Source organism: Pempheris klunzingeri, chromosome 7 (assembly GCF_042242105.1).
Source record: "Pempheris klunzingeri isolate RE-2024b chromosome 7, fPemKlu1.hap1, whole genome shotgun sequence".
Classification (NCBI taxonomy): Eukaryota; Metazoa; Chordata; class Actinopteri; order Acropomatiformes; family Pempheridae; genus Pempheris; species Pempheris klunzingeri.
Window position 1 is genome coordinate 5,139,982 of NC_092018.1, and position 211,734 is coordinate 5,351,715.

General features: G+C 42.3%; 17 protein-coding genes across 21 annotated transcripts; 7 read left to right on the forward strand and 10 right to left on the reverse strand.

Moving 5' to 3' along the window:
* Positions 1 to 453: 453 nt before the first annotated feature.
* LOC139204250 (prosaposin-like) lies at positions 454 to 3,555 on the forward strand. Its single transcript, XM_070834234.1, has 9 exons — positions 454 to 509; positions 885 to 1,007; positions 1,099 to 1,230; positions 1,331 to 1,411; positions 1,497 to 1,680; positions 1,781 to 1,923; positions 2,197 to 2,277; positions 2,600 to 2,710; positions 3,206 to 3,555. The coding sequence occupies exons 1-9, from the start codon at positions 486 to 488 to the stop codon at positions 3,242 to 3,244; spliced, it is 918 nt and encodes a 305-aa protein (XP_070690335.1). The 5' UTR covers positions 454 to 485; the 3' UTR covers positions 3,245 to 3,555.
* A 178-nt stretch (positions 3,556 to 3,733) lies between these two features.
* LOC139204249 (ubiquitin carboxyl-terminal hydrolase 39-like) lies at positions 3,734 to 8,812 on the reverse strand. Of its 2 annotated transcripts, XM_070834231.1 has the most exons (14): positions 8,760 to 8,812; positions 8,343 to 8,415; positions 7,934 to 8,012; positions 7,725 to 7,823; positions 7,510 to 7,642; positions 6,953 to 7,105; positions 6,638 to 6,863; positions 6,432 to 6,506; positions 6,056 to 6,123; positions 5,411 to 5,599; positions 5,001 to 5,143; positions 4,666 to 4,801; positions 4,436 to 4,522; positions 3,734 to 3,947 (listed from the first exon to the last, which is right to left on the reverse strand). In XM_070834231.1, exons 1-14 carry the CDS (start codon positions 8,760 to 8,762, stop codon positions 3,894 to 3,896), a joined length of 1,518 nt encoding a protein of 505 aa, XP_070690332.1. In that variant the 5' UTR covers positions 8,763 to 8,812; the 3' UTR covers positions 3,734 to 3,893. The 2 variants fall into 2 exon arrangements, with proteins under 2 accessions (XP_070690332.1, XP_070690333.1); XM_070834232.1 differs by lacking the exon at positions 8,760 to 8,812 and having other exon boundaries at positions 8,343 to 8,495.
* LOC139204252 (UPF0561 protein C2orf68 homolog) lies at positions 8,785 to 11,017 on the forward strand. Its single transcript, XM_070834235.1, has 4 exons — positions 8,785 to 8,983; positions 9,802 to 9,917; positions 10,004 to 10,149; positions 10,245 to 11,017. The coding sequence occupies exons 1-4, from the start codon at positions 8,874 to 8,876 to the stop codon at positions 10,365 to 10,367; spliced, it is 495 nt and encodes a 164-aa protein (XP_070690336.1). The 5' UTR covers positions 8,785 to 8,873; the 3' UTR covers positions 10,368 to 11,017.
* Positions 11,018 to 19,181: 8,164 nt separating this feature from the next.
* On the reverse strand, positions 19,182 to 24,104 carry LOC139203790 (S-adenosylmethionine synthase). The gene is made up of 9 exons (XM_070833671.1): positions 23,964 to 24,104; positions 23,148 to 23,225; positions 22,941 to 23,063; positions 22,723 to 22,835; positions 22,442 to 22,585; positions 22,136 to 22,354; positions 21,871 to 22,053; positions 21,614 to 21,747; positions 19,182 to 21,002 (listed from the first exon to the last, which is right to left on the reverse strand). Exons 1-9 carry the CDS (start codon positions 24,052 to 24,054, stop codon positions 20,900 to 20,902), a joined length of 1,188 nt encoding a protein of 395 aa, XP_070689772.1. The 5' UTR covers positions 24,055 to 24,104; the 3' UTR covers positions 19,182 to 20,899.
* A 5,070-nt stretch (positions 24,105 to 29,174) lies between these two features.
* LOC139203829 (inositol polyphosphate 5-phosphatase K-like) lies at positions 29,175 to 38,071 on the reverse strand. The gene is made up of 12 exons (XM_070833720.1): positions 37,569 to 38,071; positions 36,329 to 36,436; positions 35,959 to 36,067; positions 33,064 to 33,180; positions 31,957 to 32,132; positions 31,668 to 31,779; positions 31,138 to 31,247; positions 30,725 to 30,932; positions 30,452 to 30,589; positions 30,231 to 30,314; positions 30,046 to 30,150; positions 29,175 to 29,846 (listed from the first exon to the last, which is right to left on the reverse strand). Exons 1-12 carry the CDS (start codon positions 38,069 to 38,071, stop codon positions 29,490 to 29,492), a joined length of 2,127 nt encoding a protein of 708 aa, XP_070689821.1. The 3' UTR covers positions 29,175 to 29,489.
* Positions 38,072 to 46,349: 8,278 nt separating this feature from the next.
* Positions 46,350 to 50,080, forward strand: LOC139204207 (selenoprotein M-like). The gene is made up of 5 exons (XM_070834188.1): positions 46,350 to 46,447; positions 47,175 to 47,210; positions 47,417 to 47,451; positions 47,574 to 47,652; positions 49,312 to 50,080. The coding sequence occupies exons 1-5, from the start codon at positions 46,352 to 46,354 to the stop codon at positions 49,540 to 49,542; spliced, it is 477 nt and encodes a 158-aa protein (XP_070690289.1). The 5' UTR covers positions 46,350 to 46,351; the 3' UTR covers positions 49,543 to 50,080.
* Positions 50,081 to 50,274: 194 nt separating this feature from the next.
* LOC139203824 (smoothelin-like) lies at positions 50,275 to 95,879 on the reverse strand. The gene is given in 22 exon segments (XM_070833715.1): positions 50,275 to 52,008; positions 53,160 to 53,203; positions 53,205 to 53,337; positions 54,930 to 55,081; positions 55,244 to 55,370; positions 55,463 to 55,639; positions 55,731 to 55,812; positions 55,911 to 55,973; positions 56,233 to 56,412; positions 57,339 to 57,371; positions 57,570 to 57,645; positions 57,922 to 58,107; positions 65,761 to 65,834; positions 68,077 to 68,682; positions 69,721 to 69,772; positions 70,823 to 71,529; positions 74,871 to 74,973; positions 80,781 to 80,860; positions 81,323 to 81,401; positions 81,491 to 81,569; positions 82,886 to 83,043; positions 95,795 to 95,879. Coding segments are annotated over 22 exon segments (3,408 nt in total). The 5' UTR covers positions 95,846 to 95,879; the 3' UTR covers positions 50,275 to 51,842.
* A 2,147-nt stretch (positions 95,880 to 98,026) lies between these two features.
* LOC139204498 (TRAF-type zinc finger domain-containing protein 1-like) lies at positions 98,027 to 106,129 on the reverse strand. Of its 2 annotated transcripts, none has more exons than XM_070834533.1 (12): positions 105,718 to 106,129; positions 105,379 to 105,427; positions 105,156 to 105,291; positions 104,614 to 104,667; positions 104,123 to 104,510; positions 103,321 to 103,602; positions 103,176 to 103,240; positions 101,677 to 101,937; positions 100,504 to 100,642; positions 100,006 to 100,210; positions 99,822 to 99,879; positions 98,027 to 99,159 (listed from the first exon to the last, which is right to left on the reverse strand). In XM_070834533.1, exons 2-12 carry the CDS (start codon positions 105,411 to 105,413, stop codon positions 99,121 to 99,123), a joined length of 1,662 nt encoding a protein of 553 aa, XP_070690634.1. In that variant the 5' UTR covers positions 105,414 to 105,427; positions 105,718 to 106,129; the 3' UTR covers positions 98,027 to 99,120. The 2 variants fall into 2 exon arrangements, with proteins under 2 accessions (XP_070690634.1, XP_070690633.1); XM_070834532.1 differs by having other exon boundaries at positions 104,072 to 104,510.
* Positions 106,130 to 107,039: 910 nt separating this feature from the next.
* On the reverse strand, positions 107,040 to 114,237 carry LOC139203973 (MOB kinase activator 1A). Its single transcript, XM_070833898.1, has 6 exons — positions 114,096 to 114,237; positions 113,139 to 113,305; positions 112,576 to 112,669; positions 111,103 to 111,236; positions 109,735 to 109,898; positions 107,040 to 109,118 (listed from the first exon to the last, which is right to left on the reverse strand). The coding sequence occupies exons 1-6, from the start codon at positions 114,107 to 114,109 to the stop codon at positions 109,041 to 109,043; spliced, it is 651 nt and encodes a 216-aa protein (XP_070689999.1). The 5' UTR covers positions 114,110 to 114,237; the 3' UTR covers positions 107,040 to 109,040.
* A 909-nt stretch (positions 114,238 to 115,146) lies between these two features.
* Positions 115,147 to 119,326, forward strand: LOC139203811 (bifunctional methylenetetrahydrofolate dehydrogenase/cyclohydrolase, mitochondrial-like). The gene is made up of 8 exons (XM_070833699.1): positions 115,147 to 115,316; positions 117,200 to 117,384; positions 117,499 to 117,621; positions 117,781 to 117,933; positions 118,017 to 118,124; positions 118,214 to 118,306; positions 118,418 to 118,543; positions 118,638 to 119,326. Exons 1-8 carry the CDS (start codon positions 115,237 to 115,239, stop codon positions 118,784 to 118,786), a joined length of 1,017 nt encoding a protein of 338 aa, XP_070689800.1. The 5' UTR covers positions 115,147 to 115,236; the 3' UTR covers positions 118,787 to 119,326.
* A 1,365-nt stretch (positions 119,327 to 120,691) lies between these two features.
* Positions 120,692 to 123,087, forward strand: LOC139203332 (ADP-ribosylation factor-like protein 6-interacting protein 4). Its single transcript, XM_070833013.1, has 5 exons — positions 120,692 to 120,931; positions 121,036 to 121,371; positions 121,744 to 121,861; positions 122,209 to 122,278; positions 122,366 to 123,087. The coding sequence occupies exons 1-5, from the start codon at positions 120,766 to 120,768 to the stop codon at positions 122,420 to 122,422; spliced, it is 747 nt and encodes a 248-aa protein (XP_070689114.1). The 5' UTR covers positions 120,692 to 120,765; the 3' UTR covers positions 122,423 to 123,087.
* Positions 123,088 to 123,165: 78 nt separating this feature from the next.
* Positions 123,166 to 147,932, reverse strand: LOC139203328 (membrane-associated phosphatidylinositol transfer protein 2-like). 3 transcript variants are annotated; one of them, XM_070833006.1, is made up of 24 exons: positions 147,833 to 147,932; positions 143,320 to 143,534; positions 142,443 to 142,564; positions 141,568 to 141,801; positions 140,992 to 141,327; positions 139,285 to 139,380; positions 136,799 to 136,903; positions 136,639 to 136,703; positions 135,439 to 135,683; positions 135,011 to 135,200; positions 134,475 to 134,594; positions 133,940 to 134,154; positions 133,662 to 133,837; positions 133,113 to 133,283; positions 130,655 to 130,816; positions 129,452 to 129,742; positions 128,764 to 128,912; positions 128,534 to 128,650; positions 128,238 to 128,354; positions 127,997 to 128,145; positions 127,332 to 127,481; positions 127,042 to 127,222; positions 126,784 to 126,912; positions 123,166 to 126,602 (listed from the first exon to the last, which is right to left on the reverse strand). In XM_070833006.1, the coding sequence occupies exons 1-24, from the start codon at positions 147,908 to 147,910 to the stop codon at positions 126,234 to 126,236; spliced, it is 4,182 nt and encodes a 1,393-aa protein (XP_070689107.1). In that variant the 5' UTR covers positions 147,911 to 147,932; the 3' UTR covers positions 123,166 to 126,233. The 3 variants fall into 3 exon arrangements, with proteins under 3 accessions (XP_070689107.1, XP_070689106.1, XP_070689109.1); XM_070833005.1 differs by having other exon boundaries at positions 130,655 to 130,819; XM_070833008.1 differs by lacking the exon at positions 129,452 to 129,742 and having other exon boundaries at positions 130,655 to 130,819.
* A 19,433-nt stretch (positions 147,933 to 167,365) lies between these two features.
* Positions 167,366 to 168,634, forward strand: LOC139204341 (mitochondrial translation release factor in rescue-like). The gene is made up of 2 exons (XM_070834351.1): positions 167,366 to 167,808; positions 168,300 to 168,634. Exons 1-2 carry the CDS (start codon positions 167,530 to 167,532, stop codon positions 168,528 to 168,530), a joined length of 510 nt encoding a protein of 169 aa, XP_070690452.1. The 5' UTR covers positions 167,366 to 167,529; the 3' UTR covers positions 168,531 to 168,634.
* A 7,101-nt stretch (positions 168,635 to 175,735) lies between these two features.
* On the forward strand, positions 175,736 to 180,149 carry LOC139204143 (N-lysine methyltransferase KMT5A-like). Its single transcript, XM_070834112.1, has 8 exons — positions 175,736 to 175,830; positions 176,041 to 176,144; positions 177,264 to 177,405; positions 177,705 to 177,873; positions 177,963 to 178,050; positions 178,221 to 178,280; positions 179,078 to 179,268; positions 179,630 to 180,149. Exons 1-8 carry the CDS (start codon positions 175,821 to 175,823, stop codon positions 179,838 to 179,840), a joined length of 975 nt encoding a protein of 324 aa, XP_070690213.1. The 5' UTR covers positions 175,736 to 175,820; the 3' UTR covers positions 179,841 to 180,149.
* A 358-nt stretch (positions 180,150 to 180,507) lies between these two features.
* On the reverse strand, positions 180,508 to 182,872 carry LOC139204335 (RILP-like protein 2). Its single transcript, XM_070834346.1, has 4 exons — positions 182,569 to 182,872; positions 182,341 to 182,492; positions 181,338 to 181,460; positions 180,508 to 180,900 (listed from the first exon to the last, which is right to left on the reverse strand). The coding sequence occupies exons 1-4, from the start codon at positions 182,860 to 182,862 to the stop codon at positions 180,879 to 180,881; spliced, it is 591 nt and encodes a 196-aa protein (XP_070690447.1). The 5' UTR covers positions 182,863 to 182,872; the 3' UTR covers positions 180,508 to 180,878.
* Positions 182,873 to 183,392: 520 nt separating this feature from the next.
* LOC139203762 (RILP-like protein 1) lies at positions 183,393 to 188,632 on the reverse strand. The gene is made up of 8 exons (XM_070833637.1): positions 188,246 to 188,632; positions 187,449 to 187,599; positions 186,024 to 186,142; positions 185,637 to 185,912; positions 185,327 to 185,518; positions 184,641 to 184,804; positions 184,449 to 184,547; positions 183,393 to 184,186 (listed from the first exon to the last, which is right to left on the reverse strand). The coding sequence occupies exons 1-8, from the start codon at positions 188,567 to 188,569 to the stop codon at positions 184,093 to 184,095; spliced, it is 1,419 nt and encodes a 472-aa protein (XP_070689738.1). The 5' UTR covers positions 188,570 to 188,632; the 3' UTR covers positions 183,393 to 184,092.
* An 810-nt stretch (positions 188,633 to 189,442) lies between these two features.
* Positions 189,443 to 209,885, reverse strand: LOC139203470 (huntingtin-interacting protein 1-related protein-like). The gene is made up of 32 exons (XM_070833226.1): positions 209,776 to 209,885; positions 202,038 to 202,101; positions 201,380 to 201,522; positions 201,061 to 201,117; positions 200,774 to 200,854; positions 200,567 to 200,643; positions 200,272 to 200,333; positions 199,440 to 199,580; positions 199,213 to 199,270; positions 198,841 to 198,916; positions 198,433 to 198,600; positions 198,245 to 198,300; positions 198,064 to 198,136; positions 197,417 to 197,600; positions 197,232 to 197,320; positions 197,015 to 197,131; positions 196,817 to 196,918; positions 196,422 to 196,616; positions 195,383 to 195,530; positions 195,108 to 195,194; positions 194,881 to 194,988; positions 194,552 to 194,688; positions 193,591 to 193,701; positions 193,413 to 193,471; positions 193,113 to 193,143; positions 192,885 to 192,947; positions 192,627 to 192,727; positions 191,945 to 192,050; positions 191,530 to 191,653; positions 191,381 to 191,442; positions 190,713 to 190,943; positions 189,443 to 190,617 (listed from the first exon to the last, which is right to left on the reverse strand). The coding sequence occupies exons 1-32, from the start codon at positions 209,866 to 209,868 to the stop codon at positions 190,609 to 190,611; spliced, it is 3,213 nt and encodes a 1,070-aa protein (XP_070689327.1). The 5' UTR covers positions 209,869 to 209,885; the 3' UTR covers positions 189,443 to 190,608.
* Positions 209,886 to 211,734: the final 1,849 nt, after the last annotated feature.

Genomic DNA, 211,734 nt, shown 5'->3' on the forward strand with positions numbered 1-211,734 from the left:
CCATCACTGTCTGCGTCCTCTCTCCTCCTCTCTGGGGATTTAAAGGGGACACCAGGTTCATCATAGAGCCCATGTCATCCACCGAGCAGAAAGCTCTGGTAAGCCTGACTTTTATTTCCTAATGTTATCACTGTTTGTCAAATGTTTCAGCGCACTAATATGTGAACTACAGTCATTTCAAAATAATGCATTCACATAAATCCACACACTGAACCTTATTTTAATAAAAATGGCAAAGTCACTTTTTCTTTTTGCAGGTGTTGAAAACAGCACAAGTCATTTCATGTGTTTATTAAAGATGTTTTTGCCACCGTGGTCGATCCACATTTCATTACATCAGTTTATAAAAAGTGCACGAAAACAGACAACTCATTGTGTTGGCATGGACGTCTCGAGGCCTAAATGATCTTCTCACTGTGTCTTCTCCTTGTCAGACACTGGATTTCTGTTCAGAATGCAACCAGATCGTCCAGCTGTCTGAAAACATGATTTCCAGCAGAGATTCAAAGGTGACTCCTCGCTCACTGCAGTTTCGCTTTCATTTCCCTTAACTGACCACTGTGTGCATGGGCCAGGGTTTTGTGGCATTGGTTGAAAGTGAAACTGCCTACCACAGCTGTGATTCCTGCAATGTTTTGTTAAGTTAAACTTAAAAATGGATGTTTATAATGAGATGGAAGGAGAAGAGGAGAGAGAAATTTCAATATTGAAATGTCAGGGTGTAAAAATATGACTTTCATCTCATACGTTTAAGATTGTCAAGCTGTTTTGCTTAGTACTTTGCAGATAAATAGTTAAATTGGTGTCCATTTGTGTAGAAAAACAGTTAACAGTCAAGTATCTTTGCCACACCAGACAATACACTAACTACTGTGCTCCTACAGGAGATTGTATATGAAACCTTGCATGCTCTGTGCCAACGCCTCCCAGGAGAGCAGGCATCAGAGTGTGATTCACAGGTTAAGACTTATTTGCCAAAAGTCCTGCAGCAAGCGCCTGGTCAGCTGGTGAGTTTAGCCTCTATTCAGGCTGTGGAAACAGAATAAATACTTTAACTTTCTATGTTGACCTTTAATGCAAAGTAACATGTTTATGTAGAAACCGGGGGAGACCTGTAAGGTTTTTGGACTTTGTGCTGCTCACATGGAGGAGGAACTGCTGAAACTACCCCACCACGCCACTGATAAAGACACATCCAGCTCTGCACTCAGCACAGCCACCGGCACCAGAGTGAGCAAGAGACAGCAGAAGTGAATGTTAAAACGGATGTTGAAATTCAGCTTTTTATGCTTCTTGCTATAAACAGTCCTCAATCTGCTCTTCTCCCTAGGAGCAGTTCGGCCCAGTTTGCAGCCTGTGTTTGTTAGTTATCAGGAAACTGGAGACCCTGCTGCCCAAAAATATGACTGAGGTGACTCTTATTCACATCAGCAGCTTATCGCTTAGCGTACATCATATCGCACATAAGCCACCAAGTTCTCTCTCTTGCCCTGCAGGGTGCTTTAATGAAGCTCATGGACGAGGTCTGCGATCTCATACCGCACAGTTATATGGATGAATGCAATGACTTCGTCGACAAATACGGCACACAGATAGTCGAATTCCTCTTATCGTCTGCCGCTCCTCACACAATATGCTCTCTCTTGCACCTCTGTTGGTTCGAGGAGCAGCATGTTCCAGGTCAGTCACATGTTTGTATTGAATACATTTGGCTGTTGTTTATTGGTTTGACCCGAACCTCACACTTGCACCAACACTTTTAACACTGCTGATTACCCAGACGTGCTCCTCCCCTCGGACTGCGAGTCGTGCCGCACGCTGGCCGTGCTGAGCAGACTTCACCTGGGTCCCAACTCCACTGAACCTCAGACTTCCTCTTTCCTCCAGTCTGTGTGTGTCCATCACCCCAATGCCATCCCCAAGGTCTGACCCTCAGCTTCTATTAACACTGCAGTACTGCAGAACTCCTGACTGACAAAATCCTTCACACATCACTATAACGGCTTGAACCGACCAACATCTTAATGTAGTTATGCCTCTCCTTGCATACCCTTTCTTTATATGCCTCTATACATTTGAATGTATTGACTCTCCTTGTTTATTGCTTAAAGTTTACAGTGATAAAGTGATTTAAGCAATTAAAAAAAAGTCACACTAAGAAAAGATGCATGATAAAAACTGTCACGCTCTTTTCAGTGTGAGGCCTTCACCAACATCTATGGCTTCCGACTGCAGAAGGTTTTGGGAAACCAGATGGACGCTCCACATGCTTGCGAAGTAAGAATGAACACATGCACACGTACAATGGCCCGTCTCACAAAGAGGAATTTATATCCAGTCTTCACACAGTATTACAGATCCACACAAGGATTTGTGTGCAGTAAATGGTATTTATCTACACAGGGGTTTACGTTAGCACACTGACTGACATGAAGTTTACCATCACTTGCAGAAAACCAAAAAATGTAGAAACATTAGTTGATTTTCTAATAATATTCAACAGGGCGTCTCTGGGCCATGCAGCACCAATTGTGAACACAGTGTAGCCACTCATGAACACGTCTCACACTGGGGACCTTTTGTCTCATCTGTCTTGCAGAGAGCGGATCTGTGCGGTGCCTCGAGGAAGGTGGAGCCGCTGGGAAAGAATCGTTGTTCTTGGGGACCAAGCTACTGGTGCAAAGACATTCAAACTGCTCAGAAGTGTGGTGTAAGTTGATGTCAGTATAATTGCTCATGTAGCTGGTAAAAGTGATATAAAGGTCACTTTTCACAGCCATCAGAGAGAGTTTGATAAACTCTCACCTTCCTTAACAGCTGTTCTTCCTCTTACATTGTGTCCAGCTTCTCTTTTGTAGAATTTTAAGCTGTTGATTCAAGGTTGTTCTCAATGTTTAGTTCCATGATAATTGAGTATATATTTATAGTAATCAAGCAAGACAACTGTCAGGGTCTGCATGGAGAGTCAATATGGTCTCTCTGCAGAGAACTTGGCGGGCATGAGGGTTTAATGATTTTGCCAGTCAGAACTGATATTAGACGTCACAATTTTGTCTTTGAAAATGTTTAGAATTTAAGTAATTGGCTGAAGACGCACTGAAAACCTATTTCTCCCTTAAAAGGACTACACACCATTTAAGCACATAAGTATCTCCCCTATAATTTAGATTTGTTTCAAAACCCATTTCTCTGTTTTTGTCTGCAGAACCAGGCCTACTGTGAGAAATACATGTGGAAGGAGTAAACCAAGCTGCCTGCAGCTCAGAGAACATCTGCAAGAAGAGCTCTCTTTTTACAAATGTATAATTCCACTGATCAACTCGTAAAGTTTTCTAAATTAGTGCACTGATCACTGGCTTTTTTTTATTATTATTTCAAATTCTATTGCAGTCAATCTGCAATAAATATTCATCATGAAATATTCCAGATTCAGTATGAGACATCAGTCTCTGCAGGAGTTAACAGGTTTGTGAACAGTTATCCAGTGTGTTGCTGTATGTATATGGAAATGTAAAAATATTGTCCATTATTACTTGGGATGACCGCTCAGTATACATTAAAGACTGATTGGACAACTGACTTCCCAACAAAGCTGCATCTTTTGTATCGTTATTGCTGTTTTATGACCCCTGGAGCAAACCACATACTCACAACAAACTCCTAAAACTACATTGAAATTTAACATACAGACAGAAATAAGTCATAATAACCACATAATAAAAAGATAAAAAAGTGAAAAAGACATTTACATTTATTTCCTTTTTTGTGGCTATGAACAAAAAGTCTGGACACTTTCCTGTCACTCTCATTCAACATTTTGTTCATTTCAATCACGTAAATACCCAGTTCATCTCCAAAATGGTGGCAGCACTTTGAGGGAAATACTGTCTCACTTACACCCCTGTGTGGTTGTTTGTGTCATCGTCACTCTCTTGTCTCTTCCAGATCTAGTAGAGCAATGAAAAAAAAGATATGTTACAAAAATGAGCACTTTGCAAATCTACGTCTCCTTTTTAGGTTTAAAGACCGTTTTACTTTACAATGATTTAAAGGTCCTATATGGTAGAACAGAGAGAATTAATTAAATTCCCTTTAGCAGCTCTTCAAAAGGCATTTTACACTAAGGGAAATGTGTTTATATCACTGTTCAAAATCCCGATAAATTTAATTTTTTACATGTTTTATTTATCTATGATAGGAAAGGAACTTGTATGTTGTAAACAGTTACACTGGCCTATCATCTATGAATGTAAAATCACTACAATTGCTCCCTAGTATTACAAGTTAATTAGTTATGCCATAATCAAAGGCTGCAGCTTTCAGTGGTATTGTAGACTTGTCTTTTAAAATCTGAAACATGTATGAGTTTGGTGTGAATCCCATCAGACAACATGTTCATTTTTTCAGCATTCACAGCATGTGTGGGAGAACTTGCCTGGATGTAGGCCTCTGACAGTGTGATCATCTGAGGGAGAATGTCAGTCACCTGCAGGTCCTGCATCTCATACCACTTCCCAGTTCCCTGATTAAACACATAACATCATTTAAACCCATAGTAACATAACATTGGCTTTGTCAAATGTTACTTAATGCGTTTGTTAGGTTGTTTGTAGTAATGCCACCACAAAATCAAGAAACGTTCAGAAATATCTGACTGCAACCTACATGATGAAGAACGTGTATTCTGTACGCTCCCTCAGTGGGTTTCCCATCATGCACTACGTTGGCGACAAGGTTATACGTTGTGTTCTTCTCTGTAACTTGAGCTTCTTCTGTCAGGTACTCACGAAGGTCTACATTCCTGTTGAAGTGACAACATGAACATGTGAATATTTACACTGAGGACAAAATAAACACGTGCGTGTCATCACTTCCGACAAGACTTATAATAATAGTAACAATAATTATTACCATTCATTACTGTGATGAACATGCACTTCATGGTTCTGTCAGGGACTTTGATCAAGGCTACGTAATTGCAGAGTGTGAACAGCACTTACGTGATCGGGAAGTTGACAATTGTGGGGTTCTTTTCCACAAAGAAGTTGTTCTTGGTGAATCTTTTGATGCAAAAGATGAGGTATGGAGGCAGTTTGGTCAGCTGGAACCTTTTGAGAAAATTCTCTTTGTAGGTTTTGTATTCCTGAATGACAATGAGACAGGAAAGTGTGCATAAATATTTTTAGTGCTCAATTGAAATGTGTAAAACATCTATAAAACACTGTTGCAATAATTACACATTTTGTTTTAGATGTGACTATGTCAGAATGAATTCACCCAGTTCCTGGGCCAAAAATACTCATCACCACCAAGGCTTCTCTGTAAAGATTACTGTGTTGAAATGTTCCTTTAAGTCATTTTTTTTTTAACATGTTTTATTTAAGACAAGACGATGCGAATGAGTCTGTACCTTCTCTGTGCTGCCATTGAACTTCCCCAGGATGTTGAACAGAGGGACTTGTGGGATAATGAGCTGCTCCTTCTCATCCTTGTACAACGGAGCTGTTGGGAGGTCAAGGGTCAGGAACAAGAAGGTGGACTCAGACATCTGCTCCTGGTACTCCTCTGTCACAAGCAATGCCTCTTTCTCCTCTGGCAGCTGCAGAAAGACATGAACTGGCTGTCAGCAAAGTTTGATTTGACAGCATGTAGACTCTTTTGCTCTTTGCCTTTTCATCTGGACAACATAAAGTCCTCAGTCACTTTAGACTATTTCTATTCCTCCTGACTTTGCTTTTCATTTGGGAGGCTTCAAAGCATAGTTCCAAGTATTTAAGATTGTCTCAGAGAAACTAAATGGTAGACACCTCAAAATCAAGCTTAATCAGAGAGAGCCTTTTATAAAATTAAGTGCCAAAAATCAGCTTTGATTTAACCTTCATTTTGACCCAAAATAAGCAAAAAGGAAAAGCTTTTAAGCATATCACTATCTACAATACCCTTTGATCACATCATTTATAAATAATTCATGAATAAATATGAGCTATTCTATCATTAACAATGAATAATATTCCAGGTGTTAATTAATCATCTAACAACATTACAGGAAACTTACTAAATCTGGGTGTGGAAGCTTCTTGGAGAAGATCCTCATGGAGCCTTGAAATGCTTTTGTAATGATTGCTATGAGGACAGACAGAGGAATGAGGAGAGAGTTTATTTCACATTTTTCTAATAATTAATATATTTCTTTATTTCACGTGTTCAAAATGTTAACTGTAAATTAAATTCAACCAAAGTTAAATAAACAAAATGCAAGTATAATTTACATTCGCTCAAAAGCTGTATTCAAGGGAACTCTTCAGCATAACACATTTACTATTAATGTGGCAAAAAACAATCTAAAATTTAGATTAAAAACTTAAAAATTCACTATATCACGACCTAACAATTAGGAATCCAACCCCTTTGATGATTCTCCCTGTACTCACATGTTTTTTTCTTTGTGCCTCCTAGAGCACCATGCAGCGCATTCAAGAACCACGTCATGAAGTCCACAGCATCTCCTGCAGAACAGTAAACAGTCGATCAGCACCACAACCTGGTTTCCATAAGGCAGCGTGTCTTAAAATCCTACTTGGGATCTGCAGAACTTAATATAGTACAGTACTAAAAATTCTGGCTACTAAAGCATTACCTTGCTTGGTAATTTGGAAGTTCTTCTTGCTGCACAGCACCACTGCCTGCAGCATCTCATGGGGAGACACGTGGGCCTTGAAGTTTCTTGGATTCCAAAGTTTGCGCATCAGCTCACCAAACCTCTGCACCAAGAGGAACATGATGTCCCCCGGTGGCCTGCGGATTCCCCTGTAGTTTTCCTCCTCCAGGAAGTAATTTCGCAAAGGTGGAACATTGGAAAAAGCCTAGGAGCAAGACACAAATATCAAATTGTTGAGATTATTCAAAAGCTGTATCAAGTCCAGATGAGGCCCACTTTGGTAGTCATTCATACCTGTAACACCACATTGGCATAGTCATTGGCTTTGATGTTGTTGAGCCCTACAATGCCTGGCAGGTAGGTCGTACCATCGTAAGCTCTGTACAGCTTTCCCTGCTTGTCCAACCCTGCAATGTGCTGCTTGGTGAAAGTCGGCCTCAGCACATACTGTAGAGAAAGTGTTGACACATTACTAACACACAATTACAGTTTCTGCAGTGCAGTATTTTTCACTCAGTACCTTACTATTGATAATGAGATACTTCAAGTGTCCAAAAAATAACAACTTGTGCATTACGCAGTCTCAGAATCTGAATATTGTATGGCTTTACTGTGACGCATCGTTTAAGACCACGGTCAGATGCCATTTCATTTATATCCTGATTTAACAGACTCTAAAATGTATCAATTTATAGCACAATACCGACACTACATTTATTAGTTACCTCTCAGCACTAAGCATAACAACACTGTGGGATGTTGGTTTGGATAGCACTGAACATGAAAGCTACTTCGACATTTAAGTGATATAAGAACATGCAATCAGCCTGAAACACCACAACTTTACTTACCGTGATGTCTTCTAGTGAAGAGTCTATGATCTCATAGTTGTCTGGCAGACAGTAAAACTTGAGAGTGTGCAAATTCAGGAACACGTGATGGGTAAACTGCACACTGTGAGTGTAAGCGTGGGACTTCAGACCTCTACCTGCAAGGAAAGAAGTTAAATGTGTAAATCAGTCCGAGCACAACAAATTGTCCAAAGGTAAAATGTCAGATAATTCACCTACCTTGAAAGTATTTCCCACATATAAGGCAGGCATAGACGTTGATGTGGGAGAGAGAGATGGAGCAGAGTTTCTCAAAATCAAAGTCCAGCACACTCCTGATGGATATAAACACAGAACTGAGGATCAGTTGCGGATCTCCAGAAGAGGACAGGGCTAACTAGCACTTAGCACAAACATTAGCCATCCACACTCAACGTTATCTTGCCTGTTTATGGTGTCAAGGTAAGGACAGTGACGGCTTCTCCGGTCCTCTGTTACTTTCCCTCGCGTTATTTTGGCTGCCACTGCGACATGAAGCGAAGAAAATAAACAGTCAAACCAGAACGCGTTGTATCAGTTGAATATAAGCTAGCTAGTCATGCTAGTGGACCTAGCATTTAGGTTGTTGCTGGGAGATGTTACATTTAATACACAGAGTGAATTAGAGGTTTGGTACATTTGTTTAAACGAGATAAAACTACAGCATAGCGATTCTCGTTGACCCACCAGTGTGTGAATGAATGAGACTCGACCTCCGAACAAAACTGAATCCACTTTTATCTGGCATCTAAGTTAGCAGCATTAGCTACCGGCTAACCAAAGGTAGCACAGCCGCTAGAAGTAAATAAACTTACCACCGTCTTCGTTGTCGTCGTCGTCGTCCACCTCAACCTCCCTTTCTCGCTTCAGAGACACCATTGCAGCGAGCTTAATGTTTAAACAACAGAGACGGTATAACTTTACTTAAGATAGATGAATGGGTCGAGCACCGCGCGTTAAAACTCGCGGTGGTTGTGCGTCGCAACTGCCAAATAGCAGACTAAAAACTAACCCGGAGTTTGAGGCTAGCTGCTTCGATTCTGATCCGGTCAGTGCCAAAACGATGTGATAACTAGCTGACCTTATAATGACATAATATGACTTCTTTCTTGTTAGTTTTGTAATTTATGGTAACTTTATATTTTGGGTGGTTAAACATTGAAAACCATGTGTATTTTTAGCTGTTGTTAATTTTTGAACTCCGGGAGTGTTACTTTTGGACAACAACTTACCATTAGCTAGCATGTAGCTTTTTGTCAGTGTCTCTGGATCTGACTGAGACTTGTTGCAACCATTAGCGTTATTAGCTCACAAGTACTGTTATCGTGTTGGACCTGTTTGTTGAAATGGATATTTTAAGAGACGATGAAGCGCATGACCTTAAATACAAACCTGGGGGCCGTTTGGATATGAGCCACGGCTTCCTGCACCATATCCGGAGGAACCAGATTGCTAGGTGATTTCCTAAACCACCGTTAGCCAGTGTTAGCCAGCAGTAGCAACACCTAGCCACAATATCTAGAGCTGCTACCACAACATTGTTAGTAGAAGTTTAACTGGTGGTGAGTGAAGGTTGATTGGTAGTGCAGGTAATGACAACTACATCTACCTTTACGCTCAAAGTGAACATAAGAAGGAAAACTCGCACAGGCCCACTGGCCAAACTTATCCTTCATTCTTGATTTTAGGTCACTGGAGCCAAACAGCATTTAACTGCATAGTCGGATGGAGAGTTGGCCTCCAGTTAATAGTCGAAATGATTCGGCTGGACATGAGACATACTTGATGGAGGGATAAGAAGTAGCTACAACACATTTTACCTCACACTTGACACGATATTTCTTCCATGTTTTGTTTTTGGTTGGTACTTTGGATTGGATTTTTAAGAGACTACAAATAAAACGTGCCTTTCTTGCTAGTCACTGACACATCATAGCTGAATGAAGACAACTATGCATTTGATAATGTTAAACATTGATTTGTCCTTGACGGTGCATTTCACTAAAGCAAGTATATGGAAAATAGATAATTATTATTGACTTACTACTCTTATGTTGAATGGTAGAGAAAGAACGGGGTTGCAATGAAGAAGCTTACACTCATCCTTACACTTGTTTTGTATAACAGTGTTTGCAATTTATTAAACTTATGCAGCAACTGCAGTTGAACAGGAACAAGATTAACTTATTGCTGCACTGCGTCTGTTTTTAAACACATATGGTACATTGTACACTGCCAGGCAATAATAAATGTTATTTTCTTGTCATTTTGAAGAGATGACTATGATAAAGAGGTGAAGCAAGCCAAAGAGCTCCAGCGGCGGAGGCACACCACAACCCCGAGACGACCCCGGAGACCCGATATCCAAGTGTACCATCCTCGACGCAGACGTAAGTTTGATGCAATTTGTTGTCACGTTTGTGCTAAATCCACAAGGTCCAGTGAAGAGAATATGCATATGGTGCTCATTTTCCAGATGGGTCAGAGCCAGGAGTCGGCGCTGAGGCTGAAGAGTGGAACGAGAGTGGGTCAAGCACAGAGACGGAGACCCATGGAACCGAACTCTTCTGGCTCGACTATCAGGCGGACTCTGGTACCATTACCTCCTTCCTTGTGCACAAGGTTAATACAAATCCCCTTGGCTGACGTTTTTGTCTCATTGGCCCATTTTACTGTGCTTTGGTCTTAATTCCTGCGTGTTCTCTCTGTTTCTAAAGGAGGATAAGCCTGAGAAGGTGGTGGAACGTGTTGCAGAGAAGAACATCCTGGATTCAGCCATGAGGGCAGCTCTAGAGGCTCGAATTCGAAAGGAAATGGACAAAAGACGAGACAAGCGCTGAGTTATATTCTAAAACAGTGGATTATAAAGACAGAGGGGCTACACGCGCAGAGAAGCAATACTTCATTTGCAGTTTGCTGCTCCTTCAAAGCATCAATGCTGTTGGGGGTATAATGAGGATCCTGGGACCATGTACAATGACTGTCAGCAGAGATCCAATATGATGACCCACAGTCGAGCCGTCTCCTGCTTTGTAAAGGAGAAGAAACAGCACTTATCGTAGACTGTATGGTTGGGAGTTAACTGTCAGGTTCATGTTTACCACATTTACTCACCTTGGACTGTTACCTCATACCCTTATTCATAATTTTAGGGATAATTTGTACACCTTCAAGTTTATTGGACCTATAAAATGATGTTGTTGCTCTCTAACGGTTAATATCAGAAAGGAGAATGTACTCTGTGACAGAGAACTCTGTTAACCTTGCTCCTCCATTGAACATGTCCTGTGTTTGTTGTGTTTACAAAGATCTAGTTTTTATAAACAAGATTTATACTTTTTTGGTAAAATGCTGTGAACAGAACATCAGTCCATCAGCGATCTTGTGTTTAGATATGTGAGAGTGTAGTTTTGTTTGAGTTTAGTGAATGTAGCCATGATAACGTGTCAGTGTGGCAACTGTTTTTTGTTCTTTTCAGTATTCTAATTTATTTTGGGATGTTGAAATATTTTTATTTTTGATACTGTAATATTTTTCGAGGATACAACTCTTTACATATAAATGACATATAAATAAAAGCCATTTATTATTGTCCGAGTGTGTCTGGGTGTGCACTTTAGACATGAACAGCCATAAAATGTGCAAATTTTTTCTTGTTGTAAAAGCATGGATTAATACTTTTTTACAGGATTTGATCACTTCCATCCTGAAACATGTATTGGTGGGAATACATTTAATATTGGGACAAAGTACAGCATCAATTTCAGTGGACTGATAGAAGTGCTTCACATTCTGTGCTCAGCAGGTGGCAGCATGAATCAGCGTTTGAGCTCTTTTGTGTCAAATGAGACTTTTGTCCATAACAGCGTGTTGCCAATTACTCTAAAGTGTCTCATAGTCCTGTGGGTGAGGACAGTTTAGGCAGTATTTGTTGAACTTGCACCACTTTTTACTCAACGGGCAGAGACTGGAGAACTAAATCTTGCATTTGCAGGATCACTGGCTTATAACATTGGGTGCTGCTTGTCTATCAATGAGCACCTCTTGGACTCTATACAGGAGATGAGAAGTTAGTCAGGCACAGTTTTTTGTGTCTGTGCACTCTCGACTAAACCGAGAGACATGCTGCTAAGCACATAACTACAATCACAAATGAGGTTTCAAACTTGATTAAAACTTGTTTGCAGTGCCACATACTGATTATGAACTTCATTTTTATATGACATTGCAAAATTTCATGTTAGGACTTTAAAAATGTGCAAAGAGCAGCCTCTCAGTACCACAAGAGGTTTTCTGTTGATCATGGCCTGTTGTGGTATCACCATTGTTTAGTTTCTTTTCCCATCCTCCAACCTGGAGGACTAGTTTGTGATAAGCGTGTGTGACTCAATTTTGTCTAACCTGTTTTTCAATTTAGGACAACTCAGCAATCAGCCAGGGGTGTTATTTAACCCTCCTCTTTCTAAAGTCTCTAAAGACACAAGACTGACACCTAATTCAAGATCAATGTGAGGTTCAGTGAGTCAGGCTCTGGAGCACAAGCATTAACAGAATAGCCCCAGGACACAGGAGTAACACAAATGTGTTGTTACAAAGTGAAACTTAGATAACAGCAGTGGTGCACAGGTTAATTGTGTCGGCACACCATCAAACGGATAAACAGACAAATCTTTCTGAACTGTGAAAGGTGAAAACAGAAAGTTCCGCCATCGTCTCCTGGCTGTGGAGGAAAACAGAGCGGACCTGACATTTGCACAGACAAGCAGTTGATCCACGCCATAGTAGGAGATTAATTCATTGTTTTCATTTATGCATGAAAATATGCAAACTTCATCCTCTGACCACATGACGGGCCAAGTGTTATGCAGAGCCATGTCAAGGAGGAGCGATCTCTGCTATGCTATTGGTGGAACAGAGGCACTCCCCTTCTGCTCGTTTCTCATTCCTCTGTTGGCATGTGAGTGTAGTTCTAAGGAGGGGGCACATTCCCACGTTTTATACTCTGCTGCCCATCAGATTACCTCCAGGTTCACCGTTGCTCAATTGGCTCTAAGTGATCCAATCACAGCTCACATCTTCACACCTTACCCCCTCAGTGTAGCTTCATATTAACAGTATTATTTATTGCACAATCTGCTGTTTTATAATCTAGCCCCAGGAAGTACCTGTTCTGGCACGCAAGGTGCATGTGAATATTGCCTAATATGTTAGTTGTTATATATCTCCATCTCTATTCAATTATAAATAATTGTAATAATTGTGCGTGATATTAGCTAGAAGAAGGCAGAGATATCTTTGTAGCCACCTTGAACCATCTGTTCTTTCTTACGAACAATTTGTACGTTTGAATTAAAATTGTTGTCTCACTGACAGTAGATGCTCAAATACACACAGCGACCCAATGTCCTCGCCAAGCCCTTCAATTTACATCTCTCCTTCAACAGTGGATACTCATCATCTTATCATGGCCTACCTCACGTTGTTCATTTTGATTTCTTTATTGAGATATTAAACTTTTCAACAGTTTACACATGTAAATATTGTAAACAAAGTTCCACTGTTTAAGTACGCAATATCTGCTGGCCATTTCTCTGTTTGCCCCTCTTGGTTTACCGAGTTATGTGTACTTTGTAGACCAAAAGTATATATATACAGTATATATTTACATCCTCTAATATATTTACATCCTCTAATTTGTTTGCTCTCTTGTAATAGCCCCGGGATACGGTCAAGTCTTCCTGCACATCATCTTGCACTGTCTCTCGACTTCTCTCATGTCTTTTACTCGCTTGTATTTTTTTAAGCAACTAAACTGAAATATTCTTCTTTGATATGCTCACAATAATCTAATGTCACAAAACACACTCTGGAGTATGTATGGATCAACATGTCTACCTCACATTCTCATTTTGGACTGTTTTTGTATGTGGCTCTTTAAATTTTCTCAGCCGAATGATGTAATGCAGTTGATGCAAGCTACACACCATTTGAAAGAATTTAGGCAGGGTTGGGTTTGAATCACAAGTTGAGTCAAACTCCACTTTAATAACAGTTAAGATACAATTTTAGATCATCACCAGATCTACTAAAAACACAGCTGCGCAACAGTGGAGTTGGTAATGATGCAGGCTGATTCCAAGCTGCCTTTGTAATCCAATGTACCAATGTAACCTTCTTTAATGATTAGTACAGGAGATGTGTGTCATGTGTCATGTATTCAACACACCTAAATCATAAGAAGCTCCAAACAAAGAACAACTGGTTGAATATACTCAACATATAGATGGCTCATTATGTTTTATTGCATCGCGTAATACATATTTAAAACATGTAGTGCAACATTTGGTACTGTACAACAGTAAAGCCACATGAAGTTGGAAGGTTGAATTTTGTTTTAAAGCAGGACTAAACAAATTTGTATTCCACATTGAGAGGTTCACTATAAGAAATAGTCAAATGCAGCAAAAGCAAATGTAAATTCCCCTCATACCCAATGCAAAAAGCATAATAAATCACTAGTCAAGCTGAGTGTTTCCTTCTTTTTGGTGGTGAATCAGGAAAAAGAGCACACAAAAATCTGCTGCTTTAAGAAAACCCTCTGAACTAACATCGCTTTAAAGTGCACCGATGTTAACAACATGGAGAACAACTTTTAAAAAAGAGCAATGTGAGGCTTTAATTTCACTTTTTTGCTAAAGTACAGTAGAGCAACAGCAAGCCTCTCCTGATATTGCATCAGCTGACACCCAATCCTAACAAGAAATCCCACTGACCTCAACCAGCCAGCTGACCTGCCTCTGTCCTTCTCACTGTGACAGCCCTCCACACTGCTCTGCTCATTAGTGTGCCCTGACTGTGAGAAAATCAAAGCCACCCAAAGACATTATCCCTCAGTCCATAACGGCGTTTGGTATCAACATGGTGCTCTGTTTCGGTGTCCATGGTGCTTTGTTTGGTCTCCTGTGCGAACAGAGCACAGGTGGTGCCCTCTGAGCTACTTGCTGTGGGAAGAATTCTTCATGTTATGGGGAAACTAAGACATAATACTGTAATCCTTATCAAGCCTGTATGTGCCACACAATGGTACCTTTATAACACAGATCCAAAAGACTGATGCTGGTGGTCATCACCAATAAAAGCTTCTTTGGCACGTTGTTGCCTCGCAAACTGAGTCTGTGTGTGTGTGGTGTGATTCTCCTAGGGAACAAGTTCCCAGACTTTTATTATTTCAGCCCGGTGCATTTCAGCTGAAACAACCTCCGCCTGTGCCGGTTGCCCATTCAAGGCTGTAGAAGTGTAACCCCAGCATAACCCCCTACCATTCAAAGTTAAATATAGATGTTTGACTGAGCCAGTGTGCTCGTGGAAATGCACAGCTGCTGTTGTTAATCTGCAGACGAGACTCGAGGTCTGAATTTGATGATGTTACTTGAGCGTGAATACTACTCACAGCTTGATATACTGTAACTGCAGTAATGTACTTTGTAAACTGAGCTGGGTCGGCTGTCAGAGGCAGGGAGCACTTCCAGACATTATTTGAGGTCATAAAATTGCATTCAGTGCAGGCAAGGTTTAGAAAAGTAGATTCTTGTGTTTTTTCTACCTGTGATATAATAATTCAGGAGATTTGTAAAATGTGATAGTTGGACATGTATGTTAAATGAACTCTGACAGGGAACATGGAGGTGGGAAGGTTTTTCATGGATGAAGACCCACCTCTATACATTAAATAACACACGCTACAAAAACTAATGGTGTGAATCAATGCAAAATTCCAGTGCACTTAGGTAAGACAAATGGATTCTGCCTCTCACCGACTTTCCCTCAGTATGTTTCCTCTTATCTTAGTCTGTGTTGTTGCCATGGGAGGCAAAAGTACCTGAAACACAAGTCCGCATGTTTCCATAACAATAAAACACCACAACCCACATGTGCAGACTACAAAATCCTCTCATTAATTTAGAAAGCTGGCAGGATTTGTGTGGCACAGTAACAAAGCTAATTATAATGAAAAAGCTCATCGGATTACCAGTTCTAGCCTGAAAAGGCTCCAGAGATCCTGTGCTCGAACAGGATTTGATGCTACAATCTCTCTGATTGAATGAGTTTCAGTCAGGATGTGAAATAAACATACGGTAGCGTCACAGGAAGAACAGAAAAGTTAGTTTGTACAAGATTCATTTGTTAACACCAAGAAGAAAACAGATCACTGATATTACAGTTTAACATTTCCTTTGATTGTATTTTCCTTTGGTCTTATGTGCAGGTAGGTGCTTTACCCTTGCAGGTAGGTTGCTACACCCTTAAGGCGTTGCTCAAACTTGCCTTGCACTGAGAAGAACTTACATTCTTGTGTGCATTTCATTTAATCTTTATTTGTCTTTCTTACGCAATCCACACACATTCCAGATTCAATTTTTGAAACTTTTACTCACCAACAGACAGTTAGTTGTTTGGCATCATAACATGTAAGAAAGTATTTAGAACCAATGCAGCATTGTGAGTCAGAAAAACACATACGACAGACCACCATCGGCCCAAATATCTGTAAACTGCGGATAATCATGTGTTAAGTTGTGTTAATTTTGCATTGTATTATTTGTACATGTGGTATTTGTTTTGCACAAACCTTCAGTAAACCTGGGGTGTGTTTGTGTTGCCTGGGAGGCCTTGTGTGGAGAAAAGACTGCATATATTTTAAGCATGCTTTCATTACTGCTGAGGGAAACTGAATTTTACTACTATGTATTACTATTGGCTAATATTTTCCTAAATGCTATCAGTCATCATCCTAAAGTGAACACACTGTTGATTCAAATCCTGATGAAAACAGCAACAACAACAAGCTGACCCGTGATTAGTAATTAGTACGATTTAATGCCGTCAGAAATGTACGTTGTGGTTAAGAAGAGGTGTAACACATTTTTCTTTCAATCAGCAGCATGTTGAATTAGCTGGATTTGAAGGTTTTATTTATGTGGACCAGAACACCATGCAGGATTACCTTCTGTTTACTTCATCTGTGAATTCTGTTTTTTAGTGTCTCTACACCCACTGTGCCACCTTCTCCTAAATATTTCTAAACTCTGTTTCATTACTGCTATACATTACTGTACATTTATAATATATTTCCATTGTTTGTTCAGGAATACATTCATTGTATCGTGATGCTGCACAAAACCTTAAAATGTTTCTGTAACAGTTAAACTAAGAGCATTGTGTTGCAGCACCAGAGGTGAGACCGAAGGCTGCAGCAGATCACTGGATGTCTGCATGTTCCCAATTCCTTTGCTGCTCGGTTTAGTGTCTAACTTGAAAAAATGCCGTATCACATGTTTCCCCTTTGCTCTATTTCCTTCATCCACATCTACAATTGTTTTGCTACACCATGACCAAGGCCTCCAGCATCTCTTTGTGCCAAATACGCTTGTTGGAGTACCGTGCAAATGGCCCCAGAATCACACAGTGTGCACTTCTGTCCTGTTATGTCTAACTTCTGTTATCAATTCAAGGTCCACTTGTGACTCCTCTGTTAATCTAGCCAAAGTTTACTAAAGACTTTTTTCTACAAATGTCATCACAGCCTTTGGTTATTGATCACGAAAGTCAACCATTATCTGCTTGCATGTTAAGATTTGGTATGTAACCTCAAAACCTACAGATATTTTGGATTGACAATAAATCATTCTGTGAAGGCCGTATCTTTGGAAGAAGCAATCAGTGAAAGCTCCTTTTTGAAATCCTTTTAAAAATATGGCCAGAGAAAACATTTTTTTTTAAATAAACGTTCTGGTTCAACTAAAGAATCTAAATAAATACTGTAAATCAATGCTCCAACCATCTGCTGACCCTGTAATCTACAGCTGTCATTTGAACCACATGATTTTAGGCAATAGTCCCATCTCTTAGGGAGTTGGGGGAAACAAATAACACACGCTCAGAGGTCTTGTGTTATTAGAACAAAATGACAATACAATACAATAAACTAGTTTATGCCTTACCCACCTAATTTGGACCTTTAGCCCCAAACACTTGAACTGTATAAAGGACAAAACCTTGAGACTCTAAGGTGTCCTTTTATATTGTACCTAGCAAAGTGAACATACAGTGTACATGTACAGGGATACTTTGAGGTGAATGTGTGTAACCTGTCTCATGTCTTTGTATTGGTTTTTAAAACCAATATTATTTGTGTATGTTAAGATGTGTGAGAATCAAGGAACCTGTTTTAATCCATGCTCAAAAACACCAACAGAGCAGAGGAGTTCTGTGCATGTTGCCTTTTGTGTTGGTGTATCACTAATATTATACAACAGAAGACAGGGAGGATAAAAAATATGCTTAGTCATCTTGTCAACCTGTGTTCTGAAAGTTAGTTGCTTTGCAGCAGAAGTGAGTTTTTCCCTTTATGCAGTGTAGTTTGCATAAGGTTGACTCATTTACTGGAAGCAGTCTGGAAATCGGATTAAAAGGGGCTTTTGGTAGTTGGGGCAATGATGGATTACTTTCAAGACACCATTAACTTTGCTTGGTGTCAGAGAAGGATGAAGCTCTTCAGGGGAGACTGGGTATCAATATGTTAAAACAACTGGGGGGCGTACTTGAAGCAGCCTCCACCTCGACAATAGAAATACCACTTTACTGCTTTTAACAGGAAAAGTTAATAGATTTACCTTCTCAAAAGCAGATGGCCGTGTCGTTAATCTCCAGAAGTTATTCTAGCTGTCACACTAAAAGTATACTAACCTTTTCTTTTTTAGGTAAAGGCAGCTGTCAGACACCAATAAGAGGTTTGGTTTGGGGTCAATCTCTGCTGTGAGCACTACCCCCAGGCGCAGGGAACATACCTCACCCACAGCCCTGAAACCTGACTAGCTCCTTCCCTCTGAAGACACCCATCTTGAGAAATTCCAGTTAATCTATCACAGACTTGAGTGTAGTGCATGTTGGCTGTCAACACAAAACACCTTTGGAAACAGGTCTCAGTTGTCTGGTTTAACATTGTTCAGTAATTTAAGATCTGCAGAAAATCAACTTTGCCAAACTGTCATTGTGGATTTTAGCCAAACCGTGTAATGGTGGCCATCTTGGAGACATGGTGACTTGTGAATGGAGACTTTCCATCGTTTCATCTTATATGTGACGGTATTATCCTGGGGGCTAATTACTGTATGGGGCCCCATTTACTCTTCAAAGTTCAATGAAAGCCACTCTACATTTCAGAGTGCAATGGAAGAATGGAAATAAATGTTTTATTAGCCTTTTAAATGACTGCCATTAAAAAGATGATCAGATATTTATAGATTTAAATATATTGTAATGTTGTTAGGCAATATGTGCCCAGTTCTTCACGAAGCAATTTAATTTACACTATATGAAGTAGATTAGGGAGGTGTTCGTTGTACCCTCCAATAGCTGGTATTGGACACTATTAGCTCATTGGCCGTGTTGTGCTTTGACCACAGGGAAAAGAGAATAGGCTCTTTCACAGCATATTCGGATTTGACTCATTTTCTAAATACCAAGGAAAAGAGATTTGTTTGTTGACAGATGTCAGAGTGAATAGCTGTGGTTTGTATTAGAGCCCACATCAGGCACTTTTATCATATTCCCACATGTGAAATATCAATGAACATACAAGAACATTAACGGCACAGATTTGCAAGGAGTAGTTTATTACAGAGCATAAGGAAACTATCCAGTCTAGACATGAAGCATTACAGTATGAGCTACTTGTTCCTCTGGAAGTTGAACGCATGTTGGAAGGGGGAGGGGCGGGCGGGGGGGGGTGGGAAAGCATATAGGGAGTAGAGGAAATAGAAAAGGCACTCTTACACTTACTGTAGCCAACGGGATGACTTCCGAGTAGTCAAAAGGGAACAAACCTTTACACTCTATCCCTCACGTTATGGCCATGTAAACAAGGCTGGTTTCTCTGTACTACACCAACCAAATGTTGCCATTTCATCAGTGAGGATAGGTGAGAGCCAAAGAACTGCTCCAAACATTTTAAATGGGATTTCAAACTGACCCACCTAAAAATAACATCTACAGTCCACAAATAAAAAACGGTTGTAAAATAGTCATTGACAGTAGCCAGCTGAGGCAGACCAAAGCTTTTCTGTACAACACTCTGGAGCCTCAAGCGGCACACTGAAAAATGATCAAGTCAAAAAGGAATTCAAGATTCAATAACCGAGTGTCTAAAGCTGCCTTCTGAAACCTTGGCTTCTCTGTATCCACGCCATGTTTCAGAGAACAAATAAATAGTGTTGAGGTTTGAGTCCTAGCCAATAAGACTCTGTGGCAAAGAATGCACTCCTGTAAGGACAAAGATGGGTACCAGGTTTCTCTGTAGCTACACCTGCCATCAATATACTTGAGGAGTAAAGGGCCTTTAGTCATCAAACCATAAAAAAGCGAGTGAAACTACATTTAAAAAAATGACTAATTTAAAATTGAATTTCAATGCATAAACAATCCAATGTATCCATTGCCATCAAGTATACCCAATACCTCTGCAGACCAGAGCAGTGACATAGCAGCTTCTGACTTTTCTGTATTACGTCAGAAAACAGCAAAGGTCTGAAGGGGCATCTGCGGCTTTATGCTCATTTAAGAGCTTGAATTAGGATTTGGGTCACCCCTTAGCCTGCAATGCATAGCATTTTGTGAAAATAGCAATAATCCTTGAATTCTAATTTGTGCCATTCTAGCATCCTCCACAAAGAGAATAAAGCTAACAAAAAGGATAAAGAACACCGGGTCAGGGAAGAATTGTACCAGATTGACAAAAGGAGGAATGTTACAAAGAAGCTAAACTAGTCTGGGAAGATACGAGATCGGACTGCTCTCCATCTATCAAATTAAAACTTCTAAAATGGACATGGAAAAAAAAAAAAATATATCAGATGTCGCACAGACTCCTTACGTCAGTAGCACCAGTAAATTAAGAGGGGTATTGCATATAGCCTAATATGCTACCGCCAAGACACTGAATACAAGACTGACGATATCGACGAGTGTGGAATGCCAAAGGAGAACTGATTGTAGCTATTCAGGCTCTATCACAACGAGAAGCAAGGGAACCTCAAGACCTGGGAGGACATCAAGTACTATGGTGCATGAGTTCATGGAACCTGCCCAATTCTTTTAACATCAAGTTTCTGAGGCATGCTTCCTATGACCCAGTATGGTGCTGCAACCAGCAGAGAACAGTAACAAGACAAAAGGGAGGGAGGTGGAGTGAGAAAGGGAGTCATGTGTTAAATGATAATCATTATGAGAGAGAAAAGGGCATTTCACCCCCCGGAATCTTGGAGGCTTCTCTGTAGTATACACCAACAAGCCTGGGGGGAAAAGCTTAACAGGTTTAGTATTTGAGTTTTTTGGGCACCTCCCATGGGAAGGAGTCTCGGCCAAAGTGGCCATAGGCTGCGGTCCTCTGATACAAGGGCTTCTTCAGATCCAGCTCCCTAGAATACATAATCAACATATTTAACAGCAGTCACATCCAGCCATCTCAAAACGCACACATGCGTACTCACACAGGCATAGTGCTCACATTTGCCAGTGGGGAGTGTAGAGAGCCACCAAAAATAATAAATAAATCAAACATCAGACCAGCTCGGTTAAGAGGGAAACACATGAAGCTTCGACACTTACCCTGCCAACCACACATCCCTGAGCAGTGTGTTGACTGTAGCTTGCAGATGGAAATCACTTTGCAAAAAAAGGATGCTTATCTAACTGATCAACAAGGCTTCATTATGCCAGCATCATAGATGTTTAGCCCAATAAATTAGACTTTTGCCCTCACCAATGCCCACGTGTAATATCCTTTGACAATATGCCATGTAATTAAGTAGAAAGATATAGCAAACACAGAAGCCAAACAAATGCCAGCTTAAGCAAATGGAAATTCTTAATGGCCCTGTAAAGTTTAACAATACATTAATGATTAAATTTACTGGGTGGGGCAACATAAAAAATTAAATTAATAAAAAAAAAAAAACACAAGGCACAGGAAGGAGCTGGAAGCTGCTATTTCACTGAGTAGCATGTGGCTTCAGAGGCTATACATTACCTGACAATCACTCCAGGACGGAGATCAAAGTTCCTTTTCACAATATCAAGCAGCTCTCTCTCACTCTTATGGGAAGTCCCATAGTGGAAGATAGAAATGGAGAGGGGATGGGCAACTCCAATAGCATAGGACACCTAATGCAACACACACACACAATTACATTGTCATGGACAAAAAGACAAAAAACTTCAGGTAGGGACCTTGTGCAGGCCTGTTCTCTAGAATGACAACAGCTGGGTTGTGAAACTGCCACTCACCTGGACCAACACTCTCCTGCAGAGCTCAGCCTTCACCAAAGACTTAGCCACCCAGCGTGCAGCGTAGGCAGCAGAGCGGTCCACCTTCGTGTAATCCTTCCCAGAGAAGGCACCACCGCCATGGGCTCCCCAGCCCCCATAAGTGTCAACAATGATTTTTCGTCCCGTCAGGCCAGCATCACCCTGTGATGGAAGACCAGAGGTTACACCGGTAGGTAACTCACAGGTTTAATAGCTTCTGAAAGCAAGACCCGCTGACATTTACCTGTGGGCCTCCGATAACAAATCGCCCACTTGGCTGCAGGTGGTAAATGGTGTCATCATCCAAATAGATGCAGGGAACCACAGCCTTGATGACCTTCTCCTTGAGGGCATCTCTCATCTCCTCCAGGCAAATATCCTCATCATGCTGAACAGAGATGACAATTGTGTGCACACGCACTGGAAGCATGGCACCACGGTCCTGGCGGTACTGCACAGTAACCTGCGAAGAAGGTGAAAATATAAATGTCTACATCCCACGAACAAAATAAGAATTTAAAGTAATTACAGAAAGTGTGCCAGCTCTTACCTGTGTCTTTGAGTCTGGTCGGAGCCATGGAAGGGTGCCATTGCGACGCAACTCAGCCATCTTAGCATTTAGCTTGTGGGCAAGGACAATTGTGAGAGGCATACACTCCTCCGTCTCATCAGTGGCATATCCAAACATCAAGCCCTGCAGAGCAAAAGCAAAATTACTCGCGTGTTTAAAGATCACATTCCATTTAATAAAAAAAGGAGAATAAAAAGGACCAATAGTCAATAATTTCAGAACACACGTGGCCGACCAAAGCGTCGATTGCCGCTACTGACCTGGTCCCCTGCTCCAATGTCCTCCTCATTGCGATCAATATGAACTCCCTGAGCAATGTCAGGAGACTGCTGCTCCAAGGCCACAAGAACATTGCAGGTCTTATAGTCAAAGCCTGTGCAGGAAACAGACAATAGCAGGTCAAGACACAGTTCTTAAAATTAATACCACGGACAGCTCAATGAAAGGATCAAACTAGAAATACAACAACATGCCACACCTTTGCAGGAATCATCATATCCAATTTGGCGGATGGTGTCTCGAACAACTTTCTGGTAGTCCACGGTGGCATGTGATGTCACTTCACCGGCCAACAGGATCATCCCGGTCTTGGCAACTGTCTCTGTAGAAGGCAAGAAAGATGGTCAATATAAAAACATCTGAGTAGAGCAAATATAAACTTGGAGACAAGAAAAGGAGGCCTTACCACATGCGACTTTGGCATCAGGATCCTGTTTGAGATGGGCATCTAGAACTGCATCACTGATCTGATCACAGATTTTGTCTGGAAAAAAAACGAAAAACCACTGAACACCTGCAGTACTACCAGATGTCTGGAGTGAACACATCCACTGACACAGTTTACCACGGTAAGACGAGCATCGTGCTCTCAGTGGGAGTGGCTCAGAGCCTCTTAACAGTCGCCATTTCGGCATGTGCACATGTGGTGATTAAAGGAGCGCGCGCAACCAACCAGGGAACGCAGGCAGGCGTTATAAACTGATAAACATTAGGCTAATTACACCTTCATAGACTATATAAACATAAACTATAAGCCACTGTAGCTAAGACGGGCAGATAGCATTACTGATCACTGCGCCCCGCGTTCCCACAGATTAGCCGTTCAGCACGTTAAAGACAACGTCAACCAATTGAAAAAAAAAACGAACAACATTATATAAAGAAGAGCATTAAAATAACGTTTGCAGTGATCAGTGAACAGTTATAGGTTTGCTGTCGGTGCGTCAGACCCGCGACAGCATCATTTATTCAGCCAAGGTTAGCTAGCTAACACTAGCTAGCAGCGCGTGCTCTTGTGAAACCGGCCCAGCTGCACTCAAGAAGCGGAAAAGGCCGAAATGTTCATTTTTATCGAGTCTATCACTAATTAAAACACGACACGTGAAAGTGTGATGTTTTAAGGAGGCAAACAAAATGATAAAAGCAGTTACAAATGTCGCTACTTTCGTCAGACAAACTGATAAAAAAAAAAAAAAAAGGGGGCCGGTGTGTCGGGTCTTACCGGGGTGTCCTTCTCCGACAGACTCCGAGGTGAACAAGAAGCAGTCCTCGTCAATGAGGGAGTTATGAAAACCATTCATCTGCCCGTTCATCGTGGCTAACGGTGGCTGCTGCTCGTGCGAAATGTTAGGCGTTAATAAGGATCTTTTTCTTCTCACTGGCAGCGCCTCGAAGGTGGCTTTATTTATCTTTAGCTCTGTGCTCCGCTGGTGCAGCCCGCTCTCTCCCGGAGTGTTGATGGTTCAGCCTGAGCCTCATGTCGCAGAGCTCCGTATTTATCCCGTCAAGTCAGACGCTCTTACGTCACCGGGAGCTGGACCGTACCATTGGGCTTGTGGAGGGGTTAAAGAGGGGTGGGGGGAGAAAAGAGCCTGCGGAGGGGTTGGAGCACACTGTAAGCAAACATGTGCTGTCAATATGTTACCGTGACACAAGAGCTGTGCTCAATCAGCAGCTTTTACATTAGTAGCTACCTGATCACGCTTAAAGTGTGTGTGTCTCACACAAGACCTGTGTCTCACACAAGACCTGCAAGGCAACCTTGCAGATTCATGCGACTTTAAAACAGCTGAGTTTGAGGAAGAACCCTACTCCACCTCTCACACACATTCACATTCCTCTTACATTTCCTCATCGTCCAGCCTTGAAACCATCAGTGCTAAACTATCTAACTAATCTAACAGGACCTGACCTAACCCCACCTTACCAAACTACGCCTAAAGTTGGTTCTTCAAGGAGCTCCGGTGACCTTACTTTGCAAAAAAAAAACAAAGCCAGAACATAAAGTATAGGATTGTGATTGATCCCTGTGTAGAGGGTGGTGCCACATGTTTTATTTTGAGTATGGGAGCATTCACTTGTTCTACACTGGTGAGTTTTTGTGACAGTGACAGTTATGTTTTTATGATATTATCAATTTAAAAACTTTTATCAACAAGTAAATAGACTCGCAACCCCCTATAAAAGTTCAGTGTGTTCAGTGTGTGGTGTCTTTAATGAAAGGCCCAAGTGTACCAGACAGCGAATGTTCCGAAGGAACTATTGTTAAGAGTCTGCTGGTCTAATTCATCTGATAAGGTGCATTAATTTCAGCTATCACACACATGCTTCCCCGGTGCAACAACCAGATTAACTTGCAAATACATTTGCAACCAAGTGGAAATTGGACAGTGAAAAGAAGAGCAGAGGCTGGAGATGTTGTATCTCAACATAACTTGATTATATTTTACTCAAAAAGCTCCCATCTCCCTCTTACCCTTCAGGCCCTGTCGTGTAACACAATCAAAAGCTCTGATTATGAACGTGTTCTACCTGGGTAGCCAACAGATGGATTTAACTGATTTAATTGTCTCTACATGGATGGGTTTGTGGTGTGGGCTCCCAAGCAGGTTCATTTTATTCATTTGAAAAGGCCACAGGTCTGATACTAAGAGAAGTATCTCTAGGTTCAGTTGGGGAACATTGTATTCACTCAGAGCATGTCATTTTAAACTACAACATTTAGGTCCCCGTGTTTGAGCCAAATCAAATACTTTCATCCAGAATCCAATGCACAAGTTGAAAGTGGGACATTGTGGTTTTATGGTTTGTTACCCAGACTGGTCCGCTAAGGCAGAGCATGTATGAACGCATAACCTCTACATCCTATATCGTTGTCATTTTGAAAATGTGGCATCCTCCACCCAGTTAATTATCACATTTCACGACATCTGTACATGTGAATGCATGGATTGTCACAGTGACAAAGTGTTTATGAGGGTGTAGAGGACAAAAAACCCTGTGGTGTTACAATCAAAGCCCAGTGTTACATAACAAGGCAGAGAGACCTGATGATTGATGTGATCTACAGTGAGGAGATATAACATGTTCACCTTGCTCTACCCTGTGAAGATTAGACGATGCCAGCAGTGGCTGTTGGGTAATCTTTATTACAATGCGAGTTAGAGAATAAAGGGAGCATTGATATCCTCCAGTGTGATGAGGGCTATGCTACACACACAGTGGTCATACTACCAGAAAAGGTCAAAATTATTTGTCTCCTGGTGGTGCAATCCTAAGAGAAGCTTAACTTAAACATTTCAATTTTGCAATTTTGATGGAAAATTCAGCAAAATAAACAAACAAAACTAGACTGGCCACATTTATGGCATTATAAGTTGATCAATAATGTCAGTCTGCACCCTTGTAGTCAGTTTTATTCAGTGGTCTTAATCGGGCTCATAGTGTTTAGAGTCACAAAACCAAGCAACTCAATCCCTGACCAGTGTTGCATCAGAACAGTACACTCATTTGTCACCATGAATTTGCAGGGTGGACGCTTTCTTTTCAGAGGGCAAGAGCATGATGCAAGATGCACCTGCTGTTGCCTTCTGCAGGATGTGATGTTTTGTTTGTCACCCGCATTTATTTGGAAATCCAAAAATAGCATCAACTTCTACTGTAACCTGTAATAAATTGCCAAGAGCCGATTTCTTGGCCAAAGCTGAATAACAATAGACTGAAGGTCTACTCTAAAACTGTCAATCAGTGAATCAAGTTCAAATGCATAACTAACTTAAGAACATAAGAGTTTCTGTTTCAGAGTTCCTGTTGCTTTCTGTATTGACACCCCCCCCCAACTGGTATATCGTGTTTTTACCATGCTTTAGCCTATTCTGACATATGAAACTATCTCAATAGACTGTACTGCAATAACCCATTTTCAAGCAATGTAAATAAATATGTATTGTTAATAAATAAATATGAAGAGACTCAGAAATCAGACAGACAGCACCGCTTGATGGGGAGTATATTATTTCTTTGGACAGTGTTGCACTAGTTTTTGGGTTGGAGAACAAAGCAAGCAACCCCTAAACTCAACCCCTTGTCTCGCTGATCAGATGATTTCACAGAGATAAACCATTTTCTCATATGCCAATAAATCAATATCACACAGGCTTGCTAAATTTTTTTTTGTCAATTTCATTCACAATTGTACAAAGACCTGTAGACAAAACAATCTACGCTTCAGACAACAAAAGCAACATTTGACCTAAATTTACAAAAATGGAAACCAATCAGACTCTCTCTTCATAGTTCCGAATAGAAAAAGAAAATAACTATCAATATTCTGTTATATTATTTTGACATTTCCATTGAAATAATGCTCCCTCACTGGCCAGCAGAATTCAGGCTCATTTAATAATTAAATAAGAAAATAAATACATAATTTAATTAAAATAATCTTTGTGGCATAGATTGTCTCCTATTTTCTGTTTTCTATCATACTTAATATTTCTTCTTTACATAGATATTTCTTCTATTTAAGCCACATACTTACAAAACAATAACATTCTGTAGACAGAGCATTTTCATTAACATTTCACAATAGATAGTCACTGGTCATGACTGCAGAACTGATCACCTAAATTACCTAAAGTTGGACAAAGTCATACAATCTTTAACATTTTAAACATATTACTCTACACAAAGGTCCATTAGATTTTTCATTTCAAAATCAATAAAATACATGAATGCACTATGAAACGATTCAAACAATTTCAGATTTCTGCAGGCATTACTGTCCTGCATTTTCTTCACCTAACATTTACACTGAAGTTAAATCTTTATACTGTCCTTACCATGTTTTTCTAACAATTTTCACAGCCACGATTTTAACAAAGAGGAGTCAAAAACAGCACTTTACGGCACAAAAATCACAGTACCGGAATGTACAGTATGTCCAGCGGCAAACCATGCAAACACAGTCGCACCCCGTTCACTGCCACAGCTACCTATACATACACTCACACACTCGCACAACACACTCCACCATCCAAAACACACACACGTCCATAAAAACACATACACACAAAAAATGATTACAGACATACACACTGAAGTTACAGCTACAACAGTATACACTGTCCTACTCTAACAGCCCAAAAGTACAAAGTGTCTAAGATGGTGCATCAGAGGTCACATGGTAACAATGCAACACAACTATAGCGACTATTGTCACTGTCAGCTAATCACCAGGATCAGTGAGGGAGGATCTGAGTGAGAGAAAACACAAAAACAAATGTAGGAACGGTGAACTGTAAAAAGAAAAATCATCAAAATCATAGGAAAAACAAAGCATTAGATAGGACTATTTCATTTCTTTGAAATATCACACTAGCTTTGTGATATTTCACATGGTGGAACATGTCAGCTTTGTATTATACCTACAATATAATGCAAAGCCCTGTAGTAGCTCTACATGGTAGAGTTCCTGCTCACATTTGTCAGAGAAATCCAGATTAATTATCAGTCAGAGCTTCACTTGCCTCCATGTTGGAAACATCATCATCATCTTAAAACAAAAAGTCAAAATCTTAGTATTTGGAACAAAAACAAATCTAATGTGATGTTTGTTTACTTAGATTATTATTATTACTTGTAGATTATTTCAAAAAGTCACTTTGCTGCTGGGAAAAGTTAGATAAGGCTCATTCATTCACATGAAGTCATGTGAAGCAAAGCTGCACGTCTCCTGGGTCGGATATTGCTGTAGTTGTTACCACTGCAGTTGGCCAAGCAGAGGCCAACAATTACCAAACTAGCTCTGGCAAGACAGCTATGCAGTGTCAGCTGACAGCTAGCCTCCCACACCCATCACATCCCACTGCACTGATTTGGCGGTCTATTTAAAGGCCTTTGTGCTCACATTCACTCTGTGCGCTGACATGTGCAGTGCTGCTGCCATGGCTAACGGCAGAGTTCCCGAACCCCAGCCCCTGCCGGCTTTGGTTTTATGCACCATGGGGGATTTAATTCCCATTGGCGGATCATTTGAAATGCTACCTGTATGTTATGTATCATGTTACTGTGTAACGCATGACGAATTTCCAAAGCAGGAAATATCTGCAAGGGTAGAATCACATCACCAAGTAAAATTGAGTGGCTATGCCCTTATGCAGATTTTCACTATGTCTCTAGGGTCCTCTTGGTCTGAGAGGATTTGTTTCATAATAGATACATGTTCCACAACTAAAGCAAACTGAGTGACATGTGAGCAATGTCTGTGTCAAGTATGTCATACTCCTTGTCTCAAAAAAACATTTTCTGTTGTTTGTATGCAGTTTGCTGACATGACTGCTAGGTGGGTCAGTGCAGAGATTCAAACCGCTGTCCTGGTATAGCGAAGATGGTGTCTAAAAATCAGGAAGTAACCACTCTTACTCTACATGACCGTAAATCCTTGAGTATTTCCTAATGCAAGGTGTCAGCTCCCTGTACTGTCCACACCTGAGAACGGACACAGATAGTAGAAACACAGGACAGAGTGAATGGTTTAAAAACAAAAAATATACAATGTGCACAGCTTAATCAAACAACTCAAGGCAAAGTAAGCCGTCTGGGCAAACCAGATGGCTGTTCCTGAAAAGGATGGCATCAGAAACTGTATATTTTCATTACAGAAAGCATACAGCGTAGTGGATGTATTTAATAAAAGACACAACAGTTGGCTATGTGATCTGTGACAACAGCAGGACTTGGTTGAACATCACACTCCTGAATCCCCTGTGTCTTCCTTTTTCTCTCCAGGAGCAGACACGTGGCTGCTGCTGCCCTCTGCTGGACCTCCTGTGGACTCACTCTCAGTTGTCGTCTTGGTGCTCGATGAAGAACCATCAGGGACTGCTTTCATTTCAGCCTCTGCAGGGCTGCTGGAGTGGCTGTGGCTGTGGCTGTGGCTGTGGCTGTGGCTGGGGCTGCCAGTGCGATGGCTGCGGTGCTTGCTCTTGCGTGGACTGGGGCTGCGGGACGTCGTCTTCATGAGGACAACAGTGCTGTCATCTTCTGAACTGAAGTCAGAGCTGTCTGAAGAACTGTTGTCAGGACCCACAGTGGGAAGCTGGATCTGAAGATAGATAAAGAGGAGGATATGAGTGGGATGGAGGAGGTAGAATAGAGAGAAAGAGCAGCAGTGGAGGTAATGCAAATAGTGTTAAAGTGCAGATGGCAAGCCAGCAGTAATAGCATACAACACACGTAAAGTCCAAGAAATAATGCATTTGATTGTTTTAACCTCAAGAGAGCTGTGTCAGAGTTATGATTACCTGAAATGGCTCTGTTACACCCACAATGGTGCTCATGTTGTTGCTATAGTAACCCAAGATAAAGTCCCCTGAGCCTTTGGGCAATTCCTCCTCAGTAAAGGTTACCTGGAAAACATTTACTCAGACATCTATTAAATGCGAAAGAAAATGATGTCTGAAGAGAGTTCAGCACGCATCCAGACTACCTGATGTTCTTGTCGATGAAAATCAGTTTCCTCTTGTTTGGCCCACACATACCCCACATAGTCCTTATGGTGTTTGAACCCCACCTGGAGGGGTGGGGGGCAGCACAATGAAATAATAACTACTTGCTTGAAATTGATCATGAACAAAAACACTGACATGAAGTCTTTAAACGTTACATGTCATTTCCCCCTAGGACCTGTGGTAGTAAGACTATATTTACCTTGTACAGTCCGATCCAGTCCCAAGAGCTGCGAGCAAAGTTGGGCACCAATTTGAATTTCGCTATGGCATCAGCGATACTATTCCACTCATCCTCCACCATGAGAGTGACCAGGGGAATATCCACCTTGTACGGGAACTACAGCGAACACTTACCATAAACATTTATGCAGTGCAAAAATACTACAAAGTATTGTATCATCGTATTAGCGCTAGTATTGAAAAGAGATGCAAACACTAAGTCATCTTTACAAAGTACCCTGATGTGTCTCACCTGCAGGGTGAAGATGGAGGAGACTGGTTTGTGGTCACTGACAGTGTATTCCATGTGGCTTCGGTAGTAGTGCTGAGTCACTTTGGTTCCACTGGTCAAGCCTGAAATGGAGCCACGCTTCCCTGCACTGAGGCCAGCGCCGGCAGGTGCCGTGGCTCTCAGGCGCCACAGGATCCGGTCGGTCCAAGCTGGTTTACGCTTCTTCCCACTGGGTGGGACACAGACAGGGAGAAATGGAGCAAGAGAAAATAATACAAGCTTATATAAAATCAGTACATGGAGAAAAAAAAAAAAGGCCTTTTCATGCTCCTCTGGGCTAGTGAGGACTTTTCACAGAGACCATTACCGAGGCAGGCACAGTGATATCTGGGCAGTGGCCTAGAATTCATAACAGCACCCCCGGCATTACGAACCTCGTGTCGTATGTATCTGTTCCAACGTCAAACTTGTAGGTTGGGGGGAATTTCAGCGGCCCCTCTTGGAAACCCTCCAACACGGTCTCACTGTCTTTTGCCATATTGAGCTGTAATAATGAGAATTAGTAGACCTCACTCACTGAGGATTACTGTTTGTACACACTGACAGAGCTTTTAAGATGGTAGTATTTCTCTACTGCCCTCTAGTGGAATTACCTACAGACTGCATAATGAAAAAGGACACGTTCTATCATGTACGTATGTGCATTCTTATCTAATGTTAAGATTTTAGAGAGAACAGATTTTTGAACAACAATTGTGGATAGGATTTCAATGCATAGACTACTTTTGCTTCTTACCAAATTAAAAACTTAATCAAAAGTTAACCTTCAGCTGCTGTGAAAGAGACGAACAAAGGGGCAAGTTTATTTCATTGCTTTTAAGGAGAACCACATGCAGAGGAGTTAAATCTATTTTTACAGTCATTTCTATCTTTACACAGCATATTAGACAGTCTTTCTTTTTACCTGATCTTTTTCCCACAACAGTGAAAACTTGTTGTTATCGATGGTTGATTTTACCACTTGCATATCAAGGTCATCAATGCGGAAATTGAGATCCCCAAACCAGAACACCACACTGTGAGAAAAAAAAACACACCATGACACCATTTCCCTCATAAAATATGAATATGGAGAAAACAAGTCATGGATTGTTTGTTACAGATATATCAGACTGGTTTTACTGTTATAAGACAGATACATCGAACAGTGTCTGTATTTTTGGGTGTGTGCTTGTGTTGGTGTGCTAACTTACTCATGGTCAAGAACCCCAGTGGCAGACTGGCCCTCAAACTGCTGCTGCTGCAGGATGCTCTCGAAGTCCTCCATGCGCTGATCTGAGTTTTCCATGTGTGCCGGCAGGTGGCAGTTAAGGAAGCAGATGGTGTGGCCGAACACCGACATGCGGGCGCTCACACCACCTTTGTTCCCCTGTAACACCGACCAGCAGAGGGGAAGTTAAGGGAGAAAGAGTGGTGCGTACTGTAAGAAGAGGGGGACAGCTTTTGTATTAATTTACCGTGGAAGCAAAATTAAATATGAACAAATGAATGAATGATTGAATGAATTAAATGACCATGATGGGTATGTTTGTGTTTTATGGTGTCAGCATGCCCGTCACTCTTGAGTGATGTCTGCCACAGAGAAACAGGAAGTTTACTCATTAAGCACCAGTGAAGACCATCATCAATACTTAATGCTGACAATAAAGTGTACAGTGGGGGAACAGGATGAGTCTGCGGATTGCTTCCTGCTGTTCTCCCAACTGCTCTGACCCACTAAAACACAAAAGATGTTTCAATTTAACCTGCAGAATGTGCTGATGCTTGTCTGAGTTCATCCATGGAAGATTTCACTTAAAACTGAGTACTACATAACCTTTATGAAATCTATGAGAGCCTTCAGCTTTCAGGACAACACAGACTTGCTTGTTCTCCATCTGAATTTTCTTAATAATATAATTAAGCCAGCATCTATCTCTTTATTCTAATAAGACAGGATGGAACAACATTTGACTAACAAATAACAAGACTTTATAACACAGTTAGTGTGCAGTTGCTTCAGCTTTTCATATCTATGTCATTTGCACCGGATTATCAGCATGTGCTGAGCAGATCTAACACTCACTACATCCTCACCACTTCTGGGTAAACCTGCACTATTGGCTTATTGAGCAGCAGGGGTGTGCAGAAACTAGTGGAAAATTAGTGTCTCTATAATTTCCATCAGTGTGTCAGTTACAGAGATGCAAGCTTAAACCTGGTCACTCCAACTGAGATGTCATCCTACGTACAGCTAAGCTTTCATAAGTGAAGCTGCCATAACAGTGCTTATCACAGAATGGTGTCAGTAGACGTCTCACCCAGTAACCCCCCAGGCCAGTGCGGGTGGTCTCAGTCTGGACTCCGCGGAGGAAGGGCAGATGGTAGTACTTAGCAAAGACCAGCAGCAGCAACCCCTGCATCCGCTGGGAGGTAACCTGAGGGACAGACAGGTGCAGGGAAACAGACAGGCCAGACCATCAAAAGAGGATAACATGAATAGGTACACAGTGGGAGTTATGAGGAGCCACTTTGCATAATTCTGAAAACAGAGCAGCTCTAAAGTTCACAGTAACTGTATAAACATCTTTTTGACTTGCACAAAAATTTGAATAAACTAATTCTCTGAGCTGAGTCTAGCTTCACAGTGCGTCCATTTCTGCTGCTCTGCTTCACTTTCTCAACCCCTCCTCTTTCTACCCCCTTGCATTTCCATTTCACCCTGCAGGAGCCTGTGGCCCAGCTCTCCCACTGCTTTACACAAAGCACTGCACATTAAGGAGGCCATAGCTTGTGGTCTAACGCCCTTATGGCCTAACGCCCTTATGGCAACAACCCCTTTGTAGAGGAGAAGTGATGTACACACTGCATTCACGTGACAGTCAGACCTTTCCTTTCTCCAGCTCTCCTCATCTCAAGCACTTGCTTCTTGTTATTCATAATCATATGCAGATTTCGACATTTGTGCACCACTATTAATAAAAAAAAAAAGGTCACATATTTTTGTACAAGAGAAGGGCGGGAATAAGACACATGCATTTGTTAAGTGGAACAAGAAGAGGTATGTGTATGCTATGCCGAGCCCCTCACCAGATATTTATGTTCATCCCTCCCTCTGACTTTCTCCAGTTGTTCACACATCCCAACCCCCAACTGTAGGCAGTAGAGGAATGATCACACTCTGCCTGAAATGCCCCATGGGTAGTAATGGAGGCATACATCTCCACGTGACATAAGACCCTCCTGCTTATATACTAACTGGCTATTTGAACAACTTTGTTGCGTAATGGATTCTACTGAACCGTAAAGTGGACCGACTTTATTTGTGGTATGTGTGCGGACACAGAGGATGAGTGTGTGTATAGTCTGAGAGAATCTACCTTTGCCTGCATGTACTGTGGATGAAAAGCATCTCTTATCAACATCAGGCACCACTGGAAGAGCTCCTGAAGGCTGCCATGCTACATTTGGGCTTAGAAAAGAAAGGACATTTAAGCCCAAAGACAAGTGTAGAGAGTGCATGGAGAGAGGGAGTGCGCGTGTGCAGCCGTGTGTGTTTGACCTTGTTCAGCACACACATGACTGAAGAAATGAGCTGTGAGTAACAAGTGTGATGTTAGCAGAGCAGCCTGTGAATTTGGAAGAAGCTCAATGCAAAATAATGGCTTACTCACTCCAGTCTGTAATACTGACGACCACAGAAACAGCATCCTCCTCCTCTGTTCATTACACAGTATGTACGTTGGACATCATTTGCTGCTATGAAGCAACTTAAAGTTACATTGATTTACTGACATACGTGCAAACTGTGATTTTGGTAATTCCTTAAAGTGCATTCATCTAAATGGCAGGCCCCTGTTATTCTGATGCCAAAGGATCTGTAAAATATGATCTAACCTAATCATTAATCATACATGTTATAAAACATACATTTTACAGCCTCACAGTATTTAAAACACATGTTTAGCAGCTTCATAGTGTAATGAATCAAATGCTCAGTCAATACATTTTGAGAAAAAGGCAATATAATAAATCACACTGCATGCAGAGTGTATTATGTTGAAATTACAGATTAGGGCCAGAAAAAAAAATGTCGCCGTTAATTTGTGTATCTAAATTTGCAGCTTAATTAAACAGAAACTGTGGTGACAATCGGCAACTGCGCCGTGAATAGCCATAAAAAATGTCTTGTTGGCTTTCTGCAGTGATGGGCTGATTTGAGTAAGCTTTCTTTGTGCCCACAGCAGTTACAGTTTGAACCTGACAATGAGTCTTGGTGTGCACGGAGCAGAAAGGACCGATGAGGTGTCTTGTTACTTTGTGTCTGCCCACCATGTTAGTACGAGACAGATTCCTACTGACACCACCGTGTATCTCCCTCTACTCAAGACAAACTCCAGCTAACCCATCCCCTTAACCTGCTCACAGCATTAATATCCACATGAAGTACACATAAAGGTCACATCGAGATGATTTTAACAAGGTTTAAACTAGCGTAGCAGACCATGAGATAGCTGGAGGACAGCATCAGTCTCACTGTCAGAGGCCCATCAACGCTGACAACAACGTGATCCAAAAATAAAACAGCGTCCTGGGAGACATTTGTCTAGCTCTTTCAGCTCAACAGCTGATTCACGGTCTCTGGCTCACCATGCCAACAGAGTAGGCAAGTATCATTTCAGACAAACACCAACCACAGCTATGGTACATGCCCATAAAAACATAAAACAGGAAAATACCAACACAAAAACATTTTTGATGAATGTTTTTAGAGAGATATGGCCATGCTTTTAATGTCTTATTTGATATACCATATGGAACATATATCAGGAAGTCTTTGCTAGTCTTTGAATTGCATAAAATCTATTGCATTTCTTTGTACCTTCCAGTACTGGGTATGTGTAGGCATTATGAAATAGACAGAGAAAAAGGGGGAAGGCGTGCAGGCATAAAGGCACACAGGAGGAGTCCAACAGACACTGAGAGCTTTGCATCATGAGCTGGATAGACAGTGGAAGACAGCAGATATGCTGACATTACACGGCTGTTATAAATTATCATCCCATCCGTTGCTCAGGGAACAAAATGAGCCGAAACAGCAGCAGGAAGCAGAGATCTCATCAGCGATGACGTACTGCGTACAGTATGAATCTAAGCTGTTTAGCATTTTACTATGATAGTGTTAATATGTGTTGATAATAAAAGCCATTACTGACCAGCACATAACCAAAGGGGCTGAGTCTCTCCATGCAGACCTCGCTCCACTGGTCTGTGAAGAGGACATCTTTCAGCCTTTTGTTAATCATAGAGTTCACTTCCTGCAGCCTTGAAGAAAAATGACACGAAACAACACACAAGGGTCAACAGCAGACAGAGATGTAATAGGAGCTGCTGAGCGGGAGCTCTGATAATTTAACGGTGGATTAATAAATGAAAGAAAATTGTGGCCATAAGGGAAAAGAAGTCAGCCTAACCGCTCATTAGTGGCATTGTCTGCAGTGGTGATGTGGGAAAGGCAAACATAAATGGACACTTGAGCTTTTACAGGGAAGAAACTGGATGACTACTGCACCACAAAACACTCACCCGATAATGTACATGTCTGTGTTTCCATCTCCCACGTTCAGTCCCAGCAAGGAAGTGATGTCGTCGGGTGGTGTGGCCGAACCCACATTCCAAGTGATGATGTGCACCCTGTTGGAAAAGGCCGTTACGTAATATCTCTTACAAACACTCATCTCCCACAAACCACAGTGTCAAAACCTACAGACTCTGAGTGAGACAGAAGAACCCTCGTAATGTGTCAGTGTATTGAAATGTGTCATATATGTCCTGATAACACGGACATAGTCCCTTATCTCAATTTTCTACCACAGCATGTGAGGTACTGGCTGTAGGCCTGATTGGTACAAACAACAGATATTACAAAACTGAGAGCAAACTAAGTGATCGGTTTCCAACGGCTACTGTCTCCATTAGGTTAATTAACTCCATGAATTACCAGTCAGGTCAAAAACAAAGGAATTCTATGTTGTTAATTATGTGATCATTCATGCAATGTGATTTTATATAATGGGCAGATTGGATGCTCAGTAGTCATTAATGTCACGTAAAAACAAGAACTCCCACGTTCAAATCTACTGAATATCTGAAAATCTAAATGACCCATACAAGGATGATGGAGGATGGATTTGTCTGTTTGAATACAGTTTGTTAGCTCTCTGATAAACTGGTGACCTGACTGGTGCCTCTCACCAGCAATGGAATCCAATTCTGTACATCCCAAACTTCATATTGTTACATATGCTCAAAGACATTTAATGTAGTATTTGCAATGTCATGGGAACTATTGATTAATTTCTCAAATGACACGTGTGAATGAATACAGTTTTTCTCTGCAGCATCGGTTGCAGCTGTGTTTTCTTCGCTTCAGTAAAAAAAGCTCCAATGATGCACTATCTACTGAACTAGGGAGTGGTTAGAGATACACCCATAGAAAAGAAGGCACATCCTGTGGTGGAGAAAGACAAACCTTACACATGCCATTCAAGTGAAAATATCACCCACCATTTTAGAGTCCCCTAAATGGATCATATTATGTAATTTAGAAATGCCTCAAATGTGCCACATGTATCCTGACAAACCTTAGGAAATATCCTTTTAGTAGGAGAAGTGATTTGTTTTAATCTTGATCACGTGCAGTCTTGCAATGTTAACTGTCAGTGTACATGAATAATGCTTCATGTGGCAGGCTTGTCTTTCTCAGTAAAAGGCAGTGAGGAAACAAGTTGAGACATGAATGCTGGGACACAATCAGGGAACTTACCTGAAGTCTTCCACAGTCTGGGCCTGAGTGTCAGCTGTACCTGCTACAGAGAGGGCTCTCTGTGCGTGAGGGTTCAGGTGAGGAGGCACAGGCCTGTTAGCAGGTGGGTGGGGGACTGAGGCCGCCCTAACCGGGTGGTGGCCTGGACCTTTGGGTCCAACCTTTACACTGGGCCCAGTGCGCTCTCCTACGGGTTTGACTGCTGCAGGGCGAGAAGGTTTGGGATGACTTGGCACAGAGCCATCAGGAGTGCACTCCTCCTGGTTAGCCTGTGGAGTGGATTCAGCTTTGGGCGCAGCTTTGAGTTCGGAGATGTCTACGGAGCCCTCTACTCTGGCGCTTCTCTGGGGCCGTCGTGGCCTGGAAGGAGCTGCTGGCTGGCCGGCAGGGGAATCAGTGGTTGGAGCTTCGGTTTCTGATGCTAAAGCTGGAGCTGTTGTTGAATCTGCTCCATTTGGATTCTTTTCCTGTGTCTGGCTTTGGCTTGGATTATCTTGGTCCATTTCTTAAACTTTCTGTAACAAAGAAAACAACAGAAATGTTTCCACTTGCAAGATGCACATTATGTTTGCATTTTAGGAATTTAACTCCTAATCCAGACTATCTCACGTAATTAACCTTTAAAATAACAGGGAAGGATTCATGTAAGCATCAGGACCAAAGCGCATTTCTACCACTGAAACAATGGGCAGCTCAACATGCAGCCTCTTTCACAAGTCAATTCAGCTGATGAGTCAGCCCTATTGACCCAGCAGAGCAACTGAGTGAGTCATTCAGGCTCCCATGACTGTTCAATTACCTGCCTTCTTATGGACTTGAAAACAGATGAGAACATCTGCACGCATTGACGAGAGAATACATTTGAGAGAACACAATAAATAAAAAAAACAACAGCTAGAAAGCAGGAAGAGACAAGAAGAGAGTTATCCCCCTATTGTCCTCACCTGCCAGCGCATTTGAATGGGAGACATGGAGGGGGAAAAAAAAGCCTGGACACAGTTTATCATCCTTTCTACTTGTGCCTAAGCCGCCTGCCAGTCCTCCAGTAACCACGGAGATGCTCAGTCAGTTCATATCAGCTCAGAGCACCTGCCACACACTAACATGAGGAAAGGCTGCACGGTCCAGAACAGCAAAAGTCAACAGCATGGAATAAACAACAACACAGAGAGAGGGAGCAGCAGAGAGATCGGACAGACACAGAAAGCAGAGGAGGACACAGAAAAAAAAAGATGAATTTATGCCCATTCATTCAACAGTTCAACAATCCATTCAATTATTGTATGAATAAACGACTGCTTTGCTTTTCTCTGTTGCTGATTGACCACACTATCAATTTTAAGCTGTTGTGTGCCCAGTTTATAAAAGATTTGACAATTTTCTGGTTTGAATGCAAAATGTGTGAAGCATTTTACATAAAAGGCAAGTGCTTCAATGAACTGATGAAAAATTAGGAAATAACAGAGGGACACTTATAGAAATTCAATTCCGTAGAAAAATAGGGCCATAAAATGAACTGAAAATCAAAGGAAAATTGAGAATAGGGAACACTGTAATCCGTCAATTGTTCATCATCAAAGGCAACACCCCTAAAATACCTAAAACAAAACGTTAGCCACATAGCTGGGGACGTGGAATTGTGCTTGTAGGCACGCCTGAGCCTTAAAAAGGGCTGATTTGGGTACAACACTGTGGCAGCCCGACCCAGATCCATCAACCAGTGGTGGTAAAAGTGAAACACGTGAGAAAGGACAAAAGCATGTCAGCGTCATATCTTTTAGGAGGCTGAGAGGACACTTGTCAGGTGCACAGCGAAACAATCATCAATTAACCCCCACATGGCTGAAATGATGTTCCGTACATTACGGACATATTCTTGATCGGTAGGGGAAGAGAGGTTATCTGCTTGGGGACGGAGAAACAACAGAGCTCTCTCATGATTATTCACATGACCTTGAGGAGACGGAGGCCATGACTTCTATGCAGAGTGGAGGGCTGCCTTTGTACTCAACATGTGCCCAGAAACATGCTGGTCTTTCAGTCCACCAATAACCTGGTGCCTGACTGGCCACAATGCATTCCAGTGGTCCATGTATGGCATTTACTGGGGGGAGTGTGGAGGAGGGTAGAAGGGTGATTGGGCACACATGGGAGTGGGTGGGTGCAAAACGAGCCGAAGGAAGCGAGAGGGGGAGCCAAGCAAGACAGCCCATTTAGTGACAACACTGTGTCTCTTTGCAGAATGTCTCTAAACTGATCCTCTCACACTTCCCTCTGGCACCGTCTATTTTCTCCAGCTTTAATCCCCCCCCCTCTCTTATCGTCCCATTCCTCTAATCCTTTCTCTCTCCCCATCTTATTCCAGACTCTGTTGTTCCATCTTACCCACCTTCGCTCAACCCACCAATTCAGTTTTTCCTATCCTTATTTTTCCTTTCACATCAAGCTGAGTGCATACACTATTCCTGATCTCAAATCTTTTCCCTCCTTTCCTCTCTTATTCCCCCCTGCACTCTGAGGTGACACTTCTGCTCCTCCAGCGACGTGCTCTGTATTGTTTCCTTCAGCCAACCACCTCACAGTCACTATCAATGACGTCAATGTGTCACGGTCCCAACAACTGGACATAGATCATAATCAGCAGTAATGTGCATCAGTGTGCGCAGGAGCATGGGAAAAAACTGGAGAATGGGAGGGTGCTCATGGGAAATAGAAAACACTCAAACCATGTACGAGAAATTGCACAAAAATAGCTGGGAATTAAAGAAGGAAATACTAAAACAGTAGATTTTTCTTTAAACAATGATTAAGGTGGAAGCAGCACTTAACTATGCTTTTCTGCATCCCAAATGCTCATTTTCTTTATATATGACCGAGCAAGAGCCAAATATCTGCCTTTCCGGGAACAGTCATGTCAGACTACCACTTCTTATTCCACTCACGTTCACAGAGGAGAGAGTGGAATGATTTGATAATAACAAATGTGTCATGGTGTTTACATGCACCCTCCTGAGGGCGTGAGAGCTGTGAGAGAGAGGAAGGATGTAGTGAAACCCAAACAGCAGGCTCTAGCCAGCCTCCTTGGCTCCTGTGAGGGGATTGTTTGACAACATGGATAGTTTTGGGTGACAGAGTCAGTCGAATGGTCAGGAGCGATATTTCACATCTGTCTTCTTTTGGAGTTAAGATAATAGAATAATAACACAATAATAATCTATACTCTCACATTGAAATAACGTTAATCTTAGAATCTCGGCCCTGCCTCACGTCGACACAGTGACTCCAGCTGTAATGTTGATCACATTTTGCCCTTCTCTTCAGTGTTTAATGTTAAAATTACAGCCAGGCAGGCTGTTGGTGTCCAGGCCTCCAGGGCCATATGCCCCTGTGACAGGGATACTAATGATGACCCGGACAGAAATGACACCGGCAGCAGCTGCTGCCACAGCTGTAAATGGCTCCTCCAGGTCCTAGTGCCACTAAGTATCACTCCCCTGTATCCAGGGGCCTCATCTTTCTGATCAGGTCAGAGCCAAGGCTGTAGGATGTCAAAATGATTTTACTAACAGCCTAACACTGAAGACATGTGCTGACAACCTACAGTATAATGTTTGCACTGCTAAATTGTATTGTAAGTTACAATTTCAGATTCTGTCAATTAACAATTATAGAAATCAGCCAAATGGAAACATTTACGGAGGATTCATTCTGCTTAAAAGGCTCTCCGCAGAGGAGTATGGTCACTGGCATCTGGTCACCAGATAATAATTGACAAGCATACATTGCAAGTAATTGAGATAAACATTTTCATTCAGGCCAAAATAATCTGTTCGTGAAGAAACCTCAATATAGAATCCAACTCATTGGGCACAATAACAATTGGACTGCGAAACAGCCCCAATGCATGTGCACTAATGTCTGCATGTAGCTGATCCTAAAAAACCACATGTTCCTTCCTGCACAGCTTCAGGTTTTTTCATAAGAATGAAGAAATACTTGCAGAGTGCAGACGTTACTGCTCCTGTAACTAGTGAGGTTATCTGAGCAAGAATCAGTGCTTTTGGGCTCAAACTAAATGCATCATTTTGGAATTAGATGTAGCTACAGATTATTGTGTTTGCAACTTAATCCTCCTTCAGTGCACCTGTCACATTATATTATATTGTTGCATGAGAAAGCAGAAGTTGTCTCAACCCAACATGTACTTGAATGTATGAAACTGTAATGGTGAATCACACGTGGTTTATGTGACTCTATGTCAGAAGAGCAAAATGGCACATTTATAATACAAGTTGTTTACTGAAACTATACATCTGACAACCAACAGAAGGCTTTTTGACCGTGTGCCTGATATACGCTGTTATATAAAGACTAGAACTCAGCTTCTACATTGCACACTCCCAGGGAAGAGGACACGAGTATCTGGCCCATGGTAGATGTACATATTTTTATAGGCTACTGAGACAGAAATGACTGATGTCTCAGCTAAAAGAGGACAGTACCAGATACGGTATCTGGCCTAATTACACTTGTGCTTCAAGGACAATTTTTCAGGCTGAAAAAGAGAATGAAGGTCATTTTTATTTAGTGTTTTGCCATCAGATATGATCTCAGACACATGGGTGCCCGAGTGTGCATGCATTTGTGTGTGTATATGTGTCAGAGATGAGGGAGAAAAATATGAGAGCCAGAGTGTGTGAGTGCACGGTCCTGGTTATGATCTTCAGCACTGAAAACAGTGAGAGAAGTGTGGTCCACTATATCAACACCTCTTCTCATGTCCACACTTCCAGAGCACGAAGATCAGCTTTCAGGTGATGAAACAAACATAAACAACAATATTTCCTGTCATGGTGACTGCTGTCACTACCACAGGTGATTCATAGAAGCGGGTCATGTTACATTATAAATGCCCCTGATGGCCTTTGAGCCTAAAAACAACGCATGCGTGCAGCTGATTAATCACCTTTACCTGTTTTGGTTCTTCTGTGCTGAGGGTTTAACAGCTGACGGGTGTGCAGGTGCACAGCTCTGTCTGTCCCGAGCCTCGGTGGTGGAAGCTGTGAATTAACAAGATCTCCCCCTCTGTGAAGCGTCAACCACAAGCACCCTGAACTTTCCTTTCCAGTCGCCTGCCAGCTGAAACCATCGGCATCCCAGCGCCTCCCGTCCCTCCTTCCTTCCTTCCTTCCTCGGCGGGGTGATGACAGTGAGGGGGAGCAGGTGGGTGAGGAGAGATGCTCGCTTGCTTGCCAGGCAGGCTACATCTCAGAAACACTAATGTCTCCTCCTGCGTTTAAAGACACAGGCTCCAGCAGCAGCACGCGCACGCCTGTCTCCTATGTATGGCTTCCTCGTGCCCTTCAGAGTAAAGAAGACGTCCGGGACATTGCACGAGAGAGAGAGAGAGAGAGAGAGAGAGAGAGAGAGAGAGAGAGAGAGAGAGCTGCTTCCGTAAACGAGCTGCCTGCAGACGGTGTTTGGCTGATGATTGCACTACAGTCTTGCTCGGAAGCTCACAGAGCCACAGCAGGTAGAAACGAAATGTCGGGGCAATAACGCCTACAAACATGGCGTCTGTTTGGAGCTGAACGGACACTCCCCTCTCTGTCACACGCTCGTGCACAGACTCGACTCTGGTTTCCCAGACAACATTATCAGACGCCTAAAACAGAGCCGCATTAATATTCAACAGTAGATGTATTTAAAGGGAATGGCCGATCTATGTAGTGGAAGTCTATGATGAAGCTCTACTGCCGCGCAGTGGTTGGTATGGCGAAGTGCAGCGGAGCAGCAAAGAGGGCTGTGTGGCTGTAATTTCCAATTAAATAGAAGAACCTGCACCTTTTAAAAGGTCCTCTGTAGTAACACTTATTCTGATTGCTGTGCTCCTGTTGGAGGATATCAGATTTGGTGCAGCCTGCTTTAGATTATATGAGTTTGAAAATGGAAGAACAAGAGCGACATGTTGGGTCAAGGGTCAAGGTTATATCAGCTCAGGCAGATTTAACCTTGACCCTCACCTAACTTGTAAGACGGCCATCACGTCCCCACTGAGCCTTGTCTTCGTCAAATGAAGGCATGCTTTATGCCAAAGCTTCATTAAAACCACCATTTTTCCTGTACTTTACTATAACTGTGCTCCAGATGTCATCTTTTTACATCCATGTGGGCTGATGCACAGATTCCTTCATCCTCTTCACACTGTATTAGCTATAATTATGCAAAATGTTATTTTTTTCCCCTTTTTTACTTCATATGATGTATTTCTGTGCTTGTAATTTGAGGCATTTGTAACATAGATGCAGAGCATATTAACAGGTTTACCTCCTCTTCGAATTACAAGGGGTTATAGGAGAATAAATGCACCTCTTTGTAAAGTTGATTCATTGCTTGTAACTTGGAGCAGTGTAACTGGTACACTTTGTTCCAAAGGGTTCCTCCCGAAGGGCTGAGGTTATACCCAGAACATTTTTGAAGAAAGGTCCTTCCCAGATTAGATATATTGCATTAGGAATGTAGGCTGTGGAGAGAGTTGAGGGACATTTGTCTTTCTAATACATAATGTCCAATAATTAACTGGTGTTTTAGTGGCAAAGAACACGGTGCATATATGTGTAACGTACAATACCAGTCAAAAGTCAAACGTTTTTCTTTAGTTTTATCATTTTCTACATTGTGGACTCATATTGCAGACATCGAGACATATGAAATTATGTAGTTAACAAAAAAGTGTTAAACAAAGCAGAATATGTTTTAGATTTTAGATTCCAGAACCAGTAATTCACACCACTAGTTGAAGCCACCTTTTGCTTTGATGACAGCTTTGCACACTCTTGTCATTCTCTCAGTCAGTTTCATGGTAGGTCGTCATCTGGAATGGTTTTCAATTAACAAATGTGCCTTGTCAAGAGTTGATTTGTGGAATTTCTTGCTTTCTTAATGTGTTTGAGACCATCAGATGTGTTGTGCAGAGGTCGGGTTAGTATACAGTTCTATACAGTGAATGAAAAAATGTAACCGGTACACCTATTGCCATATAACCATTAGAGTGTTTGTATTTTGACACCAGTTTGCCTCTGAGTAGCTAAAATGCCTGCACACTGAGCCAAAACATGGGAAAAGATATTGCCGTGGCAACACCTCAGGGTACCTCATCAGTCTCAATGACCTCTTAAATGACTGTGGTCTTTATAAAATGAATGAGTCAGAAACTGTGCCCCTGTGTGTGAGTGTGTGTGTATGTGTGTGTGCGTGTTGGGAAAGCTGTGCAGAACATGGTGAAGATGGTCGCCTGCAGCAACTGACAGTAGGCAGAGGTAACTTAACACCTGCAGGATGTGTTACTTCACAAACAGCCATATACTGTAACCGTGACATGTAGTTTAGTTCCAATTTTCCAATTTCCAGTTTAATAATGGAGTAGAAGGTGATACAGTGAACAAAAAAGGTGACTCTTTTTTCTGTGTGCAGGGTTTTGGAAGTTCATGGAAAGTATGGAGTATAATGTGCATAACTGCATTAGTACAACATCAAAAACTGCTATAGTATTTGAGCTCAATTACTTTTACAGAGGTAAATTGAGCATTATTGGGTGCATTACTAAAAAGATAACTTCTTTCATCCTTTCAATGGGCCTATTCCAGTGTGACCCCGCAGTGCTGTTTGTCTTTCCCTTCTGCTTCTGACAACACTGGTTTTTGTGCAGTATATGTAGGTCAGTGTGTGTGTGTCTCATAACCTGTGGTCGTGGTAACGTATTCTTTGCTGCTGTCCTCATTATTTCCCTTCACTGTTCCTCTATACAATGTTCCTTTGCAACTCATCAAATCAAACGTCTCCTGAACTTTGAAGATGGCACAAATTCTGTCTCATGGAGCAACATCTAGAAAATTTGAAAGATACTCCCTAAACACACAGTCTGGTGAAGAGAATTACAGAAAGATGATATATCATATACAATATATTATCATCCAGAAGCCCTGTAATAAACATTGCTCTGTAAAGCTTATTATTCTGTTTATGTTGAGTCTGAGTCTGTATGAGTTCAATTCTGTGGTAATTTATGAGGCTTGTGTTGTTGCCTTACACTTCACCATGTATGTGTTATGATCAGAATATAAATAAACAATATAAATATGACAAACATCATCAGCATTTTGAGAAATGGACATCAATTTATATCAGGTTGTCATGCTTTGAGCCATACACAAACATGTAAGAAATTCACATAACATGGCAAAGGCACACACATTTGTTTTTACAGGATTTTACCACAGATAACTCCTACTTAATCTAAGATCACACGATTCATTATGTGCAGAGTGTCTAATTACCCCCAAGATCAATTTACCACATTCACCCTACAGATATAGATGTAATTCTAATCATGCAGCAATGTTTGTATAATAGCTTCATTATACTAGCTATCATCATTGCAGTCCAGTGAATGGATAGAATATGTGGGGGGTATTTCAGCTTGTTTATGGCTCTATAAAGTGATTTCTTTCCCAGAAACATCAGCGAGGATTAATCATAGCTCGCACCTCAAATCTATGGGATTAACCGGATCTTGATGGGGATCTCGCTGACAACCAATGGGCGCCCTCTCCACGCCTCCCCGGCTCCTCAGAGAGACACACTTGACGTGGCAAGAGGTCCGGACGTGACATCCTCTCCCCTCCTCTTTTCAGCCGAGTTTCCTCACTCACCTACAGACGTGTGCAGGTACCGGACCCGGAGCAGAGCTGAGTCCTGGTCTGTGATCTGAGCCCGGAGACATAATGTGGCTGATCGTGTTGGCCAGTTTGCTTCACTGCGCATCGGCCTATGATGTGGACCTGAAGAAGCTGGACGGGCTGGCTAAAGCGAGGGTGGAGGTACAGTAGCGCCATATCCTTCATGATGGTACGCTTCGTGGGTGGAAACAGGCTGAATTACGTTGACAGTGACCGTGGGCCGAGGCTATGAGCACATTTCTGGGTCTGATTTTGGTAAAAGGTGTGAATGGATGCGCTTCATTCCTTAGATTTCTAAGGCGCATGCGTGATCTTTTCATCCATGGGACATGTGGATGGATGTACATCCGTTTACAATATATAATATCCAATTAAGAACAGAGGCTGTGTAAACAATATATGCATTTTACTACCTGTAATAACCATAACTAAATTGTCATTTTTAGCTGTAAAGGCACAGAGGGTGTGTAACAGGAGGTCAGATTCCTGCACAAAAGTTTCTGTAACTGTACCCTTCTCTTTGTTAGAAACCATGCACTTTCCCCCAGGGCGTCACCAAGACACCACCCTCCCAGCATCACCCATGAAAAGCTTGTTATCTGTTGCTATTGTTGTTAGTCACACCTGCTACTCAATACCCGAGGCTCAAATTTCTGCAAAAAGAGGTTAAAATCTGTGCAATGTACAAAGGATTCAACGTTGCAGTGACATTAGAGATCTAACGCAGTAACTGCAGCAAGAAACATAAAAAATGATATGTATGAAGACACATTGCACTAGTGGGAATATGTAAGTTATCTTATTTTTACATTTACAAAGTATGGGAGCTGCTTGTAACCATTTCCCGTATCTTCTGTTCTGTTTCCAGACATGTGGCGGGTGACAGCTGAACAGGCTCAGAGAGGTAAGGCACCCTTGGTTATGTAACAGGAACAAAAACCGACAACACACTGAGAGCCAGTGTCAGAGACAGACTGAAGCCTAATCCCTGCCTGAAAGTGTTTGCTCACTGACAAACATTTCACTTCTAGGGTTTCACATAATCCCCCACAGATCTGTCACTGAAACCAGCTGTGAGTGAAAAACATTAATCTCCACCTCTCTCTGCAGGTCAAAGCCTTTGTGATCCAGGACATTCCTCTTTAGTATCCTTTGACTCAGGTACCATGCTGCCACTTGTTCGTAAATATGCCTGTTTATGAGTTTCAAGTTGCAAATATTCCAGCATTTTCCCCTCAGTGCCAATCCTTGACCATCACTACCTCAGCCATAACCTGGTGATGAAGCACATTCCTGGGGCAGACCCTGAGCTTGTCCTCCTGAACCACTATTATGAAGAGCTGGATGTAAGTCTTTGCTTTGCTGTTCATTTCTATTTGCATTGTGCATTTTTTACAATGGGCAGCACGGTGGTGCTGTGGTTACCTCACAGCAAGCAGGTTCCAGGTTCGAATCCAGGCTGGAACCGGGGTTTACATGCTCTCCCCGTGCTTGCGTGGGTTTTCTGCCGGTTCTCCGGCTTCCTTCCACATTCCAAAGACATGCAGGTTAATAGGTGACTCTAAATTGCCCGTAGGTGTGAGTGTGAGTGTTAGTGATTGTCTGTCTCTGTGTGTTGGCCCTGTGGTTGGCTGGCGACCAGTCCAGGGTGTTCCCCGTCTCTCACCCAAAGTCAGCTGGGATTGGCTCCAGCTCCCCCGCCACCCTGACGGATAAGCGGTATAGATAATGGATGGATGGATGTTTTACAATATAGTAAAGCCCCCACATGTAGAATTTGGTCTTACTAAACCAGTTAAATTCTACACACAGGGGCTTTAAGCGTAATTTCTTTTTGGATATATTTTGTTTTAGCATAAATAGCAAAAACATAAATATATTCCAAAAGTGAAATAAATGCATAATGGTGCAATTTTAAGTTGAATTAATTGTTTTTTGGGCCATTTGGGCGCAGAATTCTACACCAAGATGAAAACCTATATAACTGTCCCTTTAAGAAGATGCTTCAAAATATTACGCTATCTTTGTCTGCAGAATGGTGCTGGACAGGTAGCACACAGGAAGCCTGCTGCTGCAGCCAGACTAGAGGTTGATAAGAGCGGTGAGAGTGAACCAAAACAGTAAATTTGTAGGCCGGTGACTCTTTTCACATTTCACAGTTACTTGACCCATTGATAATATAAAAATATTGACAGTTACATGCTGCTGCAGTCACAATCTGTCACCGTGAACAAAAAATATATTGCAATTCTTCATGCAACATTAGAAGCACAAAAGTACATTTACCCTGAAATTATCATTAGCAGCCATGACAGTGTGTGGCTGGTAGTGTTTTCACCTTGCGAGTCTGTATGAGTGTGTGTGTGTGTGTGTGTGTGTGTGTATATATCTTCATGGCAAAATGTGGTCCTGGACAGACAAGTGGGAACTACTACAGAAGCCGTTTTGAGTAGTTTACAGGTGTTTGTATGTCTGTCTGTCAGTTTGTGGACGGAGTTTGTCAATGCAATAGCGTCACGACCATGCAAGATGCAGCTGCCAAACTTTATAGATGGACAGATACAGAAGGCCGAGTTCAGAGAAGTGAGAAGTGGCTGTTCACACGTCACACACCTGGTCCACATTCATATGAAGTCACAGATCACTGTATTCCAGTTTCAATCAATTGGTGCTAAAGTAATAAAAAGCATCAAAATACAGCTTTATTAAAAAAAAGATTCCCCCTACAGAGGTCAAGGCTAAGCCCATAAATGTCCCTGACACAGACACACAGAGTGAGCGGGGGAGGGAGAGGAACAAGGAAATATCACATATATATATGTCAATACTAACATAGGTTAAAAGTTGAGCATTATTGAATAAATCTGCAATAGTTCACCTGTTTCGCCAAACTCACCTCTCTCATGTTATGCGTTACATTGCACCATGCACAATGATTTGGAGTCAAGGTTGGTGTGATCCCATTAACAGGATGGTTCTAGTTTACATGTGTGCGTCCTCCACAGCGGATCGCTCTGTCTGACATGACTCGCTCTGAGATCAACGAGCTGCTGGAGAAGCTGGGCTTCTACAAGAAGGCTCAACCTGAGGACGAGGTGCCAGAGGAGTTCCGCTTCTCTCCTGCCAAAGACAGCCCGTTTAAAGACGAGACGCCATACAAACCCTCCACTTCTTCTCTTGCCACAGAGAACGCCTCGTCTGAGCCCAATGCAGAAGTCAAGCACACTGACCTATAACCCGCCAGAGTGGAGAAAGGTAGAAGTCTCACAGTACCACTCTGCCCCATAGCTGCTCCATGTCCAGCTGGTTATTACAGTTGATGACAAAAATGCTTGTAATTTCCCAGTAAAGTCAGCAGATCATGGATCAGCCCTTGGGCAAGGACAAAATCTCAGCATCAGCAAAAGGCCTTTAAAAGGTCCACAGTCTGAATTTGCACATATTGTTCTTGCAGTTTGTTCTTTATTTTTGCAACGATAACTCAACAGGCCACTTTGTGAGTGCATTTCTACTCCCCACACAAAGACAGGAAGTGTCCGTGTGTTTTTTTTGTGTGTTTTGGTCCATCATGTGTCAGCTGTCGACAGGATCTTCGCCTCACTTGAGTTTTCGTGTGTGTCTGATTGCTTCCTGCCTGCTGTGAAACTGAATGAAGCCTCAGGGTGAAAATCGCCTGACCGGCCTGAGGTTGATGCTACATGTTCTGGTTGGTTGGACTGAGACACACAAGAGGATTCAAGTGGAAGGGTTGTAAAAGAAGAAAACAATAAAATATGAAGAAAAAAAAACAAATCTCATCTCTGGACCAATTTGTGTTGAACGCTTGTGTTCGCATGTCTGTTGTGTTTCACTCTCCAAAGCGAAGATTTGGCAGATTGTAGACAGAGTATGAGTGTAAGCATGTTCTATTGGAATAATCTGGTGTGGAAAATGTTAAGTGGTGCAATAATCTCCCACAAACACATTCATTTCTCAAATTGGTTTAATTTTAATTCACATTTAACTGTGGTGCACAGAAACATGAAATCATAATGTGTTTAAGCTCTTATGTACAGCACTCAAAGTGTTCGTTTCTCAGCTGGCAGCAGTGGAATTATTCTCAAATAATTTCTCTAAATCTACTAAAACAGCTTTAAGAAGTAAGTTTCATCAAAATCAGCTCTGATCAGATTTTAGACATCTGCTCAAATGAAACTTAATCGGAATAAAAATCTTACTTTCAAAATTTTCCTTAGCTTATGTTGTCAAATATACAATTGGCAGTTACGTTCAGTCGTGATGACTCATGTTTCGACAGAAAGCCGGCTTTCATCAGGCCCGTTAACTAACCAAAATGTGACCCCCAATTGATTCACAAAACATTGTGGTAGCTTGAGCTTGCTGACTCACTTTAAACAACTAAGCATAATGTACACACTAACAAAAATCCAAATAATATATTTCAAAAGAAACCTATCATAAACCAATCATAAATAAGAAGCCCTCTAAAAGAGCTGTGTGTGAGTGTGCTTGGCAGGGAAAGGCAGTGATGCCGGGGGATGATGACTGTGAGTGCTTTTTGTACATATGCTGTCAGTGAAGCGGTAAAAAAAAACCCAAAAAACATCAAGTAATGATACAATTCAGTTGTATGACATCAGACTGCAACCTACTCCTCTTTTTCTTTCAAACTGAATAAAAAAACGTGTTTTGCTGTTGCCATTACGACGACTGATATACAGTAATGCAGGAAGGACAAAATGTTCCAAAGATATGAATCATGTTCTCAGTAGCACTGCTGAGTTCAGAAAGGTGAGACTACTCAGCGCTGGACTGCAACAATAAAACATGTTGCATCCATTTGAACAATGAAGAGAGAACATCCCTGTGCTCACGTATCAAATAGTGATATGCTAATTGATTGCGTCACCATGAGAGTAATAACTTAATTAAAAGACTTCAAGCAACTCAAGTTTGGGAAAAAAAATGAAAAGTACCGAAATAAAAGTCAAATAATGCAACATATGGTTGGTTTTTCTTTTGCGGTGAAATTACCAACAGCATTGCCAGCAAATTACAATAATTACAAAAGTGTAGCAGAGAAAACTGTAGGTATAAATAACTTAAAAGGGGAAATACTATAAAATATTTCTGCTTTCTCTCTCGGTGTGTCTTTCAGTACACTTGCATAGCGACACAACCACTGCATGTTAAATATTACCTGGTACAAAGAGCTTGTGTTCAAAAACACAGATGTAAAATTTTAAAGCTTAAAAAGGTAGTCTTGTAAAAACTTTGGCGCTCTGTTGCTGGAGAAAGGTGGATTTGTGTTAACAAAGCGTGTTCAGAGGAGAACTGAGATAATTAATGCACATCACCACTGCCAACAATGACAAAAAGCAAACTGGCTCACAAACACACACACAAAATCCCATCCATCAGAGATGTGCAACTCTGTGACCGAGCCCGTCGGTGTGGAGGCGGTCAGTAGGTGAAGATGGAGCTGGGAAGAAGAATGGAGGGGGGAGGGCCATGATGCCACATCGAGGCTGAACGCTCACTGAACACACATCAGGTCACAGGGCCGACCCATGGACATCTCGTATCTGCGCAGGTGGTTGACCAGAGACTGTACATAGGTGAAGACACATTTGGAGTCGGGTTTATTACCCATGATCATCATGTCCTCCACTTCCAGCAATGGCATGCAGTTTGCGTAGGCCCTGAGAAACAAGCATACAAGACAGTGTGTATGAGGAAGAGCAGGGTGGACAGACCGGATGGGAGAGGACCAGAGACAGAGTATGGAGGAGAAGGAGGAGGATATTCTCTGCAGGTTTTGTATTCAATCATCCATCAGGTACTAACTCATGATCATTAACGAAAGTGGTGGAACAGCAGCAGTTAAAAAAGCTAGTGTTAAATACACACACCTCTGCACTAATGGGCTCAAGCCTCTCCTGGTTGATAAGATCAGATGTTGCTTTATTAGTCTCAACAGGGAAATTTGGTTATGCTGAACTTTTTTTATTTGTATTTTTCTTTGCCTTTTTTGTGCCTGTTTTATCTAAACCACTCGGTGGGAAAACCCTTCAAAGGCTCTCTATAAATATATTTCAGTAATCCAGTACGTTTCAATAAACTGCTTCGGGAGGGAAGACCTCACGTGTGAGCTGTGCATAGAGTGACCACAGGGTGGCATTACCTCCACATACTGTAAAGCCTCTGAGACACCCCACTCAAACAAAGAGTTGAGTAACAGGGACAGCACAAAGCTAAATGCAGGCATGTGAAAATGAATGTCAACAAAATAAAGTCTGTTTTGTTATTTAAGGAACTGCAGACATGGATCATTCTGCACTTTACTACATTACAGCATCTTTAAAAGGCTTTACAAGCCAAGTGCATAAACACCTGTAAACTCACACGTGATAAAAAGTCAGTGGACAACAGCCTTTCCATTCTCTGCTTTGTTTCTTAACTCTTCAGTTTGAAACATTGTGATACAGCAGTTCCTTTTAAAGTGTTGAGCTGCAGATGGTCCTGGCTCTCTGCCTGGGCCATAGTCTGGCTATGCAGAAATGCACACATGGAAACACACACACATACGTGCGCGCACACACACACACACCCCTACCATGTTTGGTACTTTGTATCTCAGTAGCTTCAGATTAACATGAAGGATCAAATATCTAAAAGAAGCCAATAAAGGAGTTTTCTGAACCAACGCGTTTGTTATAAATCTGCACATTTGCTATAAATAAATCAGCTGTTCAAAACATGTAGTTACACACACTCATACACACTCCATTCATCCCATTACGTCCGTCAGGACCAAAGTGAGGTTCCTTCGTAGGCTCACCCCCTCTCTCACCATGGGTTCAGTTTTAGGTGTGGCGCGACTTTAGGAGGAGTTTTTGGTTTTAACCAGGCCCTTCGTCACCAGACCTCTGTAGAACTCCTGCAGGTACGTATACACACACTTCCAATCTGGCTCGCGCATCTTCACCATGTCGTCCACATCCAACAGCTGGGGGCAGTCCACTAGTTTCCTGTGCCCGCACCCGGCAGGGGGGGAGAGAGATGTGGGGAGGATGAGGAGAGGAAGAAAAGGCAGGTCCAAACAGAGAGAAACAAAGTAAAGGACGAGGAGAATCAGGGTGAAGTACAGATAAGAGAAGAGGGACAGGACAGAGATAGTGGGAAAAGTGCAGGAAAGAGAGGAAGGAGGAGTGGAAAAAAAAATAAAGCAGTGAGCAGCCAAATGAAAAAAATTCAGGGTGAAAAGACAGGGAGAGAGAAAGGACACAAACAGAAACAATAACATTACATTCTCTGTGTTCACATATATCCATGAGTTGACATGCTTCATGAACATCATGATACATACAGTATGTGGCAAACAAACACACATACATACATAAGACAAAACAAAATGTCAAATGAGCGTCAAGTGATGCTCATTTAGCCTTTTTGTTTGTTGTTGTTTTTTTCTGTGCACTAAGACAAGAGACTTTTGACTATTTCAATACTACTATTCAATCAGAAATACAAGACACGATGAAAAAAACAACAAGGATTCTGCAAAAAAAAAAAAACACACACACAAAGATACAACCATATGGTGACTCTAAAAACACAGTGGTGCACAGGATGATGTGTGTGTGTGAGTGCGTGTGTTGGGACTGCAGATAGCAGCAAAGTTCTGGGAGGGTCTGAAGTGCCTGGGGAAGTGAGTGATAGTGCAACACAAAGGGTGGAAAGACAGGGACGGGAAAGACTTGGTGGCAGTCCAGTGTTGAGAGTATAAATAATCATCAACATCGGCATGGACATTATCCTACAGGGAGCATGTGGACACACATACACACAGGTGGACGGGCGGCATCACAGGTGGGAATGGTGTGATGCAAGAGGGATGAGAAAGAGAGGAAGAAGAGAGGAGAGAGAGAGAGAGAGGAGGAAGGAGCTCCTCTGTTTTTTTTTTTTAACCTGGTGGGTGTCTGGGGAGGGTTTGCTCATGGGTCTCTGGTTTAGAGCAGATGGAGGGTGTCACAGCAGTTACTCATAGTAGAGGACAGATGGAGAGTGGAGGTTTAGAGGTGGAGTAATTAGAGTAGTAGTAGTAGTAGCAGTGGTAATGGGGGATCGCTGAGCCTTGAGGTGGTTCGATACACCTGGGAGAGACAGGGACAGTTAACACCGGGACATCAGTCGAGGAGTTTCCACATGTTTTGGTCCATCTCTGTACTTGAGGCTCACGTTGATGTTGGCAAAGAGCAACATTGTATAAAAGCTAAAAGTGGATTTTACAGAGGAATGAGAGACGGGTGTGAATAATCTGTTTAATGTAAAGAAAGGGAAACGTGTCGGTTTGGGCAGGGAGCACGCACGTTTGATTTCATTCTGTATTCACGGGTGGAAGTAACGTCTACATCTCTGAGCTCAAGAGGAAAGTTTAGCCTGCAGTAGCTTCTTCTGCTGGTTTCTCCTCACATTCTCCACCTTTCCTCGGACGAAGGATCACTGCAGTTGATGTGGTTTCTCCAACCAGGTCGGCCTATGCTCTCACTTGCAGTCAAACAGGACTGATGTGGTTAGTGGACATGTTACTGGGACCAACGTGTTTTCTGTGTGTACTCACTCTGCATTGCTGAAGGCCACCTCAAAGTTTTGCCTGCGGTTGCTGGGGCTCAGGGAGCTGTAGTCAAAGGCATCAGGGAAAAAGTTGTGCACCAGGGCACAAAATGCCATGCCATTACTCCAGCTGGATGAAAAATTCTGAATATCCACATGCTGAGGGAGAAAACAAACAGAAGAGATATGGATACAGTGACAGATCAGTGGTGGGAACATTCCTAAAGTAGGAAAATCAGTAATCTTCAGTTACAGCTTCACTGGCTGATATTAAAGGTGAGCACTAAGCACACAGTGGGCTGCTGTGGCTGGTTGGCTCACCTCATATGAGCGGGTCTTGGCACGGCACCAGTCGAGTAGCATCTGCTTGATGGAGTTTGCATTGGGTACACCAAAGCTGGTGGAACGCTGAACCTTGTTTACCTTGGCAACCGCCTGGTTTCCAGGGCTAAAAGAAAAGTCAAGTTTGTGTTAATATTTACATGCTTCAACATGATCCTTTTCTTTCTTTGGTAGTAGTACCTCTCTGTTTATCCTTACCCGCCTCCCTCCTTCTCCAGCTTCTCTATCATGGCTTTGCGGGCCTGCATGGCAGACGTCTTCGGCAGAGTCTGAGCCCTCGTCAGCTCCTTGCGTCTCTCCGCCTGCCTTCGTTCCACAGCGGCCAGCCCGCTGCTGCCACTGCGAGATGATGTGTCATCCTCGCGATCAAACACACTGACGGAGGGACATGTGCAGGAAGTTCATTTGTCAAAGTGCAGGGATTTTAGACTTTGTTTCATTACTGTGCTGATGTTTCATAACCTACCTGCCCACTTTCTTGCTTGTGTTAGAGGAGGAGGAGGATGTAGAAGAGGTGTAGCTGTATGATTTTGACTGGACTGTTCCTCCTGAAATAATAAGCAAACACACAGACGCACACAGTCAGACTGTAATGATTATACACTATTATAAAAGAGCAAGACAGCGACATAATGTAATGACTCACTGTCTGTTTTCTGCACATAACTGGCCTCGACAACAGTGCTGCGAGTTGATCTGCTGCCATCATCTAAACACATAAATACACACAATTATTTATACATTGGACAGGATTGGCTTCATGACTGTCAGTATTGCCATCTGCATGTAATCTTCATTGTGTTTTGCTATCCTGTTTTCCTTTTTTCCCTCCCAAGATACCTTTAGTGTCTTGCAATTGTAAATGAGGAGTCACTGTAAGTCAGAATTGATTCACTATTGACTTGAGTGATTAATACAGATACAGGTTTACTAAAGGTTCAGAACTGCACAGGAAAAGAAAAACCTACCAGACTGGGTGAAGCGGTTTGTCTTGGTGACTTGGCTGAGGCTGGAGCCATCCGCTGACTTCTCCACCTTCCTCATCACCACCTCTCCTGTTCCGACCCCAGTGCGACCTTTCTGTGCTCGCTCGTCTCTCTGCTGCCGGAGCTCCTGCAGACGAGTCTCGCGCTCCTTTTCTCTCTGGTCTGGGGTGGAGGATAGGAGAGGAGAGGAGAAGAGAGGAGAGGAGAGGATGAGGAGATTATGTCAGTGGAAAAAGAGGTGGAGGACAAGAGGTCCTAAACAAACTGCCAGCACCTCATCTGACTGCCACAAAGATGGATTAAAAGAGGGCTTCCAAATTTGATGCGATACATTTCAGCATTCTTTCCACAGTACCGTAAAATTCCTCTGAACACACAAACACCCACAGGTGGGAGGCTCACAGCCAAGCCAAGGCTGCCAAATAATATGTACTGCACAAACATCACAGATCAAAGAGAGCAAACACACTCAGATCATCCCCTGTGGAAGCCAGTGCCAAGTTCAGCAATGTCTAGCATATGGATTATTTAACACCTGCACCGCTACCTCCAGCTTTTATTTGTTTATTTAAACATACTGAGTAGTGCTAATCTTAGACATTTATTCTTAAACTCTCCATGTAGTTCCGTCTGATATGTTTTGACTGTATCTGAAGAGGTTAGGGCACCGAGGGCGGCTTTGGACCCTTTGCATAATGGATGTCACAGAGTGCACTGAACTTCTTCAGACTTTTCTAGCATAGACTCAGATCTGGGAATCCAATTAAGTGCCTCTGTCAGCTCAATGCAACCTGGTGAAACCATATGGTGAGTGCTCACTGCAAAACAAAGACTACACTAAATATGGTAGACACTTCAGTAACAATGTTGCAGCACAATGAGGTGAGTATAAAACACTCCACATAAAAATCAAGGATTCATGCACACGAACAAACTTCAAAACATATCCTTCATCATCCACCATAAAGATCTGAGAGACAAAGGTTTGAGATCTTTTGTGGTCTGACAAAGACAGGATGGTGCACACAAAAAGACAAATGCAGGCAAGCATCAGTTGTTAATGCACACTGCACACCAACCTGCCCTACCTATTTCCTCTTGGGTACATCCCAGCTTGGCTTCTGAGGGCAGAATGGATAATGGAAATTGCAAGTTTGTTTGAAAATTGTAAGGAAAAGAGAGGGGGAAAGACACTCACAATCATCGTTACAATGAGGGGAGTGCCTTTGATGGCTCGAAAGAAAGCAGTTGTCATGAATGAATGGAGGAAAAACATTCATGTGGTTGGAGTTGCTGATTGGTTTTCTTCATGTAGTTACCTCTCTTTCTCTTGCGAAGGTCTCTCATGGCTGCACGGATCATCTTCCTCTCCTCAAAGTCTTTTGACTCATCGAGCTGTGGAAGAAAAAAAAAAACACAGAGCACGTGACGGAAAATATGAGAGGCCATTCCTCATAAAAAAACCAAAGTGGCATGACTCTATTTATGCATGCAGTTCTAACATAGCATTATGCATACACACAACACTGGGCTGTAATATATACCTTCACATCGCTGGCGGGATTTGGTGTTAATACACAATTGTTCTGCATGACTGAAGCCACTGTGTTTGTTACATAGTGATGCTTTTAAATCTAAATCATCCAGAATTAGAACTTGGGTGTGACGTACCATTTTGTCAAGGAGTTCTTCATCCTCGATAGCAGCCAGCTGTTCAGCAGTCAGTTTTCCAGAGCGCACGTCTGGTTTGGCCTGAGTGCTGGAGCCGTTGGGGATGGCTGGGACATGACACGCCACCTGGGCAGACGGTCCAGCTGAAAACATGGGCTCAGAGGCCACAATGGGCTCTGTCTCCATCTGTACAAGACACATGACACAAACACACACAGCATGAGCAACACGCAGACAAGCAAAAGGACGGTTACATTAATCTGTCTCAGATTGCAGAGCTTGGAAGTGTTGCCTACATTCAAGGAAGTTGTGACCTTACCGTCTGAGAGCTCCTGCAAACAGAATCCCCAAACCTGAAGCTCAGGCTAGGCGTTGTACATTTATAACACCAGGATGAGGGTTTTAAAAAAACACTACTGAAGCTTCCTGACATTTAGGGCTTAAAATGCACAAGACGATTTTGGTTCAGCAGCCATAATAGGCCCGAATGTGAGACATAGGCTCCCCCTAATAATCTCTTTTTGCACCAAGACTGCCCTCTCACCATATCTCATCATTTCTTCCATCCCCTCTGACTTCCAGCGATGCCAGAAAGGGTGACAGTAAACACATGAGAGCAAGAGCAACTCTGCCAAGTTACTGTTAACATAGCTCATGAAGTGTGACTGACACGCTCAGTGTCTAAATGATACTGAGCTGCTGTGAACCAAGAATTTATGTGACAGGTAGGGTACAACACTACAGCTGGAGGATGGGAACAATGCATAAGCAGATATAAACTCTGAGGAAAAGAAAAACATCCAAACTCATCCACTCTGGCAGTGAGCATAGGAGCAAAAGTAAAGAGTGAATGTGCATGCTAAAGAAAAAGCGCAGCACGAGAACAAACACATCATAGGTTGTTAAGCTACAGCTGTCTATCTGCCAGCATATCTGAGTGACCATAAATCCAACAGAAAACACCTCTTTTCATACGGCACTGAATGCCTGTGGCAGACTATAGGCCCTAACTGTGGCTTCAATGCTTTTGTTGTAACTGAGTCCTGGTCCAGATATAGCTCGGGCAGCTGGCACTGTCCCTATCCACAGCCGCCTGGTCCTCCTCCCAGCAGGCCCCAGCTGGCCTAGGTCTCACCAGGGAGGGACAATGCCCAGAGCAGCCGCAGTACTCTGTGATCACGGGTGGCCACCGGGTTTAAAACTTTTCTGGACACGGGACAGACTGGACTGAGAAGCACTTGACCGACAAGGAATGTTTTGGGACACAAGACAGCCAAACAAGGGCCCCGAGTCAGGCAATGAGGGGATGTGTGTGGGGTGAGAAAATCCTAGATAACCTTTGTGCTCGAGTCATGTTTATTTCAGCTTCAGTGTAATCTTCAGCATCTGAGTCACTGTGGCACAAAATGCTCTTTTTGTTTAGTTTTTCTCTAATGGGAGAAGGGAGAACAATTATATCTTTTGAAAAAATATATTCAATCACCATTTAGCCCTGCAATACCATCTCAACCAGCAGAATGATGAACAGCTGACATGTTGCACAGAAGCGTAGGGGAAAAATGGTCACATAAGGTCACCGTTATTATCACCATCATCTGTCTGCTGAGGGGAGTAACATTTAAGAGAAGTCCATCACCTTTCCTGGAGCAGTTGATTGGCAGACCCAGCTGTCTTTGCAGGATTAGACAGGAATATGAACTCCAGGACGTTGAATAACAGAAGATAATGCGGCAAATACTCAATATCCCTCAAAATGTCACCAGTGCACACAAACACACAGGGACCTACACACACGCACACGGTTTGTTATGAGATTTCAAGAACACATACAGAAGAGCAAACGAGGCTAAGGATGCAGGCCAAGCGCTTATCCTGACAAGCATGAAACTCTGCATCGATCTCTATATGGGAACGTAAGACCTTAAATCCAGTTCTTGTCCTAAAGCCAGACAATTAAAACCTTTTAATTTATGGCTCCTTTCTGAAAAATGTCTCATGCTAAAAGTACATGTTCTCGCCAAAGTGAACATGATGGATGATCTGATGATGGTAAACTATAGGCCAGGGCCATACTACTGTTTAAACGTGGTCTTATTTTCCTCCACCAGGAAGTGTATCTACTCAGAAGAACATTTGCATTGACACACACACACACACACACACACACACAAGCCAGGACGCTATCAGAAACACATGGTGTTGGAGGATTGGAATACCTCCGTGACAGACTGAAATCCTCCACATAAACACAATCTGCCAAAACCAACTGACAGCTGTGATGGTCAAGCTTTCTCAAAAGGAAGTGAGGACATAATGTAAGATTGAAACCAATGCGAAGCTTAGAGAGGTGGAACAGGAGGTCAGCAAGTACGTGAGTGGAACACCAGCATCACTGGCACAGCTCATAAAACTCATGGCCAGCTGGTCCGCAGGTATTGTCAACACCGGAACAAAAGACATTCCCATTCTTCAAGCAGCTTATCTGAATTAAAAGGGGTCATGATCAGAACCATTAACAGAGAACAGTACCTTGCTGTTGTTGCTAGAAATGTTTGCCATCAAAGAGGGAGCAGAGAGGGAACGGCGGGTTGCAAAGGTGGCCGGGTGAGGGACAGGTGAAGGCTCCACATTCTTAGATGCGCTTGTCCTGGTAGATACAGAGTCCAAGTCCTGGGGGCATGATATCGGCTCGCTTGATGCACTAACAAGAAGAGTGCTACCTGAAGAAGACTCTCCATCCAGTGCACATTCTTGGGGAGTGCAAGATGAAGTATCATGTGGAGATTCCAGTGCAGTGTCCTGTGGTGTGCAGGCTGGAGGATCACTGGATGATGTTGGAAAATCATGAGATATAGTTGCGGAATCACTGGAGAAGGTTTTGGTTTCACATGGAACTGAAGGTGAGCTTTCCTTGCTGGACAGTACATGCAGTAAAGGATCAGGTAGCCCCATTACTTGGCACATGGCCTCCACTTGCCTCATTAGCTTTTCTTGCTGAGTCCTTAGCCTCAGGTTCTCCTCCTGGAGCCTGGCAAGGGCCTCAGCCAGAGGAACCACCTGAGCTCCTGCCTCCTCCAGACGGGCATCCACATGCTTTCCAAAGACCTTCAGGTCACTATGGATCTCCTCCACTACCCTCCGTAATGTTAGCTCAAATTTCCTCTTGCAAAATTGTTCCTCTTCATCCTCTACCTCCTCCTGAGCAAGCAGGTCACCAATCACCTCCTCCAGGCCAGACTCGGCACAAGCACTATCTGGACTGCCCAAACCTTCTGGAGTTTGTGAGGCTGGGAGGAAGTCCAGGTTCACTCCAGGCATGGTCAGACCAGCTGCACTCAGTGTTAGACTGGTCAAAATCCTTTAACTTTAAATCCACTTAGATGCCCCAAAAACTTAAGTTAGTGTGTAAGATCAGAGAAATCCTAAGCTTGTGGCCTCAGATGTGAGGGTACAGGGTGTCCTCTCCGTCAGTCTGTCTACAGAGACCTTCAAAAACAATGCACGTTCTTTATACCCCCAGCAAATCTCCCCTCTTTGCCGGCCAACACCCTGACAGCCAATGAGCATGCAAGGAATTCTGTTTCCCAGGCAGCTGTAGCCCCACCTCCTTATTTTCAGGTGCCGTGGACATGTCTATTTATCTCCTGCCCCGCGATTATTCCACTGAGCCCGTCAGTCCTGGGGCACTAGTAGAGGCCAGAGGGGGAATGTTAGTGGCAACAATTTAGAAAACTGACTCCTCCCTCTTTCAACTTTCCTTTTATTTAGAGCCCTTGTCCTTCACACCTCGACTGGCAGGCAATGAGGGTTTAGACGTGGCATTAGGCTTGGGCTGAATAAAGTTATACATTAGTGTTTCACTCCTCTTCAAATTGCTTTCCAGCTAAACGAAACTGAGTCATGACTAATCAGGTCAGTTGTCTTGCATGACTGTGATTCTGTGGAAGATCAGTTCATGAAGGACAAAATGTTCTGGGCCATGACAGAGCAGACTGGGTGACCAGTTAGGTGAGCTCGGGCATAGTTCTCTACAGCCACGGGCAAGGATGTTAGGAAGGACATCGTAGCTCTTCCAAGATTTTGTTTTAGGTTTACTGACAAAGCAGCAGGATCATGTGGATGCTTCAAGTGCTTTGTGTTAAATTAAGAGCACTCCAAGAGTGCTGAAAGAAGTCTGTGTGTGTACATGACTCAAAGTGTGAGATGCTCAAGTACATCTTTTACATGCCTTCTGAAGATTTATTGGCATATTGCAGCCCATGCAGAGAAATCAAACCATACTGTACATACTGTATCTCTGAATGGAGCCTGATTAGAAGTACAATGCTGCGCACAACAAAATGGAATAAATCTGTAATTCTCGATAACATGCCAAGTTATCACAAGCGTTTAACTGATTTTAAAAAGTGCAAGCACATCAGAAGGTTTCACTGTGAATATCTAAAACTGAATTCAGTGACTGTATGACTGTATGTTAAAACATAAACGCAGCACATATGTCATCTAAGATCAAAACAATCAAAACTGGCATTGAGTGGAAAACAATGTGGCAAAGGGCAACAGTGGTCTTTTCTGGGATTTACAGGTAAGGAGGAAGAATCTGGCCTTGAGGCAGAGTGGAGAGTAATGTGACTGGCAGCAGGGAAAGTGGGTCAAAACCCAAGAAGGACATGGCTGTAGTCTTACCATGCATCAGAGCACTAATGCACTTTACCATCAGTAAAGCAAAGTGATGCACAAGGACAAGAAGCACAATAAATAACACGACTAGAGAGGAGAGAATTTTCTGCATGTATATGGGTCTGCATTTCTTATCATCATTGCAGAAACTGATGTAGTTTGAATGAAATGGATTAAATTTGCGTGATGTGAAACAGTGTCTGCAGCTATTGGTGAACCCTCCGCTGCTATTTACAATAGTTTCCAAAAATAATGTACTGTATCTTCCAACAGAGCTCAGAAATAAAGAAATGCTGAGATTTCATTTTAAAGAAGAACCACCATAAGGTGGAAAAAAAGTCGCAAAAGGAAATCTAAATGTAAACCGGGAATAAAACATCAGGACTAAAAAACAGAGGTTTTGAAAGTTAATTCAGAACATTAGACTCTCTCACAGCGTTTCTCCCCAGCTTGCAACCAGTTTGGCAGACCAGGCTTACAAACTGTGACACATGTGAACTGGTTGAGTAACCAGCATGTGTCATAGGTCAGCAGTATGTTAACAATGGGGTCCTTATACCTCTGTGGGACATTGAGACAATCTGTCACCGAGTGTGGACCTGTGGGTCCATGTTCACACAGCAGCACGATCCCAGTGTGGCCCAGAGCGCGGCAGTCATCTCTGTGGCTACAGGCAAGAGCGTGATCACCCTGGTTACAATGCTAAGGCATTATTTATATTTGTGTTGACGGCTGAGCACAGTGGTCGGCATGGACGGGCAGCTGAGATGAGCAGGAGCAGCTGTGATCACTTGGACCGGGAGGCATCAATAATCAGCCGCCAGTCTCACCTGTCTCAATGAACTCTCATCATTACACTGAAATACTACCAGCATCTTGACCTTGCCATTAACTTAATCTTAGCTGTGCTTTTATAATAATAAATAACAAGGATCTGCTCTATCTCTTTTGCTCACATTTGTCTGTTATTGTTTAGGAGTCTTTCCATTGTTTATTTCATTTAAAAAGGAGTCTCCTTTGACTCTCAAATAGATTGTAAGTTATGGGCAATCCAGTGCAAGAGCTGATGCTATCAGTATCAACATGCTGATAGCATCAGCTCTTGCTGCTCTTGTTTTATTGGAATTAAAAAAAATACCACTAAGGAAATAGTTGTGAGGTAAGGTTGTGAGTGTTTAAGCTAGACCACCGAGGAGAAGCCCAGACCACCCAAACAGATCAGAGTCCCAGACGGGAACAACAATCTGCAACGCTAAACAGGAAAAGCTTATAAAAACTCATGTTACGCACTTCATATTGGCTTAATATCCGCACACTCTTCTTGCTATGAACATATACACTAATGTAAAAAGCGTACTTAAATAAGTTATGCTAATATAAATGCACCCCATGACATGTCACCTCCTCTCACACAACCTTGAACTTGGATTAAACCAGGGAAAGTCAGAGAACAGGTGGTCTCTGGATCAGTCTGAAGCTGCCTCCCCCTTGTTGATTCTAACCAAAAGTGTTTTTTCCAATCTCATTAGCTGCGTCACTCAGGCTCAGCGTTTGTATGGTAAAACTTGAGCAAACCCCACAGAAGCAGGTGAGATATTTGGCTTTGGAGTGATGAAAAGAGAGATGAACATAATTATTGTCACAGCCTTGTAGTTTATCAATGAATGCATGCATGGATAACTACAACCTAGTGGTGTAACCATGCATTCATGCCTGGTGTGTGTCATTTGCAGCCAGTGTTAAGACCTGTGGCTTAACCCTCATCCCAAACAGTTATGAATAACAGAGTTAGCAGGATTGTACCAATTTAAGGCTAAACTAATGATCGGTGAGGGACACTTGAAGCTGGACATGATCCACACTGTGCTGATGAGTTGTTATTGGAAACAGTGAGATGGAGGTAAATAAAAATACTTTCAGTGACAAAAATCTGATTTTGTGATGCGTATTCTTCAATTGCATATATATTTACAATACTTTAAAATACATAATGTTTGGCAGTAGCACACACCGAAGCACTCACACATAGACGTTACCTGCATGCCGTTGATAAAGACACTGATGTAACAACACTCAGCTCAGACAAGTGTAAATCTCCTACAGAGTCTTTGTCTTCTTCTTGCAATCTGTTTCTACAGGAAAGATTCTGCTGTTGAATCTGCTGTTGCTTGTGTGTCTCAACACGGGCCTAACTGAGGGAGACAGTCTCATTCAAACACCTTAAATCCACCCTGCAGCCTTGCGAAGCCTCCTCCCAGCCCTAATTAACCAACTCCCTGATCTCATCACCAGATTACTGCTGCGCCGGACACATGGGGTGGGATACACAGCCATTAAAGAGGTAAGCAGGCCACAACCTTTTCTCTCCTCACTCTCTCTATCCCCCACGTCCCAATCATGAGGATACTTCCTTTCATGGAGGAGCAAGGAGGGAAAGGAATGAGACAAATGGGAGTTGAGCTGTTCTTCCTAACCACTGAGGTCACTGTGATACAGGAGGGGATTGGTTTGTACCTCCTGCTCTTTCTGTCACTTTTCGCCATCAGCAAGACTCTGACCACTTTCAGCCAATTAGAGTGAGCAAATTAAGACGCAAGAGTTGCATCTTTGGGCTCAAGTGCTCAAAGAAAAGACACAATGAAGAACGTGTGTCAACATGTGTTTCAGTGCAGCTGGACAGTAATGGTGAACATGAAGACAGACAGGTGTGATTTAGGAAACATTTCCCAGATAAATCTCAGTGGGCATGGCCTGCCGAGAGAAAACAAGGATTGCCCAGAGCACCTCCCTCTCCCTCTCTCTCCTTCACATACCCTACAAGGACAGATGTGACTGGCTACCCACTCCGTGTTTCATAAACACTGGTTCCTCCCTCCTCTCCCTCCTTTTCTCACACTCTGTCTGTCTTTCACCGTCCCGACTCACTTGCTTTTCAGGCCTTTATAGGCGGTTGCTGTGACAAGGACACAGCAAAAGCACAGTGGAATTCAACTGAGCGAGATGGGAATGAAATAGGAGATGCAAATGAAATGTTCATCTTTAATTGGAAGGAATGGGAATGCCTTTTTAATTCGATGTTTGACAGGTCTGGTCAAGATTCTGTGGTGCCTCAATGTTGTGATAATTTCCTAAAAAAGTATTTGCAAAAGCACACTGTACCTTGATGGAGGATCCGGAGGAGAGGCTGGAGGAGGATATCTTAAATGGAGTTGCTCTGAGGCCAAGCGTCAACTCTGAAACAAATGGTAAAGACAAAATTACGTGGATTTCCAGTATAAAATTATTAAGCAGAATGACCACCATTCTACCCACACAGATCTTTACTAAGGTGTTGGAAGCATCAAAAAGTGCAAACTGATAAAGCAGATCTGGAGTCATTGATCTAAGTTTGTGGAAACCTCCTGTATCAGAGTAAAATGATTACATTCAGGTAGATCTCAACACCTCTGAAGAACAAACTCCAGAAGGTGAACAAACTCCTGGCGTCCATATGCACGTGTCCAGTTGAGATGTGTGCATGGTGTCGCACTGTGTTGGTGGTAGCCATTAGTCAGTTACATAAGCTGCCATAATGTCGTTAACAACACGAACTCATGACTAATAAGAGACAAGCGAGGAAATGCAGATGACGCCACCTTTAACATAAACAGCCCTCTTCATTCGCCTGCAAGAGTAAGCACATGCATTTCCTTTTGACCCGCCACTCCAACCCCTTCACTTCACACAAACATTAACATACACACAAAAGCTATATTGTAAATTACAGGATTGATGCACACCAGCACAGCACAGTGTCCATTTAAGAGTCTTGGTAGGTGCTTTTGAGGACACAGGAGACACAATCCCTGGCTGCCTTTTGTCAGTGGGAGACAGGCAGGTTCCCAAAAAAGGAGCCCAAAACCTTTAAAGCAAATTGAGCTGAAGAGAAACCGTGTGACCGCGTGGAGGAGCCCAGTGGGGCTGCCAGAACGTGTCCTTGGGGTGGGGGAGTACCGGGAGGCAGACTGTAATTGCACAGGTCAAGCTTGACTCTTAAATAAACTGTTTGGGTTGTAGGTCCCGGTGCTGGGAAGAGCTGAAATTTAAGACGTGTTGTTTGGACAGATCGTAACAGCAGCTGTAGCAGCTTTGCTTCTGAAACAGCTTTTCATGTTTTAGTTTTACGCAGTTATTGAATCCCTGCTGAGTATGTATTGTGCTGAATATGTAACATTACATTACAGGATTTTGTTTTTAGGAGACCAGCCCACTGCTAAATGTGCCTATTAATGATTGACAATACAGAAACTTGCACCATCAAACTATGTCTTCCACAAAATAGTATATATTTCAGTAGCTAAAAGTTAAAAGTAGATTTTTTTTGTTGTGACATGAAAATTTACTAATTTAAGAAAAATCATATACTGTCATATGATTATAGATTTTCCTCTTCCATCAGACACTACGGTTATATAGTTATATTCACAGCGCGACTGTTAATGGGAGCTGTTGTATTATGAGCTACAGTGTCTGCACTGTTGCATTCTACCGATGAAAACAGCATTTAATCCAAAAGCGTTAGCGTGGAGCATCAGGGCAAGTCTTCAGACAGGTAAACATAGACACCTTTTAATGATAGCTGACGGTATAGAGAGAGAGAAACAGGAAACATGAAGGCAAAAGAAGGGGATAACACTGGACAAAGATCTCTAGCCACATTCAAACTGAGGATGTCACCGTGTCTGAAACTGCTGGGCCACCTCGTGACTTTGGTTTTGTTTGTGTTCTCATCTCTTGTCGTCGTAGATAGGGGGAGGACAGACAATATCTACAGCATGTAACAAACAAAACACTATACTGTGTTGGCGAGCAGGCTCACTCAACTGTACTGTAACAGTATTATTATTCAGTCTGGCCTGAGACAGCCAGTTGTTGTTTCATTTGTCCCAATATACTCTCTGCTACTACTGACCTCACTCCCTCCACACTGCAGCCACATGCCCACTCTACAACAATTACCCTTCAGTACAACCATGCTGTTTCATATGCAGCCCTTGCATCTATCCCCACTCATACTTGGGCTTTGCTTGTTCATCCTCACAAAAACCCTTGTTATCATCCCACTTGTGACCGATTCCTTGGTGCCGGTCACCTCCCACAATGACTGGGATTCCATTGTGATCCACGAGTTGATATTAGCAAGGAAAGACATACAGTCGCTAGATTAATAACACAGTGGGCTGCAACTTTGCATACTGTAACTACTGCATATAGAGCTTTATGGAGGTAAATATAATCAAGATTCCCCTAAAAAGCACTAGGTGGTTAAACAAACAAAAGAAATCAATTCTATCTGGTCATTCAAGTCCTGAATTAATACTTTGGAATAAACTGCATTATGTAAAGACTCAGTCAGACATCTGACTGCGCTCTAGTTCAGTCTGTTCAGATAACTCACTAAGTCATAAGTCAGTGCTGTAAAGTTGACGCTCCTACCTCCTCTCTGCCCCAGAGCATTAGCAGTGACGCGTGGGGTCATGTTGGTGATGGGTACGATGTTGCCCCCAGAGGAGGACGTAGAGGAGGTGGTGGTGCGTCCATCCTTGATCTCGATGGTGAGGAAAGTCTTCATGTCCGGGTCTGCCTCTCCCTGGGTGACCTGCTGTCCAGCTGCTCTCCCTGGGGTCCTGTCTTCCTTTGAGTTACTGGAGGCGTGCACATCTTTTTCAGCTGGATGCCTCGTCCCACCCATGGATTTCTGCCATTGGCTAGCTGAAGACAGAGGTTTGTTAGCCACACCTCTTAGCTGAGGTGTGGCCTGATTCTGGGATGCAGCAGAGGTGTGAGATGTGGAGTCCACATGTGGCCTTGCTGGCCTGTCTCCAGATGTGTTGAGGGATGCTGCTGTGTGTGTAAACAGCTCAGTAGCTCTGGAGAGATTTGTTTGGCCGCTGCTGCTGGGGGTGGACCCATTCCTCAGAGGAGCCTTCTTCAGAGCTGGGACAGTTGGGCTCTGGCTGGGCTCTGTGAACTTGCGCATTCGATCACGTACAGAATTAGTGCGGTTGAAATGCTCCAATGTAACATCCTTCTTCTCAGATGCTGTAAAGACATAGTGCAGGAGGGAGGGTTGAAATCAAATTAAAAAACTCAAACTGAACACAGCAGAGACACAGCCTAGATCGCCCTCCACTACTCAGGCTGAATTAAGCACATTTCATTAAAATCCCTCTACAAATCCCATTCCTCTTTTCCTCCTCTCTCTACGTTTTGTTCCAGCCCCTTTATTTTGCTTGACTTAACCTCCCCCCTTTTGTCCGTCTTTCAGTTCCTATTTCTTGGACTTTTCAGGACATGTTTCTTCCACTCATGGATGTTTTCCTCACTCTCTGATCCTTAATACTGTCAGATAATGTGTATAAAGCTCATTATTTGGCACAGACCCTCCAATGGAAAAACACTAGTGATTAGAGGAGAAGATATTCACTGAGGTCATCCTAAGACAGAAAAAAAAGATTTGCTGTCTGGGAGTTTATAGCACAGCGGACAATGAAGAGCAAAGTGCACTGTCTAGAAGAAAGAGAGAGAATGGTGTACAATATAACAAGCCCTATTCCCAGCCCACTCTCCTGTGATTGACCCTATACGGTCACACTAATGGCCACGACTCTCTCCATATGCTGTCCTACAGAATATTAACCATCTGGTATGATATTATCACACACTTCAGTATCTCTGAGGAAGACAACAAATGCAATGAGCGATGCATAAAATAAACCAAATAAATCTGTGGATACAGAGTTTAGAGCTGCAGCAGATTATCATTTTCATTCTCAATAAATTTGTTAATCATTTGTTACACTTAATCAATTAGGTTTTTTGTCAATAAAACGTCCAAAAATAGGAGAAAATTCCCAGAGCCCAGAATATTAAAATGTTCTCGTTGCATCCATCAACAGTTCTTAACTCAAAAATATTCAGTTAACAATGATTTAAAGATGAAATGCAGCACATTTGAAAAGATTTGAGAAGGTGGACAAGATTAATTATTTCTTGATAAATGTCTTAAAATATTTTCTATGCTGGTTTTTTTTCTATTAATTAAGGAGTTCGGGACAGAGAGTTGGACTAGCTTCTTACCAGAATCCTTTGCTTTGCCATGAGTGAGGAGCAGATCGCTGTTAATTGATATCTAAAAAGGGAGAAAACAAAGAAACATGACAATCAGTAGAGGAGGTAGACGAGATTAAGGGCTAAATATACACTGAGCCTGGAATGACAACCACAGAGCTGAAATACTGAACGACTCCATATTTAACAGGGCAGCAATGCACATTCATGAGGGGCTGGAGTCTGCACAGATGGTTGTGGTGACAACTACACACACATACAATCCTAAATACATGATTGACCAGTGATGCTTTCATTATGTAACATTTGTGTTTGGAGTAAAGCAGTGGGCCTCTGTTCTTATTTTGGCAGCGGGGCCATGATGGGCCCCAGAGTGTTTACATTACTCTCAGGAGACTGAGCATCCGCGTACATTGCGGGGAACAATAAAAGAAGTCCAGGGCCAGCCTTGAGTAAACACATTTAGAGGAGAGACACGATGGCGTCATGGTGATCTGAGCCCCTCGAGATGGGAAATGGTGCTCAGTTAATCGCCAGTGTAGAAATGGCAGCTCTGGGTATTTGTGTGTTCTTTGTACTATGGGATGAAGAGAGACAGAACCTCTGGCCCGAAGCGCTGTCTATACCCCATTTGACAGCAGGTGAGCCTGACACGCTGCTGAGGTGAAGCAGACACACTCAGGTGCACGGTTTGTTTGTGTAGCCAAGTAACAAAAGTTAAACAGCACGTAACAGAGGCTCAGCGTGGTATGTTTATGGTTGCTGATGTGACCTGCGTGTCACTGAGGAATGCAGTGTCGGGGATTCTTGTAAGGGATAATGAAATGCATAGAAAGACAGGGAGAGCTGGGGTGTTAGTGCACGTAACTGTGGCTATGTAGCTCAACACCCCACTCTAGTGGTGCAGTTCTGATAAACTGTAGACTTTACAAGCCTCTGTAATTCTACGGAAGGCATGAAAACCATTCAGTGAGGCCTCATAACCCGTAAGCTGCATTTATTCTGTTTCTGCACTCTTTTTTCAGATCTTGTCACATAGTTTCATCGTGTCTTTACATTCCAGACTCAAAGACAAGAGGCATTCATCTGATGCAAGGACTGGATACTCTACCTTTTGTTTCTGGAGGTCAATTTGTCCCCTGGCGCTGCCGTTGAGCAGGCCATTAGCAGGATCCCTCCGAGAAAAAACAGCGCCATCGGGCTGCTCCTGGTCACTGACATGGTCCTCGTTGGACTGAGCCTGGACGCTGGCTGGATCTTGGCTTCTGGTCTCGGTTTCTGAATCTGTGCTGTAAGTCGAACCACTTGTGGCTACCTCCACCTCCTCCACTGGACCTCTCTCTTCAGAGGACATACTCACACTCTGGTCAGATGTCCCCGAGTCAGTCCGTTTCCTTGACGAGAGACCACTGTTGTCTGAAGCTCCGGAGCCCAAACGGGGTCTGACGCCAGAGTCAGAGACATCTGAGCCCAGTCTCTGTCTGATGTAGGACTGGGAGCTGACGCTTCGCTCTGATGCCCCAGAGTCGAGCCGACCACGCTGGGAGGAACTTTGACTCCTGTCTGAGGCTCCAGAGTCCAGTCGGGCTCTGTAGGCTGAGCCCAGACTCTTCTCTGAGGCCACAGAATCCAGATTGGATTTGGAAAGCACAGCGGTCACACTGCGGTCTGAAGCTGACGAGTCAGACCTCTGACGATGCGACAGGACCAGGTCAGGCTCTGTGGTCACAGCTTCTCTCTGAGGCTGGATCATTAGAGGTCCAGAGCCATCATCCTTTACCAGGTGATCGAGAACCAACACCATGCCTGAGTTGATGCCTGGAATGAAAGAAGATGAGATGGCTGATGTCATGAGATGGCAAATGCATTTCATAACCCTGTGGCTTATGATTTTGTAACTTCTATTCTTCCTCTCACATCAGAAGTAAAGTGGACAGGCTGTTACTGTATGTGAGTGAAGGAAGCAGCAGGTGGTGAAGTTTTGAGGTCAAAATTATGGAAATGAAATACTTCTGCGGCACCAGGGCCCCGTGAAATGCCGGGCTAGAAAATATCGCTTGGGATCACAGAGGAGGCACGTGGAGACATGAGAGGATGTCGGCATTTCCTCCAGACTGGCCTTAGTTCCTGAGCAAGATCTGTGAGATTGTGCTGGTGGATGTGCGTAAAAGCCAAGGAGTGGTCACAACTAAAGAGAGGGAGCATGTGGCACCACCATAGGAGGTAAGCAAGCACAAAAAGTCAAGGAGGAAGTGGGGGTGAAATAGAGACTGGGATAAGTATTTCCCCTCCCCTCCATCCAAGCTCCTTCACTGCTCCTTCTCTCCTCAGGAAACCACACTGCAAACAACACAGCGGTGCCCACATCCTCCCCCTGTGAAAGTCTCTACTGATGGAGTATCTGAGGTTGTGTACGTACCGCAGATAAGAAAAACAGAGAAAACCAAAAGTGTATCAGATTCCCACATTTCATGTACACACCAAGGTATGAAAACACTTCTGTATGACCTGTGTTTGCACCAACTCTGCAACCAAATGGGGTTCACCAAGTATGCATGTCTGTCATTTACAAACCAAATCAAAGAGGGACTCCAGTCTGACCGGCAGCCGCAGCAATCTCTTTCAACTTTTGACCCGACAGGATCAAAGTAAACATTAACAGCTTCAGCTGATCACTAATTTTTTTTCACCCAACATTGCATAAGACCCACAAAAAATAGGATGCGTGCTAAATTGTACACAATCCATTTATAAATAGCACTAAGTTGTTTATTAAACTGACCAGATCATTACGTAATACGGTCTGAAAAGAAAATGTGATTATGATACACAATTAGGACTATAAATGTCTGCCATTCTCATATGTGGCACTATGAATGGTTCACTACACAGCACTGTCCCCATCTAATGATGCTCACAACGCAAACTCAATTACTGGTCAAACTGAAGTTGAGAGCCAAAACATACTGCTTCTTCTACAAACTCTCACGTTATTGTTCACATCTTTGCTTTTGGGAAGCTGTCATGTCCATTGTGTAGCGATTTCTGGGAAAATCCCCACTGCCGCTGGGTAATGAGAGGCTTGCTTTTTTCTAAAATAGCTACAAAAGCAGCCTGCACTTGTGTACGCTTGCTGCCAGTCAATATATATAGAGGACAAACAAAGGCCAATGAAGGCTTTTCTTTCCTCTGTCAAACTGAAGCAGTGACCCGAGGAAAGCTCATTACTTGTCGATGCTATGAATGGGTCAACACAGGCTTTCCGACTCTGGTTTAACACGAGTTCATCACACCTCTGCTTTGGCCTGACAGATGTAAGACCAAAGAGGTTTCTAAAGTAAATCTACTGTTGCGATAAAATGATCACAGTATTAGGTGTGACCAGGACGTTTCATTCAAAGTTGTTGCATTATCTTTTCATAATATTACCACATAACGAAAAGAAATATACACTAAGATGTATAATTAAATCTGCTAATTATTTTTAGAATTGCCACAGGGTCAAACCTTTTTAGTTTGTTACCTGTTGTTACAGATTGCTGCTGATGAGATTCCTTCATTTTATTCAAGTTTCTCCAGATTTTTAGACAAAGATTTGATAAATGTATTTTTTATTGACAGACTTTTTAGTTGTGTCTTCTTTTTTTCTATCTTGTAATCCTCTCACAACCCTTCAGATTTATCTCTTGATCCCTTTGTGGGTTGGGAACCACTATATACGCCTCTATGGTTTAGCAATGATTTGCATAAGGCTACAGTTGTCAACTAACGTGACTAAATAACAATGACCTGATATGCATGGCCACTGGCCTGGCATTAATTGTGCTAAACAAGATGTTCCTGTCTTCACGTCTCCATGACCTGTGTGAAACTGGCATTAGTGTCACAACACATTCCTCTGAGAGTCTCAGTAAACATTTCATTTTCTAAATAACAGCCTTACCAGTTACAGTTTGCACTGAAATGTAGTTTGACTGGACACACGGTCATTGAGGTAAAACTTGTAAATATACGTTTTTTGTCTGAGAAGTAGAGGTATGTGTTTGTGCTATGTTCAAAGAACCAAAAAGACACCGCCACTGATCGCCCAAGTCAATCTCTTATTTTCTGCTACTTTCACTCTGCTGAAAAGAACCAGCAGCCCAATCTGGCAACACTGTCCTTTCCCAACCACAAACATCTGTGTCTTTGTTGATGGATGTCCACTTTAAAAGGCACCTTCCTTCTTTGCTTTTCCGTGGTGGTCTTTTTTTTGTTCACCCTAGCTTCACCCTTGTTTAAATTGTAAGGCAGGGATAAAATTAGGAACAGCGGAGAGTTTCTCCACCAAGTCCACTAGGCCTTAGTTCTGTTCTGGTATAAGCTTTATTTAGCAGAGGTGTGGCTGTTGGGTTTCCCTCTGTTGCCTCCCATAACCCCACCACCAACACCAGCCCCATGAGAGGGACACTGGGAGTCATGACCAGGGCTGACCAGGCCACACAGAATGGCATTATTATGGCCACAGCCTCAGGGCAAGTTCAGGTCAGCCAGGCTCAGGCTTAAATAATTTTATGTTCAGCCAAGGGTGATTAAAGCTCAATTTAATAAACAATATGAAGGAGATTATCCAGTATTTAGCTTGTCCTGAGGTGTTTAAATTGGACAAGCTATAGGTTGGTTTGTAACATTGTTAACTTGTCAACAAAGGACTTTTGACATTTTACAAGCTATTCACTGTCAGCCTGCTAAGTTTCAAGGATTCAAAGAACAGAGCACATTCATTCCCTCCTGAAGGCTTCATTCATACTACTTTATTAATGGTTGGGCCAGCAGAGTGGTTAATGACATTACTTCACACTTAAGAAGCCAAAGTCATTAAGCCTATGGCTGTGAGTGACTCCCAACAGTTAATAAAGTTAGATGAAGGAGCTTAAGGTGCCTGAACCAATATGACCTCCTGACCGCCACCTCAGGAGAATGGCTCCTTGAGCTGACTACTTTAAGAGGCAGTGAAGCGGAAATTGCATCAAGGTGGATGTATACAGTCACATGCAGAGGCAACAGAGGGAGTCAGTGTTGGCTTCGAGTCTATACTCAACAGTACATAAATGATTCAAAGTGTGGCATGGCTTAAAATGATGCAAGTATGTACAGCATGCACTACAGGAGTTTCTCACCTTGTCTCGGCAGGTCTCTGCTTTGTTGTGTCTGCTGGCTGCGTATCTCCCTGATCTGAGATCTGATGTGCTCTCGCTCACTGTGACTCTCCCGCTCTGTCTCCTATGAGAAAAAAGAAAGAAAGAAAAAAAAGGTCACTTTGTCTTCAGGTTATTGTTAAGGACCAACTGCCAACCCGTTCCTCTGATCAAACCCACAGTGAAAACATGGGTCCTCTGAACATCATGTTTGAGGTCACAACGGACTTTTGTTGGAGGTTAAGGTCAAAGGCTCCAGCTATGATGAGCAACATGCCAGACCAGCTGGAAAAGTAAAGATCTGTTTTATTTTCCATTGTATATGCCTGAGAGAGAGTGAGAGACAGACAGAAAGAGAGACACCCCTGGGTGCCAAAAGGGCCGACATACTCAGTCAACTATTGTCTATATCCGCTTTGTAGCCCAACTTGACTTGGGTAGCTCCCATTGCTTCAATATTACCTGCAGTCTGATGGCTCTTTCTGCGGCAGTCTGACCCAAACCTTCACTCACAGAGCAAAGTCAAAGCAGGAGGGAGATCTCAGAGGAGCGGCACCAGTATTTTGGCATATGGAGAGGAAACGGGAGAGGTGTGGAGGGGGAGGACGGAGGGGGAAAGATGAAAATGGAGGCACTACTGTTGGGCCCCTGGTGCCTGACCATGAGTTACTCCACAGGAGAATCAGCTGCACAAATAAGACTCCTCCTCTGTGCACCCTCGCTCTTTAAATCACTCCTACACCTATTCATAATCCACAACACTCCAAGGAGTTGCAAACTTTTCTATTAAAGGGTAAAAAGCTCTAGTGTGTGGAGCTTCAGGTGGTATCTATCATTCTATAGCTCATGTGAAATGATGAATGATATCACAGCACATCATCTCCTTAAAGGTGTATTACAAGAGGCATCTGGGTTGAGACAAGTCCAACAGAAGTTTGGGTGGATCCTGAAAAAATATACAGGACATGACCTTAGATACTGAAAATAACACTTCGACCAGATTTACAGCCTATTATTACTTCAACACATTCACAAGCTGTCAAGCAAGCAAAGAAAGCACACACACCCAACCACACAATCACACGCCACAATCAGTATTCCATGTGTCAACAATGGTATCCGGCCCAAGAGACAGTTGTCAGCAACAGTGTGAAAAACTTATAAATCATACCTTTGCGTTTTGAAAGGCTTTAAATCAAAGCAGTGCGTGATCAGAAACCAAACACAAAGCCTCCTCGGACTGAAACACAAGTGACAGGCAGAGGTGAGAAAGAACTAAAGACTTTCTGCTCCGTTGACTGTGACCTTCCCCACCTCGAGCAGATTACAGGGCAGAGTGGCTTAATCACGGAAGAGAAAACGTAATCAGACACTGTTATAGGGGACGGCACAAGCAGGAAAGGTGAATCTGGAACTGCACTGCTGGGTTTATAAACAAAGACACCACATTATTGAATTCCTCACATAATGTCGCTAGATAGGATTAAATGATAAAAATAGGTTTTAAAAAAAAATGCAAAAATCATCCAGGAGAGATGTGAAGCTGAACTGAACTGGTCTGAACTGAAATACTGCATGTGACATGATAGCAATGTAAATCTATATAGACTGTCACTCTTTCCATGCTCTCCACTTTCCTCCATTGGGGACAAAAAAAAAATTAAGAAATAGGTGGCAGCACAAATTCTGGGGCATAAAATAGTCAGTACATGTTGCTCGTGCAGACTAGGGCGCCACAGTGGGGAGCAGAAATTTAGTGCACCTCTAATTTAATGAGTCATTACAGTGTCTGATGAGTTTGAAGGGCTTCTGTGACGACAAAAAAATGCAGGGGGTCACACACAAAGGGCACTCTCCTTCTGAGTGGAGTCACTCAATCAAAGAGTCACAGGGGGAGATAATTGTGTTTGAGTCATAAACACAATTAGAGAGGACAAGTCTCGCCTCACCCGCCCCTCCTCTCCCTCTCCTGCTTCCACCAGGAGTCAGACAGACAGCCATCATTTCACAGCTCCCACTAAACCACAGGGAACATATTTCTCACAGACAGTGAAGCAGAAGGGGGGAAAAAAAGGGAAGATAAAGTGGAACTGGAGACGCAGACCAGAGCTCAGGACCTGCTGCCAGCCTCCGTGCTGTCATTAGCGGCTTCCTTCTGGCCCCACAGTCAAGATCTGACAGAGTGGAACCAACACTGACACCGTCCCACTCATCCCATCTGGCCTCAGGAGCCTGTTTGTGTTGGACCATAATTGCAGAAGCTCAAACCGGTAAACACAAAAACAACTGTCCTCTCTTGTGACCACAGTAAGGCGTGGGCCATCTGGATTCCTCTGTACCCTCAACTCCACAAAAAATAACAACAATGAGGCTGAGACAGCGCTGAGGCTCACACCTCCTTCACCAGCCAGTTCAGACAGCGGAGATCAACTACAGATTAACACACTGGCTTTCAGTGCTCCAGTTTTCCATGAAAGTTAAATCCATCAGTACACTGGTAAGGTCAGACCATCTGAGGGTCTTCCATCCCTCCACGTGGAAGAAACCTGGCGGCTCATTTTCCATTACTGCAGCCTGAGGAACCACACACTCGGCTCACCTCCAATGACTGAAATACAGTAGCTGGAATGAAGTAGCAATCATCTTAGTATCACACACACACTCTGGAGTGAGGGAACCCACAAAGTACTCAGCCTTGAGCTTCATTCCCATTTTTACTTACTGCACATCATCACATGCCAATCTAAGCTTACTTTCTGGTCTTATTTCAAAATGAATCCACTGTATTTTTTCCCCCTCCAGCACGATTGCTCAACTCATCTCTAAAATCCGTTAAACCCCTTCTATTGCAAACGCTAGGCCCGGTTTTAGACAGTTAAGTTCCTCAGGTGTCTTCTTGCAACATGTTTATGATGAGATCAGAGAGCAAACAAAACACTGTCCTGAGCTGCTACTGCTCTACCTGAGCGCTCCTCAGTGCATGCAGGTCTGTAGCCTCAAAGAGAGAACTCACATGGATATATCACTAAATATGTTTTAAGTTCAAGTAATAAATATCCAAGATTTGTCATTTTGCTGCATTAATTTCACAACTTTGCATTTGTCAGTGACCCAGGTTCATCTCATGCATCACTAAAGTGTCCTCTACATCCTCAGAGGTAAACTGTCAACACAAATGACCCAACTCAGCAATACACCATTATGTACACAAACCTGAAAGGTAAACAGAGAGGCAGGTAAATCCCATTCTTCAATCAGACTGAAGCATGTCCAATGTTTAAATGGTCTTTCAGTACAAAAAAGATTTTAAAAAAGTCAAAGAGAAGCGTTTGGTCTGTGACACACGACAGCAGAAAAACTAGAATGACATTTACCTTCTCTTCACTGAGCCGACTGCCCCCCTCTCTCTCTCTCTCTCTCTCTCTCAGCAGTTACCCTCTTAGAGTCAGGACGTCCACGACTCTGCCGCTCTACTCCCTCAGCCACATCACACACACACACACACACACACACACACACAAACATGCACACCACTACCACAAACACCACACATGCACACAGAACACCAACAAGCCACTCCCTTGACTTCCCCTCCCTCCCACTCTGTCTCCACAGGGATCTTACCCCCCCCCCACACACACACACACGCACAGACACACACACACACACACTTTTTACCACAGGTTAAAGGGTTGCCTGGTTGACACATTAACTTCTGCCACACTCTGTCTTTGTTTTGACCTTTTTCCTCATTTCTCTCACTGCCGTATTACGTGAGACAAGTGGTGACATTTTAGTTTTTTTTCTACATACATATAATTAAAGTTTTTTATAAGCTGTTACAATAAAAATGTCTCCCAAATGAGCAAAAGGAAACTTTTATTGTACGTCAGCTACCCTGAATGTTAACCATGCCAATTAAAACACCCATTAACTTCTAATGGGTGCTGGATTCTGGTAAAATTACAAATGAGAAGCTAAATTAATCCACTAATTAAAAACACATATACTCCATACATTTTAAGTTTTTGTTGCATCAATTCTTGAGGTGGTGTTTGTTCCAAGCTGCTGGCAGTGTACACATATTGTGTGTGTGTGGCTGCTGTGGAGGCCTATCTAAGACCTCCATCTGCCACGGGACAATTGCATGCAGCTCAAAGAGATCCGCCGCTGTGATGTGAGTGGAAGGAGCCCTGCTGCTGCTGGCTGATGTTGTTTTTGGCCACGTCCCCATTCCAGCACAGACTAGACCGCTGAGGCACAGCTGTTAGGATGTCTGTCTGTCTGTTTGAACACCCCCCCCCCCCCCCCCTCACTGTCCAGACCTCTGAGCCCCCTCATCCATTCATCCATCACACTACCTGTATCGCACAACCCTGCCACATTACTGCTCAGCTGTCTGACAGGAAGTGAGGTAAAAAGGCTTGAATGTTGGAGCATCCTGTGACGCACACAAGCTATCATAGCTTCCTATCAGAGGACAATACACACTCCGTCACACACACACTCACAAGGAATGGATGTGAGGAAAGCAGCTTTTCATTTCTCCCCCTTAATATCACTGTGGACGGGAACATTGATGCTTTCACATGGGCCACCAGAACTCTGACAGTGTGACTGATTGTATTTTTCTTTAAAGCGTAGACACAATACTATAGGTGTTCCTTTACCTCCATCACTCAAAAGGCTTGTGTTACAACAGCAATGAACGCATACAGTAAGAATCAACTTTGTTTTCTTCCACAGACGCAGCCACTGGAAACAAGAGCACTGATCAAAAAAAAAAAACGCAGCAGATAAGATAACATCTGGCTACTGGCAGGCTCTCTCAAACAGTTAAGCCTCTAGTCTTCACATCAGGTTCCTGCAACAACCATATAATTCAATCTGTTATGCTGGAAGAGATAAAAGTTTGGTTCAACCCTGAAAACACAGTCTGTTATCATCCACTAGAGGGCAAGTCAGCTGAAAGAGCCCTCTGAGAGGAGAGTGAAGTCTGGAGTTTTAGAGAGTCTGAAGAGGGATTCAGAAACATGCAATGTAGTCAAAGGCCATTGAAATGTAATGAGCCCGATCAAATCAGATAAAATCAAAGTTGAACCTCTTGTCTCTCACAGATCCTCACTCTAAACTTATCAGCTCAGTGTGCAACTGTCCCAGAGTGAGAACGTCACAGAAAGATGTGTGCAAAATGACTGTAATTACATTTTTTCTGTAATTACATTTTTTTGTGTACATAGGTTTTTACCACTGTATATATTATATTATATTCTGCTATTTAATTTTTCTAATTCTATTATATTCTGCTATTTAATTTTTCTAATTCTTAACTGTGTGCTTTTACTCTTTTTGTCTGTCCCTTTGAGCTGCTGTAACAGCAAAGTTTCCCCACTGAGGGATCAATAAACAAATATCTATATCTATCTATCTATGACAGTGGCTGGTTCCTGTCAAAAGCAATTTACTGCCTCCACTAAACACCAGGCTCAAAGCAAATTTCATCTTTCTCCATGTACTTGGCAAAACCTGAATTAGGATGTAAAAAAACCAAACACATTTCTTGCCCCGTGGCAGCCAAACCATGTGTTTTGAGGGTGCGCGTGTGCTGTAGCCACATTCATGACAGTGTGTGACTCAAGTCACAAAGCCTGTTGTTGTTTGCTGCATTCTTCATTGTGGCTGCAGTGAATCTATAGTGGTGACTGTTGCGATGCAAACAAACTCCCGCAAATTGGACTGTGCTCTGTTCATTTTTGCAAATGGAAACTGACATGACACTTGAGATGGTTTACTCATCGGTTGTAAAGTGACATTCAGAATGCATCAGGATAAGGCTGTGAACTTCTCCTCCCATTAATGACATCGATTTATCTTAGTTTTTACTCTACTCACCCCTGTCCCCAAGCTGCTCTGGGGCTCCACACTCTCAGGCTCCAGGCAGCGACCAGAAGCTTTGCCCCGCTCCACAGTCCCTAAAAAACACACACACACACACAAAAGTAGTACTTAGGCAATAATTAGAAAGAAGTCAAACTTCTGGTCATTTGGAGAATAGGAAACACAGAAGGGTTACAAGTGGTCAAGCTGACAAGATTTTCTGAGGTGTCCTGACAGAAGCATGCAGTCCAATGCATCACCCTGCCTATGCACCATAGCTTTTTAGAGTGACAGGAGCCTAACACACTCCAGACAACACCGAGGAATGACAGGAATCCACTATCTGATCCAGCATCAGAGGTAGATCTGCCACATAACTGTGGTGACCACAGACAGCCTGCTGCCACATAACTTCTGCATACATCATTAACAACATGTATTTACTCCCCAGGTTTCTTACAAAAATCCTCATCAGGCCTGCAGTTTCTCCATCAGTGAAAAGAAGCATCTCTCATCAGTATCATATCAAACAGACACACAGACACAGCTGGACTCACCTTGCTGCTGTTCATCTCGGACTTGTCGGATGGCTGCTCTGATCATCTTCCTCTCCTCATACTCACTGGCAGCACGGAGCTTCGCACAAACACACAAATCTCAATGTTCAGGGAACGAGCATGTGGTGTGTCACCGTATTTCATGATTTTTTGTGAGTTAATACTCACCATTTTCGTGAGCTCATCGATGTCCTGGATTGACTGCAGTTTTCGTGACAAGACGTCTAAGTTGTCACTGGATTCTGACCTGAGTGAGAGAGACAGTGACGTGGTGATAATGTCGGCCATTATGACAGATCATCAAGTTGTGCTCATACAGCAAGTCTTTCACTTTGTGGCAAAGTGGAAATTATGGTATCTTAGAATATCATAATGGAAAGCATGGGCTTCACTGTCTCTCTGCCTCTCTGTGCATGTGACAGGCAGCAGAAGACAATCCCAAGATAACACACGGTTTCCTTGGCCAGAAGAAAACCCATCAGAGGAAACACTTCCAAACCGACTGTGGAAAAAGTGATAATTCTGACAGCAATTACACAGAGTGCCTGAAAAAGGCTGCTCTCCTCCCTCTTTTTAGCCTCACATTTCTCCATTTCGCTGCTCACTTTTATGTTGGTTCCTATTACTCATGCGCTCATTATCTTCGCTTTCCTCCAGTCGCTGGAATTAAAGGATGTGTGGCACGTTGGAGTGGAATATTTCACATTCCACCACTGAGAGGCACGGGATAATGCAACTTTCTGGCGGGTTTTATTAGTGTGTGTGTCTCAACTTGTGCACACGTGCGTGCATTTTCTACAGCAGGTATGCCTCCTCCAGCAAATTCAGTGAGGCACCGTCTCTGTTATTGTAACCCAAGTCTTCTGAGAGCAGCAGTGAATGGAAATGATTAGGCCACTGGTCTTCATAGTGACAGAGAAAGAGAACAACAGCAGAGGGTTGAGGGTTGAGTATCCTCCTCACATACAACAGTGGGAAATCTTTGCTGTGCTCCAGTCCAGTAATTAATTAACACCTGGAATAAGACACAGTACATTCTGCTCTGCCAAGTTCAGCATTTCATCCACACAGAGAAAAAACATCAGACCATCAAAAGCAAAGACAAGCAGTCTGCACTGATCTCTCAGATACTCTTATTGTTTCACTTTGTGTGTTATTTTATATTTATTTTTATCTATTATTGTTATTATATAACAAAATGGCATTTTATGGCAATATTACTGGACTGGAAACACATTGAGTAAGATCTGAATAGGCCGAATAAACGAATAAACGCTAAGCAAGACAAACACATGATCTAAGAAAGGCTACTTCAGTGTGACTCTATGTGACTATCGTGAAATGTGCAAAATGGAAAATTAATGTGGTTACAGTTTTCTGTCCCCAATGATTTCCTCATTTGCTTTTTCCAGACTTTTCTCTCTTCCCATAAGAGTTGAGGAATGCTGCGTCTGGGTTTCTGAGTGTTTTCTCAGCATTTCCACTTAACCTGGACCGGTGCAGTTTGTCATTAGGACAGGTCTCAGAGTGTGTGTGTGTGTGTGTGTGTGTGTGTGGTCTTACCGGTGCTGGTTCTCCTTGTCCTCCTGCTGTTTCAGGCGTGTGGGTCGAAATCTCTTGCTGGCCAGGGCGGCCTCCATGTCCTCGATCTCCCTCCTCCTCAACTCCCGGATGGCTGAACGGATGAGGCGCCTCTCGTCCAGGTCTACGGTTCCATCCAGCTGCCCATACAACATAAAATGACAAACATGAAGACAAACGCAAGAGTTAAAAGCGCACTAACACAGCAGGTCATCAAACATTTGGCTTGCAAAAATTAGCCTCTTGTCACCCTTATATTTGCATCTGTGCACGTGGTGAGGAGATGGCCACAGTTATATAACAATCCTCTGCTACACTAAAGGGCCACAGACTTGTTCTCAGTGTAAGTACAGGGTGGCGAATAAGCAGAACTGTAGGGCTCATATCATACAGTCGTAACTTCTTTCAGTTGCCGTCTCTTGCTCTCTGTAATTAACCCTGTCAAACAAGAACAATAACGCACTCTTTCGTAAGAAGAGGCGGACGCTGAGCCCCAACACACAGCTGTCCAGCCACAGAGACAGAGGACCCTAAAACGTTTTTAGTTTATCTTCAAGGAAATTTGTGATTTTAGCCATGCTTTGGTGATCCTCTGACTTTTACTTTAGCGCCACCAGCAAATTGTCATTTCTTGTTTGTGAGAAAGTTAGCATTGTCATTGTGCAAAGCTTATCATGCAAGCCTGAACACTTAGCTCCAAGTAATACTGAGCTCTGCCTCATAGAACCACTACCATGACTGAATTCTTGGTCTGAATCAATCAATCAGATAATGAAGAGTGTGAAATCCAGACAGTATGAGACCAAACCACCCTGGCTTAGTTTTCAACGTGCAGAAGGGACTTACAGGTCAGCAGGGCCGATGAACGGCTTTATAGATTGGTGATGACAAGTGATCTGACTTCACTAATGTGAAAAGACAAGACCACCTGAGCAAGGACCAGCGGATGAGAAACGAGCACGGCAACAGCTGGTGCTCGGCTTTAAGAAAGAAGTGTGTTCAGCTCCCCCGGTTGACCTGCATCACTCAGGTATCTTCTTCTTCTCTGGCTGTAATTCATCATGGTTGGACAGCAGCCAGGCTTCAGGAGGCCCCAGGGACTCACATGTTGGAGTGGCTCACTTAAAACACTCACTGAGCCATTTCATCACACCGAGTGTCTATTAGTTAAGGGGTTTATTTTTTCAAGCAGTAATTAAGGTGTGCGCGTGTGTCAGCAAGCTGGATGCTTTTTAATGCTGTCAACAGCTGTGAGCATGGGAGGGAAGAGGGAGCCCTCATATGAGAGACAGATCTCTCTTTTGGTTGAACCTGTCAACACATGCAGAGATGAGCTGCTCCTGCTCCTCTGGCAGGCTTTTCTGAAACACTTCACGCACAAACACACACTTTAAGGTTTCCTGCTGCACCAGTTAAAACCTGCAGAGTTGAGGCACAAACCTTTGCATGCTGACTGCTATCTACCAGAGGGAGCTGGATGTGGTTGTTAAGCTAAGCCTTACACCCTGGTGGGTTGAAAAGGGGTTAATGTGCTCCCCCTGCTGGGACCGGAGGACGATGGAGGGCGGGGGAGGGGGGGTCTCATAAGACATGAAGAGGGCCAGTGGTTTTGAGGTCTCTCTGTGGTTTGACAAAATATGTAGCCTGAGCTGCACTAGCTCAAAAGGGGCTCTCCTATATACTGTAATTTGTGGAAATTCAAAGTGCTGAGCTGACTGAAAATAATGGGTAAGAGGAGAAAGAACTCAGGAAAGAAGAAAGGATATGAGAAAAGAGGAGAAGGACAAGAGGGGAAAAGAAAGCAGCTAACAGGGAGAAAGGATGACAAAGTGAAAAAGAGAAAAAATAAAGAGAGGCTGGACTTGGATATGCCTAAAAATGGGCAGATGAGAGCTGGGTGGGAAAGGGCCAGGCCTCACACAGGTCATTCCTCACATTCCTGCTGACTCACAAGAAAAGAGATGGTAGTGAAATCTGTAGATCAGGAACTGGGTTCAGGTCCAACACAGCAGCGCGACGATATGACGACCAGGAGGAAATCATGGCAGAAAAGAGGAAATGAGAACACCCTTGCTCATTTCTATCATTGTGCCTGGATAAGCACACACACACACACACACACACAAGCCAAGGAAGCTGCCTGTTACCACACTATCAAGCTTGCGGCTGAATGAATGTCATGATGTGATTATACAGCCAGTATGCTGCCAAGTTTCAGGACTGATCGATTGATTTATTTATTCAATACTGAGATAGAACAGCCTCAAGCCTGCACCTCTACTTAAACAGTAACGTCTGCTTGGCATTTCAAAACAGACCTATGCAATGTGCATATCAGTTCAAACTTGAAGCAAAAATCTCTTAAGAAAACGTTGCACAGACAAAAAGGGAGGACAACCCAAACTCAGAGCATGTGATAGACTGCAGACCTGTCCAAATCAGTTACACTAATCTTTCTAAATACAAGCACAGAGAGCAGAATCAAAGTCATGATGTGATGATAAGAGATGACAAACAATCCCCACATGTGCACGTCAGCACTTTGACTTTTACCTGTTCTAGCATGACACATTTTAAATGGACCAATCAGTGCACAGCTGGCTGTATGTCGACTCAGTTTGGACTTGGATTTTTTTACAACATTCATACTCTAAATTCAACAGGCCAACCCAGCTGGCACAAAGCCAGCAGCTGTAACTGACTTTTCCTTCACTCATTTGAAAAGAAGAACATAAAAAAAATAAGCCAATAACTTCCGTGCGCAGGAAGGTAATGAGTGGGCGTAACCCAAGCCAAAAAAAACACACCTTAAACTTGGGTGCCTACCAAAGAAAAGAGAACAGATGCTAAAGTACCAGAGACGGAAACACATGCTCGTGTGGAGACAGAGTCTATTTGACAAAACCCCAGTTACACAGTGACAGCAGCTCACACTATTGACCATCCCTAAAGGCATTTTTCAAACCAAGCCACAGACCTCTGGGTAACCAACCGTCTCTGTGGCTCACAACAACACCAGCACTGTGACCCAGACAGAAAGCTTTTCACGCAGTATTGCTCCTACTGGTAACAGACGTATGAGTCAGAAATAACACATAACAAACAGGTCGCACACGCAAATACGTCTGACTGAGAATGATGCGGTCATCGAGACGTCACTGAGCTGTCAGCACCTTTAATGACGGTACAGTCTGGTCTGCTGTTATAATTGAAGACTCATCACAGGCTCGGAGGAAGCTGCTGTCAAACTTCAGCAGAGTCACCTGACTCAGCCAGGAAGATGTAATGCTAGGAAACGGATGGAAGAGGTGATTCTGACTAGCGGGGTGAGGACAGAAAACATAATCCTCTAGGAACTGGGACAAATGATTCAAGACAATGCTCACAGATGGATGTTCTCTACTCTTTTTATTCAAATGAACATGAACATGATTAACCTATTCGGCAGGAATGATATCATCTGTGGTGAGGAGCATGATAGAAACAAAAGTATTAATGTTTCACAAGCAGGCCTGCTAAGGCTTGCACTGTACTGCTGGTCTCTTTGAGTCACTTCCTGCCGAGCAGGAGCTTTCTATGGAGTCAAAACCTCAAACCTATCCCAAGATATCTGAGTGAAGGAGCTCAATCAATCATTGCCAATTAGAAAGCGTTCATGGTTTAGCAGTAATCCCGACCAGCTGGTGACACACTCCTGAGGACAGAAACACCCTCTGAACTCAGCTGCTACGCATGAGAGAAGCAGACTTAAATATGATATTTAAGTTTGTGAGGTTGGCTTCATTTATTGCAGCACATATGGAATCAGCCTCAGAAGTGGTCAAACATGGCATGAACTCAAGGTTCTTCAGGTAGTTGAAATATACTGAGCTACTATTTAGAGGGTCTGCCGCTGAGCTTAGTGCACACGCCGAAACAACTACCTGTGGGTGCAGCACTGAAACAGGATTAACTTAAACCTGTGGAAGTGAAGGGTCAGACCACTCGGCTAAATCACTGTGCAAATAGAAAGCAACTACTGCACAAGTTCAGATTTGTTTGTTCTTCCTCCTTCATTAAAACATTTATTCATAACAAGTGAAACAGGGATTCATGTTAAAGAGTTACACTGGGCTGAATACTATTTACATGCGGGTCTCTCCAGTTGTCCTGTAGTTTACAAAGGTCAGGTCAAACATCACAGGCCGGTGTGTGTGGACAACATCTACCTTCACCCCCCCACACACACGCCCACCCAGCCCTGTCTGGGTGAACGACCCCTCAGGCCGAGACCTGACCTTTTCGCTCACATTGGGTGAGCGTGCGCTCGGCTGTTTTTGTACTTAACACTTTCTACTTTGTGAACTATGACGTGTGAAGCAAAGTCCCTGACACAAAGGAGTATGTATACTCTCTGTAAGAAATGTGTGTATGCACGCGTTTGAGTGCATATGCATGGGTATGAGTGAGATCTAGAGGGTACTGTGTGTTTGTGCATGAAATGAGGGCTACAGTAATAATTTCCAGAGCAGGCTGAGGTTAGAGTGCAACCAGGCAGCAGATTGGATCAGTGCTTTAAACTCACTTGTCAAGCCCACAAGTGAGTTTGCCCTTATAAGGACACACAGGACACTCCTGGTAACGGAGCTGAAGTGGATTACCAGCTGCCACGGACGGACATTGAGACAGACACAAATAAACAACTGAAAAAGACAGAGAGGGTGAGAAAGTTCAAAACTATATTTTTCAACCTTCAATCTCCTTATTGGCTCGCTTTGGGGAAAAACTCCAATCTGAAGCAGGTGAAAGCCTATAAATCATTTCTCAGCGCCTCAGGAAAACAATGCAAACATACAGCAGGCTGACACACACGCCACACCCTCTGAGAAATGGGAATATAATCAGGACACATGAGAGCATGAGACTACTGGTTTCTCAGGAGAGAGAGTTTCAGTCACCTTTCGGCTGAAAAATCAACAAAGAACCGAAGCAGATTCAAGGTTAAAAGTGTGCGATAGTGAGACACTGAGCCTTCATTGCCTAGGTCAAAAAAGAAGGAGGTCTGTGAAATATACAAGCCAGGGCGACAGAAAGATTACAGCACATGTGGCAGCGTGTGCTTTGTGAGTGCGTCTACACGTGTGGGAAGGCTTAACCTTTATTAATAACTGGATGGAAGGACAGAGGCCCAGAGCAGACCTGGGAAAACAGTGTCCCCTTTACACTTGAGGTAGCAGGCATAAAGAACGAATGCATGGAGGAATGCATGTGGGTCAGAGGGGGGTATGGGCACGAACAGTGTTCTATAGGACTGTAATGATGCACTGAAGACAGATCTGAACTCACAAGTGTTGCTACCGAGTCATGCTCACAGTACAGACTCTTACATTAGTGCAGTGGACTCCACATGCTAATGGATTAATCAGTGCACACTTGATTGTGCACACGTGGTCAGCGCTCTGATCTAAAGGGCAAAACATCGACCTTTCAGCTACATGCAGGACCTCAAAGCAATCGCTAATCTTGCAGCATTGCTCCATAACTACTCTGACTTCTATTTATCCACAGTAGGAACAGATTTCTCTTGGTCAACTGCCTCCGTCGGACGTTTCGACCCTTTTCGGCTCTCTGGCTACGTACACTTCATTCACTCTGCATGCATGCGTCTCTCTTCAGAGCTGCAGGTCAGGTCAAAGAAAGGGATCCAGGTCCGTTACAGTGTAGTCGGGACAATTGTGCTACACATTTTGGAGTTGGCCTCATAGAATGCTTACATATCAGCAACATAGACAAAAAGGCATCTCATTGTTCTGCTTTAAACTGCAAGAGCTGAACAATGTATTATTAAAGCGTGCACAGAACATGCAGAGCAACTGTCAACACTACTTGAGTTTCACACCAAAATGTAGTAAGGGAGTTGTTTATTAAAACAGTATGCTTCCTCAGTGGCCATAAGCAGAGGATCTGACACAGAGGATATGAGGCAGTGTGGCAGATTCCAACATGAAAAGGAGTCTTCATAAACAAAGAGATAAGAAAAACTGCAATGGATCCTCCACTTCAGCCGGCTTTGTCCTGTGAGCAGACCCATGTCACGGCAAGAGCTAGAGCATGATGAATCTTCTCCAAATATGGGACATCACTGGTCAGAAGCCCTGCGTGACTGTCTCCGATGGTTTAATGAGGGAAGTGGCGGGAGGTGAGAGGGATGTGTCCCACAGGAGGAAACAGAGAGGGGAGTTAAAACGCTGTGGGAGGCTGCAGAGCACAAACAGTTTGTTCTAATAGATCCAAGAGAGCCAGCCATGCTGACTCTGAAAATCCACAGTGCTGGTGAGAGTCGCACAAAGCCAAACAAAATGTAAGAGATCAGCGGTTATATCTTAAGAATGGCACAACATTAACAACAGTGGGCTGGAAAGCAAAGCATCAACATCCGCTGAACAATTTCTAGTGGATCTCAGGAAATGGCCTTCCTAGGGGAGTCAATCAAAAGGCCCAAACCACAATCTTTCTACATTTCTCTCCGCTCTGATTACATCTGTTTCTTTCTCTCTCTCTCTCTCTCTCTCTCTCTCTCTCTCTCTCTCTCGTTTTATTTCCCATTTAAAAAGTGCCATCTTTTCCCAAGCTGGTGAATTGTGAAATATGTAGCTTTTTTCCTGCTGGTTTAATTCAGTATGCCACTTGGCAGAAAACCCAAAACATTTCTGGTCCTGCAGAGTGCCGCATGTTGTTTCCTGTGTGCTATTTTTCTCTATAAACAGAGCCACGCCTTGCTATTCCAATGTAAAGCCAAAAGACTGCTGAAACTGCACCAAAGACCTGCTATGGCACCTTACGACTGTGTTTGGATAAAGCAAACGGGTGCCGAACATCAAAGGTGTCTTAATAGCATCTCTGCAATGGCGAGAGTCTCTTCACTTGAGAGAAACAACTCAGTCATTTCTTGTGAACATTAACCAAGTTTCAGGTTAAGGTGTCAATATTTTTGCACAATTTCAACACAGAATCTTCACTTTGATCTTAAAATCCTCCTCAATTTTATGAAAAAAGTCTGCTCACATTGGGACATAAGGCATGCAGACCACTATATCAGAAGCCACAAACCAGATTGTACACATCTGGTAAACGTTTCCTCTGATTGCAAAACACCTGGAAAACCAAACAGAACTTCTAAACAGAAGCTTGCAGTGTTCGTTAGAAAAAAAAAACAACCTCCAAGCGCCTAAAGCATAAAACGCAAACTGAGACTTTGCTAGCCGGAGACGCCTGGTCGTAGCGAAGGAGATGGAGAATAAAAGGCACACCTTCAATTCCTTTTCCAGACCTTTTCCATTTGGCAGAGTGATGATCCAGACAGACGAAGATCAGTCACAGAAACCCTCTCTGCTGGATCACTTACCAAAGCAGCTCTGACAGCAGAGTCTCTCATATCTGACGCTTACAAAAATTGGTTCACCCCTCAGTTGACACTCCCATCTATCAAGGCAGAATAAACTGTATTAATCTACTGAGTCTATACTTGACAGATCATATGGTTGAGGCCAGTTTTCTATAGCAGTAGCAGCTGGTGTCGCCTCTGTTTGTTAAACTGTAACTCTTTGGCCTCCTCTGGTCAGTCCTGTTGTTTATTCTCTCCATCACGCTCAGTATGCCAGGATGGTGCCGTAGCAGCTCGGCTTGCCAGGACCTCAGCGCTTATATAGTGTACATTTCTATTGACTATATAATGACCTTTTATCATTCTCATTCTGTTCTATGTCTGACGTTATCTTTTTCTTAATAAACATCTTTGTTAAACGGAGCTCCCAGCAAAAGATTTCCACACGAGTGCATCGGTACAACCAGAGATAAACATCTTGAATCTTGAAAGTATCTCACTACGGACTGTACTTTGACTAAACTCAAATGAAAAATTGAGGGAAGGATACGTTCCCTCACTACAGAGTTGCATATTTCAAAGACAAGGAGTAAAATAATAAATAGATTTATATTCAATAATTGTCTAACAAGTAAAACATGCTGTTCACAACCTGAAACACGAACTCCTGCAGTCCCACATTGTTCATTCACCCGCCGTAAGAATGTAATCACATTACCCCAATGATACAAGCTCTATCAACCTCTCTGACGTTTGTTTGTTATACTAAGACTTAAACTGCCACATATATTCCTTATGACATTTTAAAATGACAAAACAGCCCCCAGTGTGTTGTTTATTAATGAAATACTGCTCCTCTTATTCAAATGCCAGTTTATGTTTCTAAAGGATGTGATTTTTCTAAATGACAAAACAATACCAGGTATCCTCTTTAATAAGGAAATACGACACGCTGAACTCAACTTCAACTTTAACCGTCGAGTAAATGTTTGCTGGACTCCATTCACTATGAGTTATTGTTCCAGAGCAACAAACTACTTAAAGGCTACAGACCAAAAATAGACTTTGGTGGAGTCTATATGCTCATCATCTCAAAGTTCACTGCTTTTCTTTTCTCATCCTTTCAGAGCCAAACATGGCAGGTTATTTATAGCACTATCCAGTAACAAAAGTTTCCTGTTGTATTAAACAAACAACTGACTTCTTATCTCTCTGCTCCCGGGCCGCTTATTTGGATATTCACTGTCAGAGGCCTGAGGTCAGCAGGCTTTAGCTCAACTGTTTCTATCTCAGTTTCTGAAGCTTCAGTTTAGAGGGAAACACCTTTCTGAATGATGAACTATTCACAACCCATTTTTTTCCTTTATCTCCCGACCCGACACCTTTGAAACTTAATCATACAGGAAATGCTTTGTGGAAATGTGAAGGGGGTAAATACCTGTGAGAATGATGACAGGGTCAGCAGAAAAAAATCAGGTGTGCACTGTGAACGCTGTGCTTGTAGTTTAGGGCCTGAGTGACTTTTTTCCCCCTTTTTCTCACTCCAGGAGAGAGAAACACTTACAAAAAACACCCTGTAAACATGTAGTGAGGTCAAAGGGAGTTATGTTCGCCAAGTACCAGCATAAAAACAGAGGCAGCAGGTGTTATCAGTGGTCTGGAGCATAAAACACTTAGGACTCTTTTTTTTTGGGTTTGTCAGTGTTTGCGTGTTTGAATTTGAAGACTTTCTCTGGAAATTGCAGTTTAGGCCTGCAACTAATGACAATTTAAATTGTATAGTGATTATTTCCTCAAGTAATTAAAGTTTTGTTGAAGTGATCAAAATAAAGAAAGAACACGTTTAAAAAAAAGCGGCGCCAATAACATCAACAAGTGTTGGACATTAAAAAAACAGAACAACAATTTTTAAAAAAACACTGCTAATATTATCTAAAAACGTCCCAGACAAATGTTACATAACGTGGCATCATTTTTCCCATTTATTCGTTCCTGATGATGAGGCTGACATTTTGGAATATGTCTCCAGGGGTGAAGAGAACCAGGGACTGAACTGGGACCCCTCAAAACAAACCCATTCTTCCTCTCAGACTGTAACCGTTGAGCCCTTGTCAACGCACAAAGGGTCCAGGGAGCCATAAAATGAAATCCCATGGGTCCCATATATCACAGAGGCTGGACCACAGAGTGAAATTGCCCTATTTTAAACATGTGCAAATGCTTTTTGCTCACCAGGGAGAAAGGATAGTCACAGAGCTGGCAAGACTAGTTACAAATCATTATGTGAGGCATCCAGCATGTGAAATCAGCCCAGCAGGCGCCACAAGTGGAAAAGTCTCCAAGCGGTAAAGTCAATTCAGAAATTAAAAGCCTTGTAGATTAGCAGACCACAAACTGGAAAAGACAGTAAGACAATAAGATGTCCATATATTGGCATCGTACTCATACCGGCTTGTAAGATGTCTCATTTTGACTTCTCCTGCAGCAGGGAGAGGTTTCAGAGATAATTAGAAGGGAGGTCATGGTGTGGCTGACAGACGCTTAAGTCAAACCTTATTCTTAGCTAAGTAGGCAGGTGCACAAGTGCCAGAACAACAGACACCTGCAGACCAGGCTCGTCCTGCAGGTTCGACACACAGGAAACTTCTGCCACACAGCAAATTCAGAGGTAGAACAAGTGATAATCATCAGCCTCCGGGCCGGCAATCAGCTGATAAAATCTATTTTAACTTAGTGCTTGGAGTGGTTTGGTTGGACCTATTCCCCAACTGCCCTCAGCAGCTTTTGTGTTTGCGTGTCCACAGATCTTAAGCACCATTCAGACAGACGACCCACAACATACATGCACTCGCAAAGAAACTGGGACACCGACTGATTATTTTTGTGGACATTTAAATAATTGCAGTGGCTGAGAGAAAAGGAAAACGCTTCTCCTGGTTGCCATGGAGGGGATTAAATGAGCAATATAAAAGGCAGCCTGGGCTTTGAATAGAAGTGTAGAGATGGGATTAGTGGCGTTAGAGAGGCCACCATATGACCTTCTGACTGTTTAGTTCATTAAGAAGAGCACAGGCCTGGAGTTCGTGTTCGTTATCCAACTGTTGTTTAATAGGAGCTCCTCCACCCGGATTTACTACCAGTTTAATTAAGCCTGGGCATCGCTGGACGTCCATCATGTTGTACTGGCGTCCTGAAAAACAATTCTTAAATCACAAACTCTGAATATATACACCACAGAGCGGGGTGTTAGATTTCCTAAAAACTAAACACAAAAGGCTCCATTCATGTCTCTGTGGAGCAGAATTTAAATTCCATCACAACCCCATATGAAGTTTAATCAGAGTTTGTTTCCTTTGAAACCAAGTTCACTGTGGAAAACCCTGACACTCGAGTCACCACAAACACCATCAGTGAAAATGTGGGATCTTGGTGACCTTATGGCCGGTGGTCACATCTGAGAGAGGGAAGCTGTGGGGAAGACGCCGCGCTACAAGAAGAGGAGGCACGTCAAATCCACTGCCTCAGTAACGGGCTGAGCGTCGGTGTCGCGTGGTGATAAACCTCATGAATTCCAATGTCTGCATGATACGCGTTTTACTCTGCCGCAGCAGCTCTCTGGACAATGCCAGCGTTTTTTTTTTTAAAAGCGAGCTCTCACAGGCAGCACAGGAAGGTTCAGACAAAGCTGGGTTTCTCTAACAGCAATCAGATGACGTCTAATGTGATGTGCTCTTAAATTGAATATTATTGAGATGAAAAATCTCACATACGCCTGAAAACAAACACAGGATTTGAAAACTAAAGGAGAAAAGCTTGAGATGTCTTCATTCTGTCCACTGTCAAAATTCATAGTGACCATTCTGAGTACTTTCTTCATATTCATTTTAACTCCCTCCCTCCTGCTTTGTTCCTCTATGAATAAACTCATAAAATCTCTGATCAAAGCGACCAACACTCAAGTTAGAAGTTAATCATTATGCAGAAGGAAAAACATTATTCCCTCCAAAGCCTCCTGTTCTCGAACTTTGATAAAAATTTGGCCTGTAAGTGATTTATGAGAAGAAAACTCATAGCCAGACGACACCAGACTTTGGGGAAATAATGGACTGGCTGCCTTTCTACAGTTTAAATAGTCTCAGGCGGGTCAACAAAACATCACATTTATACCCTGTGTTGCTCCAAAGTAAACAAGCCTTTTCTTGTCAGATTAGCTGATCTTTTTTTTTCTTAAAGAGCAAAGTCTTGGGAAAGCACGTGATAATCAAGATAAGATCAGATACTGTGCTCACACATCTGTATTCCCCCCTACAACTGTTCTAAACCTCCCCTAATGTTTGATGACACAAACCTCTTGTTCAGTATTCAGCCCAGTCACAAACCCAGAGTCCAACTATTGCATCTGTCTGTGTGGCTGTGATTCAGACAAACCCAGTGCAGCTCCGTCTAAACAACAAGCTCAGGCTGACTCACACATCCTCGTAAACGTGTCTGTGTTACAGGTATTACGATACATGTCAGACAGACTAATGTGTCGCATTCCTCTGCCTAAGGAAATAATTCTGACATGACGAATGTGAACCAGGAAGTTAACCTTTTTCCGCATGTCCCCTTTATCAGGACAGATTTATAGGTTTGTTCAGACTTGTGACGTGATGTCTTCTTCAGTAAAGGCCAAGACATCATATTTTAATGTGAATCACTGACAAGCGAATGTAACGTTATTTTTCTCCACTGTTTCGTACTGATTAGAGACGTGTCTGCTTTATGTCATCATGGATTAAGACTGGACTACAACTACTATCTACTTCACATATTGATCTGTCAGTTATTTGATTAATCGTTCAATCATATAGTGTAGAAAGTGCCTGAAATGGTAAAAGGAGGGATTTTGAACATATATTGATATAAAACAGATACTACAAACAACAAATCCTCACATTTGGGCGAGTGTGTGCATTCATGCTTGATAAAAGCCTTAAACCGTTGATCAGTTATCTAAATTGTTGGCAATTTGACTAATCTATTGATCATCTTATGGTTTTAAAAGTAGTTTGCACTCGCAAAAACACCAAACACGTCTCTGTTGCAATGATAACACACTTAAGATTCACTACCCACCAGACACACCTAATCATCACGTCAAATCTGCAACAATTATTTTCATTCTCCTTGAATCTGCCAGTTATTTTCTCAATCAATCGATTGTTTATTCTAACGCCACAGACCCAAGGTGACCTGCTTTGTCCATCAACAGTCTTAAACCCAGATATATCAAACAATAATATAAAGATAGCTGCTGACTGTGTGTGAACTGAGGCAGTCCTGTGTTCTCTGAAGACACTCAGAGCAGCAAGGAGTCAAGTATGAATTCTGAAGAGAGAGAGAAGCTTCATGCATGATGATCAGGTGCAATATTAACATAGTGAACATGAACATGAATGTAAAGCCAGGCAGGCAGCAGTGACACCACACTGGTCCACCTTCATCAGCAGCATGAAGCTTCAGCTCATCTCCAGTCATCCACTCACCAGGGCGCGGAGAGAAGACTCATCCAGCGCCGAGTAGCTCTCCACAGACATCCCGCTCCTTGTTGTCAGGCTCAGGTGAGACGAGAAGAGCAGGACGGTGTGTGATCTGCTTCCCCGGCCAACGTGTAGTCTTCCACCTGCACGGACTTGTAGCTGTTTTCTGTGTCTTTTTTCTCTTCTTTTCTTTCTGTCAGTCAGTCCTCAATCTTCAGCGCAGTTCAAAGTCACAAACTTGTGAGTCACAGGAAATGAGCCGGTGTCCCGCTCCCAGAGAGCACGTCTCGGTCCTCTTTTGTCGCCTCCTGAGTGGCAGTGGAAGCAGGAACAGGCCCACGCTCTCTTTCAAGGGGACGTTGGCAGCTTTTTGAACAGAGGATTCCCACTGAAAGGTGTAGGCCCGCCCCCCTCTCCGTCCCCGGACTCTCCCGGCGCTCATTCAAAGCGCGCCTCTCTGCGGGGACCCGCAAACCAGCCTCCGGGTATGGAGGGTGATCAGTGCCAGAGTGTGTGTGTGTGTGTGTGTGTGTGTGTGTGTGTGTGTGTGTGTGTGTGTGTGTGTGTGTGTTATCCTCGCATTTTCATTAACATAATTGTTTTTAACCCCTTACTGCCTGAATTTATTTACAATTATATAAAAAAATTAATTATTTGTGTTTTTGCATTCAAGCAGATGCTAAATTAAGTGGAGATTGTTAATTTGAATATAGCATAGCATAGAATAGTACAATATAATAATAGTATAATACAATATATATGTTTTGTGCATAGAATATATATATATTTATGTATGTGTGTATGCATCTATGTATATATAATGTCTACATAGAAGATGCATCAACTAGCATTAGTGGGATACAGAGGCCACCTCAGCTGCATCAAGACCGGAAGAGGTTTGAGGCGAATTCGCGACAACAGGCAACAAGGGGTTAATATAATTGTCGACATTCAATGTCTTTACATGTCAGTGTCTTTATATTCTATTTATTTAAGTACAAATTTGAGGCTTTCATTTTTTTTTTTATGCTATTTTCTGTCAGTGATCCACTAAATTTTAGAGGGAGATGTTATACTTTTTACTTCATTACAAGTTATTTCACTGTTTTGAGCACAGAACATATGGAGAGCTTCTAAAATATGAAAATATGCTTTGTTATTAAGTCAAACTACAGAGCTGAAACAATTAGGTCGTTAATCACTTCTGTCAACTGGCAACTATTTTGATAATTGTTAATAATTTTTCATGGCAATACATGTTGGAGCTCCAACTTCACAAATGTGAGAATTTGCTGCTCTGCCTTTTAATTGTTTTATACATTTTAATTTATTCTTAATCATTTTTGAAGTTTGTACTATTTGTTGAACAAAAAAATGCATTGTGAAGGTGTGACATTGAACTCTGGGTAATTGTGAGCATTTCTCACTGTTTTCTGAATGTTTACCAACCAACAATTAATCAAATTAAGAAAATAATGTGTGTCAAAACATTGTCTGTAGTTTTCCTCAGTAAAAACATTCTTTCCAGGAGACGTCTTTGTAAAGTATATGGAAATTACAAACCTGGAAATCTAAACGGTAGGATTTTATCCCCTTATATGAAGATGTAGGCGTTGTTTCAAATCCATGAGGCCAGGAATAAATACAGGAACCGGCCAAAAAATACCCAACACGTGCACTCATGTAAGTGCAGAAAGTAAAAGAACACAGACACGACCTCAGTGCAGTGAAAGGTGGCTGCTGCACCGTCTCCACTTGGTGGACTACTTTTTATCCTCCATCTCCTTTTATCTCATTTGTAGGCAAAACGTCCCTCATTTAAAATAACCATGTCAGGTATCTGTCATAGACTACTAGGTACTAAACAGTTCAAAATATCAAACCTGAGTTGTTTTGTGTATTTACTGAAACATTTTCATTACAATTACAATAAGTACAGTTTTCTCCAGCAGTCCTCTTCAGCCTTAGGCTGTGATATATTTTGTGTGAGGCTCATATTCACTCATTATAATATAATGGCCATGTGGTAAATGATCTAAGGAGAACTGCTGTGGTTCTTCCCAAACCGTTCCTGTGGTTTTACATCCGGGCGGATCACTCCGTGTAGACTCTTTACTTTGGAGGTAAACCCAAAACAATAGATGCTCTAGCTTTACTCCTAAGCAGGGTTTTGGTACCATGACTGGCAAACTGAGGCGTAAAAACACAGAGAATACAAACTGGAGCCATGAAACCGTGAACGTCGTCATTAAACATTTAATAGCCACACAAGACAAAGAGCATCAAGACAGTTGTTCTTAAAAAGGAAGTCAGCCACGTGCCATGAGCGCCTCAAGTCCAACTACACACAACACCAGGTGATTTCACTGATTTGATCCTCACTGGATGAGCTTTGTCGAGGTTGTTCTTAATAAAGAAAAACGCTCTGGTGTTGTCTTTAGTTAAAAGGGAAATTTGCAGACTCTCAACCAGCACAAGGTTTTATATGCATGTCTAAACTGGACCCTATGTTACACACAAAATACATCTTACCAATCTTAAATTCTATTCAGAGGAGCAGCACACAACATTTTTCACACTACTCAGGAGAAGATTGGACAGGACACACTGCTTCAAAAGCCATCTGATCATGACACCACATATATAGTTCTATAGTTATGATTAGAAAAAACAAAATATTACTGAAGAGTATTAAAGACAAATGTTCAACAGTACAAAAAGACAAATGCTCCATAATACAGTTTTTTTTTTCTAGGTCAAAGATGCATAAAGTTATCAAATCTGTTCCTCAAGCCCTTTTTAACAAAATAATCTATCAAAGTGCTTTAGGTTACATGAAGATGCAGAAACCGAGGAACACTGAACACTGAAAAAACTGCCAAACGGGAGAAAACAAAATGTCCTTGGCTGAAGTAACAAGGTAAAGATTAAGTTGGACAAATGCACACTGACCAAGTCACGTGTCTGAGTGTGATGCTCACAACGATCTCAACGAACCAAGACACGACTTGTAAAGTAAGAAAACTTCAAATCAGATGCAGCGTAAATGAAATCAGCTTTATAATTTATCTGTTAAGGCTAGATGTTAGACATACAGACATTTGAAACAAGTCTTCAAATAAAGCAGAATATGCATGAATGAACCAAAGTTCTTGCTTTGACTTTACTAGTAAAACTCATCAAAATATAAACTGCAAGGTACTAATACTCACACAGGCACTTATCAGATAGGTATATGTTTGATTCTCAAAAGTGTGCAAAAAGATAAATGAAAAGCAGAGTAGGAGATTTGGTTGTTTTTTTTTTTTTTATTTCTCCAGATGTTCCTGCTCTCACTCTTCCTGCTGTTCTTCATTCTGCTTCTTGGGCAACTGCAAATGGAAAAAATACAATTGAAAATCCTTTATAGACCCAAAACTATGGTGAGTGGCCTTAAAGGGAAAATCCAACCATAAGCAGAATTTCCACTTTAATTTTTTTTCTACTTTAATCATTCTGTGAAGCAAATATCTACAGCTTTAGGTTTACTCCAGGGTTCCTGCCTCTTATCCTGATAACCAGTGTTTAGTGGTTACCTGGTTAGTACTAGTCAAGGTGCTGCCCTCATTATGCAAAATCGTGCTACATTTTTGTTTTTGCTTTAAAACTGAGTAGAATCAGATGCATCTAGCTTTTGTTTGTGTTGGTCTGATCTCTATAAACAGATTCTGCATATGAATGCTGACTCTGCAGACCCGGGACAAGATGTCATTCAGATATCTGAAGTGTTCTGGTCCCTGTTTGTAGTCCAAATGATCACAGTCCAGTCGATCACAGTCCATGCGGAGAGCAAATGAGGTGGAACGCGTTGGCCAAAATGCAAACTCAGAACTCATTGGCTATTGATTGACAATAATTTAGCTTTTTATTAACTTTTTTCTAATTTATCTGCATTCATATGCATACATCTGTTTATAAAGATTAGAAATGTCTGGTGCACGGCCTAGATGTTCGCTGGCTACACCGGAAACACCAAAACATTGATAAAATGTACCTTCATCATTGGATTCCTTAAGTTCCCCTTCCCGTCTTTTTTTTCTGGTAGACGCAGTCTGGTGGACAAACACGTTAAACCAGAAAATGAATAATTAAAATTTTTATTTACAAGAAAGAACAAATTATTATTTAATGAAGAGATTCTCGATCCATCGAGTAGAGCTAAAGATCAGTGCTTTTACCCCTTTACAGATGCAGATCCAGACTTCTCGTTGTCACACAGAGATGAATGAGCACCCTCTGCTTCCCTGCCATGCTGAGTGCTGTCTCTTGCAGAAAAATCACAGTTGGATGTCTTCCTTTGGTCTGGTAGTCCAATGTAGCCTCTCTGCCAGTGTCCTGGTGGCACGTCTCTTTCAAACCCAAAGTCCTGCTCCAAGAAGTCACCTATATGTGTACATAAACACACAATACGCATAGTTACCAGACAAAAAACACTCTGTGCACATAACCAAACCTTTTTATGTAATGCAATCAATAATAGTAGATGCACAACCTCAGAAAGACCAAAGTCTGTGGTAGTAGTGAAATAAATACTCATAGTACTAATAGTATTTTGTCCATCACCATAAATCTATAATTTTGTGTTGCTGTATGATCTGATTTTCTGTAGAATTTCTGCATTATTTAATCAAATTTTATCTGCTCTTTCAATATTTCAAATAAACTTTATACATTACCTTGGTGTTTTATTCTCCTTTGAAAATCTGGAGACATCCGACCAAAGGAATCTTTAGCAGGGCTCAGTGGTTTTTTGACAGATGATTTTGTTAGATTGTTCAGTGGATGTGCAGTCTGAGGGCGCATATCACATTTGTCCTAGATATCACAAAAATAAAACAACACAAAACATCAGATCAAATGTTTCCATTTTATGTATTTTTACAGGGGACAGTACACATCAGAGGTGTTAATGTTCGGTTAGGTATGCAACTTTCCTTTGGTATGCTACCTGGCGCAAACAATTACTGTCAAAATATTCATGATGTAATTACTTTGCAAGTGGAACAATAATTTTGGAACACGAGTTCACCTGGAACATTTTGGCAGCGCACCACCCAGCTGTAGCATGGTGAGAGATATAGTAGCAGTCAGCTTAGCCTGGTTAAACCTTAGTATCACTGCCGTCTGAATCACATTCGAGAAACATGTAGCACTGGTTGCAATGCTATGATTAAAATATGCGGTGAAACTATATCCCCCTCTCCCTCTCTGTGACAGTCGGCTTTTCCTTTGCCTTTGAGTGAAGCCGTCTGGAATAACTATAAACACATTTGATTTCTGCCATGGTCAGACAGCAAGTCGTCAGTTAGACAGTAAAAGTAGAGCTTTGATCCCAGTAATTGTTACATATGACATCAATAGATTATTAACACTGAAGTATCAGTGTGTAAGCTGCAGCTTAGTGCTGCTGGAGGTGGAGCTAATTTCAACTACTGCATATACAACTTTACATACAATACAATATATCAAGTTTATATACAAAAACTAAACAGTTTTAGCACCACTTATGACGAATATGAGTTTTGTGTGATGTTCCTTCCCTTTTACCTGGTTGATCTACATCACTTAAAATGTGTAACCTCCAGCTAAGAAGCAGATTTTTAAACAGTCTATTTCTTTTTCATTTGATATTCATGAACAGATATTCATGAATGATATGTACACAGGTCATAATGTAGAAATCTCTATAGAAGACATATTTGAATTCTGTTGAATACAGCTACAAATTTAATACTAAAACGGGTCAAAATAATTTTCCTTTCCTCACAGGCAATGCAATAGTAGAAGTAGTTAACATTGCTATCTGTCAATAACTGTAGACTGGCTATCTAACGTGATAAGTGATGTACCTGATGGTGAAAGACGACGGCTTCTTCTAGAGCAACGCCGCAGAATTCACATGGAATGACCACATCGCCCTCTAGTGGACTGGCTGGAGGACTGTAGGAGGCCGGGGAGACTGAGCGAGGGAAAGTGGGGATGTTTGAAGCGAGTGTGTCAGGGAGGCTGTGCATCATCCCTGAGGCATTCCTGCTCATCCTGTCCTCCTTAGGTGGAGACGCGGGCTGCTTGCTGAAGGACGCAAAGGCCGAGGCAGGACTGCACCCAGTCTGAAACAAAGAAAATTAGGTAGGTAATTGTAAAATCTATGACATATCTTAAATTAGGTCATCATGTCCCTAGTAGATGGAGATGAGGGCCACATGTTCAAACAGGCAATGGCTGTAACTGGACTGTGAACCATCTGAAACAAAAATAAAGACGAGTAAACAAATGTTGGAATGCCATGCAAGATATTTTACACTGATTAGATTTGTGCGTACAAAGATCTGTTTCATAACTAGAGAGCAGCCTGTGGACAGGTTCCAGAGAAAAACCATAATGCACCATGAGGAAATAAGCAGGTCACAGCAATTGTTTTTCCAAGAGAACAGTACCTTAACCCTTTATTGGGCAAAGGACCATATTTGGTAACTTAAGTGGGAGTTCAAAATGCCCGCCCCTTGCCTCACCATGAGGCAGTAGAACTATGAGATTTCTCCAAGCCAATCAGCGACAATCAGGCTACAAGACAGACCAGCAAGAAACCATATATGGTAACTCCATTGACCTTGATTTTCACCATAAAATTTAAATTTTTTTTGAAAAACTCACAAAAGTGAAAAAAACACCAGTTATGGTCTAGGGTTGAAATTTTGAATTTCTAAGTATTTCAATGAGTGCCCTATGAAGGGTTAAACTGAACGTGGGGCTGAAATCAGATAAAAATATCTCAAAATACCTTAAAGTCCTGAGTCCAGTTGACAGAACAGGTTCTTTAGGATGATTACATCCGTCAGTCAGATTGTGGTTGTATTCTTTGCTCTGATGTTGTCATGCATGCCCCTTAGATGCACTGACCTGAAATTACAAACTGTCTGCCCTGCTTTTCTCCTGTGATTACCTGTTGAGTGAGTCTGCTGAACGCTTTTTCCTCCAACATTATATGTATATTTTACTTGAATATGACCATGACCATAACTAGCATTACAGCATGATGTTCGTGTGTCTCTGGTCACAGGCTCTTTAGTCCAGAAAACAAAAAGGTGTCTTCTCCTGGTTAAAAATATTTAGTAGACAATGAACAGAAAATTCACCATAAATGACAAAGAAAAGCTAATGAATCCACAACTGTAAGATGTACACTATCTCTTTACATACAAGCTGTCGGTTATTGGTCTTCTTCAGACATACACTGAAGAAAGAGAAGGAGTGAGTACTTCACTGTGTATGTAGACAATCAAATTACTTAAATTACTCTTATTATGAGTAAACATCCTTTGCAGCTGTGTAAAATCCCATCTCTAACCTGGTGCAAAATTAGGTCCTCTTCAGGAAACAGCTCTTCGCAAAACTCACAAGGCAGCATGATATCTATAAATAAAAGACAGAATAATAATGTAAAAGCAGTCACAAACTGACAACAGAATAACTTAAACTCAGCACTAATGTACCTGTTTGATCGTGGTCCTGGACTGCACTTGTGCTTGTAGTGAAGTTTGGGTGGTTGTTGTTGGGCGGAGACAGTGGGGAGCTTGTGTTAGATGTCTTCCCAATCTTGTGGTCCCAGATACCACTCCACAGGTTACCCTCACCTCCAGCCACTGATTCTCCATCACTCTGCAGGCTGAGGGCCAACATGTAGTCCAGGCCTGATGAATCCTCATCCAGTGTGAGCTCACTGTGTGGCCACGCACTACTGCTGCTACTAGTCAGAAAGTCACTCTGCCCCAGCACTACAAGAAAGAAATAATTATACAGTTATTACAGAAAACAACTACAGCTGCATGAAGCCACACATTAAGTGTGTAGACTGGACCAAAGTTACTGACACTGGCGATGCATTTTCACACATTTTTGCTACTGGGTTCATGCTTAAGAAGCATCAACTCAAAAGCAGTGAAGTAGACAAGAGCTAGCAGCAAAAGATCCATAAGAAATGCATGCTTTAAAATACTCATTACAATCAGATTAACAAATACTTTGTGGGAGGGGAAAAGTACTCAGCATTTCTGTTACACCTCAAGGATACACACAGTGAGTGTTGGTAAGAAACACTGGATGTAAACGAGAAAACTCCACAGGGCACCTTTAAATTGCTTTTACAGTTCTTTAAAGATACATTGGTAGATTTTCACCAATATATAATTTAGTCTGGAGAGTACGCCCCCTCCCCCATAATCAATAGGTCAGTGACACACTCACAGTGGCTAAATGTATTTCTTGGGGCAGTATTCTTCCAGTCCCCTCCTGTACCTTCAGGTCCCCTTGAAGTGTTATAAACTCTGGGATCAAATGGCCGCGGAAAGGTCTGTTGTTCTGCTGCACTGATATTATTATTCTTTGGGCCTCTTTCTTGGGTTCTCAGGAGGTTTCTGATGGAGTGGGCTTCGAACCATGCTCCTGGAGACTGTGGATCTACTGGACTGCGATTTGTCCGGCTGTTGTTCCTCTCTTGGGGTGGTGTAAGGCTACCACATAAGACGGGATGCACCGCTTGTTCCCTCAACATTACATTGCACTTGCAGTGTATGCAGGGCTCAGTGCGTGTGCCGCAATAATCCTCATGTTCTTTGGACTGACTGACAACAATCTCTAGGTCACAGTATTGGCACGGGACGAGCCGCTGAGAACATTCAGAGTTCTGAAAGAGACAACGATCGTGAATGAATCACTCTCACAATTTAAGGATTTCATCAACATTATAATTAAACTTATACAGAGGGAAGGAAAAGGAAAAGACATACCTGATGAACATCAATATGATTCTTCTCAATCTTCAAACCACACTTGCATGTAATCTGAAATGAAAGTGAAAATGCATTTAAAATTGTTTCAGTTTCAGTTTCAGTCTGATGTTATTTTCTTGTTAGTGGTTACCTTTAAGGTGAGGATTTAAGGTCCCTGGTAATTGCAATATGTGGTTCCTCTGACATAAATTTCCATCAATACTGAGTCCCAAGTTTATAGTTAGCATAAGTTACAAACCTCATCAGTAATTGAGACAGAGTCCAGTGTTTTTTGTGCTGTTTCATAGTCACTGATACAACACAGACACTTGCTCAAGACAAATAACTAAGGCCAACAAAAATTGTATTTGCATTTATTTTCTCCTGAGAAATAAAATCTCTCAAGTCACAGTTTACTAGTTTCTAGGTTTGGGACAGATTAATTAATTCAATAATCAGGCTATGCTGATAACACACACTGTTCCACTTTTCTGGTATTGGGCTTGCCCTTAAAAGCAGGAATTATGTTAAAGTCTCCAGTACTGCTGTTCAGACTGTACCTGTGTATGCTCCTGCTCTTTGTGCTCCTGCAGATCTGACCGTGGCACTGGCTCCTGGCAAACATCACACAGGGCGATGTTTCTTCGGCAGTGGATCTCATGGGTGGTAAAATTAGCCTCTGGAATGTCATGTTTGCTAAGAAGATACAGACAATTAAGAAAAAACTGTTTCCACCACCCTTTCAAATTGACAGATCACTTAATGAACCTTACTCACACTTACCAATTGCCACAGAACTGTGTGTTTTCATCTGCCATGGCTTTACCTGTGCCTGTGGACAAAGTGAGGAGGGAGTGACACGTAACTCTGTCGTGGTGATATTTCACTAATGTTTATGAAAGGTAAAGTGGTGGATGAGGAGGTGTAGCCATAGAAATTAATTTGTTAGCAGTTAGTTAAAAAATGTATTTGACTTTCGTTAATTGAAGTGGCACTAACATCTATTGACTGAGGTCATTTAAAAACAGCCCCATCAATAACCAGGTCTAATGTAAACAGCACAAGCAGTCACGACTGTCGTTAGCACATGAAACTGGTTGACAGCTATGTCCGTTTGCTCACCCAGTGTTTCCAGCTAACGTTAGCTGACAACGACGGCCTCGACTAACAAGGAGGGTTTCCTGTAAACCTCAACCAACAAGCATCTCGAACCACCTCGAAAAAGTCGGACAATGTTAGCCGTGTTGCTTTTAGCTACCTCCGTAGCTTGGCATTGAATACACTGTTAACTAGCAACAACCACGTAGCGATAATTTTAGCTAGCAGACTAACTTTAGGTGCTATTTACGGAGAGGACAGGCAGCTAACGTAGCGCCGCGTTTTGGGCTCCTGACAACACGACGACGACTTCTGCTGTGGGGTTACTGTTATCTGCGATTAACTCACTGTTAGAGAATATTTAACCAGAAATAACCCCGTAGATAACTGCTAACTACTTGGTGATAGCCCGTAAAAAAACAGTTCGCTATTTCCTCTTTGCTTTATTCATACGCTCTCTGGTTTTACCCCCGAGTGAGGTCTCTCAGGCTGGATACGTACGCATCCTTATAGCTTCCTTTAAAATTGGAATAACCGAACCAAATGCAGCTGTAATAATTCATAAAATTACATATAGTCTAAAAGACCTAAATAAAACGGTGATGTGTATTTGTATATTTCATTGAGGTTAAGGGTTAAGGTGCACTGCAAGACTAAACTCAGGGGGAAATGTCCACGGAGACCCACCAGGCTCAAATTTGATTGGTTGAGTCAACATTGTGCGCTTGTAAAAACGTTCCGGGTGATAACATTGCTTTTAATTTCGATCCGATATTTGGTATTAACAACAAAACTGGTAATATTTAACACATATATTGTGGTGAATGTGCCAAAATATATTCATTATCGACCGTATGTGTTTCAACAAGCAAGCAGTGGTCTCCGTAACTTTGTCCTTTAACTTCCTGTCTACACCGGAAGCGTGTGCAATTTTGCAAATGTACCTAAACATCGTGAACTGGAAGAAAACAAGAGACTATATTTTAAAGTAAATCAGCTGGTCAGTTCACCTTTATCATGTATTAAGTTTTGATATGGTATTTATATTTTAATATGTTTATAACAAGATGATATAACAGAGTGGCCACCGATCAAAACCAGCTGAAGCAATATTTCATCATTACAAACAGACGAGCAGACATTATCTATAAACTATATGTGACATAGCTGGGTGAGGAGTTTCATTCTAATTCATATATATAAACCAGCTTGAAACCAAAAATGCAAATATCATTTACTTTACTTATTTTTGTGGCGATAACTGGAGTTATTTATGGTACCCTGCATCATCTGAGATGGGTTAAGCATCAGTGCTCTTGCAGTTTTTCCACATATCAAGCTACACATAATGAAAATCGACACAACATTGTCCTTTCAGAGTTTATTGAGTTTTTGATCTAACCAATACTGTCATATCAGACATTTTCATTTTTTGTAAGGCACAGTTTTGTTCAGATAAAACACTGATCTTATTTACAGCAAATGTTCAGACCTCCCAGTCAAAATGACCCCCCAATGATTGGACCATTATTGTAAATGTATAAAACTTAATTAATTCCAAAGCCCTTGATCCTCATTTGTAAAGGTAAAATCAAAAATGTATTTTACATTGTAATATGAAATGTAACTCTATGCCAAACTTTTAAAACAAAATAGTGAGAAAAAGCAACACATTTCCCATAAAATGTCACTGGATTGATAGAAAGGACGTTTTATAAATTCAAATAAAATGTTTAAAATGACTCAGTCTTGCAAAATATTGATATGCCAATAGATGATTTTTTTTTCCCCCAAGCAACTTTAGGGCCTAAGTGGATAAATCGCAGTTAAAGTGAATTAAACATGAACACTCTACTGCACCCAGCCACACTGCTTAGTTCCTGGTGATGCATTAATGTATCAACAGCTCTTAATCGATTACATGATTGTCTGATATGAATTTAGGTCCAACAGGAAGGTGGTTATGGACCAGTTCCCTTACTCAAAGTTGGCCAAGTAAAACATTCATGAAGAATATTAGCTGCATTAGTTTGTAGAAGGATGGCAGTACAAACAGCCCTGCTGTTGTAGCCAGAGTCAAGCACTGGAAAATACCATGGTCTATGCACCAAACACTAATAAAGACATCTGTGGAAAAACTACATACATCACAGGTCACAGGTCATCCTTATGCACATGTGCCATAGTTATTACTCCATTTTCAAATTGAGGGGGGAGGGATATTTAGTAAGAAAAGAAAGTACCAGCTTTGAAAGATCAAATATGCAGGGCTCCACAATTTATCTGCACCACAGAAATGAACTAAAATGACAGTAGAACTAAAAATTCACATTAGACTAATTTTGCTGCTAGCATGATTTCTACAGTACATCACCTCTATGGGGTCATGATTATAAAAGCTTTGTGGCTAAGTGGCCCTTAATAATAACTATCGAGCAGGTTAAAGGTATAACTGTAAGCACCTCGTCTCACATTTTACTATTTTGATTATGAAAACAGCATAAAAATGTGCAAAACACAATAATGCAAGACCAAATTGAAATAGCTACAATGCAGTCGATGGTGGTGTTTTTTGTGGGGTAAGAACAAAGACATCATCTATCAACGCCTGGCTTCACGTGTAGTTGTGCCAAAGAGCAATTGGAAGCATTTTCGCATACGTGAGATATCAGATACACAATTGGTCTGTGGCAGAAAGCTACTGTCTATACTATTTACTGGAACATTTTTGTTCCTGCCTTCATGTGGGACTGAAAATACTGTCCACAGGTGCCAAGTCTACCCAAGGCCTTTTTCATGTCACTAGTTTTCTTGCCATCTTTCCTGTTACTCTCCACTATGCACTAATGACAGACAATTAAAATGGGCTAAGAATGTGATATTTGGTCAGTCACTGTAATTAAAATGACTAAAAGTTAACAAAAAGCTAATTTCCTATCAAGAACTAAAAAGGTGTTCAGACAATCAACTTTATCAAAAACACTATACGCCCACTTCTGAAGAAAAGAAAGCTGGTTTTCACTTTAACTTCCAAATGTCCTTGGTCCGATATAAAATTCAGTAGGTTGCTCTTACAGAGTCTTTAACCACAGTCCAGTGAAAAAATATTTTTACTAGACTACACTATCTTATATGATCTAGAGTGGCAAAATGGAGGGAAAAAAAGGCTCAAAGACAGCATAAAACAGAAGGGAAAAACAGAAAATTACAGTACAAACATTCATGAAATGGAAAGGCACAGATTTTTAAGAGTTGAGACTAGAAGTCGTAGAGGTAGCAGAGGTCACAGAGAGGGACAAAGGGAAGAGAAAGAAACTGTTAAAAAAGCGATATGTCTGATGAAATGTCTATCTGTCCTTGGATCCAAGCTTCTCGATCAAGTCTTGCAAGGGAGCGAGCTCTCGCCTGTCGATAAGGTTGAACTCCTACAAGAAAAAACATTTCATGTCAGAGAGGCTAAAATAGGACAGAAGCTGCAGTAGCTAACACTCAATGTATTAACTGACAGTATATTAGTGTAACTAGGCACTTTGGATGAAATCCTTTATCACAGTCTGAAATCTGAAAAAACTCTGGGTTCATCTTGAGCAATTCTTGCATAATCATTGGCATCTGGCATAGACGAGACTAGGCATCGCAGGGCACTGTGTGCAATTTATGAAACAAGAGATTATTTACTGGCACATCCCGTTAAAATGTCTTGTTATCTTGTTCTTAGCACAGACGGAGCAGATCTTTCAGTTTTGGAGCAACATTGAGTCAATGTAACTAAAGTAGTGTAGCTTGCAAAGGGTTTCTGTCTGCTGCTTCAAAGTTAATTAAGGTGTGGCGTTTACAGCTTCGTCCCTCGTCCTAGTTTGACTGGTTTGTAAATCATACACACATCATACATAAAGTTGCTAATAACTTTTATGGAAAAATGACTCGGGAGCCTTTTTCAAACCTGACAACAACATGCAAAACTGGCAGAGCAGAATATTAGTGTAGATCTTTAGATCCACAGCTGTGAATAAACCTCACATTGTAGCAGGATAATCTCACCTGAACAAAGAAAATGAAGTGCTTGAAGGAGGTGTTGAGGTGGGCCTCCTCCTGCAGCTGCATCACAGAGTCAAAATGTTGGTGGTAGATGTGAGCATAAACCCTGAACAGACGCTTCAGGATGGTTTTTGCCACAGACATGAAGTTCTTCGGAAAGGGAACTCCTGTGGGACAGAAGTTGGTGGAAAATGTTGACGTTAAAGGAGAAACATGTGTGAGTGTGTTTCAGCCTACGTCAGAGTTTATGAGCATGTTGTACTTTTAGTTTGTCTAATAAAAGTTACACACACAAAGTTACAAATCAAAATTTACACGGCTTACAGAGTAGCGGTACAGTGCAGTCAGACATCAGGACAGTGACACAATGTGGTTGGGTTTGAAAGGAAACAAAGAGATATGAAAGTGTAACATTCACATAAAATGGTAAGTGTAGGAATGTAATCTTTTTATGCACTGCCCACTAATTTTAGGGGACCAAGTAAATTTTGACGAGTTAAAAAAGAGTGAAAAAAGTTGCATTTTGCTGAATATATTTTGGAGTCAATCTCTCTCTGAAGTCTTATGACCCATTGACTGCAGTCATTTTCAAATCTAGTTTGTTTTTTGGCTTTCAGCTTCAGTCTGCTCCTCAGCATGTGAGACACATTAACAGTAGGACTGAGGTCAGGTGACGGACTCAGACAGCCAGCACTATCACAATGCTTGGGATCACTGTCCTCCTGCATTGTTCTAAATATAGAAGGGCTATGTGACCTTCAAACAGCCGTGATCAGCTCATTAATCACATAATCATTGTTTCATTTCAAATCGAATTTGCCTGAGAAAAGACAAAGCAATGAAAAACATATCACTGTCCTACCACCCCTGCTACTACCTGCTCTGAGTGCAGCCCAAGAACCTGTGGCAATATCTTTGCTGTCAGGTCTTTTTTCTCGATGAGCCGAATGCGGATTTTACACAAAGTCTCCCCATTTGTATGTTTTCTAAAGAAGAACACATTTACATCAAATGACAAACCTAAGAGAGTCTACACTGTTATGGGGGGTACGTTACGGGGTATGAAAGAAGCAAAGAAAGCTAACAATGTTAATTCTTAAGAGAACTGACGACTTTGCCTGCAGAAAGACAATGGCAAAATTAAATAAACAGGATGTATGCAGTTGCTGTGTCTGGTGGACGACAATGTGACTACGGCCTGTTTGGTGTTGGTTTCTCTCTCCCTGGCCAGCATGTTATAGCATGTTAGTATTCAAGATGATACACTTCTACAAAAGGGTGAAACGGCAACTTAAGTCATCACGAAAGCCTTTAACTGAAAGTTGGTTTGTAAAACTGCTGAAAAAGAAAATTCTTTATTTATCAACTCACCAATCTTGGACGGAAAAAGTGTCTCATCATCCAGCTGATCCTGCACCCAGGTCATCAAGTAGTCAATGTACTTGGGCGCGGAGCATTTGATAGGCTTCTTAATGTTGGTGCCGTCAGCCCAGTGGTACTCATATCTACAGAGAAAACAAAACACATTGGCACCTCTCGTATTATGGACTTTCATTAGTTACAGCAGACCTACGTGTGAGACATGAACATGAAAGCACTGCATCTAACGTGCACTTTTTCTGCCTTCCTGTCAAGACATGAAAGCATCATTTGGTAGTTGATAAGCAAAAAAAAAAAGGAGCAGGAGGGGGAAATGCAAAAGTATCTACTGTTATATTCTTGATGTCAACAGGAAGTGCACTGCAGTCTCTTCCTCCTGATTACAGACTGAACACAGACAGTCTTGGCAGGAGAGAGGATAGAGGAAGTGCCAAATCTAGATTTTAACTAAACAGTTTCTAAAGGACCCACATGCAAAGTTTAATTCCTGTTTTCCTCATGTGACATATTTCAATTTAATTGACTTAAATGGTCTCAACCATTCTCAACCATTATGGCAAAAAAAAACCTGTTGAGTCAATTACATTCACAAGGCTGACGTATTTTATGTATTTATCTACTAGAAGTTATTTTTCTATCTTTCACCACTTGGTAGCATATTACATGTGGGAGCATAATTACCTCCATTCCTTCATAATTAAAAATTGATGCAGTGTGAAATATTCACCATGGCTAGAACACTGAAAGGAGTGTCTCTCATAGCCAATCATTGTTAAATCCAGAGTCTCCCCTTTTGTAAAGTAAGGCTGAACTGCCTCTAGCAGAGAGGGAAGGTGTCTTTCATGACAAACATTTTATAAAATCATATAACTGTGGGTGTGTTATGAAGCCCTGTATCACTGTGCTGTACAGCCCCAAATCTTGTTTTTCATGTTGTGTAATTTTCTTCATAGCTTTGTGTGACACATCTTGTGTCTGAGAGAACTCGTGAAGTTCCTTGCTTCCTAAAATTACGTAAACGAATACATCACCCGAAATGTTTCCCTAAATGTTTGCCAAATGACAGGAAATAACCCTAACCCTACATCACAGGGTCGCTGTCTTTCTAGATACATTTTAAAGTAGTCGTCTCCCTCCCAACTATCTTCTAACTTCACAAGACTTAAGTAAACCCTTTGACTGAAAAATCAAAGGTAAGATAAAGTCCATACTACAATTATCTCATGTCTTACATTTACATTTGGCTTAGATATATATATTTTTTTTTTCCTTTATTTAATAGCTCCAATATTTGTAAATGTTCAGCAATACTGAAACCAGCAAAATGTAATTTACCCACTGTTCATTTTAATATTTACACCTTTGCTCTTCCTAATGGGACATGGCATGGTGTTTTATGAAAAAGGCCAATTAGAAGTCACGTATTAAAAAAGAAGCTGCATGTATAAAACGGTAGTCAGGTACCTTGGTCCAGCAGACATCACAGAGCAGCTGGTCTCAGTGCAGAACTCTGTGATGGTGCCATACAGCATGTTGATCTGGTTGAAGAAATCCACCGCTGAAAGAAAGGGTGAATTACTTTCTGTGGTGAAGTAATGTTCATGCTCGTAACAATAATAAACTAGATAGTGTCACTTTTCCCATTCCTGCAGTGGTTTTATCTGCTCTTTTGTCTGGTACACAACCTAGACAGTGTGTGACCTACTTTTTTAGTAATCATCATCTACAGTCATGAATGAGTATGCTCGGTAGGGTGTCGAGTTGTTTTTCTCTCAGTGTCTGTACATCTCTATGGCCCCTTGTAGAATTATATACATTGAATACATTCATATATGATCACAGTTTTGTACTTGTCCTTTAGTTTTTGTTTCAAATAACCCTGCATGTTACTGTCACCAATAACATACTAGTTTGGCCGTGTGTGTTACTCACTTATATGGAGCCTCAGAACAAGGATCATTTATATTCAGTAATCTAAAGTGGTCGTTTGTGCTCTCTAAACAGGCCGACTGTGTCCATCCACTCACTGTTGACAGCAATCCACTCATTGAGATCCTCTCCTTCAGGCAGCATGACCGCCTGTCTCAAGTTCCCGCTGCCCAGCGTTGCCTCGGCGTGTTTCAGCAGCTCATACTGGTGGGAGCCCTCTGGGATGTTCTTCTTGGGCTTGAAGGTCTTGGATGAGCGACTGCCACTGCAAACACACAAACATGGAGATAAGCAACCGCCTGTGCACAAGCAGAACAGATCTGTGTGGGAGTAGATGCTCCTCTTCGGCCTTCACACATGAGGATCCTTCCTCATTATAAAGTTCCCCGTCGTGTAGGTCTAATAAGGGAATATCTTATGTTATCTTCCTGTCTGCTGAGTGTGATCAGCACCTGCATGAAGGCTTTAAGGTGCCACATTTGTCATGGCTGGTTAACAGCGTGGCAGAGGCATGGCTGTCATGTAAATAAGGTTATGGTGCTGACCCACTCGGAGCCTCAGACAGGAAGTGTGACAGTGTCGGTGTCACTTAAACACCGGAGCAGCTAATTAACCACAGTGCTCGACGTTAAGAGACCTCCCAACGAGGCTGAGACGGCAAAGATGTGGACGCAGACTAACATTAACGTGTCCAGTCTTGTCTGAATTAGTGAATAAGTGATGCTAGTTGGCACCAGACAAGCCAAGTAGGAATGTAAATAGTTAAAAAAAAGTTATAGCTGGCGAGTGCTGTGAAGCTAAAAATAAACACAGGTCACAGATAATGTGTCGACGAGGAAGGCTGACGTTCAGTTACATAAGAAAGGCAGTTTAAGTTTAATCTGAACGTATTAGGACTACACAGCGGGTAAAGTGGCTTGTTTTCTGTAACTGTGTCGTGTTTTAAACGCTGTTGCTTCCCTTTGGTGATCTTCGTAAAAGTGTCCCGTTAACTAGCTAACGTTAACCACAAGCTGCGACTGTAACTTTAACGAGCGAGCGACAACTTTACTCACAACAGGAAGCTCATCTTGGCGCAGCAGTCGTCGGAGAGCCTCGATTACAACTCCTAACTCCGGGTTAGTACACAGAAATTAGCTTTAAAAGAAGGCACTAGGAGCCACTTGTGCGCGGTGGCCGCTAACAGCAGCGTTTAGGCTAACATGAACTGCACCCACAGTGGCTCTTCCTCTATCGGGTCTCTGTGGCCGCCCGGCGGGCAGACTGTCGCCCCCTGCCGGCGGCACGGAGGAACTACCGCTCTGCGCTCAGGTTTAACGCCACAGTCTCTCTTCATCAAGTTAAAAATCATTTTAGTTAAAAGGTAAATTTGCTACAAAAGTGTTTTTCATGTAAGTGCATTGAAGGCAAAACGCAGGGGCCATGCATAGACTCCAAAGATGGATAGTTTGGGTGGATTTCCAGATCTCCAGAGAGTGCGCTAGTGCCAGTGTAGCACATGTTCCTAAGTAAAGTTGTTTTTAATTAAATTACCAGAAACCTGAGAGTGTGTATACTCTGGTGTGTGTGCATGGTTGTAATTCGGTGGCAGTAGGGTGTATTCACAGTGAAGGCTGGGTGCCCTAAAGCAGGTTTTTGCCCTGGGACACCTCACAAGCTCATGCATCCATGATGGAAAGTATCTAAGCTCACTGACTCTGTTTACCTATAGCTTTACTTCAGTATTTCATTGATACCAATATTTGTGCACTTTTTACTCCACTTTTATTCATTTGAGCTACTTTGTAAATAGGTTAAAACACATAAAATCCCATGCATTGTTATAAAGTACACTAAACTACATTCAACTCCACCTCGACCAGCTGAATGCTGCTTGTTAATGTATCATTAGTAATAATAACAATACAATCATTAACCTTAATAACATAACTGAGAGATTCTGCCTGCACAATAAGTTTACTGTGGCACTAGATAGATGAGCAGTGTTACTATCTGTGCAGCAGCGCAGTGGCAGGCAGCAGATAGCAGTGACGCAGGCCCGTGCGTGCAGAGGGAGGTCTTTAAAGCCTCGGTGCGCCTCTCCCTCCTCCACAGACATCACTCTGTCAGCCCAGCTGCTGCTGGTGTGTGTGTGTGTGTGTGTGTGTGTGTTTCGTAATCTGCCGTGGTGTCTCTTCTCCTCTCAGCCGGATCAGCATGGCAGCGATCAGGACTCTCAGGAAACTGTGCCAACACTCCCAGCATCAAGTCTGTAAACTACACACGTCCGCCCCGAGGTGAGTGCGACCATCGGCTGTGAGAGCTGGTGTCTTTTTGGGTACATTTGGCTGCCACTTTTACGACATGTGTGTTCTTTCCAAAACAAGCTCACACCTCACCTAACGCCACAGGCTGTTTCTTTAAGCGTCCTGTGTAGTGTGGTGTGTGCATGGGTGAGGTCGTGTGTTTCGTTGTGGGGGTTTGTTTGATTGTGTTGAACTAAATGTCCGCAGTTGGTCACATTTCGGTGCGCCCCCAGCGGTACGCCGGTAACATTGCACCGGCAGGCTGGCTGATGAAATCGGTGTGAATGCTTGCACCCTGTGGCTTGAGGAGCCAGGTCTCAGCTGGAGACCGAGGTGCTGGTCTGCACCTCATACAGCCTGTGGTCTGCACACAGGGAACACTTGTGCATATGCATGAAGTCCAGGATGCAGGGTGAGAAATCACACTTTTAAAATGTGAACCACCAGCAGCCACTGATGGATAAATGTTCACATTCAGCAGCCACTTAATGGTAAATAATGATTCAGTCACTTTCTTATTTTAGCAGCATTTGGCTGGTAGTTGGTGCTCATTTCCCACCCTGCCTGGATGACTTGTGATCTTTCAACATATCACAAAATAATGGATGGTAAAGTCTCTGCGAGGACATGCCAGCACAAAGCACCCGTGCAGGTACTTATTGGAAACGTGCTGAGTGCAGCATGACAGAGATGTGTGTAATAAACTAATTTTGCACACACGCCTTAAAAACCCAAACCTCGTGCGGCCCCTGCACATGATCTGCAGCAGAGGCACAAGATGGATGATTAAAAACCTGTCATCTAATGTTAGGCATGAGTTATTACCATATGCCACAGCATAAATACAAAGTTTAAGCATTATATTTAATTTCTTTACACATAAACTCAGTGACTCATGTTAAAAGCAAGTAACATGTACAGAAGAATAAAATAGATAGAACACAACAAGAGCAAAAGAAGAAAGGAGACATTTGAAAAGAGACTTTCTCCTCACTCCTTTTATATTTAAACACGTATGAGGTTAGAGAGCTGTTTGCTGCCCTGCAATCTCGACCCATTTTCTCTGGGACCTGGTACACTGGCCCCATGTTCTCACCCCATTTTACCTAAAGATCTGACACTTTTCTGCGAGGTTTAATTAGTTTCGGTGAAATAAAAGGGTGGTTACATCACTGGTGATGGCTCATTACTCTGCGGTTATTAGTTACAGCTCTGTGTTTGCTGTTACATAATGGATAACCGTCTTGGCTCTTTTGAAACTTCTGAACAAAGGGGCAAGACAGGTCAGCCCAGTTTGTATAGTTATTCAGTCAGTCAGTCTAAGCTATCAGGTACCTCTGATCGTGATTAGATGCTGGTAAAAACCTGCTCTTCTACCAATTTTTCCAGCACTACATATGGTGCAAGTGCTTATAAATCATGTGGCTCAGTCAGGTGAGGACGTGTTGTGTCTAATTTTAGAATTGGTGCTTGTCCAGATAGATGGTTGAGATTGATTACAGGTTTCTGGTGTCACAAGACCTGCTCAGTGGTAATCAGAGGGAGAGTAGATGAGTGGCTTTTGATTAGTACTGTAAAGATGATTAAAAAAGTCAAGTTGAACGAATCAGAGACGATTAGCTTAGTTTTCTTAGTTTGTTTTGTGTACTTGCTTTTCCGTGACTAGTGATCATACCAAATAAGACCTTTTCAACCAAACCTGAGCTCTGAACATAAGTAATTAATTAAAAAAAATAATTAATAGTGATTGAAAGAATGAGCATAACAAATGCACCCCTCAATTCTGTATCAGTATCAGCAGAATCACAGCTTCTTAAAGTTTAAGGTATCGTCTGTCCTCTTGACTCCAGTGTTTTTTGCATGCCAACTCTCAGACAGGAGGCGGTGGTCATCTCAGGAAGGAAACTAGCACGGCAGATTCGGGAGGAGGCCCGGGCCGATGTGGAGAAATGGCTTTTGGCCGGTCACAGGAGGCCTCATCTGAGCGTGGTTCTGGTAGGAGACAACCCGGCCAGTCACTCCTACGTCCTGAATAAGACACGAGCTGCAGCTGATGTCGGTAAGATAAAACTCCTACTGTCCTCATACGTACGTTTAAATGCAATTATAAAAAAAACAACAACAATTGCTTGCCTGTGTTTTTTAGTTGTTTTGTTTCTTCAACCTCCTACAGGAATCTCTAGTGAGACCATTCTCAAGCATTCAGACATCAGTGAAGAGGAGTTATTGGACCTGATCTACAAACTCAACACAGACCATCGTGTGGACGGCCTGCTGGTCCAGCTGCCTTTGCCAGGTACAGAGAAACCAGAGCAGTGGAGCAGAAAGACTGGCTAGGAGTATAGAAAATCCTGCACCTGTTGAGTAACAACATGGTGTCATGTCATGTCAGACATCATATAGGCTTAAATGAGCAGCATTTGTGAACTTCTACTTGTCATGTTGTTTCTGACAGACCACATTGATGAGCGCGCAATCTGTAACGCGGTTTCCCCCGCCAAGGACGTGGACGGCTTCCACGTGGTTAATGTGGGTCGCATGTGCCTGGATCAGTCCAGCATGCTTCCCGCCACTCCCTGGGGAGTCTGGGAAATAATTAAACGCACAGGTAACAGGAGTGACCACTTACTTCCTGTCAGGGTTGATACGCTGCTGAACAAACTATCTAAACTTGGGTATCTCGTCCTCCAGGTATTCCTACTATTGGGAAGAATGTGGTGGTTGCAGGACGCTCTAAGAATGTGGGCATGCCCGTCGCCATGTTACTGCATACAGACGGCCGTCACGAGAGGCCCGGAGGTTGGTTATCATGCATGTGGGTTAATCTGTGTGTTTTTAAAGAGCGCTTAAATGTGTGCCATCATAACTTAATGGTGTTTGTGCTGCAGGTGATGCCACGGTCACCATTTCTCACCGTTACACTCCAAAGGAGCAACTACGTCAACACACTCAAATTGCTGATATCATTGTGGCTGCTGCAGGTTTGTGTCGCTCTTTGTTTGCCCGCATTTGACAATGACAATGTTTTAAATCTTTTTTTCTCTCGTCTTATAATCATCTGTTTGTGTGTTTTTTGTTTACTGAACGATCAGGGATTCCAAACCTCATTACTGCCGACATGATTAAGGAGGGAGCGGCTGTGATTGACGTTGGAATAAACAGAGTGCAGGACCCAGTGACTGGAAAGAGCAGACTGGTTGGAGATGTGGATTTTGAAGGTAGAGCTGGACTGTGATTATGATCGTATTTCTGCGTAGACGTCCGCGGTGTCTGTAACGTCACACCTTTTCTGTCTTTTCCGTCTTGATTCAGGTGTGAGACAGAAGGCGGGCTTCATCACCCCTGTGCCTGGAGGTGTGGGACCCATGACTGTGGCGATGCTTATGAAGAACACTATCAAAGCAGCCAAGAACATTCTGCTGTATCCCCAAGAGAGGGTCCGCATGGCGGCTGCGTCCTAATGGCGCAGAGAGAATCCCAGCAACAGCGACACATTCCAGTCCCTCCAACCCACAACCCCCCCGATTTTTGACTTGGAGCAACCTGAGGAGCTCCCCCTTGCACACAGATTGGAAAGATGATCGCTTTACAGCTTTCTTCCTGCTGACATCTTTCACCTCTGCTAACTTCCAGCCATGTTTAGACTGTTACATTCACACAGGCATCGGCGTATTTTAAGTAACAGGGTTTTCAGTATTTATCATTTGCAATGTATTTCTATGGTTTTCATTGGGAGTTTTAAGGAATCTTGAAAGATTTTAATTTATTGCTACAGTGAGATGATATTTAAACATGAACCGAGGCAGGTCACAGTATTTAACTCAATGCAGGTAAGCAATTGAGGCCTGTCTGTGTTTCTTTCAGTTAGTTTAACCTTATGTACCAAGAGTGATAAGGGCTAACATCATCAGGAACAAGTAATGTTTATCAATATACAAGCTTTAAAGATTCACAATTGCCTTTGTAAAAACTTTGAAATAAATATTACAAATGTCTTCTCACATTGTTGTTTTCTTGCACACTTCCTTTACATGGTAGAACAGTGATCATTATTTTTTACTAAGGTCTCACTTCTCTCACCCCCTGCTTTCCTTCATATCAATTGGTTTATTCTACATCAATAATCCTCTCTTTATACCCATATCAGAAACAGATTCCCCGCAGTTCATATCACTTCATTCCTTTAACTCACTGACCCACTTTTAACTGACACTGAGGCAACATAGTGGTCCAACATTACTGAATGAATGGATTACTGAATGTTTTGGTGGGCAGGCATTGACCCTTCACTCACAAACGTGCAGATTCTCCCTCAGAGAGAATCTGGGCCGGTACAGAAACATTGCTGGTGTGGAATAAGTATTTCTAATGGGCTTGGAGGGCTGTATCCAATATTTCTCAAGAAAAAACTCACAAAAAATATACAGAAAAAATGACGTACATATATTTCTATTTTCTATTCTTTTAATCATCTTATGACCACTCAGCACAAAGTATTTACAATTAGCTCTAGCATTAAAATGTTGCCTGCATGTTATTGCATAATAATCCAATGATATAACACTCTAAAAGAGGCCATCCTGCACTGTATCTTTCCTTTTCATAGTTAAAGTACACTTTTCTGATAATATTTCTGTACTTTTATCTTTACATTTACACAGCTATTACCCATAACAGAGTACATTTAAGACTGCTGTATTTAATTTTTTATTAAGTCTCGGCTCTGAGTACTTGTTTCTCCTCTTTAAAAAAAGTAGTTAACATTGGTGGAAGAAGCATTTAGATCTTTTTCTTGAATAAAAATAACAATACTACAGTCTAGAAATACTAACTACTAAAGTCCTGAATCCAAAAGCACCAAAATAATACACTTAAGTGCAAAAGGTAGAATATTCATCATGCAGAATGACATATTTCAGAATAATGTATTTTATATATCACGTTATTAAAAATAGGAACTGAATTCTAATTGATGCATTAATATGTATATCCCTTGAATGTTGAAGCTGGTAAAGGTGTAGTTTATGCTGCCAGGTAGCCTGTGAATTTCTTTTTGAACTTTTTATTTCTTCAGTTTTAACAGAACATTCCCCGACATGTTACCTCATACATTAAATAAATAATATGGATAAATAGCTTATGAATTTCACCATAAAGCTATAATTATACATCATGACTAATTTGACTCCGCAAAGTAACCAGTTAAAGGCTTAAAATGAATGCAGTGGAGTAAAAAATACAATATTTGGCATTGAAACGTGGTGGAAGTACAAAGTCGCTCCTCAAAACATAAGTAGGAACTAGGAACCATAGTAATGTGTTCGCCCGATGCCGACGGAAGCAGATTTTAGACGGACGCCCTTCTGCCAGCTCCTGGCACAGATATTTACAGTGGGTTTTGTTTACATGAGCTTGAACCAGGTAGGTTTAGTTGACTCTGATGGATCGCAGCAGATCACCTGACCGAGCAGGCAGAGAGAAAAAACATGAGAAGAGGAAGAAACGGAGAAGATCCTCTTCTTCTTCTTCTTCTTCATCGTCGTCGTCCTCATCCAGCAGCAGGAATCGCAGCAGATCGGCAAAGAAAGGATCACACAAGAGTCAAGGTTTGGACTATGAGTATAATAAAAAAAAAAAACAGACTGATCCAAGCTTTGACAACAACAAATGTCTTATTATTAAAACAAACAAACAACTTCTTCTCCCCCAGATGTGAAGACACAAAGAAAGAAGCGAAGAAGAAGCTCCTCTTCTTCGTCTTCCTCCTCGTCCAGCTCTTCCTCTTCCTCGTCGTCTTCGTCCTCGAGCGATGAAAAGAAAAAGAGGAGGAAAAGCAAAGCCAAGAAAAAGAAGGCAAAGAAGAAGGACGTGAAGCTGAAGAAACAGAAGAAGAAGGAGAGGAAGAAGAACAAGAAAGAGAAGCTGAAGAAAAAGAAAGAGAAGAAGAAGAAAGCGGAGGTGGTGTTGCCCGGACCTCCAGCAGAGAAACCTCCATCTTACCTGGAGGTGTGGCAGAGTGATGAAGGGGCCGTGGAGCTCGGTCCTGGTGGGACATGACATTAATTTAACTTTAATAATAGATGAGTAGGTCTGGCCAGTGGACCCTTATTATCACTTATTTCATTATCACCATCTGGTTGTTAACATTATGGAGGAGGATCAGAATCTCTCATGAGGCAAAAACACCAAACTTTTTACAGCTTCGTTGGGCAATACTGATGAAATCCTCTGTTTTATTACATGGAATTAACACGATATCAACATTCAGACTTTTATTATCATTTAGTCATTTTTCTGGAAAGTTGATTGAGCAACTATTTGTTTTAAGTGAAATGACCAGACAGTCGTGTCTGTTTTCACCCACTCCTGAGTTCTTTACAAGTCGTATTTATTGCTCGTGCCCTGTTTTCCTCTGCAGTGATGACAGACGAGCAGAAGGCCCGGCTCTCCACTAAGAGGCCCCTCACCAAAGAGGAGTACGAGGCCAGACAGAGTGTGATACGCAGGGTGGTCGACCCAGAAACAGGACGCACCAGGTAAACCAGAGCTACCAAGCACGTTCTACTGGTTTACGGCCCACAACAGGAACAGTTTACCTGTTCAGGTTCACAGGGTGATCAAACACAAGAGCGAATACACCATAATTCAGATATGTTATAATGTAGCCTATACATTGCATGTTAGGTCCATGAGTTGAGCATTTACTTCTTCATCTCCTGTGTTTTGTGCACTGACAGTGTTTTTTTTGTTGCACAGGGATTTGATACTAAACTCTACTGTAGGAAATGTATTGATGATGTGTTCCTGTAATAATTTCTGCAGCTCAGGTTTTTATGCCTTTTTAAAAAAAAAAAAAAATGTCTGTGTCTGTGTTTTCTTCCAGATTGGTGAGAGGAGAAGGTGAGATCATAGAGGAGATAGTCAGCCGGGAAAAACACAAAGAAACCAACAAGGTACGAGAGAACGTTTAAGTTTTAACTTTGTGAAATCAACAGGAGAGTTCCCTTATATCTAACAGTGAACTTCCATCCATCCCACAGCAGGCCACCAAGGGAGACGGGGCGGCCTTCCAGAAGAAACTGGGATTCAACAGGTAGAGGGGGCCTTGATCTGCCCCTGGTTCTGAAGAGTGCAGCATCGATAAGCTGGGTTTTATATCATCATCATCGTCGTCGTCGTCATCATAATTTCAAACAGTCAACTGTGTAGGAGTGAAGGGTCAGAATTATTGGGACATGTACGACGCTAACGAGTTAAATCCAGGTGAAAGCCAGAATGTTTTTGATTTGTTTTATTAATTCTGTGCTGAGATATAAAGAGAAGCAGATGAGTTAGTGACGACTTCGGTGTTTCGAGTCAACTGCGATCTGCAAAAAGAACTTGCGAATAGATTGGACATTCGATGGATATTTTCACAGATTAGTGCTAATTTATTTTGTCCATGTTTTAAGGCATTTCAGTGAGTGAATTTAAGGATCAATCATGAATGGACTGCAATTAAGGTCGTCAGTTTTCTGTTAGACATCTTAGAGTTGTGACTGTCAGCAGCCAAACCATTCAAATGTTTTCATTTAAAATCAACAGATTCATATTTTACTTGAAATCAAGGACATTAAGAAGCTGATTTCTGAAGTACTCGGCATCCTGTGCAACTTTGCAAACATTCTCTCTGTTTTGGCTACAAACTCTACACCCACTCATAGATGTCTTCTCACCTTTAAATATCACACGCTGTTTCTCCAGAATAAATGTGCATTTGTGTGAGCTGCAGTGAATTTTATATTTGTCATCAACATGGACCATGTTAATCTGAATGTGAAAAAAGGCCAAAATTACTTAATTGTTCTTTATATGTTCTTTATACACTGTACATAAAAACACAAGGGAATGGATAAAATGAAGTTATCCAAAACCTACAAGATACACACCCTGTACAATGAAAATATTTACCAAGGTATTCTGTGTGTATATACAGCCTGTGAATGCGAACTGTTGATGTAACAGTTATGGCATTGCATTAATCTGGGGAGAAGAGCGTGAAACAGTGATGGGTTGCCTAATTTTGGTTAAAGATGCCAAATAATATATCCTTTGTACATTTCAAGTCAAAACAAGCCAAACCCTTTTTAAGAAAATATGGCCTTTTCCTATTTCCACAAAGTTTACATGAACAGTCCACACTGTTCTTTGAAGTCAATTCGGGAGTGAGCAGCGTTCATTCTAGGCCTTTCGACACAATGGTCAATGTAAGGCAGAAAAGGGAAATGTAAGGCCTCTGGTAATGTGTGCGTCAGTAGCAGAGTCGAACACGATTGTCTGCCCAGAGGTATCCAAACTTCACAGATTTGACCACACCACTTACATTCTCTGGATTTTAATATCCAGACAATTCAGAATCTCTGAGGAAGGGAGTTAGTTGCCAACTTTAGATGAGTGCATGTTTCCAGCATTGCCTGTTGTTTTTTTCTAATTACTATCAATGTACAAACAGCCATTCTTTAATCAGCAGCTTTCAAAATATATATGGCTCCAAGCCGAATCTCTGAAATGGTCAAAATGCAGAGGGACAATAGTACAGTATGTAAGTTCACCTTTCTTTCAGGTACTGGTAGACAGCTATTAGAAACACTTCTCAGTATTACACCACTAACACAGCCTCCAAAATAACAGTTAAATTAAAACTGAACCTGAAAACTGACCTTCATAATGATGATGGTGACTTACTGTGGTTTTTGGGTCACTTTTAAATGCAAGGGATTCAATCTAAACCTCCATGTGCTGGAATGAAAACACAAGTCAAGACCGAGCCTGTCTGCCCTCATGTCTGTGATATCCATTCAGTCATCAGGGTCAGTAGCACCTTCTTGTGGGAAATCTATTCTTCTTTTCAAAGGACTCTCCAAATGTGTACCTGTGCGGTTGTTGGCTGCTAAGATGTGCTCAGATTCCCTCTGCAATTTGACGTCTGTAGAAGATGTGCCTGTTGAACTGATTGTCACTGCACTGTGACATTCACTCAGCACAGTCTGTCTGATCATGTGGTGTGGTTGAGTAATATTGCACGTTTCCCCTTACATCTGAGCCCATGTTGGTCCAGTGCCATCAGCTCTGTACATGCCAATTAGAGGGACAAATGAACATCATTTAAATGAATAAATCACACATTTTTACCCAAGTAATTGGCGAACAGCATAGAGAAAGTCTTAGCTCTGTGTTCCTACTTTTGACAGCATTATTGTACAGAATTTACAATTTGCAGATTTTTCTTCCTCTAAACTGCAGCAGCACAGAGAAAGGAGAACTTAACCTAGGATTATCCATGAGCACATTCAACGCCTCATTTACAGCTTAGGGATAACCAGAGAGAAGCCATACCCCAAATTTCCAAAATAGATAGTAACAAACATACAATATATGACACAATATAGCAGTTCTATTGATACAATTCTGGTGATCTGCAAGATAAAATAATAAAAATACAATACTGTGCCAGGCAAAGACCTCTTTGAGTTTTGGCTGTTTCAACTGAAGTCTGAAGGGAAAATAAAACACAATATAGCTTAAGTAATCTTAAAACACATTTTGTTCACAAAATCAGTACATTTTAAAATATCTATAATCTTAAATAACAATTATCATCATCATCAATCAATAAAGTGTATCCTGAATGAGGTGGTGTTTACCCCCGGAGTAAAGAAGACACTTGAAACTGGTCTTCAGTGGACCAGATACCAGATCTGCACTGTAATATAACAAATATGTACAAGCCTTGTTGAGGCATTCAACTACATACTTACACAATCTAGTTCGTTTTTACACAAGAGACCCAAATCATTTCCTCTCTGCTCATGTACAACATCTCATTCTGTCCTCTTCACTTTGGCACATTAACCGTAGAGTAGTGGGAGGTTTCCCTATAGCTGAGTCGTACATTACTGATTCAGGAAGGTACAGCAGCGCGCCATAGTGAGATGTGGTGAAGTGCCATCAAAACCCAGGAACAGTTTCAGCTGCAGCCATTGTTAAAGGGTAATTTCGCAGTTTGCTTCATAAGATATTTGGATGGTTCTTTGGTCTGAGGGATGACTAGAAAACAAGCAAAACTGGACTGTATGGGTTACTGTTTAGTACTTTGCTGTTTGTAAATGCTAAAACAATCTTCAACAAGTAGTATCCATTGATCCAATCATTTCGTGTTGGCTACAGAAATTACAGAACACCAAAACATTTTTTTTTAATGATGATTCCTTATAAAAAAAAATATACAAAAAAATAAATGTTGGCTAAATTATTGTTTTTGTTTGGTTGCACTGGTAAAACAAATGCATTTAATCTAGTTTTACTTGATTCTCAGCTCTGTTCCCAGATGTGAATATAACTTTTATGCACAAAGTTGCAGTAATTGTTGTGCTTGCAGTGGCCACAGTCGTCAGTTACAGCGCAGTATCAGCACTTTGACCTGATGCAGGCTGGCTGTAACCACTTTGTATTGTTTCGGGGAGGGCGGCTTGTATGAGTAGCAATCTCCAATCTAAAAGTCTGTTACAGGAGGAAAACTAACCTTGTATTCAAGACTGAGAAATATTTACTAAACAGTAGAAACAATCTGGATTTCTATATAAGCTATTTGTGTGCATGTTCCTGCTTCAGGAAGATGCTTCTTGAAATGCCTGTTGAGTTTTGTTTGTGTTTTATAATAAATATAGCCAGAGCTTCTGTCCATAAATATTTGTGTCGAGTGTGACTGGCATTAGTTTTATTAAGAGTGGTTTGTAGCACCTATTGTTTTTATTGTGGTTTTTACCCATCTGGTGCAAGTCAAATGTTTTTCACTCTTTGTATTTATATTTGTACGAGTCTCTTCCTCAGCACTGTTTTTCAAGTCACTCTCACGTTGTCTCCTTAATCTCATTTGGGGCTGAGAACGCCTGGTTCCAGCTTGGTGCTGCTGCTGCGGCCCCAGCAGCCGGCGGTGATGCTCATGCTGCGCTGTGTTGCTCCCTGGCTGTGGCTGTAAGCGCCATCTAGCCGCTCACCGTCTGATTGGCTCTGTGTGCGCTCTGGTCTGTTGTGGATGCTGCCTGTTGGGGAACTGGGAGCTGGCTGGGAGGAGATGGTGCGCAGCAGGTGGTTCCTCTTTCTCAGGAAGTCGCTGTTTGCACCCAGGCCAAAGCTGCCTTTACGTAGCACCATGCGTGCACTGCTGGACTTAGCTGGCCGAGAACGGTGGTTGTACTCCAGCTGGGACAAATGAGCTGCATATCCCTCTGTGATGAACTGTTGAGAGGAGCAGAGACCTACTGTTAACTATAAAGACTCAGAGAAATCTTACATTCCGGTTTAATTAATTTCTATCTTTTTATTCAGTTCATTGGTTGAGAGAGTGGCAGTATTTGACCCGACTAGTGTTAAATAATTTTAAGCATGAGTTGGGTATTCCTCAAATAAATGAAAATACCTGGCACTGATGCTGCATCTTTTTGGATGGTCTACCAACAATGTATATTTGGGAGGGAGGGAGGCCAATGGACGTGTAGACTGAGATGTCTTTTGTTGATCCATAGCCAGCAAATATCTTCAAGTGAGCCTGAAATCAGTCAAATAAACAAGAGCAATGTTTGGCATTAAAACAGAGATAATATTTCTCTAATAAAAGTATTATATCAGCATTGTTGTGATGCAGCCCCCCCAATCCCCCACTTCCTCCCTGTCTGACCTCTGTCAGGGACTTGAGGAAGTTGGCCTTGTGTCTGAGTGGGTCGTGGACCAGGCCATCACAGAAGGAGACAATGCCATGAGGGAAGTTGTGCTGAGACAACCAAGCCACAACCCGCTGCTTCTGCATGTCTGGTCGTCCTGTCACATAGATGATCAAATAGCCTAAATCCTGCCAGTGTCTGCAATGAGGAGGGACAGAATAAAGACAATGCTACATGCTGCCGTGTCTTCAGTCTGAAAGAAAATCTTGTTTGAAACTCAAGAAAAAGCTGAAGAGCAGCTAAGTACCTGACAACATCCACGGCTCCTGCACGCACTTTGGGATCACTGCCCATGATTGACACGCTGGCAGCAAATGACCCATCGATACTGAATACCACAAACTCTGTGCCACGTGGAATAACTGTCAAGTAGCTGTCTGCAAATGTGTGGTCACCCCTAGGGAATAAAAACAACAACAAGAAAATGGAGAAAGACAATTTCTTGACATTAACCTTTAGGACACTGAAACCCAATAACAAAATAAGCTAAAACCAAATATAAAAAAGGCTTCCTGTTAAAATGCAGAAAAGCATAAGTAAACTAAGTTGTGCCATCAGGGTTTGGCTAAAGTCCTTTTTCAAACAATAAAATTAAAGATGTCTGAAACTTTTTTTTATTTTTTATTAACAGTTCAACATAAATACACGTCAAGAACATATTGAGCAAATGGCCATAGCCTTACTAATGTTATTTTGTTCCTATTTGTTTTACATTATTAAAATTAATAATAAACAAGCAATCAAATCTGAATCTATTTTGTAATAAATGAAGATCTGGCTAATCTCTCTTTTAGCTTTGGTTTAAGGGTGTAGTATTGTGGATGCTGGCTCACTGTCACGGTTTACTGGGACACTTGATTAGAACAGAGCCAGTCAAAATGTCTGCTGGTGAAAAGGTCGAACTAATCTCACCTGACAACCATTTTGACTGGGTAGACTCCGATGCCCAGACGTTTGTCCTCTGGGATGGGAAAAGACACACGGCCGCTACTGTTGGTCACTTCCGTGTTGAAGTACACCCATTCTCCTGATGGAGGCTGAGTCATGATGTGGAGGTCAACCTGCACACGATCACAGAACCATGAGCACAAATTACACAGACGTTACCACCATCAGTTCATGCCTGCTGTTGTGATGAGAGAGGAGAGATCACCTTCTCCCCGGCCAAAGTGACCATGTCCAGAGGGCCGTACATGAAGCGGCCTGTCACAACCTGCTGGGAGTCCTCTGTGAACACTGCGTCATTTACACGGTGGTTGGCCGTCACGTTCTGTCAAAGGAGTGGAAGAACGATACATGCTGAACAGTTACTGTCTAAACTGTTGTTTTATTTTTTTCCTTTATTTGATGAGATTTGATGAATGAGACAAAGGTCAAAGGATTTTGTGAGACACTAAACTCCCCTGACACTGGTTTCTTTTTTTTAGCTTTTGTGGATCTGATTCCTACCCTGATCTTCACGTGTGTCCTCTTGCGGAGCCACTTCTCTCGAGGTTTGGAGGGAGTGAATTCAGACACCTCTTTCCCATCAAGCTCCAGGATGCTAGAGTTTTCATGCCTCATGACCTACAAGAGACATTTCAGTGATCCATCCTCAGTATCTCTGACGTAGGCACGCAGATTGCTGATCATATATTAACAAGCCATAAACAATGGCAGGCATTCAAATGTTGACTCACCTGTCTAAGAAGGAAAGACACAACATCAGTGGACTCCCAGTATGATGCGTGGAAGAGGTGCGGCAAAGCCACTGTGGGGAAAGCGGTCAGAGCATCGGGGCAGTACAGGGCAAAGTCCAGCCGCTTTGTGCCCCACCAACGTGCTGCAACTGCGATGGGAATGGGGTGAATAGGGTGCAGATATGTCAACTGAAACTGAAAGTGTAAGTGCGACATATGTGATGCCGCACATAGGCGCAACATCCCAGAAGCTAAAGCAAGAAGACGATTTCAGTCTTAAACCACAACCATCACAGATCCCAGCAGTTCTTCAGCTAAATGGAGAGAATCAGGATTTTATAATTGTTATTACAAGGAAAATCAAGTGCTGAAATTCAGATGCAGGAAGAAGAAGATAGTTAGAACTGATGCATGATTACGTGAGCAATTGAAGATGGTTATTCATGTCTGTATGGGCATTAAAAAAAGATTATGGATTTTGGAAAAAATGGGCAAGGTCTGGATTCGTACATTATTTCTCTTCAATGGAGGTGATAGCCTTGGATACTTGAAAGAATATAAGTGAAGTGAAGGAAAAAGAGGCTGTCTGGAAGAGCAGCATTTGAATTTCGACATAGTATAGAACAGCGCGCAGAAAAGAGCTGCAGCCTCAGGTGGATTTCAGAAGTCCCCTCCCGTAGAAAAATACCTTGCTCCACTTCAGCCTGGGAGTCCAGCGAGACCAGATCAGATATAGCACAGTCCAGCCCGGCTGACAGGCAGTTCTCGTACTGGCCAGTGGGACTTAGACCTTCACTAGTCTCTGCCTCACCGTCCAGCTGTGGCGCTAGATCTGCATCAGGAGATCTTGCAGCCTGGCCAGCCTCTGCATTCTTACGGGACTTAGGAGGACTTTTCAGGAAGAATTTGTTTTGTGATGATAGGGCGAGTTGGGACAAAAGGCTGAGCTTTTTGGATTGGTTAATTAGGCATGATTTGGCTAAAGGGAGAAAACAGACAAATACATCACATGAAAAATGGATTCATGTCGGTATGTGACAGTTTACGACAGTTTAAACATTTTGAAGTGTGATGCTGGGATGCATCCGGTATCAGTGAGTTGCCTTAAAGAGAACTGTGAACGTCAAAGCTGAAGAGTAATTGTTAGTGCAGTAATAGTTAAGGCAGTAGGGCAGGGAGACGCTGTGGTACGTCTCCTGGTGCTCTTGTGTCAGAATTTACTTAAGTGCATCTCCTTGTACTGTAGGTGCTAAAACAGCAGGGTGCAGAACAGTAATGTGAGGTACAAATAAATGCTCTGGTAACAAGAGTGAAATAGAGAGGCAGAGAGGGACTCTGGAGGACAGTCTCACATAGAACACAACAGAATACTGGTCATCTCAGCAAACATTGCACTAGGGAGTGGACAATGCAGGAATGGCTGAGGGAGGCAGGTGTCTACATGCATTGCAACATTAGATAAATGCAGCACTCGTTCATTGCATTTACATTTAGACAGTGGATAAGAGTAAGACAGACAGTGGAAAGTGGCACTAAACTTGCTCTTCTTTAGGACTCTGCTTGCTCATATTGGGACTAGGAGAAAACACTCTGCATGACAGTCTGGTTACAATGCAGGTGTTAAAAGTCTGGCTAAGCAGAAGTAGAAAAAGGAGCGTGGTATTCATGAATATCTGGCTGACTAGACTGCTCCAGCTGGAGTGCAGGGTGTGTGTAAAGTCAGAGTAACGGGGTCGAGAGAGAGAAGATGAGGAGGGAGAGTCAGAAAAAGAAACAAGACGGAAATATAGAGAAAGTTAGACTGAGAGAAAGAGAAAGAGGGAGAATAACTGGATCAGTGTTTGTGTGAGTGGAAGGAAGAGAGAGGCTAGGTGGTATTGAGAGCACTTACTGTTGGCTATGTTGGTGGCAGTGTAACTGTCTGCCATTCCTGAGACCTGGCTGGCAATGCTGACCTCACTGGCCCTCCGCTGGCCCCGGGAGAGGGGGCCCGTTACGGGGGATGAGGGGTACGAACTGTCCATGAAGACACCACCATGAGACTGAACAACATCTGCTATTGAGCCGAAACAAGGAGATCCCATTAGACAGAGACACGGGTACGGGGGTAACTCACAGTGATGGGGGGGTGGGAGATGCGGGTTAGGGTGGCAGGAGAGAAATGTGACAGCAGGCCTCATGGTTACAGAGGACATGTGAAACCAAAAGGGGGCCACATGGCGGCCAAGGTCAGATTTCTGTAACCAACCGAGTGCTAACATGGGCGAATGAGTACATAAAACATAAAATCACAAATGTCCACATCTGTAACAGTCACACCCATGACTTAGCATCTCTTATGATGGCAATTTGTATCTAGTAGTAAAGTAATATCAGTTTAACCTCCTTTGCCTTTGTCGACATAATAAAATAGTGCTGGAGATTTTATAAAATCAGATGACCTCTGACCATATCACAAGGAGAAACACAGGGAACAGTATATTCGGCATGTAAAGATAGATAGAGCTCCACGTACAGTACAATAAGCAACACAACATCACAAGCAGCACAATCGTCACATCAAAACTTCTCTGAAATTCAGACAACAGCATAAATATCCTCTGTCAACATCAATAATGTGATATTATGGAAATGATGCAGACACACTAAAACCCTGCTTAAAAACCACAGCACAAACACAATTGCTTGCATCCTCCAAACATGAAAATGCGATGGCAACAACACAATGTCACACCACATGAGATGCTTATCAGAGTTTCCAAAGTATTTCCATGGCAAGCTGTAACAATTTTTTTTCTTTTTTTAACTGGAAATTATTACATGGCCAAGAATTGAACCAGGAAATTAAACTGCTTTTTACAAAGTAATTTATATAAGACTGGATGCTACAAGGAAATGTATATAAGCAGCATAGACAGTATACTGGTCTGCCAGCGTAACATCACTGCAGCTCTTCGCTCTTGAAACAACAGCGATGGGAATACTCAGAAAGCACACACGGTAGGTACAAATCTGACCATCTGGGACATGACAGCAAGACAAGATGGACCAAAGAGACAAAAGAAACACGGTGAATAGAGGTAAGGACAGATGCAGGTGAATGGGAGAGGCTACACACACTCCATAGTGGTGGGTGTGGCTTTGAGGAAGCCCTCCTGCCAGTTTAGCACAGGCACAGGGATGCAGGTCTCACTGATGGTCTCCTGACAGCGAAAGGACAGGGGAGGCCCGCTGTCAAGTAGCAGCTGAGCGTTGCTCTGGACTGTCTCCACTACAGAGGGAGGTGGAGGGACAGAGGGGGCAGAGGTCAGGGGGGAGAGTTTGGAGGTAGAGAGCCACATACGCAGATATGGAGACAGGAGGCCAAGAGAGGAAGGAAGAAAGAAGACAAGGAAGACACAAAAACATATGAAGCAAGAACAACTGAGTATGAAACAAGAAAGCAGAGTCAAGCCCTTAGTCAAGCCCACTTCTTTTGAATCTCAACTGCCTGTCCGTTATATACAGTCACATAACACTAATCAAGAATTATCTTGAATTTGTCTTAAAAACTTCAACTGTACTGAAAAACAAGTTAAGTAGATACTGAAGACTGAGGATATTCATTAACAGTTCATTTGATGAAAGCTATCACTCTCACACAACAAAACCCTGGCCTGAAGTCCTTCAGAAATATCCTTATGTTGTACAGTGGATTACCCCTCATGTGGCTCTTTAATAAGCCCTGGTTCCTGGGTCAGTGGTGGGAGGTGTGGAATAAGGAATGTATATTAACCAAAAAAAAAATCCTCTGTTCATAAGTTACCTTAGTAGTTTCTGTCTCCTTATTCTTGGAAAATCATAGACAGATGTTTGTGTAGAAAAGGTAGGTTGAGGCTCAAAGGGTTACTCCACTATAAATGACCATTCCAAACAGAAACCACCAGCAGGACTATGAACACATTTAGATGAATAAACTGCTTCACAGAGGACATTGTAGACAAAGTAGACAGCAGACAGTAGAACATTTTTTCATTTTCCTTTGAGGCAATGTTTACTATGTGACTATGTGTGCAAAGGAGCTCATACTGTGCAACTAGCATGTCGTGAAGGTACGTGTTGTGTATAGCATGCATCCATGGGAAACAGGGCAGGGGGGTTCAATCAGTGTTTGAAGTGTCAGCTGATAATTCAAAAGGAGAAATGTGACAGCTATATTACTACAGGGAATTTTACATTTGTGTCTGTGCATGTGAATCCAAGTCAGAGCTACATAAACTGCTCTAAACTGTTCATGATTGGATATTTACAGATTTTTTTAAACTAAAATATTATTTGGCTTTAATACATATTTGGTGCAGAGTGCTCACCCAGTAGGGCAGAGTTTCCATCTCCCAGGGGAAAGCGTTGATAACGGGGCACGTTGAAGGGTGGCAGGAGGTGAAATTTCCTCTCCAGTAGAGGCTCCAGGCGGGAGGCTGAGGGATCGGCTGGGTGGAACAGGTTATAGACCTGCTGACAGGCAGGCCGCAGCTGGGCCACTAGGGGGAGAAGTCGAACCAAACACATGACAGACTGGAAGGAAAGAACCTATGGATCCCTGTCCTTGTATGGAAGAGTTGTGAAACAATAACTTTCTTTAGATATCTTTACTTAAAAACACAAGTTTTACTAGATGTAAGCTTTAACTCTTAATAACAGCCAGGCCAACGATTAACATTTTTATGATGTTAAAAAAACTGTGTGGGTATACCCTCTACAAGTCAATTTGCTGACGAGTTCATCTCTACCTGAGGTTAATCTTTTGCAGACAGAAAAGTTTTTTTTTTTTTTACTCTTGCATAATGCATTATATGCGACATAAACATCATAGATTACAATATAACAAGCACTGCATTACTCATTCCAGATTATCTTACCATCCAGCATAGGAATGACAGTCTTTCTCAAAGCGAGCACTAAGCCCAGTGGAGAGCCAAACAGGAAAAAGTCGGACACCTCAAAGTCAAACTTCCCCAGGGAGCCTCCATCCAGCATAGTGCTGCTGCTCGACCTGCGTGAGACTGCGTCATTCCGCAAGACACTGGAGTGCAAGCTGGAAGGACAGCACAAAGTCATTTTTGTCGTGTAGAACTAAAAATAAATCACCCTGACAGTACATAAAACAAGGACTTTTGTCATCTCACACTCAACACACCTGGACAGGAAGGCTTGGTGTTGCTTTATTGTGTCCACTTCGTAGGTGGAAGAGTCACTTCTCTTGCGTGGAAATTGTCTCTTGGTGTCGTCTCCTGTTCCGGTACGTGGGATGTCGATGTTACTGCGACTAAGGTGGCGGCTGGCCTCCAGGGTCGGAGAGGCTGATCCGTGCCCACTGTTGACAATGATGCCAGGAGAGAGCAGGTCCTGGTCCTGCAGGGTGATTCAGGGACATTTGTTATGAAAACTTACAGGACTTTAAATGAGTCCATACAGCTTAATAGGATGAAAAAAGGTTTACACTGCACACACTGTACTTGTGTAAACACACTTCTTCTAAAGGAACTTGGAAGCCTATTGAATTTCAGACAATTAATAAGAGATAATGGAGTAACTAAATGAATGCTTGATGCAGGTATTAAAACGATGGCAGTGTCAGGGGTAAAAGAAGTAGTAAACTGTTTGTAGGTTCTTTTATGACAAGTTAAAACATAATTGTGACTTCAATATTCACTACTGGGAATGTCTCTTACCTGTACACTGACGACACTGCCCCTGCGACTGCTGTTCTGGCTTTCGTTGACTGTCTGATTGCTACTGCACAGTGCATCAAATCCCAAGATTCCTCCCACACAGTCCCCAATGAGGCATACCTAGAAAGGTCAATTGTCATAAAGTTAACAAAACACTATGTCTGACATGCATCCTTTGGGTTCAGCTTTACCTAAAATGTCTATACAACCACTCCAACACTGTTCAATAACATTAAAAAGTCAATATGTTGATAAAACAGCTGTTTTCCAGGAATAATTATTATTATTAATTTAATTATGTTGGCATTTGTTATTATATGGGTGTATATTGTGATGTGGAAAACCCACTAACAAGGAGTTAATAATCCATAGAAAATTAGAGACCAGGCTCAGCTGTGATTCTGTGAGTATGTACATACAGTATCTTTGAGAACCAGAACAAAAACCCAGCACTGATTGTAAAATGGTATATTACAAGAGGAATACGCTGATGGTATCTGTGACCGATGCACTAAATTCACAGGACAGTGACTGACCTGGCCGGAGAAGGCTGCCCCATCCAGAGACTTTATGAAGTCTGCATGCACCTGATTGGCTCTGACGATGACGGTCGCAATGGCCTCCTGGTACTGTGGAGCAGAGGTGGCCAGGAGGGGGAGAGCTGCCAGGGGGATGTGGTCCTGGCTGCTGGACAGACAACCCTCGTCGTAGCTGTATGGGCTCAGGCTGCCATGGAAGATGCAAATGAACAAAATTAAAAATTTGAGCAGATCTTAAAGATCAAAGCAGTCCACAGAGGGGTTTGAAGAAATAAACACGGGAAGAGGTGGAGACGGTCATGAGCTGCACCTGGATCTTTTCCACCAAAAGCAAACAGCAATCGAGGTCAATAAACAGAAACATTCAGTTGCTTCCCACAATGCTTGCAGCAGGCAGAAAAATGTGTGCAAGTGTGTCCTCTTACTTGGACACCAGGGAGAAGGCCTCGGCACAGATGGCAGGGCAGGGTACCAAGCGGATAGCGATGCGTCCCAGCGCAGCGGGGTAGTGAACACGCATGACTGTGTCAAAAGCTGTACTAATTGTGTTGACGTCAGCCTGCTTGCTGTTCTGGTCCCCTCCTCCTGTATCCAGGATGTTCCCTCCATGCAGGACCAGGATCAGCACATGGATCTTGGAAGGCTGCAGACACTGCTGTGACGGGCTCTCCTGAGAACAGGACATTATAAAAAAAAGGGATGATGAATGGGAACGATGAAGAACAGCTCTTGAAGAATGTTCAATAAATTCCGCATTTACTCACGAGCACATCCATTGTATCAGTATAACAAAAGACAACATACCTACTGAACTGGGATATTCACATAAACAATATGGCTTAGCTATTGTGCATAAATAATGTTTTGTCAGGTTTGTGAGTCATATTTGTGTTCATTCTTTCAAACATAGGCACACAACAAAATGTTTGGGGGGGTGGCTTGATGGGAAACAGAACAGAGCCAACCTACACTCCACCTGGACAACTGTGCAACTAACAGCAAACAATGACAATGCTTTCCAAGGACAAGTCACATTTAGCAGAACAACATCATTTGCAGTCTTTTAATTATGGAACAAAGCATCACATTTTCAAAGAAGCACTATATGTACGCTCAACACCACAGCTGCAAGTACACAGGAGTTGAACAGAGGGTGGTGAGGTTGAGGAGTACACATGGATTTGGGTTTGGGCAACTTGAGGAAAAAAGGGCAGGGGCAAAAAATACTGGGTTTGTCGAGGGGCACTGGGGGTCTCTGTGGAGCTACTGTAGCCCACAGTGCACTAGGGCCGAAACGTTTACTTACTGACTGGTGCCTTGTTACCGTGATGGTGGGAATGGGAGAGCTATCGGCTTGGCCGCTAACAGAGCCACGCATCTGAACACAAGAGGACAGAGAGGCTCAGGGACAAACAGCCCTTCTCTTATCTTACAAACTGTAAAACCTGACGCAAAAGTCTGCATTCATCAAAACAAACTCAGGTTTAACAGAAGCTTGTGGGTGCTGATGGGCATTTTCTGTAGATTGTTCTTCAGGAATGTTTATTTCAGACATGATTCTGCATCAGAGAACACTGGTCAGGGATGAGTTTTATAGCTGCACACTCACTGTCAGACTCACATACCTCATCTAGTCTTTCCTCGCTGGTTGCTCTTTCATAATCCACTGTCATTTCCTTGAACAGCTCACCTGCAAACACACACACACACGCACACTCATTCTTAACATCAAGTACTGAGGCAGTGTGACTGTCCTTGATGAAGGGCTCATGGTCTTCGTCATACCAGGAGTTTCCTCTGCTTCTGCAGCTTCAATCTTGTCCATGAGGTCGTTGGAGTTCCACTTGGCAATTTCCTTTGGGAGGACCTCCTCTCCATCGGAGAGATCCTCTGCAAGGCAGACACAGAATAAATCATGATTCACTACAGTGCATGTGTCATTCAGTGGTTACCAATTTGTCATTACACGAACAGTATAAGCAATTCAATAGTGCTAAATATGATGATTAATAAGGTCGTATCACATACATTTGCTTGCTTAGTTTTATATCTATATTGCCAAGCTTTCCCACAAGATGTCAAAAAGAACAATCACTATATTATCTATAACAAGTCAATGTATTTGCATTGCTCACTGTGGTGGACCCTGTGCTGGGTATTTTTGTGTTTTAATCTTTGGGTTCATCTATGGCTGATAAGCAAATTTTATTTTGCAATCTCAAATGGCAGGCACATGTGTGCCGGAGGACAGTGGACATGAAGTGGTGTGGATATAACCATAATGTTTGGGGTTTTTTAAAAAAGAAAAACACATTTATAAACTAAACCATTAAGTTTATTTATCTTCTGAATTTATATGAATGTATTGTTGGGCTTTGCCATCCATCCACTGACTAATCTGTGATTTAAAAAGGAAGGTTCAGAATCTGGGTGAGAATATCCCTTTTTATCCCTTAATTTCTCTCCTGGGACATTTTTTGTTATACTGCCAGTATCTTCATTTCTAAGAAATAAGGCAACCACCTCCTGTTCACTTTAGTTAGTGGTAGCGAAATTGAAAACTCACACTGGGAAAATTTGAAGTAACAAATGTCTGTTATGAATATGAGTTATGTTACTTCCACACTAGTTACAGTTATTATACTGCAAATAAATGTGACAATCATTGTGCAGAAATTGTCATCATTTTATTTCATTTGCTTTGAAGGCAAATACTAAAATAAGGTTGCAACCAGTTCCACTGTTTTTAACTTCTAAATAAAAAGCCTTCTGTCTGATTCTAAGAGATTCTGTGTCCTGCACATAACAACAACATCAAGTGATCTTAATGGCTTTTTAAGGTATTTTATCAGTTTATTTTAATTCTTTCAGTTATAAACCTGGTCCTAAACTGGGTACAAATATGGTGTGAAGGTAAAGAGGTTTATTTTTCACCAATAGGCTTTACCTAATTCAAGTCAACAAATAACATTTTATTTCAACTGCAAGTAGCAGTAGATTATAGAAATGTTATATTATAGAAATGTGTAATTGTACCAGTTCCTTTTTTTTCTTCTTTTACTTATTTTTTTAAGTTTTAGTATTATCGGTTTTGAAGAATAAGTACTGCAGTGCTTACCATCATGCAAACCTAATAAATTAGCCACCATAAACCAGACACACTGAATGTGGTTTCTACGATGAATGAAGCTTTCTTTTATTCATTTTCACTAAAAAAGAAAAAAAAATCTCTGCCACACAGAAACGGCTACAAACTAAATAAATTTGGACATGCATCTCAAGTGTTTGTAAGAGATGATTACTGCAAGAGGACCATGACCACAAACAACTTTAAAGATAGAAACCTAATATCAAAGGCATCTGAGCCAAGTCAGTCTGTTTCCAAATATAATTTGTGTGCCACCATCATGTGATTCCAAAACACGTACGTTCATTTTAACTGTAACTCAAGTTCATTTTGATACATCAACCTATCAACGTATATTTATCATAACTAAATAACTGCTTATTTCATGTGGTTGTCCCTGCAGTGTAAGAACATCTGTAATTCATAAATATAGTGAGATGAGCACTGGAGCAGCACAACTATCATTTCTGTATTAACTGTCACTGAGACAGAAGGTTATGTGCACTAATCTATGACAGTACAGTCATAAGTTTAGTCAGTTGGCTTTCACTTCATGCAGCCAACACGTGATAATTCTTCCATACAAACATGAACACTGTAACACACAATTTATTGAATGTCTTCTTAATTCAGTCTGATGATTACAGATCTATTAAACCTAAAACAGGAAGAAACCATGAGTGCAGCAAAATCAGTATCGATATAATAAATGATGGAACGATTTTATTCTTGTTTCATCATGGGCAAGGGGAGAGAGTAATTTATTCTTTGGACATATTATGAATTGTAAAACATGTATGTGTGTGTCTGTAAACATTGCGGCTGGAGTGTGATGCTGAGAAGGGGGACTGATGGGCAAAGATGATTGTGATTTCTGAACTGGATGTCAGGATGAGACACCTTGCTGTGTCCTCGGTCAAACTCATCCTGCTGAGAGCATGGGTGTCGCACCACACCCACTTATTTCAACTGCAGCCCCAAAGCATGCTGGGTATCTGGGAAGCTTAAGAACTGATCTGTGGTTAAAGAGATGCATGCAGAGTCAGGGGAGAAGGGAGCAAGCATGATATTGGAAAACTGAATGCAATAAACACATCTGTTGATCTAACTATCGACTCCAGTTTAAAACCAAATCTGTGATTACCATGAGCGTCGAAAAACTCCTCATCCGAGCTGTCGTCCGAGTCTCGCGCTATGCTCTGCATCCTCCACTCTGAGATGCTGTGGCGTGATGGGCTCACTGAAAGAGCGCACATGAACAAGAAAACAAGAGATTCACTGTTATTTTGGGACATGTGTTTCAGTCTCTCTCTCTCTCTCTCTAACACACACACACACACACACACACACACACTCTATAACAAAGAAATATTGCGCAATCTTCCCCCGGCCCACACACACATACACAGTGTTATATAAACATGCAACAGTCGCTGTGGTGCATTACTTCATCACAGATGGACTGCTTGGTGGTCAGGGGGGTGTGTGAAAAAAGGGGCCCAATCTAACATAGACAAGCTACAAGACCACCAAATGCCAACAGAGGAAAATGGCAATACTAAAAGCAGGCCTTGTCTATCACGTGTCTTCAGTCTATGCCGCACATATAATTAGTGCGGAGGAAGAGAGGGGGGCGTCGCTGTAAGCGGCAGGCTCATGAGAGGGGGTACAGCTGTAGCTGTCAGCACACAGAAGGAAACAGCAGTGGTGGAGGGGAGGGTCGCTGAGAAAACGTCAGCCTCCTCTGGTCTGTGATGTCAGCACTGCTGCTAAAAATAGCCCAGCAGAGAACCACAGGGGGGAGTTACAGGGGTGAAACGAGGCACGCTGGATGAGAGTCAGGGTCCAGGTGGCAGCTACAGTGAGCACTGCCTTGAGGTAGGGGTGACACTGGAGATGGGTGTGCTCGAACATGTGGTTTGTGATGTCAACGCTGCTGCTAAAAATAACCCAGGTGGGATCCACAGAGTTGTAGGGGTAAGATGAGGTAAGCTGGATAATACAGTTAATGTGGAGGTGTGATAAGAAATTAACATCAGGCACTGGACAGAAAAGCAAAGTGTGGTACAAAAGCCTGAATACGAGAAAGCTGCTCTCTAAGTATTTTTTTATTTCATATTTTTATATTAACAACAGTTTGACAAATTTGAGCTCAGGGCTCCTCAGTAGACTGATTTATTCATCTTGGGAACAACTTTGAGTGAAGAATTTGGGGAAAAAAAACATGAACTTCTAAGGTTTGGGTGGGAATTTTTTAGCATTTGTATTTTTCAACAATATCTGCTGGTGGTTAACTTGAATTTTGTGGGTTAATGCTGTGTTTACTGTAGTCATTACAGTATTATCTGTGAAGCTACCGAGTTTTGAGGACGTGACATGGGAGCTACAGCTACAGCTCGTAACACAAAAGCAGACCGATTACTTTTAACAGCCTTAAGCATTTTAAGCTTACGGAAAGGGGGGGGTAACTGTTTAAACATTGAGATTAATTTAGGAAGGATTATCACTTTACATTACATATAAATGACACAAACAAACCTACAAACAAGAAAAACTGATGTGCTGCTTGGCTTTGCACCAACCTTACTAAATTCTTCACATACTAGCTTCCAGGTAGGACACTTTGTTGTTAGTATGCTTCAGCCTTTAAGGTGGAAAGGAGTCGGATGTGAGGCTGAACAAATAAGGCGTGATGAGGTATAGATGTGATAATGTGTGAGGGAAGGAGTATGGCTCAGGAGAGGAGAGCCATGTAAATACATAATGAATATGGGTTCCTGTGATGCCTTTGACACCAGTGTCATGCACAGAGGTGGCAGAGATTAACAGGTGAAGATGGCGAGCTCCTCACCTCCTCTCTTAGATGAGCGGGAGGATCTGGATGAAGTGGACCACTGCTTGGTGAGTACGCCTCGTGGCTGAAGAGTCTCTCCTCCTGAGCTGACCACCACCTCCTCAGCTTCAATGCAGCTGATCGCCTCTTTAACCTCCTGGTCTTTGTCTGGGGACTGAGCACCTCCGTTGGCCTCTGTGGCCTCCTCTGCCTGACTGAACTGGGCCATCTTCGTCGCCAGGGCTAGCTGAGTTTCCAGTTCCAGCTGCCGGATGTCCTCCATGGTCAGACCATACCATTCATCCTGCCAGCACCAGGCCTGCCGGTGGGCACGCACCATCACCTTTCTCAGTCCTAGGGAGAAACAATGGAAAACATTACATACCTTACTCTAAAAATATTTAGCTTTCTAATTTAGATGAGAATTAAATAACATCCCTGTTAATATATGAATAGAATAGAAAGCCTTTATTGTCATTGTACTGGGTACAATGAGATTAAAAATGCTGAAATTAAATATGCTGCTAGAGACAAACGACTACATTACGTGAAAGACACGTAATGTGAAAATAACATCTGCGACCGCTTACTCACCAACATCATGGATGAAGCGTTCAATCTTAGACTGCATGCCCCAATAGCGAAACTCCACCTTGCAGAGTTTGTAGGCACACATTATGGGGGTCTTCCCTGGGTTATTGTTGTATTCTTCTATCCAGTCGTCCCGCAGAGGACCCCTCTGGGTCTTGACTGACTTGTAGAGCCGTGTGTCCTCCTCGGCTTTGTACTCGTGAGGGGGAATGGGATCTGTCACTATGTCAATGGGGTCTGCCAAAAAGTACAAATCCAGGAAGCAATGACTAATAGAGCCATGTGTTTTGTTTTGTATTGCATGAATGATGTTACACACCTTTACTACTTTCATTCTGTATTATAAATCACGTCATGATGTGTACATATGTGGGTGTGGCAGCAGAACTTGTATGGACTTGCGTTCAAAGTTTTGATTCAGACTGGCAGCCTGGATTCAGACTGACAAGTCATTGATCAAAATCATAGTTGTAATTGGGTCACTGCATGACCTAAAAAATTTCTGAGCAGTAGGAATGCTACCAAACAACTTGAAAAAACATGCAGTGCCGCTAAACTGCCACAAGTGGGCTTCACCTACTCCTTATGTTTGAGACACAAGAAAACAGATATCGAGACACCATAACACTACACCAATAATGCTAACTTGTCATCTTAAATACTTATTAAAAGAAAAGGAAATCACTTGCTATATTGTTTCTAATATAATATAAAATGACAGTAGCGACACTGCATATAATTATCTGCATTCTCAAAATAAGAGCATGTATTTCGAGCTTTCTTTGTGCTTGACTTGACACTGATACACATCATTTAATTTCTTAAGATCTGAGCTTATGTTGTCATAATGTTTCCTGATTAATACCGAATTGTCTCACCAATAGTCCTCTGTCTCTTCTCTGGTGCAGACATGTTGAAGACATCTGCTTGGTTGCCTGTGTCAGGTTTGTAGTAAGTCTCAATGTCAATGGAGAACTTCTCAACAAAGGGACAGGTGTATCTGAAGGAGAGGAGACAACTAAATGAAGCAAAACAGAATAGAACTGTCCCAACAAAGCAAGAGTGCATGATGGGTTGACATATGGTTTCATTACGAGATTTACTGTTCAAGTGAATGGCTCAAGATCAGAACTATTTTATTACGAGTGACAACACCCTCTCACTGCTAGGGATAGGAAACGTGTGAGCCATGCCCATCTGTTGCATCTGAGGCGTCTGCAGCAAAGCTGTCACTGGTTGAATAGATGTGTCAACAGGCACTTGCAGTCTATCAATATCCTGACAGTATAGTCAAGGGCACATCTCTTTTCAGTACCTTCACGTCTCTGTGTTTGTCAGGCACCACACAGACAAACACACTGACATCCTGAGAATGAGGGGCCATCAACATCTAACAGCTTGGGAGTGCTGCTGGCCTCACGCCGATCTGACGGTCTGCCCGGTAATATTCTGACAATTTGCTCTGAGGTCTTTTTCTTTACTGAGGTACAGCAGCTAGAGCCTGACACACTCACCGCTCATGGTATGTCATGCATCTTACATGGAATATAAGCAGGGCTTGAATTATTATCCAACAGGAGGGGGTTACATTTTTGTAAACGCACCAGCTGCCGCAGTAAGACACCCTTGCACGCAGCATTTTTTCTGTTATCAAAATGACACATTTATAGTTTTGAACAGCATTGGCAGAGTTTCATGCACTCTCACTCCTGCTCTGAAGAGGTGTGGAGGTGGCCTTCCTGCAGGAGGCCTCACCTGGTGCGGGTGTAAGGGTAGGCGTTCCAGGACTCCTCCTCAACCCTCAGTGCTGCTTTGGGCAATATAGAGCGGAACCAGCTGGGAATGTGCATGCCAATGTGGTAGACCTTGTGGGTGTACTGGCCCGTCCCACCCGGTCCATCTGTGTAGGGCTTATTTTCTAAAATCTCCACCCCACTTCCTTCACCGCAGCTCTCTTCTCTGCTCTTTTTCTGTGAGAAGAAGAATAAAAATGAAGTTAAAATGAGTTGGCAAGCAGTTCATGCTTTCATATATGTATGGTAGTGTAAAGGGAGTGTTACATTTAAAAAGATGAATGCAAATTTACCCTCAGTCTTAAACAGATGTTTAAGAGGAAGTGACACAAATGAATAAATGAACTGACATGGTGCCTTTTGCAGCCAAGAATTGCAGCCACAGTTGTCACAGTCAGAGGACTGAAACACAACACATGCACCAAAATGAGGAGTTTCCCGAAAGCTCTGTCAGCTCTGAATTGCAAATCAGGAAGCCCAACACCAGCCTATGGAGCCACACCTTTCTAATATTTACATTCCAGGTGCACGGAGGAATAGAGGTCGGGTGGAGCCTGCACATGCAGTTGAATACGTTTCCAACTAGGTGACTAGCTAAAAAGATAGGAATGTATGGCACAGCAAGAGGAACACTTGTGATTGTTGTGAAATCAATAAAACAGGAAACCTAGACAGTAGAGCAGAGTCCAAGTGCTGATGATATTAAAAACACGGAGCAAAGAGCAAGGACCATAAATGTCAGAGCTCACTGATGTATCATCTTTTCCATTTCTCTTATCAGCCTCTGTCCAGTCTTTCCACATACAGTTCAAAGTACGTTTAATGCAGTATTTAGTGCAGCGCTGGGATAATGGAGAGACAGATTTGTCCAATAAGTCCAGTGGGGAGAGGCGATGCAGGCAGACTGAATCAGTAGAGCAGGGAGGAGGAAGCCATGAGGCGTCCAGCACTCCGGACCTCATTACCTCTGACAGGTCATTCATTAGCCACCCGCTCTGCTCTCAACAGCCGAGTTGTAGCTCCAAAGACACAGCGCAGACGCCACAGCACCGTCAGACTAGCTGTACACGCAGCCAGTACACAAGACGGGAACCCAATGTTGCAACACAGTTGATGTACATATCAAGTTTACAGTGTGCTGTACACATATAAACACTATAAAATGTATGCAGCTGCAAGGACACACACATGTAAACAATATATGTACAATAAAACATATTTTTCCACTTCCACAGCACACTATCAGTTGGCTTTCCAATTAGACTAATTACAATAAAGTCAATGCATTACTGCGAGTACCATTATTCATTATATTTGGAAATGTCAATTGCTGTTGACTGTCCCTTTAATTAGGTTGCTGACAGGTGACTGCAGCCTGCCAAACGCAGTGTCACTTCTCCTCCCCCCTGGAGCGACGGATGATTCTTTCCAGTTCTCCAGGAGGAAGATTACAAAACACTGTCCAGGGTTCAGTGGTTCCCTTATGGGAAAGAGCAGAAGTGAGGGAGTAGGTAATATGCTGAAAGTTGAATGAACACTGAATATAATGCTAGATTGTTAATGAAAATGTGCTTTGTTCATTTGTGTGCAGATGTAAACTATACCTGTGGGGGAACAGATATGAATAAACACTCAAAAAGCTCTGGAAATGTGTTGACTGTCTTTACAGGGGAAGGAGGGGCTCTCATCTGCACTGTTTTACTGTAAAATCTTTTTTGGCTCAGTATACAAAGTGAGGCTGTGTTTGGACTTTAAGTCCTTCCCTAAAACCTTTGCCACACAACCTCCCCCCCCCCCCCCCCCCCCCCCCCCCCCCCATTTTTCTTTAAACAGACATCAAACCCCTAGAAAATAAAAGCTAGCACCAACAAAGCCTGCTGTATTTGTTCAGATCTGACTGCTCTGACAGGATGGGAGTCATATCCTGGTTTGGTTCCTCTTGCCATCAAGTTAGTGAGGCTTGTTTCCCGTTTCAGATGCTGCTTTTCACTTCACTCCACAGATACAGTTGCTTAGTCAGAACATGATGGATGTGTGTGAATGAATGAGGCACAGTGAGATCCTCTGATATTTAATTTCTCACACATTCCACATTTGCTTCGTACATTACTGCAAATCCCAATGCAGTGATAATGAATTTACAATTAGCTATTAAATAAGAAGGCGGCGTTGCAAGGGAAAGGAAGTGAGAGGAGAGACGGGGTGGGGCATTGCCTGCTGAGATGCAGATATGGCCAGGCTGTCCTAAGGGCCTGACTTCATCCATGAGGCTTACACAAGCAATGGATCGCAGGCAGGCAGGCAGGCCTACATGTTGCTGTTGCCCTGGTAACATACAGCAATGAAGCAAGAGTATCCACAGACACCAGCAAAATCCTCTCTGCACAGAATACAGCTCTGTCTCTCTCTCCCTTTTCCTTCCACCCCCTCTCTCATTTCTTCCCCTCCCTCCTTCGAAGCCTCGCTTTTTATCCTCCATTTCCTCTTTTCATTCACTCCCTCTCTCGAACATAACCTGACCACCGGCACGCTGCTGATGTCATGGTTACCATAGTGACAGAGGCCTCACAGCAACAATGCTGTGCAAAGAGGGTGAGATCAGGGGAAAAGGTAACCATGGGTCACTAATGTAAGAACTCATCTTCCTTTGACTTGGTTGCATGCTTGAGAATGCACATGATGCTGTTTTTTCCCCACACACCAAGACAATGGCCTGTCTGAGGTTCTGAGAGCAAAGCAGGTCAAAACAAATACTGTAGTTATGCGTTTCCCATAATTAATAACTATCTGCAATACACTGTTCAAAAGAACGAAGATGCCAAAGAAATTAGCAAGTGTGCAGAAGTGTGACGCAGTGACTAGTTTGTGCTGTCTTGAAACGTCTGCTTGCTCTGAGGCATGTCTGCTGAGTCATGTTCCCAACCATCTACAGTTCAACTGGATTACCTGCCTGTGTGGTACACCAGGGGAGGGGCATGACGAAAAACAGAACAGCTGACAAGGTCGTCAACTGAAAAGTCTGACACCCCTCTAGAGAGCTTTATAGTCTTTATGGACTTGTGTTGTAATCATCTAATATTATTTCCATTTGTGTGGATAGGACAAACAACTGCAAGACACCGTCAGAGACAAACTCTTTTCATTATGTTGACGGAAAAGGAGAGGCAACACAGGTGAACTAAGTTGTTGCTTATGTCGTAGAATTGTTATACCAGTGGGTGGATAATAAAACTTTGTCAACATAAACACTGATTGATTTTGGTGTAAAATTCACAGTTGTAGGACAGGCCTATCAATGGGAAGGATAACAGCTAGAAGGCACACTGGGGCTTCTTTATGCAAGGCCTAAATGTTTAACTTTTCCAACAGAGCTGCTCCCTGTTCCCTGGGGGCTGGAGTAAAACAGCTCCCATGTATGATCACCTGAAGGTAAACTTTCTTCGGTAAATATACTTTAGGCTCCATATTTTGTTTTGTGTTGGCTGTAAAGGGAAGTTAGGCCACCATTAATTTACTGATTTAGCTGCTAATTTCACTTGACACTGCACTATAAATATTTCACACACACAATTCTTATTTCATGATCAAGGCACTCCTTCATTGACTCTACAGAACATACGATCACTGAAGAAGCAAGAAACAAACTGAACTCAGCAAAAAGCCTCAATCTAATAAAGCAGGTTTGCAACTTCAACCTGCTCCTAAGCAAACGTACAACCACTTGTGACACGCATTACGTAACCATACAGCTCAAATCCCAACGCAGTTGCTGAATGTTAAGTGCAAAGATCAGCATGTGCCTCAAATGATGAAAAACAGAATCTAAATACCTATATGTGCACAACATGTCTAACAGTGGTCACATAGAATTTCTACCACAGTAGGAGTCATTGTGATTGCTCTGCATGCCTCCTCTCTGTACTGCTGCTCACAGTGCACCTGGCAGTACCACAGGATTATATAAATCCTCCCACATGTACACATGTCATATGAAGAGAAAATATGTTGTCACACGCTTTCCTGCTTGGAGCTGTAAACCCTAAAGCTCTGACACAGACCCCCAGTCTCCAGCTAAGGGCCTGGTTAGACAAATTAAACTGTCTTGACACAGACAAAGCAGTATGTCCATCTCCGTTGCAGCAGTATGTGTGTGCACCAAGTTTGCAGTGACAGCAGGGTGCCCCCTCCCTCCTCCTGAGTAAAATCATGCAGCCTATGACGGGTGGAAACAGCCAGCTTCAGAGACTTTAAATTGGATAATCTATCAGTACAGAAGCTCTCTTTGTTCCGTTACTCCACCGGTGTCAGACACCATGTGACCAATTATTTCATAATTGGGCACACTGCGATCGCACTCTTCTCATGGTTATCCTGTGTTAATGTATCTCTCTGACCGCTCGTTCTTTGCATCACTTTGCCGTTTGCAATCGTGTGTGGTCAACAATTTGATGAGCAGTATGGCGTTATGACCTCACCTGGATCATATAGAGCTGGGCGATGCGGTACTCCTCCACACTCATGGGCATGGGGATGCGGTACTCCTTGATAAGCATGGTGAATCTTGGAGTAGGGGGAGACAGGGATTGGGGAGAAGATTGACAAGGGAAAGGGGTAGGGAGGGACAGGGGGAAGGGAGGGGGAGAGGGGACTGGAGAGACTCGGGGGGCTCCTATATGTGACTTGTCAAATCACCAGCTGAAGTCCACATTGATGGTTCCTGTGGGGGAAGAAGAAAATAAAAGTATGAGGTATGTAAGCTGGGAATATATTTGAAAATAAATACCTACAAGCAGTAGTGTTTGTAATAGTCACAACATGCTGTTAACCCAACAACCATCATTTTAAAGTAGAAACCAGCTTCAAGCAGCAACAAAAAAAACATTCATTACAAGCAAAGGATGACAGCACACAGTCTAATTTCAGAAGCTGCAAGATTTCTCTATCATCCATACATAACCGAGGACAAAGATTCATTCTCGTGGCTCACGCGCAGATGAAGAGGAGAGCCGAGGCAGAGTGTCATTCAGGACATATGCTCAGTGTAGTTACTCCATGTTTGGTCCAAGTCTTTGCACTATAGACAGGCATCAGCGATGTGTTTCCTTGCAGCGTCTCAGATCCAAGTAAGGCACTTTCAACGATAAACTTCTCTTCTTATACACAGGCCACAGCTCAGTTTGTGTGTGTGTGTGTGTGTGTGTGGGGGGGAGTTTACAGGGAGCACCCGTGCCTTGCCGACAGTCCCAACAGCCACCCTGTCTCTCCAAACCCTTCAGCACCGTCACATGGGGGGGCTCACTCAGCATAAGAGGGATTACAGTTGAGTGGGGAACATTACATAACATTGAAAGAACCCCCTGTGCATGATCAAGGTTTCACAAATAGCAGCCTTCACAAAGCATTGTTTTCAAACCACTGTGCAGATAGGGGTAGGTGTGGGCTATACATAACCAATGTGTGGGTGGCGTGAGTTGCAGAAGTCTGCTTTTGACCGCAAAGGGAGGGCAGTTGTCCAAAGCCAAGCAAGTACAAAACAAGATCATGACTATACAGACTGTCAGCTAAGGTGATACATTAACTAAAGAGGAGTCAATAAGGAAAGGGAGATATCCACTAGTTGAAAGAACTCTGTCCAAATGAAGTGAATTACTGAATATTTGTAAAAAATAAACTGGTAACTTCGGTAATTGGAAGCAGAAAATAATCATTACCATGACAGAATCCTAAGTAATATTTTCATAGTGTACTCTCAAAGTTCAAAAACACACACGTTACTAAATATTTGATTGAAAGATTTGAAGGTCTAGTTGATGAAAGGATAGTTCAGTCTGTAGCCAGATATGTCTGGGGAAAGCACAGTGGACAGGATCTTACTCACCATGTTAATGAGACTGCACTGTACTGTATGTGTGACGAAAGAAAACAACACCGTCCTGGCACTGATAGCATTTGGCTGTTTAAATGTGACTACAAAGCATTGTATAACTCTAATATTCACTCTTTTCTGACCTATAGCAGCGACTGGACCTCGCTTTGGCACCCAGCCATTCTGTGTAATCACACTAATATTCCCACTGCGTCACTTATCCTGTGAACAAAGGCCAGCTTTGGAGGGGCTCCTGATGTCGCAAAGGGCTCAGGTGCCCCACCTTTTGAGGGCTCGCCCCCACTACACCCCAACTGAGGACATAATCACTGAATATGCTCGCTGACACACTGCCAGGACAGAGATGCAGTCTAACTTCTCAACCTGGAGCAGGTGCTTATTAACAGACTGGGAGGTGCTCTGGTTAGAGAAGAGTAACATTGTCTTCTATACATTTTTCATATCTTTGCTCTACACAGAAGAACAACGCATTAACAAAATCAGAGCAGAACGCCATTGCTGAAAATAACTGCACTCTTGGGAAAGGCAGGGATAAATCTAGGCTAGCCTGCGGAAGCCCAGAGAAAAGCCTGCGGCTCAGGAGCCCGAGAGGCCTCTAGATGATGGTGCCAGGCTTTAGAAGGGAAGGTCACAGTGCTCATCTTTGTTGTCAGTGTTGATGACAAACAGCTTCACAATCTACTTGAAGCATTGTTCAACAATGTGGCAACAGTTTGAATGCGGGTTGCAACTGATGCTGCAACAAACTTCTGAGTGTTTCTGAGAATTTCTTCTTGGCCAGCGATTCTGAATGTGACGGCTGTACCGATTTGGAAGCCATTCAGTGTGACATGGTATGACACATTCATTTACTGTCTGATTATCTGCCGGGGAATGGCCACTGTGATAGTCAAAGTCCAGCCAGCTGCCTCCAACTGGCAACCCACATATTGTACAAGGAAGTGACATCAGGTATGTAAAGAAAGGGAGGACAAGACAAACAGAGATGAAAACCAACAGGCAGCACAACAAAGAAATGCTATACAGTCATAGCCTGGGGTGAAATGACACTGATGCATGTGAATTATGGGCCCTATTGCCAAGTAGGATTATGAGTTTTACTATTTGATAGAGCTGCAACTGACTATTATCTTTACTATGAATTAATCTCTTGATTATGTATGCATGCATGTGCGCACACACATACAAATAAACATCAGTACATTCTTTTCTGCCTCATGAGAGTAATAACCGAAGGCGGACACACCCAAACTGCCTCCCACAGTCATGTATTTGCTACATAATTTGTCTACGTTTATTAGTAGTGTCTGTTTGGCAGGTGGATACTTAATCTTAAAAAAAATCATAGCACACACACATATTTATGCTTTGTGGCTGTGGCTTAGATTTAGTATGCAATACCCTCTTCTTCAATGATTCACTACACATTAATGAGGCCTTCTGAATTAGCGTGACTGACTGCTCCTCAAATATAATCAATACAGCCATATTGCAGGCAAATGTCAGTCCCCGATGGTTGAAGCCTCTGTCTCTCTCTTCGGTGACTGATGCAGACGTTGTTCACAGCATAGGACCTGTAATGCATGATCCACCAGCAGCCTCGAGAGCGTACAGGCACCACGCTTGACCCAGAAAAAAGCACTCACACACATAGCTTAAAAATAGCATGGTCACAATAATCCCAGCATACGCAAGCAGAGTGCTTGACGTTGTTTGTTCAGAGAATATGCTCATTCCCTTCTAAAAATACATTCTCTGCCCCCCTCTAGGCGGTGACGCAATAGCAGCACACGCCACTGCACAGCGCTCATCACAAAGCATCCTCCAATGTTCCTGCTGCTGTATCGACAAAACGGAAGCCAGCGATAGTTACGAGATACTTTGTGTAAGACTGTTTTCTACCTCTGCCCACCATGGCTTTCTTAGCCTGTTAAATGTGTGGCCAGCTGTGGCAAGTCCATGCAGCCAGAGGTATATCTGCTGCAGCTGCCTCATCTGTGAGTCTCTCAGAAGGCGGCATGAACTATCAGTGGTACCAATTAAATCTCCCAGGCAAGAGTGTGATTGTTTAAAACCACTTTTCAATCTTTCAAACCTGAATTGAACAAGAACACTAAACAGCGGCTAAAAGCATCTGACAACCTATCACCAGAGTCTAGTGGAACTTTCCAGGTAACATGATGCTTAATACTGCAGAAGACATCAGGACGGTAAACACAGCTACATCTGTGCGACTCCTCGAGCCGACATAAACAAACAAGCGCTCAAAGATGTGCACATCTGCTCACCTCTAAACAGGGATAAGTGCCTGACCTTAACAGATGAAACCTGCTTACTCTACAAAGCAAAGACTGGATTATCCGTAACAGACCAGAGGCTCTCACTTCCACCCAAATATTAAATCTACCTGTCACCCTGAGATCCATTTGGCTTGCTCCCCCAGGCTGTCCTGTACCACAATAATTGTAAGTGGCGTTACTAACAGTGTCTGAAGGTGCAACATACATCTTAGAGGCTGGAAAACTGTAAGTGCAGCAGAATGGTTGACACAGGACAAAGAGCAACAGCTAGGCCTTGCTGTTGACACAACGAATACTGGGAGGGGGGTGTTGACTCACAGGAGGCTTTTTCCCCAAAGGCCACAACGGTGGTGCTCATTTGAATTTTGCCCTATTTTAGAGAGCACCACTTTGAGGAGGAGCAACAGAGGAGGTGGTGAATCCCAGAGTAGCTGGAGGAGGGGTAGCAGGGGTTCCCTCATGACTGACCAGAGGCAAGACCCCTTTAAAACACAAATGGAAAATGTTAGCCCCTCGACTGCCTAAAATACCATAGATCAGTTTCACACAGCATTGCCTTGACATTGCAGAGACAACTTCAGCTATGGCAACCCCTGCAAACACAGCCTCGGCCTGTGACAAGAACCTTTGATTGAGTTGATGGGCTTATCCGACAATCCAGTTAAAATGTCAAAAGGCTTAAGACAATGCCATTTGTGCCGGGCTGGGTGCGCAATGTGGGCAGAGCAAGGGAGTTTACCAAACACCTGCAATGACCAAAGAGGCCATGAGGCATATTTCAAAAAAGCATACTGTACAAAGATTAGACCTCTCTGTCCCATGCAGTATCTATTAAGGGCAAAAGATGAAGCATCATTAATCAGGGGTATAACTGAGATAAATATAAACTATGCGGCACAGATTACTGACAACTAAATTTATTTACACCCTACAAAACCTGCTCCCCTTAGGACTTAATGACAAATAGGATATGTATTCTTCCCTTCAGACGGACTACTTTTATATTCATCAATAAATCTATCTGTATTAAGGTGTTGCATAGAAACTAGGTTGAGCGTCAACTTTTATCTATACTACATTTGTGAATGAGCAGTGTATTTATCAAACATTTTACCCATAATACTAAGATATTTTTATCCCTAACCCTTTTAAACACTTGATGTGACAGCGACTGCAATATTTCTATATGGCATGCAGGTGTAGTTTGGGTGGAGGCAATCTGACAAAAGACCTTTTTTGGCTTTGTTTGGCTTCAATAAAGCAGGGAGGGGGTGAGCAAACATTTATCTTTTCTTCATATTTAAAAAGTGGTCAGGATGGTTTGTATGCTATACCACACAATGCACAACTCATAGAATGGAAGAGCAAAAGCGGGGAAAACGTTTTGCGTTATCCATTCAATCTGAATTGAGGTAACAAAACAGACTAATGTAGATGTAACATGGTAGAGATGATCGGGATTTCCTCAGATCAAATCAGCGATGAGGGCACCACAAAAAAACGCTGCTACAACGTGAGTAAGTTATGTCACTAGCTGTGCCATTAGCCAGAAGAGCGTTATGATCAATGCAGGAGATAACTATGAACATCACAATAAATAGTGCTGCGTCATCTTGTGCCACATGCTGTAAATACAGTAAGCTCCCATCATGTGCCTTAAAACAAGGCCATCACGCGTCCTATCCCTCAGGCCCGTGCTCCTCCACAGGCTAAGGAGGTGGGATGCACAACTTGCCCTTGAACTTTACTCATCATCGCAGTACAAGAGGAAAGCTAAAAATACTCAACACCCTATGAGCATCTCCTCCATTGTGTTCGTCCTCCTTCTCCTCGTCCTCTTCCTCCTACAGTAGCCCTGCAAGTAAGAACTGCTTCTAAAAATCCTCCTCCTTTACACAGGGAGAGAGGGGTTAACCACCAAGCACACACACAGCAGAGATGGTGGTGTCATGAGGAAAGCAGAACTTAGCAAAGAAGACCATTGTCGAGCAAGAGATTAAAAAAAACACAAGTCACAACTGCTCATTTACAGCTTGAACATATCTCATAGAGCAAAAGAAAGCAACAACTGAAATATAGCTGTTGCAGTGATCAGCTATTTTTGTTCTTGAATATTAAGTTTCAGGAAAACAGCTGCTCAAAATTGCATGGCAAACATGAACTCACTCCAAGGCAGATTAGTGAACCTCACACAATCTGAAGCTTCGAACCAGTGGTAAATAAGTGAAGTTTAGATTAGATACCCCCACAGCATGTAATTAAAATTCTACATAAATAAATCTGGTGCCCAGTGACTGCTGAGAACTTGAAGCTGCTTTAATAAGTGGAGCCATTGTTTTCTTATGCCTCAGTGATGCTCATCAGCTCACCGTTTTCCAAAATGGGCCTGTTACATACCAACTCTATCTCTAATCAACGCCACGCTTCACTCTGAAATCCAAAATTAGATGACCTTATATGCAAATTACACTTGGATTAATCAGTTACGTGCCAAGGTTAAATGAGGATCTCCCCTTGCTGTCATTCTCTGCGAGCACTCAGAAAGCATGAATAAACTGCGCAGAGAGCAGTCTTATGTAACTCACAGACAGATACAGAAGAGGAAAGCATCCCTACCGTAACATTATGTCCATCCCATTAGCTTATTTATGTGGCCTACAGACCCCAGGACAAGAAATACTTTTCTAGAGTTAACAATCTCTCTCAAAACATCTCCATCAGCCCGTCTGAGTTTTGATAGCAACAAGATGTTGATTCTATTCAAGGCCTTCCTGCTAATGTGGAACTTATTGCTGAGTACTTGTTCACCACTGACAGCACAAAGGCTTAGAGGAAAAACAACTAATGGATTTCCAGCATCATTGCCACTCGCAATCTCTCACAATAGTGCAAAGTGGCTTTGACCACATGAAATACTACAGTGATGAGGCTGGGACTTGTCACTGCAGTAATGTGACACCTACATTTTCGGTCTATGGGAGAATGCATGCAGATATTCAGACTACAAGACAGACAATTAATCAGACAGAACTAAATCAAAAGGAGGTTTAGAGCAGGCATTTGAGATGAAAAGAAAAAAAATATTGTAAAATGAATAATAATAATAAGTCTAACTTGTGAGCATGATGTTATTGAAACATCTGGAAACGGAAGGTTCCTAAATAAAAGTTAGAAGAAGCTCTGATAGCACAAACATTACACAAAGAGAAACAAGGCAGACTTCTGAAGTGTAAAATGTGTGCAGTTTAAAGCATGTGTTATTTTAGCTTTTAGAAAAGAGCGGCAGTTTTGTGGCTCTTTGGAAAATGATTTGAAGCATATAAAATCAAAAGGTAAATGTAAACAAAAAAACAGTTTGCCCTGTCTATTAAGTCTATTTTGAGTTTTTCCACATTTAAAAAATGTCATTAGCACTCTGATAACTGGCAGTGCAACTTTTTTGAATAACTATGCTGAAGAAGACAAATGAAATGGGTTATACGTTACAAAACTTGTGAAGAAAAATGTTTCGCCTAAGGCAAAAATGTATTCCCTTTCCTTCCCCTTTATCCTCTCCATCATTGCTTGAACAGGAGGTTACCATGGAGACAGAGGGCCCTTTCCTTATTGGCTGCCAAGATGAAGTCAGAGTGACGAGGAAAGTAGAGACCAGATGCTGCCGGGGCTGATACTTCTTTCTCCTGTTTCTTCTGTCTCCACTTTCACTTTTGTCTTCTTCCCCACCGCAGCTCATTTCCACTGCACTGTCTGCTGGCTACAGCTACGACCTGCAACTCTCACCGATTCTAATATATCATCAACCTAAATATATGTCTCTGTGGTATACTGGATGTAGGTGTCACAGACCTAACAAGCTGGCTTAAAAGTGCTCTGTGCTTACTTCTAATACTGTTCTTTGGTTAGACACAGCATTACTCGGAGGGTTAAAAATATCGTGTGCAAATACGATGCAAGTTCTCTTCATACAGTTTCAAATTAATCTAGTAAACGACAAATAGCTTCCTTTTCAACAATCTAGCAGCTAGTGAGAAGAATTTGCAGGAACACAGGAGAATACCAATATTCAATTTATTGAATTCTTGGGAATAAATGGGTCTTTGTGCCCCAATTTCTCATGCTCTAGTAGCCGAGAGGAAAATGGATCTGAAAACGTTGGTGTAAATTTGGCGATAGAGGAACAGGAAAATGTGCGTACATCAGACTAAAAGTATATCAGAGGAAGAGTGAGAAACTCGGGGAGAAAGGGACGTTGAAATGTTTTTTTGTTTTTTTTTTTTACATGTTTTTGCAAATCAGCTTTCATCCAGAGGAACTTCAGTTCAGGACAGAACAGGCCCTTTATAGATACAGTTATATATAAAACTTATCTCATATTTAACTGACTGCTAAAGCCTCACAACAATAAATTCATTAAAAGGACGGATGAAACACAACTCTGATCTTAACACAACAATATCCAGGTATTGTTTTTATACTGTTCTCTTCTATTAGTCTTAAACTTCTGTTTTAAGGATATTTGAATCACTGAATCATCAGTTCAGTGTGTTTGTTTAGAGGACACAATGCATCAAGGTAAATCAATTGTCACTGATTAAAAAAAAAAGCTGAAAAATTAAGCAGTCTGCTGCCCTGGTGAAATACCTCAGATCCTCTTTTGCAGCACGAATAATGCAGGCTTCCCAAAAGTGTTCTACCCAGTGACCAAAGACAGAAGCCGTCTCTTCTACTGACCATAAAAGGCCATTTTCAAAGATGCGCATGGTCCTATGACTTTGGCTAACATTTCAATGGGCTCTGAGGTCAGGTTTATAGCTCTGTGGAAAACCAGGCATTATCATCTTGGGATTTTAGCAGAGTCAGAGCCTATAAAAAAAACCAAAAAAAACCCCAGAAACTCTATCTTATAGTCTAATAACATAAAGGACTCTGACGTCTCACAGACACAGAGACACACCACTCTGAATGGAGATGTGGGGCTTTGTCTGGCACATGGAAGTGAAGAATGGGCATAACGCAGAGAGACTTCTCAATAAAAGCCTGAACCACGGGAGGAAAAAAGGGAAAGTGGTGAGGGGGCAGAGAGGAGGGGTAGTTGGGGTCTGAAGGAATCTATTTTTAGCCTCAGAGAAATCAGGTGTCTGCGGCCAATGGAAAAGAAAGGGGAGCGTGGGTAAAGTGACATGTAGCAGCGCTGTCGCTTTCATTTTACATGATCCATATGAGTCAGAGAGCGCTGCAAGGGTTGGGGGTGGGGGTAAAACAAAGCACAAATAAATATGAAATAGCATATATAGTCCATACATGAGACACACGACATGAAGTCTGTTGGAATGAATGGAAGAAACACTATAGGGACACATAGCAAAATAGCTCAAACAAAAATGTGATTTATAGATTTTGATGGTCAGCAACAGCCTCACAATTATTGTGGACACACAGAAGAATCAGGCAAGAAGAAGTCCATCAACCAGCATTTCAATGACTTGGTGGTGGTGCAAGGCAACTCTTCTGATCTGTTCCTTGCAGATTAGATTAGCTAATAAATCATCTACAAGACTTTGCCTCACAGAAGCAGATATTGTTGTATCTTTATGCTGAAAAGCCAAGAAGTTTCCAGATAAAGAGGGTGTGTGTCAGAGTTCCTCGATTTCACCTCTTGCTCAAGGCTGATGAACAACACCACGATACAACACCTCTCTTCCCTGACAGTATGCACACAACAGACTTCATCTCTCTTCTGTAAAATTACACTCAAGTACACAGGAACACAGGAAGGTTGTCGTCTGCTATAAAAGGACCTCGGCTCTTTTTTGGAGTCCACCCATATTGCCAGAAAAACTGGTGTCCAAAGGGATGAGGACATGGCGCCGCCCGCACAAAGCATTCGTCTTTGTCTCATTTTCCAAACAACACAACTGTGGGAGCATTAGCAGTGATGTGCCACTCATCAGCTGGCTCATCAGGGATAGGTGGGGACAGGTTGTTACCCTGCTGTCCCTGTCAACAGCTTAACACCAAGATTAGCATCGTTTACTTTGTTCAAGGGAGCTGAGGTAGTAGGGTGTGTTGGGGAGGAAGGAGTCTGTGGAGCTCAAGGTGCAGAGAAAACACTGTGTTCCATTCGGTGCTTGGCTGACACCCAGGAGCATGATGGACGCTCATCTGAAACACTGTCATGATGCCTGATTGTCTGCTCAAGATGAGTTAAAAGAAAAAGCAGACCTTCAGATATCCTCCTTAGACGACATCATGAATTGTATATTCAAACCCCTGTGGATACCCAACCAGTTGAAAAGGCACCTATACTAATCTTTGAGTTCCACAAATATGTTACTGAGTAGTGAGTTTGTTTAAACCTCCTATGGGAGCTCTGCAAAATCTTTTGCATTACTTTCAATAGGGATGCACAAACCTGGCCACCATCAAAGTTGGTCATTATTCTAATTTTTAAAGATTTCTAAAGGTTGGTGAGGAAATATGATTTTTCAAAGCGAGGGGGGGGGGGGTCGCTTGCTTTTCATTCAGTCTCACGTCGGTTATATTTCTATAGCACAAAATCACACATTATACATTTCAAAGGGCTTTATACAGCATACAACACCTTCTATTCTCAAACCCAGGCTACATGATCAGCACATGCTTCTGTGTTGGATGAACCAGTAGATCAATATGCTTTTCTCAAAATGCGTTCTGGAGATGCAAAAAAAAAAAAGTATTTTGAAAGAAATGGTTAACAGAATAATGTGTCAACCCCAAAAATCCAGAGTACATGCCTAACTGTGAAGATGCCACATAAAATTTGTAGGTAAAAAACAAAGAACTAACTATTATGAACTAATACCCAACTAAGTTGAACTAATAATAACTAATATAATTTAATATAATAAAATACTTAATTATATTTAACTGTTTCCCAAAAGACTCCTAACGCCTAGTGTTGTGTCCAGTAAAAGCCCTTGTGTGTGCAGTGCGGTGAATAAAAAACCTGAAAGCACTGTTCCTCATCCATCCATCAACATTATCCAATTCCAATGCAGACAGTGTTTCAGCGGAGTACTTGGGAACCCACACAGTTCATTTGAATGGAAAATTCCAGTCACATAGGAAAATATTATCATCCTTCCTGATTGTTCAAATCATATTTGTATTTCAGGACAAAACATGTATGTGTATCCTTAAAACCGTTCTGTCGTGTTATGTTAACAGATGAGAGGATTCGACATGTCTGACAGATCAAACTTGAACGACCATTAGGACGGTTACCTTGTGCTACTTCCTGCTCTAGCACTGCTAAGCAAACAACTGATAATGACATGACAGTAAATAAAGACCAAAGGATATTTTATACGGTGGGTTTGTTGATGATTAAACACTTAATGTCAATTTGGTGTTAAAAGTTCTTAACAGAAAAAATACTTATAACTTGTTAAAATCCCCTCCAGTGTTGTCAGTACCCATAAAAATCAGACTCTGTTCACTGTCAAAGAGATGACGCTAACATGACACGAGTCTTTGTACCTGGGAGTAATCAGCTGTGGGAAAAATAACTTAAGACTATACAGTCCAAGATAACATGAAGGGCTTGATGTGGGTCGAGTTTAATACTTTCAGTATCTTTCTGGAGGCTCAAAATGTATTCTCACATTATATGCCAAGCTGCAGAATAAATAGACTTTTCTATGTTTCTATGTTTTAGGAAATCACAGGGAACTGGTTATTAACATATGAACAATTCATAAACTGTGATCAATGAGCCCTAGAATGATTTGTGGGGACGAGCTTCTGTATTTTATAGATAGAGTAAAACAAATAAGGAAATCAGGAATCCATTATTAAAAAAAGGAAGCTTGTTCTTCACTGTTTAACAGCTGTACAGCTGATCCATCTCAGTCACCCACTGCATCTTATCAGCTTGCCTTTGAGATTATACTGCCACCTTGTCCTGGGTGGCAGTGACAGTGATGTGTGTGTATGGTGGGTGGGATACAAGACATGGGGGATCAGCATGGCAAAGACCACCAAAACCATCAGCTCTACGTTAAGAACCGAGACTATACTACTGCTCTGTTTAGATAACCAAAGTGTACTACATTTTATGGAGAAATTGCACATAGCACACACATATATTACACAACAGAATTTTACCAAATCAGTGAAGATGGAGCAAGATGAAAATGTCAAATTTCCACACAGTTTACTTAGTACCTCTGCAACGTGTACAGTATGTTACAACAGTCAAAGCCACCCCATGAATCTTCAACCTTATTTACAACCTAGTTAACTCTCCTCAAAAAGCCTAATGTGGCTCATTTTACCGTGTTTGTACCTAATGTTACTCTGCTTTTCCTGTGTCGACAATCACATCTGACAATCACCACAAACTGTACAGATACTGAACCAAAAGATGTGGTGAGCAGCTGCGTACTTCACTCAAACTTTAACTGACAGGAAGTGCATCTTGTCTTGTTTCCTCAACTAAAATGTTACAACTCAATGGCTGCATACTTGTTTGCCATTTGTATTTCTTACAAGAACAGGATTATTGACTTATCCTGCAAGACAATTCTACGCAGACCTGGGGTTGTAGTGAGAAGAAAGAAGACCTGTCACATGTTAGACTGAAAAAAAAAAAAACACACTCCCTCACAAAGATTCCACGCAGTGCTATGAATACTCAAACGAGGCTGCGACACGCGGTCACAAGCTACAGGCTCCTCCGTCAGGAATTTTCCACTCCACTGTCACTCAGACATCAACCATAAATTTACATATTCACACAGCATTTTCCTCCCGATCACCAGGAGGTTGCCAGGCACTACTGTAACTGTAAAACATTAATGGACTCCTGTGTGACACAAAAGAGCAAACATTAGAAAAGTATCTGAATTCAGTTAGAAATTATCATCCTCCTTTATCAAGAGGGTCACTGCAGTGTCTCCATGTTTGTGTTGGCTTTAAAGCAGCATCAGAACTGCTTTAATTTAACAAACACACCTCACGTCACATTGAAAAATCACAACTAACAATGGATTCATTAATAATCGCCGCTCTTTCTTCCAATGTGATACTGTGTTCGTCTGGTGTGTTAGATTCAGGAGACACCTGAGAGTGTAAGAGCTATCTGGTTTCAGTCTCTCCGCTACTGTCGTCCTGTAAGATTCCTTGGTTTACTACCATACATAAAAACGTGTCACTGTGTCGTGGCTCCTCGGTTGAGAAACGCTCTGCCACAGAACAATAAACCTACTGAATAAAACCAGACAAACATGTAAAAGTCCATGTACGGTTCAGATCTTGACTGTGTCAAACTTCAATACGAACATAGCTGTGGATACATTTGCAATCCCGAAGCTACAGTTTTAATTTTCCAGGAATTAACTCATACAATATTCATTCTGAATGAATATTTGAAGTCTTGGTGGATTTAGATTCTAGTGAGTAATTTTCTGAGGGAGGGATATTGGTATTCTCACTATATTCAACATCAACCAGTTCAACTTAAATAACATTAATATAAGCACCATATTGCTATAGATGCACTTACTTGAAAAAAACAACCACAAAATCACATTAAAAGGAAGCGTCTTCACCTAAAACACTATAAACGCCTAATGTACGAAAAAAGTGTTACATCTTTAAGAAGAGTTGAAAATTAGAGTGATAGTGCTGCCAACAAGATGAGTCATTATGCAAAACTTACATATATATTCACCTATGAGGGTTAAGACGAAGGTGACATTTTTTAATGTCCCATATACACGTTCTGCACGTCTGCAAAGATCTCTCAAGCAGATCTTTCTTGAGGGCATTACCCACAATTCATAGTGTTCTCCTAGTAAGAACGACAATAAAAAAGGAAATCATTTTTAAATAACATGGAACGTATAGATTGCAGCAAGACGCCTGTGTAGCACTTTGCCCTGTGAATTCATACTGATTTTACAGTACCAAGTAACATAGTAGTAATATAAAAGCCATTATAATCAAAAGGTCAGCAATGAACCAAATTTTATTGAATTACCTACAAAATATAAGGCTTAAATTTCACTGGCCATAGGTGATTTGACAAACACACTGCCCCCTTCCTCACTTCACACTGAGTCCTTGTACCCTTTTGTACGTTTTCACTGAGCACACAGGTGACGTCAGTTACATTCAAATTAGGTCCAATGGGGCTGGACATTGACTCTCAGCCAAACCAGACCTATTTACCCAAATTGCAATAATAAATACTGCTGACTTTTATTTGGTTACAATTCTTTCTGGTTATTCCTAATCTTCAATGACAAAAAGATGGACCAAAAAGAGACATGGGCTTCTTTAAAGCTTGAAAGTCACAATAGAGATTTTCAATTTTGCGTTGTGAACACAGCCCTGCTCGTGCACCATACAGTAGGTCTACCTTAGGTAAGCCTGTCTGTTAGAGGGAGGGAAGAAAGTCCTCCAACAGAAAACCGGTTATGCAAACATCTTGACGTGCTTACACCAGAGCAACCTCCAGTATCTTATAGGTCCTAACAGGTATGACTGGTGGTGCACAGTCACGTGAGGAAGATTTGAATTCTGGGTCGTTTAGTGATGCAGATGCTGTAAACGACGGCAGTCTGGCCTTAATCATCAGAACAGCACTTCAGCACCGTCAGTGATGTGTGTTTATGTTGTGGTCCCTCGTGACACAAATGAGGAAAAGATCCTGTTAGTCACCAACAGCTTTTGTGTGGTAATTGTTACAATCAGCAACAAAATCGAAGCTATGCATGTTTCAGAACAAAAATTAGGAACATAAGTGATGAGTCTGTCTAAAAGTAAACACCAAAAGTGACTCAAAAGAGTGCACAAATCCCTTTTTTTGCAAAAAAACACTCACAGTGAACTTCACCACTCCAATTTCTGTTTTCAAGTGACTTGAAAAATGACAAAGACAATGAAATCTTCAAGTGCACAGAGCAGCTGATGCCGAGCTTGTTACGCAACTGTCACAACCTTTAAGGCCTCCAGGAAGGCAGGACACATGTTTCAACACGTCCAATACTCTTCGGGCAGCACAATAAGCATGGCTCTCGTGCATCTCTCTCAATGTACTCCATGTGCAGACTAGATCTTGTTGCTGTAAGGCTGAGGCTCTGAGCGGTGGCACTGCTCAAAACTAGAAATCCTAATTCAGACATACTGCGATGTCAGAAACAAAGCTGGGGGTTCACAGTGGGGTGGCCGTGCTGCAGCTCCTGCCCTCATAGCAGAGCCATCATCTGGACAACAGACGCCACGGCCTGCGAGTCAGCACTGCCTCCATGACTCACCCAGGCCCTGCTGAGTCAAGTGGAGTCACTCTTGATGCTGAAACTCATAAAGTCATATTGAAACGGAAAAAGGGCTCGAAGGATGCAAAAAAACAAGCTTGTGGCATGCAGGTTTTTGGGTTTAACAAGAAAACAACCCGGCTGCAACCATAGTAAAATGTGGTGTGCGAGATGAAAACCATGCTTAGTCAAACATGCTGTTATCTTCTGCACATTCTCACACCTGGGTATCACAGTGAAGTCAGAGACCACAGAGACAACGAGCCTCATGAGGAGTCACTCCACTTCATCTCTACTCTGTGTGTTATTATTTGCAGCTGGTAATGACACCAGAGCAGCTTCCACTGAGGGCAGAGAGAGGAACATTTAAACAAGCACGCCTGTGTGACAGGGCCATGGCAGCAAGAGCAAAGAAACAGGCAGCACTTCTTCAGGTCGAAAGGAGGAGGACAAAGTTAGTCTAAACAAATGTAATGGCGCCGGAGTTGGACTAAACCTTGTAAGATGAGATTTACTGCAGGAGAAGTGGCATCTCAGTGAGGTTTGGTGATCATATGTGAACTGGAATAAACCCACCGTCAGTTAGTTACCTAGCAACATGGCAGCACGGTATTGACAAATTGATGGCTTGCAATGTTCATCACATACCTGGACCTGCTGCACCTCTGGCCTCAGCACACGGCGGCACTCAGCAAAATCAAAGTTCACCGGCCTTTTCTCCGCGTTTTTTCGGGGTCACCACTTTCACCAGTGGCGCGGGTTTCTCTCAGCACCGAGCGGCGGGGTCCGGAGACGGTGTCATAATAACGATGATCGCATCGAAAGTCAGCAACTGATTTCCTTCACGCCGCCGTTTGTTTGGCCCTTCAGCACAAGGAAGGGGCGCGACATGCAAAGACGACTCGCAGAGACACATCATCAGCTCAGGGAGGGTGCTACATGGCATCAACCACCATTTCTGCCCGTGTTTACAAAACCTGCACGCATCATTGCTCCGGAAAACCACGCGCTGGATTTCCTTCAGTCGACAGGAGGTGGGGGGGAAGGCCAAAGTAGCTATGGTAACGTTAAAATGTCCTTGAATATCCAGGCTACCCTTTGCAGGAGCTGGCGGTCGGGCTCGTCCGGGTGAGGGACGTGAAACGGCCGTGAGCTCAGACCAGCAGCCGCCGTCTCCGTCCAGAGGAGCGGGGAGAGCGAGGAGCGGACACACGGGGAGCACCAGCCATCGTAAGTTGTCCTCAAGTCTGAACCGCTGCAAGACTTCACAGCCCTTTCAGGCACGACACAAAACACTGTCAAGTTCAGCCGGGTGCGAGAGCGTTTCCGGTCGTATTTTCAGAATAAAGGTCCGATTCCCCTGCACGTCTGGGGTGTTGAAAGTCGCAAATGTCGCCACGTGCAACCAGTCAAACATGTGTATTCCACATTGTACACGGATTAGCTGTTTGTTTCCATTTCACATAGTATATTCTAATTTATGTCACATATTGCATCCATCACAGATCGCATATTGTGCACTTGCTGTCATGCAGGACGTCAGTCCAATAAAACAAATGAGTGTTGTGTAAACATACTGCATAGCAGCAGGATAAACACCAATTAGTATCTAATTCTGCAGGATTGGCATCTTAACGTCGGCTGTTTGTTTTTCCTTTCGCCAGCTTGACGAAGCTCAGACTCGTTCAGTTATTCAGCTGAGAGGTTTGGATGGTGAGGCGCCCCCTGCTGGTACCACAGTATATGGTACCGGTCTAAACCATCGTCTTTAACTATTATTATTATTATAGGATAAAACATCACAAAGGTTAATTTATAGCAGTCAGTGCGTGTCGTGTTACACCCATCCAAACTGATGTGTTACAGTCCATCATCTAGTGTTAAACAAACCTGCTTTTACTCAGTTTATTCCACAGACTGTGCACGTTTTATTTATATTAATATGTCTATGCATGTATCTGGTTTGATGCTATGCTTTTATTGTCATCACCTAGCTTAATTGGTAACATAAAACATGTACATTTATGTTCATAGTGTTTCATAATATTTATTTATTATCATCACAATATATAATTATCTACCATTGCTTATTTTCTACTGTTGCTTATTTTATTTCTTTTTCTTTCTATTATTGCTTATCTTGCCCTGCCTCTGTTGCTGCTGTGATGCTGCTGTAACATGTGAATTTCCACCTATGGGGGATCAATAAAGTCTAATCTAATAAAAGAATATGTATATGTATATTTTGGTATTGATGCATGATGGGGACCTCAAGAAGGCCACTGATTGGATTTCAACCACTGCATCAGCTGCTACTGTAAACTGTGCATATGCATACAATATGAAAGTACTTTTTGTTGCATTTTCATTACCAATTCTGAAGCACTGCAAGGAAACATATCCTTCAAAAATTCTTGTGTATGTTGAACACAGCACCTTACAGTCTTTATGTGTCATATTATTACATTGATTATACTGTTCATCTTTTATCTTGCAGAGAAATTGTTAACCCAAACAGCTTTTTTTTAATCCAAAAAAGGCAAAAACTAGGCCGCCCGCTGCACGTCAGATGAGACATAGTGTGGCTGCTGACTAGTTTCACTTCCTCCGAAATGCAAGGAAATTATTTTCACTGGCTGCCTTGATAACTTGACAACTTAAAGTTTCGTACAAGAGTGGACATAAAGTCCCACCTCACAGCAGCAGATCCAATCTTTAACAAACTGCAAAGCTTTGAATTCTTAATCACTCAACAAAAATCAGCACACACATTTCCTCTTTGACTTCTATCAAAATGTGATCACTTGTCCAAATGACCAGTTTCAGATTGCAGGTTGCACCTCACTGGAAAGGTGGATCTTTTGCAAGATCCACATATAAATGAGATAGTCAGGGATTATGTAGCGCCAAAATGGGGGTTAGTTTTGATGTGAGCACCGAAGATAAAGTTCAGTTAATTAGAGATTTACCTCCTCCATCCACAAAATCAGAGAGATGTCATCACAGGTCATCAGAGAGATTGTCTTTTCCCTGTGACCTACATAGTTTCCTGATTTACTAATTATAGTCACTGTCAAGGGACAGGGCAGGAAGCACGTTACATCACAGTCCATTTGTCTCTCCATTTGAAAAATTGTTTGACACTATTTTGCAATAAATGTATTTATAGCAGTGAGCGGCCATTATTGCTTCATTAATTGGACCTTTTTAGGAATCTTTCAGAAACTACAACAGACGGTTCTCTTTCCTCATGTGTTCGGCACTTCTTGATGGATGCCTGCAAATGACAGCAATATTAAAGCTAGAATTTAGGCTATAATGTGTAATGTAAAAATAGTGTTTTGTGCATTGTGCAGGGTGAATGACAAATTACAAATAAACCGGCTAATTCACTGCACTGTGAGCTGAAGAAGTGATTATTATTCTATCATTTAAGTCCATCGTGCTCTTGCTGATACTCTTGTTAGTGAGCAAAGTAGGGTTCATATTATTATTCCATCCAAAATGTCAAATACAGTTAAGCTATCAACTGTAACAATTGCAAACCCAGACTGACTACGATTCAAATCGTGACCAGTTTGCAAGGAAGAAAAGGGTATAAAAACATCTCAAGAAACTTTGCAAACCAGTAGATAAACTGGTCCAGAATAGTGAAAAGTGGCTTGTGTAGCTCTTTCTTTTGGGTTGAGACCATATCACTTGAACCCATGAGTGTCTTGAAGTGAAAAATTGATCTGTGTTTTCCATGATCATTTCCATTAAGAATGCAATAACAACAAGGATCAATTTATTTCATTTATCTTATTTTATTTCTACAAAAAATATCCTCTTGGCCAGGTACACACTATTATTCAACAGGGCACGTGGATGGAGGTTGTTTTACTTTACCAACTTCCAACACCACATCAGTACTCATAGAGTAATATAGAGAGCACTGAAAGAATAGAATTTACTCCCAAATCGTAATAAACAAAAAAACAATATATATGGGTTTAGCAAACTACAAAAAAACCCTCCTAAAGAGCATTACTTAGGAGGAAACTTCACTAGTTTGTAAGTAATTCTTGTTATAAGCTTTTTATTCAGTTAAATGATATTTATCTGTTAAATTATGATGGATTAAATGGGAGACTTTTTGTGTGTGTGCGTTTGTGTTATTAGTTTTTGTTTTATTTAAACATGGTCCATTTTTATGGTCTTACTCACAGAAGAAGTGCATTACGATGCGTTATGTTATGTGTTATGTGTGATGAGTAGTGTCTTTAGTAGTGTATTTTTCTGTTGTCACCATGTAAACTGTGGGGACCCCGGAAACTAAAGCTAAATGTTTAGTCTATTTTCTAATGTTAACTACATAAGTCATGTTCGCAGTTTCCTACCGGCGGGGGTTCCGGTCGACACACGATGGCGGCAGAGGGTCGACGCAGACCTGTTATTGTGGCCACGAAGAAGAAAAAAAACCTGCCGAGGCGACGGAAGCGTAGAAGAAGACAGAGACGATGATAAACATGAGCGTGCTAATGTGAAACAGACAGACAGACAGACACTACTGGAGGTCTAATACTTGCATGGATAGAGGCTTTTAGTTAAATAACTTATACAACGTGCTGTAATGCCGTCTGTATCTTTGTGTGTCTACTTACCGCCCCACCAAACTCCACTTTGTATTTCGCCCATTTAAAGAGATGTCACGTCTTCTCCAGTTCCTCGGCGGTATGTGCAGCGTCTCCAGCCGGGTCATATGGAGAGGCTCTCCGGGCTTCTCCTCACTGCTGAGGCCGCTCCCGCCCGGACTGACGTGTGTTTTGGTAGCTGGTAAAAAGGACCTGGTCGACCTTTCCGTCCTGAATGAGGACGAGCTTGAAGAGCAGTTTGTGAGAGGATCTGGACCCGGAGGACAGGCCACCAACAAGACAAACAACTGTGTGGTGCTCAAGCACATCCCCAGTGGGATTGTTGTGAAGGTTAGTCAATAGGTTTTTTTAGTTAATTAATTACCCAAATCAGAGTTACTGTGATTATTCTGGACTATAAGACCATTTAGTCTCACCTCAAGGTCCATGCAGTGGCTGTTCTGACACTTTGATCACTACCTGCAAAACTTACAACATTTTGTACATTTTTATTTTGCTTATTTATTTATTTGTTTGTATTCATGGTTGTGGTCACTTTAACTTTCTATGCTATTGTAACACCAGAATCAATAAAGTATTTCTATCTATCTACATGATCTTTAGGTCATATATATATCAGTACTTCTTGTCCGTGTTGGCTTGAAAGTTGAATTTCATGCTTCACTGAAGTCCTTTTGATGCCCAGAAAGAAATGTTACTGATGATGATGAGAGCAGCCACTAAATGGATCAATGGACCTTGAGGTGGGATTTTTTTTGTCACTAAAGTAATGCGACTTACACACCACGAGACATTAATTTTTTGTACTGTTTTTACTGCAGTGCCATCAAACCAGATCTGTGGATATAAATCGAAAGCGCGCTCGGGAAATTATGAGAGAGAAACTGGATGTTGAAAATAAAGGAGAACTCAGTGAAGTTCTTGTAAAGAAGAAAGAGTCCGAGGTGAGGAAACAGGAGAAGAGGAGAAAGGCAAATGAGCATCTTGAGAGAAAAAGACTATTTAAAGAAGCGTTGGCTGCAGACTCCAGATCTGGAAATGACACTGTTTAAAATGTTTGTGTGAAATACAGAGTGAATTAAAGCTGCAAGCAGCGTTTGAGGGCCCTTGCACCTCGTGACGTGCGGCGGCTCCGTCCTGTTGCTGGACTCAATCAGTGAGTTTGTTTATGTCATTGTGTTACTTCGATGCTTTTAATGGTTAGTTTGGATCCAAAGAAATATTTATGTAGCACACAACAACACAAACATACTAATGAGGCAGCAGCTTCCTGTGTTCTGTGTGGTAAAATCCCTGTTTTAGTGAATGTAGTCTGGTGTGTGTGCAGAGAGCGATATAACGGCTGTTTGTGGTTAAACCAAAAGGATCTTCCAGGTCTCTCTCTGTAGGGATCCTTTCCATAATGCTGTCACACACTTAGAATAACACTCTGAGCAGTCAGTGGATCAAACAAGCACTTTTAGTGGACCTACTGTGATCAGGTGCAGTTGGCAGTCGACTGAGGCAAACTGGACCAATTTTTTTTTAAAGTTCCACTTTAATGTCTGACTGAGCTGCAGTGAAACGAGGAAAGCTTCAGTGTGACTGCAGGATTAGTTGGTTCTGTCATGAGGAAACCAGCTGGAGGTTCCTGCAGGGAGACTCTGACCCATGTGACGACGTGACACCTCATCGCTTCACACCGTCGCATACTAAGAGCAGAAGATGGGCCGCATCACATGACACATGCGTACATCCTGATCACACACCTGAACACAACACAAGCTGATTTGTAACGCTGCAGTAGGAAATATTACATTATAATTCTGGTTGAAATAACCCATTTTGTCACTACAATATTTATTTGAAGGTTTCCTTTAAAAACAAATGTGTCTGAGTGCTGTTCCCTTTGTGTTTAGATTTTTTTTTGCCTGTAAATGCACCAGTGATAATATCTAATTATATGAAAACACACTTTGTCCGTGACTCCTCAATTTAAAAGAAGAGCTGGAGCTGGAGGCAGGACGTGGTTAGCCTAGCTTAGCATAAAGAGTGGAAGCAGGGGGAAACAGCCAGCCTGGATCTGTCCAGAGTTCAAAAACACACCTGTGAACACCTCTAAAACTCATAGACGAAAACACGTTGTGTCTGGGTTGAGTGTGAACACAAACAGAAATGTAAAATTAACAGTGGTTTCAGGGTGAGTTACGTGCTGGAGTGACCTCATCTCACTCTTGGAGAGAAGGCTAAATAGCACATTTCTGAAAATGTTGAACTGTTTCTTCATGCTACAATTAGACAATTGAATTAAAATGACATGTCATTTTATTGTATGATACATATTATAATATTATAATATTATTTTTATGTGCAAAATTAAATCAAATCAGATCAGCTGATACTCAGTAAACAGTCCTTGATTGTATCCCAGTATGATATGAACAGTAAGACACCAGTCTGAAGAGTTCTGAACGATGCTCTACAGAGGAACAACTACACAGGAAATCAATATTTAATTTCTAATTTAAGTTTTTATTTCAAATTATTTCAGATTTTTTGTTTGTTTGTTTTTTGTATGTTGGATAAACCGGAGCACCCGGAGAAAACCAGTTTAAACACATAGGAACAGATCAGATCAGACATGAAACTGAACCTCCGTGTCTTGTTTCACGCCTCCTTATTTTTCTGTTTCTTGTTCTTGTACTGGCGGCGGTGTTTCGGTGTTAGAGCTTTCTTGAAGCGCCTCCACAAAGATGGCTGGCCGGTGACTTGGGCCTCCTCCAGTGGGGCGACCTCTTCGGTGACTTGGGCCTCCTCCAGTGGAGCGACCTCTTCGGTGACTTGGGCCTCCTCCAGTGGGGCGACCTCCTTGGTGACTTGGGCCTCCTCCTTTGGGGTGACCTCTTCGGTGACTTGGGCCTCCTCCTTTGGGGCGACCTCTTCGGTGACTTGGGCCTCCTCCAGTGGGACGACCTCTTCGGTGACTTGGGGCGACCTCCTCTGTGACTTGGACCTCCTCAAGTGGAGCGACCTCTTTGGTGACTTGGGCCTCCTCCAGTGGGGCGACCTCCTTGGTAACTTGGGCCTCCTCCTGTGGGGCGACCTCTTCGGTGACTTGGGCCTCCTCCAGTGGAGCGACCTGGGACTCCTCCGGAAGGGCAACCTCCTCTGCGACAGAAGTGTTCTGTGGTGCATGGAGGTCAGTTGTGATCAAGTTGTTTACCTTTGAAATGGGGGTTTTTCCAATCTGCTCACACACCTGGAGCATCATTGGGTTTTTGTAGGTATCAACTTGTTTCTGCAGTTCATGCGTCTTTAGTTTGAAGACCAACAGAGAGTCTCTTTCGCCTTTCAGCCTTTCTTCCAGGCTCAGGACTTTGGTGACTCTCTCATTAAACTCAAGCCTGAGTTCCTCCAGTTCTTTTTTCAGGAGGTCAGCTCTCTGCCTTTCAGCTTGGACTTGATCTGTGAGATCTTTGATCAGGTCGTCTTTGTTGTTGTTCGACCCGCCCAGGGGCTCGGCTGCGAGGGCTGTGGAGGAGAGACTCTTGATTTCCTGTTTGAGCCTCACCACCTCCTTGTCTAGATCGAACCTCAAGCTCTGCTGCTGCTTCAGTTTCCACTCTGCTTCTTCACGCATGTACTTCTCATTGTAAGAAGTTTGCTGCTCCCTACGTCTCAAACCTCTTTCATAGTGAAGGTCGGTTAGGGCTTTCTGCAGACGCTGGTGCAGAGGTGGATTCCTCCCCCAGTAGTATGGAGATGACTGGCCACCCTGGTGGTTCTGAGATGACTGGCCACCCTGGTGGTTCTGAGGTTGCTGGCCACCCTTGTGGCTTTGAGGTGGCTGGCCACCCTGGTGGCTTTGAGGTGGCTGGCCACCCTGGTGGTTTTGAGGTGGCTGGCCACCCCGGTGGTTTTGAGGTGGCTGGCCACCCCGGTGGTTTTGAGATGACCGGGAATCCCAGTAGTATTGAGATGACTGGCCACCCCGGTGGTTTCGAGATGACTGGGAATCCCAGTAGTACTGAGATGACTGGCCACCCCGGTGGTTTTGAGGTCGGCCGCCACCCTGGTGGTTTTGAGGTGGCTGGCCATCCCTGTTGATTTGAGGTTGCTGGCCATTGTCAGCGTGTTCGTTTTTTCGATGAAGGACAGGCAACTTCTCTCATTTGAGGTGTTTTATTTTCTGTGTGAATAAGTATTGATCTTGGCCAAGGACTCAGTCTGAGCTCTGAAAACCACAGTCAGCAAGCTGTTAGTCTGTAGCCAAGAGGTCCCAGAGTGAGCCCTGAGCACATATGCAGTAACAGTATATACATTCCACCAAGAATACAATTATTTTGATTGGTTGACTAGGTGGGGAGTAGCCGTGGATTTATGCTTGGCCCTCCCTTCGTTGGTGCACAGGCTGGTCCCAGCCTCTTGGCATCACGACCTTCATCCAGCAGCCGTACCTGTAACAAAGTATCCTCCCTAGTGACCTTTCCCTATCGTGTGTGTGCATCTTACAATGGAGTCTTTCTGAGAACATCCCTCCCCTGTAGTTATCTCATCCTGCTGTTCCAGTAACGGCCTCCCACCAGCCTCGTCCCTGGAGCTCCCAGTACTGGGTGTGAAGTAGTTTATGAGATGTGTAGTAGTGCATGTAAGCGTGTACTTTCTTGCCATATACATCCCACTTAATCATCATGTGTCTGACCCTTCAGAACCTGGGGCCAGTGCTTGTTCCCCTCTTTAGCAATTGTGGGGTATGGCTCTTCCCTGTGGCGGTGTATTGCATTAATAAGTCTCTCCCTGCTGATTGACACAGTACATACATTGTCAGTAAGAACTGAGCTTCCAATGTTAGCATTACAAATGGTTCTAATGGTTGGTTATATAGTGTTATTAGTTCACTCACAGGTCATGTAGTTAGTTCAAATAAAGGTTATACAGTTTGTGGCAACGTTAATCAATACATTAATAGTGTTAATTCAAATCCAGTGTTCTGTAATTGGTTATATATGATGTTGTTAGTACTCTGTTACATATATATTTAGCACAGTTAGTACAAATTTGAGGCTCAGTTTTGTATAATTGGCCTTTTAAAAGTAGTGATCAAAAGTAATAATAAAATTCCCCACACCATCCCCGTTGTTTTGAGGTGGCTGCTCCCTCTGGGTGTTTTCATGAGGCTCTCTTGCATCCATCGGAGCAGGAGAGACCTCATTGGACTCCCAATCCATATTTTCGACAGCGCTGCTGCCATCAACAGGTAGTGTAGCTAGTAACTCCTGTTTTTCGTCCTCCAACTCCATGATCTCTCCCCAGGTGAGACCCGCAGGCAGCATTGCCTCGACTGGACTGCTGTTGGCTTTCATTGATCTTCTTAATGGAACCGATCGCAGTTGTAACGGGTTTTCAATGGTTGTTGAAGTGTTCTTCGAACGGTGGTGTGTCTCGGATGTGTGGTGTACGTGTATCTCTCTCTGTCTATCTCCCTCGGCTCAGTTTGGGTTTCGTCTCTGGAAGCCTCTGAGGTCATCAGTGACACCCTCAGCCAACATTCTGGTTACTTACAAACTTGTTTTTGTTTGAAAAATAGTTTTTCCAGTATTGTTCATCACATAGAAATATCTCAAGACAAGATATCTCAAGATATCTCGTGTATATGTCAATGGTTGCAGGAGTCCTTTAGGAGTTTCTGAGAGCTCTGGAAGTGGCTCTGCTATGACTTTTCATATCCGAAACTTTAAAAATGTCCGATTTATTTATTTCCTCATAGAAATGAATGTGAAAAATTTTCAACATTCCCATTTCTTCATCCGACTTCGAGCCCTCACAGCTCCTTCATGCTTTTAGCTAGAAACTCCATTGAAGCTTTAAAATGTTCATCATCTCTCCCTCTTTCAGCACATACCTCTACCTCCTTTGTGCCATTCACCACTTCATCACAGTCGTCTTTTAAACTAAATCTTAAATTAAATTTTTTAACTTTTTCTCATTTTACATGAGTGTGTATGTGGCGGCGCTAGAGTGGGTGACGTCATCGCTAGAGTGTGGAGGAGCGGAAAAATCACATTAAACTTTTGTCTTTAACTCGCTGGTTTGGCCGAACCGTTTCACCCACAGTCACAGTTTATCAGTCACACGTCACTTCCTGTTCCCATGTGGCGCCAGAGAACAGCCACTAATCACGTCCTATATTCCAGTATATGAAGTGTTGACTACACTGTGAAAATGTTGTGCAAATCAAATGATCATTGCCATAGATGTGTTACTTCCTGTTGCCACCAGGTGGCGCAATGACTGTGGTCACTAATTGGCATCTAGATGTCTTCAGGCCGGGACTGTTATTAAGCGTGACAAGTTTGAAAGAGATTGGATAATGTACGCTGAAGTTATAGCAGAGCCGGACAGTCATCAAACGGTATAAATTTAGTGAAGATAGGACCTTGTACAGTGGAGTTACAGCACTTTAAATGCTCATGGCGAAGGAAAATGTATTATCGAAATCGCCTGGTCGTCACGGCAACAGCTTTTGACGGAGACTCACGGTGTTCGCTCCAGACCAACATCAACATCTTGAGGCTTCCCTGACTAAATTTGAAGTGGATCTGGCTGGTCTTGAGCCATCATAATGTAAAACATAGCATTTCCTGTCACCACCAGGTGGCGCTGTGACTGTGAATGAATATTGACATGTAGACGTCTTCAGGGCGGGACTCTCATCAGACATGTCAAGTCTGGTGCTGATTGGATCATGTACAGTCAAGTTACTAACAACTTCCTGTTTCATGGCGAGTCATGGTGAGAACTTTGACAGCTCGCCACGCCCAAACCGTTAAGATTCTGTAGAGACCTTTAATAACTTTTCATTGTTGATGCCTTCTCTACCAGCTAAGTTTGAAGTCGATCGCTGGAACCCCCTCGGACTAGTTCGTTCATTTACGTCCCCTGTAAATCACCAAAAATGCGTGAAAAATCCAATATGGCCGACTTCCTGTTGGGTTTAGGTCATCACTCCAAGAGACTTTTTGTGTTCGTCTTGAAGAGATACATGAACCCACCGAATTTCGTACATGTATACAAAACGCAGTTCCGGGGCTGAGTTTAGGTGGCGCTACAGAGCCATTTTGTCACACCCATTTGCGAAACCTATGAAACACGTAATTTTTCACCACAACTGAATTTTCTGCAAACTTTCATGACTTTTCGTGCATGTTTAGGCCCCCAAAAATGCAATTCATTTGCATAAAAAAGAAGAAGAAGAATTCCTTGCATTTCAACTATGTTTTTGGCCCCCTGGTCTCCTGGTTTTTTTCATTTCACGTATTTTTTCGAGGCCTACCTGCTCGAGGCCTATGAGGTCCGTACACCTCTTGGTTCTTGGGTCCTGGCCCGTTTCCTCCCTTGCACATTTTTCCCCCACGCAGTTTCAATAGGGTCCTCGCACCGCTTGGTGCTCGGGCCCTAGTGATCCTGTGTTTTAAGACTGAACGACAAAACTTGGAAAGGTACTGTCAATGGGTTTCAATAAAATTTTCCTTTTGTTTGTACAGCATCTTTCATGCAAAGTTGCAATACATAGTACATCACATAATAAGACAGTTAATAAGACAGAGAAAAAGATATAAATAAAGACATACAATATAGTCAAAAATGATGTGAAGTATATCTTTCAATACTTGAAGGGGTGTTCCCCTAAAAAAATAAAATAGGTATGCAACCTATTACTGAAAGCTGACGCACTGAATTACATACTGAAAACATGGATCGAACAAGTCAACTTATTACAACTGCAGCACTGAATAAATTCAAAGCATAACGTTTACATCAGTTTGTCAGTAGATGTAAGCTAAAGCATCCAAGTAAAAGTATCAATTACTTGCATGGGACCTTGTTTGCTCAGGGGTAGACACAGGTTACACCCTGCTTCCTTTGGCCTTGGTTTTCAAGTATCATTTTTAGATATTTTAAAGTATTTTACATTTATATTTATTTCACTTGAATCATCTGTGCTTGGTTAACGTCACAGGGCATTTTTAAGTCTTGAATCCTGCTTGTAAACATTATTTTTGCTCAGTATTTCTGAGATGAAGCTATCCTATGAAAGATAGATATGAATGCAGCTTTATTCCTGCCGGACGTGTGACAGCCAGAGCTGCAGCCAATGAGAGAACTGCTTTCACGCTCGTGCCCCTCCCACGTGAGTGAAACAGCCAATGGGAGGCGCAGCACGGTTTTTAAATCCACCACGCTCCCACGGCTGCAGGTTGCGGTGTGCTGGTGTGTTGTTTACCGGAGCAGAAGCTGTGAACTAAGCTCGAAGGGCAATATTTAATAGACTCCTGGTCCTTTTTTTCCCTGTGGGAACTGAGATGGCAAAAGGTAAAGCTGCTCTTGTGTTTCAGTAAAACGTCGAACACGCTCCAGTAGTTAATGAGTAGCTAACAGATAGCTAGCGCTAGCGTAAACAGATTTAAATAAACATGACTGATGTTTACCAATAAAACTCGCCAGTGACGGTCGACTTTTTGTGCAGAGTTTGGGTGAATTTGACAGCAGTGTTTATATTTATCTATTCCCATGTTTACAAAGGGAAGAAAAATGTTCTGAGAGCCGACAAAAAGCCCGAGGACACCGCAGAACACCAAGTTACTTCACGGAGGGAGACAAAGGAAAACAAACCGGCTACAAATAAAGTAAGTTTTGTTGTTTGCTTCTGCAGCTCGTGTGTTTAAAGTAGACAAGCAGCTGTTATCTGTTAACACGCCTTCAGAAAGGTTATGTTCCTCTCACAGGAGGTCCAGCCTAAACTTCCTCCAGTGAAATAAACAGTCTTGTAGGAAGCTCCTAATTATTTGTCTCCTCCACACACTGTGAGGGCTGGATGTCTGCAGTCTAGTGCAAAGGGGCTCTGATGTGGATACCATGATGATCACCTGAATCCAATAACTTCATAAATGACTTGAAGACACAATGTCATAACCGAGATTAGTCTTTAGCTAAACTTTGCGCTCAGTGCTGTGATCCTGAAATATATAATTGACTATTGTGCTTGGCAGTACATCTTTATCTGGCACTAGAGAAAGAAGCACTCTGAAGTGAAGGAACTTTCTGATTGACTATTTTAGCTACTTCTTGAAGTTATTTTTTTAGTTTAGGTAATTCTTAGGTTGTTCTTTTAAAGTTACTCATCCAAAAAGTAAACATGTTTCACTGTGACTGGAGGAATTGCTTAATGAGCTGCACATAACCGACACTGTATAAGTGTGACTTGCAGTGGGCTGTAAGCTTTAAAATTATGATCTGTCCAAAGAAATCACACTGAACACGACTGTACACCTGGTGCTAGTTTGGGTACCTGGACACCCTGTTTTACCAATACTATCCAGCATTTCTAATATGTACTCTACCAATTGCAGAGGCTATAGTTACCATGGAGATGCTTGCCACGCCTGGTTTTCGGCGGCAGACAGAGCGGTGAAGTCCTCATCAGCTGGCTATCAGTTTACTTTGATCTCTCTTGGATCAGACTATTTTTTGTTAACAAAAAGTGACACAAAAAGCATCCCTGGATTGAATTCACATGTATGTTGTCAGAAGGTGTGAGCAGGAATTAATACATTAAACACATTCTGCACCAGCTACATGGCTCTAAACAGCCTTATAACGTGACATCTCATTTATTGCATCTCATCAGATTTGCATGCTGACTCAACCCTAGTGAGCTGAATATGTATGTAACTCCTCAGTGTTATCGCTGTGAACGGTACAGTGTTTTTTATTTCTTCACCACAGTAATATAATTCTCTTTGCAGCATTGCATAGGTAAAGCGCAGTCATTTTTCCAGAGTTTTCGGAGTCCAAGCAAACCTAGATCCCCTCTGAGTGACAGCTCAAGCATGCTGATCCAGGAAGGAAATGAGTTGGATGCAACTAATCTTGACGTGTCAAAAAAAGGTAATGATCTAATTGCTAATTTTAAAAGGTTTGACACAACTAATCTGAGATGTAGTTATTTGGTCATTTTTACTACATGTGATCTCCCAACTGTTCTGCTGTTCACACTTGTGTTACTGTATGTTCAGCAGATTCACGTGTACTACAGGAACATTTCCTGTGCATGTGAATGGTTTCACTGGCCCACTATCTTAGGACGCAGTGTTTTTTTTCCTCTTAAAAGTGACCTCACTTTCTTGGTTGAGGCCAAATGTTTAGGGCAGCTGCCAATTTCATTTTTTGTTTCTTCTTCATTTTAGATATGCCTAATGAAATAAAACCTGAGAGTTGTGAGCCCAACGAAAGGATGCCTGAGATGACTGAGCAAAAAGAGTCCACCACACAAACAAGTGTCAGGTCTGCAGCAGACGGCAAAGTTCCAGCATCCAAAACTCTGAGTAAAACAGGTCGTAAACTCGGAGGAAAAAAGTGAGTGCTGAGTGCAGAGAGGCAACATGTCAGACAGACACTTTCACAGAAAATTATTTCTCATTGCTTTGATAATGTCTCTCTTTCAGGACGGAGAATAAAGCTCCCCAAAACAGAAAGGTTACAGACTATTTTCCCATCAGGCGGAGTAATAGAAAAACTAAGGCAGAGCTAAAGGTGGGTAGGAAAAATGCTTCCTGTGGATTGTATTATACTTTCATAGGAGAAATGATTTTGCACCTGCAGTTAAGATTTTTTTGCTGATTATTTGTTTTGTGTGAAAGGATGATGCAACTCTATCTCAACAGAAAGTTTGACTTTGACCTAATTACTCAAACTGTCAACAGAATGAAGAACACAGACACATTGATGACCTGATAAAGAACGACATTGAAGAGGGAATGCAGGTAACATTTAATGGATTGAATGTGCAGTGCCACTTTGTGTTCACTATGTATTTTGATGACTGTCTGCAACACAAAGTGCTCCCATTTGTTCACATTAGCATTAGAATTTGCTAGTTTTCGCAAATAATTTATTACAGTGCTTTTCAACTGGCTTTATATTATTACAATGTGGGTAATATACAGTACTGTGCAAAAGTTGATATTGATGGGATTTAGATTTTTCTTCTGTTCCCTTTGCAATTTGTAAATTGATAAAAAATAAATTGTCACATGAGCCTCTTTCCCCCGTGAGTTCCCCAGCACTAACGACGCCGACAGTTAAATCCAAAATGCTCTTTTATTTTAATTATAACAAAAGGTGTCCGTTGCAGTGAGGTCCGGTCACTCAGCTCCTCTCCCTACTACGCTACTGCGTAAATAGGGAGAGAGGCAATTTACTGCAGGTGTTCTCAAGTGCTAATTACCTCTCTCCCGCACCGTCTCCGGGGCCAGCCCTGCACCTCTCTCCGTTGCAGCTGAGCTCGAAACCAGCCACCCCTCCACATAAATATTAAAATGTTTATATTTTTGGATCCAGTAAATGTCAACAAGCTGGATGACTAGTGAGCTTTCAGTGTATGCAACATGGAGGAAAGTTGAGCGTTTTTCATTTGCATATACTACCCACATTTTACTGATACGAAGCTAGTTGAAAATCGGCAAAGTATCCCTTTAAATATTTTTGAAAGGTAAAGCAAACCCTGCACCATTGCTAGTACAGTTAAACTTCCCGCTTTTGTTTTTTTGAACGTTGGCAGATCAAACACATGGACGGAAAAGGAAGAGGGGTGTTTGCTGCCAAGATCTTCAAAAAGGGAGAGTTTGTTGTGGAGTACCATGGAGATCTACTGGAACTGGCTGAGGCTAAAATAAGAGAGGCCGAATACGCTCAGGATCCCCAAACAGGCTGTTACATGTATTACTTCCAGTATCAGTCTAAAACGTACTGGTAAGTCCAAATGTCACCACTTTAAAATGGGACTAGCATGTGGTTTGCCACTTATGCCATGCTATTTATTTTCTGTTTTAATTTGATCAACTTTCTGTGGGTAATTAACTTTAACTGTACAGGGATTTTCTGAGAGTGACTGCAAACTCTGTGGCCCTAACATGGCTGGGTGATTACTGCAATTGCTAAAAAATCTTAAAAGAAGATAATTACTTCAGGGATAAAATTGCTCTTGCTGGTAAATTAATTTTCCCCATTGTTTGGACCATTACCATCTTATTTTGCATTACATTGACTGACTTGGGGCACTCAAGAAGAAAAGTCTTGGACTGTATTTAACCTTTTTATTTATGTTTTACAGTGTGGACGCTACCAGGGAAACGAGTCGACTTGGAAGATTGATCAACCACAGTAAAAGTGGTAATTGCCAGACTCGGCTTCACCCCATCGATGGAACCCCTCATCTGATCTTGGTGGCCTCCAGAGATATCAAAGTAGAGGAAGAGCTGCTGTATGACTACGGTGACCGGAGCAAAGCCTCAGTCTTGGCGCACCCTTGGCTCAAATACTGAATTTGCTGTATGTCAAATGAACTGGTACTCTCTGCTGTCCTGTTCATCTTCATGTGTAACATGCTATAGATGATCAGTCCTGAACATGCTTTTATTGAGTATTAAAACATTTTTGTTTTAAATGGAGGCTAAAGCTTCAACACATGAACAGAGTATTTTTGCTACAGTTTTTATCATGCTTTTATGTTTTGTTTTTTTTAAATGGTAGCAGATTGATGCAAGCTTGAAGAGGATAAGTAGTGTTTCATATTGTCATGGGGATTTCCTTTTTGTTACGAAGATTTGACAATTCAAATTCACTATTGTAAATTATTACCTGTTTTGTAAATTGAGGAATAAAACACTGTTTTCATTCCAGCTGTAGCATGTTTAATGGTGCACTAAGACCTTTTTATGTTTGTGTGAGCTTTGAAGCGCATTAAGACCAAACTGAATCAAATTAAACACAAGGCATTGAACAACAGTGATCACACCTGACAATTAAATCCTACATCGTCATTACCCCCACACTAATATTTGTGAAGTGAAGTGATGCTGTAGCTTTTGGCCACAAATGATGTGGAATAAAACAGAAACTTTTTAAATATTTGACTCCAGAAAAAACACATTATTCCAAATGTAATAACATTTTATTATCAAATTTTGGCAGATGGGATCGTTTTTCCTTTATTTTGATAGCTGATAGTTAAAATAATTGGACCAATATGAAGACCCCAGAAGACAAGAAAATTATGTTTTCAAGCCAATAAATAACTCCATTTTGAGCAAATAATCAACATAATCTCTAACAGTAGTTAGATAATACTTTCCAGTTTGAATATCTTCACCAAACTTTCCACGTCATATATTTCTACTACATCAACTCTGTAGAACTATAAACCATCTTAGGTTAAAAATGTCAGTACAAAACGTCGTGCTTGTTAGGCTGACAAATACACAGTAAAAAACAGTCATTATAAAAGTGGTTAACTGAGGAATAAGTTGTGCCGACAAATCCTTTTTGTCCTCAACACGGTCCGTTCTTCTGAGCTGTTTTTCTTACTTTCGCCTGAATGAAAACCTACAAACAGAAAAGGTCCAGAGTTAGTTTAAGGAGGTTAATCCTGAGTGTGGTGGGGCGAACATGGAATATACAAGCAACTGCCCAGTGCGAGGAAGCAACATTTCGTCATGGCAGACTAATGAATGACCTCAGCATTAGTTTGGTAGACTAGCTGCCAATTTCCAACCCCCCCGCTCTCTCTCTCTCTCTCTCACAAACATCCTCAGCATCAGCATGAATTCATTTGGTCACAAGTATATCATTAGGAGACAGGAGACGGGCTGTGAGAACAATCTCCCTGCTAGCTTACGTCAACATCATGTGGTTGCTGCTGAAAGTTTTCTTGAAACCTTGCCATCGGAGGTGTACAGCCAAAAATAAATATTTAAATTAATTTGTGCTCCTTTCAGACTACTGCTTTGTTGTCTGCACAAGTAATCCAGCCTGTTACTCACAGTTTGCCTATGGTTGTCTTCTCCTCTTTTGCATCATTTACTGTGGCTGCGCTGTGCTCTGTGGCTGCTGGTGTCTCCAGATCCACCTCTACCATGGCTGGTTCAGCCTGTGGCAAAATGCCGCTGCAGAAGAAGGTAGAGCTTTTTGTGGTCACTGACAGTTTTCTACACTGAGGTGTTGTGCATGAAAAACAGCTGCGAAACAAAATGCACATTATCAAGTTGAAGCTATTTGTGAGTTTGAATGAATCTCCCCCTGCCCTTTAAAACTAGAATTAGTGTTGTTGTCAGAGGCTAATTTCAGCTTTATCGACATTGTAACATCAGTGCAGGTCAGTTCTACTGCTGATATCTGCAATAACTGCTCGACTGCACTGAGATATTGTTGCGGTTTATTTCGGATGTCACATTGGTTAATTTATTGGCATCATAGTTGTAAGATCAGTCGTGTCTGTATTTATATAAAGACTGTTTGATTCTGTATGAGTCTGTATGAGATATGGGTAGGATAATACTGGATATATGAGTGTTGGACGTGTACTACTATTAATTTAAATATTTTCAGCGTGTCTAACAGTAGACCTACAGATCAGCTCAGACAGGTCTCAGCAGTACAGCCACTCTCATTCTTGTAGAATCTAGTTATCAGCTTAAAACAATGGACAATTCACACTGGAGTAACACATTCATTAGCTACACCTGAATAATGCAATGTGGTACTCGACAACAGCCCTACAGTAAATCCTGCTTTAGCAAACACCAAATGGTCGGTTTAGTAGACCTTGTGTGAGAGAGGTGCTGATTGCACTTTGTGGCCAGTGTTGAGGTGGTGATGTTCTGGATTATACTTCTGTGAGACACTTCCTGTCTGATGCCCTGTCCTCCTCGGGTATGTAAAAGGAGGGAGACACCATAGATGTCAATGTAATGCACTTTCAGTAATGGGGGTTGAAGCTCTGTTTAAATCCTGTCTCAGAGTGGACTGTAGACTGTAGTTGCTCACCTCTTGTACAGCTGAAGCTCCTCCTGAGCCACCATGAGCTGAGCCTTCAGCTGGTTCCTCTCCTGCAGCACCTCCTTCAGCTCCTGCATGGTGAAGCGCGGTCTGTTGGGGTCTGTCAGGTCCACCACCAGCTGGTTTGGTCCCGCTGTTTGCTTTAATGTGGCAGACAGAAGATCTTTAAACTAATGTCTGAGAAGAACTTGAGGACCGACAGGCAGTAACACTCACCGTGCCCGGCCCGGAGGAGCTCTCCTGGATGATCCTGTCCAACTCACTCCTCAAGTTGTCCCGCTCCATTTTCAGCTCCTCCAGAGACAAGTTGTACTTATTGACTAAAGTCTCAAACATCTCTAAAACACGGACTATTCTGAACTGCAAATCCGACACTTCTTCGCCCGCGCTGCTTATTTTCAACAAATCTCGTCCGATTACATAGGAAATGTCATAGACATCCTCCACCGTCAGCTCAAACGCGTCCTTTTCGAAAGCCAGAGCGGGCGACGGCTCTTCGCCAAACTCCATCGCGGAACAATACGACTCCAAAAAGCGCCGCAATTAAGTAAACTTTAAGGTGAAGGCTCCGAAACGGCCCTTTGTCTCGGTTTAAACACTTTTACGAGCATTAGATGACAAACTTCCAGAGCGGCGGCACTTCCCCCATCACTCATCCACCAATGACGTGACCGTCCGGGCGGCAGAGGAGGGCAGAGTATCCTAGCGACAGGTGAGTACAAAGATCATGTACGAGTCAAGATAGCTCGCTCCACACTGTCTGTCGGTCCGTCTGTGGACCCGGCTCCTCGTTTTTCACTATTGGAAGCAGGTAACTCTCACTGTTTAACGTCTCTCAGTCAGAAGGCTTGTCAGGATCAGGTGAGAAAACACGTGATTTGGTGTGTTTTCTGCGCTGTTACTCTCCGTTCTTACACAAAATAATGTCTAGATTATACTATATACTCAGAAGTGGGACACAAACACCATCTCTACCACATCTGGCACATTTGGCTTTGCCACATTTGCATTTGGCAGCAATACAATAACAACATTCAAAAGATATTTAAAAAAAACAACTTTATTACTTTATTCGAACAAGCATTATTTTACACATGTGGTACATGTTTTTACAGCACCCATTCTTGGTGGACTAAGCTCTGGTCTATCTGATTGTAGCAGTGTAAACCACAGCATGTGGTGCCAGACTGTAGTGCTTCAAAAGTACACAGCAACATGTTCTTTTCATCAGGAGGGTTGACTTAATGCTGGCATGTTGCAAATGATATCAAAAGGTCTCTTAGCAGAAAACACAGGTTCATTCGCTCCACCTTGAAACCAGCCACAAACACCTCAGCAATAATTTACCTTCAGATTCATCTTAACTTTACAGACATATAAATGACACAAGATGTCACATATATGAGTCTTATGTCATCCGGGCCACATGATATTATTCAGGGACTGCTTAGGAACTTCAAAGTGCTTGAGACTTGATATATACTCTGGGCTATAGTCTATATTACAGACACTTACAGCTTCACTACAACTAAGGAAGCACAGCTTTTTCTTTGCTATATATAAAGTGACATTATTCATGGAGCCACAAAACTCTGGGAGGTCATAAATACAACACGCAGTTGTCTCACATTTGAACTACTAAGATTAATTCAAAGCTCTTACCAAGTTAGCTAAAATGTACTGTAAAAGTGACACCAGCAATGACAACAATGGTTAATTCATCACAGTTTAAACTGAAGGTCATACAAAGGAAACAAGTCTTCTGATTGGCAACAACGAGGGGTCGTCCGCAATCAAACCTGCTGCCACCATTGGCATTATGGCAGTGAAGATCCTGTACAGAGATGAAAATGGAAATGGAGACAGGAGGGAAATTTAGAGTTGGAGATATTGACCTCTCCCAAGAGCATTTTTTAATGGTCGTATGAGTATCTGATGATGTTTGTAAGACACATCATGATGATATATTACACCAATGGAGCGTCACGGGACACAATAAACAGGAGAGTGAGGAGCTGGTCCTTTTGACTAGTGCAAAGGTAAACCTTGGTGTATGAAGACAAGTGAGCGAGGGTCACGTCAATCTCATTACTCACAAGCGTCTAATTCCTGATTCGGCCTGATCAGTGGAACTGTAGCATGGCGGAGGTGATGGAGCACAAACAAAGGAGCTCACGTCTTCCTCAAAGTCCTCACTGAAGGATATGAAAGAGGAAACTATTAACGTTTGCATCTGTGTTCTGTGCATTTCAGATTATTCAAATCTTCATTTTAGGGAGAAAACGTACCTTTTGTAGTACGCCAGCTCTTCCTGTAGCACAAATACTTGGGCCTTGAGTTCATTCCTCTCCTGCAGGACGTCCCGCAGCTCCTGCAGGGTGAAGCGAGGTTTGTCTGACTCTTCCTCCAGGCTGTCTGTCTCCTCTTCTGCCTCTTCATCAGTTGACACCTTCTGCAGTCAAAACACACATTCGGCATTTCTCCCTGCACAGCATGGACCCACACTGAGAGTGATTGCTTCAGTATTTCTGCATTAGGCACCCAACCAATTAGAGGCACAGTCACTTCGTTTCTGTTGGTGAAGGTACATTGATTTGTTTCGTCTACCTGAAATAGTAAAGCTACCCTGTGGATTTATGCCCACTAGTGATGTTGCAGAGCAACGCTTTGATAAACAGGCCGCTCTACTTTTTGTTTCTTCTTCTAGTAATTCATATTAACACACCATAAAATATAGCCATGCAACAATAAAAGAGGAGAGGAAGAAAACTGTAAGCTGATGTAATTAAAGCAGATTTAAGAACATGTAACGTTTTTTGGGGTAAGAAATGTTTTCAACATGTTTGTTAGGCCTTAAGGACACACCAGCATGACATAGTGACAATGCTTTGTGTTGAATGTAAATAGTTTTACAGTGGGTCTCGGCTATAACCCCAGTAAGACTGTGTACAGGGCAGAGTTAAGTAGGTGTTACCAGTAACAATGCTGGCTTGTCCTTATCTTCGTCACCCTCTTCCTCACTTTTTTCTGTGTTTGATGACCTTGGGAGAATGGAAGGACTCTTGTCACACTCAAAGCAGTTCGCCACAAAGTCAGGGTCTCCTCCACACTCCACCCACACCGAATTTGGTTTGATGGTGGAGTCAGATGGTGCTGCTGCTGAGGACTGGATTGGTAACACAAAACAAACCATCCACTTATATCTACGGCCAAAAGTAGTTTCAGCCTAATTATATTCATGGTTTACAGCCTGCTGAAGATAAGTCACTTTTTCTTTTTCTTACTGCCATCTGTGGAGATGTAGGTGATGACCCCCCAGATCTGATAAAAGAGTTTTCTTCTATATCAGTGACCTCTCTCTCCAGTTCCCATCCCTGGAGCTCCTTTCTCAGCCTTGTGACCTCCTGCTGCAGAGCCCCCAGCTCTTGCTGCCGTGCCTGGGCTGCAGCCTCCAGCTCAGCCCTCTGCTGGATCACTGTCTTGCCCTGAACCTCCATCACTCCGATCCTGTGACGAAGGTCCTGGTTGATTCGTATCAGGCGATGCTGCTGCATCTGGAGCTGTAGTTGAGGAAATATAGTTTCTGACTTTAAAAAAACCAAAAGGTAGTAAAATGTAAACCAATGTAAATAATTTGTAAGGTGCCAGTATGTGGTGTATATGGTCATCACCGCCTCAACATCCTCATTTTTTAGAGTCAGCTCATGGTCTTTGGCCCGGATTTCATCCCTCTGCTTATCCACCAGGTCTCTCAGCTTCTTCATCAGCTGCCTCTCCTTCTCTGACATCCCTGTGGGTATCATACTAAATCTCAGAAAAATGTTCACATATGCAACACCAATCTAACAGAAGAAATACCAAGAACATACCAGTTAATTTAATTTCTTAATCTTAGCCATCAGTTCCAATTGTGTCAAACAGCAACCATTTTAATACATAAAATGACCAAATTCAGCAACATCTATCTAATGAGAAGGCTTCAAAGTGCACAGCTATTGGCAGGCGACTCTAAAATCTACATATAAGCAAAATATCAAAAGGAGTTTTCAAAACAGACCATTTGGTGATTGCATTACCACATTACAATGGAAATGTAACTTTAAAGGTTATGATATAGTTTAGAAATGACCATCAATAATGTTAAGTACACACAATTTGCAGTTAACCACAAAACCACTAGAATAGACCTTCAAAACTTGGTCTCTTTAAGATGAATGTTTTTTTCTTCACAGACAATATGTCAGTGAACAGAGGACTCATTTCATGTAGCACCCATTCATTTTGACGTGTGCACACTGTGGCCTTGACAGTAAGTATAGCTGCAGCCACCATGAAAGTCTCACACCGGAGCTATATTTCTGTCTGCTTCAAAAATAGTCTCCTTTACAAGCTCCTGGCCGCCTCTTCTCACAGCCTTCTTTTTCATGTCAGCCTGCAGGCACGCACCATGTAACGCTCAGTCCCATGTGACTAGATGGGATAAATATGTGTAACATACAGCAGATGGTTAATCGGTGCATCACAAATCTGTAGTGAACATGCATATGGGAGAGATAATAAGATTTGTACTGGAACTCTCTGCTGAGACCAAAAGTATTTAGTATCCACAGTCATCACACTGTGCAACATAACATGCATGGCAAGACTTCACACAGCAACAGATAACTGACCATGCTACTTTGTGATTATAGTCGGTATACCACATACTATGTACTTAATATGCGTACACATTCTGAATATGTGTATATTTTTAAAATGTATATTACCTTCATATTTTTTATAATACCTTGTCGTTCATTGACATTGCTGCATTCCTGTAACAATCCGATATGAGTGCTCTGGTTTTCCTACATTTAAAATCTGGGGAACTCACACCTTGGCACTTATTGGGGTCAATTTTGTGTGAGGTAGCATGAAGCCAGGGAGAGCGTGGCACTAAAAACTGATTTGGTAACCTGCTTTTACTGAAAGAATGTAGCTGATAGTTGTATCAAATTGACATAATAATAAATGTGTTTTTGTACCATGAATCGTCTTAAAACCTCTCTAAACTCGTGTCGAACTGTGGTCAGAGATCATTGCTGGAGAAAACCCACCCTCCTGTTTCTGCAGGTCATCCTCTGTGACGGGGGACTCTCTGAGAGAGAGGCTCACCAACAGCCTCTTGTTCTCTGCCTGAAGCTGAGTGATTTGAGCGACCAGGTCCTGAACTTCTCCTCTCCACACATCCTCCACCAGCTCCAACTCCTAAACATAGGAAACACAGAAGTAGTAAGAAACACAGCACAGTCAGGTGTCTGTGCAGGCTCCTCTGTATGGCTGTTATAGCTGCATGAACGTGAGGAAGCCACCGTATATCTGTATAATGTCATTATCATGTGTCTTTGCTGTTATCGTGTTATCTTGAAGTTGTAGGTGTTCAGTTAATTGAAGGTATGCTGTAAGTGAAAAATGTTGGAATATTAAGTGTACCACAAATCAATGAACTGTTCCCAAATCATTATGATAGCTAGTAATGTGTAAAATAATATAGTGTAGGAGAGTTTACTCCACTTCACCACATTTGTTTAATGCAATTTAGTGTAATATATTAGTGTAATACATACAGTATATAGTGCTACCATACATCATACCACAAATAGAACTAAACTGATTAATTGATTATTCATTCATCACTGACAGATAATTGATTGTTAAGCAATTTGAAAGTTGAAAACAATCAAACTAGGCAAGCATACAGGTACACAGACAGACAGACAGACAACAGGTAGGCTAACAGACAGATAAGTACAGAGACAGACAGACAGACAGACAGGTACGCTAACAGACAGATAAGTACACAGACAGACAGACAGACAGGTACGCTAACAGACAGACAGACAGACAGACAGACCTCCTGGTGCTTCCTCTCCTGGTTGTATCTGTCGCTCCGCTCCTGCCGTAACCTGTCCAGCTCCCTCCGCAGCTCCTCGGCCTCCTGTCCGGGGGCTCCGCGGCTCACCAGGGCCTCCAGCAGCTCCAGGATCCGCACCACTTTGGGCACCACCCCGACCAGAGACTCGCACCCAAACCTGTCGATGATCCGCTCAAACTCCCGTCCGAGCACCGCCGCTATGTCGTACACATCCATAACCGTCAGCTCCGCCGCGGGTCTGTCCAGCGCTGACATAACGCGGGTTTCCATGTCTGTCTTCTGCTTTATTGACTCCTCCGACATTCAACATATCTCTCCTTCCTCTGACACTCTGAGTAAACTCGCGGTTGTTGCAGAAAAACTGGTTTCCACACGCCAGCCGGGCCTGTGTGTACACGGAGACCACTTACTTCAGTTTGTTGACAATTTAAACTTTGCCAACGTCCCGAGCAGACACTTTACATGCTGCGTTCATCATCCCAACAAAAACTCGGACATGTCAACTCCGGCCTTTATAAATACGACCCTAACGTCTTTTCAAGCCACTGTATGAGCAGTAAAGATTCATCTGGTTTGGCTGTGGCGTACTGTTTGATTCAGACATGCTAAACCGCAAAGTGCCACTAAATGGTTTCCGCAAAGTGCCACTAAATGGTTTCCGCAAAGTGCCACTAAATGGTTTGAGGAGACTCTCATATTTACAATCGCTCCTGAAGGCATCAGACATCCGTCCACGTTGAGTCAAAGTCCTACTGCGCATGTCATGATATTATAAGGTTATTACCTTCTATGCCCATCAGGAAGCTTCTAAAATATCCCAGCACCGCTTGACACAGGAGCTACAAGCAGCCTATAATAAGCAATCCATATATCAGATTCAATTTGCTAAAGTGTTATTCAGTTATTTCCAATATATTAAGTGGATTTCTCTGTGGGAATATGAAGACATGTATAGAATATTCAATTAACTAATTAACAATACAGCCTGAGATGACAGTAGGCTGTATAGCTTGACCAAGATTGTTGGGGGGGAAAAAATAGATGGAAAAAAACCCCAGAAAATTAACGTAGTTTCTTCTTGGATGTGCTTTGTATGTGGTTTGCATGATAATACGTTGTAATCTATAGAAACTTTTAACAAACATATCTGAAAAAGCTTGAAGCGAGACGAAACAATACAATGGGACATTGAATCAAACATTTATTGTTCATTTGTTTGACATTTACACTTCTTACAAGGAGAAACCGCCATTATCTTTACTAAAATATATTAATAGATCTGAGTGTATAAAGACATTTCGTACAGAGGAAAGACAGAACATAAAAAGATGCATTTTAAGACCCTGTAAGAAAAGCTCCCAGAGGCAAAGAGGACATGAACACCTTCAAATTGAACATTAGCTAACCCTAAATCTTCATATTCTGCCTAAAAGAAGCTTTTGATAATTAAGGGCTACATCTGATATTTGTGTGCAAGCATCCGTCTATGTGCTTTACCATAATATGTAGGTTCTCTAGTAAAGGGACATTCAAGAGATGTGTTTAGATATAAATTATACTTGATGCGAGTTGCACACTCCTATACAGACTGTATGTCTTTACAGATATTTAATGCATTAGTACAGTACATTTCAAGGCCTCTGAGACAATCCTGTACTGTTGAGAAAGAAAGCTATTTTGCACATTTAAGGAACACTGTCCATCATGAAGGCAAGGCCAGAGGTATGTAAAACATTTGCAGCAACATGGACACGCATGATGTGATTCCCCAGTTTCCTAGACGACCCACACAAACATAAATAGCATATAGTGTGCAAGGAGAAAAATGTGGTGTGCTCTGTGGTGAACGTCCAAAACAGTGTGAAAAAAAGGTTGTCCAAAGCGTGATCAAAACTAACAATTCACATACAAGATATGCTGTCGATTTGTGGTTATTATCGAGGCTTGTATTCTAAAAGCAGCATCTATACCTAATCATCTAAAATTTGTGTTACAGGAAAACAATACTTTCACACAGCCTAAAACTATAATATTAACCTCTTTTGGTCTTGATGCCAAATACTAAAATGAAAAAGGTTCTGCCTGAATGGCATGCATATGTATCTTTTTAAAAAGGGGTAAAGACAGCATATTCCTTACAGGCATCAAGGGTCAAACATCAGGCTTCTGGTCCATTTTTGGCAAAAAAAAAAAAAAGGAGGAGAGGAAAAAATTGAGATACAGGATGAGGCAGAGGATTGTCAGCATGCAACTTAAAGGAACCATATGTTCACAGAAAGGCGATCGTTCTTGTCCAATCCAACCCTCTATAAGTGGAGCCTTTTTCCTCTTCTGCTCAGGCATTACTTAAACTGTAACATACAGAGGAAATAAGACAAAGATTTACCAACAAGTCCAATCTTATTTTCCCATATAGAGCACTTGGCCTTTTCTTCACAGGCCTTACCGTGGTTTTGGGTGGTATGTTGGGTTTCTGGGCCAACGTAGGTTTCTTCATGAGAGCAGGCTTGCTGGGTTTTGGTGACATGGTGGCTGGATGGACCAGTGAGGAGGTTTCGCCGTTCCCCTCGGGAACCTGATCTAGAGGAACTCCAGCCACCTCGTAGTGCTTCTTCCTCAGCTCCCCCAAACGCAGACGCTCATTCTCCAAGTGACTTTCTAATTCCAGCACTTTCACCTGTGGGCCAGGAAATAAACATGCATGGTCGAAACCGTTCCTGCTATATTTAACTTCATTTAATGACTTCTACCACCAAGCTTAATAATAATCATCAGAGAGGTATTGCAGACTGTGCTAAGCTGTGTTTTCATTCAATTTATTTGTGGCTGGACACATAAATTATAATTGGTGGCCTCCAGTTTTAGACAGGAATGCAGAGCTTTGTAGTCACAACTGATGATGAAACACATCCTTGCAGCACATACTGCAAAGATACATGTCATGACCTGTCACTTCATTATGTACACCCATTCAATCGCTCTTTATTTAATTCAATTTAATTATTAAAAATATGAGAAGTGAATGTTTTTAGTGTCTAACATATAAAAATATAAAATAGCACATACACACTCATGACTTTTTAAACCCCCCACAGTACCATGAACATGACTTACCTGTGACTCCATTTCTTCTTTTTTCAACTTGATGAGGGACATCCCAGAGAAGTCCATTGTATCTGCACAGGAAAAGTGTTATTTGACTTATTAGACAGATGCTCATCAGTGTCTACAGTGTTGTGGTGTACAGATCAAACTGTACTCACCTTTTTCCTCCAGGTGCTCCTGTCCAGTCCTTGTCGAGGCCACCACATTAGCTGCCATTTCATTCACATTGCGAGAAGCCTGCTGGAGAACTGTCAGCTTCTTACTGTTGCGGTCTGCCTTTACCTGAGTACACAGGAGAGCGCTTAAGTGAGACCAGATGACGCAGTTTAGACACTAAACCAACAAACTCATTCACAGAAACCAACAACCAGTGAGCTACTGTGTGTTGTAAGAGGTAAAACAGGAAAAAGTTACATTAGCAAAACAAATTGCTTGATAATTTAATGTAATAAGATTAATTTGCATATGATAAAAAATATTTGTATGTGTGTTATTCACACTTTGGTAATTAGCATACGACATTGCAGTGTCAATTAAGTTTTTTGTATTTTAATTGTATTTTTCTACACCTACCTTTGAGGCAGCGACCAGCTGTGCTGTGCTGGCCGCAATCTCGTGGGAGCAAACAATCAACTCTTCATATTTGCCCGTGTGCAGCACCACCTTGTCGGCAGAGTCCCTGTGAGGAAGCAGGTAAAGACATAATTCAATCCATCTAACTGGAAAGAGTACAGTTCTGCATACTGGCTAATGGCTGCGTCATCTCTGGTATTACACATAACACTTATCATCAAGAATCGTCTCTAGGTCTGTTGGGTCACATAATTAGAGTAAACCATTAAGGCCATCAACAAGAACAATCGCATCCTCTTCTTGCCCATACAGATTGTGCAAGGGTCAGTTTCTGGGTCCCATAAATTATTTCCCCAAAACATTTAGGAGTTTCAGAAACAAGCTGTCTGAGCCGTGAAGCTGTTGTTAGGAAAACCCAGAATTTCCCTGGAAAACCAGTCTGGCAACTGGAGTAATGTTTTGTCGTGATGGCACATGTACTTTGCAATGACAAAAAGTAAAACTGATCTTTCCTTATAATCTCACAGGTAAGGTCACTCGCTTTTTGACATTAATCAAGGGGTCATATCCTGAAGAGGCCATTTGTTTACAGTAAGAATGCCATTTAATTTAATTTGATAGCAGTTACATTTGCATAACACATAACATAAGAACATAAGCTGTAGGCTCCTGTATAACTTACACCATCTCTGTGGCTCCCCATCCCACAGCCTTGGCAGCAGAGATGAGGCCCTCAGTCCAGCGCGAGTTTCTGGCGTAGAACTCCTTCATGGTGGCTGCGCCCTTAACGAGCAAAACATTAATACCGTTAGTCCTGTTTGTTGGTTTTTTTTGAATGGAGCAGAACAGCTCCCGGTTTGATCTCAGACACAAAAGCTGTTGGACTCAAACAAAACCAAGCTGCCAGTTTTGAATTTAAAATTAGAACAGTGTGACTCACCCTCCCACCCTCGACAATCTCCTTCTGCAAGTCTGTCGATGCTATGATCAACATGCGGATGGCCTGAGGAAGAGTGGATGACAACAAGGGAGAAAAACCAAGAAATGAAAAACAAAAACACCAGATCATTTGGACGATGATTAAAAATAGGATATATGTAGGTTAGACTGCTGTGAAACAGTAAATCAGCTAAAGCACATTAGAGTACAGTACTAAACACTACAGTACCTTCATCAGGTCTGTGCAGCTGTTAAGGATTCTGTAAAGAGAGAAGAGAGTGAAATAGAAGACAGTCAAAACAAAATATACTCAGTGACTTATAGGTCGTTGCCTTTTTGCTCAGTGAGCAGATGATGCATTTTGGTATTGTGCTCTGCATTTCAGGATTTACAATTATTGGTCTGAAAGACTATGACTTTTACAAGCACGGTGCAATTCTAACTAAACATTAACGGATCGAGCATCTTGTTATAAGTTGGTGTTAAATTGCATTTAGATTTCAAAAGAAAGTCCCAAAAATGGACAAACCTTTCATTGACCTCCAGTTTCACTCCTGATGTGTCCTTTCGTGCCTGGTCCATCATTTCCTAAAAACATGCACCACACATGACATTTATCAGTTACAATAGAAATATTCTACAATACTTCAGGTAAATTCGTTATATATAATATCAGTAAATCTTATAGTAAGACTTATACTACATACATCAATCCTGCGGACTGCCTCCTCAATAGCTGCTGATGTTGCAGCCATTTCCTTATCAACCAGATCTCCCAGCTCATCCTGACGAACGTCCATGCCTTTAGGCCGCAGCTCCTGGATGTAGCATGAGGAAAAATGATGAGTAAAGAGAAAGAAAAACACAACTGAATATTGGAAAGGATTTAAACAAGTCTTGATGAAGTAATATTTGATATCGAATATTATTCAGCATGATTCATACTGCCGGTAGCACACAGATCCATTTACGCTTCAAAATCCAGCAGATGGTTAGTTGTGCTTCCTATGGATTTCTTATTTTTGTAGGGGGAAGCTGAAATAGTTCATATATCAGTAATCCAACACCCACTGATATGGAGTCAAAGCCAGAGGCAAACTCTTAATTTATTTTTGGCCTCAATTGAAGCAAAAAATAAAAGTGGTCAAATTGAGAGTTCATCTTTGCTTTAAATAATTGTAAGTATCACCCGTGGGCGTTGGATAGCTGGAGGGTGTTTACCTCACTGTCCCAGAAACAAGTAGGAATGTTTAAAAAATGCTAAATACACAGTATGCTGCAGCATGTGTATCTTTGTTTGCAGCAAACCTACATTAGGTTGCTGCATGCTGTGCAGACACTGCAGTTATACACAGCTTTTCCTCTTTAATTAAATGTATCTGGTAGAGATGTTCACCATAGCTTTATCTGCAGAGCAGGTGACTGATGTGACCCATGATGAAGTCAAGGGATTTGGTGTTTGGTCTTTTATTTGTAATCATATTTTATCATTCCTTCATTTGTATTATTAATGTAGTACCAGTGCCTACAAGCGGCAAACTGTGTCAGAATTACATAGTTCTGTACAGAAATGTATTATTTAGATCAGAAGTAAGTAAAGGCCCTGGCAAGTGTCTGTGTACTTTGAATACAACATGAATACAGATATCCTGTGTTAGCGTCTCTCACCTGGCCCAAGTGCAGGATCTTTTGAACGACTATGCGAATGGAGGCTGGGTCTGCCCTCTGGAGAGAGGTCTTGGACTTCAGGTCCTTTAAGTACTGCAGACTCTCAGTGGCACAGCTTCTGCAGTTCTCCGTCAGTCCTGTCAGGGTGTCAAAGACCAGTTATCAGCTGCCAGCTTGCTGCTGGAAGCATTTGAAGTTGAAGAAAATATCAATGTATATAAGGAAGATGCGACTTTGCATGTGGGTGTATGGCCTGAGGTTAGTAATACTAAAATAACACAAAGTACAGATGGTGTAATGCCAACGAAGTCATCTCAGATATTCCTTACGGTCTGCATGGTCAGTGGGCGCCATGTGGGCAGTGGCACTGCCGTTGATGATTGTATCCGCAGTCAAGTGGGAGAACTGGGTCAGAGCCCTCAGCAGCCCTCCAGCATCTGGTTACAAGAGCAAACAGTAAGGCAGCAGTATGCCACATTAACAAACATAACAAATCAGCCACGAACTGTCATGAAGTCAGCAGGATCATGTTCAATCAGACGCAGTGCAAGCTTACCCCCCATGTTACTCAGATAATCTGCATGACCCTTTTTCACTTTGTTGATGGAGCCCAGTGTGGCCTCGGCCCGACTTACGAGGTAATCTGTTTGAAAAACAAACAGAAGAAGAAAAAAAACCATAAGCTTTGTTAAAGTCAGAACAGACAATACACTGTATGTGGTCAACCAGCTAGAGGTCATGGCCTTTGTAGTTTTAACTTTTCTCACACTGCTTCTGTTGTTAATCTGTTCAGTTCATGTCTGTTGTGAAATAATAGAGTAGGGGCCTGACCTGGAGAGCTGGTGCAGCGTATATGGAGGGGATCATCCAGCTTAGCAACAGCATCTTGGATGATGTTCTCAGCCTCTGCGACGGTACCCTGAAGCAGAGAAAACTGCTCCTCCAGGAGCTTCTGTCTCAGCTGCTCCCCCTGACTTGCCTACATGCACACACACACACACACACACACACACACATAGAAATACACATTCAAAATAACATGTATAAATGTATGGTTTCAAAATTGTTGATGACAAGAGAATTACAGTAAACTAGGCACTGAATGATGACTGAAATATTTGCACATTTGTCCTTGTAAATGCATCTGTCCATGTACATCAAGAATATTCTGCTTTATATTCTTTAAAAATGGACATACTCCAGGATAGACTCCAGGCTGAGCTGTTTTCATTGAGCCTATAACGCTGTGCTATCATTTTTTGTGTTTATGTGCTACACAGTGCATGATGACGCTTGATGAATCAGTGAAAACACTCATTGCACTACAGTACACTTCTCCTGCAGTATTAAGCATTGTTGCCACGGTCTAGCCATCTATGCTCAAAATAAGAAAAAACGGTGCGACAAGCTGTTTCCTTTTCACTCATTCATAGTAGAATCAGATGGTAGAGCAATGTGTCAACCAGCTTGGATGTAATTTATCACAGCATGTTTTCTAAAATGCCTTAAAAAGTGAGAGTCATAGTTTGATTAGATCTACACTGTAGAGTACAAGTCTAAACAGCACATCAATAATTTTAATAAAATGGACACAAATCTACATCCTAATTTTATCCAAGTGTTATCTTTATGCAATTCATGAAAACATAGCCATTGTAAAAAATGCACAGCCACCCTTGGGATACGCCAAAAAAAGTATTTTGCAGATTTGTGCATGATCATAATGTGACACCAGGGATTAAAAAACAACTTAAATCATGAACCTGCATGGTTTTCCTTAAGGAGACAGACCTGCTGAGATACTGCTGAATACAGCTAAACGTATCAAGAGGTTCGCACTGCTGAGCTCGGCTCAACTGTCCTGACTGACCTTCTCCTGCAGTTTGCCCTGCAGCTCTCCCAGCTCCCTGCTGTTCCTCTCTCGCTCCTGCTGAAGTGACGACTGCTGCACCTGCGCAGTTTGCCGTAGAGACGACAGCTCCGCCTCCTTTTCACTGACAGATCGCATCAGACGCTCCTTCTCTGCCTGCAGAGCTGTCATTGAGCTGTTCAACTGCTCCGACGTCTGGCAAAGAGAGAGCAAGATGAGGGAAGCCAGAAAAGGCAGATGGCTGTGAGTATCGGATGGAAAATCCATCCCGAAATGTGTGACATGCCTCAAGTCTCCAAACACAGAGCTGAAGACAACCGTGAATACTAAATGACGGTGAATAAGCTTAACGTCATCAAGGTCGCTGCTGCATTAAAACATACAGGCGCACTCACTTTCTCGCTGCTCTGCATAGTCGCCTTGATGCGCATCACTTCTGCCATCTTCTCCTCCAGCTCTCTCTTCATCCTCTCCATTTCAAACTTTTGCTCTTCCAGCTATAGTGACAATAGACAGCATTACTGACATACATCTACATTGCACTGTTACCTTGAGAACTCCATGTTTTAATAGGAAATCTTCATACTACCAACCTTCATGTCAGCTTCCTGTTTTATTCGGTCAACCTCAAACGACAGCTGCTGTTTGGTCCTCTCCACCTCCTCCTGGGTCTGCTGGGTCGCTGACAGCATCTTCACAGTGTCTGCACTCTGTCAGCACATTAACACATTTAGTGTTACTACACACAGCCAGGTGCTGACATCTAATTTAAAACAAGCATCTACGGGCTGGCCTGCAGTCTGTCCGTACCCTCCGAAGTAGCTCAGCGTGGCTGGCCACCAGCTCTGTGTGCTTCTCCTTCAGCTTATTGTACCGCTGCTCAGTGGACTGCGCTCTTTCTGCATGACAGCAGGACATGACAACATTATTAAGAGCACTGCAAACACATTTTGTCTGTGTGTCTGAGAGAGTGTGTCACTGATTGTATGTCCTACTTTCTGCTTCGATGAAAGTACTCTGTATGCTCTCATGTTCTGCATTTCTGCGGCGTGTTGCCTCCAGTTCCATGCGCAGTTGTTCATTTTCCACAAGAGCACGTTGTTTCTGCGCACGCTGTTCCTCTAGTTCTGCTTCCAAACTGTTAATTTGGGACTTGAGCTGAGTGATGTAGCGCTGAGCCTTCAAGAAGGGAAAAGAGAGATTGCACGTTAGGAATCTACTGGTGTCATTGCAAACCCAGTTTGTTCAAAACAATAATCTTAAAATATTAATTTCACCCCATCAGCTCATCTCTTGATACCGGCCGATTCTTATCTCACAATCTTTCTACTGCATATCTATTTTTAGAACAATAGAAGAGCACACAGAAGTCTGCAGAGAGAGGAGGGATGACATGCAACAAAAGGTTGCAAGCTGGAATCATATCTGTGACGTCAAAAATCTCAACTGGACACCCTTGTCCCATTTGGATGCTACTTGCCACATTCCACATGTCGGGAGTAACATTAGCATCCGCCCAACACATGACCCAGATTCCTTTGCACATTGACAATAATACCCTCTATGATCACACCTCCTCTATATGCACACAAAAGTCTGAAAATTATGCAACAGGTGATTCAGCTCCAACAGGACTCCCTACCTCAGCCTTGACTCTCTCTAGATCTGCTCTTAACAACTCCAGGTCCCGCTTCAGGCTGTCAATCTGGAGATCCCTGCCGGACAGAAAACAAACCGTCATAGTGTGCTGGCACAGATAGCATGCTGAAACCAAATTGTCTGATTGACAATTACATGTTACAGTAAAAAACACCCTGGCTCACCTGTCATCAAAGCCTCCATTCGGAGGCCCAAACGTCTGATCAAATATGTCCAGTTGCTGAGAAAGAGTAGATAAATAAATGAAACAAAGCTTGCACAATGTCATGGTACTACTGCATAAGTACTTGTGTGAGCGAGTGCAAAATGTTAAATTGTACACATTCTTACATCTGCGACTCATTTGTCTTACCTGTGGCTGTGCCTGTACGCTGGAGGTTGTGACGTCGCTGACCTCGATGAGCGGCTCAGGGTCGTCATCGTCGTCGTCTTGTTGCTCTGGTTCGTCCTCATCAGCGATGACTACCACTGGCTTCACGTGCTTGGCCAGAGAGGCTGCATGCAGAAAGTTAGGTGGGGACTGACAAGGAGACAGAGACAAGGAAAGTGTTGGTTAAACCCCTATCAGTGTGCTAGCGAGTTCAGGTGAAATATATTTTTTAAAAAATGATTATTTATGGTCTTCTATGAGAAAACCTTCATGTGAACAGTGCATAGCTATCTATGTACATAGCCAACAGTGATGGTATTGGGTTCAAGGTGGAGACTGTGACTCAGCACTGAAGTCATCCAACCTCTCCCCATCCCTCTGTGCTCTTACATCAGGCAGTTTGGGGATCTGGATCAGTCTCTTGAAGTACAGCATGTCTCTGGCTTTATTGAAGAAGGTCTTAAGGCTGTGGGACAAAGGACGAGAAGTTACTCACCTCATAGTCACGCACAAAATACAGCATGTGTAACAAAGACTCAATTATGTTTTATTTATCTAGTCTAGTCTAATCTAATGGATCCAACTGGGACACCACAAAGGGCGGGGGATGGGAAGCGGTCATGGGCACATTTGCATTGGTTCAAACTGCCATGGTGACTGGGTGAGGCTTATGTTGCACTCTTCCTTTGGTAAAAACTGAGTCTCTACCCTTTGATGCAGTCATTCTCATTCACTCACAGCTTGGGGCCATGGATGACCTACCTGTGGAACTGGTCATGGAAACGATCACGGTGTCCTTGTAAGGTGTCAGCAGGGAGACCTGAAATCCACAACATTGGGACAAAGTGTCTATTATTAGGCAAAGCTTTGTGACACACAATTAATCTCAAGGCAGTAGCTTAAATTAAAACATTTAACAAACTGATCCCAGAACATGGCTTAAAAGGGATATGCTAAATGCCATTTTTTAAAGTAATAACTGTTCTTACAGGCATGCAGCTTGAATAGCAGCTTGACAGTGAAGTGATAAAGGTGACTACAGTCCTGGACAACTTGGATGAGTGGAGCCAGCCGACACTGGCCTGATGTGAGAGTGGAGATGGCGATGGATGTGTTGAGCTGTCGGATCACTGGCAGAGAGAGCAGAGACAGGACCATACAGTACAACCTTTAGACACTTGCCTCTAAATGATGCATATGTCTATGGATAATTGATAAAGGCTTCTTGTTGTGCAAAAATAGGCTAAAAAGTTAGTTTTCACATTCGATTCTCTTGAGCACCTTGCTGACTGGTGAGGTAGCAACAGTACATACTTCCTGCAACAGGCAAACATTGGCAAGGAGATTTTGTGTCAATGACACCAAAACATAGTGTTGAGACTGAGAACGCATGTGAGTACATCTACAGAGTACAAGTAAACTTCTTTCACAGTACATCTGCAAAATTTGTTTATGGTGTTTAGACGTTGTGGGCCTCCACCCTTCAAGCTTGGGCTGAGCATACCATTGCAGCTAAGCTGGAGGAAATCAACTTAATGTCCTCTAATTGCAGGCATTTCCTCATCAGTTAAAACAAATTTAGGCAACCCAGGAAAGCACGAGTTAAAACTAGACCAAGGGATTGAAATCACTTTTAAATTGACTTTATTCTCTGTGAAAACACGCAGGATAGTAGTTGCTTACATAACCCTTTCTTAAAAGTGCTCTTGGCTTTTGTACATAAATAGATAATGTCAGTTAGCTGCAACCCTCTACTGTAGCTCAGGTTTCGCTTCCTTGGAAGAGCAGGACGGGGGAAAGGTGGGAGGAGTTTTTTTTCACCTGTCTCGGCAAGCCTCAGCTCTGCGTCCATGTAATCGAACACCTCTACTGTGAGCTGGAACCTGCGGGCGAAAAGTTGATACCTTTGTTAGACAGAAAAGAGGCCCCACTCGGAAACAATGATGTGTGACCCTGTGAAAGTAAATGAGCAGCAGGGCTTGTCTGTTCATTTTTTGGTGGCAGCAGCAGCAGCAGCAGCTGCGCTGTGACTGATGATGATGAGACTCTGAATTTTGGGATGAACAGGTACTTTAAAAAAAATCGGCAGTATCATCTACAGTATTTGGAAACTCACACATTATTAATGTCTGTTCCTGCAGTGCGCTCCAGGACCTCATCTGTGACCTCCAGGTTTGGTGGGATTTCTGAATGCTGCAGAGGTGCATTTTTGGAGTTTTAGTGCATATTCCCATTCGCAGTGTGAATTCCTAACAATTTGCTGAATCCTCCATTATGTGTATCTTAGTAACATATGGTGTGCTGAGACACGGAATGCTTTTACCTTAATATGAAACTCCATTTTTGTGCAGAGCAGCTTAGCGTATATTGCCACCAGTTGTCCGTATTTGTCATGGAGGTTGCCCTGGACACCAGAGGAGGAGACAATCAAGAATTAAGCACAAATAATAAGATTAATAACAGTTTTAAAAAATCTATGTTGTCAAGTTGAAACTTGACAGATTATTTCAGACATTGCAGAAAATCTAGTTAATGGCAAATTTATATTTCTCCTGGGTTCCCTTGAAATTGTTTTTGAAAGATGTAATGAAAAAAGACGCAAAGACTCACCCATAGTTTCCCAATTTCAACCAGAGAACTGTGATGTCTCATGCAGTCTTGTAGAACCTGTAAAGGTGACAGCTTGAATACAAATCCTATTGAACTCACATTCACTGATGTGTTCTCAACACACACCTGTCTTTTCTGAGAAGGAGGTCTATTTTTTTCCCCACAGTGTTTTTAAAGAATGAAAAGCAGATTTTGTTTCATCTTATATTGTCAGTTCATTAAAGCAGAGGGGCCATCGTTAAAGTTGGATAAATCAGTTTTTAGCCTTTAGAAAAAACCTTCATGTTGACCTGATCTCGATGGGTATTTGGTGTCTTACATTGCGGTGTCCGTCCCGCAGAACTTTGTGCAGTACGTGGCAGAACTTCCAGCTGAGGATGGAGCTGCTGGCCAGAGGGAAGCCCAGAGCATAGGACCAGAAGGTGTAGGCTCCCTTCTCCCTGTGTGTCCCCAGGATGATTCCTGTTGTCGTGTTGTTAAGGAGGCGCTAAACTATCACAGGACTGCTGGCTACTCTGCGTACAACATGTGCCATTTCCCACACAATGTCAGAATGAACTGTTGATATACAAATTTCCTTCTTTCGTATTCTCCATCTATATCCATTACTTTATCCTTCTTGGAAACATTACACGTTAATGGCTACTTAATGGCATTGTGTACCTGTGTTCCAAATTACAGAATAATAATAATTTACAGAATAATTTGATGTATAGAATTTTCATGATGACTTAATAATGCATGTGAACTGTGCTGACGCTCTATGAAGGTAAACAATGACAAAATATTAAGTTTGTCTGTATAAAGAGAGACACTAATAGCTTATGAATATCTGACATAGGTAAAGGGCCATACCAATAAATTACCTTACAAGTTGTGATTTAAAAGGCAGTATCAGCCACTACTGACTGAAACAGACCAGAAAAACTCTACTGATGTTGGGTTGGAAATCAGATTTGTTTTTTTCAAAAGGATACGTCGTGCATGTTTCTCTTTCACAGGCGTCTCAGTGGAGTTGATGGCTTTGCTGATGCTGCTCAGCTGGGGAGGAGAGCAGAGAAGAGGAGTTAATCTTAAATCTTGTACGGCTTGCTTCTCCACCCACACATTCATCAGTTGTTGGACTTCAAATAGGCGTAACAACAAATAGTCATGAGAAGTTAAATAAAGAGCAGGAGTCAAACAAATGATAACAGGCTGCACTGCAATGACAGGAATGTATCAGAGAAACAATGACTCCGTACTGTGTACACGCTGCGTTAGACAGATGGACTTTTGGCTCACACCTTCTGGTTCGCCTGATTTAAACTGGCCAAAAACAGTCAGTAATTCAGGATGAACTTGCAGCTAGGTATACTGTCTTGACATCTATGGGAGCTCAGGTCAAAGAAGACAAACACTGCATCTGAAGATAACATCTTTAGTTATCTCCCTGATAATGAACCTGAGAGAGAGTATCACCAGAACCACAGGGCAGACAGCAGGCTGCTCTGCAACCTGTCCAGCAGGTAAAACAAGTGTCACAGACAAGGAACAGGAGAAAGAGAAACAAATATAGTCTGGATCTCTGCACTGTTAGATAAGTGTCCCCGTTCATTTATTTCAATGAACCTCTGGCACAGTTCACCACAGCCACAAAGCAGTACAATAACTGCCTGTATAATCATATTGCACTAAAGTGCTCTTGTCAAATTGAAAACATACATGAAAATACTGAGGATTGTTAAGATGCACCTTTCTTATCCCCCCTGTCTGTTAAATTCAGTTTGAATTATCTACTGAATGTTGTACTTTTGAGTCCAACTGCACAGCAGAAAGTAGAACAACTGATAAATCCCTGATAAAATCAAACATGCTTGAGCATAATGTTGCCTTTGGGTATCCTATAAGAGATTTGAATCATTGACTCACTAATGCACAATGATTACATAATTATCAAAGCTGGGGCTAGACAGCAAAATTACCCCACACTACTGTGAGCCACCCACTGCTAAATCAGGCTTTAACTCCTTTGTAAGCCCCACCTTGAGTCACAATTCAGTTCTGTGATTTGTATGAGGGAAATGTGCCGAAAAATTAATCAACACTTGGCCAGAGAATAACTCTCACTCTATAGTCCTGCGTCCCACTGAGGTGCTGCAATCAATCACACCTGCTAGTCTTGGTTGAAATTTGCAGGAAAATAAACTGAACAAAAACGGAAAATGAGGAAAAAAAAGAAGCCTGTTACGTTGTCTGTTTTTTTTTTCCAACACATCTGTTGAGACCAATAGTATCTGTAGGATGCTAGCAAGCCAGCAGAGTGTTACATAAAAGACTAATCCAACATACAGTTCAAGCATTAAAGCAGCAACATCGTCAATCTCAGCCTCTCTTTTATAACAGTCTTTCCTAAATGAAAGTGTAACCGCTGGTAGAAACTGCACATACCCATAAATGACAGCGCAAGACCCCGGTTCTATGGTAGTACCCTAAAATACAGGTTTAGAAACCTATGATATCACATCTTTGTTTGAAACATAATCACATAGCAGAGGCAGAGACCCTTACAAACCCTATAAAACCGACACACACACTCACAACCACCAAAACATACATGGCCACACAACAAAGGACAGAGGGACTACTGTGGTGCTCAGAGTGAGAGACGGGTGTACTGCTTAATGGGAGACTCCCCCCGCCTGTTTCTGACGCACATGAACTGCAGGCTCCTCGTTTACATAGGGCAAGTGCAGTGGGCTAGCATGGAGGCCTGTGTGACAATAAGGGGTTTGTTTAGGGAGGAAGGCCGACAGCTGGGGTAGAAGATTGGGTTGGATGGGGGCCGCGCTCTGGCACACAGAGCCTGGCACTGAGGCCTCAACAGATGGCCGCTGAGCAGCGAGGCTGCAGGGAGACTCACAGTACATTAAGAATGTCTGTCAGTCAGGGAGCAGAGAAAGAGCGAGGGAAAGGGAAGGAGAGGAGAAGGACGCTGGATGCAGGACAAGAGGCTGAGGGTGACCAAACGCTACATACAGTTTACTGTCACAGTGAGCACATGGTCACCAGCTACTGTGCTGTATTGCAGCTTTTTGGGAAAAAAAGAGCTGATTTCAGTGTCACTTGCTGGAGCTCTGCGGTGAACATACCCTTTACATGGCCTTGCTTATGAAAGTAATGGGTACTAGCTACATGGGAAGCAAACTAGTTCTCTGCATTAACGGTTAGATCTATAACACACCAGAAAACAGTCCAAAAACAAAAACACTGTTTCTTAGAGATTAAGGTGACTTCATCATGTCTTGTGTTGTCCACTCGGTTTAGCAAACGTACAGCTCTAAATACCTGTTTTTTCAGTTGAACTAACATTATTTTACAGTAGCTGTGAAAACTCTGTTACTGCTCATGACACTCACATCTACGCACACGTCACATGCTAACACACACTGATACCACTTCCTTGAAGCCATGGCCAAAGGTAAGTCAGGTAAAATCCAGACTTTTTACTAACAAAAGCAATTTGGTCCAAGCTCTCCAGACATGCCGACACTGTCGGCTGTATGGTTTCCCGACAACGTACTGCTGCATCTGGTTCAAGCGTCAGTAAATCCCCTGACCTGCAGAGAGGAGAAGTGAGAGGGAGGGAATGCTTGGACTAATCCCCAAGGCCTGCCATAAGGTCTACTGCCTGCTAGCATGACTGTGGGCATACACTCACTATAAGTCTGCACCGTCCACGCTGCACCAGTACCAACCAGACCTGGAGGTGTCTCTGCTTACCTTGTCATCTTTGGGTTTCAGCAGCGTGTCCATGTGCTTGGACATCCTGTCAGAGTGGCACAGTATGTGAAGTTAATGAAGTCAAAGCATCAGTGCTACACCTGAGCTGCTTCTCACTGGGCATAATGCTCCGAGGCGAGAGCACTTATGGCCGGTCCTTATCAGCTTAATTCAACAGACTGCTGCTGGGGATCTGGCTGACAAGGTCATAAACAGACTTTAGCACAACTATTAGCCGAGGTTAGCCACATGTTGTACAAATAAGAAAGCTAACAATGGTTAAATCAGTGAAAGCTCACACTTGGATTTATGAGAGTATTTAATGTTTTTAAAGGTTATTTTGGTCTTATTGTGTTGCTCCTCTCCAACTGTTTCTTTGTCCCTTTTCTGATTAAACTAGCACAGTCTCTCCCATATCAACACAGGCAATAATCCTGACACACAAACCCACACTGGAAATCTACTCTCCTCCTTTTATCTTCTCATTCGTCCTCGCAGAAAGGACACCACACACGTCACGGCGATGCACACTGTATAAACCTTTCCAAAATATATAGGGTGCAAAACGGATATATAAAATGAACTACCCCAGCCACAAGAAAACCACAACCCATGAAAGTAATATATATCATCAAGTTCATCAGGTTAAACAACACACCTGAGTATCTGGTATGAAAGTGTCGACAATGAAAATCCTTGGAACCAAAGACAAGCATGGAATCAAGCTGTGGTGCAAACATTTGTGCCAAATAAAGTAGCAATTGGTATAAAAGCCTATTCACAGCCTTCGGATCAAATTCTGGCTGAATGGAATAAAGTTTGTTTTCCAAATATGTCGGCAAAGGCAGTATGGATGGATGAACTTAAAGGGTGAGCAAGAGAACTATCGAATGGCAGCGTGTCTTAGTTTTACGTCTAATTAAAGTATTGAACAAAATATTGTATTCATGATTATGAGTGGCTGCTCAACATAATGCGAGCCAGCGCACAAAACATATGTACTACAGCGTAGATATCGTACTAGGACTAAATTGTGTTGAAGACTTTAATGGTCTATTTTCAGTGAAAATACAAAGATGTTATGGGCATCATGAGCAGGCCTACATGTTTTGTAAATAATGCAATAGCATTACATGTGCGCTTCATATAGTTACACTGCTCGTAAAACTTTTTAAATTATTTAAAAGGAGACATATCATACTCATTTTTTAAGTGCATACTTTTATTTGGAGGTTTCCATAGAATATTTTAGCATTCACAATGTAAAAACAACCCCACATTTTTCTTATACTGTGCATGCTACATTTTGCTCTTTCCAGCCTCTTTCTAAACACTGAATCACCTCTGCTCTCTTCTATTGGAACCACATTAGCTGTGCAACATGCCAACGCCAAGTTCGACAGACTAACCAGCCAAATAAACAGCAAAACAACTTAAAACATGGCAAAACAGCATCCAAGACTGGTCACAGACAGCCGGTATTTGATCCAATCTTGAGCTTGTAACATTAACTGCCCTTGTTGAGAAAGCAGTGTTGTGTAAAGTAATGTTACACACACACACACACATCATGTTTTGCAATTGTTGTGGGGACATTTCTGTCTGAAGTTCATCCAAAGTAAAGTAAATCCGCTTGGTCTGCACTTCCTCAAAAGGTATGTTTTTCCTGGCAATAACAGCACAATTTGCTCACAACACCTTAGTGCCAGAGTTAGCGTTAGCGACATAACAACAATGGCGCTAGCGAGGTAGTTTCAGATTTTCAGAGGATGGGACAGTCAGCCTGCTGAAAAGCTGAAGGAGGTCACATGTTCAACAAATCCTTGCATGTGACGTCACAAGGAGGGTCAAATTTAAACAGAATGTTTTCACGCACATTTACTAGAGGATAAAACTTTAATCCATGAGCACTGAGTCCAGTAGATATAGAATAGAGATGGCTTTTCACATTTGACTTAGTAGATTTGTGCATAATCAAGACACATAAGTATAACATATAAAAATATAGAACGCATGTATGCATATGAAAAAAAAAAACTATATGAAGAAATAATTAAAATTGTAAACTGACATAAGATTTCACTACAAAAATACAGACCTCACTTAACACATCAGACTTTTTCATTAGTGTGAGAAACAATCATACCCAAAGTGCTTTTATTTTTGTCTCTACTCCCACTTAGTAGCCGTGTTTACCCTCTGGTACGCCCATCCCCCTTCCTTCCCTCATGGGCACTCACTCAGGCAACAGGAGTGAGGGAAAGCAAACACTTCTCACACACACAAACACACAGGACACTGTGTGAGACATTTCACCTTGGTACCGAGGTCAACATAAAGAGGAGAGAACGCAGGAGAGTGAGTGAAGAGCACAAGAGGACGTACAGGATGAATCAGCAGAACTGAAGAACTCTATGACAAGAGAAATATTAATCTAATAGAGAAATATCTGAGCTCCCTCATACACACGTCGGCCTTTTAAACATAACAGGTTATAATCAAAAGAGCACTTTTTTAAACACAGTTTGCATTTTAAGCAGCTGTGTTGCTTTATGAGTACATACTGTAAGTAGTTCACTAGTCAGTCTACACATCCGCTAAACTACTCATAGTGAAATACTAATAAGGGGGCTGTAAGAATCTTCTTCCCAAACTGCCCTCTGCATTTGCTTGTTGTCCAGTGGATCCATCCAGCTGAGCAGTGGTGACATGCTTTCCTGTGACTGCACACTGCACCCATCAGTCAGCCATGTTAACAGCCTGTTCAAAGTGGTTAATATGACTAATTACACACAATATGCCTTGGTGTGGATCTAGTATAAGCCAATAATGTCTGGTTTGGAAATCAAAACTGTACCTATTTCTTGTCAAAGCTATTCTAATCAACAAATATGCTGCAACATTAAACAAGTGAACTCAGGGCGACAAACGTGCAGCAGGAGGGGGGCTTTTCATATTACTATTGTGCAGTGGTGCAGAGCTTTTATCCAATCATATTTCAGCCATCATGTGTTGCCAAGGTCAAAGAAATCTGCCCTGAGGCCTTCAGAATCAAAAGTGCAGGCGCCCGTATCTTAAAATACATCGCAATGAAACTGTTGCTTTAACCAATCAGATTTCGAGTTGGTGACCCCAGGTACGATGACGTCAGTATTTTCACGTCCTCTGATTGACTGGTCAGAGAGTTTAGCCAAAGCTAGCGATTCTTATCTGTAGCGACCTGCACGAGCTAAAACTTTATCATAATCGTAAGTATTAATAGCAGTTTTTTAACCCACAATGGCTGACGGAGGAGAAGATGTTAATTTGGTCTCAGATCTACTTAGAAATCCATTTTCAAGGTGGACTTTCCAAGAAAAGCTGGACATTTTGAGGAAATGCCGGCCCACCCCGAAGCTAGCGAGCCTGTCCCAGCCGGGAAAAGGGTTTGTCCGCCACTTTCAGGTCAGCAACTACGAGCGGTACCTTTGGCTTACAGGCTCAGAGGAGCAGATTGTGTTGCTGAGAATGCCTGGTATTGGCAACTGAATGACTGAGGTCGGGTGGCCGAGTCGGTGGTTAGAGTGTTTGATGACTTGAATTCTTTTAATTGGGTTTCTTGCTTTAGTGATGTAATTCATTCTCGTAACATGAGATACCGGTCTGCGATGCAACGTCCTGTTATACTGCCTTTCTGTATAATATTGATGGTTTCTATAGCCGTGACGTCATAATGATGGTATTAAGAGGTGGTTTGATTCAGGTAGGACGCCACTGAAGGCCCAGGTGTGAAATGAACGGCCCGCCACTGCTATTGTGGTACAACATTACATATAATCCATTCTAGCTATTTTGTGAGGTGAAAGGGGCAGAGAGCACAGATAGGAAGGGGTTTGCACACCTCAGCTCCACCTCTTTCCACTTCCATCAAAAGCAAATAAGAGATTATCAGAGGAATATACACCCAAGGTATAAAAAGCTCAGCCCATTTAGATAACAAAATACTCAACATACTGTAAGTCTGAACTTCCAGGCAGCTGCTTAACAGTTTGTTTAGTTACTCAACATCGTTGGATCTCATGTTTCCAAGTCACACTGGGGCGTGTGCTCCAGATGAACCAGCAGGCCGCAGAGCTGCTGGTCCACCTTTAACAGATTTAAGCATTAAGTTGAAACTACCGTCTCCATGCGGTCTCTTCCTCATGCGTGATGGCGAAGAGCATGGTTTACTTGGCAGGTTACCACAGTGAGGCAACAGCCAGAAACCACAAAGCACCTGTTGTATGAAGAACGAAACAAACGCACACATTCAAAAAGAAACTGAATCAGATTTCACTGCACTCTGCAAGGGTAATATCTCAGAGTCCAAGCTCTTTTTCCTGTTTCCTTAAGAGCTACATCCAACAATGAGACCGTTTAAAAACAAAAAAAAGAAATGTCTGAGAGAGAAGAAAGGCGGCCAAACAGGAAGGACTTGATAAGCATGATACCAATGAACAGACTTCAGTCAGGAATGAATGGTGCGACTACACAGAGCACTGCACGGACTACATGGGCACTGACAAAGATCACACCTCTGGAACATGACTGAGAAATACATACATGTTGTCGACATGTGGCTCATTCTTCTCAGCTCAAATTCCTTCAGTAAAAGTTGACCAGATAATGACAAACACTGCACATTTTAAACAAGACATGTACAGCTTCGTGCAATAGATGCCATTACTTGGAATTATTTTTTTTTTTAAGATCAAAGCGACAAAATGCAGAAGAATATATTTAATTCACGCAAAAAATATTAAATCCCAGAGTCAATTTGTTAATAGGAAAAGTGGCCTATGCGGTACACCGTGACCACACACACACACACACACACACACACACGGTCACCCACCACAGACACAGCAGGCCTCATTAAGGCGCATGCTTCCCTCCACACAGAGAACATTAACCAGCCAAGTCTCCTGTTTTTACCTGCTGCTTGTCAAAATGCTCCCTCTCCGCTCCCAGGTTGGCCTCAGTCCGCCTGGTCTTCACCCGTGAGGGCACCTGTCTGATGGTGTTCATCCTCCAGGTCTGACGATGACGGCTTCAGCAAGAAAACAACTAACTCCCCTTTCCGGAAAAAATAAAAAAAATAATAATAATCGTCCTGCAAGTTACCAGAGGCTCCTTCTCCTCTCTAGACTCCGGTGTGTGTGAGCAGAGGACATCTCCCAGGCTGCGGCGTCATTACTGATGATGCACCGCGGCTGAAGGAGGAAGAGCAAATGCCAGTGAGCGTGTTCGCCTCGCGTTACGTGGACGGATCCTCCCCCAAGGTGGAGGAAATCATCATCGCGTCTTCTGCGGCCGACATCCTCCCACACTCACGTCGGTATTTCCAGCTGCTGGTATGTTTCTCTGCAGGATGAAGAGTTAGAAACGAGCTTTCTTTTCCTCATTGTGTCTCGTCCCGTTGTGTTTTTGTGCTCGCTGTCTCTCTTCGCTGTGGGCATTGACGTCACTTCAATGAAATCAAAACCCACGGGGATTATTTCACAGTTTTTTATTTTATTTTATTTAATCCAGAGTTCTGGATCTGTTTGTACAGCAGTGATGACACAAACCAGGAAATGAAGCTCAGATTAAAATCAAGAGGATGTGGAATGCTGTGCGAGATGGAAATATGGGCCAGGCCATTAACTACATCTTAATGTTCCTACAAAGCATCAGATCATTCACCATATCTAATGCAGGCGATGTTGTGTGAGAAAAAGCAAACTGAATCATATTGTAAATGGATTTTATTGAGCCTGTAGCTAATGTGGTTTGCAGGTAGTTTTGTCTAGACAAAGCAAGCAAAACAATGCTTTTTAAATAAAACCAGCAATTCAAAATGCCACTGTAGTGACAGAAACAGGAAGGAGACAGATGATGAAAGCAGATCAAAGTGTGTGTGTGTGTGTGTGTGTGTGTGTGTGTGTGTGTATGTTTTAGAAATCTTTTTTCCTTTAGTGACTACAGACCTCAATGCTCTGCATACATTCGTGATAAATTAATGGACATTTTCCTCATAGGCTATCGTGTTGCAGCTGCTTTATCCTGTTCACAGCTTTAAAAAGTCGGAAATAGATCGACCACTGCTGTTTAGATCAGATTAAAGTTAGGGCATCAAGAAATGATAATGGATTTTCAACTCAATTCACTTTATTTCTATGTGTCAGTAAGTGGCCTATCCCTTCAAGGGTAAGGGTTTAAAGAGGTACTGTGTCTCATGTTTTATCCAACTTTTCTTGGCTAACACACCACATGACGTGAGGTATGTGGAATATCTTGTTTTGTTTGTCTCAATCATTACTTCCTCCATCTTTTATCAGCCCAAAAAAGTCAGTTCAAACAGTCAAGATACAAAAAGTCGCAGGCTCAAAAAATTGTCAATATAAATTGTTTTTGAAGGATTTTCCTTTATGTTGACCGTGTTAACTAAAAGCGATCATGTTGTTTCCTCACAGCTCAGGTGCAGTTCTTCAGACCCTCAGTAAGAACAACTGTTTGGCAGCAGGCTGGAAAGTTTCTTACCTACATTTTAGCCTCTGGAAAACTGGAATTTCATGTTCGTTATGCGGGGTGGAGTATCAACCATGATGTGTTGTTCCAAAGTATGCAGGTGAGAGAAACGCGAGGGTGGATGGGACAACAGGAGAAGGGAACAAAAGGACATGTTTGCCCTGCAGGCCAAACTGGCTCTTTCACATTTTTATCTTTAGTGTCCAAACACTGCACACAAATTCTCCACCTTTGTCTCAGCTGGCCTAACTCACAACCACAGACAAACTACTGAGCCGCAGCACGAGCTGATAACGTGTGAGAGTTTAGTCCGTACTTGCGTAGGTCTATGGGCAATCAAAAAACAGAAATAGTTAGTTTTCGATAGGTATCTGTTTAACCTCT

Bases quoted from the DNA above. Each gene is read 5' to 3' on its own strand.
- LOC139204250 (XM_070834234.1), top strand. From the start codon at position 486: ATGATTTCCAGCAGAGATTCAAAG. The intron at 2,278-2,599 runs GTAAGAATGAAC...TCTGTCTTGCAG, and splicing joins ACGCTCCACATGCTTGCGAA to AGAGCGGATCTGTGCGGTGC. The intron at 2,711-3,205 runs GTAAGTTGATGT...TTTTGTCTGCAG, and splicing joins AAACTGCTCAGAAGTGTGGT to AACCAGGCCTACTGTGAGAA.
- LOC139204249 (XM_070834231.1), bottom strand. The intron at 5,600-6,055 runs GTAAGTTTCCTG...GTCTTTCTGCAG, and splicing joins AGCTTCCACACCCAGATTTA to CTGCCAGAGGAGAAAGAGGC. The intron at 5,144-5,410 runs GTACAGACTCAT...ATTGTCATTCAG, and splicing joins TCAATGGCAGCACAGAGAAG to GAATACAAAACCTACAAAGA.
- LOC139204252 (XM_070834235.1), top strand. From the start codon at position 8,874: ATGGATATTTTAAGAGACGATGAAGCGCATGACCTTAAATACAAACCT. The intron at 8,984-9,801 runs GTGATTTCCTAA...GTCATTTTGAAG, and splicing joins CGGAGGAACCAGATTGCTAG to AGATGACTATGATAAAGAGG. The intron at 9,918-10,003 runs GTAAGTTTGATG...CTCATTTTCCAG, and splicing joins GTACCATCCTCGACGCAGAC to ATGGGTCAGAGCCAGGAGTC.
- LOC139203790 (XM_070833671.1), bottom strand. From the start codon at position 24,054: ATGAACGGGCAGATGAATGGTTTTCATAACTCCCTCATTGACGAGGAC. The intron at 22,586-22,722 runs GTCAGTAGCGGC...TTTGCTCTGCAG, and splicing joins ACATTGGAGCAGGGGACCAG to GGCTTGATGTTTGGATATGC. The intron at 22,355-22,441 runs GTAAGAGCTGGC...CCTTCTTCGCAG, and splicing joins GACCAGACTCAAAGACACAG to GTTACTGTGCAGTACCGCCA.
- LOC139203829 (XM_070833720.1), bottom strand. From the start codon at position 38,071: ATGGACCAAGATAATCCAAGCCAAAGCCAGACACAGGAAAAGAATCCA. The intron at 33,181-35,958 runs GTCAGTAATGGC...TCTGTCCCTCAG, and splicing joins GCCCCTTTGGTTATGTGCTG to GTTACCTCCCAGCGGATGCA. The intron at 32,133-33,063 runs GTGAGACGTCTA...TCGGTGTTACAG, and splicing joins CTGGCCTGGGGGGTTACTGG to GGGAACAAAGGTGGTGTGAG.
- LOC139204498 (XM_070834532.1), bottom strand. From the start codon at position 105,413: ATGGCAGATGAAAACACACAGTTCTGTGGCAATTG. The intron at 105,292-105,378 runs GTAAGTGTGAGT...GTATCTTCTTAG, and splicing joins ACACAGTTCTGTGGCAATTG to CAAACATGACATTCCAGAGG. The intron at 103,241-103,320 runs GTACATTAGTGC...TTTTATTTATAG, and splicing joins CCAGGACCACGATCAAACAG to ATATCATGCTGCCTTGTGAG.
- LOC139203973 (XM_070833898.1), bottom strand. The intron at 112,670-113,138 runs GTGAGTGGATGG...CCTTTCTTTCAG, and splicing joins TGAGTGGATTGCTGTCAACA to CGGTGGATTTCTTCAACCAG. The intron at 109,119-109,734 runs GTGAGATTATCC...TTTTTCTTGTAG, and splicing joins ACTTCATTTTCTTTGTTCAG to GAGTTCAACCTTATCGACAG.
- LOC139203811 (XM_070833699.1), top strand. From the start codon at position 115,237: ATGGCAGCGATCAGGACTCTCAGGAAACTGTGCCAACACTCCCAGCAT. The intron at 115,317-117,199 runs GTGAGTGCGACC...GCCAACTCTCAG, and splicing joins CTACACACGTCCGCCCCGAG to ACAGGAGGCGGTGGTCATCT. The intron at 118,125-118,213 runs GTTGGTTATCAT...TTTGTGCTGCAG, and splicing joins CCGTCACGAGAGGCCCGGAG to GTGATGCCACGGTCACCATT.
- LOC139203332 (XM_070833013.1), top strand. From the start codon at position 120,766: ATGGATCGCAGCAGATCACCTGACCGAGCAGGCAGAGAGAAAAAACAT. The intron at 120,932-121,035 runs GTTTGGACTATG...CTTCTCCCCCAG, and splicing joins AGGATCACACAAGAGTCAAG to ATGTGAAGACACAAAGAAAG. The intron at 121,862-122,208 runs GTAAACCAGAGC...GTTTTCTTCCAG, and splicing joins CCAGAAACAGGACGCACCAG to ATTGGTGAGAGGAGAAGGTG.
- LOC139203328 (XM_070833005.1), bottom strand. From the start codon at position 147,910: ATGCTTATCAAGGAGTACCGCATCCCCATGCCCATGAGTGTGGAGGAG. The intron at 129,743-130,654 runs GTAAGTGCTCTC...TTCTCCCTTTAG, and splicing joins TGCCACCAACATAGCCAACA to CCAAATCATGCCTAATTAAC. The intron at 128,651-128,763 runs GTGAGTCAACAT...TGTCTCTTGTAG, and splicing joins TGTCTTTCCTTCTTAGACAG to GTCATGAGGCATGAAAACTC.
- LOC139204341 (XM_070834351.1), top strand. From the start codon at position 167,530: ATGTCACGTCTTCTCCAGTTCCTCGGCGGTATGTGCAGCGTCTCCAGC. The intron at 167,809-168,299 runs GTTAGTCAATAG...TTTTTACTGCAG, and splicing joins CCAGTGGGATTGTTGTGAAG to TGCCATCAAACCAGATCTGT.
- LOC139204143 (XM_070834112.1), top strand. The intron at 176,145-177,263 runs GTAAGTTTTGTT...TTCTCTTTGCAG, and splicing joins ACAAACCGGCTACAAATAAA to CATTGCATAGGTAAAGCGCA. The intron at 179,269-179,629 runs GTAAGTCCAAAT...TATGTTTTACAG, and splicing joins TATCAGTCTAAAACGTACTG to TGTGGACGCTACCAGGGAAA.
- LOC139204335 (XM_070834346.1), bottom strand. From the start codon at position 182,862: ATGGAGTTTGGCGAAGAGCCGTCGCCCGCTCTGGCTTTCGAAAAGGAC. The intron at 181,461-182,340 runs GTGAGCAACTAC...CTTCTTCTGCAG, and splicing joins GAGCTTCAGCTGTACAAGAG to CGGCATTTTGCCACAGGCTG. The intron at 180,901-181,337 runs GTGAGTAACAGG...TTCTGTTTGTAG, and splicing joins AAGACAACCATAGGCAAACT to GTTTTCATTCAGGCGAAAGT.
- LOC139203762 (XM_070833637.1), bottom strand. From the start codon at position 188,569: ATGTCGGAGGAGTCAATAAAGCAGAAGACAGACATGGAAACCCGCGTT. The intron at 186,143-187,448 runs GTGGGTTTTCTC...TGATACCCACAG, and splicing joins TGACCTGCAGAAACAGGAGG to GGATGTCAGAGAAGGAGAGG. The intron at 184,187-184,448 runs GTGAGTAATGAG...ATCTCTGTACAG, and splicing joins GAATCAGGAATTAGACGCTT to GATCTTCACTGCCATAATGC.
- LOC139203470 (XM_070833226.1), bottom strand. From the start codon at position 209,868: ATGAACACCATCAGACAGGTGCCCTCACGGGTGAAGACCAGGCGGACT. The intron at 198,917-199,212 runs GTAGGTCATCCA...TTTGTCCCACAG, and splicing joins TTCCATGACCAGTTCCACAG to CCTTAAGACCTTCTTCAATA. The intron at 192,728-192,884 runs GTGAGTCACACT...TTGCTCGTTAAG, and splicing joins AGATTGTCGAGGGTGGGAGG to GGCGCAGCCACCATGAAGGA.